This window comes from Bos mutus, chromosome 11 (genome assembly GCF_027580195.1).
Source record: "Bos mutus isolate GX-2022 chromosome 11, NWIPB_WYAK_1.1, whole genome shotgun sequence".
NCBI lineage: Eukaryota > Metazoa > Chordata > Mammalia > Artiodactyla > Bovidae > Bos > Bos mutus.
This window is the reverse complement of record NC_091627.1, coordinates 3485477-3763839: the sequence shown is the minus strand read 5'-3', so window position 1 is coordinate 3763839 and position 278363 is coordinate 3485477. Positions and strand designations below refer to the sequence as shown.

Genomic DNA, 278363 nt, shown 5'->3' with positions numbered 1-278363 from the left:
GCGTCTGGCGGGCTACAGCCCATTGGGTTACAAAGAGTGGGACACGCCTAAGCATCGTAGCACAGCACAATACATATGCGTGTGTGTAACCGATGCGCCCTGCTGGACGGCAGAGATGGATGCGATGTTGTGAATCAGCTGTATTCTAAAAAATAAAAAAACACTAAGCACTTTCTAGAACAACAACAACATGCTCCGTGTCCTATGTCAGCAGGGAAATGCAAATTAAAGCAACAATAAGATGCCACTACACCCCTGTTGGGGAAGCATGGGTGGCTTAGTGGTAAAGAATCCGCCTACCAATGCAGGAACCACAGGAGACTTGGATTCGATCCCTGGGGTGGGAAGATCCCTTGGAGAAGGAGATGGCAACCCACTCCAGCATTCTTGTCTGGGAAATCCCATGGGCAGAGGAGCCTGACAGGCTACAGTCCATGGGGTTGCAAAGACCTGGACATGACTTAACAACTGAACAACAGCAACACCCCTATTGCAATGGACAAAATCTGGAATACAGACATCACAGACTCTAGGGAGGGTGTGGACCAACAGGAACTCTCACCACTGCTGGTGGGAATGCAAGGTGGTACGGCCACTTTGGAAGATGGTTTGGTGGTTTCTTGCAGAAGCTGACAAACTCATACCATGTGATCCAGCAGGTGTACTCCTTGGTATTTATCCAAAGGAATTGAAAACTTATGTCCCAGGAAAAACCAGCACACGGATGTTTATAAAAGCTTTATTCAAAATTGCCAACACTTGGAAGCAGCCAAGATGTCCTTCAGTAGGTGGATGGATTGTTAAATCGTGGTCCATCCAGACAATGGGATATTATTCAACATTAAGCTGCAGTACAAACAGACAAGGAGGATTGTTCAACACTGGAAAGAAATGAGCCATGAAGCTGTGAAGGAATCTTAAATGCATGTGACCAAGTGACACACACCTCTCTAAAAGGGTACACACAGTTTGATTCCATCGATATGACATTCTGGAAAAGGCAAAATCAGGGCAGTGGTAAAACAATTGGTGATTGCCACGGACTGGTGGGGGCAGGAGCTGGGAGGATGTTTAGGGCGCTGAGAATAGGCTGCATGATATTAGTGATGGATACACACCATACGTTTGTCCAAACACCAAGAGTGAGCCTGAAGGCAAGCTATGCACTCCGGATGATTATGACATGTTAATGTAGGCTTTTCAGTCATGAAATATTTACCACCCTGAGTAAATACTGAGGACAGGGGATAATAAGGACAGGGGGCTATATCATGTGCTGTAGAGTGTCTATGAGAAAGCTCTGCACCTTCCCCTTGATTTTGCTGTTAATCTAAAACTGCATAAAAAAGAACTCTTCAATTTTTAACAGTGTACAATTCGGTGGATTTTAATATCTTCACAAGGTTGTGTCATCATCAACACTCTCTCACTTCAGAAATCTTTCCTAATTACTGTGCTTAGTCACTCAGTCTTGTCTAACTCTCTGCGACCCTTTGGATGGTAGCCCCACCAGTTTCCTCCATCCGTGGGATTTTTCAGGCAAGAATACTGGAGAGGGTTGCCATTTCCTTCTCCAGGGGATCTTCCTGATCCAGGGATCAAACCCCTGTCTCCTGCATTTCTTGCTTTGCAGGCGGGTTCTTTACCCGCTGAGCTGTCAGGGAGGCTGAGAAATGCAAGTCAAAACTACAATAAGATTTCAGCTCATACTGATCAGAATATAGACTGGCCTTCAGTGAGATCCTCCGCAGGCCTCTGGAGCTCTTCCTCCGCACAGCCTTCTCTGCTCCAGCACTTTGTCATCTCCCTCTAGTCGTCTCAGATCCCCAGACCCTGGTTTGTGCTGTGCTCCGCCTTGATCACCTCCCCAGGCTGTAGTGTTGGATCTCCCCTCTGACTCAGAGCTTTTCCCTCCCAGGGATCGCAGCCTTGCATTGCCTGTGGGCCAACATCTAAAAACAGAGACTGTTTCACACATCTGACCGGTTTTCTATTCGTTCGCGGTGGGTGCGTAGGTCCACACCCTGTGATTCCCTGACGGCTGGGTGGACCTCAGCGCATTACCCTTCTGGCCTGGATTACAAGCAGCATCTTTCTGACTGATTTCTCTGCCTTTATGCCTTTTTTCTCTGCCAGCGCCCTTCGCAAATTCTATCCTCAAGGCGGCAACTGGAGTGACCCTTTGAATCCAAAAGTCACTCTGTGATTTTGTAAAATCTCTCCGTAGGATCTCCGTTCCTCAGAGTAAATGATAAGGTCCGCGTGGTGGCCAGCACGCTGATGCCATCAGACCAAGCCCGCCCCTGCTCCGACTCACACGTGGTCCAGGTGTCGTCCAGGGACCACCCGCACGTGGTCCAGGGCTCCAGCCCCCTGCCCTCCTGTGTGTCCCTGACACATGCCCAATCCTCTCCCACCTGAACACGGGCCCTGGGTGATCTTTCCACCTGGAAGCTTCTCCACCTGGTGATTTCATGGCTCACTTCCTCCAATATCTTTATTCAATGTCCAAAGGTCACTCTGCTGTCTCGGACCTGCCACTTAAGTATGAACTACCCCCTTGTCCCCACACGGCCAACTCCACTTGTTTCACCTTGACTGTTCCGCTTAGCACTTATCACCTCTTAAAATAATATATAATTATACGAATCAGCCTTCGATCAGGACACAGAAGCCATACGATAGCCTGAGCAGAGATGGTCTGTAGAGTGAACAATTAACTATGAAGAACCATGAAGCATGGCCCGGATGGGAGCAGAGTTGGGAGATTGGATGCGGGTCTGTGTGTGGCTGAGTCCCCCCCAGTGTTCACCAGAAGCTATCACAGCATTGTTAATCCGCTGTGCCCCAATACAAAATGCTTTTGGTGTTAAATAAAATAAATAAATACATAAGAACCATGAAGCATAGCCCAGGATTGAAGTAGAGTAGCTAAAGAAGTACCAAATCTGGGGGAGCCCCCTCCCCAGGGCTGGGATCCAACCTTGTGGGAGAAGGGAGCATGCAACCCAAAGGATGGAGAAGTTGCTGGGTTGCCCTGGACCAGAGCTGCTTCATGGTCTGGGTGGTGGCCAGCAGGCAGGGAAATGCAGGCTGAGACCAGCAAGCAGGAGGGCCCTCTCCCCTCCCAGGGGATAGGCTGGAGTGCCTACAGGACTCACTGGGAGCCCACTGGTGGGGATGCCAGCATCCCCTGTATTCAGTGTGGTGAGTGACTGTGGACATCCCTTCCTGGTGCCACTGTTAGCCATACAGTAGGAGAAAGAAGAAGGATCAAATGGAAGCACCCTGGAACCAGCAAGGAAGCCCCTTCATCCTCAGCCTCCTACCAACAGAGCTTAACTCAGGGCAGGAGCAAAGGAGGAAGGCTCACTGGCCCAGCTCCGTCACTGCAGAGCCAGCAACGGGGGACAGGTGCTGGTTACAGAGGCAGTCCACTCACAGCTGGTACTGAAATCAGTTAGCTATCTTAATTATGTTACTTTTTTCTGCATTTTCACTTCCAACTACTTTACATTTGAAGTAGGTTTTGGAAAAACAGCATGTAGCTGTATCGTGACTTTTAATCCACCCTGGCCATCTTTGTCTTGTACTTTGCATATTTAGTCCACTTATATTTTGACAGAATATTTAATGGTAGAGCTTGAGTTTCCTAGAGTTTCTGTAACAAACTGCCACAAACTCTGCAGCATAAACGGAGAAATTCCATTCTCTCCCAGTTCTAGAAGCCAGAAATCTGAGGTCAGGTGAGACCGGGAGGTGAAAGTGAAAGTTTGCTCAGTCGTGTCCGACTCTCTGCAACCCCACAGACTACACAGTCCATGGAATTCCCCAGGCCAGAATACTGGAATGGATAGCCTTTCCCTTCTCCAGGGGATCTTCCCAACCCAGGGCTCGAACCCAGGTCTACCCGCATCGCAGGCAAATTCTTTACCCGCTGAGCCACCAGGGAAGCCCAAGAGTACTGGAGTGGGTAGCCTATCCCTTCTCCAGTGGATCTTCCTGACCCAGAAATTGAACCGGGGTCTCCTGCATTGCAGGCGGATTCCTTGCCCACTGAGCTATCAGGGAAGCCCAGATGGGGAGATAGAAAACGCAATAAAGGGAGTTTTAATGAGAAGGTCCTCGCTGTGGGCAACTGGGACTCAGTCTTCCTGAGGACCTCTGAGAAATGGGTGCGATCACGTCAGATTGTCCCACTGCGGAGTGAGGAGCCCAAGGTATGCAGCCCCTGAGCTCCGCTCCACGCGGACTGGTCGTGTTCATTCACTGCTCATTGGCTATGACCCATGGGTATCGGGGAGGCCCAGAAGAAGTGGTGTGGGCATGGAGGCGGGAAGCTGGGGTCCGGTCTGCGTGCCAGAGCCACGCACTCCAGCTGCAGGGTGGCCATCAGCTCAGTCCCACGGTCACCGCTCGCCCTGCTCCAGTGTGCTCAGACTTCACAGTAAATCCACTCTGGTCAGTTCTGGAAGTGAAGCTTTGGGGTGGCGCTGACCACAGCCCCTGAGACGCTGGCAAGGGGTAGTGCCCATGGCCAGCCTCCTCTCCCACCCCCGCGCACGCCCCTCCAGGATCCAGGAAGAACACAGCTGGACACCTGGGCAGGGTTCCGCCCGCCAGGGCACAGGGCCGTGGTGGAGGACCGGAAGGCCTGAGGGCTTGGGTTGCACCCCGCAGAGGGCAGGGCAGGCACCCCACTCTCCCTGGGAAAACTGCCTGTGTCCAGGGTTTCCTCAAGGCCTGAATGAAGTCTGTCACTGTCGTAAATGCTTAGATCAGGGGCTCTCAGGATCCGGGATCTCTGGGGAACGTGAGAACAGGGAGCAGGAAAAGCTCTCTCAAGATCCAGAGACACCAGCCTGCTTACTAAGGTCAGGCCCTTAGTAAGGACCCCGCCCTTTCCCGCTCCCTGGGAGGGTGGACTTTGTGCTTAGCAGTTCCTTCCCAGATGCAGTAATTACTGGGTCCCGCCAGCACCTTCCGTGCGGCCCCTGGGGGTTATGGAGAGGCTGATTATTATTATTGAGCCAGTACTTGGGGCGGACCATCTTCAGCCGTGTCCAACCTTGGGCCAACAAGGCACAAAGCCCCATTGTGTGTCCCCAGCACCTGCCTGTGGGGCCTGGGTCAGCGTGGGTCTCAGAGTGGGTGACTCAGACCCAGGACCCACACGGTCAGGGAGGAGGGGTCTTGTTAGGGGGCAGCCGGCGCTGAGGCTAACGGAACCAGGAGCAGGGAGGCTCAGCCTGGACCCCTGAGCACCAGCCCACATGTGGCTGGTTTGCACCTCACTCAGCCCGTTTATCCAAATGGAATAGGCTGCGAGGCCTGTCCTGGGGGGACACGAGGGTCAAAGCTGACGGGAGAGGGGAAGTTCCGGGGTGGTCGGGGTTCTGGAAGGATGAAAGAAGTCAGGGAGAGGCATGAGTGTGGGTCCCACTCCAGACAGGAGGACGCAAGGCAGAGCCCAGGTTCCCTGAGCCTCCTACGTGCCCAGGGGCCAGCACTCACGGGTCCTCCCACGGCTCACGGGACCCAGAGCCACAGAAGTGTGGGTTCCCCTCGGAAGGGGAGCCTCTGAGGCCCCAGAGACACAGTCACTAGTTATTCTTTTAGCCACAAACATCCAGTGACCGCCCACCACGTGGCCGGAGCCCCCACTTTGGGGAACCGCAGGTGCAGCAGGGCAGACGGGTGGTGAACCCATGTGTGCAGGAACGAGTGGCCCCACTGGGAGGAGAGCATGCGTTCACCTGGAAACCCAGCCCCGCCTCGGGGTCCGGAGTGAGGGGCTGGGAGGCCGGGTTCCTCCTCTGGGGCCCCGGGGTGGGACACTCTCTGAGGAGGAGATATCCAGACTGACCCCAGGTCATAAACCAGCGCCCCCAGTCCCACCAGGATCCGGGGTTTGCTTCCCAGGCCTGGGACCAGCCCAGGCAGGGGTGCCAGGTGGGTGAGAAGTCGGCTCTGGGGACTCTGGGACTCCACCAATCACACCCCGTGCGTCCCTTCTGAAGCTCAGTCCCTTGGCGGGCTCCCAGAGAATGCGCCTAAGATCCCAGCCCAGGGCTCCGGGAGGGGCGCGGTGGAGGAGGGGAGGAAGCCTTGACCTTCGCTCTGGGCTGGGGCAGAGACACACGCCGCCCCCTCGCCCCTCACTCCCTGGCTGACTGTCCTCCGGGCGGCTGTCTGTGAGCCAGCACCCTCGGGAGGCGGACCTGGGACAGCATTGCGCGTCATTTACTCTGGGGCACCCGCTCCTCAGACTCTGGCGCTGAGCACACACACGCCCCCCTGACGGGGACTGGGCCGGGGTGCTGGGTGGGCGGGGCGGGGTCCGTGCCAGGTGCTCCGGGTATAAACAGCCGCCTCGTGTGGAGCCGGCACAACTTCCCCCAGACTTCCAGATCCCCCGGCAGCTGGGAGCCCAAAGCCCCAGAGATGAAAGCCCTGCTCCTGCCCATCGCCCTCAGCCTGCTCGCCGCCCTGAGGGCCCAGGAGCCCCCGTCCTGCCCTCTGGAGCCCCAGCAGGTGAGCCTGGTGGAGGGGAAGGCTGTGACCCGTGGGGGCCGCGGACCAGGCCCGTCTCAGGAGGAGGGCTCTGGCCCCAGGCTCCCCGCAGGAAGGGGTCGGGGAGCAGGGGGCTCTCTGTTTGCCTCTCAGTCAGGCCCCTGCTCGTCCCAGGGCTGCCCGGGGAGCAGCTCCAGCTCAGGGCCCAGGGAAGCGACTCCTGGGACCCCCATGGCATGGCTGCACCCTCCGCAGAGAAGACGCATTGGGGGCGGAGCCTGCTCCCTGAAGAAGATGGGCGTCCTGCCTCTGTCTAGCACCGGGAGCCCCGCACGCCGCGTTGTTCTGACCAACACCCGGGGTGTAGACGTGCTGGAGCGCAGCCTGCACTGGGGGAGGCAGGTGGTGGGTGCGGACGCGAACCTGGCCTGCCCCACGCTGGAGGCTCACGGCCCCTCCTTGCTCAGATCGCAGGAACTTGGTATGTGAAGGCCATGGTGACCGACGAGAACCTGCCTAAGGAGACGAGGCCCAGGAAGGTGTCCCCCGTGACGGTGACGGCCTTGGGCGGTGGGGACCTGGAACTCACGTTCACCTTCCTGTACGTGTCGTCACACCCCCTGCCCCGGGCCTGCGGTCCCCTCCCCTCCCTGTAAATGCCCGTCAGGACACCTCTTCCCACCCCAGGTCGGGGTGCTTGCTAAGATATGCGTCCCCTGGACCTTGAGGGGAAAGAGTCCCGGGCGGCAAGGGTCGACGGTGCCATCTGGGGGATGCTGGGCAAGAGGCCCACGTGCCAGGTGAGCTCGGGTGGGCCCAGGCATGATTGCAGAGCGTGGCTCCTTTGCTCCTTGTGTGTCCCAGGAAGGAGGCCCGCTGCCATGAGAAGAGATCAAGGATGCAGCCAACCAGGGAGCCTGGCAAATACAGCTCCAGTGAGTCCCTGCCCATCCCCTCCCCACAAGCAGAGCCCTGGCCTCGCCCTCCCCCCGGGGGGCCTTGCTGCCAGGGTCCCCACCCTGACCCCACTCAGAGAGTCTGACCCCTCCCTTCCCAGGGGTCTCGTCCTGACACCAGACACCAGATGGGACAGGTCTGTCCACAGCAGGATGAAGGACCCCCCCCACTTCCTCTGGGTAGTCCTGGCCATCCATTCCACAGGGAAGCAAGGTTCTGGATGGGGAAGCAGGCGGGAAAGCTGCTGGAGCCTGCAGGGTCCAGCCCAGCATCCGAACCCTCCAGCCTCTCTGACTCCACACCTCCTGTTGAGACTTTCCCAGGAGGAGGCTCCTCCCAGGGTCGGGCCTTGGCAGCAGCATGTCCTGGGCACAGGCCCATGGGGTCCCTGGATGACAGGGAGCTGAGTATGGCTAGGGTGTCAAGAAGTCCGAATGTTCCAGAAAGTTCCTTATTGTGGTCTCCAGTATGTTCTCTAGGAACTGAGACAATCCAGACGCGTTTCCTTTGTCCATCCTCAGATGGCGGCAAGAAGCAAGTGCACATTCTGGAACTGCCCGTTGAGGGCCACTACATCCTTTACTGCGAAGGCCAGCGCCAGGGGAAGTCGTTCCACGTGGGGAAGCTCATAGGTGAGGCTCGGCCCTCCTGCCCTCAGATCCCCGTGTCCTGACCCGCCCCAAGGTCTCTGCCTCTAGAAGCCAGAGGAACCGCACCGGTCACTCCTGTTTCCAGAATACAGACCACATGGTCCGTGTGCGCCCAGCACAGTTTACGGCCTGGGCAGCCAGTCCAGGCTCCTTCTGGGACTTGACCACTCCCAGGGGTCACTGCATATGCAGAGTCCCGCTTCCTGGGGTCTCAGGCCAGGGTTTGGTCAGGGTGGGGGAGGTAGGAGGCGCTGATGGAGGAATTCTTGGGGCAGGGACCCTCACGGGGGGTGAAGTTCAGGGTTCTCTGGTCAGAGGCAGCGCAGTTCCTCTGGGAGAGAAGCCCTTCCAGGTCAGGGGTCTGACCGTGCAGGTGGCTCTGGGATCCAGCCTGGGTCCCCCCGGAACCCCCAGGGACTCAGGTGTCCCCCGGGGCTTCCCCACCTCCTTCCCTGGGACTTGTCGGCTGGGAGGGGCCCATCTCCTCCGCACCTGCTCGGCATCCACCCCAGACTGAGCCCTCCTGCCCTGCGCCCTCCCCGGGAGCTGGGACGGACCCCGAGGCCTGACTCACCGGGCACCTGGCCTGCAGGTAGGAATCCTGAGGTGAACCCAGAGGCCCTGGAGGCTTTTAAGAAATTCGTCCAGCGCAAGGGCTTTTCCCTGGAGGACGTCTTCACACCTGAGCAGACGGGTGAGGGCCCAGCCCTATGGCACCCCCCCGGGTCCCCTCTGCGTCCTCTTCATGCCCCGGGTCCCCCCCTCCATCCCCTCCCACCCCTCCCCGGCCCCTCCGTGGGGAGACATCAGCACTGTGACGGGTCACAGGGAGCCCCGGGGGGCCCCACTCTGGGTCTCCGTGACCCACGTCCTGGCTGCGGGCGGTGAGGGGTCTGGGCCCCTGTGCGGGGCGTCTTCTCACTCCTGGGTTTGTCTTGGTCTCTACAGAAAGCTGCAAGCCTGAAGGTGACTAGGGTGAGTGGTCCTTGAAGCAGTCGAGGGTCTCGGTTCAACGGGGCTTCAGGGTCCACCGGGCTCCCCGGGGCAGGCAGGAGGGACCCCACGTGGCCAGGAGGCAGCGTCTCTGCTCTGAGGGCCCCTTCGGCCGCCCCCGCCCTGCAGGGTCTGTTCCTGGGCTGCACTCCGCCCAGGCGCCCGCTCTGTGCTCAGGGCTCACTGTTGGGTAACTCGGGACGTCTGTGCCTGCCCGGCTGCGCACCGGGCGGAAGGTGCATTCTGCCCCCGGCACTGCAGCCCTGGGGGCAGGGAGAGCCCCGTCTGCCCCCTTCCTCCATGACCTTTCCCCTCCTCTCCAGGGCAGGGGCACCAGGCTCCACGGCAGCCCCTGGCAGCGCCATCAGGACCCACCATCCTACGGGACGTGGGAGGAGCCCCTGGGACCTGGGCCTCCCCACCCCCTGCTCCCCTGCCCCGCTTTCTCGCCCAGCCCTCCCTCCCCTCTCCGGCTTCAAATAAAAGGCTTCAGCATCCCCAGGGGCTCTGCCTGTCTGTGGGGCCCCTCAGGGGGTGAGAGGGAGGACAGGGAGGTGGAAGCCTTGCAGAAAGGACCAGAGGACCACTCGCGTCCTGGGTCCCCATGGTGTGTGTCTCTGTCCGATGGGCCTGGGGGTCCGGGGAGAGGTGGGTGCTGGCAGCTCTGCCCGAGGTCCCGGGGGGTCTCTGCAGGTCTGATGCCCACAAGCTCAGGTTTGGGTGGTCATGTGGCTGGGGGAGGGAACTGATGCCCACAAGCGCAGGTTTGGGTGGTCCCATGGTTAGGGGGAGGGCTGTGATACCTACGAGCCCAGGTTTGGGTGGTTGTGTGGTTGGGGGGAGGGGTCTGATGCCCAGGAGCACAGGCTTTGGGTGGTCCCATAGTTGGGGGAAGGTGTGAGGGTGGCAGGGTCAGCCCCAGCCCCAGGTGGGGACACGTGTGCAGGTGGGGATCGCCCAGCCCCACGGGCCCCCACAAGCTGGAGGCCAAGGTGGGAGTGAAGGAGGCCAGGCTGGCCCAGGCTCACAGGATAAGGATGGCCCGACACTCGGCCCCAGACCCGGACGACTCTGCTGGTCCTCCCACACAGGCCTGGCTGCACACAGGCGCTGCCCCTGGTCAGGGGACCGCGTCAGCAGGGACCTTCTGGCTTCTTCTGACGCTGACCCCACAGTTTGCCCAGATCCTCCTGGGGCCTGGCAACGTGCCGCCTGACAGCCAGCTGATGGTGACCATGGTCTCCTTTCTCGTGGTGGAAGGAGGATCCCAGCCCAGCTTCCCTGGAGACTGGGGACAAGGGGTCCCTCCACACAGGGTCAGTGAGATTCCCCGAGTCCCAGGCCCCGCCAGTCCCCAGTGGGGGCGGCCTGCTCTCCCAGGTCCTCCTGGACACAGCAGGCCCCACGCGGAGATACCAGGTTCCGGGCACTTGGAGTGTTCCTTCCTGACAAGGAGACACTGGGCAGGGGTCCCCCTGCGGTGTGAGCCTCTCACCAGTGTGGGGGCTCCTGGGGCCCAGACCATCGCAGGCCTTCGTGGCATATGTCTACTTTCTGTCATGACAACTCTCCTGGCCCCACTGTCCCTGCAACGGTGCGAGACCATCACGCCGGGAGCCCGACCGGGGGTCACGGTGAAGGCTGCCTGGTCCTTGGGTTCCTGTCTTGGGATCTGGGCTGGGCACCATCTGCCCACGTGGTGGTGACCTGTCCCTAAGTGATGGGTCTCCTCTGATCTGGCTCTTCCCTGGGAGGCAGAGAAGCGGCCGGGGGCTGGCAGGGCCAGGGCTCAGAGTCCTGATATTCCGGGGTAAGACTCGTGGTGGGGGTGCGAGGACCTGCCTGGTGACAGTCCTGCTCAGACATGCCCAGGAGGCATCCCTTCACCTCACCTGGAGAAACCCGGGCTGAGCCGGGGGGCCCTGTGTCCAGCTCTGGCTTCTGTGGAGACTATTTTAGGGGTCCATCTTCCTGGGGGGAGGCTGCAGGGCCCACATGGAGATGCTCTCCTGTCTGGGAACCAAGCCCAGCTCTGCCCCAGCACTGTCCGCTCCTCAACCACCCTGGGCCTGCCTGGAGGGGTCCAGCTTTGCGCTGGGCTGGGGGCTGTGGGGAGGATGGTCAGATCAAAATGAGCTGGGGGCAGCAGGATCTGAACAGAATCCTGTGAGCGCGTGTCCCGCGAGAGGGACGAGGAGGACCTCAGGCGGCTGTGTCCCGGGGCTTGTGTCCAGCCATCAACCACTGGGCTTGTCCCCAGCTGAACCTGGCTCTGGCGTGGAGGCTGAGGAGTGGCACCCAAACAAAACCAGCCCCACGGGCTGGACTGACCCTCACGGTCTCCCGGCCACTGCCCTTCCCCCCCGAGGCCCCCCAGGGGTAGGGAGACCCAGTCTTTCCTTCCCACTGCACACTGCATGGGGCGGCCAGCCTGCATCCACTCCCGGTCACCCGCACGGCAGCACCTCATCCATGCGAGGAGCAGCCCGACCTGCACGTCTAGTTCGAAGGTGTCAGGGAGAATCCCCTGAATCTCGCTGCTCTCCTCCCTGGAAACCGGGGTCAGTGGTTGGCACGTCCAAGGCCCCGCCGTCCATTCAGCAGGTGGAGAACACTCACACCCAAGGGGCTGGCCCTGCAGGGTTCGCCCACCTCCACCCCTTCTTCTTCTTGGGTCAGCCTCCAGGAGTCCATAGGTCGTGGGCTGCCCAGGCCACAGTGGCCAGCAAAGAGCATGGGTCATGGCACCTTTGCTCCCTGTCAAGCTCAGACACTCGGTGGCCCCTCCCCTGCTTCTGGGAGGCACAGCCTCCCCGACCTCACCCCCTCCACCACCTCATTCCAGAACATTTTCATCACCCTGGAAATGCTCCTCACCCTATGAGCAGTCACCAGCCCCATTCCTCCTCCCCCACCCCCGAATCCTGGAGACCACCACTGGAGACACCTGGATATCCCCCACGGAGATGCTATCTCCACGCATTTACCTCCTCTGTGTGTTTCTTATCAGTGAAGTCATATCATACGTGGCCTTTCATGAGCCTCTTTCACCCAGCGTGAAGTTTCAGGCTCATCCGTGTGGCAGGTGTGGCGGAACCACATTCCTTTTATGGATGAATGTACACCACTGTGGCTGGACCACATACGGCTATCCACTCTTCAGGACGGGTTGTTCGCATCGTTTGGCTGCAGGGAATAAACCCGGAGAACAGGCTTGGCCATGGACTCAAGTCCTGGTCTGCACTTCTTTTGGGTCAGGTAAGCCATGCAGATGACACCACCCTTATGGCAGAAAGTGAAGAGGAACTAAAAAGCCTCTTGATGAAAGTGAAAGAGGAGAGTGAAAAAGTTGGCTTAAAGCTCAACATTCAGAAAACGAAGATCGTGGCATCCGGTCCCATCACTTCATGGGAAATAGATGGGGAAACAGTGTCAGACTTTATTTTTCTGGACTCCAAAATCACTGCAGATGATGACTGCAGCCATGAAATTAAAAGACACTTACTCCTTGGAATGAAAGTTATGACCAACCTAGATAGCATATTCAAAAGCAGAGACATTACTTTGCCAACAAAGGTTTGTCCAGTCAAGGCTATGGTTTTTCCAGTGGTCATGTATGGATGTGAGAGTTGGACTGTGAAGAAAGCTGAGTGCCGAAGAATTGATGCTTTTGAACTGTGGTGTTGGAGAAGACTCTTGAGAGTCCCTTGGGCTGCAAGGAGATCCAACAAGTCCATCCTAAAGGATATCAGTCCTGGGTGTTCATTGAAAGGACTGATGCTGAGGCTGAACCTCCAATACTTTGGCCACCTCATGTGAAGAGTTGACTCATTAGAAAAGACCCTGATGCTGGGAGGATTGGGGGCAGGAGGAGAAGGGGACGACAGAGGATGAGATGGCAGGATGGCATCACCTACTCGATGCACATGAGTTTGGGTGAACTCCGGGAGTTGGTGATGGACAGGGAGGCCTGTCATGCTGCGATTCATGGGGTCACAAAGAGTAGGACACAACTGAGCGACTGAACTGAACTGAAGCCAGGTAAGCGCTGCAGGCTCTCAGCACACCCTCTTGGGGGTTCCTATTCCCCTTCACAAGCTTGATGTCTCTTGGTCCTTCTGTCTGATGACCCAGCCTGAGGACACTGGAGGTGTTGGTTCTGCCACAGACTTCTGAATGCAGAAGCCACAGTGGTTATTTATTTATATATATATATTTAGCAACCAAACAACAGCTTCCCAGGTGGTGCTGGTGGTAAAGAACGCAGGAGACACAAGAGACACAGTTTCAATCGTTGGCTTGGGAAGACTCCCTGGAGAAAGGCATGACCACCCACTCCAGTATTCTTGCCTGGAGAATCCCCATGGACAGAGGAGCCTGGCGAGGTACAGTCCGTGGGGTCACAGAGAGTCGGACACGACTGCAGGGACAGCACAAACCACAGCCACGTGCATCGTTGATTTGGCTTTGATGGTCTTAGTCGCAGCACGTGGGATCTAGTTTCCAGACCAGGGATCGAGCCCAGCCCCCTGCACTGGGAGGGCAGAGTCTTAGCCACTGGACCACTAGTCAGGAACCTTAACTACAAATACTGGATAAGACTCTAGCTGATTTAAACAGAAAAACCGTTCAATGAGATTCACGGGCATCTGGATCCAGTCAGAATTTCTGGATCCATGCACAGGAAGCAGGGGACAGTGGTTGGCCGGGGACACCCCCACCCCCACTTTAGGAAGAGCCTGGTCTGCTGGTCACGCTGAGCCTTCAGAGCCTGGGCTGTGGCCTCAGGCATCACCGATTCTGGACCTGTACTGTGTTATCTTGACGACAGCTTCGTTTCAGACGCCTGGCCTCCAAACTGTGCCAGGACATATTTCTGTTATTTTAAACCATCAACATTGTGTGTGTGCATGTAGACACACACTCAGGGACACACCGACACACTCACACAGGCCACTGCCGTGCCCACAGGTGAGCTTCTCATCTCAGGCTGAATTATCCCCTCTGAAAGCCCACCTGGAGGTCCTCCACCCCGGCCTTTCCTGAGGCCTGCCCCTCGTGAGTGGACACCCAGACGCCCTCCTGAAGGGGCTGACGTGCTCCACTCACACCATCTGCCCGCAGACTGGTGCACCGGCTCCTCCTCGGGCTCTGGGCAGAGCCCGTCTGCTCTCCTTCCCGGCTCTAGAGCTGCCAGCCCCATGGCCCGTGGCCCTCCATCCACCTTCAGACCCCACAGCGTCCCGTGGAGCCCCTGCACCGAGTCCTCTGACTCGGCCCACCCCCACGTCCTCCCTGCCCGGCCCCTTCCGCCCCCTCCTCATATCAGGGGTGATGGCACTGGGCCCAGGATCACCAGGATCATCTCCATCTCACCCTGAGCTGACTGCCCCCCTGGTCCAGCCGCACCTTCAGGTCTTCGCCACAAGCCCCACCTTGGCATTGCCTGGCAGGGGGAATGGCACGTAGGTGGCGCTGCCAGGACCAGCGAGAGGGACAGTTCCAGGGCCTTTCAGGGGGCAGTGCCCACTCCAGGCTGACTGCATGGAGCAGACGTTCCTTCCTGCCATCCGACAGCAAAGAGGGCCCACTGTGTGTGAGGAGCCACAAGGAGGGGGACACACAGAAGGGCTGAGCCCCTCGGGAGCAGCGGGGGGACCTCCCAGGAGGGGAGTCCCAGCCTCGTCTTCAGGGTGATGTGCCCCCAGCAGGGCAGCTGCATGGTCCGGGGAGGTGTCACAGAAGGTTCTGGGATCCGGGGGGATGGGACCACCCACCACTGGAATCAAGAGCTGTGCAGTGTTGGAACAGTCTGGAGCCTTCCCTACCTGTGCACAGGCAGACACACTCACACAGACACACACGCACATGGACAGACGTACATACACATGTGCACATGCATAGGAGACACACGGACACACTCACACAACACAATACGCACACAAACATACACACACTCAGACAATACAATACGCATACCCGGACATGCACAGACATACCCTCTCACACAGGCACATATCCACGCACAGCTTTGCATGTAAGCTTACACACACAGGTGAGCATGAGGACACCTATGAACACACAGGTACATACGTGCACAGTATAGACACACTTAAGTGTGCAGTTCAGTCAGTCACTCAGTCGCGTCTGACTCTTTGCGACCCCATGAATCGCAGCATGACAGGCCTCCCTGTCCATCACCAACTCCCGGAGTTCACCCAGACTCACATCCATCAAGTCAGTGATGCCATCCAGCCATCTCATCCTCTGTCATCCCCTTCTCCTCCTGCCCCCAATCCCTCCCAGCATCAGAGTCTTTTTCAATGAGTCAACTGCTCGAATGAGGTGGCCAAAGCACTGGACTTTCAGCTTTAGCATCATTCCTTCCAAAGAAATCCCAGGGCTGATCTCCTTCAGAATGGACTGGTTGGATCTCTTTGCAGTCCAAGGGACTCTCAAGAGTCTTCTCCAACACCACATTTCAAAAGCATCAATTTTTCGGCACTCAGCCTTCTTCACAGTCCAACTCTCACATCCATACATGACCACTGGAAAAACCATAGCCTTGACTAGACGGACCTTTGTTGGCAAAGTAATGTCTCTGCTTTTGAATATGCTATCTAGGTTGGTCATAACTTTCCTTCCAAGGAGTAAGCATCTTTTAATTTCATGGCTGCAGTCACCATCTGCAGTGATTTTGGAGCTCCCAAAAATAAAGTCTGACACTGTTCCCCCATCTATTTCCCATGAAGTGATGGGACCAGACGCCATGATCTTCGTTTTCTGAATGTTGAGCTTTAAGCCAACTTTTTCACTCTCCTCTTTCACTTTCATCAAGAGGCTTTTTAGTTCCTCTTCACTTTCTGCCATAAGGGTGGTGTCATCTGCATATCTGAGGTTATTGATATTTCTCCCAGCAAATCTTGATTCCAGCTTGTGCTTCTTCCAGCCCAGCGTTTCTCATGATGTAATCTGCATATAAGTTAAATAAGCAGCGTGACAATACACAGCCTTGACATGCTCCTTTTCCTATTTGGAACCAGTCTGTTCCATGTCCAGTTCTAACTGTTGCTTCCTGACCTGCATACAGGTTTCTCAAGAGGCAGGTCAGGTGGTCTGGTATGCCCATTTCTTTCAGAATTTTCCACAGTTTATTGTGATCCACACAGTCAAAGTCTTTGGCATCGTCAATAAAGCAGAAATAGATGTTTTTCTTGAACTCTCTTGCTTTTTCCATGATCCAGCGGATGTTGGCAATTTGATCTCTGGTTCCTCTGCCTTTTCTAAAACCGGCTTGAACATCAGGAAGTTCATGTGCACAAACACAGAGATACACAGGTGCACGGGAGTGAGACAATGCCATTTGCACTTGGGCGGAAAGTTCTGGCGCAGAAAGGCAGAGGAATGGGGGCTGGGGAAGAGAGACCTCTGTGTTTCTGTCGGTGGAGTCTCCCCAGCACCTCGGAGCTGGAACCGGGGAGGAGTGCCAGCGATGGGGGAGGAGGTGGATTTGGGAGGAGGGCAGACAGCTCAGGCTGTGTGGGGAGCAGAGAAGGTTCCAGAGGGTCAGTCAGGCCTCTCGGATCCACTGGGGTATTGACCAGAGCACAGGAAGGTCGATCCAGGCTGAAAAGGGGAAGGGAGCTGCCTGGAGGGCAGGGGCAAGATAGGCCCAGTGGGCAGCCTGGAGGAGGTGCTCAGAGCCAGCCTGAGGCTGCACTGGGGGCTCAGGAGGTCTGGGGATATCGGGGCATCAGCTCCAAAGCGGGAGCTGGATCCTGGACGGGGACGGGCTCTCCAGGGGCCTTGAGGGACCAGGGCGCGTCCAGGCTTCCCGGGGCTGGTGCAGTGAAGGCTGCGGGACGGGAGAGGGGAGCACAAGGAAGCCGCTGTCTTATCTCCTGGCTCTGAACCCAGAGGCACCGCTTTCCATTCTGATAACAGTCTCCTCCCAGACAAGGCTTCTCCGGACTTGTCTGACCCGAGAGTCATGGGAGCTAATGATACGATTGAGAACCTCCATTCACGGGATCCAAAGAAAACGATGTCTCCCCTCCCACCCCGCCGGACTGGGGGGCCTTTGTGAAGGGGAGGGGGTGGGGCCGCTGGTCCAGGGATAAATGGGTGACCCCGAGGCCAGGCGCCCGCGGAGCGGACACGGGGACCCTGGCCGGGCAGCTGCTCCTCCTGACGGCCTGGCTGGGTCTGCTGTCCGTGCTGGGGGCCCAGGGGCCCCAGCTGACCCCCACCAGCGTTCAGAAAGTGAAGGGCTCTGAGAGGGTGGGGTCGTGGGACGAGGGTGGCCCAGGTCAGGCGCCTGCGCTGGGCTAGGGTCCCAGTCCTGCTGCTCCCGCCCCGGGTGGACTTGGCCAGAGTCCCCTGTCTGCGTCTTCGGGGTTGTCTCCAGGCAAAGTAGAGGGCTTCCTCCAGGGCCCGGGGCAGCGGGGCTTCGTGAGGCCTCAGACAGATGGTTCCTGATAAGGGGTCTTGCCCAGCCCCCGGACCTGTTTCTTTACGTCTCAGGCTGTGGTTCCCAGAAACTTCTCTCTGTTCATCTGAGAGGACTCTAGTCTGACCGTCCACTTTGCAGTGAGAGGCTAGTGCGTGAAGGTCTATGTGAAAACCATGCATTTGTGCCAATAGCTTGTGACTCTTAAAAGGTCAGCTAAGATTTACGGTGAGACTCGGGGCCCTGGAAATGCCCTCCACCACCAGGGCCCTGTCACCGGGCTTGGGGTGTCCGGTGAGCCTCACCTTTGCTGCCCTCACCCCATCCCAGGTGCCTCTGGGCATCCAGGCAGCTGGTCCAGGTGCCCCCACGCCCCCTAGTGACCAATCAGGCACTCGCATCCCCTCCTGACCAGGGGCACCCGTCCCCCTACTGCCCACTGTGCCCCCTGTGCCTCCCTTCTCCGGGAGCTGGTCAAGCCTGTACTGAGAAAGCCAAGGCAGGCCTGGTTAACCCCACCCTCGCTCACGGACCAGCCCCACCCCAACCTCGATCCAGCTTTTAGGAAACGTGTACATCAGGCAATGGGCAGGAAACAGGGCGATCCCCAAGGAGAAGAGGGGACACCCCCTGCCCTCCTCCAGTTTGGGATGAACAGTCTGGGCAAGCTGCAGTTCAGGACGTCAGCTGAGCACCCTTCTCCCACACCTTCCCTCACCCGCTGGTGGGTCCCCGGCCCCGACCCTCCACGTGGGAAACAGGCCCGCTTCCCGCTGGAGCCCTTGGCCCAGGCCTTCCCTGCTGGACAGCGGCCTCCTGAAGTCCTGATCCTGTGGCCTCGCTCCCCCAGACCCATGAAACCATGGGGACCTCGCCCAGCCCGACGTGAGCACCATGAGAGCCCATCCACCACTCCCTGAGGGCCTCACACACTCCCTCCTGTGGAAGCCGCAGCCTGGCACTGGTCTGGCTCCCACGCGGCCTCAGAGGCCTCTGCTCAGGGCTCTGTGGTTGGTGAGCAGACTGGGCAGGAGCCAGGAGGATCCAAGGCTGGGGCTGCAGGCGATGTGAAGGACTGGGAGGTCTGAGACAGACCCCTACCGGGGCCACCCAGCGCCAGGAGAGAGTGGTCTGAGCCTCATTCGTTTGGGGCAAAAAGTGCCCCAAATTGTCCTGAAGTCTGTGAGGGGGTCCTTCTGACCCTGCCTTGCCTGGCTTCCCTCCTGGCTGGGACCACCTGAGAATACAGGGAGGGGGCAAGCTGGCCATGGGAAGCCGGCCATCACGGGGAAGGACGGACCGGGAAGTCAAGGGCCTTTGGGAACCAGCCGAGGTCTGCGGCCGGGCTGTGCACGGCACGGCCAGCACACCAGACCTTGACTTGACCCCCCACCTGCTTCCCCTGTCTGAACGAGATGACCTTGTGGTGGGGACCTCGCTCCTGGGCTTTAGGGAGGGGCTCTGGGAGCCTGGCAGGCAGGGTGGGAACAAGAGCCTGGGTGGGAACAGGGGCTGGCAGGGGCTGGCCAGGTGGGAGGGCGAGGCGGCTGGGCTGCGCTGTGTCCAGGCACCCGTCTGTAACTCCTGCCTTCCAGGGAGCCCATCGGATGCCTGCAGTACAAGCTGCCCTTGAGCAGAGGGTCAACCACGGCTACTTCGGCACCTGTGCGTGGCCAGTGCCCGTTCCCCCTGAAGCAGACGGGGGTGGGGGGTTGAGACCCTGAGGGTCCTCGTGTCGCCCGCAGGGTGGAGGCATGGCATCTCTATAGACTTCCTGCTGGGAAAGGGGTATGTGGTCGTGCACTCCCAGGGCAGGATGGACGGGACCTACTTCCACATGGCCATGCTCATCAGAGCACCAGCGCTTTCTGAGGTCCAGGGGTCTGGCTCGGTGGGTCCTGGTCCCCAACTGCGCGGAGCCTGCCTGAGGGAGGGGGATTTGCAAGCTCTCTCGACAGCTCTTGTCCACCGTCTCATGTAACCATTTCTGTTGTCCAGCGCCCACATCCGACTCAGGCACCCACCTCTTTCGTGGCCCTCCGCCCCGTCCTTCCTCAGTCGGCCTCTGGTCTGGTCATGCCCTGGATAGGGGGATTCCAAACGGGGTCCCCGAGGCCCTGGGCGATGCTGGGAGACGTCCGTGGTTGCCGTGACCAGGGAGGGAGGCGGTCCAGGCACCTGGTGGGTGGATGCTGCTCCGCGCAGTGCGCAGGACAAACGAGGGTCGGGAAGCCCTGCCCTCGACCTTGGCACGGCAGTGACCCCGGCCAAGCCGCGTCCCCATTTTGCAGCTGTGACATTCTGACAACCAGCTTTCCTGTTTCTCCCAAGGATCTCTGAGCATCCAGGCCGCCCCTCTGTGCACTGCCCCTGTCACGCCTGTCCTTCCAGCACCCCCGATGTGCCCAGTAGGGACAGTCCTTGCCACGCCCCCAGCCTCTGCGCCCACCAGGTCCCAGCACAGCCAGGCCGGGCTGGGCAGCAAGATCCAGGGAGAGGACACCGTCTGGGTGCTTCCCGTGACTCAGACCACAGGGCCTCAGCGGCCCCCAGCCCCTGATGTCCCCTCAGCATCCCCACTTCAGACCGCATGCCCCACCATCCGGCCTCCTTCTTGGGACATCTGGGTGGGGAAGGCCCCATCCATGGGCACCCCCTTGGAGAGTGGGCTGGAGTCCTGAGGAGACGCGGCTGGCCTGCTCGGCTGCCCAGACCCATGTCCACTTGTCCCCTGCAGGCTGCTCCCTGGAGGAGAGCCCAGAGGCCCTGAGAACCTTTGAGGAGTTTGGAGAGCAAAGGGCTAAACAAGACAGAAATGGTCAGTCCCCCGCACCGGGGTAAGAGTTGGATCTTCCCCTCTTTTCCCTCCTGGCTGGGACCAGAGGCTCAGCCCCGGGGGTGCCCGAGGGTGTGCATGCCCCATCAGGCCCACTGGCAAACGTCCACGGGGCCGCATCTGCTTGCACAGCTGCCTGTGTTGGAGGAGCACTTAGCACTGGAGCCCACAGGACGTCGCCGAGCGCTGCCCGCTCTGGCCCGGGGAGCCACCCTGTCCTCCCGCAGCCAACGCCGCCCCCAAGAGGGGCGGACGCACCTGTTTCTAACCGACAGGGGGACAGGGAACAGTGACACCGTGGTCTTTCCCCTGGAAACCCCAGGGCCCTTCACCAGCCCCACCCACTCCAGTTCCCACAGGACAGATCTTGTGTGATTCCACCCACATGGGGCCCCGTGGAGACTGGACTAGACGGTGGGGCCAGGGACTGGCGTGGGGTGAGTGTTTCCTGGGGATTTAGGGTCAGTTTGGGAAGATGAGAAAGTTCTGGAGAGGACAGTGGTAGAGGCTGCCCAGCAATGGGAATGTGTTGATATCCCCACGCTGAGCACTGAAGCGTGGTTAAGATGGCAACATTTATGTTACTTATGTTTTCCCATAAATTTTTAAAAAAATATTCCATTTATCATTGCTCTTGAGAAAATTGACATTTTTACAACGGGTTTCCTTATGCAAAGTCTTAGGCTCCATCTTCCTTTTGAGTTGCTGCGTGCATCCTCAGTCGTGTCTGACTCTTTACGACCCCATGGACTGTATGTAGCCTACCAGACTCCTCTGTCCCTGGAATCTTCCATGACTGGAGTGGGATGCCATTTCCTACTCCAGGGGCTCTTCCCAATCCAGGGATCGAACCCACGTTTCTTGTGTCTCCTGCACTGGCATGTTCTTTACCACCTGTGCCACCCAGGAAGTCAAGTTGCTAGGAGTCCCCTAAAGGCTTTGAAAGCTTTCCTGGAAAAGTCCCTGTACTTGTCTGTTATCCGTTGCAAGTGTTTATTATTTTGTTCATATTCCAATGGACTCTTCACCTGCTTTAGGACTTGTAACTGTTTGTTGCTTACATATGTATGAAGGACGCTGTTTCCTAAACTACTTTTGTGTTCTTTTTTTACTCTAGAAATTTATTTATTTATTTTTCAGTAACTCAGTGTTTGTCTTCTTATGAGTCACCGAATGTCTATCATTTATAGCTGACCTCTAGTTGATTTTCTTGGGCTTTCTAGACACACAAGCACATCACCTGTCTGGTGGTCGGTTCACTTTCCTCTTCCCAGTTTTTATACTTCTGTTTGTCCTGCTTGTCTAATTGCATTAACAAATGGGCTGGTACGATGTTAGGTAGTAATGGTTTTCATGACAGACTCTTGCTGTTCCTGAAATTTAGGAAATCTGTCTGTATAGGTCACCACATGCACAGATTGAAAGAAAACTCTATGAGTATTTCATTAGACGCTGAAAAGCATTTGATAAAAAGCTCCACACAACCAGAGTTCCAAATCCTCCTGGCAAACTGCAAACAGAACATTTCCTCAACCTCATGAAGTCTGTTTCTCAGAAACCTGAGTTCAGACCACACTTAACTCTGAAACAACAGATGTGTTCCCACAATTTGGCAATGAGTCTAGAACACCGATTTCATCTCTGTGGGCTCCATCGTGCTAGTGATTACTGTCAATGCATTAAGACAAGGAAAAAAGATAGATTTATAGAGACTAGATCCGGTGAGTGTGAAGGGGTAACTACCAGTTCTGTGATTTTCTACTTAGAGAAACAGAACGTCAGCTGGGAATCCCTGAACCGAGGGCAGAGTGTTGCCCAGATGGTGGTTGTCAATGATAAAACATTGCTGCCTTGTCAGTAAACAAAGAATGTTGCAGCCATTGAGCCATCATATTTCAGCTGCTGGAGGGTGAGCCCTGAGGGAACTCAGGATGGAGGCAGGATGCCCCCCCGTCTAGCAGTCAGCCACCCTCCCATGCGGCACCCTGAGGAGACTCAGGATGAAAAGCCCAGGACAGGGGCCCCAAGTAGCTAAGGTACACATCAAAGGAATGATTTCAGTGAGCCCAGACTTCGCATCTGCCCATACATAGAAAAGTACTAAATCCTTCACTTGATATATCTGGTTTCATTTAACTTACAGTAATTGTTTGATGTTCCCACTATCTGGTATTCATCGTAAAAACGCCTAAATATCCTGGCTCTTCCCCCTCCTTGCTTCTTTGGAATATTTTCTCAGGGTTATCTGAGATGCTGCGTCCTGGGATTAAGTCCTCAGTTTTGTCTGTGAAATGAAGTGCAACTCAGCTTCTTAGCTGTGCTTTTTTTCCCCCTAGTTGACATGATATAGGGGGTTTCTTTTCCAAAACACCAAAATCCAGCTGGATATTTGACAGAAGAATGATGTGAAGTCTACATCAGCAAAAGTAGCAAAGCACCAAGGAGTAAACCTCAGAGCAAATGCGCAAGACCACGCACATTCCTCACGACTACGAGGAATCTACACAACCTGAGCTACAGGACCCCAGCCGTCACCACAGCAACACCGGTCCCCAAATAAATATATAAGTATGCCCCAAACACAGTAAAATTCCATGGTTTTTTAATGAAAAGTAGCAAGGCATTTTAATATTTGTGCGGAAGGATAAATGCAAAGAGTGACCAATCTCTTCTGATTAAGGGAACAGTGAGGGGAAACTTGGCCGACCAGGTACCAACCAGATGCAGATCTGGTGATGGCAGGTGGTGCTCCTGGGCATGCTGGGCACTGAGGAGCCCAGGGACAGACTGGTGTGCAGGTGGGGGTTTGCTCTGTGATTATGTTGATAAACCAAGTCAGAGAGGGAAATGTTTTTCAGTGTGCACACACGCGCGCACACGCACGCACACACACACGCACACACACACACTGGCATATGCAACAAAGCAGCAGTATTTAGAAGGCATGCATCAGAAATACACATAAATCGCTCTGCCTGGACAGGCTAGCTTGCTGTGGTGAACCATCCTTGGCTCTCAGAGGCTCATGACAACATGATTTCTCAACTTATAAGATGCAGAAAAAGCAGGACAACACGGTCTCCTGGTTAGGACACAGTGGGTCATGATGGGCTAGTGCTCACAGGACAAATAGGGTACAAAACCCAGGAATATCTGGCGAGAGAGCAGAGCTCACAGAGGCTTCAGGTGACAGGGAGGAGCAGTGCCCGGGAGGACTGGGGATGGATGGGACCCAGGCCCTGGCGAAGACACAAGCATGTTAAAAGTAAGAATAAATGTGCATTTCTGGTTGAAAAATAAGGGAGGCAATTTCCCTCCCCTCCCTGATCTTTGAGCATTTATCCCCATCTGTCTCTGGGGGAGTGGGCATCTTGCTCCAACCTGAAAACCATCTCCCATCCTTGACGTGAGAAGCTTGATCGTCCTCCATGAAGCCAGTTCGCTAACATGGTCATCCCCAGGTGAATGTGTGACGGGGGCTGTCCGGCCCTCTTGCAGGGGACAAGGGGCCAGGGTGGCTCCCATGTGGGCGAGAGGACGTGGCTGCAGGGATTTGCTCTGCAGCAGTGGTTTGGCCAGAAGCGGGAACAGTCTGGGAGCTTGGAAAACACAAGTTAAGAAGTTTCTGGGCCCTGTGACTGCAGCCTCTCGGCCAATACTTCCCAGAGGTCACACATGGATTATTCAAGGGTTTTTCACTTTGCAAAAACTGTGGAAACTCTCGAGCATGCAGGGAGAGGATGGTGGGGTGAGCCCTTTGGACCCAGCACTCAGCTTTGACTGTGACCAGCGCCCCACAACCCCAGTGGTCCTTCCCGCAGTGTCAGACCCAGCCAGCCCTCCATATCTGACATCTACAGGAAAACACATCTGTCTATGTGGGATCTAAAAAAATGATGCAAATGAACTTCTTGAAAAAGCAGAAGCAGACTCACAGACTTTGAATACAAACTTACGGTTACCAAAGGGGAAAAGGGGGAGATAAACTAGGAGTTTGGGATTAGCATACACAAACTACTATAGAAAAAATAAGCAGACAACAAGGACCTAGGGAACTATATACACTCGATATTCCGTAATAACCAACATGGGAAAAGAATTTTAAAAGAATGACTGCATGTATAGCTGAATCACTTTGCGGTAGACCCGAAACTGACACAGCACTGAAAACCAACTGTCAAAGTGAAAGTGTCAGTCCCTCAGTCGTGTCCAGCTCTTTGCGATTCCATGGACTGTAACCCACCAGGCGCCTCTGTCCACAGAATTCTCCAGGCAAGAATACTGGAGTGGGCAGCCATCCCTTTCTCCAGGGGATCTTCCCCGCCCAGGGAACCAACCCAGGTCTCCTGCATTGGCAGGTGGATTCTTTACTCTCTAAGCCACCAGGGAAGTCCCCCCAAATCAACTACACTTCAGTACAATCAAAAATGAAATTAGGAAAAGATAAGACGACCTTTCTTGGATGTCACCCCAAGCAGAGCTGTGTGCCATGATCACTCTTCACTGACATGCACAACAATTTCTTTCCATTCTTACGGTTTCTTTTTATTCTTACGTTAAACCCATGAGATAAACTGTCTATTTGTAAGGCCTCCTCAGATAGCCATTTTGCTTTTTTGCATTTCTTTTTCTTGGGGATGGTCTTGATCTCTGTCCCTGGTACAATGTCACAAACCTCCGTCCATAGTTCATCAGGCACTCTGTCTATCAGATCTAGTCCCTTAAATCTATTTCTCATTTTCATTGTATAATCATAAGGGATTTGATTTAGATCATACCTGAATGGTCTAGTGGTTTTCCTCCACTTTCTTCCATTTCAGTCTGAATTTGGCAATAAGGAGTTCACGATCTGAGCCACAGTCAGCTCCCGGTCTTGTTTTTGCTGACTGTATAGAGCTTCTCCATCTTTGGCTGCAAAGAATATAATCAATCTGATCTCAGTGTTGGCCATCTGGTGATGTCCATGTGTAGAGTCTTCTCTTGTGTTGCTGGAAGAGGGTGTTTGCTATGACCAGTGCATTCTCTTGGCAAAACTCTATTAGCCTTTGCCCTGCTGTATTCTGTACTCCAAAGCCAAATTTGCCTTGTTTCTTGACTTCCTACTTTTGCATTCCAGTCCCCATAATGAAAAGGACATCTTTTTTGGGTGTTAGTTCTAAAAGGTCTTGTAAGTCTTCATAGAACAGCTTCTTCAGCGCTACTGGTCGGGCACAGACTTGGATTACCATGATATTGAATGGTTTGCCTTGGAAACAAATAAAGATTATTTCTGTCGTTTTTGAGATTGCATCCAAGTACTGAATTTTGGACTCTTTTGTTGACTATGAGGGCTACTCCATTTCTTCTAAGGGATTCCTGCCCACAGCAGTAGATATAATGGTCATCTGAGTTAAATTCACCCATTCCGGTCCATTTTAGTTCGCTGATTCCTAGAACGTCGACGTTCACTCTTGCCGTCCCCTGTTTGACCACTTCCAATTTACCTTGATTCATGGACCTAACATTCCAGGTTCATATGCAATATTGCTCTTTACAGCATCGGACCTTGCCTCTATCACCAGTCACATCCACAACTGGGGGTTGTTTTTGCTTTGGCTCTGTCCCTTCTTTCTTTCTGGAGTTATTTCTCCACTGATCTCCAGTAGCATACTGGGCACCTACTGACCTGGGAAGTTCATCTTTCAGTGTCCTATCTTTTCACATTTTCATACTGTTCATGGGGCTCTCAAGGCAAGAATGCTTAAGTGGTTTGCCATTCCCTTCTCCAGTGGACCACATTTGTCAGAACTCTCCACCATGACCCGTTCGTCTTGGGTGGCCCTACATGGCATGGCTTAGTTTCATTGAGTTAAACAAGGCTGTGGTCCCTGTGATCAGATTGGCTAGTTTTCTGTGATTGTGGTTTCAGTCTGTCTGCCCTCTGATGGCCTCTCTCAGCGCCTACTGTCTTACTGGATGTGAGAGTTGAACTATAAAGAAAGCTGAGCACTGAAGAATTGATGCTTCTGAAATATGGTGTTGGAGAAGACTCTTGAGAGTCCCTTGGACAGCAAGGAGATCCAACCAGTCCATCCTAAGGGAGATCAGTCCTAGGTGTTCATTGGAAGGACTGATGTTGAAGCTGAAACTCCAATACTCTAGCCACCTGATGCAAAGAGCTGACTCATTAGAAAAGACCCTGATGCTGGGAAAGATTGAGGACAGGAGGAGAAGGGGACAACAGAGGAGGAGATGGTTGGATGGCATCACCAACTCAGTCAACATGAATTTGGGTGAACTCCCAGAGTTGGTGATGGACAGGGATGCCTGGCGTGCTGCAGTCCATGGGGTCACAAAGAATCAGACACGACTGAGCAACTGAACTGAACTGATCATCCCCAACTGTTATATACATGAGAAAATCAAGATGCAGAAATATATATATATGTAATCTTGAGGACTTCCCTGCCAGCCCAGTGGTTAAGACTCTACCTTCCAATGCAGGGGACATGGGTTCAGTCCCTGGTCAGAGAACTAGATCCCACATGCCACATGGCCAAAAAAATAATAATACTTAAAAAAAATTTTAAGCAAAAAGGAAATATGCATATGTATAGTCTGAGGATCACAGAGATACTAAGTGATGAGGTATGAAATTAACATGAGGCTGCGTGACGGTTCTTCATAACCTCTCTCCAGTCCACATTCTTGCCTTGCACTCGAGTGTGGCAGGCCAGTCCCTGCCCCGTGGATCTGGGTGTACCCCGGGGGAACAGCATCCTTGAGGGATTCTCCAGGTGATTCCAAGGAGCCCTGAAGGGTGAGAACTACTCCCTAAACAATGGGGAATGCCAAGATGGACTCACATTTGTTTCAGAGAAAAGAAAAATTGGGTCACATTTGCACTGGAGACTTCCCTCTGGCAGCTGAATGTGCGACGGGGAGGGGAGGGGTGTTTCAGTCATCTTGCCCATAAACACTTATTTGTGGGTCTAGAACCAGGGAACTGCTAGGGGGAACACAACAGGAAAGGTGGATTTAAGAGATTATTTTGGGGGTGAAGATGTCAAGACTGTGTGGCCAAAACACACTGACCCCAGGTTTTCCTGCTGCCAAACACACAGAGCTCTGGGACACAGAGGTGACGGGGTTGGGGGAGAGAACCCAGTTCAGGCTGTCGTGTCCAAGAGGCTGACCCCGGAAGTGCTCCTGGAGCTGATGACCAGCCTGGACCCACAGCCCAGACACCCCCCACCCCAATCTGGGGCCTACCAGGAACCGTCCAGGCGCAGGACACAAGGGGCCTTCCTGCTCGGCCTTGGATGGAAGAAGGCCTCCTATTGTCCCGGTGGAGGAAGCTGCCTGAGGGCCCAAGGATGGGCCAGGGGGGATTCAGGGAACCGCGTGGCTGGGGGCCCAGCCTGGTCTGGCTGGCCAGCCCTCTTCCTGTATAAGGCCCCGAGCCCGCTGTCTCAGCCCTCCTCTCCCTCCGGAGCTCAGAAGCGCCACCCCAGCTACAGCCATGAATCACTTCTGCTTGCCCTGGGCCTGGCCTTCGCCTGTGGCGCCCAGACTTTCGTCATCACCCAGACCATGAAGGGCCTGAGGCTGAGGGTGGCCGGGGGGGGCGGCGAGTTGCAGGGCAGCTGGGCCTCAGAGGCCTGAAGGCACACCCAAGGAAGACATGACGTGAGGAAACCCTCTTCAGGGTGCACACGGCTTGTTCCCCAAGACCCAGACGGTCCTAAGTGAGGCTCATGACGTGGACTTTAAGTCCACCTGGGTTAACAGGGAAGCGTTACTTCAGGTGCGGGAAATTCCACAGTTTGGTGACCACTAGCGAGCAGAGAGTCATCCTATGTCACCGCCCCCCTCTTCAGTTAGACCCGGCATGGCCTGGTGGGGGTGGGACAGAGAGCCCACGGTGCAGTGGGGACCTCCTTTCTGCCCACTCCAGCCCAGGTGGCAGGGACGTGGCACTCCGAGGCCGTGGCAGCCAGCATCATCTCCCTCCTGGATGCCGAGAGCACACCCCCACTGGTGTGTACACGGATGAACTGAGGCCCATCCCAAGGGACTGGAGATCCTGGAGATCTTCCTGCAGAAACAATGGGCGCCCCTCCCACCCCCAACAAATAACCCCCTCCCCGGGCTGCGGGCCTGCAAGGGCAGGGCTCCTGGCTGGACCCAGCTCCACTGTGGGCGGGACCAGGGCCCCAGGGAGTGGGGATGGAGCTCACAGGTCCCCGTGCCCTTGGAGCCCTGCCCAGGGCTTCTGGCCTCACGGGATGGCCCAGGAGTCGGTGTGGGGAGATGCCCGTGTAGAGGCCGCTGGGCAGCCACAGGCCTGAGTCCTCAGGGCCTGGCGGGTTCCCAGCAGGGACCCTGAATGGATGAGGGATTATAGTGAGTGAAGGCAGCTCAGGTTCAAGCGTCACCACGTCAGGCTGGCACCGCCGGGCAGGGAGGACAGCAGGCGTCAGCAGCAAGCTCTCTGTGGGGAAGACGAGAGCTGCGACGCTCAGCACCGACTGACGGCGCCAGCCCCATGGGCTGCTCCAGGCTCAGCCCAGGGACAGGCTGGGCTGCCTGACTCCGACCTGCCAGCAGCGTTTTGTCGGGGGGCGGCGCACTGCCTGGCTTGGGGGCGCCCGGGCCCGGACACGAGCCTTTCACACGCGGTTGCCTTCAGCCTCACGCTAGAGCCGGGGCAGCATGAATTCCTCCAAGACGTTCTCGTGGGTCGGTTCTGGCTCACTAAGAGCGGGCCTGCCCCTGCTAACACATCTCTGAGCCCCCGGGCCCTTTGCTGGTGGTACAGGGACCAGGGCATCGCCCGAGAGAGCACACACAGCATCTTCTTGTTCTATTGAATTTTCCATGACCGTTTGCAACATCTGGGGCTTTCTGGTGAATTATTAAAAAAAAAAAAGTGGAGACTAAATGTCCAGGGTCAGAGCCTCTTGTCTGCTTGTGGACAACTGTCTTAAAACAGAAACAAAAGAGTGCAAGAGAAATTGCTGGTGGCTCTTGCCCTGCAAGCGGTCTTGCTTCTCACACTTAGACTCACTGTGGGCCATCCTGACCCTCTTCCGAGTCCAGTCCCTCCACGTGGCCTGCCCTCTCAGCTCCTCCTTCCCACGCAAACCCCCTCTCCCGCCTTCCTTCAGCTCTTTCCGCCCCGACCCCGCGTGCTCGGCGTGTTGCTCCGCTGTTCAGAGGCCAGAGTCCAGCCCCAGCTCCTCGTGCACCATCTGTAGCATCTGCCTCTGCCCTGCCCACCTGGCCTCCTGCCCACCTGGCCTTGCACCTTAGGCGGGGGCTTCGGTGTTGCAGGACTTGGTCTCTCCTTTCCTGCTCCCTCTGGTGCTGCCCCCTGGTGGCTGTGGGATGAAGGATCCAGTTACCTGCAGGGTACACCCAGCAGCATGGCTGTCGCCTTCAACAAGGATGAAAACAACAAAAAACAAAAAAGAGAAACTCAACAAACCCAGGCACCTGTGTCCCAGATGTGGGCTGGAAAGAGGCGTGGAGGGTTTAGTTCACCTGCCAGAAACACCTGGGAGACACAAAGTCAAACATTTCCAGGAACTATCAGTGGCCTTAGATCGAGGGGAAGTTATTTAAAAGAATCATAAGGCACTGATTATACTGTTTGACAGTAACCTAATGTGCTTAAAGCCCCAGATGGATGATTTTCAAGGCAAGTATAACCTGATGCAAAGAGACAACTCTTTTGAAAAGACCCTGATGCTGGGAAACATTGAGTGCAGGATGAGAAGAGGGTGACAGAGGATGAGATGGTTGGATGGCGTCATTGACTCAATGGACATGAGTTTGAGCAAGCTCTGGGAGATGGGGGAGGACAGGGAAGCCTGGAGTGCTGTGGTCACGGGGTCGTCAAAAACAGCAACAGCAACAATAAGTGCCCCAAACAGATGAGAGCAACTGGAGGAAAAGGAGACAAGTCCCGCATCAAGACAGATGGAGCTCCCACCCCAGCACCCCCACCCCAGCACGCCCACCCCAGCACCCAGAAGGTGGCGTTCTGGGAATCCCTGCTCCTTTAGGGAGTAAGCAGCTCCTGGGATGGGGGGCACAGGCAGAGCTTCACATTCTCCTACAGCCCTGGGAAAAGGTCTCCATCCAAGCCTGATGAGAAAGCATGGTGAAGGAAGCTGTAACGCTAACATTTAGTGTTTGCATAGCATGGAGGACAGTCCTGTGTGACTTACAGACAACTGGTCATTTCACATACCTCATTTGCTCACTGAGATCCAACAGTGGGCTCTGCCTGGATCAGCAGCTGACCCAACGTCCAGGTACCACCCACCCCACCTCCTGCTTTTATGGTCAAGATATTCTGTGCATCTACACAAAACCTAAATGCCTAGCTGTTACCAGAAGTGGGGTCTGACTGCTCACAGCTTCAAAGCCAGTAAAGAGGCCAAGGTGGTGGAAAGGAAGACTTGCTTTACTTTGGAGGCTGGCAACCAGTGGAGTGGGGATCAGGGCAGGGGAGGCCAGACTCGTGTCCAAAAGCTGACTCCACCCCCACTGACAACCAGAGGGCTAGAGCTTTTATAGATGGAAGGAGCAGACTACATGCAGAAATAGCAGTCAGCTCTGAGAGTCATCTTGAAATTGGTCATGCCATGATCTGACCAGCGTCATCTTGCTTGTTTTAAGTATAATTAATCTTCAATTCCAGGGTCAATTGGTTCCCATTTCCTTGAGGCCAGTTCTTGGAATTGTGGCAGCTTATGTCATGGCTACAGTCTGGTCATCATGTAGTTACTTGCTTCCACCTGGTGGAGGTTTCGGTATCTATAAGACAGCTCCCAGGATATGGCTCAGAATATCATCTACAGCCCTTGAAGAGGAACGAAAGGCCCTTGACTTTGCTTATTGACTGAACTAGTATTTTGTCCTGATGAAACGTTCCTGGCTGAAGTTTTCTACAGAGAAAAGGCAGGTGGAGGAGATGGCGGGGGGACCACAGGTCCTGCTCCTTCAGAGTTGTCCCTAGCATCCAACAGCCCAGCTAGCCCCCCGGGCTACTGTGAGACCCAGAAGACACCTCCAATAATGAAGGTCAAGAGCAGCAACGATTTCCGTGTGGGTGATGAGGTCTGTTACAAGCTCTTCCCTTAAGTTCTCTAAAGTGATATGGAGCGATTTCCAGGATCACTGTTCATGAAGCAAAGGGAAAGCAGAAGCTCAAATGCCCTGTGTGCTGACTCTCTTGGGAGAGAGAACAGAACACACAGGTGTGTCTGGAGAAAGACGCTCTCCAGGGATGCACGGACACTACGGAACCTGCTTCCTGGCGGGGAAGAAGTGGGCGGACAGTGGGGAGAGGACTGAGCCTGTGGTGAGTGGACGTTTCACGTGACCCAAGTTTTGAATCCGTTGATGGCTTAAGACCAGGCACTTCCCCGGGCTTCCCTGGTGGTGTAGTGGTAAAGAATCCGCCTGCAGTGCAGGAGACACGGGTTCAATCCCTGGGTCAGGAAGATCCCCTGGAGCAGGAAATGGAAACCCACTCCAGTATTCTTGCCTGGAGTACCCCATGGACAGAAGAGCCTGGCAGGCTGCAGCCCACAGGGTCGCAGAGTCGGACACGACTGAGCAACTGACACTTTCAGTTTCAGGGACTTCCCTGGTGGCCCAGTGGGTAAGACTCCATGCTTCCAACGCAGGGGATGTGCCTTATTCACTGGTAAGGGAGCTAAGATCCCACATGTTGTGCAGCAAAAATAAAATAATAAAATAAAATGGGAGACTACAATAGAAAACAGAGGCAGCAAGCCATAGGGTCGCAGAGAGCTGGACATGACTGAAGCGTCTTGGCACGCACACGTCACGCTTTTTTGGCTAATTTTAACATCTGTTCATCCTAATTAGTCTTCTTTTATCAGACTGTTACTGGTTATCCGACTCCTTGCAACCCCATGAGTCGCAGCACGCCAGGCCTCCCTGTCCATCACCAACTCCCAGAGTTCACTCAGACTCACGTCCATCGAGTCAGTGATGCCATCCAGCCATCTCATCCTCTGTCGTCCCCTTCTCCTCTTGCCCCCAGTCCCTCCCAGCATCAGAGTCTTTTCCAATGAGTCAACTCTTCGCATGAGGTGGCCAAAGTACTGGAGTTTCAGCTTCAGCATCATTCCCTCCAAAGAAATCCCAGGGCTGATCTCCTTCAGAATGGACTGGTTGGATCTCCTTGCAGTCCAAGAGACTCTCAAGAGTCTTCTCCAACACCACAGTTCAAAAGCATCAATTCTTCAGTGCTCAGCTTTCTTCACAGTCCAACTCTCACATCCATACATGACCACAGGAAAAACCATAGCCTTGACTAGAATGAACCTTTGTTGGCCAAGTAATGTCTCTGCTTTTCAATATGCCATCTAGGTTGGTCATAACTTTTCTTCCAAAGAGTAAACGTCTTTTAATTTCATGGCTGCAGTCACAATCTGCAGTGATTTTGGAGCCCCAAAAAATAAAGTCTGACACTGTTTCCACTGTTTCCCCATCTATTTCCCATGAAACTACCGCACAATTACATTCATCTCACACGCTAGTAAAGTAATGCTCAAAATTCTCCAAGCCAGGCTTCAGCAATATGTGACCCGTGAACTTCCTGATGTTCAAGCTGGTTTTAGAAAAGGCAGAGGAACCAGAGATCAAATTGCCAACATCTGCTGGATCATGGAAAAAGCAAGAGAGTTCCAGAAAAACATTTGTTTCTGCTTTATTGACTATGCCAAAGCCTTTGACCGTGTGGATCACAATAAACTGTGGAAAATTCTGAAAGAGATGGGAATACCAGACCACCTGATCTGCCTTTTGAGAAATCTGTATGCAGGTGAGGAAGCAACAGTTAGAACTGGACATGGAACAACAGACTGGTTCCAAATGGGAAAATGAGTACGTCAAGGCTGTATATTGTCACCCTGCTTATTTAACTTATATGCAGAGTACATCATGAGAAACACTGGACTGTAAGAAACACAAGCTGGAATCAAGATTGCCGGGAGAAATATCAATAACCTCAGCTATGCTGATGACACCACCCTTATGGCAGAAAGTGAAGAGGAACTAAAAAGCCTCTTGATGAAAGTGAAAGTGGAGAGTGAAAAAGTTGGCTTAAAGCTCCACATTCAGAAAACGAAGATCATGGCATCCGGTCCCACCATGTCATGGGAAATAGATGGGGAAACAGTGGAAACAGTGTCAGACTTTATTTTTCGGGGCTCCAAAATCACTGCAGATGGTGACTGCAGCCATGAAATTAAAAGACGCTTACTCCTTAGAAGGAAAGTTATGACCAACCTAGATAGCATATTCAAAAGCAGAGACATTACTTGGCCAACAAAAGTTAGTTCTAGTCAAGGCTATGGTTTTTCCTGTGGTCATGTATGGATGTGAGAGTTGGACTGTGAAGAAAGCTGAGCACTGAAGAATTGATGCTTTTGAACTGTGGTGTTGGAGAAGACTCTTGAGAGTCCCTTGGACTGCAAGGAGATCCAACCAGTCCATTCTGAAGGAGATCAGCCCTGGGATTTCTTTGGAGGGAATGATGCTGAAGCTGAAACTCCAGTACTTTGGCCACCTCATGCGAAGAGTTGACTCATTGGAAAAGACTCTGATGCTGGGAGGGACTGGGGGCAAGAGGAGAAGGGGACGACAGAGGATGAGATGGCTGGATGGCATCACTGACTCGATGGACGTGAGTCTGAGTGAACTCTGGGAGTTGGTGATGAACAGGGAGGCCTGGTGTGCTGTGATTCATGGGGTCGCAAAGAGTCAGACACAACTGAGCGACTGATCTGATCTGATGTGATCTGATTTCCCATGAAGTAATGGGACCAGATGCCATGATCTTAGTTTCCTGAATGTTGAGCTTTAAGCCAACTTTTTCACTCTCCACTTTCACTTTCATCAAGAGGCTTTTGAGTTCCTCTTCACTTTCTGCCAACTGCTCCTTAAAGTTGTGCTAAATTTTGCCTGTAAAACTGTCCAGAACTGGTGTTTTTTTGGGGGAGAATAACTCTTTAATAACTTTTTTTCTAGATTTTCTTGAAAATTAGTCCATTAATGTAGTTTTTTCACTGTCAGGTTGAGTAATTTGCATTTTTCTAGAAAATTACCTGCTTGATGGACGTTTTCATCTTCCCCCATGGAGTTAAGCAAACCTTTTCTTTCTAATGGTTTTTCAGTTTCTTCTCCTTTTGTGGTCACTTTCACAATAGCATTTATTATTTTATGTGTTTTTCTCCTTTTTAAGATTGCTACCTAAAGGTACATCTATTTCATGGATAGTTCTGAAGAATTACCACTTGGTGAGGTACAGCACGCTTCTGTCCGGCTTATTGTTTATTCACGGCTGTGACGTGTCTCTGTGGCTGCACGCCGGCTCTCTCTAGTTACGGGGTGTGGGGGCTGCTCTTCTTTGCGGTGCGTGGGCTCTTGGCTCGTGGGGTTCAGCAGTTGTGGCCCCCAGGCTTAGTTACCCCTTGACCTGTGGAATCTTCCCAGACCAGGGATGGAACCTGTGTCCCCTGCACTGGCAGGCGGATTCTTAACCACTGGACCATCAGGGAAGTCCTCATCCTTCATTTTCTAATTCAGTAGCTTCTGCTTTTATATTTGCCTCTCCTTCCACTTTCATGCATTGGAGAAGGAAGTGGCAACCCACCCTGGAGAATCCCAGGGATGGGGAGCCTGGTGGGCTGCTGTCTATGGGGTCGCACAGAGTCGGACACGACTGAAGCGACTTGGCAGCAGCAGCAGCAGCTCCTTCCTTACTCTCTTGTGTCTATTTTGTGTTTACCCCCAATTTTTCAGCAGTATGGCTAATTAATTCCTTTTCATTCTTCTTGTCTATTAAGATTATTTTTAGGACAAGTTCTCCTGGAGCACTGCTTTAAAGGGGTCCCTCAGGTTCTGATGGGCTGTGCTCTCCTTTGGATTTTCTCATATTCTTCCATTTTCTCTTTAACTCAAGAGTTGCGCTGCGATCTTCACCTTCCTGTAGTAAAAGGAACAGTAGAATAGTCTGACTCGTGAAGGAGGAGGCGCCGATGTTGATCACCCTAAAACATGAGTTGCAGGGGCAGAAAGTGTCCCTTTGCCGGGCTCGTCGTGTGTATCGAGTCCATCTGGTGGGGTAGGGATGCTGGGGGACGACACGGCGCGTGTTCAGGACTCCGAGTCCCACTTTTTGAGTGTGTGTGAATATATATTGGCACCACCTCAAAGCCGTAACCACCGCCCACAGCCCGGGGAGCTGCGGCTCTTTCTTTCCTGCCTCACTCAGTTGACTAGGAGACTCAGCTACCACTCTGCCTTCACTCAGGGTTTTTGACAAATTCCAGATGGAGCCAAAAATTGAGCCAGAGAGACACAAGGACCATTGTGAGAAATGGCCTGGGGGTCTGCAGAATCTGGCAGGCCTGGGGCCCACCCTGGGCTCAGGAGGATGGCCCCGCACCAGGCCTTGGGGGTCCCTGGAAGGAGGAAGTGATGCTGCGTCCCCGAGCCAGCTTCTGGCTGACCTGGCTCAAGGCCAGCCTTGGTCACTAACAACGGTGTATCGAGGTCAGGTCCTTGGCACTGTGCGTCTCGTTCCTGCTGCCTGTGTGGGAGGCAGAAGTGACATTGGGCATGAAAGCACCTTGAAAGTCAGAGGGATCATGAGACAGAGAAGCCAAATGGCCCATCCGATATGAGTTAAGCAAGCCATCCACACACCCATGCATCTATCCATCCACCTGCCTCCCATCCAATCACCCACTCACACTGTCCCTCCCACCCTCCCTCCATCCACCCACCTACAGACTCATCCATCCACTGATCCATCCATCTATCCATCCGTCCTCACACCCATGCAACCACCCATCCTCCATTCACGCATCTCTCCATCTGTCCATCTGCCTGTCCATCCATCCTTCCGTCAGCCTCTCTATCCATCCATCCACTCACACATCCACTCATCCATTCATCCACCCACCCATCCCTCCGTCAGCCTCTCTATCCATCCATCCATCCGCCCACCCATTCTCCATTCACTCATCTCTCCATCTATCCCTGTGTCTGTCCATCGATCCTTCCGTCAGCCTCTCTATCCATCCACCCACTCATCATTCATCCATCCAGGCTGTAAGAACATGTGTGTTGTTTTAACCTACCACCAGGAAGCTCCCAGGGCTGCAGGAGCAGACTGCCTTGGACCAGTGCCTCAGACAGCACACTCTGCCAGCACACTCTGCCTCTTAGTCCGGGGGCTGGGAGTCTGACGACCACGTGTGGGACACGCAGGACCTTCGGAGGCTCTGGCGGAGAATCTGGGCCCAGCTCCTCTCGGCTCCTGGAGGCACCTGTAGGGCGGAGGCCCCTGGTCTGCTTCCACCCTCACACCCCCATCTCTTGCGTTTGGACTGTGGTCCCAAAGGCCCCTCCCCGCGTAGCTCCAGGAGCCCAGGTGTAGGGGTTCAGGGGGGCAGCTTTCAGCCTCAGCGAGCTGCTCCACCTGGGGACTTGGACTCCTGGGTCCTCAGCCCCCCCCCGCACTTCAGCAGGTCCACCCCATGCCCTGCTCTGTGCCCAGGGAGCCCAGCCTGTCTGCATCCCCTGGGGTGCCAGCCCCCTCCAGTCTCTTCTCCTGCCCCCACGCGTCCCCCATGCCTGCCTCCCTGCATAAATCTTCCGGCAGCCTTGCCTGCCTGTCTCTGCTTCTCATCTCTGGGACATGCTCTCATTTAGGGGCAGTGGGCCCCCCGCTCCAGCATTTCCTGAAGCAGGCCCTAATCAAAGAGGGGGCTCGAGACCGTGCAAGGTGCCACCATTGCAGAAGAGATGGAAGCAGGCCTAGGTCCCGGATGGGCTGGGGGTGGGGGCGAAGGAGGCGGCTGCCCACGCTGCAGTCACTTAGAGCCGGCCTGAGAGGGTGGCACTGGAAGGGGGCAAGGTTCCAGTGTGGGGGTTGGGCCAGAGCCATCTGGGCACCCTGTGTGTTCTGACCACGGGAGCTGGCACCGCCCCCTGGAATGTGCCCCTGGACCACTTGAACCTCGAACAGGATGTTGGCCTTTCCCACGGATGATGACTGGGAGCAAGATATGTGTGGGGGGGTCATGTGGGCCACCCGCTCACGGAGCACGCATGGCCAGGCCGTGCACACTCAGGCAGCTGTGTGAACCAGGCACACACCCACGGGGACAGCTCACACAGGGGACCCGTGAGGAGTGCAGTGACCCGAGCCCTTTGTGCACGCAGACGGCCACTCCCTGGCCATGTCCCTGGGTCCTGGCGGGCACGGGGCTCTCTGGTCGCTGGCTGACCCACGGATCCGCCCTCCAGGACACCCTGTCCTCGGTGCTGGCTCTCACCTGCCCATCACAGTCCAAGAACCTGACCCAGGAAGTATTTCCAATGCTGGCAGCCAGCCTGGACCCAAAGCCCAGACCCTCCCGACTAGGGCCTGTCAGGAACTGTCGGGGCCCAGGACACGGGGGGCCTACCTGCTTGGCCTCGGACGGAAGGCAATGACACGGTCCAGAGGGAGGGCCTTGTGCTGTCCTGGAAGATAGTGCCCTTGTGGCCCCAAGGATGAGTCATGGGTGATTCGGGGCACCACGAGGCGGGGGTGGGTGGCCCAGCCCGGGTTGGCCAGCCGGCCCTCCTCCTATATAAGCCCCCAAGCCCGCTGCTTCGGACTTCCCGTCTCTCCCGAGCTTAGACGTGTGACCCTGGCGGCAGCCATGAAGTGCTTCCTGCTCGCCCTGGGCCTGGCCCTGGCCTGTGGCATCCAGGCTGCCTACATCCCCCAGATGGCAGGAGACCTGGACATTAGAAAGGTGTGGGGTCTGGGGTGGAGGGTAGGCGCCAGGGGCTGGGGTCCGGGGCTGAGAGGGGACAGGAAAGCCTGGACTGCAGAAGTCTAATGCGGGACCAGAGGAGGCTGGTCCTGGGGGCGCCACCTGGTCCCACAGACTTTGGAAGGACTTGTCTCCAGCCACCTGGTCCCCAGACTCTCCCGTTTCCCCCTCCATCCCAGGATGGACTCGTCCTCAGAGGGTCCACACCCTGAATGGGGGCTGACTTAGGACAGTGAGGGGGTAGGGGGGCAGGCAAAGACAGGGGTTGTTCCAAATATTCAAGAACCTCCCCCCTCCCACCCACGTGTCCGCGCACAGCAGGTGGTCCCCAAGTGCACCCGGAACCCGCGTATATCATACTTCCTGAGAACCCTGGCCATGTAGGAGACAGCCAGGCCCGGCTGGGGTGGGACAGAGGGCCCACTGTGGGGTTGGGGCCCCCTGCCCGCCCCCGGAATGCAGCTCAAGGTCCCTCCCCAGGTGGCGGGGATGTGGCACACGGTGGCCATGGCGGCCAGCAACATGCTCCTCTTGGACGCCGAGAGCGGCCCCCTGAGAGTGTATGTGGAGGAGCTGAAGCCCACCCCGAGGGCGACCTGGAGATCCTGCTGCAGAAACGGTGGGTGTTCTCCCCCTCAACGTGGAACTCCCCATCCCCAGGGCTGTGGACTCCCCCGGCGGTGGGGTGTAGGTGGGACCAAGGCCCCAGGGACGGGGAATGGGGCTCAGAGGCCCTGTCCCCTCGGAGCCCAGCCCAGGGCCGTGGGGCAAAAAGCCCATCACACGGAGTGGCCCTGGGGTCGGTGTGGGGAGAGACCTGTGTGCAGGACGCTGGGCATCGGGCCTGGGCAGCTGCTGCCAGGAGTCCTGTCTGTCCCAGAGAAGAGGGGCGGAGACTTGAGGAATTCTGAGCCCTCAGGAGCCCAGCATCCTCGGAGGCGCTGTGTCCAAGCCCCATGCGGACGGGGTTAGTGTTGAGATGACCTGTGCCCTGGGCCTCAGGCCACTGGCCTGCTGGGTTCCGGTCAGCTCTGCCTGCCCGGCTGTCCATCTCCTGGGTCGCCTGCTGGGGTCCATGGAGGGCCAGCCCAGGTGCCCGCCTGCCCTGTGGACACTTCTCGGAGCCCAGCTCCTGTCCCTCTGCAGGGCTCATGAATAACCCCTTCCCCCGCAACCACCTGGCTTTTCAGGGAAAACCACGAGTGTGTGGAGAAGACCCTCATGGCCCAGAAGACGGAGGACCCTGCTGTCTTCACGGTCAACTGTGAGTGGCCCAGCCCGGGCCCCGCGTGCCCTCGGGGCAGCCGCGGTCCACACAGGGCCCTGCCCAACAGTCTGAGGTGCTCACCGTCCTGGCAGCAGGAGTCGGCTCGAGTCTGTGGCCTAGGGCTGCAAGCCAGGCCCTGCTTCCTGCCCCCACGGAGGTCATTCTTGGGGTGACGAGGCCTGAGGCCCCCACGCCCTCCTGCCCCGTTGGCACTGCCTGCTTGGCGAAGGTGGAGGGCAGAGGGCAGGCATCCTGTGCACCGTGGGGTGGGTTCTGTGGGCAGACACATGACCAGCTCCCTGTTCACTAACTGGCCTGCGGCTCCTTAAAAATCTCCAAAACAAAGCAGACCGGTGGGCGGGCGCACTGTGCATTTGCCTCTCCGATCTGGAACCTGCTTCTGGAACATTCCAGGCCTCACCCCTGACCCCAGCCCTGGCAGCCTCCCTGGGACACACCCTGTGCCCCCAGATCCAGCCCCCATGCCAGGGCCCAGCTGCCCTCTCTCCGATCCACAGGGCCTCTCGCCTCTGCTGCTTGTCACGGCCTCGTTTTCATATATATTTCATTTCATTTATTTATTTATTTGGGGGCACACCAGGTCTTCCTCGTGGCACGGGCTTTTCTCTAGTTGCGGTGAGCCGGGGCTACTCTCCAGTTGCGGTGCCGGACTTCTCTCATTGCAGAGCACGGGCTCTGGGCACGCGGCTGCCGTCGTCGCAGCCCGTGGGCTCGGTAGTTGCGGCTCTTGGGCTCTAGAGCGCAGCTTAGTAGTTACAGTGCCGGGCTTAGTTGCTCTGCAGCCTGTGGGATCTTCACGGACCAGGGATTGAACCCGTGTCTCCTGCATTGGCAGGTGGATTCTTTGCCACTGAGCCACCAGGGGAGGCTCCCCCATCCTCTTTCTGAAAGGCAGTGGGTGTGGTGGGGATCCCCTGCTCCTCACCTGCAGGACCTCGGGTCTGCCTGGGAAGGCGTCTGGACTTACCATCGTCCTGCTCCCAATTAAGCAGGGAATGAGGACCCCAAGGATGCAGGGTCTCCCCACGCTCCCCCAGGTCCCCCCAACCTCTGAAAGACAGAGCCATCGCCACCCTTCTTCTTGAAATACTCTCCCTTCTGTCTTCCACTCTTTGCAGTCCATGTATCACTCCGGACTCAAGTTCCATCCTGAATTATTTGTTGATTGCTCAGGGACCTGGGCACCTACCTCCAGGGAGGGGGCCCACCTGCGATTTAGTGCCTGGGGGTTTGGAGGAATAACTGACTGAATGGACGCCACGTGCAGGACACGGGAAGCAGAGTCTGCCCAAGCAGGCGGTGGGCACACAGAGCGGCTTTGCCGTAGCATCAACGTGTCAGAGCTGTCACCAGTCTCGGCCCAAGTGTGGGAGGGGGTGGTCTCAGCTGGATGATGCTGTCGAAAGTGTCCTGGCTGGGGGTCCATCAGACTAGTGCAGCCAGGGGTGGGCTTTCCACACCTGGTAGAGAGGGCATTCACTGGGTGTCTGGAGAGGACACTGCCTGCCCACTGGCTGCCGTGGGAAACAGCACTCCCAGGCGATGCTCTGGGCCCCCCGACAGTTGTGGTGGAGGGAATCAGAAGAGATTTCAGGCTCCATTCCGGCCCCTTTTCCAGATCACGGGGAAAGGAAGATTTCTGTGCCGGACACAGACTACAGCAGCTACACGATCTTCTGCATGGAGGGCCGATGCCCACCGATGAGGGCAGTGTGATGTGCCAGTGTCTGGGTACGTGGGAACCCTGCAGAGCGTGTCCAGAGGAGCTGCGCCTCACCGAGACGGCACCCTTGGTGCAACTGTTAATAAGGGGCACTCGAGATGCCCAAACTTCAGGGCCCCTGGCGGCAGGAAGGGGAGGGGTCTGCCTCACTGGCCCCCACGGGACACGCAAGCCAAGGTCCCAGCCATGGCGCCAGACACTGGTGGTCAGATGTATGTGACACGTAGGGGGCGGAGTGCTTGGGACAAGGTCTGGGACGGGCGAGTGGGCTGAGGCAGAAGGCTCAGTGGTCTCTCCCCAGGAGGGGCCTCGCTGCCCAGTGGGCAGAACTGGCTAATATTAATCCAGGAGTCTTCTAGGAGGAGATTTTTAATGACTTCAGAACACTTTCAGATATGAAAGCAACCTTAAAGGGCGACCTTCTGGCTGAAGGAAATATAGCCGTGATGCTGCCCCTGCTCCCAGGGGGGCCGTGAGCACCGGGCAGTCGCGGCTCCTGGTCCTGTCAACCCACTAGGGGTGGTGGGCGAGACCAGGCTAGTGGGGCAGGGGGAGCCTTTCCTCCCGTGACCGTGCAGACACCCCTGCACCGCCCGGGAGGAAGCGGAGAGGAACGGGGCTGAGGGGGTCGGGCAGGGGCCCGAGGCTTGCAGACCACCCTGGGAGGCGAGGCAGGACCAAGCTCCTCGAGCCCCAGCACACTGGTGCCTCCTTCCTGGGTTCGCGCCCGGGTGGAGCCCTCAGGGTCTCTGGGCTTTCGGGGCTGGGGCTGCTTCAGGGCCTGATGCCCTGCCCCACAGCCAGGACCCGAGATGGATGATGAGGCCATGGAGAAATTCGCCGGGGCCCTGGCGTCGCTGCTGGAGCATGTGCAGATGGTCCTGGGCCTGCGCCAGGGGGCGGGTGAGCTCGGCCGCCCCTCTTCCTTCCCCAGGCCTCCCAGGAGGAGGGGTTGGGGTGCAGCACCCTGTGGGGATCCCTCCCCAGCTCCCTCTGTCCTGGGGTGTCCAGTCCCATCCTGACGCCCCCCCACGGCTCTCCCTCCCCACAGAGCAGTGCCACATCTAGGTGAGCCCCTGCCGGCACCTCTGGGGTAAGCTGCCTGCCCTGCCCCACATCCTGGGCACACACATGGGGTACGGGGTCTTGGTGGGGCCCAGGACCCCCATTAGGCCCGGGATCCCACCTTGGGAATGGCTGGAAGCTGGGGTCCTTCCTGGCAACTGCAGAGCCGGCTGGCCACATGCCTGCTGTTGTGGGGTGACCTGTGTCCTGGCCTCACTTACATGCTGACCTCCTCCACCTCCTTCCTGGCAGACCTAAGGGCCAAGGTGGAGGCCCAGGAAGTGGGCACCTAATGGGGAGGCTAGGGGGGTCCTTCTCCCAAGGAGGGGCCGTCCTGAACCCCCAGCCAGGGAGAGGCTGGCAAGGGTCTGGCAGGTGCCCCAGGAATCACAGGGGAGCCCTATGTCCATTTCAGAGCCCGGGAGCCTTGGCCCTCTGGGGACAGACGACGTCACCCCTCCTGCCCCATCAGGGGACCAGGAGGGACCGGGACAGAGGTCACCCCTCCTGGGACCAAGGCCCCTCCAGGCCCCTCCTGGGGCCTCCTGCTCGGGGCCGCTCCTCCTTCAGCAATAAAGGCGTAAGCCTGTGCTCTCCCTTCTGAGTCTTTCCTGGACGACGGGCAGAGGGTGAAGGCGCGGACGGCTCAGAGGGTGACGGCAGGACTGACCGGGAAGGGTGATGTCTGCCCGCCCCTCGCCCCCGGCGCAGTCTCCTCTATTCCGGGGGCTGTCGGATGCAATTTCCCTTTATTTCACCCACCTCTACTATCACAGGGCTGCGGAAACCTTATCTGCTGATAGGGCTGTTCACCCTGGAAATCATACATTTTCGTTTATGTTTCTTAACAAAATAGATTTCTTGGCCCCTCCTGCCCTCCCCAGAGGTGGGGGTGTTGGAGCTCCAGGGCGGGGAGGAGCCGCGGCCTGCTCTGTGGGCGCATCCACAGGGACAGCATCAAAGAGGCAGGGCCGCTGTCCCCGCCCTCTTGGAGCTCAGGGCCCCCTCCCCACGGGAGGCATGGCCTGGCTGATCCACGCCCCAAGAGAGAAAGGGGAGCAAGAAACGTTCTGCTGTTTCGGCTTCCTAAGCCCCTGCACGGTACTGAGGATGCTTCTTTCTCTCTGTAAGAGGCAGGAGGACGGGGTTGGACGGACTGTCCAGCTCAGGGCTGGACCAGGCCCCAGGCCATTCGGCTCCACACCCTAGCTCTCAGCTGACACCAAACCCCTCCAGAGGGAAAGCTCCCGGGCAGGAAAAGAGGAGGAAGGCCAAGACCCAGCCCCCAAGCAGTGGGAAGGAAGGAAGCACCTTTCTGTGACCGCCCAGGGCAGCGGCCATCCCGGCCAGGTGCTGGCAGGGGCTGCAGGCCAGCCTGCTCGATGTCCCGCTGCCACTGCTCCTCATCTGTCCCCTACCTGTAAAATGGGGCACGCAGAAGGGGCGACCCGTGGGCCCCGGGTGAGGATGGAGGGAGAAATCAGCCATCCTGCTCCCGGAGCAGTGTCCGCACAGGAAGTGCTCCGTGACCACCAGCGGCCAGCATGGCTGCCCCGGCACCCCCGTTCTGTGACCCCACCTTCTCCACCATCACCACCACCCAGTGGGGCCTCCATCTCCCCAGACGTCTGGGCCAGCCCAAGATGGTGTGACAGCTCCCTAGTGGGTACCTCCTGCCAGCAACACAGTAGTCCAAGTGACCATCGACAGTCGAATGGATAAAGAAGCTGTGGTACGCACACTGCTCTATTTAAAATGGATAACCAACAAGGACCAACTGTATAGCACAGGGAACTCCGCTCGGTGTTATGTGGCAGCCCGGATGGGAGGGGAGTTTGGGGGAGAATGGATACATGTATATGTACGGCTGAGTCCCTTCGCTGTTCGCCTGAGACCATATCAGTGCTGTTAATCGGCTATCCCCAGTACAAAATAAAAGGCTTTGTTTAAAGAAGAAAATGTGGTACATACATACAGTGGGATATTATTCAGCCATAAAAAATAACGAATTAATGCCATTTACAGCAACATGGACAGAACTAGAGATGATCATACAAAGTGAAGTCAGACAGCAAAAGACAAAATCATATGATATCGCTTATTTGTGGAATCTAAAACAATATGGTGCAAATGAACTTATTTACAAGATAGAAATAGGGTCACAGATGTAAAAAAAACAAACATAGTTACCAGGGGGAGAGGGGAGGGATAAACTGGGAGGCTGGGACTGGCGCAGCCGCACTACTATATATAAAATAGATAACTAATAAGGACCTACTGTGCAGCACAGGGAGCTCTACTCAATACAGTTGCCTGTGTGGGAAAAGAATCTTAAAGAGAGTGGATATATGCACGTCTATAACTGCTTCACTTTGCTGTGCAGCAGGAACCAACACAACAGTGTAGATCAACTAAAAGTTAATTAAAAAACAAGAAAAACATAGTCAATTGAAAGCGAGCAGAGCCAACTCTGGCAGAGTTTAATAGGAAACTTTCCCAAAAGACCATGGTGGCCAGACTTTCAATCTGGACAAGATGGTGTGACCCCATCTCCCCCTGGTACTTCTCAAAATGTTAGTTGCTCAGTCGTGTCCAACTCTTTGCCACCTCTCCAGGCTCCTCTGTCCGTGGGATTCTCCAAGAACACTGGAGTGGGTGGCCATTCCCTTCTCCAGGGCATCTTCGCAGGCCAGGGATCGAACCCGGGTCTCCCACGTTGCAGGCAGAGTGTTTACTGTCTGAGCCACCGGGGAAGGCCTCATGTCTTCCTGCTTCTCCCCAGATGTGTACACACCCAATGTCAGAGCTTCCAAGCACAAGAAGCAAAGCTGATGAGCTGAGAGGAGAGAGAACAGACCTACGATTCGAGCTGGGGCTGAACACCCAGCCCCTTCGAGCAGGTGACTGAGGGGACAGAGTAAAACCAGTCAGTGATGGTCTGCACTGTGCAACCAACCGACCGGGTTTGACTGGCTCGTACACAACACTCCACTTAACGCCAGGACACACCTCTCCCCACGCCCGTGGACCAGTCAGCAAGATAGCCCACACTCCAGACCAGGCAGGTGAAGGGCCCCGTCCTACAAGACTGCCCCCAGATCCCACTGCAGATGCCAACTGGAGCTCTTACCCGCACTCTGACCACTCCCCTCTGGGCTGAAGATGAAGGTTCCAGTGACCCCCTCCTCGGGTTTGGTTAGTCTGCTAGAGCAGCCCACAGAGCTCTGAGGAACATTTTACTCACTCGATCGTGGGTGATTTATAAAGATTATACCTAAGGAAGAGCCAGGTGGGAGAGCTGTGTAGGGCAAGGAATGGGAAGGGTTGAGAAATGTCCGTGCCAGGTGTAACGCTCTCCCCAAGTCCCCACATGTTCACCAACCTTGTGAGTACAGTTCACCTTGACAACCTTGACCGCACACCCTGTCCTTTGGCTTTATTCTTTGTGTGTGCATACGTGCTCCGTTGTTTCCGACTCTTTGCACCCCCAAGGACTGCGGCCTGCCAGGCTCCTCTGTCCATGGAATTCTCCAGGCAAGAAGACTGGAGTGGGTTGCCATGCCCTTCTCCAGGGGATCTTCCCACACCAAGGATTGAACCCACATCTCTTTCATCTCCTACACTGGTAGGCAGATTCTTTAGCACTGAGCCGCCTGGGAAGCTGAAGAAAACTACACCAGGACACGAATAGCAAATTATTAAAAACCAGCAACAGAGAAAAAATTCAGGGGAAAAAAAGGAACAAAGTTAAGGATGGCAGCACTTTTAAGAATGATTTTTGCTGGAAATTGTGGTTTTATACATTCCATTAGGTTAAAGAAAGCCCTTCTGTTTCTATTTAAATAAAAGGTTTTGTTTTGGCTTGCTTTTAACCAAGAATTGCTGTTAAACTCTAACCAACATGTTTTCTGCTTTGAGATAACCAAATCGTTTCCTTTAACCTACTGAGGTTGTAAATTGCATTAATACATTTTATAACATCAGATGATCCTTGCATTGTTGGGGAAAAAACAGTCACGATGGATTGTTATCCAGTGCTGATTTGATTTTCTACTCACGCCCTGGGGTGTATTTACCGCTTACATTCTAGGTAAGCTTTCTTATACTGTTGCGTCTTTTCTTTCTAAACACCAGCTGATCAAACTCAAATGAGGTATATGTATCTTCCAAGTGACAGAGCTCGAGTCAAACATATTAGAAGTAATATCATATGGATGTCAATTTAAAGATGTGCCATATTCTTTATTACCAGCCTCTGGTTCTTTCCACAGAAGGAATTACTGCAGGAGCTATTAAACTAAAGACACCGCTACTGCTATATAAAAGTTCCGTAGTTATTAAAATAATTATACGTTTAATAGTTGCATTATTCAGTTCAGTTCAGTTCAGTCGCTCAGTCATATCCAACTCTTTGCAACCCCATGGACCGCAGCATGCCAGGCCTCCCTGTCCATCACCAACTCCTGGAGTTTATCCAAGCTCATGTCCATTGAGTCGGTGATGCCATCCAACCATCTCATCTTCTGTCATCCCCTTCTCCTCCCACCTTCAATCTTTCCCAGCATCAGGGTCTTTTCTAATGAGTCAGTTCTTTGCATCAGGTGGCCAGAGTATTGGAGTTTCAGCTTCAACATCAGTCCCTCCAATGAATATTCAGGGCTTGTTTCCTTTAGGATGGACTGGTTAGATCTCCTTGCAGTCCAAAGGACTCTCAAGAGTCTTCTCCAACACCACAGTTTCAAAAGCATCAATTCTTCAGCACTTAGCTTTCTTCACAGTCCAACTCGCACATCCATACATGACTACTGGAAAAACCATAGCCTTGACTAGATGGACCTTTGTTGACAAAGTATTGTCTCTGCGTTTTTAATATGCTGTCTAAGTTGGTCATAACTTTTCTTCCAAGGAGTAAGCGTCTTTTAATTTTATGGCTGCAGTCACCATCTGCAGTGATTTTAGAGCCCCCAAAAATAAAGTCAGCCACTGTTTCCACTGTTTCCCCAACTATTTGCCGTGAAGTGATGGGACCGGATGCCATGATCTTCGTTTCCTGAATGTTGAGCTTTAAGCCAGCTTTTTGGGTCTACTCTTTCTCTTTCATCAAGAGGCTCTTTAGTTCTTCTTCACTTTCTGCTATAAGGGTGGTGTCATCTGCATATCTGAGGTTATTGATATTTCTCCCAGCAATCTTGATTCTAGCCTGTGCTTCCTCCAGCCCAGCGTTTCTCATGATGTACTCTGCATATAAGTTAAATAAGCAGGGTGACAATATATAGCCTTGACGTACTCCTTTTCCTATTTGGAACCAGTCTGTTGTTCCATGTCCAGTTCTAACTGCTGCTTCCTGACCTGCATACAGGTTTCTCAAGAAGCAGGTCAGGTGGTCTGGTATTCCCATCTCTTTCAGAATTTTCCAGAGTTTATTGTGATCCACACAGTCAAAGGCTTTGGCATAGTCAATAAAGCAGAAATAGAGGTTTTTCTTGAACTCTCTTGCTTTTTCGATGATCCAGCAGATGTTGGCAATTTGATCTCTGGTTCCTCTGCCTTTTCTAAAACCAGGTTGAACATCTGGAAGTTCACAGTTCACGTATTGCTTTTTACTTTTAAATAATTTTGCTCTGGAGAATGGCTTAGAAAATAGCTGTTTTCCAGAATTTCACACATCGTTTAACCAGACATATTCTTAGCAGCACTCAAGACGTTCCGTGGAGTGGGTGTATTTGCAAATTCTGGTCATGCAGAGCTGATTCACAACCACATTTCTTGCTCTGTGGCACCAGTCTTTTCCCCCAGTCTCTCTTCTGAGCTTCGTGTTATCCTTTGCTGAATTTCCCAAGGAGAAGGCGGAGAATCTGGCTTCAGAATGTGTGTTTCCCTCAAAGAGACACCAAGCAGACCTTGCATGAGGACTGTCTCAGCCGAGATACCCATCCTGCCCCTGGCCGTGTTTCTGGGGTTAGGGCCATAGACCCTGCAGGGCAGACGGGGGGTCTGGCCCTGGGCTCACCTTTGTTCCCAGTACTGGTAGAAAAGTCAGAGAAACATATTTTGCAGTCTTTAAAAAAGAATCTTTATTATTAGGGTTACTAAACCAAACTTGGATGCTCTCACTCACACGCAGTAAAGCCAGTCTCCTGACGCCAGGGTCGTGGTGAAGAAAAGGGCAGTGTTTCCTGGGTTGGGAATATTCCCTGGAGAAGGAAATGGCAATCCACTCCAGCACTCTTGCCTGGAAAATCCCATGGACGGAGGAGCCTGATAGGCTGCAGTCCACGGGGTCGCAAAGAGTCGGACACGACTGAGCGACTTCAATTTCACTTTTACTTTACTGCAGGTGCCAAGCAAGGAGTCCAAGTGCTCAGAAGACCCAAACTCCCTCAAGGCTTTCAGAGAAGGATTTTTCAAAGACAGGAGTGGGCTACAGGTTATGTGGGCTACAGGGTATCTGATCAGCTTGTGGACATTCTTCTTATCGGTTAACGTTGAGGTCATCGGGGGTCACCGTGGTCAGCCTTCTAGTTCCACCTGATCTGAGGTCCACCTGGTCTGTGGGCAGCATATAGTTACCTTCTTCCACCTGGTGGGGGGGCGGTCTCAGTATCTGCAGAAAAACTCACAGGACATGGCTCAGGATATTCTCCATAGCCCTGGTTTAGTCGCTAAGTCGTGTCTCACTCTTTTGTGACCCCATGGACTGTAGCCCACCAGGCTCCTCTGTCCATGGGATTCTCCAGGCAAGAATACTGGAGTGGGTTGCCATAGCCCTTGAGGAGGAATTAAATGTCCTGGACTTTGCTTAATGGCTAAGCTATTGCTGTATTTACTTGTTTGACTGTTTCCCTTTCTTCTGTATTTTCTTACTTCTCTGATTAAATGTGCTCTTTGGAAGTGCGTGAAAGCTTAGGAGGCTAAAGCTTTTTTACAGACAAGAGGCAGGCGGAGGACATGGGGTGGGGGAAAAGCCTGTTTTGGGGAGACCCCATGGGGTCCTGCTCAGTTTCACTAGGACATTGGCGAGGGCAGTGACTCCTCCCTGCCCCAGGACATCGCTGACCATATTTTTCCTGATTTATTTGAACTATAGTCCTGTAAACAAACCTTCATCAAAACTCAATCATGCATCCTCCTAACTCACGCACTCCTGCATCTATTCTGTCCACAAACACGGACCCTGCTGGGAGATGAATGAGCTCATAGCCCTGACCTGGAGCAACTCTATCTCATCTCCCTTTTTTTATGTGTTTTCTCTCAGCAGCCCTACCGTGCTTTTAAGAAATTAGGAGACAAAGAAGGAGTGATGACTCTCTAAGCCGCTCAGTCTAGTCCCTACTAGTTAGATCCAGTCCAAACCAAGTGTGTTGAGGCACGTGTGTTGCGGTGAACTTCAGGAGGCCATTCTGACAATTAGCACAGTTGCCCAGGAAACAGCAGTGTTTTGGACGCTTCCATTAAGCGAGGCTCAGAACCGAGTCATCCGCACTCACGTATTGCAGTCCAGGTAACACGCCTGTCTCATCTGTGCCCTCTTAGCCACTTCTTCCGCCACACTCAGGACCAGGATCTCACCTGCTGCTTAGCTGCTCAGGCTTCAGCATGTGCAGCACCACCCGGGGCTTTGTCATCAACAAGGATCCCGAGCCCCGACGCTTGTGAACGGAATCTCAGTCTTGGTATGGGCCTGGTCATGGCTCGTTAGCTCCAAACTCCTCTCATGCACATTGCTGCTGGAAGTCAGACCCAGAGAGACAAGGGCAATGGCCTCTTAATTCCTGTTTGTGTTCTTAATATTTCATCTAATGTATCTTAAATGTCTTTACTAAGATAATCTCAAAAATCTCCAAAGGCTCCTTATTGTCTAGTGAATTAAGTAAAATGTTTCTCTGACTTTTTGAGATTTCCAAATACGTAAACCTAGTTAAAATTTTAATTTGTTCACTCCTAATCTACACAAAATGTACACAGGGTTATTTCATGTTTCATAAATACACATTATCCTTCTTGCCTCTAGCTTCGCTCGTTCTAGTACCTCTTGTTAAATTCTTGTCGGTGCTGCAGGTCCATCTCAAATGTTTCCTCTTCCTTAAAAGGAACGCACTGCCTACATTTTCTTCTAGGACTTTTAGTTTCAAGTTTACATGTAAGTCTTTAATCCATTTTATTTTTGTATGCAGTGTTAGAAAGTAGTCTGGTTGGATTCTTTTGCATGCAGCTGAAGAGTTTTCCTTACGAACAAAGCGAGTGGAGGTGATGGAACCCCACTTGAGCTTTTCAAATCCTGAAAGATGATGCTGTGAAAGTGCTGCACTCAATACGTCAGCAAATCTGGAAAAATCAGCAGTGGCCACAGGACTGGAAAAGGTCAGTTTTCATTCCAATCCCAAAGAAAGAGAATGCCAAAGAATGCTCAAACTACCGCACAATTGCATTCATCTCACACGCTAGTAAAGTAATGCTCAAAATTCTCCAAGCCAGGCTTCAGCAATATGTGATCCGTGAACTTCCAGATGTTCAAGCTGGTTTTAGAAAAGGCAGAGGAACCAGAGATCAAATTGCCAACATCTGCTGGATCATCGAAAAAGCAAGAGAGTTCCAGAAAAACATCTATTTCTGCTTTATTAACTATGCCAAAGCCTTTGACTGTGTGGATCACAATAAACTCTGGAAAATTCTGAAAGAGATGGGAATACCAAACCACCTGACCTGTCTCTTAAGAAACCTATATGCAAGTCAGGAAGCAACAGTTAGAACTGGACATGGAACAACAGACTGGTTCCAAATAGGAAAAGGAGTGCGTCAGGGCTATATATTGTCACCCTGCTAATTTAACTTATATGTAGAGTACATCATGAGAAACACTGGGCTGGAAGAAGCACAAGCTGGAATTAAGATTGCCGGGAGAAATATCAATAACCTCAGATATGCAGATGACACCACCCTTATGGCAGAAAGTGAAGAAGAATTAAAGAGCCCCTTGATGAAAGTGAAAGAGGAGAGTGAAAAAGTTGGCTTAAAGCTCAACATTCAGGAAACTAAGATCATGGTATCCAGCCCCATCACTTCGTGGCAAATAGATGTGGAAACAGTGTCAGATTTTATTTTGGGGGGCTCCAAAATCACTGCAGATGGTGTTTGCAGACATGAAATTAAAAGACGCTTACTCCTTGGAAGGAAAGTTATGACCAGACTAGATAGCATATTGAAAAGCAGAGACATTAATTTGTCAACAAAGGTCCGTCTAGTCAAGGCTATGGTTTTTCCTGTGGTCATGTACGGATGTGAGAGTTGGACTATAAAGAAAGCTGAGCACCGAAGAATTGATTATTTTGAACTGTAGTGGAGAAGACTCTCGAGAGTCCCTTGGACTGCTAGCAGATCCAACCAGTCCATTCTAAAGGAGATCAGTCCTGACTGTTCATTGGAAGGACTGATGTTGAAGCTGAAACTCCAATACTTTGGCCACCTGATGTGAAGAGCTGACTCATTTGAAAAGACCCTGGTGCTGGGAAAGATTGAGGGCAGGAGGAGAAGGGGATAACAGAGGATGAGATGGTTGGATGGCATCACCAACTCAATGGACATGAGCTTGGGTAAACTCTGGGAGTTGGTGATAGACAGGGAGGCCTGGCATGCTGCAGTTCATGGGGTCACAAAGAATCGGACATGACTGAATGACTGAACTGAAGAGTTTTCCCAGCACCATTTATTGAAGAGACTGTCTTCCTCATTGTGTATTTTTGCCTCCTTTGTTGTCGATTAATCAACCATTATAGTTGAGTTCATTTTTTGACTCTATTCTGTTCCATTGATCTCTGTGTCTGTTTTCATGTCAGGACCATACTGCTTTGGTGACTGTAGCTTTGAGCTATAGTCTGAAGTCATAGAGCCTGATACCTCCAGCTCTGTTTTTCTTTCTCAAGATTATGTTCTGCTGTTTGGTCTTTAGTGTCTCCACACAATTTTTAGAATTATTTGTTCTAGTTCTGTGAAAAATGATGCTGGTATTTTGATAAGGATTGCATTGAATCTGTAAAGCTACAGATATAGTCATTGGTATATCAGTATAGTCAGTATAGATCAGTATAGATCAGTGTCAGTATAGTCACTTTAACAATATTAACTCTTCCAATCTGTGAGCATGATATATTTTCCCCTCTATATCATCTTCAATTTCTTCTATCAGTTTCTTTCATTGCAGTTTTCTGAGTACAGGTCTTATACCTCCTTGGTTAGAGTCATTCCTCAGTATTTTATTCCTTCTGGTACAATTGTGAATGAGATAATTTTCTTAGTTTCTCTTTCTGATAGCTCATTGTTAGTGTATAGAGAAGCAACAGATTTCTATGTATTAATTTTGTATCCTGCTATTTTACTGAATTCACTTATTAGCTTTTTGGTGACATCTAAAGATTTTCTTAAGAAAATGGCATGGTATGGTATGACAAGCTGTCAAGTCACCTGCAAACAGTGGTGGTTTTACTTCTTCCTTTCCAGTCCGGATTTCTTTTTGTCTGAGTACTGTGACTAGGATTCCCAATACTGTATTGAATAAAAGTGGCAAGAGTGCACTTCCTTGTCTTATTTTTCTGGTCTTAGAGGAAATGCTCTCAGTTTTTCACCATCAATTATGATGTTTGCTATGGGCTTGTCATATGTGGCCTTTATTATATGGAGGTTTATTCCCTCTATACCCACTTTGTTGAGAGTTTGTATCATAAAAGTATGTTGAATTTTGTCAAAAGGTTTTCCTGCATCTATTGAGATGATTTTTATTTTTCAATTCATTAATGATTTTTATTCTTCAATTTGTTAATGTGGTATATCCCATTGATTGATTTGCAGATATCTTTGTATCCCTGGGATAAATCTCACTTGCTCGTGAGCTTTCAATGTATTTTTGAATTCACTTTGCTAATATTTTGGTGGGTATTTTTGCATCTATATTCATCAATGATATTGACCTAAGATTTTTTTTTTTTTTGTAAAGTTTTTGTCTGGTTTTAGAATCAGGGTGATGCTGGCCTCATAGAGAGAGTTTAGAAGCATTTCCTTCTCTTTGATTTTTTGGAATAGTTTGAGTAGGATAGGTATTAACTCTTCTTTAAAGGTCTGGGGACTTCCCTGGTGAGCCCGTGGTTGAGAATCCGCCTTCCAGTGCAGGGGATGTGGGTTTGCTCCCTGGTTGGGGAACCTTTAATAAGATCCCACATGCTGCAGGGCGACAAGCCCCCACGCTGCAACCACTGAGCTGCACCCACTGTGTGCCCACGGGCCACAGCCAGAGAAAACCCACAGACAGCAACGAAGTCCCAGCACAACCGGAAAAAGAAGTTCGGTAGATACAGCTGTGAAGCCCTCTGGTCCTGGACTGCTTTTGAGGGAATTGTTAAAAATTATTGATTCAATTTCATTACTGGTAACTGGTCTGTCCATATTTTCTATTTCTTCCTGGCTCAGTCTTGGGTTTGTACATGTCTAGGAATGTATCCGTTTCTTCTGGGTTGTCCCTTTTATTAGACATGTGTGGGGGCACACAGCACCGACCAGTGAGACTCATACCGGCTTCCTGGGGCCAGGGTGGGGGCCCCAAGCAGCACGGCATCCTAGACTGTGTGAATGCCCACTGACCCTGCCCAGCCCCACAGTTTCATTCTGAGAGAAGTGATTTCTTGCTTCTGCACTTACAGGCCCAGGACCTGACCTGCTTCTGAAGATCAGGGGTTTTGGCAGGAGGGGGAGATGCTGAGAGCCGATGGGGGTCCAGGTCTCCTCCCAGGTCCCACTCTCTGGGGCAGCGCTTGGAAAAGATTGTCCAGCCTCCCTCCCATAGTGGTCAGTGCCAGCTGCCCCAGGCCAGAGGTGCTTTATTTCCGTCTCTCTCTCTGGATGGTATTCTCTGGAAGCTGAAGGTTCCTGGAAGTTATGAATAGCTTTGCCATGAAGGGCATGGTTTGTGGTCACGGTTCACAGGAACTTGGGAGACCCTGCAGCTTGGACGTCCCGAGGTTGGTGGCACCCTGATTTCCTAAGCTCGCTGGGGAGCGGGGTGCTATTTCTCCCTGGCTGACCTCCCTCTGCTCTGCATCACCCAGTTCTGAGAGCAGAGTGGTGCTGGGGGGCACAGCCTCTCGCATCTGACACTTGTGTTCAAACCACCCGTGCTGGTGTTCGGGGGGCCACCTATGGGGAAGGCTCCTCACTGCAGGGGTGCCCCTGTCCCCTCAGAGATCAGAAGTCCCAGTCTGGATGTCGAATGGCCGAGCTCCCTCCAGAGGCTCCAGGGAGGGATCCTTGCCCCCTCCGCCGCCGCCTCCAGCTCCTGGTGCTGCACCCTTGGGCCCGATCTCGTAGACGCCTCAGTCCAGTCTCTGCCTCCGTGTTCACTGGCATTCTCCCCATGTCCCCTCTGTGTCCCCGTTTTCTCTCACAAGGACACCGGACATAAGATTAGCCCCCGTTCCAGCATCACCTGAACAGCTCACATCTGTAAAGACCTAGATTCCAAACAAGATTCCATCCTGAAGTTCCTGGTGGACGTGAGTTCTGGAGCAACGCCCTTCAACCCCATCACAGCTTGCGGTTCATCGCAAAACACGGAACCTGGGATTTATCGTAAAACCCAGGTTCTTCATGAAACACTGAGCTTCGAGGCTTGTTGCAAGAATTAAAGGTGCTAATACAGATCAGGGCAAGGACCGAAGCTGGCCAAGCCTCCTCTTTCCATCACAGGAAAGGAAGGTCTGGGGGTGGCCGGGGGTCTGCTCCCGTGGGTGGGCTCTTTCTGGTACAGTCACCAACAGTCTCTCCGGGAAGGAAACCAGAGGCCAGAGAGCAAGCCAGAGCTAGTCTAGGAGGTCCCTGAGCCTCCACCCAAGATGCCGACCAGGCCAGCGGGCCCCCTGGAAAGACCCTACAGTCTAGGGGGGGAACAGGAGCCGACCCGCCAGGCCCCCGCTATCAGGAGACACCCCAACCTTGGTCCTGTTCCCCTACCCCAGTACGCCCACCCGACCCCTGAGATGAGCGGTTTAGTTGCTTAGAATGTCAATTGAAGGCTTTTGTACCCCCTTTGCCAGTGGCACAGGGCACCCACAGCCCGCTGGGTACTGATGCCCATGTGGACTCAGCCAGGAGGACTGTCCTGCGCCCTCCCTGCTCGGGCCGCCTCCATACTCAGCGACACACCCAGCACCAGCATTCCCACCGCTCCTGAGGTCTGAAGGCAGCTCGCTGTGGTCTGAGCGGTGCGGAGGGAAGTGCCCTGGGAGATTTAAAATGCGAGAGGTGGGAGGTGGGAGGTTGGGTCCTGTAGGCCTTCCCATCCCACGTGCCTGCACGGAGCCCTAGTGCTACTCAGTCATGCCCCCGCCGCAGGGGTCAGGTCACTTTCCCATCCTGGGGGTTATTATGACTGTTGTCATTGTTGTTGCCATTTTTGCTACCCTAACTGGGCAGCGGGTGCTTGCAGAGCCCTCGATACTGACCAGGTTCCCTCCTTGGAGCTCAACCTGAACCCCCATGTCACCCTCGCCCCAGGCTGCAGAGGGTGGGGTGACTGCAGAGATCCCTTTACCCAAGGCCACAGTCACATGGTTTGGAGGAGACGGTGCCCAAGGCAGAAGCCACCCTCCAGGACACACCTGCCCCCAGTGCTGGCTCTGACCTGTCCTTGTCTAAGAGGCTGACCCCAGAAGTGTTCCTGTCGCTGGCAGCCAGCCTGGACCCAGAGCCCGGACACCCCCTGCGCCCCCACTTCTGGGGCCTACCAGGAACCGTCCAGGCCCAGAGGGGGCCTTCCTGCTTGGCCTCGGATGGAAGAAGGCCTCCTATTGTCCTCGTAGAGGAAGCAACCCCAGGGCCCAAGGATGGGCCAGGAGGGATTCGGGGAACCGCGTGGCTGGGGGCCCGGCCCGGGCTGGCTGGCTGGCCCTCCTCCTGTATAAGGCCCCGAGCCCGCTGTCTCAGCCCTCCACTCCCTGCAGAGCTCAGAAGCGTGACCCCGGCTGCAGCCATGAAGTGCCTCCTGCTTGCCCTGGCCCTCACCTGTGGCGCCCAGGCCCTCATCGTCACCCAGACCATGAAGGGCCTGGATATCCAGAAGGTTCAAGGGTGGCTGGGTGGGTGGTGATTTGCAGGGCGGGCAGGGGAGCTGGGCCTCAGAGACCAAGGGAGGCTGTGACGTCTGGGGTTCCCATCAGTTAGCTAGAGCCGCCTGACAAATCGCCTGCCAGGGCAGCTTCAACCAGGTGTTTAGTGTCTTGCATTCTGGAGGCTGGAAGCCTGCAATCCGGGCGTCGGCCCGGCTGGCTTCTCCTGCGGCCACTCTCCGGGGAGCAGACGGCCGTCTTCTCCCTGTGTCTTCTGCGTGCCCTGGTTTCCTCTTCCTGTGAGGTCACCAGGCCTGCTGGATCCACGCCGGCCCACACAGGCTCACGTGACCTTTGTCATCTCTTTAAAGGCCGTGTCTCCAGTCCTGTGTTGAGGTTCTGGGGGTTAATGGGACACAGTTCAACCCCTAAAAGAGTCGCTCTGCCCCTCAAATTTTCCCCACCTCCAGCTATGTCTCCCCAAGATCCAAACGTTGCCACGTGTGCGGGGGCTCATCTGGGTCCCTCTTTGGGCTCAGAGTGAGTCTGGGGAGAGCATTCCTCAGGGTGCCGAGTTGGGGGGAGCATCTCAGGGCTGCCCAGGCCAGGGTGGGACAGAGAGCCCACTGTGGGGCTCGGGGCCCCTTCCCGCCCCTGGAATGCAGCTCAAGGTCCCTCCCCAGGTGGCGGGGACTTGGTACTCCTTGGCCATGGCGGCCAGCGACATCTCCCTGCTGGACGCCCAGAGTGCCCCCCTGAGAGTGTATGTGGAGGAGCTGAAGCCCACCCCTGAGGGCGACCTGGAGATCCTGCTGCAGAAATGGTGGGCGTCCCCCCAAAAAAAAGCATGGAACCCCCACTCCCCAGGGCTATGGACCCCCCCGGGGTGGGGTGCAGGAGGGACCAGGGACCCAGGGCTGGGGAACGGGGCTTGGAGTTTCCTGGTACCCCTGGAGGTCCACCCAAGGCTGCTTATCCAGGGCTTTTTCTTTCTTTTTTTTCCCCAACTTTTATTAATTTGATGCTTCAGAACATCATCAAACAAATGAACACAAAACATCATTTTCGTTAACTTGGAAGGGGAGATAAAATCCACTGAAGTGGAAATGCATAGGAAAGATACATACAATAAGGCAGGTATTCTGAATTCGCTGTTAGTTTGAGGATTACAAATGCACTTGAGCAACAGAGAGATGTTTTCATCATTTCTGGTCTGAACAGCTCAGTATCTAAAATGAACAAGATGTCATGGAGACAAAGCCGGCGGGGGAGAGGCCCGTGTGAAGGCCGCTGGGCGGCTGCAGACCTGGGTCCTCGGGGCCCAGGCAGTTCCCACTACCAGCCCTGTCCACCCTCAGACGGGGGGGGGTCAGAGTGCAGGAGAGAGCTGGGTGGGTGTGGGGGCAGAGATGGGGACCTGAACCCCAGGACTGCCTTTTGGGGTGCCTGTGGTCAAGGCTCTCCCCGACCTTTTCTCCCTGGCTCCATCTGACTTCTCCTGGCCCATCCACCCGGTCACCTGTGGCCCCAGAGGTGACAGTGAGTGCAGCCGAGGCCGGTTGGCCAGCCGGCCCCCTATGCCCACGCCACCCGCCTCCAGCCCCTCCTGGGGCCGCCTTCTGCCCCTGGCCCTCAGTTCATCCTGATGAAAATGGTCCATGCCCGTGGCTCAGAAAGCAGCTGTCTTTCAGGGAGAACGGTGAGTGTGCTCAGAAGAAGATCATTGCAGAAAAAACCAAGATCCCTGCGGTGTTCAAGATCGATGGTGAGTGCTGGGTCCCCAGGGGACGCCCACCACCCCCCAGGGACTGTGGGCAGGTGCAGGGGGCTGGCATCAGGCCCCGGGATGCTAAGGGGCTGGTGGTGATGAAGACACTGCCGTGCCACCTGCTTCCCTGGCCTCCCTGCCACCTGCCCGGGGCCTTGGGGCCGGTGGCCGTGGGCAGGTCCCGGTTGGGCAGGTCTGACACCCCAGGGTGATACCCGAGCTCTCTTTGCTGAGGGTGGGGTGGTGCTCGGGACCCTCAGGCTGAGCTCAGGAGGTCCCTGTGCCCACCCAGGGGTAACCGAGAGCCGCTGCCCGCTCCAGGGGTCCAGGTGCCCCACGATCCCAGCCCACCCCACGGCTCCTTCATCTCCTGAAGACGAACTCTGTCCGCCCTCGCTCATTCACTTGTTTGTCCTAAATCCGAGATGAGAAAGCTTCGAGGTGGGGTTGGGGTTCCATCAGGGCCTGCCCTTCCACCGGGCAGCCTGGGCCACATCTGCCCTTGGCCCCTTCAGGACTCACTCTGACTGGAGGCCCTGCACTGACTGATGCCAGGGTGCCCAGCCCAGGGTCTCCTGTGCCATCCGGCTGCACGGGGTTTGGATGCTGGTCCTGCCCCCAAGCTGCCCAGACACTGCAGGGCAGCTGGGGCCGCCCGCAGGCCTCGGTCAGGGAGAGCCCCAGCTGCCCCCGCTCAGCGCTGCCCCCCAACAATTCCCCAGTCCTCAGGAAGCATCCCTCTTCCCTTGCTGGGCAGTGTTCAGCCCCACCCGAGATCGGGGGAAGCCCTATTTCTTGACCACTCCGGTCCCTGGGGGAGGGCGGCCTCAGACTGAGTGGTGAGTGTTCCCAAGTCCAGGAGGTGGTGGAGGGTCCCTGGCGGATCCAGAGTTGGGCTTCCAGAGTGAGGGCTTCCTGGGCCCCGTGTGCCTGGCAGTGGCAGCAGGGAAGGGGCCACACCATTTCGGGGCTGGGGGATGCCAGAGGCGCTCCCCACCCCGTCCTGGCCAAGTGGTGACCCCGGGGGAGCCCCGCTGGTTGTGGGGGGCGCTGGGGGCTGACCAGAAACCCCCCTCCTGCTGGAACTCACTTTCCTCCCGTCTTGATCTCTTCCAGCCTTGAACGAGAACAAAGTCCTTGTGCTGGACACCGACTACAAAAAGTACCTGCTCTTCTGCATGGAGAACAGTGCTGAGCCCGAGCAAAGCCTGGCCTGCCAGTGCCTGGGTGGGTGCCAACCCTGGCTGCCCAGGGAGACCAGCTGTGTGGTCCTCGCTGCAACGGGGCCGGGGGGGACGGTGGGAGCAGGGAGCTTGATTCCCAGGAGGAGGAGGGATGGGGGGTCCCCGAGTCCCGCCAGGAGAGGGTGGTCATATACCGGGAGCCGGTGTCCTGGGGGCCTGTGGGTGACTGGGGACGGGGGCCAGACACACAGGCTGGGAGACGGGGGGCTGCAGCGCTCTGGTGTGACCATCACGATGGAGCCGGCGGTCACTATGAATCTAACAGCCTTTGTTACCGGGGAGTTTCAATTATTTCATCAAATAAGAACTCAGGCACAAAGCTGTCTTTCAACTGTCACGTCCTGAAAACAAATGGCAGGTGACATTTTCCATGCCATAGCAGTGCCACTGGGCATTTTCAGGGCCCATGTGCCAGGAGGGCGTGGGCATCGGCGAGTGAAGGCTCCTGGCCGTGTCAGCTGGCCCAGGGGGAGGAGGGGACCCAGACAGCCAGAGGTGGGGAGCAGGCTTTCCCCCTGTGACGCTGCAGACCCACCGCACTGCCCTGGGAGGAAGGGGAGGGAACTGGGCCAAGGGGGAAGGGCAGGTGTGCTGGAGGCCAAGGCAGACCTGCACACCACCCTGGGGAGCAGGGGTTGACCCCGTCCCGGCCCCACAGTCAGGACCCCGGAGGTGGACGACGAGGCCCTGGAGAAATTCGACAAAGCCCTCAAGGCCCTGCCCATGCACATCCGGCTGTCCTTCAACCCGACCCAGCTGGAGGGTGAGCACCCAGGCCCCACCCTGCTCCTGGGGCAGGAAGCCACCCGGCCCAGGACCACCTCCTCCCATGGTGACCCCCAGCTCCCCAGGCCTCCCGGGAGGATGGAGACGGGGTGCAGGGCCCCGAGGTGGCCCCCTCCCCACCCCCTCCCCAGCTCCCTCTGTTCTGGGGTGTCCAGTCCCATCCTGACGCCCCCCCCCCACGACTCTCCCTCCCCCACAGGGCAGTGCCACATCTAGGTGAGCCCCTGCCGGCGCCTCTGGGGTAAGCTGCCTGCCCTGCCCCACGTCCTGGGCACACACATGGGGTAGGGGGTCTTGGTTGGGCCCGGGACCCCCCATTAGGCCCTGGGGTCCCCCCGTAGGAATGGCTGGAAGCTGGGGTCCTTCCTGGAGACTACAGAGCCGGCTGGCCACATGCTCGCTCTTGTGGGGTGACCTGTGTCCTGGCCTCACTCACACGCTGATCTCCTCCACCTCCTTCCTGGCAGACCTAAGGGCCAAGGTGGAGGCTCAGGAAGTGGACACCTAAGGGGGAGGCTAGGGGGGTCCTTCTCCCAAGGAGGGGCCGTCCTGAATCCCCAGCCACGGAGAGGCTGGCAAGGGTCTGGCAGGTGCCCCAGGAATCACAGGGGAGCCCCATGTCCATTTCAGAGCCCGGGAGCCTTGGCCCCTCTGGGGACAGACGATGTCACCCCCGCCTGTCCCATCAGGGGACCAGGAGGAACCGGGACCACAGTCACCCCTCCTGGGACCCAGGCCCCTCCAGGCCCCTCTTGGGGCCTCCTGCTTGGGGCCACTCCTCCTTCAGCAATAAAGGTGTAAACCTGTGCTCTCCCTTCTGAGTCTTTCCTGGACGATGGGCCGGGGGTGGAGAAGGCCCGGGACAGGGTGGGGAGTGGTCTGGCTCAGAGGATGATGGTAGGGCTGGGATCCAGGGCGTCTGCATTACAGTCTTGTGACATCTGGGGGTCCACACACATCACTACGGCTCTTTGAAACTTTCAGGAACCAGGTAGGGAGTCGGCAGAGACATCTGCCAGTTAACTTGGAGTGTTCAGTCAACACCCAAACTCGACAAAGGACAGGAAGTGGAAAACGGCTGTCTCTTAGTCTAATAAATATTGATATGAAAACTCAAGTTGCTCATGGATCAAATTATGCCCTTTTATGAATCCAACCACTACGGTCGGTATCAAACTTCATGTACTCAAAACGCACTGATCTTTTCTGTGCTAAAATGAAATAAAGAGATTTCCCCAAGATACAGGAGCTGGGCAAAAGAGGTCATGGTTGGAAGGGGACTTGTTCTGCACACACAGCAAGGAGATCCAGCCAGTCCATCCTAAAGGAGATCAGTCCTGGGTGTTCATTGGAGGGACTGATGGTGAAGCTGAAACTCCAATACTTTGGCCACATGATGCGGAGAGCTGACTCATTTGAAAAGACCCTGATACTGGGAAACATTGAGGGCAGGAGGAGAAGGGGATGACAGAGGATGAGATGGTTGGATGGCATCACCGACAAAATGGACATGGGTTTGGGTGAACTCCAGGAGTTGGTGATGGACAGAGAGGCCTGGCATGCTGCGGTCCATTGGGTCACAAAGAGTCGGACACGACTGAGCGACTGAACTGAACTGAATGGAAAAGAGGTATACAGCAACGTGGGGATTTTTTAGATAATAAGAATAATTTACACATAACATAGTGTATACTCATATTTATATATATACGTGAATGCTCAGTCACACTCAGTCGTATCTGACTCTGTGACCCATGGACTGTAGCCCTCCAGGCTCCTTCTGTCCACAGAATTCTCCAGGCAAGAATACTGGAGTGGGTAGCCATTTCCTCCTCCAGGGGATCCTCCCGACCCAGGGATCAAACCCATGTCTCCTGCATTGGCAGGCGGGTTCTTTACCACTGCACCACCAGGGAAGCCTGTGTTACTGTCTGTGTCCCACTTAATTACCAAAGCTGCTCCAAGAAAAAGCCCCTATGCCTCTGAGCTTCCTGGCCTGCAGGAGGTGGTGGGGGGACAGTGACCTGGGAACACCCTCCCGCTTCAGAACTCCCCGGTGACCCACACTCCTGCAGACAGCCACGTAGTGCTGCTTTTCACGGCTCATTATCTTAAAAAAAAACTGAGGTCTATTTTATGACTTCACTGCTGTAATTTCCGAACCTCCAGAGCGACGGACAGCCTCCTCCCCAGGCCTCAGGGGCTTCAGGACGCCGGCCTTCACCCACGAGTCACCAGACACACGGGGGCGGCCCTGCCTCCAGGGTGCTCACAGTCTTCCCATCGTCCTGATCAAAGAGAGAGATCAATGACTTCTCAGGAGCAAGCGGACACCCACAGGACACTGAGGTTCACCAGACTGAGCCGGTCCTTTTGAACCTAAAGACACACAGCTCTCGAAGGTTTTCTTGCTTTGAATCTGGATTTAATGCCTATTTGCCCCTCAAGAGGGAAGACACTCCTACATGTCCCCAGGACAGCCGCTCGGTGGCATCCGAGAGCACTTAGTATTATCTGACCGCAGCCTGGAATTAATTGGTCCAAACTGGACATAAACCTTGGTGGGAAGTTTCATCCCAGAGGCTCAGCCATCCTGCTTCTACCACCTGCGTCTTTCTTTCACGTGTATATATGTATTTTGTTCTCATTTTTTGGCTGTGCTGGCTCTTTGTTGCAGTTCAGCACGCAGGCTTTCTCTCTAGTTGCAGTATGAGAACTTCTCTCATTGCGGAGTGCAGTCTCTAGAATGCATGAGCTCAGTAGCTGCGTCGTGCAGGCTTAGATGTGGGATCTTTGTTCCCTGACCAGGGATCAAACCCCATCCCCCAGCCTGGAAGGCAGATTCTTAACCACCGGACCACCAGGGAAGCCCCCTGCCTGCCTGCATCTTAACCTCAGTTCAGTCTCTCAGTCGTGTCTGACTCTTTGCGACCCGATGAATTGCAGCACACCAGGCCTCCCTGTCCATCACCAACTCCCAGAGTTCACTCAGACTCACGTCCGTTGAGTCGGTGATGCCATCCAGCCATCTCATCCTCTGTCGTCCCCTTCTCCTGCCCCCAATTCCTCCCAGCATCAGAGTCTTTTCCAATGAGTCAGCTCTTCGCATGAGGTGGTCAAAGTACTGGAGTTTCAGCTTCAGCATCACTCCTTCCAAAGAACACCCAGGGCTGATCTCCTTCAGAATGGACTGGTTGGATCTCCTTGCAGTCCAAGGGACTCTCAGGAGTCTTCTCCAACACCACAGTAAACCTAGCAAACTGCAAATGTAGGAGGACTCAGAGCCTCTTAACCGTTACAGGTGAATAGGGTTAGCATCCTGTCAGTCACCTGCGGTGGGGCAAGGCCGCTCTCCAGGACGTGCCAGCCCCGCGTTAACTGGACACGTCAGCTATAGCCCTTTCTCACTTAGCCTCTGATGCCTTAGCCTCGTGACTGTCCTGGGTCTGCTAAGGCTGGCCAAACACGGTGACCGCCACCTGTGAGCCATGTGGGTGGGGTGCCCAGCTCAGAATCTCATGGGTGTCTCTGACTTGCATGAGCAGGGACAGATTGAGGAGGGAGGAGGGGGAGGGAGGAAGGAAGGGAGGGGGTCTGGAGAGCACCCCTGCCCACCCACGCCTGGATGAAAGCCCCTATTCCCCCTACTTTCCAGATCTAGCTGTTTCCGGCCTGGGGCCCCTCCCTTTGGCCTTCAGAGAGGCCATTCTTAAGCGATGTATTCGCTCTTTCATCAGAGTTCTTTAAATTTTCAGCTTGCGCATCTTTTTCAGAAAGGATTTAAGTCTTGGGTGTTGCTTCCTATTAAAGAGCCCAGCAGATCCACTGGCTGAGCTCGATCCACGGCCGCGCTCACAGGGGAAAGTCTGAGCACTTGGCCCCTGAGACTGGACTCCAAGAGCCAAGACTGGGGGCGCCACGTGGCCGAGGAGCCTCACCCGCCCTGTGCCCACACCGCTGCAGGCGGGAGGTCGCTGTCTGACCAACCAGCTGGCCGCCAGCCACGCACACCTGGTCTCCCCAGCTGACCCCCAAGACTCGCTCTCGCTCTCCATGCCATCTGGACCCGAGACGAGGACACGGAGCTCATCTTGCTCTGGACATGAGCGTGTTCCCTGTAGCTCTCGGGGCCTCCCAAGGGACAGGCCAGAGATCAGAACCAGAGGGACACGTGGTTCAAAGTCGAAGGCCGAACTTCAGAACCTCCAAAGCTTTATGAGGAGGGGCCGGTGGGAAACGCACACACAGCCCCCTCCTGCGGGGCGGCCCACAACCCCCACCCCCGCCCCATGCCCCTGTGGCCGGGGAGCCCTGGGTGGGCTGTGTTTCCAGCCCTGGCAGGTCAACTGGGGAGACCGATCTCAGGGGCCAGGATCTGTGCTGACCGCAAGGATGTACCGCGGCCTGGATGACAGTCACACCATAGACACCACGCGGCCCCCCTGCAGTCCCCGAGTCTGTCGGCACACGGCCCCGCCCCCCACAAGAAACTGAAGGCCCCTGGGTAGGGGGGCACAGAGCGGGCAGCCTAAGGTCAGCTCAAAGCCCAGGTGACCGGGCACAGCCAGGCCCCAGCCCCCACCCCAAGACCTGGAACTGCCAGCCAAGGAAGGAGTGGGGGCCAAAGCCCCTCACGCCCCGTGCCGGCAGCCGTGGGCCAGCCCCCTTCTCTGGCTGGGAGACCTCCAAAGCCCGGGGGTCCGAGAACCTGGGGGATGCAGGAACCCCAGAACTTAGGCCGGCACCAGGCCGGGAGGGTGACTCCAGGTAAGGTCTCTTGTCTTTCCCAGAGAGGGGGTGAGCAAAGGACTGAAGGTCACTGTCCATCCCACGGGGCCCCGAGGCCAGTCCCAAGGCCTGGGTGAGTAGCCCACCACTCCGGCCTGGATCCTGCAGGGGGGTGGGGTGGGGAGCAGGGGTCGCCATGCCCAAGGCTGGCCCTAGGGGCAGGAAGAGATGTCCTCAGGGTGGCATCTCACGGTCCACGGGGCAGAACCAGCTGGGTACCTGCTGAGGGTCCCCGCAGTACAGGGAGGCAGCCCCAGGCTCCTGCGCTCTGTCAGCCCCCACTACAGCAGCCTCATCGCCTACAGCCATGGCCAGGAAGCGGCGGGACCACCAGCCTGGGGGCACTCCTGGGTAGGTGCCGGCTGCCCCGGGTCAGGGCTGAAGGACAACATCTTGCAGCCCGCTGCCCTGCGCAGGACAGAGCAGCCCCGCACATGGACACCATGGAGTCACATTGGGCTTAGAAGGTGGAAGCGCCTCGGAGGGAAGACAGGGCCCTGGGGATGGAGTAGGGTGTGGGCTGTGCTGGGCAGGGGGCCAGGCTGTGCTGGGCAGGGGCCTGGCTGAGCTGAAGACTGGCCAGGCATGGGGGACCCTCCGGGGTCCTCACCAGAGGGGCCCAGGCCTGATGTAACCTTCCAAGGAGGCCTGATGCACTCCGGAGTGGCCTGGAGGGGCCAGCCCCAACAGACCCTGTGCCAGCCGTGCAGAGAGAAGTCCTGCTTTAGAGGCAACACTCAGGCAAGGGGACAGGGCCGCGGCCATGGCAGCAACCACAGGGCCTGGCAGGAGAGCCGGAGGACTCTTGTCTGAGAAAGGCCCCCAGTTCCCCGCCTCCAAGCACTGGCCCCTCTGAATTCAGCCAGCACAACGCCAGGGACCTTGAGTGGCTGGGGCAGTATCTTGAGTACATCTCCAGGTTCTAGCTGCAGGAAGCCCCCGCCTTCAACCTGGACGGTGAGTGCTGCCCTCCAGCCACCTCCCCTGTGCCCCCAAGAGCAGGGACAGGAGGAAGCGGGGAGGTCCTCTCCCACTAGCAGGACAAGAGCAGCTGGAAACATGGCCTGCCTCTATTGGGCACCGACACGAATCTCTTATCTGCCAGACCTCACAAAGGCCCTGCAACATGGTAGGTGGGCAGATATCCATGTCCATCCTGCAGGCTTGGACTCCAAGGCTCAGAGAGGTTCAGAAACAAGGCCAAGGTCACACAGCCCGGGGGAGGCAGTGGGAGCCAGCCTCTCCCCTGTGCCCCTCCCCTGCACATCATTTAGTCGATCAACAAGCAGGAGGGCCAGCCCCACTCTGGGAGTTCAGGATGCAGGTGGAAAAAGACAGACGTTCCTCGGCCCTTGTGCGGATTACCCGGGGCCACTGAGGCTCAGTCTCTAATTTATTGGGAAGGGGGACCCCAGAGCAGGGGAGCTCGGCCAGGGAGGCTGCCTGGAGGAGGGAGCGTGCAGGCGCAGATGGGAAGGGGAGGGAGAGGCGAGCAGTAGGTGGGGTCGTGGAGTCTTGTGGGTCATCTCGAGGCAGGGGGCCGTGGCTGGACCTGGGGCTGGACATCAGAAGACAAGGTGGTCGCGGTGGCTGTGTGCCCTGGGCTTGATTGACGGGTGGTCTTCAGAACAAACGGATGGAGGCCCTAGAGTCTGACCTTGTTCTCAACCCTCCACAGCCCCGTGGCTCCCCACGAAGCCTAGCTCGGCCCCCACAGCCCAGATCTTCCTGCCGGGTCCCTCCTGCCCACTGTCCTCGCCCCCCCCTCCCCTCCCCCACACCCGGGCTGGCCGAGGGGCTTTCTGAACCCCTCTGCACCCCCAGGAACCTCCCCGACCCCAAGCCCACCCGTCCCTTGCCACGGGCCACCAGGTCCTGCCAACCAACAGCTCAGAGGCTGCAGCCTCTCCCAGCCTGGTCCACAGGCTTGAAAACACTCTGGGTGTTGGGAGGGGTGGCAGGCAGCCCCCAAGTCCCCACCGAAGTAGACACAGCATTGCTGTCCGGCGAATGGAGCCACCATCTGGATCCTTCAAGTGACCCTGGGCGGGGCAGGGCTGGCACTGGCCGTCCGGCCTGCACTTCCGTCGGGCTCCGGACTCCAGGAGCCCGCACCCCCGTCCCTGCCCAGCCCAGAGGGGTGCTGAGTGACCACAGTGCCAGCCCAGGCTCCCAGAAGAGTCAGGTGAGCCCAGGCCTGTGAATCTGCTGGAGAAGGGAGCCGAGGCCGCCTCGCCCTCCCCTCTCCAAGCACCCAGACAGAATGTCCCTCCTCATTCCAGGCGAGCCAGCGGCCACCTGCCTGCAAGGCCAGCTCCTAGGAAGCCGGGTCAGGGCCTCAACACTAACCTCATGGAAATGCCGGAGGCAGGCGTGGCTGGATCCTGCCTCAGACACGCCCTCGGCAACAGCAAGGCCTCCTGGGAGGTCACACCTCAGGAGGGCGGCTCCCACCACGGTCACTGCGCTAGGACAGCACTGCCGCAGGGGGTCCGCCGGCCACCTGTGCAGACCTCACCTGCCTTTCATGCAAGGGGTAGGGTGGTGAACAGGTGCTCAGAGCATGGTAACTTTCTTATGGACCAGCAATCCAGCAAGAAAAAGACAGGTGGCACGTTAAAATCATGCTAAAAAAATTCTCACACTGGGACATTGAGAAAAATGACCTGAATAAATACAAGCTTGATATTCTTGCAAAGTCTTCAATGTCATAAATATTTAATAAGTTTAAGCTAACCTATCAGTTCAAGCAATTTAATCAATATTTCAGTGGGATATTTCCCTCGAATTGTATACCTGAATCTAAAAGCTACAGGAAGGAATAAACGTTTTGAAATATTTTAGATAGAAGAGTAATGCAAGTTGATCTACCATTCAATCATAACTAATAGGGAACTAAAATGACCGAAAATGCATGGCTTTAGCTGGGAGACAGGAAGAAAAACCAGTAAAACTGGACATAAAGTCAATAAATGAACACAAGTCAGTACAGTAACTTAATATGTTATACAAGTGGCCCATCTTAAAAAGTATTATTTGTTCAACACGTGTGTGTGTGTGCGTGTGTGCACGCACGCTTGACTCAGTCACTCAGTGGTGTCTGACTCTTTGCCACCCCATGGACTACTGTAACCCACCAGGTGCCTCTGGGATTTTCCAGGCAAAAATACTGGAGCACATTGCCATTTCCTACTCCAGGAGATCTTCCTGACCCAGGGATCCAACCCTCACCTCCTGCTTCTCCTACATTGGCAGGAAGACTCCATTCAACAAGAAGTGTGGGAGAAATGACCAAGATATCTTGAGGGAAAAAAATAAGGTTATATATCTAACTCTGCACATTATCTTAAAATTAATTCTGAATGAAAAGAAATCTTGAAAGCTCTATATTATCTATAACTAAGGGATGAGATACCTACCCTATGGATACAAATATCAATATAATTATGAAAACAAACTTTGGAACCCCAAAACCACCATCGACAAAACTGAAACAGGAACGACAACTTGAAATGAGTATTTTCAGCACATTTGACAAAGGGTTTACATCACATTACAAACTCACTGAAAGCAGAAAAGGAACACCATGTTAGAAAAGTGAGCCAGACAGAAATTGGTCATTTGTACACGCACGAATCAAATGACTGACGTGTGCTAAGTCGCCTCGGTCGTGTCCAACTCTTTGAAACCCCATGGATTCCAGCCCACCAGGCTCCTCTGTCCACAGGATTCTCCAGGTAAGAATACTGGAGTGGGTTGCCATTTCCTCCTGCAGGTCAAATGGCTCATTCAGTTCAGTTCAGTTCAGTTCAGTCACTCAGTCGTGTCTGACTCTTTGTGACCCCATGAATTGCAGCACGCCAGGCCTCCCTGTCCATCACCAACTCCCAGAGTTCGCTCAAACTCACATCCATCGAGTCGGTGATGCCATCCAGCCATCTCATCCTCTGTCGGCCCCTTCTCCTCCTGCCCCCAATCCCTCCCAGCATCAGAGTCTTTTCCAATGAGTCAACTCTTCACATGAGGTGGCCAAAGTACTGGAGTTTCAGCTTCAGCATCATTCCCTCCAAAGAAATCCCAGGGCTGATCTCCTTCAGAATGGACTGGTTGGATCTCCTTGCAGTCCAAGGGACTCTCAAGAGTCTTCTCCAACACCACAGTTCAAAAGCATCAATGCTTCGGCGCTCAGCTTAACGGCTCATAACTATAGTTTAAAATGAGGTTTGACAGTGCCCCCTAGTGGTCCCGGGGCTAAGGCGCCAAGCTCCCTGCAGAGGGCTCGGGTTCGATACCTGGCTGGGGAAATGAGACCCCAACATGCCTTGTGGTATAACCCCCAAAAAACCTTTTTTTAATTTTTAAAATAAAGCAACTATACCTTAAAAACTAAAAAAATAAAATAAAATAGGCTTTGATGTCCCAAGCAATCAAAGAAAAAGATTCTATGTTTGCTTATCAAATTAGCAAAATTTTTTAAAAATTTAACTCAGCACCCACCATGTGGGGAAACATACTTTTTCTGGGGGGATGGAAATGGAAAATGTCATTCAGGGGTGACCTGTTTGCATGAGTCCTTTAAACAAGTTTGTTCTTGAACCTGGAAATTCTAGGCATTAAAAATCTTTCATTACCAAGGAATTCACAGTGCTTTCATATTGATTCCACAATATCTTTCAAGGTAGAAGTTTAGAACCCTTCTCAGTAAACCCCCCTAGCCTTCTCCATAAATTGTTAGGGGGGGAAAAAAAGTTAGTTTTTGTCTGTTTGTTGGTTTCAGCACAGTAGCTAAATCACACCCTCCCCTCTCTAGGTATGACCTAGGAGAGCCGATAGTGATCTTTGTGAGGTAGGGCTTGTGGCTAATGGAATATCATACTCTGTTTTGAAGTAATTTTATAGATTTTTTTTTAATCAAGAGCTGCTCTGTGATATAAGAAAGGATGAGTCACTGGAAACAGCATCATGATTTAGCCAAAGGCGACAACTGAGACAGAAAAAGTAGAAGGAGCTTGTCATTGTTGTCGAGTTGCTAAGTCGTGTCCAAGTCTTTTCGAACGATGGACGGTCGCCCTCCAGGCTCCTCTGTCCGTGGGATTCTCCAGGCAAGAATGCTGGAGTGGGTTACCATGCTCTCCTTCAGGGGATCTTCCCCAACCAGGGATCAAACTTCTCCTGCACTGGCAGGCGGACTCTTTACCACTGCACCACGAGGGAAGCCCTATGGGATGAGCTAACCTTGACATGTGTTCTTTAGGGAAACCTTCCTGACGAGTGGCGTCCGGGGCGGGGTTGTAGACATACCACGGGCCCGGACAGGGCTTCTCACTCCAGGGCTGGACATCAGCGAGTGTGCTCCTCTCGCCGCCTATCTTTCCGTGGCCTCTGGCTTCCACTCCAGGAAGTGTCAGTCTTCTGACAGTTTTAGTGTTTCAGTCGTGATGACTTTTGGATCGTGCACTGTGTTACTTTGCCACAGACTGGGGGCTTAAAGGACAGAAGAGCCCTTCTCCCAGCTCTGAGGGCTGGACGTCCGAGGTGGAGGAGGCCTCTCTCCCGGCGTGTCCTCGCTTCACCTTCCCTCTGTCCTGGGCACGTCAGTGCCCCAATCCCCTTCCAGTGGGGTCACTGGTCCTACTGGACGAGGACCTTCCCTGGTGACCTTATTTTGCTTCAGTCATCTCTGTAAAGGCCTTTTCTCCGTATTGGTTATGGTCTGAGGTCCTGGGGACTAGGACTCCATGTAAGAATTTGGGGGAGGACAATACTGGCCTTCACACTTACGCAGCCTGCGTCCTCTCCCAGGAAAGAGGGTTCATTAAGAAGAATGGCTGTGGGCACGCCCCTGGCCATCTGAGGTCGAGACGCCGCACTTCCCACGCAGAAGGTGCAGGTTTAACCCCTGGTTGGGAGCCTAAAATCCCACGTGCCTCGCAGTGCAGCCAAGAGAAGGAGGAGGAAGACGGCTGCCTCCTTAGGATACGGGATTCTCCGGCCCTCACACTCACTGCCAGGAACAAACCTCTGCTAGCCACATCAGCCCCCATTCCCACCACCCATGGGGGCTGGTTTCCCATCCTGAGGCTCATGGCGCTCCGAGCTGCCCACGTCGAGCCCTTTCGAATGTGCAAAGGGAGCGCCACAGAGTCGCATCTCCCCGCTGCCCTGCAGCTGCCCGAGGACTCGGGCCAGTGGTACCCTCCCTGCACCTGGCAGACATCTGCCTCCACCCCTGTGCTCAGCCCCTGTCTTCTCAAAAATAAGTAAAATGCCGAGAGATTTTAGAAATGAACTTGACACTTCTCTGTGTAAACAATAAAAGAAAGATATGTATTTGGTAGGAAGTCTCTAGTTCATACATGTCTAGTCACAAGCTAGATAGGGTGAGACGGTTCCAGGTGCTTAAACACAGCAATGTGCCTCCTCAGCCTGAAAAGCAACCCCCTTGATGGACTTGCAAGCCATGAAGTTTCATTTTCTCCTCTACACATCATCCTTTGCCCTTCTGTGTCCATGTATATATATATATTTTTTTTTTTCTGAACTAGAGCTTTTCTGCATTAAAAAAAAATTCATTTTATGCCTCCAATTATGTCCAGGTTATCTACAGTGTATAGATATTAACATCACCATGTGTTAAACATTCAATAAGCAGCCTTTTATTCTTTATCCTGCAGTGGCCAAATTGGATGGCCCAAAATTGCAGGGAGAAAAATGTCTTGTGGGTGAGTATAAACATCTGTGTCTCTCAAACCTAGGACATATGAAGACATCCCACCTACCAGGGGGAACCATTGCTGGTGGGGCCTGCAGTCCCGGGGAGTCAGTGTCTCCTTTTGGACTGCTGGGCCACCTTGACGTACTGTACCTGGGGTGGCGGGTAGAAGTCAGCGTCCCAGTTGTACTCTGGGGATAAGAGCTTGGTGGGCTTCCGGAGGAAAAAGTATTTGTTGAGGTGTTTTTCGTAGGAGCTGTTCAACCTGAGTCCGAGGTCGTGGATGACGCCATTCAGGTACTCCTCCGCGAGGTTCAGGACCTCCTGGGGTGTGCCGCCCACAAATGCACCATCGTAGTAGAAATCGCCCTGGCCAAATGGGATGTAAGCTGCCGACTTGGGCCTCCTCTCGTAGGGGAAACTCGCACGGTCCTTGAAGTACCACCAGCCATGGAGCTGAGCCACCAACTCGCCCAGGACCTCCACGCCCACATTGTTCTGGAAGATCTGGGTGACGGTCATGCTGAAAAGGAAGTCGACCTCGCCCTGGATGTCCCAGATAATGTGCTTGGCCAAGCTCTTCATGCGCACGACGTCGTTGTCCCACCATCTGCTCTCAGTGACGATGAACACTTTGAACTGTCGGAGGGGCTCCCACTTGATCTGGGGCAGCTTGATGAAGGTGTCCATCATAATGTAGAAGATCACTCTGTAGCCGGTCAGGAAGTACTTATTTGCCGAGTTCAAGAACAGCTCCAGGTACGGATCTGCAAGCCTGCGAAACACAGTGCAGAGGAGGACGCTCGCCTCCCTAAACGTTTTCGGAAGGGCATCACCAAACACTATCCACATGGGAGGCGCCAGGTCGACACTGCAGAATTCCCAGGGAGGAAGGCAGGAGGTCGGGCCTGTATTTCAGCTGCAATGGTTACAGAAGGGGGAGGTAGTGGGCTGGGGAGTCTGAGAAAAGCCTCTGAAGTTTTGGAATGACTGTTGGAAAAAAAAGAGTGTGAGAGCTAACTGGATGTTAGTGGAAAGACAGCTAAGTGGTATTAATGATCCAGCTAAGGGAGGAGAAGGACTTCACAGGGGGCTCCCGCAGTAAAGAATCTGCCTGCAATGCAGGAGACTCAGGTTCGATCCCTAGTTGGGAAGATTCCCCGGAGAAGGAAATGGCAACCCACTGCAGTATTCTTGCCTGGGAAATCCTATGGACAGAGCAGCCGGGCAGGCTACAGTCCATGGGGTTGCAAAGACTCAGGCGGGACTCGGCGACTGAACAAGAATAACAACAAGGAAGGAGAGAAAAACAATGTCCTGCTTTTCACAGGCCATCCACAAACAGTGGTTACAGAGGCCGATGAGTGGCCCTTTGGAGGTGGGAGGTCCGTGGACAGAGGTGTGCATTTTTCCAAAATAAAGTGTGGCACAGGCTTGGCGACCCCTACCTGCCAGTAGCAAAGACGGCCAAGCCCGTTGTGAAATTCTGCCTTCTGTAGTGTTTTTCCAGCATCTTTCTGCTGAAAGTGCCTTCCCAGACAACGGGAGCAAGCCAGCTCGTGGTCGTGATCACATCGGGGCGTCCTCTGTTGAACAAAAGAGAAACCGGTGGAACGGGTACCTTTACAAGGACAGCAGCAGGGGCCACACCAGCGATAACAGGTAAGACTTGTGGAGCCCCTTTCTGCGTGCCGGACGCCGTGGCTCCTGCGGTCTGGGTCGTGAGCATGTCGTGGACAATTTTTTTCAATCTTTAAAGAGGCATAATGTAAACAAAAACTTAAGTATCTGCCTTGTTTGACTTAATGACTCTTTTGGGAATCTACCCCACAGATGAACTCACCAGACAATGTCAGAACGTGTATTAATATGTACAAAGTTAGTCACTGGAGCGTTCCTGGCAAGAGCTGCAAGGTAAACAATCTAAAACCAGGAGGGAATTGGCTAATGGATGATGACAGTTAATCAGGAAGCAAGGTACCCCAGAATCACAACAGGGGACAGGACTCTTCCCCGAGAGCTGAGGCCAAAATCAGGAGAAGCCGCTCATCGAATTTTCAATAAATCAGGAAGCTTCCAACAAGTGGAGCGGGTCAGCATGAACTCCAGTGACTGGGACCTCCCAGGATGGCTGTAATTTGGTGATTGGGGAAAAAGAAAAGACCTAGTTACTGCAGATTGAGTTCCTGTGTGTCTGGGTCTGTGTCTGTGAGCGTGTGTGCAAGTGTGTGCCTGTGTTGTGCATGTGTGCATGGGTGTGTGTGTGGATGTGTTCACAGGCAGACATTTTCATCTTTACCTGGGCTTGAACCAGTCTGAGAGCTCAAGTTCTTCTTCTTGATTTTTCCTGGATGTGAAGGGAAAACCAAGTTATTATGAGTCAAGCATTCATTCAACAAGTGTCTGCAGAGCCCATGAAGTGCTGTTAGGTGCTGGCCCTACAGCAGTGGGCCCGCAGCCCCGGACCCCACCCCCGGCACCTGGGGCAGAGGGATGGCTCTAAAGAGGCCCCAGGGTTCGGTGCCAAGGGGAGCCACAGAGCTTGGAGTGTAGTGCTGAACGCGGCACGTCCAGCCCTGATTTGGGACCAGAGACAGCCAGCTGGGGAGGAGACATCTTCCTGGGTTTGGAAGGGAGAGATGTGCAGGGGAAGGAGATGACGGCCAGGGAGGAAGGCAGGGAGGAGCGTGTAGTTGGCAAAACTAGCAGCAGGTTAGAGCTGTGTCCAGACAGAAGGCAGCCCTTCCCCCGCTGTCTACTGGAGGCGCCCCACCCACCACTGTCTCCAGGTCGGCTGCCCAGTGAAGCAAGTGGTGCGGGGCCACCATCCGGCGTCCTGCCTCTTCCTGGATCAACACCAGAGTTCTTGCACTTATACCCATGGTACACACAGCTAATGCACTGACAGAGGGCAGAAAAGAAAAAGTCACTCAGTCATGTCCAACTCTTGCAACCCCATGGACTATAGCAGGCAGGCTCCCCTGTCCATCACCAACACCCGGAGCTTGCTCAAATTCATGTCCTTCGAATCGGTGATGCCATCCAATCATCTCATCCTCTGTACTCCCCTTCTCCCCCTGTCTTTAGTCTTTCCCAGCATCAGGGTCTTTTCCAATGAGTCAGCTCTTCGCATCAGGTGGCCAAAGTATTGGAGCTTCAGCTTCAGCATCAATCCTTCCATTGAATATTCAGGGTTGATTTCCTTTAGGATGGACTGGTTGGATCTTTTTGCAGTCCAAGGGACTCTCAAGAGTCTTCTCCAGCACCACAGTTCAAAGATATCAATTCTTCAACGCTAAGCCTTCTTTGAGGACTTCCCTGGTGGCTCAGACGGTAAAGCATCTGCCTACAATGTGGGAAACCCGGGTTCAATCCCTGGGTCGGGAAGATCTCCTGGAGAAGGAGATGGCAACCCACTCCAGTATTCTTGCCTGGAAAATCCCATGGGCTGAGGAGCCTCGTAGGCTACAGTCCATGGGGTCACAACGAGTCGGACACGACTGAGCGACTTCACGTTCACATTCACGAAGCCTTCTTTGGCTTCCCAGTTAGCACTAGTGGTAAACAACCCATCTGCCAATTCAAGAGACAGAAGAGATGCAGGTTCCATCCCTGTGTTGGGAAGATCCTCTGGAAAAGGAAATGGCAACCCACTCCAGTACTCTTGCCTGGAAAATTCCATGGATGGAGGAGCCTGGTCCACAGGGTTGCAAAGAGTCGGACACGACTGAGCGACTTCACTTAAAATCCACACTGTAATCTTTATAGGGAATCGCTATGGCAGCCCACACATTCCGCCTCCTGCGGGGCAGTGTCTCCATCGATTACTCGGGATTCTTATGAATGGGGTGTTGTCTCTTCTCTGTCATCTATGTTCTTGTTGATTCAGTCCTTTATTTATATCAATGTGCACTCAGGAAGATCTGCTTTATGCTTTGGGATATAACCCAATACAACTTTCTTTTCTTGCTCAGATTCTTCCCACTTTATCCACTGGAAGCTCTTTCACAGGCTCTTTTGTCCCCTTTGCTCCAGGCTCATCCTGTATACATTCTGTCTCCCGTCCTAGAAACAGCCACGTCTCCAAGGAAGCCTGGCTTGGGGTTTTGCTTTGTTTTGTAGAATAATATTAGAAACCAAGGTCTGGGGCTGGGAGTGCTCGCTGCTCCTGCGGGCTCCTCGTTTCTAGGTCCTCTCAGCTGGGCAAGCAGGGAAGGCATGTGTGTAGTTGTCCCAACTGGCACAGAGGCATGTATCTGGAAATACTTCCCCAGGTAACTCTCCCCTGCTCCATGAAGCTACAGGTCAGTGCAGACTGGTGTCTCCAGCTTTAATGCATCACCGCAGGTATCACCTAACTGTCCCTGGATTACCCATGCATGGTCACTCACCGTCCACTCACTCAACTATTCCGTCCCCAGATGCATGCATGCTGGCATCAGAGCTGCCATCCTGCCCTCCTGTGGGGAACTGATGTTATCCACTAGAGACAGTCCCTGCGTGGCTGTCTTCCCCTTATGTTTGCAGACTCCAAAGAGCTGAGCCGACTCATTGGAAAAGATCCTGATGCTGGAAAAGATTGATGGCAGGATGATAAGGGGGCAACCGAGCATAAGATGCTTGGATGGCATCACCAACTCAATGGACATGAATTTAAGCAGATTCCAGGAGTTGGTGAAGGACAGGGAAGCCTGGCGTGCTGCAGTCCATGGGCTGAGAAACAACAAAGCACAGACTCCACTGGTTTCCAAGGTGACTTCTCTCAGCACCTTCCTCAGCCCTCAGGGAGCTTACTTCTGGCATGTTTGATACAGTTCGATGACTTTGGTCACATACAGCAATCCTTCCTGGGATTCCCTCGACTTCCTAAATGAGAGTTGAATTTGTCTAGGTTAAAATTCACTCTTCATTAGAAAATTCTAAGGGTTTTGAAACAGGTGTAGTGTCACAGGCCCACCGTAAGCAGTTCCACTGCCCCAGACCTTCGGTGCTCGTCCAGCCACTCCTCCCCAAACCCCGAGACCCCTGATCCCTTTACTGTCTCTGCAGTTTTGCCTTTTCCAGAATTTCACGTGGCTGGAATCATACAGTAGGTAGTCTTTTCAGAATGGCTTCTGGCTTCTTTCCCTTACCAATGTGTACTGATACTTCCTCTGTATCTTTTCCTGGCTTGATAGCTTGTTTCTTTTCATCGTTGAATCATATCCATTTATCTGGATGCACCGCAGTTTATTTACCCTTTCATCTACTGCAGGACATCTTGATTGCTTCCAGATTTTAGACATTGTGGATAAAGCTGCTATATAACCTTATGTGGGCTGTTTGTGAACATACGCTTTCAAATTACTTGGATTAATGATACTTAAGAACACCCAAGCTGGATCACCGGAAAGACCATATTTAGCTTTGTAAGAAACCATCACGCTGTCTTCAATGTGGCTATACCATAGGGCTGTGCTAACAGACGTGTCATGGTGCCTGGTTGGTGTCTTAATTTGCAATTGAAGGTGAAAATTGTTCAGTTGTGTCCGACTCTGTGTGACCCCATAGACTAAACAGTCCATGGAATTCTCCAGGCCAGAATACTGGAGTGGATAGCCATTCCCTTCTCCAGGGGATCTTCCCAACCCAGGGATCGAACTCAGATCTCCCACATTGCAGGCAGATTCTTTACCAGTTGAGCCACCAGGGAAGCCCAAGAATACTGAAGTGGGTAGCCTATCCCTTCTCCAGGCAGGGGATCTGCCTGACCCAGGAATCGAACCAGGGTCTCATGCATTGCAGGCAGATTCCTCACCAGCTGAGCTACCAGGGAAGCCCAATTATCTAATGACAAATGATGTCCAGCATCTTTTTGGATGCCTACTTGCCTCTTTATGTCTTCTTGGGTGAGATTTTGCCCATTTAATAAAGTTTTTCTTTTCCTTGTTGAGTTTTAAGAGTTCTTTGCATATTTTGGATACAAGCCTTTTTATCAGATCTGCGTTTTGCAAAGGTTTTGTTTTTAAGGACATTGTCTCTCATGATAAGACTGCTTTTCAAATGGCATCTGGGAAGTTTGCACTGCTCATGAAGGAGCCCACGAGACATGGGTACAAATGAAGGAAGAACTTGCATTTTTCTCCGTGAGAAACTGAGCCGGCACAGATGCATCCCCGGCTCACACAGGCTGCCAGGGCAGGTCACTGCTGTCCTGTTTATGTCCGAACAACATGGAACTTTGGGACCACTTGTAATTTGTCTGAAATAGCAACTCGGTGCGATGACTTCATTTTAGTTTTTCTTGGTGACCTTATTTATGTAAAATAGGCTATCCCAGGGACTTCCCTGTGGTCCAGTGGCTAGGACTCTGCGGTTCCAGTTCAGGGGGCCTGGGTTTGATCCCAGGTCAGGGAACTAGATCCCACTTGCCAAAACTAAGGGTTTGCATGTCGCAACTAAAGATCCCGCATGCCACAGTGACGATCGAAGACCCTGAGTGCTGCAACTGAGACCCAGCGTGACCAAACAAATAAATAGCCTCTAAAGTTATCCCCGATGCTCTGCTCTGTTTGCTCTGCCTTCTCCCCCTGCGACCTTCTCCCCCTATTACCGTGGCTCCTTGAGCACCTAGGACAGAGCCTGGGGCCCAGCCAGGGCTTGATCACTACGTGCTGGATGTTTAAAAATGAAAGAATGAAAGTATGCTTGGCTTGGTCCCACAGAGAGGGGAGGTAACATCTGATTCATTTCGAAAGTGTTATTAACAGCTTTGGACAAAACTCGGGAGGTTTCGAGCAGCTCTGCCAAGCACTGCAGACGTCGATTCCCTGAGATCTTCTATTTACCTGGAATAATGATCAAACAACAGGAGCAATGAAAGACCCAGAATCAACAGCAGCATTTTCCTTTTACAGTTCATCGTCTCCTAGAGGAGAAGGAGAGAGAAGTCAGTTTTAAACAGAGTTGAAAACTTCTGCCGCCTCCCGATGACGGACTCATGGACTCATTCAGACACACTGGGGCGCCAACCCAGGCGTCTGGCCCCAGGATGCTCAGCCCTGGGGAGAGGGCGGGAGACGGGGACACCTCTGCTCCACTAGGGTCTCCTTGGGGTGCTGGCCACTCATCTGGGGACTGAGTGCCGTCTTGGATACCCCTGGGCCTTATCAATGTCCACCTTGGCTTCCTGGAAGACATGCGACAGACCCTCCACTTGAGACCAGGGACAGCAAAACGAGGTCGTGACGAGGACGCAGTCTGCCCCCAGAGTTAACCTTTTCCTCTTTCTCCCCCAGCGACAGTAAGATGCACCATTTGCCCCAGGACTACAGCAGGCTAAGCACGCGTGAGCTTTCTCCAGGCAGTCGCTGGAACGGGGATTATGACCTGAACGAAAGGCATCAGGTGCTAACATGGAGACTTTGGCTCTAGCCAACGCCGGGGCTTATGTCACGTGTTCTATGCGGGGTCGCTGTGCGCATGTCTGCAGGGCTGTGGGCTATGCACTGAGCAGAATGGAGACGCTGAGGTTTCGCTGCCAGCATCCAGTTGACCAGCACGCAGCCTTAGCTTGCACGGACCAGGAGTAGCCACGTGTGGCCGTCAAGCACGTGAAATGTGGCTGGTCTGAGTTGGGATGTGCAGCAAGTGCTCAACACAGACTAGGCCTTAAAGACGAAGGAAAGAATTTTATCTCATCAGTAAATTGATAGCGATTACGTGGATTTGCTGAGCTAAGCGCAAATGTCTGACGAAACGTACTCTACCTATTTCTTTTGATCTCCTACTTTGAAAGCCAGCAAAGGCTGGTCACGTCGTACTCCAGCTGGACACCGGCCAGGCTTCCACTGCCCAACAAGGGGGCACTGCCTCCCCCACCCCCGCCCCCGTGAACCCAAGCAATGCCACGGGGCAGGGTACCACGGCAGGGGAGTCTCCAGCAGAGCGTCTCAGCGACAACACTCCTGAGGCAGGCGCCAAGGCAGCTCACCAGCTTGGATGCTTTTCAAGCATCTCTTTGGGTCTCTCTTTGTAGAGTCCCAGGCAGACACCGAGGTGGGCTCGTGTGGCATTGAGCCTTCTGTGGGTGGTGATGTCAGCACCCCCTTTGATGATGTAAGCCCCAGAAAGTCCGGGTCACAATGACGCCGCCCGGGGCTCCTCATGGTTGCCAGACGACAGGACTTTGTCCTGTTTGAAAAACTAAAGAGTATTTTTTTTTAATATTTATTTATTTAGTTGCATCGTGTCTTACTTGTGGCACGCTAGATCTTCGTTGCTCACGTGGAATCTTTCTCTGCGGTGCGCGGACTCCTTAGCTGTGTCTGTCATACGGGCTCAGTAGCTGCAGTGCACAAGCTTAGCTGCTCCAGGGCAGGTGGGATCTTAGTTCCCCAGCCAGGGATCAAACCCACGTCCCCTGCCTGGCAAGGCAGGTTCTGACCATGGGACCATCAGGAGAGTTTCTTCTTTTAAATTCTCTCTTGCATCTCACTTCCTCTGTCATCCCTCCCTGCTTCCTAGAGACTGACCTTACAGAGGAGTTTTAAGTAGTTTGTGCACGGTTGTGACAGAGAAGGGTGGCCCTCTCCTCCGTCATCTCCAGGCCGTGGACTCCCCGAGGAGAGCAAACCCCTCCTTCTGCTTTTCAGCACATTTTTTAAGTACATCTTTCTGATTATAGAAATAACACCTTCAAGTTACAAGATCTGTCAGATGCGTTAAAGCATCTGGGGTGTGGGATGGGGCCGTGTGCACACATGTGAGTGTGCATGGGTACGCTTTGACACGTGCATGTTTGCATGTATGTACTTGTGTGTCCATGTCTGTCATCGTTCCTGGAGCCTAACATCCATGGCTGCGTCTCGATGGGAAGGTGACCCTGGCAGGCACGGGGGCGAGGGTGGTGGGGACAGGCCGTAGACACTCCTCTCCCGGGCTCAAGAATCCAGCCCCTTCCAGCAGCCCTGGAGGGCCCTTCAAGCAGGCGTCACCCTAGACAGAGTCACAGGGCCCCAGCGCCAAAGCACTGACCCCTCAACTTGTCCCGTGGGGTCACAGACGCCTTGACCCCGGAAGGCATGTCAGAGCTGTGTTGTGGTCACAGCCGTCCTCCATGACAGAGTCTGTGACCGTCCAATCAGATCCCGGGGGCTGTCGGTGTGCAGAGAGCACTTCTGTGAAAAAGTGCCTCCCGGCCCAGCCTCCAGGAATCTGGCTCGTGGACCAGAGGCACCTCCTGAGACTGGGTGCTTCACTCTAACCCTAGAGCCTGGACACAGTAGGTGCCCAATAAAAAAATATTCTATCAACACATAAACTGTGTCTGTTCTCTAAAATAGGACTTAGCATCTGATGCCCCAGTTGGTCCAGCTCAGCCTGCACCCTGACCACCAGCCCACCTTGTGCCCAGGATGCACCAGGGGAATGAGGAGCTGTCCATCGAAGCTTAGGACCCTGACCTGCACGCGTGGCTGCCAGGACCCCTCAGTGCTCTGAAATCAGAGCACCCAGGCAGGCTGGGCTGGAAGGGGCGCCATCCTCTGCCGCTCGCATCTGAAGGCTCGGATAGGCCCTGGTGCCACCCGCCTCTGTGGCCGGCGTGGCTTCGGGCCAAGACACCAGCCTGTCCCCACTTCCCTTTGCGACTTCAGACCCAGCCAGGCCCCCATCTGGGCAGCAGCCAGAGCCAGTCGTTGCCTGCGTAGGACGGGGGCGGCCGTGGCGGCTTTTGGCCAAGTTCCCAGTAAGCGGAGGCCTGTGCAGAGGATGCAGAAGAGCTGGGGCCGGAAACCAAGGCACAGGGAGGGGAATAAAGGCAGCGGGCAGCAGGCAGGCCAGGCGCCCACCCACTGGAGGGCATGGCGCTGCTCCTGCTGAGTCTGGGGCTGGGCCTGGTCTGCGCCCAGGATTTCAACCCCCGGCGCATCGTGCAGAGGAACTATGATATTTCCAAGGTTGGGCTGCGGTCCGGGCCCTCCCCGGGGGTCTGGATGCTAGGTGGGAGCTGCATGCCCAGGACCTGGCCCCGGGAGGGAGCAGGCACCAAGACGTGAGGATGCCCGCACCCACCGCGACCTCTGCCCTCCAGGTCTCTGGGACCTGGTACTCCATCTCCATGGCTGCAGACAACAGGAAGCGGATAGAGGAAGATGGAGACCTGAGGATCTTCATAGAGGGCATTCAGGTTGTGGAGGACGGTGGTCTCAAGCTCAGTTTCCACTTCATGTGAGTGTTGTCCCCATCCTCCGGAATTGGGGAGCACGGAGGCCCCCATCCACCCTGCCCCCCTGCAGTCTCACCCCTGGCCCCACCCATGTGGATTGGCGTCTGACCAAGCTGGGGGTGAGGGGGCGCTGTATGTGGGGCAGGGGGCACCAGGTAGGGGGCAGCAGAGTGCTAAGGCTGGGGCAGGGGTTCAGGGGACGTGGTGAAGGTGTGGGGAGGAGTGGGGGGCGCTGGTCACACGTGGTCGGGTGGGGCTGCGCTGTGAGCATCACCCCTGGGCTCCAGGTTGCATGCAGAGTGCACGGACGTGGCCGTGGTCTGTGGAAAAACAGGCAAGAGCGGGGAATATACCATCAACTGTAAGTGGACCCTTGTCTGACAGCCCCACTCCCGGTGAGCCCCGATTTAGGGGTTTATGGGACTCCCTGACAGCCGACCCCAAAGCGAGGAGGGTGGGCCTGGCCTGTAAAGGGCGGCAGGAGGGCAAGTGGGGGCGTGTGCATGGGGAGCTCTGGAGCACCAGGGGCCCCGCCGGCCCCTGCACCCTCGAGAGTCTGTGGCGCGGGCCCCAGGGGCTGCAGGCTCTGAGCAGAGCTTCTGTGCAGACCTGGGGGAGAACAGCCTGCGGATCCTGGAGGCCGACTACCAGCGTTACGTCATCTTGCACATGCGGAACTTCAGGAATGGGACGGCCACGCAAGTGCTGGCACTTTACGGTACCGTGTCCCGGGGCCCCTCCTTGCTTCCCGCGGCCCCATCCCCGGGGAGGTGCGGGTCTGGCCACGCCCTGAGGTGCCCGCAGCCCGTGGCATGATGTGGCGGGTGCCCACCTCGTCCAGGTGCCCCACACCTGCCACTCCTTCCCCTCACCTCCCCTCCCCACACCCGGCCCCAAACTGTTGTGTCCACAGGACGGTTCCCAGAGCTGAAATCCAGCTTCCTGGACAGATTCCACAAAGCCTGCAGATCACACGGACTTGGCCCAGAAAAGATTATCCCCTTCAGCAACCATGGTAGGCGTCACTGCCTTCCACGCCAGCAGCCTGGGCCAGCGAGGCACTCAAGGGGATGGGGGTGGGGACGGAGCCCAGGGCCTGGGGGGGCAGGGACCTCAGGCAGTCCCTGTCTGAGAACCTGACTGTCTTCCCAGATCCCTGTTACACGAGGTAGAGGCGCCCATCCAGGCCTTCTGGTGCGTGAGCTCAGCTGGGGGCTGGCCGGGTGGCAGAAGAAGCCGGAGGGACTGTGGGGGCCCCTCTCCAAGCCCATCCCTCACCCTGCATGCGAGGTTCATCCTGCCCCCAAAACGGGGAGCCTCCTGGGGTGGTGGGGGCTGGGCAAACATGCCTGCCTCCGGGTCTGGGGTGGCTGTAACGCTGGACCGCAAACCGGGCCCCAAAGAGCAGCAGCTCATCTTCTTGCAGTTCTGAGCCCAGAGTCTGAAATCCAGGCGTGAGCAAGGCTGAGCTCCCTCTGGAGGCTCCAAGGCCCCTCCTGCGTCTCCCAGCTCCCCGGGCCCGTGGCCACATCACGCAGTCTCAGCTCCTGGTCGCACTGCTCCTCCTCTGGGTCCGTGTCTCTCTCCTTCCGTCTCTTTTGAGGACACGTTGTTGGAGCGAGGACCACCGGCCTTCTCCAGGACAACCTCATCTCAAGATCCTCACCCTTATCCCTTCTGCAGAGAGCTTTCCCTAAACAAGATCCCATTCCCAGGTTCTGGACACTGAGATCTGAGGGCAGACGTCTTGTTGGGGTTGGGGGGACTGTCCACCACACAAAGGCTCCTCCTCCAGCTGACCTCCCCTCGCAGGAACCGGCCTGGCCCCTGTAAGCTCACCCTGTCCTCCTGCAGGGACTGGCCCGCCAGAGCGTCTCTTCTGAGAAGCAGGGGCCTGCAGGCCCCTCTGATGAGGGTCTGCGAGGTTTGGGGGGAGGGGTCCCCAAGGTCGTCAACCAGCCCATGCGCCTCTCTACTCCCTTCCTCTGATACCAGCGACCCCTGCCCTCACCCCACCTCTTGGTGAGTTCACTGGGAGGTCCTGAGCAGCCCACAGTTGCTTCGTGGGTTAAAAGTTGACTGTCCACTGGGCATCCACCCGAGAGACATGAGATCATGCCCACACCACGACCTCTGGGCAGCTCTGCCCAGCGTCCCCCAGCTGTGACAGCCCGGGGCTCCCCGTGGGCCAGCAGCCGAACAAAGTGTGGTCGAGCCTCACACCAGAGACCACGCAGACGACAGGCCTCCAGGGAGTCAGGTCGAGTGAAAGCAGCCAACCTCCAGGGCTCGGTTTCCAGGGACAAAACCGCAGCCATCTCAGGGGGCAGCAGCGGGGGGGCCCTGGAGGAGGGCAGGGCTCTCACGGGGCCGGAGGCTCTGGGCAGTGGCGGACACGGCTGCCAGGCAGGAAGGACAGAGAATCTGCAAGGATGGGTGGTACCCACCCCAGCAGGGGTGGGGGCAGCGTGCTGCCCCATGGCCCTGCAGGAGATCAGCATCAGGTGAGGGGATGAGGGGGACTGGGAGCTCTCTGCACACCTGCCTGTGAATCCCCAGTGCTGCAAAATAAAAGGTTAAAAAGAGAGAGCGTTGGTCCTTCCTTCCCAGAAAATGTTACTAGGCTCCTCCCCATCCCCAGGGCCTGGGGCGCTTCCCACCAGCCCTGGCCTCACCGGGGCCCAGCCCCACCACCTCCCAGGGCCCCTGCCCCCACCCCAGGGTTCCCTCTGCCTCCCCAGCCTGCCCTCTGAATAGGGACCAGACCACCCCCGTGTGCTTGCCAAACCCCTACCTGCCTGCAGTGCAGCTCAAGGGGGAGCTGCAAGGCGGGTCAGGGGGCACCACCCCAGGGTGAGGAGGAGTTGGTCCCATCCCTCCCCCTGCAGGGGCGCACAGCCTGCTGCCCTGGAAACCTTGCGGATGGGGGCCAGGGCTGCGTGGAGGACCAGGAAACCCACCCCGCCCAGGACCACTGTCTGTTCAGTTGCTGAGTCAGCTGCCCTGGGAACAGGGCCCCAGGCGGCGGGGATGGAGAGCTTTGAGTCCCTTCCTAAGGAGCCAAATGCAGGACAAGGAGACTCCATCTGGATGGCCTGGAGCCTGGGGAAGAGCACACTCTCATGGGCCCGGCCCCCAGCTCCCTATCTGGAACCCCACTCCAGCCTGCTGGGCCATGGCAAGGGACACGTAGGAAGCTGCCCACGTGGCTGGGGCCTGCTGGTGTGGAAAGCTGGTGTCTGGGGAGAACTGGGGCAGCCCAGAGGGACGCTTGGGTGGGGGCTCATGACTCTGGACCACAGGGAAGCAGCATCTGCTCCAGAAGGAGGCTCAGAGGGGAGCTGAGCCCAGAGCAGGGTGTCCCCAAGCTGCTGGCTGTCTGAGCCAGGCTCTGGAGCTCTGTGTGGGACTGGGGCTGCCCACTGCCCAATGTAAACCCAGAGACTCCCAGGTGGAAGGAAACAGGTGCAGCGGGCATCGAAGTTGGAGCCCACAGTCCACAGTCAGAGCACAGGGGTGAATATCCGGAGGAAACTCTAACTTGAAAAATACACGTATCCCAGCGTTCACCGCCTCACTCTTTACAGCAGCCAATGCACAGAGGCGACCTAAATGTCCCCCTGCGGGGATAAATAAGACGCACACACATACAAGGGAACACTTATTTAGCCATTAAAAAGAATGACAAATGCCATTTGCAGCAAGATGGATGGAGCTAGAGATGATCATACTAAGTGAAGTAAGAAAAAGATAAATATCATGTGGTGTCTCTTGTGGAATCTAAAAAAATAAATGAACTTATTTACCAAAGAGAAATAGACTCACAGACATAGAAAACAAACTTGTGGTTACCGAAGGGGAAAGTGGGGTACATAATTTAGCAGTTTGGGATTAAAATATACACACAACTATACATGTTGCTGTTCAGTGGCTAAGTCGTGTCCAATTCTACAGACTCCACGGTCTGTAGTCCGCCAGGCTCCTCTGTCCATGGGGAATTCTGAGCAAGAACACTGGATTGGGTCGCCATTTCCTCCTCCAACAACTATATATAAGAGACATGGGTTCGATCCCTGGGTTGGGAAGATCCCCTGGAGGAGGGCATGACAACCCACTCCAGCATTCTTGCTTGGAGAATCCCATGGACAGAAGAGTCTGGTGGGCATGGGGTCATAAAGAGTCAGACACGACTGACTTATATTGGCTGCATATATAAGACAGATAATAACCAGGACCTACTGTATAGCAGAGGAAACTATATTCAATACCTTATAAAAACCTATAATGAAAAAAACTGAAAAAAATATATATAACTGAATCACATTGCTGTCCACCTGAAACACTATAAATACACTATACTGCAATTTTTTAAAAACTAAGTTGCTTGACGATGGTTCAGTTCAGTCGCTCAGTCGTGTCTGAGTCTTTGCAACCCCATGGACTGCAGCACGCCAGGCTTTCTGTCCATCACCATCTCCCGGAGCTTGCTCACACTCATGTCCATCAAGTCGATGATGCCATCCAACCATCCCATCCTCTGTCGTCCCCTTGAACAGTATGAAGAGGCTTGAGGACAGTAGGTAGAAAAGACATCCAGTTGCCCCAGAGTGCCAGTGGGGTCTTAAACAGGAATGCTCTTCTCAGCATCTGTATTCGTTTTACCTGCTATGATGTGAAAGACTTTGTTTCCAGGAGAGAAGGACAATGGTAGCCCTGACAACCCCCCATCCGGCCCTACGTGGCCCCACCTGAAGGTGCCCATTGCCAAGGCAGCTGGGCCAGAGTCAAGCACCCAGAGCGTTGGACAGGATGCCAGTGGCAGTTTTGGAGGCTGGGTCCGGCAGAGGCAAGGGGCATTGATGTCCTGAGCTTTCTGGACTTGTGAGCAGGGGTCCCCAGGACCCACGCCCACTGAGCCGCATGAGTTACTCCTGTCGGGACTCTGCCAGTCCAGTGCGGGTGTGGGCAGACTCCAGGGCGGAGGCAGCCCCGGGGGGCTGGTGGAGTGCGGTGGGTCAGACCACACGGCTGGCCGGGGGAGGACAGGAAGGAAGGACGGCTGAGCCCTCCCGCCCAGCCGGGCAAGAGGCACCCAGGCATGCAGCTCTTTCATCCCCGATCCCCCACACCTTTCCTCTCCGGAAGGGAGCGGCCTTCTCTCTCAGCCTCGGGCGGCAGAGGGCAGGAGGAAGGACCCTCCGGTGGGCTTTGTCCAGACCCGGAGCCGGCCCGACGGGGCCTCTGGCTGAGCACGAGCAGGGTGCGGAGGGCCGGGCCCCAAATGGGTGGGCCTGAGGGCACGGAAGGCATCGCAAAGCCCCGTGTTGGGGGAGAGGAGGCCAGGAAATAGAGGCCAGCCGCCCCAGGCCACGCCTGAGCTCCAGACACCGCCCTGCAGACACGGCTGCTAGAAAGAGGGCCAAGTTGGAAAGGCCTAGGTTCGATCCCTGGTCAGGAATCTAGACGTCCCACGCCACAGCAAAGAGTTCACACACTCAGAACTAAAGATTCCGCATGCTGCAACTAAGACCCAGCACAGCCAGAGAAATCTTTTTTCAAAAAATGAAGAGCATGTCAGCAACCATAAGCAGGATCCAAAGGCCTGATGCGCACTGAACTGGAGCCTCGTGGAGAGAAGGGAGCGACACAGGCCAACACACACACACCCCAAAGAAATGACCAGAACACTTTGAAGAAATAACGGAGAAACAAAAACCCAAACTTGATAAAGGACAATGTTTGGATTCTAGACACTCGACAAACTCCAAGCAATGCAAACCACTGTCAGGCCCCCTGAAACTCAAAGGTAGCATCACGCAGGAAACTCTGGCTTCGCTTTTCCTCCGAGATGACGGAGGACGGAGGATGAGAAACCGTCCCTGGAAAGTGCTGATGGGGTAAACAGACCTTGAGCCAGAGTTCTAACCCAGGAAGTGTCCACTTCTCCAAGGAACAGGGCCCTGCGATGGAGGCCGTCGGCTCTCGCCCGTCCCCCAGGGCCGCAAGCTGGAATCCGGGAGTGAGGCTCTAGAGGCCTCTCTGAAGGCCTTGCTACAAAGCCAACAGCGAAAAACAAACCGCCCAGTTTGAAATCGGGCAGCAGGTGGGAACAGACACTTCACAACAGGAGGCAGACGAATGGCCAACAAGCCCGTGAGAAGGTGCTTGCCATCACTAGTCACCAGAGAGGTTAATCCAAGCCAAGGTGTCCTCCGATGTCACACCCACTGGAACAGCTAAAATTAAGGGCTGACTCACCCCGTCTCCGCAAGGATGTAAAATGAGCATTCTGGAGTGCTGTCGGTGGGGATACCAAATCGTACAGCCACTCTGGGAAAAGCTTTTGTAGTTTTTAATAGAAGCACACCTGCTCAGGATCCAGCGATTCTGCTCTTTAAATATTTAATTAACTACCTAGTCATTCCTTTAGTATTGAATGTTTGTTTAGTATGCAACACTAAATATTCAGTTTTGGTCCACAAATAAATGGAGTTGTAAGTCACTAAAGGACTTCCAGATTGAGGGCGGGAGGAGAAGGCGGTGACAGAGGATGAGATGGTTAGATGGCATCACTGACTCAGTGGATATTAATTTGAGCAAACTCGGGAAGATGGTGAAAGACAGGGAAGCCTGGCATGCTGCAGTCTGTGGGGCTGCAAAGAGCTGGACACGACTGAGCGACTGAACAACACCAGAGGACTTCTACGGGCGAGAGTCAAAGGCCACAAGGAACCCAAATGTCCACTGACAGCAAGATGATCCGAGCAACAGCACAGGACTGCTGCTCAGCAGTGAGGATGGCCTGACCACAGCTCTGTGTGACGAAGAGGAACATGGGTGTGCCCTCGAACGCCACCCACACTGGAAAGGAAGACATAAAATTACCTGTTTGCAGATAACACAATCTTTTTTTTTTTTTATGGTATATTTCTCCATCTATTAGTGTCCTCTTTGATTTCTTTCACCAGTGTTTTATACTTTTCTATATATAGGTCTTTAGTATCTTTAGGTAGATATATTCCTAAGTATTTTATTCTTTCCGTTGCAATGGTGAATGGAATTGTTTCCTTAATTTCTCTTTCTGTTTTCTCATTATTAGTGTATAGGAATGCAAGGGATTTCTGTGTGTTGATTTTATATCCTGCAACTTTACTATAGTCATTGATTAGTTCTAGTAATTTTCTGGTGGAGTCTTTAGGGTTTTCTATGTAGAGGATCATGTCATCTGCAAATAGTGAGAGTTTTACTTCTTTTCCAATTTGGATTCCTTTTATTTCTTTTTCTGCTCTGATTGCTGTGGCCAAAACTTCCAAAACTATGTTGGATAGTAATGGTGAAAGGGGCACCCTTGTCTTGTTCCTGACTTTAGAGGAAATGCTTTCAATTTTTCACCATTGAGGATAATGTTTGCTGTGGGTTTGTCATATATAGCTTTTATTATGTTGAGGTATGTTCCTTCTATTCCTGCTTTCTGGAGAGTTTTTATCATAAATGGGTGTTGAATTTTGTCAAAGGCTTTCTCTGCATCTATTGAGATAATCATATGGTTTTTGTTTTTCAATTTGTTAATGTGGTGTATTACATTGATTGATTTGCGGATATTGAAGAATCCTTGCATCCCTGGGATAAAGCCCACTTGGTCATGGTGTATGATCTTTTAATGTGTTGTTGGATTCTGATTGCTAGAATTTTGTTTAGGATTTTTGCATCTATGTTCATCAGTGATATTGGCCTGTAGTTTTCTTTTTGTGGGATCTTTGTCAGGTTTTGGTATTAGGGTGATGGTGGCCTCATAGAATGACTTTGGAAGTTTACCTTCCTCTGCAATTTTCTGGAAGAGTTTGACCAGGATAGGTGTTAGCTCTTCTCTAAATTTTTGGTAGAATTCAGCTGTGAAGCCGCCTGGACCTGGGCTTTTGTTTGCTGGAAGATTTTTGATTACAGTTTCAATTTCCATGCTTTGATGGGTCTGTTAAGGTTTTCTATTTCTTCCTGGTCCAGTTTTGGAAAGTTGTACTTTTCTAAGAATTTGTCCATTTCTTCCTCGTTGTCCATTTTATTGGCATATAATTGTTGATAATAGTCTCTTATGATCCTTTGTATTTCTGTGTTGTCTGTTGTGATCTCTCCATTTTAGTTTCTAATTTTATTGATTTGATTTTTCTCCCTTTGTTTCTTGATGAGTCTGGCTAATGGTTGGTCAATTTTATTTATCCTTTCAAAGAACCAGCTTTTGGCTTTGTTGATTTTTGCTATGGTCTCTTTTGTTTCTTTTGCATTTATTTCTGCTCTAATTTTTAAGATTTCTTTCCTTCTACTAACCCTGGGGTTCTTCATTTCTTCCTTTTCTAGTTGCTTTAGGTGTAGAGTTAGGTTATTTATTTGACTTTTTTCTTGTTTCTTGAGGTGTGCCTGTATTGCTATGAACTTTCCCCTTAGGACTGCTTTTACTGTGTCCCACAGGTTTTGGGTTGTTGTGTTTTCATTTTCATTCGTTTCTATGCAAATTTTGATTTCTTTTTTGATTTCTTCTGTGATTTGTTGGTTATTCAGCAGGGTGTTGTTCAGCCTCCATATGTTGGAATTTTTAATAGTTTTTCTCCTGTAATTGAGATCTAATCTTACTGCATTGTGGTCAGAAAAGATGCTTGGAATGATTTCTCTTTTTTTGAATTTACCAAGGCTAGCTTTATGGCCCAGGATGTGATCTATCCTGGAGAAGGTTCCATGTGCGCTTGAGAAAAAGGTGAAATTCATTGTTTTGGGATGAAATGTCCTATAGATATCAATTAGGTCTAACTGGTCTATTGTATCGTTTAAAGTTTGTGTTTCCTTGTTAATTTTCTGTTTAGTTGATCTATCCATAGGTGTAAGTGGGGTATTAAAGTCTCCCACTATTATTGTGTTATTGTTAATTTCTCCTTTCATACTTGTTAGCATTTGTCTTACATACTGTGGTGCTCCGTGTTGGGTGCATATATATTTATAATTGTTATATCTTCTTCTTGGATTGATCCTTTGATCATTATGTAGTGACCTTCTTTGTCTCTTTTCACAGCCTTTGTTTTAAAGTCTATTTTATCTGGTATGAGTATTGTGACTCCTGCTTTCTTTTGGTCCCTATTTGCATGGAAAATCTTTTTCCAGCCCTTCACTTTCAGTCTGTATGTGTCCCTGTTTTGAGGTGGGTCTCCTGTAGACAACATATGTAGGGTCTTGTTTTTGCATCCATTCAGCCAGTCTTTGTCTTTTGGTTGGGGCATTCAATCCATTTACGTTTAAGGTAATTACTGATAAGTATGATCCCGTTGCCATTTACTTTATTGTTTGGGGTTCGAATTTATACACCATTTTTGTGTTTCCTGTCTAGAGAATATCCTTTAGTAATTGTTGGAGAGCTGGTTTGGTGGTGCAGAATTCTCTCAGCTTTTGCTTGTCTGTAAAGTTTTTGATTTCTCCTTCATACTTGAATGAGATCCTTGCTGGGTACAATAATCTGGGCTGTAGGTTATTTTCTTTCATCATTTTAAGTATGTCTTGCCATTCCCTCCTGGCTTGAAGAGTTTCTATTGAAAGATCAGCTGTTATCCTTATGGGAATTCCCTTGTGTGTTATTTGTTGTTTTTCCCTTGCTGCTTTTAATATTTGTTCTTTGTGTTTGATCTTTGTTAATTTGATTAATATGTGTCTTGGGGTGTTTTGCCTTGGGTTTATCCTGTCTGGGATTCTCTGGGTTTCTTGGACTTGGGTGATTATTTCCTTCCCCAGTTTAGGGAAGTTTTCAACTATTATCTCCTCAAGTATTTTCTCATGGTCTTTCTTTTTGTCTTCTTCTTCTGGAACCCCTATGATTGAATGTTGTAGCGTTTAATATTGTCCTGGAGGTCTCTGAGATTGTCCTCATTTCTTTTAATTCGTTTTTTCTTTTATTCTCTCTGATTCATTTATTTCTACCATTCTATCTTCTAATTCACTAATCCTATCTTCTGCCTCTGTTATTCTACTATTTGTTGCCTCCAGAGTGTTTTTAATTTCATTTATTGCATTATTCATTATATATTGACTCTTTTTATTTCTTCTAGGTCCTTGTTAAACCTTTCTTGCATCTTCTCAATCCTTGTCTCCAAGCTATTTATCTGTGATTCCATTTTAATTTCAAGATTTTGGATCAATTTCACTATCATTATTCGAATTCTTTATCAGGTAGATTCCTATCTCTTCCTCTTTGTTTGGTTTGGTGGGCATTTATCCTGTTCCTTTATCTGCTGGCTATTCCTCTGTCTCTTCATCTTGTTTAAATTGCTGAGTTTGGGGTGTCCTTTCTGTATTCTGGCAGTTTGTGGAGTTCTCTTTATTGTGGCTTTTCCTCGCTGTGTGTGGGTTTGTACAGGTGGCTTGTCAAGGTTTCCTGGTTAGGAAGCTTGTGTCGGTGTTCTGATGGGTGGAGCTGTATTTCTTCTCTTTGTTCAGTCGCGCTGTGGGGAGGGGAGGGAGGGATGCTGCAAACAAATAACACTGGCGAAGCGCCTCGCAGTGCCTCAGCCACACTGGGTCTGCCCGCTCACGGCGCGCGTGTAGCCTCCTGCCCACACTGCTCGGGCTCTAGGTTGTTCCGCTGGGAACAATCCGAGGCTGGCCCTGGGTTGCATGTACCTCCCAGGTCCAAGCCGCTCAGGTTCAGGCACTGGGTAGTCCTCAGAGGCTCAGACTCAGTTGGGCCTGAGTTTTGTGCTCTTCCCAGGTCCGAGCAGCTCAAGTGATGAGGTGTTTGGCGGCGCCAATGCTGCGACTTATCGCCTCCCGCCACTCGGTTATCTGGGTGTAAAACCGGCGCACCTTCTCAGGCAGATGTTAACCGTCCAGACCCCCAAGAAGTTTTAGTTAGCAAAGAAGCCTGCTTACAGTTTTATAGATAATGTCTCTCTGGGGCTGCGATTGCGCCCCTCCGGCTCTGGCTGCCTGTCACTGGAGAGGGAAGGTCTGCAGCCGGCTATCTCTGTTCAATTCTTTGTTCCGTCTGCGTGGCCTGGCGGTGTCTTAGGTTGGGGCTGGCTTTTCGCGTGGTAGATATCCCACAGTCTGGTTTGCTAGCCCAGATTATTTCGCTCAGATAGTGCTCAGGGTATTCAGGCCAGATTCTTACTCTAAGCGATGCAGCCCGCGCTGCGCCTCCCTGCCCAGCCCCGCTTGCTAATGGCGCGTGCAGGCGCCTGCGCTGCTTCTCCGCTGGGGAGTTACCGTAGGACTCGCAATCTGCGAGTTTTAATTGTTTATTTATTTTTTCTTCCTGTTATGTTGCCCTCTGTGCTTCCAAAGCTCGGCACAGATTCGGCAGTGAGAAGGTTTCCTGGTGTTTGGAAACTTCTCTCTTTTTAAGACTCCCTTCCCGGGACGGAACTCCATCCCTCCCTCTTTTGTCTCTTTTTTTGTCTTTTTATATTTTTCCTACCTCCTTTCAAGAGTTGGATTGCTTTTCTGGGTGCCTGATGTCCTCTGCCGGCATTCAGAAGTTGTTTTGTGGAATTTACTCGACGTTTAAATGCTCTTTTGATGAATTTCTGGGGGAGAAAGTGTTCTCCCCGTCCTACTCCTCTGCCATCTTGGCTCCTCCCTCTCGGATGTTGGCCCAGATAACACAATCTTATGTGCAGAAAAGCCTTAAAGATCCTACCAAAAAAGAATTGAGTACTAAGAAAAGAATTCAGCAAACTTGCAGGACACAAGGTCAGCACATAAAAATCCGCTCTGTTTCTGTACACGGACAATAAAGAAAATTTGCAAACGAAATTGTGAAGACAATTCCATTTACAATAGCATCAAGAAGAGTGAAATACTTAGAAATAAACTTAACCGAGGAGGCAAAGACTAGAACACTGAAAAACCATGCTGAAAGAAATTCAAGATGCAAACAAATGGAAACACGTGCTAGGTTTGAGGATTGGAAGACTTCACATTGTGAAGATGTCAGTACCGCCCAAGCCTTCAACAGTTCATTGCAACCCCTATCAAAATCCTAAAGTTTCTTTTTCTTTTTTTCAGAAATAGAAAAACCCATTATAAAACCCATATAGATCCCAAGAAATAGAAAAGCCCGTTTAAAAATTCTTATGGGAACTCCAGGGATGCCAAATAGCCAAAACCACCTTGGAAAGCAGGGCAAAGTGGAAGACTCACACTTCCTGGTTTCAAAACCTACTACAAAGTTACAGTCATCAAAAGAGTGTGGCACTGCACAACGACAGACTACAGAGTAATGCGGTAGAGCAGAGGGATCAGAATCTAACCCTCACTTCTATGGTCAAAGGCACTGCATAAAGACAGATTACAGACCAATGCGGCAGAGCAGAGGAATCAGAATCAAACCCTCACTTCTATGGTCAAATGTGTTTTGACCAGGGTGCCAAGACCACTCAACAGGGAAAGAACAGTCATTTCACCAAACAGTGTTGGGAAAACTGGATCTCCACATGCAAAAGGATAAAGGTGGACCCTTACCTTACATATGTACAAAAGTTAACTCAAAACGGCTCAATTCGAAGAGCTAAACTGTAAACCTCTTACCACGTCCACCACTTCTAACGGGATGGCTCCGTGGCATCAAGCACGTTCACATCGCTGCACACTGGGTGCTAAGACGCAGGGAGAGCTTCGTAACTGCGGGTCACGCCAAGGTTTCTTGAATATGAAACCAAAAGCACAGATGATAGGAAAAAAAAAAAAAACTGAACTATGTTAACAAGGAAACACAGAATGGGAGACAACTTTCGCAAATTCTGTATCTGATAAGAGACCAATATCCAGAATACATAAAGGTCTTTTCCAACTCAGCAAAAGACGCTTACTCCTTGGAAGGAAAGTTATGACCAACCTAGACAGCATATTCAAAAGCAGAGACATTACTTTGCCAACAAAGGTCCGTCTAGTCAAGGCTATGGTTTTTCCTGTGGTCATGTATGGATGTGAGAGTTGGACTGTGAAGAAGGCTGAGCGCTGAAGAGTTGATGCTTTTGAACTGTGGTGTTGGAGAAGACTCTTGAGAGTCCCTTGGACTGCAAAGAGATCCAACCAGTCCATTCTGAAGGAGATCAGCCCTGGGTGTTCTTTGGAAGGAATGATGCTAAAGCTGAAACTCCAGTACTTTGGCCACCTCATGTGAAGAGTTGACTCATTGGAAAAGACTCTGATACTGGGAGGGATTGGGGGCAGGAGAAGGGGACGACAGAGGATGAGATGGCTGGATGGCATCACTGACTCGATGGATGTGAGTCTGAGTGAACTCTGGGAGTTGGTGATGGACAGGGAGGCCTGGCGTGCTGCGATTCATGGGGTCGCAAAGAGTCAGACACGACTGAGCGACTGATCTGATCTGATCTGAACAGCAACAGCAACATTTAACAATGGGCAAAGGACTTGAATAGACATTTTCCCCAAGAAGACATACAAATGGCCAATAAGTACTTTAAAAAAAAGGGTCAAGATCAATAATCATTATGGAAATTGAAATCAAGCTATCACTTCACACCCATTAGGGTGGCTGTTATAAAAACAAGCGTTGACGACAACGTGGAGAAAACTAGAACCCTCATGTCAGTGGAAGTGAAAACCAGTGCAGCCGCCACGGGGCGCAGTATGGCAGTTTCACAAATAAACACAAGAGCTTTTAATTGATCCAGCTATTACATATCTAAGCACACACCCCAAATAATGGAAAGCAGGAACCCAAAAAGATATTTGCCCACCCAGGTTCATAGCAGCACTGGTCACGTCAACCAAAAGGTGGCAACAACCCAGATGGCCACAGACAGACAGGTGAACCCATGTTGCATGTAACAATATTTATTCATAAAATATTCACAATGGAATATCATTCAGACATAAAAAGTGAGAAACTCTGACACAGGCTTCTTTACCGTCTGAACCACCAGGGCCTGTAAGAGGTCCCTCAGTTCAGTTCAGTCGCTCAGTCGTGTCCGACTCTGAAACCCCGTGGACTGCAGCACGCCAGGCCTCCCTGTCCATCACCAACATCACCAGAGTTCACCCAAACTCATGTCCATCGAGTTGGTAACGATATCCAACCATCTCATCCTCTGTCATTCTCTTCTCCTCCTGCCTTTAATCTCTCCCAGCATCAGGGTCTTTTCAAATGAGCATCAGGTGGCCAAAGTATTGGAGTTTCAGCTTCAGCATCAGTGCTTGCAATGAATATTCAGGACTGATTTCCTTTCGGATGGACTGGTTGGAATTCCTTGCAGTCCAAGAGGTCCCTAGAGGAGTCAAATCCATAGAGACAAGTGTAGACGGTGGAGCCCAGAGGCTGGGGGAAGAGAGAAGAGACAGTTTTTTGTGGGGACACAGGGTCAGTCTGAGGAGATAAGAAAGTTCTGGGGAGCTAAGAAAGTTCTGGGAGATGGATGTGGTGGTGGTTATACAATGATGTGAGTGTGCCTGATACCCTAGATCTGCAACCTTCATTGTAAAGCAATTATCCTCCAATTTAAAAATACATATACATATTTAAAAAGTGGTTGAGACAGTAAACTCTACATTAGGTATGTTGTATCATAATGAAAATGAATTTAAAAGTAATGTGGATGAGTCTCACAAACATAATATTCCACACAGAATAACTGGACACAAAAAGATATGCCCTGTGATACTGCTTTTGTGGATTTCAAATACATGTAAAATCAAAGTATGAGAGACTCCACCACATATGAGAGCCATTCCAACAGCCGCGCCGGGGACCCCGGGAAGCCATATGCATCCTGGTGACAGGAGTCTCTATGCAAAAGCCAGGTCTTCACTTCCTGGTCTAAGGTCCACTGGGTCAGTGGCTCGGCCACCTGCACACTTGCCACACTCACACCCACACCACTGGAGGACACAGCAAGGTCCGAGGCAACCAAAGGCTCCTGCTGGGAGGACGTGAGCAACGCGGGCGGACCAGCCCTCCGGAAACAACCCACTAGAGCGGAGATGCCTGCAGACACAAGACCAGCCTCACGCACGGGCCAGGGCCAGCGGGCAGCCTGGGGCCAGCACGCACGGCTGGATGAGACGCATGCAGGACACCTGAGTCTCCATCCTGCCAACCTGCAAGGTGGAGGCTGAGGGAGCCCTGGGTTTGGACCTCAGGGCCGCCAGGCTGGGGGCCTGCAGGGTCACTTGGACAAACACCCGTGGAAGGCCCGCAGCCAGCCCCCGGACAGGCTGGTCTCCTTCTGACCACCTGTCCAGGGGCGGCTCCCGTGCTGCTGCAGAGCTGGCTGTGGTATTAAACAGCTACCCACGGGCTGGCATTTTCAGGGCTACCCTGGCTTCCATGGTCTCTGTGGTGGCTGAGCAAGTTGGGCACTCTTGACATGAATGCCCGCATGTGGCTGAGGTCACCTAGGCCCTGGGACAAAGAGAAAGCTGTCTGCCAGGTGGGCAAGGACACAGGGGTGCAGGGGCCTCAGACAGGTCTGTTTCAGGAGGCGGCCTCCACAAGAGCTTTTGTTCCTGCGGAAAATTTGCATCTCAGGAAGCTGTTGTGACCCTGCCAAGGGGCCTGCCCGGGGCCCTGGGCGACGTGATGTGGAGCGGTCAGGAGCTGACGTCTGGAAGCACGTGGCCTCATCAGGAGACCTGCCTGAACTGGAAACACAGAGGCGGCCAGCTGAGCCCTGGCCACCTGCGGAGAACACCCTGGGGCCTGGGGAGGACAGGGAGGGCAGCGCCGGAGGAGGGGGCCACAACCGGACCCGACCCACCACCAGCACTCCGGGCGCGACCTCGCGTGACCCGCCAAGCCTCACCCCACATCTGGGAAAACAGGCAGGGATGCGGTGAGCCCAGCACACGGCACTCCGGCCCCTCCGCGGCCCCTCCGGTGCCGGCGTGCTGGCTCAGGCCCCCCTCACAGCACCGCACTCCACAGGCCCAAGCGGGCTCAGCCCCGATGCCCCACACGTGGACCATGACTTGGGCTCCCGGCAGTCACCGACCACTCCCAGCTTCCCCCATCGGCAGCCTCTTTAAGCCTCCCTCACGCACGCTGGTCCCCACTGGACTTTGTCATTCAACCTAAGAGAGTGCCCCAACAGGAGAGCTGCTGGGCTCCCTGTGTTCGCTGGAGTGTGAGTTTGAGGGTTCCCTCCTCACGGATGGATGTGTCCTTGCCAAGAGGAGGTCACAGCCTAGTGGAGGGCAAAGGACCCTGGGACCACAGCCCCCTCCCCAGTAAGTGGAGCCTTCCAGCCCCTGAAGGGCAGCAGAACCCGCCCCCTCCTAGCTCTGCGGAGAGCCTCCAAGCAGGCCATGCTCCAGGGCAGGACCTGTGACCAGAGACGGCGTGAGTCCTGGGTGGCACTGGGCACCTCGACCATGACACCAGCGAGTAGTGATCCGTGGTGGCCGCCAAGTTCAAGGAGCAGGGTGGGCAGCACAGAGGGGCGGGGGAGGCAAGCTGGACCGAGGGTGCTGGCCGACGGCTGGTCAGCTCCAGGACAGCCAGCTGCCTGCCACCGAGGCCTGGCCGCACTGGCCCGAGCTGAGGGATGGGTGGGCCTGGGAGATGGTGCAGCCCCAGGGTGCCGGGGTCCCGCTGGGCCTGGCAGAGCCTGCTGTGTCCTGGGGCCAGGCAAGCAGGACCCCCTGGGGTCGGGGGAAGGAGAGTGGATCACCTTGAGAGATGGGAGATTGTGCTGAGGCCTCCCCAACTCACAGAATTAGCCAGTAATCACCGGCTGGCTGATTTTCTAAACTCACCCCCAGACACACAATTGCAGCCAACAAGATACGCAATCAGCCTCGCTGATTTGGTTCAGCGAGGGCCAGAGAAGTGGAGGGAGCGGAAAGCAAGCAGTTTCGTGGACCCCAGCTCCTCGGCTCCAGCGGTCTTGACCAGGCCAGGCAACAGCCTGGGTTCTCCCCTCCGTGGGGGGGCTTTCTCTCCACTCCCCTCAGGCAGCTGCAGCGAGAGAGGCCAGGTCCCAGCCACCAGCCCGGGGTGGGGTGGTGGGTCGTCTAAAGCGTTCAACGCAGCAGCTTTGTGTGTGCAGCCCCAGGGCCCAGGGCGGGTGCAGATTTGGCGGGCGCTGCCCTTCCTGCCACGCTCCTCCCACAACAGCCCAGGCACCGCTGTCAACCCTGGCCCAGGACCATTTCTAGCACCGGGTCCAGCCCCCCGTCCCCAGCCATGGGATCGAGGCAGCACAAGGCTACCACCTGGGGCAGGGTCCTATCCCTCACCTTCTAAGCGTCCAAGTAAGACGTCTAAGGGTCAGGGTGCGTCCACCTGTCCCCCTGGGGCCTCAGTCAGGCTTCTGAAAGAGCTGAGCCCCTGTCCCGTCCCCCTGCCTCCCTCCTGGGGTGTTGGGTTAAGGCTGCCCAGAGCTCAGATAGGGTTCCTCCAGGTGGGCCCAGAACCTGGAGTCTCCAGAAAGGGACACGCAGAGGCCAGAGAGGAGTGAGCCCCTGACCAGCCTGGCTCAAAGATTGGCACCACCTTCACAGTGGCTGAAAGGTAGCGGGACTCAGACAGGGTCACCCTGCCATACCAGAGTGGAGGGGCACTCCTCCCAGGAACCCAGTGCTTCCCAGATCCCGGGGCGGACGGGAACAGCTAGGAGTCCAAGCGTTAAAATCCAGGCAGCCTCTGCCCCGGACCCCCAACAGGCCCCGTGAGGGGAGCACCGAGGCCCCCACCTCGAAGACAGAGGTCCGTCCTACCCCGGCACCTCCTGGCCTAGAGACAGGCCTCCCCGATGGATGTCTCTGGAGCTCCTGGGACCAGTATTGCAGGGGCAGAGAGTCCCACACCCACCTCTCGGGGAGCAGGCCCAGGACACAGGAGTCTCAGTCCAGGGAGCCCCTGCCCCCGCCAGCCCCAGCGCCGTTATTTAGAGATTGCACAGGCCGGGAACCTCACAGAAACAAACCCAGGCAGGCGCCCGCACTGTGAACGGAACTGGTGCCATGTGCCCAGTGAATCGCATCAACTGCACAAAAGCTACACAAGTTTTGCTTCCTCCAGGAAAATCGCTCTCCTCTTTAATACTCAGCCTCCGCTCCCCACCAGCCTTCGCTGGAATTAGACCACAGCTGCAGCCCAAACCCAGAATAAAACCCCGCCTGAGTGTGTGGCACGTGCTGCCGAAAAGGTCCCGTTCCCCTGGTCTCAGCAGGCGAAGAAGTCGGGGAAGATGCTGTCCACCTCATCCCGCAGGACTGGGCTGGGGCAGCTCCCATCCGAGCCCCACGGCTCCAGGGGCCCGTCCGGGGACTCCTCCTGGGGGCCAGACTCGGGGTCTCCCAGGAAGCCCGGCTCAAGCCTGTCCAGCGGGCTGTTCCTGGTGGCTACCCGAGAAGGGGCACCGCTGCCTCTGCCCTCCAGGGACCCTGGAAGCAGATGGGACGTGTCAGCAGAGCAGACAAGGACCCCAGGACCCATGGTGGGCAGGGTAGGGTCAGCGTAGAGAAGATGACACCCTTCCCCCCAACCATCTGTCCCACCCCACCAAGAAGTCCCCTGCTCATCCTCTGAAGGGCCCCTGACCAGGTGGGTGGGCCCACTCCTGCTGGCCCTGCTCAAGACCCCTGGGAGGGCCAGAACCAGGGAGGTGCACCCCCTCCACGCCAGATCCTGCACACGCTCGACTCACCCTGCACCCACGTGCCTCTGTGGGCACGAGTTCTTGGGGGAAAGCTCTGAAGCCGACTTGCAGCCACCGACACCCAGCACTCACACACTCTCACCCACAGATGCCCACCGCTGATCAGCATGCACCTCACCTGCCATCCCCCCCACCGACCCAGGGGTCCCCAAAAACACCAGCAGAGAAGGGAACGAGAACTCAGATGCAGACACTGGAACCTTGGCGTCACTCGGCAAGCTGGGGCCCATCTCCCCACGGTCCCAGCTGCCTGCCCCCAGCCCTGCCTGAGGACCAACCCAGGCTCCAGGTTGGGGGTGGTAGGAAAGCGGTCCACTCACCCAACCACCAGTCAGGCCCAGGGCTCAGCAGAACGGACGCACCATCTGCCACGTCACATCCCGACACAGACCTGGACAGGACGAGAAGGAAGCCCCACCCCGGTCGTCCCAGGTGGACCCTGGGCCTTGCACCTCGAGAGGAGGGCGTGGGCCCGGAAAGGCAGCTTACTGATGGGCTGCTCCCTCCCGCCGGACCCTGCCCACCCAGCCCGCTGCCAGCTCCTCTCCAGCCCCCCGAGAGCTCTCAGCCCACGCCCCAGCTGGTGGAACTCACAAAACACAAACTCATTTACCATCAGCCAAAACAGACGACAATTAGGGAGACAGTAGTGTTTCCCAACACACACAGACTACAAAGCCACACGGCAGAGTCTGGCCACCCGGGCACAGCAAGGACGGGACGGGCAGAGACCTCCTGGGCAGCGGGTCCGGGCAGCTGGGGCCGGGGGCGGGGGTCTGGGAGGAGGCCTTGGCAGCTCATGCACACGCACCCGGGCACCCACCTGGAGTCCGGCATCAGGGCCTTGTCAGCCCTCGTAGTGGGGGGCCCCGCCTGGCCCAGGCAGCTCCGGGGCTCCTCACTCACCAGTGGGGAAGGGGACTGCTGCGAGCGGACCGGCCACAGAGGGGACGGCCTCAGGACCTTGGGGGGTCTCGGGCCTGGGGACTGGGGGACGAGGCTGGGCGACTCTACGAGGGAAGCAAGGAGTGAGTAAAGAAGAATGAGCCCCCCCCCGCCCCCAATGAAGACCGCAGCCCCTGCCCATTGCATCCCGCACAGGGAATGCCTGAGGCTCGGGAACCTGGTGCCAACAGGCAACCAGGAGAAGCTAAGGGTCCAGAGGTGAAGCACCCCACACCTGAGGCCAGGGAGGCCGCCTGCAGGACGTGGCCGCTCAGCCTCAGGCCAAACAGGTGCGGCTCAGACCCCAGGACCCTCACGCTCCACCGCCTCCTCTATCTCCAGGACCCGTCTACCCTGCTGTGTGACTCCTCCATCCCCACACCCCGTGTACAGCTCTCGACTTTCCCTGGAGGCCCAGCTCTGCTTGGAGAAGAAAACGGTAACCCACTCCAGTATTCTCGTCTGGAGAATCCTACGGACAGAGGAGCCTGGAGGGCTACAGTCCATGGCGTCGTGAGAGTCGGACACGACTCAGCGACTAAACCACCACCAGCTCTCCTGCCGGCCCTGACCACAGCAGGACCCCTCCCCGCCTGGGTGGGCACGCACAGTCTCGCCTCCTGCGGCACTCGGGAGCGGCAGTCATGGTCCGGGGAGCCACCCACAGCTGGGTGTCCAGCACAAGGGGGACGTGGTCATCGTGGCGGCCTCATGCGCCTGGCTGTGGACAGCACGAGGGGAGGACGGGGACCCACTCACACTCACCAGGCAGCGCTGGTGGCCTGTCCAGCATGTCGGCCACCCCCGACAGGGCCTCACCCTCGTCCACAGCCGCAGCCTCACAGCTCGGGGGGGCCTGATGACTGCATGGTGTGCAAAGACAAAAGGAGAGCCTCTGAGTGGTCTGCATGCACCCCCCCCACCATGGCCCCCGGCCCCACGGGGACACTGACATCACACTGGATGTTCCCACGCCGGCGTCCGGGGCGCCTGCCGGGGCCTGACTCGCCAGGGCCAGCTGCAGGACATCCGTCTGCCATGCGAGCCACGGCTCCTTGGAGGAAGTGAGAACCTGAAGCGGAGACAAACAGCAGAAATGCAGCCGAGACTGTCAGCCGGAAAACACGCACGGAAGGCAGGCTGCGGTCGGCCCCTGGACAGCCCGCCTGGGGTCGCAGAGATCCACCCTGAGCACAGACCCTGTGCTCCGGACTGGGGGGAGGGAGGCTGAAGTTGGTGCCCCCCCAGGGGAGGGGGGTACTTTTACCTATGCCAGCTTTGGCACCATGGGCAATGGCAAGGGATGTAAGTGGAAACCACAGTTCATCCCCTGAGTTCCCAAAGGAGGTGTGATACGCAAACGGAGGTGTGTCTACTGGAAACAGCAGCCCTGGGCATGCGGGGCGGGGACGCCAGGGAAGCCAGGCTGCCCAGTGGTCGGAGCTGCCGGGGGACAGAGGGGGACTGGGAGCAGGGAGATGCCCATGGCTCCTCCGCAGAGGGCTAACCCGGCGGTCACAGGACGACTCACAGCCTGCTGCTCCCAGCCGGGCACCAGGGTGCCTGCCAGCTGGAGGAACTGCACTGCCATCTCCAGGACCGAGGCCATGTCCTCCCGCCGGCCGTCAAACCGCGGCAGCAGACCCCGCAGGTGCTCACAGCTCAAGGAGATCCGCTTCCTGCTCGCAGAGAAGGGACCCCCGACTGTAGGGTTGTCTGGCTTGGCCAGGAAACGAGAGGACAGCCCCAGAAAGCCTTGAGCCCTTCAGGAACCAGGTCAGAGCACTGCCCTGGCCCCAGGGGCCCTGGACCCCAGCTGCAGGCTTAGCAGGGCGTCTGCCACAGGCCACCACCAAGCCTAGACCACCACCCCTGCCTGGAGCGGGGACCGGCCCCAAATGTACAACCTCGAGTGGTCCTGAACTTCACGTCAAAGAAAGGGCTGCACTGGTGGCCCTCCCCCAGCACGAGGGCTATATTTACCTTGAGAACTCGCTACAGCGTGCCCTTACCAAACAGCTGTCTGAAACTAGGCGCGGGCGCAGACCTGACCTCCTCGGACCCCCGCCCCCACCGCGCAGCCGCCACGACGGCCCCCACCTGCGCTCCCTCTCGCTGAGCACGTTCCGTGGCAGGTGGGAGCCGGGACCCTCCGCCACCGCAGGCCCCTTGGTCTGGCCCGAACCCTGGCCAGGGTGGTCCTCGCAGCAGACCTGGGTGCTCGATGGGAAAGGGCCACTGCCGCGAGAAAAGACACGAGCGCGGGGCTCTGTGACCCCAGAAAACGCCCCTAGCGCCCAGAAGCGGTGATGAACGTCTTAGAGGGGGTGGGCTCAGGACAAGGGCCTAGAACACGGCCCTGTAGGTCCTGCCTCTTGGCACCCCTCTGTCTTCCCCCCGCAACCTTCAAAGACCCGGGGGTCGGGGTGGGCCCCAAGCGGGCCCTGCTGGGTGGGGCTAGGACTCAGTTTCATTTCAATTGGAAAGAAGAGTCGGGCCCGGACCACCACCCGCCCCCCACCCGCCCAAGCATCCCTGGGCAAGGGCGTCCCAGCTGACCCCCTCCAGCAACCGCTCCCCAGTTCTCACCTGCATCCCCGGGAAACTCGCGGAACCCCAGCGCGGGGCTCAGGAGCCCGGGACGCCATGAGCGCGCGCACAGCTGCGGAAGAGAGCCGCAAGGCCCTGGACCCTGCCACGTGCGCCCCGCCCCACGCACGCCGTCCTCCCAGCCACGCCCCCTCACGTGCGTTCTACCCGCCCCCACGTGCTTCCCGCCGGGACGGAGCCTGCCCCGCCCCCGCGTGCTCTGCGCCACCTCCACCCCGCTGCCCTACTTCTGCCCCCCTTCCTGCGGTGAGGTCCCTCTGTTGGAGAAATTGCCAGAAAGGCACACCTGGGTTAGTGCCCAAGATGGACAGTCCTCCCCCACCGCTTCCAGCTGGGCAGCCCAGCTTCCCACTGGAGTGGGGGTCTCCTCTCACCTGCCCACCGTGGGCACCCTCAGGTGCCAGTCCCGAGCTGGGGCTCTCCCCTGAAGGATCTCACAACTGAGGGTGGGGGGCAGGGGGCAAGGACTGAGGGTGAAGGGAGGGGCCGGACGGGGTCCATCAGGGTGAGGACCGAACTGCAAAGCTTCTCAGGGAAGGAGCCCAGGTGGGTTCCTGGGCTGGCAAGTGGGCCTGGTGGGCAGGGAGGACCGCCTCTGTGGCAGGAAGCGTTGGTCTTACCTGAGAGCGGAGGAGGGAACTACAGGGCCGGGGGGATTAGAGGAAGGTTTTAGGATTCTTGTGGGCCCCCTTGGAGGCGGGGGTGAGAGGCTGGGGGAGCTACATGCAAGAGGAGCTGGGAGGCTGGTCAGCAGAGATCGCGGGACTTCGGCTGGTTAAGGATGGGCAGAGAGCCTTCACCCGCCTCTGAGGGCCTGCAGGTGCCCCTACCCCAAATCTCATCCTTGTCCAGGGGGGTTCTGCCTAAGCCAGTGCCACCACTGACCTAGGAGCCAGGGGCATCCCCACACCTCCCAGGCCTGCCTCTGATCCCATCCACCCTCTCTCTGCCCTCCCTAGCTTCTGGCTTACTGGAAGGCTGGCTGGCCTTCCTGCCCCTTCCCCCTAGGCCGTGGCCCACCCGCCTGCCCTCTACCTGCCCTCTGATTTTCCTGCCCTGACAGGGCCCTTGGCTCAGGCCTCGCTGCACGGAGCCGCTGTCTCCAGCAGGTTGGTGCGGGCAAACCTCCCTTTGCCCACTCCTGACGCTCAAGTGTGAGTGGCTGGGTCTCCAGGCCTGTGCTCCTTGCTGGATCTCTGGGGGCTGGCCCAGTGCTGGGCGTGCGGCCCACTAAGTCCGGTGGAGGGATGACAGAAGAAGGGAGGGAGGGAGGGGAAAGTGGAGACGCCGCCTCTTTCAAGGAGGCAGACTTCTAGCAGGAGAAGAGGGTACTAAGTCCTTATTTCAGTCGGGAGGATGTCAGAGCTCATGCTGAAGGGGGCTGCTGGGGACGTGCGGGGCCCTTCCTGGGGGAGGCCACGGTCGGGGAGACCTCATCTCCCAGGAGGGGAAGCAGAAGGGAGCTGGGGCAGGTGTCCCTGTGGTGAGTGGAGTCCACCCCAGGTGGTCGTCCTGGGACAGAGCCAGGGGCCAGAGCAGAGCCTCTGTCCCAGGAAAGCGAGAAACCTGTCTGCAACTGAGGAGGGGCTGGGGGCTACAGGAGGGCGTCCTCAGGTGGACTGTGGACCGTGGGGACGCCCGGAGATGGCTGAAATGTGGCCCTGGAGGTCCTGAGAGCTGATGGCTTGGGCCTGACTCTCCAGCCCTGCTCAGCTCCACAGCCTGAAGGCAGCACGGAGGAGGGGCCGGTCAGCGCAGGCCAGGCCACAGGTCAGACGCTGGAGGACGGGTGGGGGCCATGACCCAGGGCCTGCGGTGTCAGGCCATGCAGGAGAAGAGGGAGGAGGCCAGGGCCTGGGATGAAGCGGGCGCTGAGCAGGGGACCCAAGTCACAGTCGACGGCGATGCTAAGAAGGTGTGTGGATCTGATGTCAAGTCTGGGAGCAGGGAGACCCGGTTACGCCCAGCCCACAGCCCGGCTTCTGGGCTGAACCCAAGAAAGGCTGGGGACGGTCAGTTCTGCTAGCACCTAGGGTCCGGGGTTTATCGGAGGTGTAAGGAGAAGCCAGGCTCCGTGCCCTGGGAGTGTTCCTGGTGCCCAAGGGAGGGCGGTGCTGGAATAGACCCCACGGAGAACATTGGCTGAGAGTGTGCAGGGGTCCCTGGGCCAGGGGGCGGGGGCAGGTGGGCTCCCTGCTCCCGGCTGGGGATGGATGGACAGGCCGGTGTTTTGGGGCTTGGGTCCTCCATGGCAGAGGGAAGCTGTGTTTTGTTTTCCTTGATGATGTCAGGAATGTTACCAGGCTTGTCTGTTTCCCATCACTGACAGAGCCGGCTAGTCATCTCGTTGACCAACCAGCAGGGCACCTCCAAGGGGTCTGTAAGATGGACACACACTGGCGGGAGTCCTGCTGGGGGTGGGGCGGGGCTGGGGCAGGGGTGGGTGGGACCGCTCAGGAGGGAGCAGGGAAAGCCCCCAGGGTGCAAGACTGCTGGTGAGCCGGTTGGGGGTGCACGCTGCCCTCCGGAGGACTTTGGGGCGATCCATGCCTTCATGGAGTGCCCCCTCCAGGAAAACCATGATGTTGAGCTTGCCATCTCCTGGGAGTAAACAGAGATGGGACCTCAGGAGCAATGCAGGCGTCAGGACCGCAAAGTACCTGCCATGCGCCCTCCCAATCAGCGGGTCCAGCCCTGCCCTGGCAGCCCCTACCCTGACCTCCTCAGGGGGGTGGGTTGGTGCCCAGGGCCTTGAGAAGAGCTGCCTGGGTGGTGCTGGCTCAGTGGCCCCTGCCCCATCTGGCGCCCCAGCCCCTCGCCCTCTTTTCAGAGGCTGCTCTCTTGCCCCTGTGTCTGTTTTTCTGCCTTTGCTTCTCTCCATGCTCCTGGTTCATTCACTGAGGGTGAGGACAGACCTGGGGGCTCTACCTGTAGGACTCTGCATGGGGTGCGGGGAGGGACCCTGAGCCAGGATGTCCGTGTTAGCCTGTGGTGGGTGTCACCAGTCAATCCCTCTGCTTCCTGAGCATCTTCCCTGGGTGGTGGAGCTGCAGCAGGGTGCAGCCCAGCCTCTCTGCCTGTTTGCAAGATGCTCGGGGTGGGGCTGGGGCTCACTGCGTAGGCCTGGGGGGCGGGTCGCTCACTCCCGCCTCCAGCGCTCTGACCTCCCCTCCCTCTCCAGGCCCAGGGGCCTCCCAGGGGTGAGGCTGATGCGGATGGACACACGGGGTCTGTGGGCTGGTGTCTGCAGGAGTGACCGGTGCCGTGGAGGGCTGGGGGAGGGCGAGGAGGGGGGGCGCAGGAGAGATGGGGGCGGGTCAGATGCTGACCGGCCGCCCCTCCCGCCCCAGAGGCGGGCAGGGTCAGCTGCGCAGGCACCCTCACCCGTGAAGCGCGCAGAGGCCCCCAGCCCCCTGGGAGCGCCTCCCACCGTGGAACCCTGCCCCCGGGGGGTGGTCTTTGGGATTTTGGGGTTTTTTTAGCATTTGAAGAGCCTGTGCCCCGGATCTCAGGGGCTCAGGGTCTCAGGATTAGGCTGTTCGGCAGATGGGACGCGGAGGGACCACAGCCCCGTCCCTCGCGCGGTTCCCGGCATGGCCAGCAGGGGGCGCGCCCGCACCGGCGCCGAAACCATCCCTGGAACAGGATTTTTTTTTTTCCCACCCCCACCGAAATCAGAGAAGTGTTTCAGGGCACAGCGCTGGGAGAGGGGTGGAGGGGAAGAAGTCTCCTGTCGCTCCCGGTGTGTCCCTTGCCTCCCAGTCGCAGCCGCCGCCAGCCCAATGCCGCTTCACGACGGGGTGCGCAGGGGTCCAGGAGATGTCTACAGGGGGGTGCAAGGCGGGGGCCACACCAACCGGACCTTCGTGTTCGACGACGGCCAGTGCGCCCCCAGGTACGGTCTGCCGGGCCCCACCGCCCATGCGGAGGGACCCCAGATGGAGTTCATGCCACCCTCCCAGGACCCCTCATCCTCAGAATCCCCACTTCCCTAGCCGCCTGCCCCTCTACCCCCATTCTTCCCCCCAACCTCCACCACCACGGTGAGCTTACGTCCCTACGGAGCCTGGGGAGCGTGGGGGAGAGGGCTGCCCCTCAAGGCCGGGTGGCAGCACGCTGGGCACTTACACTCAGATCACCAGCAGGTGCCCAGACTCTCTGTCTGTCTGCACCGTTGATGGAGGGTGGCCACAGCGTGGCCAGGCTTACATACATCTCCCAGGCACCGGGAGGCGCAGACGCTGCAGGCAGGAAGCTGGGATGCCCTCTGTGCCAGAGGGGCCGGGCACTGTGCCGGCCTCCCAGCCCCCTCTCTGGTCTGGCCTGGGGAAGGAGCCTGTGGGACGGCCTGGCCCAGGCCAGCAAGGCTCTGGGGGGGAGTGGGGTTTCCCCGCTTCCCAGGGGCAGCTCCTCCTAGGAAGAGCCCCGTGTGGGGCGTGGGGCGTGGGGTGTGGGGTGCAGGCAGGCTGTCAGACGAAGGGCAGGGGTGGGGTCTGGTCCCGTGGTGCTCGCCGCCAGTCACTTCTCTGTCCACGTGTGAGGAGAGGGCTGACTAGCAGGGCCTTCCAGGTGGCCGGGAGGTGACCTTCCCTGTACATCCACGGTGCCACGTGGCCCCTGCTGACCAGCACCAAGGGCACAGCGCTGGCGGGGCCCCGGAAGGGCAAAGCAGTGACCATCCCAAGGGGCTTTGCCCCAGGGCCCTTTCCTGGGACCCTCCCCCGACCCCACCAGCCCCCAGAGGGTCGGCACTCACAGGTACTCCTCACCCTCGGCCAGGAGCCAGACTCCAGGTCAGCCACAGCCACTGCCCAGCACGAGCCTCCCTAGCTCAGCAACACTCTGGCCTCTGGCCCCCACTCGGTCCGCCGTTCTAAGGCCAGAGAAGGGGTGGACACCTGGTTCAAGGCCAAGCCCTGTGGCCATTTTCTGTGGGACTCAGTTTCCCCACTTGTCAAGTAAGGAATGGAGCGGATGGTCTTGAAGGGAGGGCCGTGTGTGCTGAGTGACCAGGGTCGGGAGCGGAGGCTTCTGGCCACATGTCCAGGGTCAGGGTGGTCCCTCGGCAGGGACAACACCAGCCTGGCACCTGTGGGGTCCTGGGGGCACAGCCTGAGGCCAGTGCTCTGAAAGCAGGCCACCCGGTGAAGTCCTTGGGAAGCAAAATTAACCCCATGAAGTAGGCACAGTCTGGACCTCCCCTGGGTCGCTCTGAGGGTCAACCAGGTAACATCCATCAAGCTCAGAGTAGGTGACCCCGAGAGGGTCTTGCACCATCACGGTCTGACTGCCCTCTGCCCATCTCCCTGCTTGGAAGGGTGTCACCCATCTTCCTGGTGACCAATGTCCCACTCCTCCCGCTGTCCTGGACGGCCTGCTCCAGACGAGGCGGGGGCTCTGTGTCCTGAGGTCTAGGCTGGGTGGGCTTAGTCCCCCGGATGCCTCCATCTCCCCCTGGACAGTGCCCTTCCCCTGGCCGGAGCTGGCCTCTGTCCCTGCAGGATTCCCAGTTGTGCTGCAGGCATCTGGGGTGGCTGCCAGGGCCGAGGGCACGTCAGGCAGGCCAGGTGGGGACCCCTGCAGGGAAGGTCAGGCCGGGTGAGGGGGAAACCTGGCTGGGCTTCAGTGGGGCCTGTGGCCAAGGCCAGCAGCTCAGGGAGACAGGCTTCAGCTCTGAGAGAGGAGGTGGGGGAGGGTGCAGGTGGGGAGTGGGGGGCATTCCACCCCCATCTGACCCCGGCCCTGCCTGGTCCCCGGGCTGCCCCCAGGCTGTGAGGCCTGGTATGGGGGGTCCCAGGAGGACTCCAGGCCGCAGGCGTCTTGGCCCTGGTGCCTGGTTCCCTGTCTGAACCCCGGGGCCTCCCCTCTGTGCCCAGGGGTCCCCTGCCTCGGCTGTCCCCCGCGGTCCCTGGGCACTGTCCTTCCAGCCCTGCTCCATCCCCAGGTCCTGACATCTCTGCCCTGCAGGTGGGAGAGGGAGTGGCTAGGACACCCCCAGATGCCCCAGAGCTGGCTGGTGCCCGCCTCTTGCCAGCAGCCTTAGGGCGCTGCTTGTGTCCAGGTGCCGGTCTCTGTCACCTGTGTCCTTAATGCCCGGCTCTGCCCACCGTCCGTGTGGGTGTCCCAGCCTGTCTGAGAGTCTGACTAACCCTGAGTTACCCTGGCACGGCAGGGGTCAAGCCTTGTTAGCACAACTTCCCCTCTCCTTGGAGGGTTTCCTGACTGAACTCCCCCCAGGGCCAATGTGGGACCCTCTGGGCCCTGATGCAGAGGGCACGGATCCAGGGCTGGCATCCCGCCAGGGTCCATGTCTGGCTGGAGGTCCATATTAGGGAGGCGTGCCTGCAGGGCAGCCGGAAGTGGCCGAGATTCTGTGGGAAAAGGCCTGAGGTCCAACGCAGCCCTGTCCAGCCAGAGCCGGCTTCCTGGTGTAGGGGCTGGAGGGAACTCGGGGGTCTGCCTTAGGCCACAGCTCGGGTGGGCAGAGGTGAGTGAGACGGGGATGGGGGTGGTACCTGCACAGGACTCTGCTTGTGTCCAGGTGCGGCTGCGGGTGTCACCGTGTCCTCACGCCTGGCTCTGACCACTGTCCACGTGGGTGTCCCGCCTGTCTGAAAGTGAAAGTCACTCAGTCGTGTCCGACTCTTTGTGAGTCCATGGACTATACACTCCATGGAATTGTCCAGGCCAAAATACTGGAGTGGGTAGCCTTTCCCTTCTCCAGGGTATCTTCCCGACCCAGGAATCGAACCAGGGTCTCCTGCATTGCAGGCGGATTCTTTACCGACTGAGCTACCAGGGAGGCCCGTCTGAGAGTCTGACTAACCCTGAGTTACCCTGCGCGGCGGGAGTCCAGCCTTGTTAGCACAACTTCCCCTCTTCTCAGAGGGTCTCGTGACTGAACTGTGACCTCTCCCCTGAGGTTTCTTGTTCCATCTCCGCGGCCGTGGGGCTTTGCCGGCTGTTCCCGGGTGTGTGGAGTCTCTGGGTGGAGCCTGCAGGCAGTGTGGCCCAGGAGCAGCGCCTGATGACATGGGTGTTTTTAAAGGAGTTGTGGGGACTCTCCCAGGCTGTGTGCTCGGGTGGGCCAGCCACGTTTGCCAAAACCTCTTCCTCCTGCGGAGCCGGGGATGGGCACGTCTGGCCCGTACCAGCTGCCAGCAAGTTCAAACTTGAGATAGAAGGCCCGCTCCGGACTGCGGTTCCTGGGAAGGCCTGTCCCAGGAGGTCTGCCCTGTGCTTTGGACTTCCCACGGAGGGGTGTGTTCCTAGGTTCCTCCTGCAGTCTCTCTGGCTGTGGTCAGCTTGTCCTTCATGGGCCAATGAGGCCCGGAAGCCACCCTGCGGTGCCAGCCTTGCGGGCCTGGATGCTGCCCGCATGTTGACAATGACGTGACCAGAAACCCCTCTCCTGCCTCCACCCCAAGACAGGCCCCGCCTGGGCCTTCAGCCGCCTTCACAGAGACCCGGATTCCGGGCCAGAGGCCGCTGCTGGACGCCTTTTGGCAGGTGTCTGATCTTGGGAAAAGCTCAGAGTCTCAAACCAGAGGAAGAGGCCCCGGCTGCCGGGTGAACGCAGAATTTAACCCCGTCTGGCAGACACAGGAGCCCCTAGGGTGTGGGGAGGGGGAGCCCCAACATGTTGGCAGGTTGGAGGAGAGGGGCAAGGAAGCCAGCAGGGATCAGATTCAAAGGGACTCGGGGCTCTAAGGAGAGGGCCCTGTGTTATGAGATGTCCTGTGTGGGCAGGGTGTCCCTATCTGGGCCCCAGCCCCCAGACGAGGCCCAGGCACCCCTGCAGGCCATGCCAGCCGTGGGGCCTAGGGCTCAGCAGGAACACAGCGGTGCCTTCTGCAGCCGTGGGAATGGGGAAGGCAGGGCAGCTTTCCACCTGCAGGTGGACCCCACCCACTCAGCCCAGGCCTGTCTGTGGTCCCCCCAACATCCGCCCCCACCAGCAGCCACCCTACATCCAGCCAGGGGACAGGCAGCCAGGTGGCGAGTGCTGGGCCTGTGATCTGGATGTGCACTCACTGCCTGGCCCCGAGGGGCCTGGGCACGCTGCGACCACTCAGGGGACTTGCAGCAGGGGCCCTCCACAGAGGCAGGCCCCAGTCCAGGTGGGCGGCCCGGGTGGGGTGGGCGCTGCAGTCCCCATGGCTTCTGCTTCCCCGTGTCCTGAGGGTGGGCCCGAGGCTTGGGGAAGGCCAGGGAGCGGGGAGGTGATGGACATGCCCGAGGCCCCGTGTCTACAGGGATGCCAGGCCCCTCCTCATGTCCCCTGGGCTTGCTTGGCGCACGGGAGAAGCTACTAGGAGGAGTCTCTTTGGTGGATCCAGAGCTTGAACTCAGCTCAACGATGCGTTTTGAGCTTTCAACTTTGGATTCTGATATCCCTCAGAGTGGGTGGTGATTGGCCATCCTCAGCGTTGACTCGAAGCCCCCTCCCCTAGTGAGAGGGTGGATATTTCCCGGAGACCGCCCCCCCTCCCCCCACAACCACCACCAGCTGCTGGGCAGCTTGAACAGCTCTGGCTTTTTAATTACAGGACAGAGGAAGCACTTAGCTTTTCTGTCGTGGTCAGCAGAGAGTGGCGGCGGCTTTCTGCTTCCCTGGGCACCGAGCCCAGTGCTTGACTGCCCTCCACCTCCCTGGTGGTGCTGCAGGGTCTGAGGACTCTCCTGGGTGCTGGGCAGTGTGAACGTGGGGTACACACACACGTGTGTGTGTGCACATGCACATTGTGTGTTCATCTGCACATCTGCGTGCACACACCGGTCCATGCACACCTCTGCACACGCACACATCCGCCATCCCTGTCGGTCGTGGCTCTCCAGGGTTGAAGGATGCATCTTAGAAGAAGGACCACATCCTTGAGCCAGTGGGGCATCCGTCAGTCACACTGTGGGTCGACCTGAGCATTCCAAGCCGTCTGGACTCCTGCCTACAGGAGCCTGGGTGGGAGGGACATTGTCCCAGGAGGTCATATGCCCCTCCTCCCCAGAGACCCACCCGGGGGCTGCGGCTCCAACCCAGTGACGTGTGAGGGAGGCAGGTGGTCTCTAGCTTTTCTCAGGTCCAATAAACTTGAGTCCCGCTCAGTATGTCTCCTGGTGCAGCACCAAGGATGAGGCGCAGGCCTGAATCCCCGCCCCGCCCCAGCTCCCTGGAACTGTCCCCATGCGGTGGGGACAGCCTACACACGTGGTGTGAGCCAGGCCTGCAGAGCGAGCCTGTCTCCCTGGGGTTCTCTTGGAGCGGACTGTGTTCACAGGGCGATATGTCTTCTGTCGCGAACGTCCGGGCCGTCCAAGGTGTCATCCTGAGGCGGGGTGGGGGCCCAGTGTCCCTGGGGTAGATGAAGGGTCCGGGGCGGAGGCTTGGAGTTGGAGTCCCCCTGGCCCTGTTACGGTACTCGCTGGTCTGTCTCCTGCTGGGGTCCAGCCCCGGTGGATCCAGGGAATTTGAAGCGGGGACGGCGTCGGCGAAGATCAGGAAACAATTGCTTAATTAAACGTTAATTAAGGATATAAAGAGTGGTTAAATAAGGATAGCTCAGTGAAGAAATTCAGTGGAGAAAAGAGGCTGAAATAAGGATAGCTCAGTGAGGAAATTCAGTGGAGAAAAGAGGCTGAATAATTCAGCCAGAAGGTGAGAGAAAGAACGACATGGGGAGACCAAGTTTCGGTGAACCAGGCCCGCACTTTATTTTCCAAAGTAGTTTTTATACCTTAAGTTATGCATAGAGGATAATGGGGGAAGGGATAGAGTCATGCAATAAGCCAGGCTTTCTTCCTGCAAACTTATCCTATGCAAAAGTTTAGGTGATTTGCATCATCTTCTGGCCCGGAGGCCTGTTAACATTTTAAGAAACTTATTTTTCTCTAAAGGTGATTACTCTAAAGTCAGGCGCCAGCCTCCAAAAAAGCATTGGACAAAGCTGCATTCCTGTAGGGCAAAGGTGAGGTGGGCTCAATCAAGAAAAGAATTAACTCAAGGGTCCACGGTTACACACACTGCCAGGGACACAGCAGGTAAGGGATATGGCGACCTGGCAGCAAACATTGGCCCAACAAGTGAAAATCCCTTCACCAATACGATTTCCAATCAATCTTTTAACTACTCAAAGGAATCTGTGTGTAGACAGTTTAGAACACCTCCTGCCTCTCACAGTTGGGAGGCTCTGAACAATCACATGTGGCCGGAAAAACCTATTCAGGCAGGCTAGAGGATTTCCAAAGGAGTTTGTAGGTTGAAACACTGTCAGGCCCAGGAACTTGATTAACTGGAGCTGTAAGTTAACTCTTTTTTTGGAGAGACGTAGGGGGACAGCCCCCCCCACCCCAGCCGTAAAGTCAGAGGTGTAGGTGAGAGCACAAAGCAGAAAGTAGGCAGACTCTGGTTTTGGGGTAGATGCTCGAGAATATCCAGGGGGACTCCTGAGGCTCGATCCCGCCTTTGCGTATGCCGAGCCGCCTTCCTCATGACCTTTGCCAGGGGCGGAGCTCCTGCTCCCGGCAGTCTCCTAATGACCAGGAAGGCAGGAAGCCCTTCACGCGTGTAGAGCTGGACTTCTGTGGCGTCTCCTGAGTGGCCACCTCTCTGTCCTTGGCCTCCTCTTGCCCGTCTGTCTTTCCTGGGCGTCTTCCGGGCATCCGGGCACTGACCTGATTTCTGTTGCTGCTCTTCCCTGCCATTGTTGTTTCTTTGAACGGAAGTGTCTTGTTCCCACATAGCATGTATACATCTGTTCTGCTAAACGATAGGCCTTCTCCACCGCAGACATCCCTGCTCTGTGTTCTCTTCTGGTCTCCTCGGTTTGGGGCTGAAAAGTGGATTTTTTCTTATAGCTGATGGCTGGCCAGATGGCAGCGCCCCTGAGGGTCTCTGGGCTCCGGGGCTGGGCCTGCCTGGATAGCTGAGTTCCTTCACTTCTCTGTGTCTCTGTTTCCCCATCAGCAAAATGAGGGGACGCCAACCCCACCATCCAGGACGCCGTGAGCATCCCATGAGTGGCCCTCGTTCCAACCCCAGCCCAAAGTGGCCGCTTCCCTTCCGAGATCGCCTTCCTCTCGTCCTGAATTCCCCTCCTCTGTGTCTTCTGTCGTGCCAAGCTCCAGCCGGTCCCTCTGCTGAGGCTATAAATTAGCCCTGACAGCTGGCAAGGCCCGCCCCTTCTCTGTTTTGCTCTCACACCCGTCCTGGCCGGTCTTGTGTATTTATTCTTCAGTGTAAATCTTGGAAACAGTTTGTCAGACTCGAAATGGCTGTGTGCTGATTGACTTTGCGCCCTCATCTGGGTAAGGGACCGTCGAGGGCTGGGAGCGCGACCTCCTCCCACCGTTAGCCGGTGCCGGGGAGCGGTGGGCGGCCTCTCCGAGCGACCCTGTAGGCCCAGGGAGAATGGGGCAGGAGCTCCCTCTCGTGATGCTGCGGCCGCCTCGTTGCTCCTGCCCTCGCTGCGTACCTTCGGCGCTCTCTGGTTTGGCGGCCTCGTTAGAAGCTCTCATTTGTTCTGATCGGTTTCAGTTGACTCTTGGGGTTTTGAAGCAAATGGGGATGCTGCTGCTGACGAGAGAAAGAGCCCCCGTCTTCCTCCTCTCACACCTCCCTTCGTCTCCCTCCTGGGTGGGCACCCAGGAGGCCCGTTGGGCCTGTTGCAGCGGACAGTCTTGTGTCCCCCTGGAGTGGGAATGCCCCCAGGATTCCACTGTTGGTTTTGCTGATCAAATTAAGAACGTTTCCCTCTATATCTAACTTTACTAACAGATTTGGGGTCTTAACAGATCCTTTTTCTGTAATTGCTCACAAAATCATATCGATTTTCCCCTTTAATTCCTTGGCGTTGTGAAGTACATCACACTTGGGTAAATCCTCCTGGATGCTGGCGGTATGGTGTCGTAATGCACTCCTGGATTCCACTTACTAACAGTTTACTTAGGATTTTTGCACTTAGAGCCTTCAGGGAGGTCTCCTCGTTTGTATCAATACCTTGTGTTGTCTGCACCTGACTTTGGTGATGGGATTGGGTCCGCTTAGGGAAATGAACAAAATCACTTCTGTTTCTTTCTGTACTTTGGCATGGTTTGGCTGAGGTGGCAAACTTAGGCAACCACCAGGGCCTGGTGCCTTTGGTGGGAGAAGGAGGTTTTTGACCACTTTACCCTCCTCAGTCGTGCTTAACTCCTTGACCAGCCGGGGTGGGGGAGGGGGATTTGGGAGGGGAAAGAAGTGGAAGTCCTGCCCCTCAGAGGGATGCGCCTTGGCCACCTGTGGGCAGTGTGTGTGCCAAGCTGCTTAAGTTGTGTCTGACTCTTTGTGACCCCATGGACTGTAGCCCTCCAGGCTCCTCTGTGCATGGGATTCTCCAGGCAAGAATACTGGAGTGGGTTGCCATGCCCTCCGACAGGGGATCTTCCCAGCCCGGGGATCAAACCTGCGTCTCCTGTATCTCCTGCGTTGGTGGGCGGGTTCTTTACCACCACCATCCCCTGGAAAGCCCTGGTGGGAAACAGCAGGGCTCTGCCTCAGGTGCACCTGGCCTCCCCACCCCCACCTCCTGGGCCTCTTCCGCAGCGTGCAGTGCTGTGGCCCAGGCTGTCTGTCCCCTGGGGCCAAAGGGTCAGGGTGCCCGAGCTCATGTGCCCCAAACTGGGAGGTGACTTCCTGCTCTGTATATGCTGGGAGTGAGCTTCCTATCGCCTTGGCCTCCCTGGTCAGCATCCCAAAAGGCCCCCAAAGGGGCCTCCTGCTGAACTGGGGAGATGGGGATGGGGAGCTGGCCGTCCTAGGAACCTGACGCTTGGGGTCAGGGCCTTTGTCCACAGGAATTTGGCCAAACAACTGGCTCACCAGCCCCAAATTAAAAACTGACATGGATTACACACACTGACCACCTCAAACTTGCTGTCTCATTCCATCTCAGCCATCGCCTCATAACGGTAGAAGGCTTCAGAATATTCATTTACGAAAGAGGAAACTGAGGCTCAGAGGGGTCAGGTGACTTCCCTGGGGCCACCCACCATGGACTAAAGGGGCAGAACTGAGCCCTGCTCAGTCATCAGGACCCTGGGCAGCTTCCTGGGCCTGGCAGGTTCATGTCGAGGGGACTTGAGAGTCCCCCAAGGCCTTGTCTGGGAGGGGGGTGCTCTGCCCTGGCTCCGGGGGGTGGGGGTCAGTGAGTCCTGCGATGAAGTTCCTCATCTTGTCCTGAGGGCAGTTGAGGGCCAGGGAAATGGATGCCTTCTTTATGCCATGGAAGCCTTGCGTTCTGTGTAGCCATCAGACAGAAAAGACACCGGGCGTGGTTTGGGGATCCTGGACTTCCTCCCCAGGTCCTCCGCCCCTCAGTCACTCTGTGAGGAGGAGAGGAAAGGGACGACGAGGAGGCACAGGTGGCCCGCCCTCGCCCCACCTGGACCATCCCAGCTGTGGTGGGGGCAGGCATGGGCGGGGACAGGACCCCCAAGTCCCACTTGCCTGGAAGCTCTCAGTGACACAAGCCTTCAGGCTTAGAGACAGGCCTTGAGCAGGCCCCTGGACACGGGGAGCAGCTGCCCGGCCATGTCCCTCCTACCAGGGGCACCGTTCCAGGAGCCCTGGGGCCTGGCCCTCGGCCAGCACAACAATCACTCAGGCTCGTGTGGGCTTTCGGCTCTGCTGGGGCAATGAGGCAGGACACTGCGAGGCCTATGGGGCGTCTGCTCCCCGCTGTGTGCTCCCTCCAGGCTCCGGTGTTCCGGCCACACCACGAGGGAGGAGGGGCCGCATTCCCGGTCACCCCCGGAGGAGAAGGGGTCAAAGGCAGCCATGCCCGGGGAGCTCTGGGGTTCTGCCATTGAAAGAGGCGGTCGGCAAGAAGGGGGCAAAAGCAAGAAAACACAAGCCCAACCTCCTGCCACATGGCTCCCCTGCCTGCCTGCGCCTCCCCACGGCCCCACCAGCTTGTGACTAAGGAAAAACATGCAGCCACGCTGATGCGATTAGGAAAATGTTGTTTTACAAACACTGCCAGATCCTCGGGGTTGACCCTGTGACCTGGAGAACAGCACACAGGCATGCTGGGTCCACAAGGCCACTCGCAGCCTGGGTCCGGGATGGCCCTTGAGCAGCTCCTGAAGCCGTGGGATGAGGGGCTGACGCCTGCCTGCTGCTTGTCCAGGGGTCGGGACGCGTGGGCGAGGGGCTCAGTGGGGTTCCCAGGGAATGTGCCTGCCCTTCCTGCCTTGAGGAGGGAGAGGAGGGGACCAGAGTGCCTGCCGCCAACCCCCCCCCCACAACGTGGACCTCGTGCTCCAGGTGAGTGGCCTGGCCTCCCAGCCTCTCACACAGCTTGTCCATGAGTTTTCAGTTTGGGAATGAGTATGGTCAGTGGAGCACTGCACCTGCCCAGGGGCAGAGCCAGACTCCTCCCTCCAACTCCTGCCCCTTGGCAGGGACGGGCCTCACAGGGCAGAGAATCCACCACCCCGTGCCCTCCAGCTGGTCTGCCGTTGCGGAAGTGCCTCTGAAGGTCCCAAGAGGCCCAATCACGGGTCCACCACCAAAGGGTCCCAGCTGATATACTGCCCCCCCTCCGGGGGTCTTGACTCTTAGAAGAGCTGGGTGAGGGCTCAGCCCAGAGGGTGGAGGCTGCAGGGAGAGAATTCCACCTCCCCACCGCGGGCTGAGGGCACCACCAAGGGGTGGCCTGGGGCTGGGCTCACCTGGCGGGAGCTAGGGGTCTGCCCTAGCCTCCCACCTGCAGTGGTGGCCGCGCCTCCCCTGCCCGCCTGCGCCGTGGACGTAAGGTTCCCCAGGGCATTCAGTTAATGCTATGCAGCTGCCTTGCTGTGTGCAGCACCCACTGGGTGATGATGGAGCGTGGGGGCTGGCGAGCAAGCCTCTGCGTGGCGGGCAGAGAGGTCCTGCTGAGGTTGTTGCCCCAGGAGGTTAGGAACTGGGAGCCTTGGTGCTTGAGGGCGACCACAGCCAAAATTCACCTGGATGTGGGGTGGGGGCGGGAAGGGGCAGGTGCCCCAGGAGACAAATGGGCCCCAGAAGACTGCAGACCACCAAGGGCCCTCGCAGTTTACCTGGTCTGATCCCATTCCTCTGCTCTGTCCTGCCAGGTAGGGACAGGGGCTTCTGGCCCCAGAGTCCTGGCGATACTGGGCAAAGGGCAGTTGGGGGCCCAGAGGGATCCTGCCGTCCCCACTGCCACCCCCTCCCAGGTTCTGATCCCACCTGAGCCTCTTGGCCCCATGGAGACCGCAGACAAGGGCCTCTTCTTAAGCCTCCTTGTCATACGCACCCCACCACCCCTGGCCCGAGCCCAGCAGCCTGAGGGTCTGGAAGTGGGGGTCTTTGACGGGGAGATGAGTGTTCTGGATCCTGAGGAAGGCTGAGTAGGCAGTCTATGTGGGGGTTGCCGGGAGGGCTTCCGTGGCCCTGGTGGAAGTCCAGGGGTGGGGTAAGTGCCCGCCTCTGATGTGGGCGGTGGTGAACCTCCCCCACACCCTGAAGGTGCTTTGCAGTGGGCTTCACAGCCCTGCAGGGGCAGAGGTGCAGTGGCCCGGGCTGTGCTGCACGGCCAGGCTCGTGGGGATGGGGGGCGCTGCGAGGGCAGGGCGGGCCGAGGGAGGCGGGGCCGTGCGGGCCAGGAGGGCCGGGGGCGCTGGGCGCGGGCGGGCGCGGGCGCGGGCTGAGGGGGCGCTGGCGTGTGCCCGCAGGCAGCCCGGCGCCGAGGACGGCGGCCGCGGGGACGGCGCGCGCCTGGACACCGCCGGCCTCAAGATGAGCGACCTGGACTCGGAGGTGCTGCCCTTGCCTCCGCGGTACCGCTTCCGGGACCTGCTGCTGGGCGACCAGTCCTTCCAGAACGACGACAGGTAGGGAGGGCGGGGGGTGGGGTCGGCGCGCGGAGCTGTCCGCGGTGCTGAAGGCCGCTGGTGCGCCCGCGACCCGCGCCCTTCAACTTTCCCGGGCTTCCGGGACCGGAGAAGTTTGGGTTGGATGGGTGGGGGAGGTGGGAAGCATCTTCCTGGGAGGGTCCTGGAAGGTGGGACGGGATGCTCTGTGCTGGGCAGTCGCCCCAGAGACCGATTCTCAGGCTTCCCTCCCCGGGTCTGCCCACAGGCCCCCAGCCTCTCTAGCAGCTCTGCTGACTTTGGGCACAAGCCAGGGCCGGAAGCGCTCCGTCTTGGAGCCCCGCGGGCTGGCTGAGGACTGGCGTCCTGCAGACGCTGGCTCTGGTCATTTATTATTAATCGGGGGATATATGTCCTTCAAGCTCATGCCGTGGTCACTTACCAAGGTTGACAACATACCCTAGCCTCAGATTATCCTGGGGCGGGGTAGGGGGGAGGTAGCAAAAAGCAAAATAAACTTGAGTCTTTCGGCAAAGGACCAGCAAACTAAGCCCTTGGAAATAATTCATGTGCTGAGGGGGCTGGCAGGAAGCTGGGAGAAATGTTGCTTTTCTCTGCCTTTTCCTCAAATAGCTGTCTCAGTAAACACCCAGCACTTTAGCTCTGTCAGCCTCAAGGGAGGTGCTTCTATGCCTGCAGGGACTCACACTGGAGCCTGAGGGACTTCGGACGGAACCGCTTCCCTTGTAGTGTGTTGGGGGCGGTGGCCTGGTATCTGCGGGTCTTCTTCCCCACCCAGCCCTGAACCGGGGTCGTGAATCTGCAGTGTCCCCCTCACGGTGCAGTGATTCGAGTTAGCACACAAAGTCCATGAGGTTGAAAATTGTCAGGACAAAGATGGGGCTTTCAGAATAATCCATTGCTGAAACTGCAGCTGGGAGAGAAATCAGGCTTGTGAATGAGGCCAGGACGTAAGGACTATGCATGAGGCATGTGGAAAATGAGTTTGAAATCTGCTCTGCCTGCTGGCAACAGAACATCCTTCCAGACCTCAGATGGCATTCGCTTGCATTCCCTGGGTAGAATCGGGAGGAGAGCTGGAACCCAAGGACTTCACCCACTTAGACCAGTGGATGTGAGCCCAGCAGAGGGGCTTCTTAAGGCCATGTAGTTTTGTCTTGTCAGACTGAGTGCAGAAGTGATAGGTAAATCCACCCCAGGTGGATCACATGCCCAGGTGAAGAGTTCACTTAGCTCCCTGTGTGGGCAGAGGTGGAGGAGGGCAGGGCTGGGGGCTTCCCTAAGCTGAATGCAAGCTCAGCACCTTCCTGAGTCAGCACCAGCCCCTCCCTGCCTGCTCCACTGGGACTGTTATTTCTCTAAAACAGCAGCCCCGGAGGTTCTTTCCATGTCGGGCAGGAAACGACATCCATCTCCTGAGTGGGCCTGGGGCCTCCGAATGCTCCAGAAATGCCAGTGACTGCAGCTGACGTAATTGCAGTGACGCATCCCTCGGATTTCAGGAGTGGATGGCAGGTCCTCGCCTTCAGCCGAGGGTGGCTTGTGTCTGCCTGGAGGAAACTATCCCTGTCCCCTGGGACCTGGGAGGCTGGCACTGAGACCCCCACTGTGTTCTGGACCCTACAACTTGGGGGTTTTTAATCGTGATAAAATACACAAAACCTAAAATATAGAGTGAAGTTTGGTAACTTTATATCATCACCAGTATGTACTTCCAGAGCATTCCATCACCCCAGGGGGGAACCTGGTCCCCATGGGCAGTCCCACCCCCTGACTCCTGGCAAAACCCCAGTCTCCGTCCTCCTTGGCCTTGTTCTCAGGGTGAAGTCCTCCTGTGCGCTGGGCCCAGGGACCTCCTGCTTGTGTGCACATGGTGTTTGGAGACCCACTGTGTGTGCACATATACACACGTCGTGTGTATGTGTGTGAACCCTGCATGGGAAAGACCCCTGTGGTCCCCGGGTGGGCATGGAGACCTTGCACTGGTGTCTGCAGGACTGGCTGGCCCTGGGGGTGTCACCGAGAAAGAGGGGGAGCATGGCCTCTGCCAGGCTGTTGGGGGAAGGGCCCCTTGCCCACCCCACAGAGGAGCACAGGGCCTGGGTGCAGTTGGCTGGCCCTTGCAACAGCCAGGGGGCCCACAGGAGGGGCAGGGGCTGCTGGTTTGCACAAGGTGATTCTGCTCCTGTTCCCCATGGGGGCTGGAGGGGGTTGAGGCATGGTGCTGTCCTCACCGAGTACCAGCCTTGAGGGGCAGGGGCGTGAGTCAGTGGGGGAACTGGAAGGGGCCAGTCCTCCGAGCAGACAGCTCAGGGAGCCCCCCCTCTCCTGGCCCCGGAGGAGTTTCTCTCTCTCAAACCTTTGCCCAAAGGCAGCTACGGGTCTTGCCTCTCATGAACCCCTTGTGCTCACAGGTCTCATGGGGGCAGGCAGTGCCGGAAACCAGCTTGGGGTTCCTGGGGGTCCTGAGATCACCTGAGCCCCCCATCTTGAAGACCACGTGTGTGGAGATCCCTCCCTCCCTCAGCTCCCTCTCCTGCTCGGTGCCTGTGGCCCCCACCCCCATCACTGGTCCCAGAGTGGAGGACCTGACCTGCGGGGGCCCCTGCAGGTGTGTGGAGAGGTGGTAAGGTGTGTCCTGGGTGGGGGAGAAGGGAGCAGGCACTGGGTCTGAGAGGCTGAAGGCCAAGAAGGCCAGCCTGTCTCTCCAGCTGGGCCAGGTGCACTCATCAGGTGCTGGGGGGCTCAGGCAGGCATCCATGTGCCCCAGGAACAGCTCCCCAGGGCACGGGGTGGGCCTAGGACAGGCTCCTGGGGCTGCAGGAGGAGGGTGAAGGCTGCAGGTGAGTCAGCACTGCCAGGGAGGTGGGGGGGGGGTACGCGTCGTGGGTCTGGGGAGGTGAGCTGTGCCCTCCCTGCACCACAGGCGGGGGCGCAGGGCAGGGTGCAGCAGGGCTCAGTGCAGGGCTCCCTGCCCCCCGGCATGCCCTGGGTCCCTGCTGCCTGGCTCCTCTCCAGGCCCCACTCACTTGGCCCAGGGCAGCCTCTGCGGGCTGAGCGGGGGCGCTGCTGCCCGACTCCTGGCAGGCTGTGAGTGGGCGGGCAGGGCTGTGGGCTTCCTGTTCTCCAGGGGAATAAAGCCACAGCCGTGAGTCACCAGAGCCTCACACGCTGCGGCCTTGGCGGGGAGGAGGGGCTCAGCCCATGTGGGCGAAGGAGCTGCACCCCCGCGACCCCCCGCCTCTCCTGGTGGGGAGGGGCAACCAAGGAGGTGAGCAGAGCCAGGACTGGCACGCCTTCCGGGGGCAGCCAGGTTCCCAGGGGACCTTCCTCATGGCCTCTAAGCCAGATCTCAGGACTCCTGGGGAGCAGGGCTCTGGGCAGAAGGGCACCTGGACCCTCCAAGGCCTGGAGCTTGGGGCTCCCTGCCCTGTCCTGGGACAGCTCACTGCGCCTTCATCCCAGGAGCCAAGGGGCAGCTCCGGGTCCCCTCCTGAGCACCTGGGGCGCCTGGTCCTGAAGGCCGGACTCAGGGGTCTGAGGGCCTCCTGCGCAGCTCAGGGCCTGTAGGCCTGGCCAGGTGGCGCGCCTTCCCAGCCCGCCTGCCCCTGCCCCTGTCCCTCCTCCTCAGAGGGCTGACGACAGCCTGGCCTGGAAAGGGCAGCAGTGCAGAGATTGGAAAAGCGCTTTTCAGGCGGGGCTTGGGCCACTGGCAGCGTCCTGCCCCCTCCTGGTCTGTAACATGGACGCAAGGTACCAGCGCCCTCCCCCAGCTCAGGGACATGCCCTGTAGGGGGCAGGGGCCAAACAGGGCTGTCACACCGCAGGCTCATCTCCAGCAAGCGGCAGAGTCCACAAAGGGCTGGGGTGGGCAGAACCACAGCTGAGCTGGGGCGGCCGGGTGGGCTCCTGGCCTGCGTGCCGTCGCCAGCTGCCTGTCCAGCTGGGACCCAGCCTGGCCTACGGGGACCCCTCACCACCATGGGAGGCTCTGTCAGGGTCCACGCCCCCCTTGCTCCCAGACATCTAGTGGGGGACGGGCGGGGGTGTGCACCTCCCCCTGGGTGGGTGCCGGCCTCCTGCAAGGAGGTGAGGAGACCGGGCCTCAAGGGGTCAGAGCACTGCCTGGAAGGGCTGGCCCCGTGTTTCCCTAAGCTCCTCTGACAACAGCCTGACCGCCCCTGTGAGGTTGAGCAACACTCTGTTGTTTCACACAAGCCGAAGCATGCAAGAGACTGGCCTGCCCTGCGGGGAGCCTGGGGGAGACCTGCGGACCGACCCCCGCCCCATCCTGCAGGGGCCACCACTGGCAGCTGTGGCCCCCAGGCTGGCTGCAGGGAGGGGAAGGCGGGGCTCAGAGTTGGGGTCTCTGCGAGAGGGGCGCCCCCTCCGCCCCTCCCCCTCAGCTGAGCAGAAGTGGACCCGCAGCCTGGGTTCCGGGGGCGGGGTGCTGAGGGGCAAAGCCAGGCCCCTCCAGTAGAGGAAGGTCCTGCCAGGCCTCCGTGTGCTAAGTTGCTTCAATCGTGTCTGACTCTCTGCAACCCCATGGACTGTAGCCCAGGCTCCTCTGTCCATGGGATTCTCCAGCAAGAATACTGAAGTGGGTTGCCATTTCCTTCTCTAGGGCATCTTCCTAACCCAGGAATTGAACCCACACCTCTTAATGTCTCGTGCATTGGCAGGTGGGTTCTTTACCACTAGCTGCCTGCCTGGGAAACCCCGTGCAGGGGAGTCAAGGTGGGGACGGGGGTCTCAAGGAGCAGCCTGCCCTCCGAGCCCTCACCTGCAGTTGCTAAAACAGCAGTCTCCGGCGGGGCTGTAGACTGCTGCGAGCCGGGCATGACCGGGGTAGGGGTGGGGGAACTTTAGAAGCAGCCTTGGGTGCTGAAGTGCAGGAGGGGCACCTTCGCCTGCACCATTCAGCTCTACCTGGGTCTGCCCCCACCCCGTGTCCTGATCACCACCACATGTGTCCCGTCCTCCACTCCCACCTCCCCATCGTCCCTCCACCATCCCGCCTGTTTCCCTGCTCCAACTCAGCCCCAGCCTGCAGACAGGAACAGCCAGCCCCGCCCCCACCGCCCCGCTTTCTTTGGGAGGGAGCTCTGCCGGGTGCTCTGCTTCTCCAGGGTCCCCCAGCCCCTCCTTGGCTCTCTGAGACCCTCCAGGACAGTTAGCCGGGAGTCTGGGCTGGGCCGGCCGCGGGCTCCCCAAAGTCACACAGCTAGTTTCTGCACGGGCAGCTTTGGGAGGGGTTGGGGCACAGTCACCTGTCCTTCAGGGGTGCTCTGGGGACCCTGGGGTAGCCCCTGCCTTGAGGGCCTGGACAGGACCCCACCGGACCCCAGGTTCCTCAGGAGAGATGCAAGGGCTGGGCTTTGACAGGGGATCTGGTGAAGCCAAGGTCCACCTGCCCCCGGCTCTCCCCTCGCCCCAGATCCACGAGGTCCGCCTGGGGTCCCTGGGGTCCTTGAGCCTGGAAGACCCCTAAGACCCTTCCAAGCGGGCTTGTGTCAGAACCAGAGCCTTTCTGGGTGGTGCATTCCCCGGGGGTAGGTGCCTAGGGCAGTGCAGGGATTCAGGGACAGGCCCTGTGTTTAGGACAGCAGGTGGTGGACTCTGCCCAGGAGGCCAGGGTTGCGAGGCCCAGCGAGTCACAGCTGGGCACAGGCCAGCCCCTAGCCCAGCGCCTGGAACTAATTCAACTTGGTGTTCCAAGAGAGCACCCAGCTCCAGAGAGGAGGTGTGACCCCCACCCCAGTGGCTCCCTGGAGAGGGTGGGGGTGGGGGTTGGAGTGGCCTGGGAGCAGCAGGATTGAGGGGGTGCTGTGCTTAGTCGCTGAGTTATATCCAACTCTTTGTGACCCCATGGACTGTAGCCTGTCAGGCTCCTCTGTCCATGGGGATTCTCCAGGCAAGAAAATTGGAGTGGGCTGCCATTCTGTTCTCCAGGGGATCTTCTCAACCCAGGTCTCCTGAGTTGCAGGTGGATTCTTTACCATCTGAGTTGCAGGTGGATTCTTTACCATCTGAGTAAAGAATTCAGAGGGGAGGGACACCATTCTCTGCTGGCTCCTGCAGGGCCCAGGACCCTGAGGACCCGAGAGGGCAAGCACTTGTAGGGGTCTCACTGCTCGGGGGCAGGGACTGTTCAGGGAGGAGGTGGGGGCCATGAGGGACGATGTTGACCTCTGAGCATCCCGTGACCTGCCTGTGCAGCCTCTGGCCCCTGGGGTGGACGACTGGAGGGGTCACAGAGAGGAAGGGGAGGAGGGAGTCACTGCTGGGCCTGACCCGAGGTGAGGACCAGGGCCTGGGGCCCACAGTCCCTCTGGGCCTGAGCCTTGCACCAGGAGGGTGCTGTCACCATGCAGGGTGACCACCCCCATGCTGGCCAGGCTGAAGCAGGCTGGCACTGGAGCAGACCCAGCCACCCAGGGGCCCAGGGTTCTCCCTGCTCGGGGCTGAGCTCAGGCTCCTGGGGTTAAACTCCCTGAGCCTTCCTTGCACTCAGGTGTGATCAGGACGGAGTAAGGTGGGATCCTGGCCCGCCCTGGCCTTGCCCTGCCCTGGCCACGGCCCTGTATCCATCGCAGACCCGAAGGCCTCGGAGGACACGGCTGGCCTGGGAAATGGCTGTGACCCAGGCTGGTAGGGCCAGGCAGGTTGGGGGTCCCCTGCCACCTTCAGCTCCATGCGGAACAGGACTGGCGGTGCTAGCGGAGACATGTCCAGCACCCCAGAGTGTAGATCTAAAGCCAAAACCCCCACCTCCCCACCACAGCCCCTCCCCAGGCTAGAGCAGCCCTGGGTGTTCAGGCCCAAGGCCTGACCTGCTCCCTGCGTAAGTCGGTCACCCCTGGGGCGCCACTCCAGCTCCCTGGACAGCTGCCACCCTCACAGCAGCCTCTCCAGCGGGCCCCCAACACTCCCAACTTCCCCCCACGCCCAGGCCTGAAATGCCTGTGCCCACTCAGGCCTTTCCCACCCGAGGCCAAGGGTCCTTCAACCATGAACAAACAGTGGCCAGGGTGCTGGGCGCATGGAGCTAGGAGCTGACCCTGGACACCACCAGGCTGCTCCCCGATGTCCCTGTCTCTCTGGGACTCACGTTTCCTCTGTGATTAGATCCAGGACAGGCCCGGGTGGTGCCGGGTCCTGACTGAGTCTGTGTGCTGTGTCCCAAGGCAGTATCCTGATTTTTCTGGCATTTTCCAGGTCTGGGGCTTGTTTGCTTGTATCCCCCCGACTCCACCGGGGAACTAGGGCCAGGTCTGACTCTGTGCCCCATTGCCACCTGGGGTCTGTGCCAGGGAGCAGGGTCCTGGGAGGTGGACAGGGGGCAGCCGGGGCTCCCAGGACAGGTCACACTCCCCTGCTACCCTAACTCCCTCCCTGTAGGTGGGGGTGGGGAGCTTGGGTCACCCCCAGACTTGGGAGGCCAGGAGTGGGCAGGATAGGTAGGATGAGATGGAGGAGAAAGGAACAAGGGAGGGTGACGGGGAATGCACACACATGTGAGCAGCAGTGTGGTCATCTCACCCAGCCGTGGGCACTGAGGGCGTTCAGCAGGGCTCCTGGACCTGGGTCTCCACTTTTAAGACAGTCCCGCTCTTGGTGATCAGGGATTAAGAGAACATCAGTGAAGGTGTCAACAGTTCTGTGATGAGGTGGGGCCCAGCCTCCCCTTGCCCACGCCCCAGGGATCCTGGGGGAGAATCTTGAGATGGCAAATCAGGTGTCCCCAGGAGCCTTGTCCACATCCCACCCTCTGGCCATGCACATCCCAGAGCATCTCTTTGCCTCTAAGCCTGCATCCTGGGCACGTGTGTGCACGGCTCAAAACTAAATTCCTGCCAATTAGTGCAAAGCAGGACACAGATGCCCAGTGAGAGGACAGCCAGCATCCCCAGGGTCTCGGAAACCATGATCGGTTTCGGTCTCAAACTGCAGTTTATCAGACTCCTGATATGCTGCCCACCACGTGCCACTGCCGTGCACTCCGAGTAACAAAGGGAGGTGGGAGTGCCCAGGCTGCGGCTCAGGCAGCTCCAGCTGAGTGACAGACACCCCTACCCGGGCACCTCACCAGCGGACAGTTACTGCTCACAGTTCTGCAGCTGGAAGTCTGAGATCAGATGCCAACCTGGGGAGGTGGGGAGGGCGTTCCTGATGGGGCCTCTTCCTGTTGTGCAGATACCGTCCTGCCTGTCCTCATGAGAGACAGTGAACAAGTTCTCTCATGAGGGCACTAACCCCATCTCGGGCCCCACCTTCAGGACCTCATCTATTAATAACTCTCATCACCTCTGAATGCCATCTCTTTGGGGGTTGGGGCTTCAGTGTGAGTTTGTGGGGGGGACACATACACATTCCATCCACAACAGGCTTGGGGAACAAAGTGGACACTATGAAATAGATGGCCGGTACCCTCTCCAGGGGTTAAGGTGTGCCTCGATCTCAAATTCCTTAAGCCCTGGGGCATCCCAGGATCCCTGGAGGGAAAGCCTGCCTCTCTCGCCTCCCCGACACCCACGAGGTGCAGGCCCCTGGTGAGTGGAGGAAGATCCTGCAGGAAGAAGCCCAGCTCAAGGTCTCCAGCTGAGAGGCAGAATCTCAGGAGGGGGCCTGCAGTGCTTTGAATGGTGTCCCCCAAGTTCCTGTCCACTGGCACCTGGGAATGTGACCCTATTTGGAAATAGCATCTTTGCGGCTGTAATTAAGGTAAAGATCTTGAGATGGGATGATTTCAGATTTAGGGTGGGCCCTACATCCACTGACTGGTGTCCTTTTAAGAAGAGACACACACACACACACACACACACACAGGAGAAGCTATGTGAGAACAGAGCAGAGACAGGTGACGGCCACAAGCCAGACCTCCAGGGGCCTCCAGGAGTTAGAGGAGGCAGGAAGCGCCCTCCCATGGAGCCTCTGGAGGGAGCATGGCCCTGTGACACTGATTTCAGCCCAGTGATGCTGACTTTGGACCTCTGGGCTCCAGGACTGAGAACAAATTTCTGTGTTAAGTCCCTCAATCGTGGTCCCTTGTTCCAGCTGCCCCAAGATACACACACCAGGAAATCTCAGGCATTTGGGGGACTGTGAATGTCGAGGAGAAGTCACCTCGTTTTTCTCTAGGACAGAAAAGTACCACCTGCTGAGCAGTCTGGGGAAGCCTCTCCCACCCCCTACCCCAGCCCAGTGGCCAGGCCAGTCCCCAGGCCACTGTTAGGAAGGGAGACTCCCTTGGGAAGCACAGATCTCATGTGGCATTTATGGGGCATCTCCCGAGACCAGGGCTTCTCTGGTGGCTCAGACAGTAAAGAATCTGCCTGCAATGCAGGAGATGCAGGTTCGATCCCTGGGTTGGGAAGATCCTCTGGAGAAGGGAATGGCCACCCACTCCAGTATTCTTGCCTGGAGAGTCCCATGGATAGAGGACCTAGTAGGCTACAGTCCATGAGGTCACAAAGAGTCAGATAGGACTGAATGACGAACACTTCACTTTAACTTCTGAGACTCATGTTTGGGCTGGAGAGGGCAGCAGGAGAGGAAGCATCTTCCCTGAGAAGCCAGGGACCTCCAAGTGGTGCCTGTGAGGTGATCAGCGGGCTTGTGAACAGGGGAGAAGTCTCCCAGCTCTGGGTCTGCAGCCATGGCAGAGTCCAGGGAAGGGCAGCACATACCTGGCTTGGGGAGGACACTGCCCTGGTGGCCCCAACCTGACCTTCACAGCTGGTTTGCTCCATCCAGGAATATTGTGTTGCATCTGGTTATTAGGGTTCGCTAACTCCTTTTAATCCAGGATGGCTCCTAACAGGTATGCCCGCCTAGGTCCCCCACCCTAATCCCCAAGCCCATGAGGATGGTGAGATGTCTCCTTATTTGGAAGTAGGATCTTTACAGATAATTGATGAGCAGGTCATTAGGGTGGGCCCTAATCCAACCTGATCAGTGTCTATTTTAGTGTTTACTTTTGTTTATTTGGCTGCGCTGGGTCTGGGTTGTGGCACACAGGATCTTCTGTCTTCTGGTAGCATGTGGGGTATTTAGTTGCAGCACGTAAGGCCTAGTTCCCCGACCAGGGATTGAACCCAGGGCCCCTGCATTGGGAGTTCAGCGTCTTAGCCACTGGACCACCAGAGAAGGTCCAACTGATGTCCTTTTTAAAAAGGGAAATTTGGAGACAGACGTGGAAAGATCCTGCCTCATGGCCTCAGAAGCAGGCCCTGCTTAACACCTTGATCTCAGCCTCCAGAACTGGGAGAGAATGAATTTCTGCTGTTCACACCATCCAGACTGGGCCACACAGCCCTAGGAAGCTCATGCTGTAGTCCAGTCGCTCACTGACTCTTTGTGACACCATGGACTGCAGCACACCAGGCCTCCCTGTCCTTCACTATCTCCCAGAGTTTGCTCAAATTCATGTCCATTGAGTTGGTGATGCCATCCAACCTTCTCATCCTCTGCCACCCCCTTCTCTCCTTTTCCTTCAGTCTTTCCCAGCATCAGGATCTTTTCCAATGAGTCAGCTCTTCGCATCAGGTAGCCAGAGTATTGGAGCTTCACCATCAGTCCTTCCAATGAATATTCAGGGTTGATTTCCTTGAGGATTGACTGGTTTGATCTCCTTGCTGTCCAAGGGACTCTCAAGAGTCTTCTCCAGCACCACAATTGGAAAGCATCAATTCTTTGGCCCTCAGCCTTCTGTATGGTCCAACTCACACATCCATACATGACTTCTGGAAAAACCATAGCTTTCACTATACAGGCCTTTGTCAGGAAAGTGATGTCTCTGCTTTTTAACATGCTGTCTAGGTTTGTCATAGCTTTCCTTCCAACGAGCAAGCGTCTTTTAATTTCATGGCTGCAGCCACCGTCCATAGTGATTTGGGAGCCCCCCCCCAAAAAAAATAAAATCTGTCACTGCTTTTACTTTTTCCGCATCTGTTTGCCATGAAGTGATGGGACTGGATGCCATGACCTTAGTTTTCTGAATGCTGAGTTTTAAGCCAGCCTTTCACTCTCCTTTTTCACCCTCATTAAGAGGCTCTTTAGTTCCTCTTCACCTTCTGCCATTAGAGTGGTATCATCTGCGTATCTGAGGTTGTTGATATTTCTCCTGGAAGCTCATACCCATGGCAATTTTGCATTATAAGTAAGGTTACTGATCAGTCGGCTGAGGTAATGAACAGGAGGGTGGGCCCTTTCTAAGCACAGTGGGCCTTTGAGAGTAGGGTGTTTTCTCTGGCCAGAAGTGGAAAAAAGATTTGAGGCCTAGGAGTATCTGAGCCACAATTGCCAGCTTTAAAGATGGAGAGGCCAAGGGATGCAGGAAGACTTTAGGAGCTGAGCCACCAACAGACAACAGGAAAACGGAAACTCAGTCCTACAACCACCAGGAAATCAATCCCACCAACTGGATGAGCCTGAAGGTGGACTTCCCCCAGGGCTCAAGGTGGAAGGCCAGCCTTGCTGATGCTGGTTTCAGGCACATGGAACCCTAAGCAGGACACCAAGCTAAGCCATGCCCAGCCTTCTAATGGATGGCGAAAGATAACAGATGTGTTGCTTTAAGCTGCGAAGTTGGTGGTGATTTGTCGCACAGCACAAGTGGCTGATGCGCCAGGCCTCCCGCCCTGCAGAAGGTTCTGCTGTCTATGTGTCTGGCTGCCTCTCCTAGTATTTCTCATAAACTGGATGTTGGTTCTGAAGGCCTGGTGGATGGAACTCGGATGTTTCAGGCAAAAGGTTTAAGTGCCACTGTGGTCCCCACGTTGCCATGTCCTGGTTGTCCCTCCGTTAGAGATGGCCAGATGGACACTGGCTAGTGATGACAGCCCAGCCCTTGCACTGAGTAGTTAGGCACAGTGATCCGTCAACATGTGACCAGGCACTCCCCCTCTACCTTGCAGCTGAGGAGGGCAACCCCCCGGGACAGCCTCCCTGAGCCCCACATTCCATGGAGGCTTGGCCAAGCTCCTTTCCTGTTCTGCTCCACCCTCCTTGAGTATAAGCCACATGCTTCTTTAACTGGTGGTTTCACTTTCACTTTTCACTTTCATGCATTGGAGAAGGAAATGGCAGCCCACTCCAGTGTTCTTGCCTGGAGAATCCCAGGGATGGGGGAGCCTGGTGGGCTGCCGTCTATGGGATCGCACAGGATCGGACACGACTGAAGTGACTTAGCATAGCATTTCCTGCATCAATGGGAGCCGGTTGTAAGCCCTGAAACATAATTCCTGCTGAAAAAAGCAGGAAAACATGCTCAATCCTTTCCCTTTAATTACTAGTTTTCAAAGTGTATTATAGTAGCTTCACAGGATGACAGCTGAGGGTGTTTTTTCTGGATTCTTCCTTCTGGGTGTGACCTTTGAGTTTCTTAAGTGACAAGAGGGGCTTTGAAAATATGCTGAAAGGCAATGGCACCCCACTCCAGTACTCTTGCCTGGAAAATCCCATGGACGGAGGAACCTGGTAGGCTGCAGTCCATGGGGTTGCTAAGAGTCGGACACGACTGAGTGACTTCACTTTCACTTTTCACTTTCATGCACTGGAGAAGGCAATGGCAACCCACTCCAGTGTTCTTGCCTGGAGAATCCCAGGGATGGTGGAGCCTGGTGGGCTGCCATCTATGGGGTCACACAGAGTTGGACACGACTGAAGCGATGCAGCAGCAGCAGCAGCAAGGATCTTAAAAAGTACTTACCTTAGAAGAAAGAGATTAACATTTTAAAGTTATTACTTATTTGTTTTATTTACTTTTGGCTGTATTGGGTCTTGGTTGCTGCACATGGGCTTTCTCGAATTGCAGCGGCGGGGGCTACTCTTCACCGCGGTGGCCTTTCTTGCTGCAGAGCACAGGCTCAGTAATTGCGGTGCACAGGCTTGGTTGCTCCACGGCGTGTGGAATCTCCCTGGACCAGGGATTGAACCCGTGTCCTCTGCATTGGCAGTTGGAGTCCCAACCCGTGGACTCTGAACCCATGGAAGTCCAAAGTTAAGAATCTTGAAAAAAAAAAAAAGAATCTTGAGATGAGGCGGTAATCCTGGGTCACCTGGGGAACGCTGTGGGGTCACAGGGCTTTTCAGAAGAGGGAGGAGGAAGGCCAGAGTCAGAGAGGGAGACGGAAGGATGAGGCAGGGGCCAGAGCCACGTGAGGACGGGGCCCCAGAGAGGGGACGCCGGGGCCTCTGGAAGCTGGAAAAGACACAGAAGCATCTCCCCAAAGTCTCCAAAGGGAACCAGCCCCTGCCCGCGTGTAAACTTTAGGACCCAGAATTCCAGAACTGTTGAAGACGACAAGTTTCAAACCACTGTATTTGTAGTACTTGTTACAGAAGCAAGAGGAGACCCACACACCGTGTGCTCATCTTCCTTCTGTTTTGGTTTGGTTTTGGGTTTCTGGCTGTGAGGCGTGTGGGACCCTAGCTCCTCAACCAGGGATCGAGCCCACACCCTCGGCACTGGAAAGCAAAGTCTTCACCACTGGACTGCCAGGGGAGTCCCATCTTCGTCCCATCTAATATTCAGTTGTCCCTTCTTGGGCTAGTGGGAGCCCATCCAACTGGATTTTGTACTTCTTTTTTTCACAATTTTTTAAAAATTGTGTAAAACACATATGCTTCACAAGAGAAGCCATCGCAATGAGAAGCCTGTGCATTTCAACTAGAGAGTGCAGAGAAAGCCTGTGCACATCGACAGACCCAGCAAGCCAAAAGTAAATAAATAAAAAACACACATGATGTAAAATTCACCACCTTAATCATTTTTGAGTGTACAGTCTGTGATAGAATAGTCTTTCTAGATTTTTTGAATCAAAGTATAGTTGATTTAGGGATTCCCTGGTGGCTCAGTGGTAAAGAATCTACCTGCCAACAGAGAAGATGTGGGTTCGATCCCTGGGTGGGGAAGATCCCCCTAGAGGAGGGCATGGCAACCCACTCCAGTATTCTTGCCTGGAGAATCCCATGGACAGAGAAGCCTGGCGGGCTACAGTCCATGCGGTCATGGACACGACTGATCCCGCACAGACATTGGGTGCACATACATTTACAATTGTTACACAGTCTTCTTGCAGGGATCCCTGGATCATTGTGCAGTATCCCTTCTTTGCCTCTCATTCCAGTCTTTGTTTTTAAATACACTAAGCATATTCTTTTTTTTTTAATTTAATTTTATTTTTTAACTTTACAATATTTATTGGTTTTGCCATATATCAAAATGAATCCGCCACAGGTATACATGTGTTTCCCATCCTGAACCCTCCTCCCTCCTCCCTCCCCATACCATCCCTCTGGGTCGTCCCAGTGCACCAGCCCCAAGCATCCAGTATCCTGCATCAAACCTGGACTGGCGACTCGTTTCATATATGATCAGAATGGCTGCGATCCAAAAGTCTACAAGCAATAAATGCTGGAGAGGGTGTGGAGAAAAGGGAACCCTCTTAAACTGTTGGTGGGAATGCAAACTAAGCGTATTCTTAATGGGCAGCTGACACCACCATCCACCACTTTCATCTTCCCCGTCTGAAACGCATCCCCATCAAACTCACTCCCCACCCCTCCCCCAGCCCCTGAAGCCAGCGTGCTCTTCCCTTCCCCTGATTTGCTTTGTCTCTCTTATTGCCTGAAGAATTCTGTCTTCATCCTCTAAGCCCAGTAGATTGGTGGGATTGATGCTGGGTGCGGCGCATCTTACTGTCCTGGAACTCCGTGAGGAGTCCTTTCACCATTCTGTTTCTATTTCCTAAATTTGTTTTAAATGCTTCAAACGGGCTGGGGCCCCTACCGGGGCATGAGCAGTTCTTCGGGTGTTTGCAGCTCCTGGACATTCTGCTCCGCGTCTACCTCTGTGCCAGCAGGGCCATCCCTCTCTCAGTTATTCCATGATCAGTCATTTCCCTTCTGATTTGGGTTCACCAGGTGGCGCTAGTGGTAAAGAACCCGCCTGCCAATGCAGGAGACGTTAAGAGACGGGTTAGATCCCTGGGTCGGGAAGATCCCCTGGAGAAGGAAATGGCAACCCACTCCAGTATTCTTGCCTGGAGGATCCCACGGACAGAGGACCCTAGCAGCCTGCAGTCCATGGGTTGCAAAGAGTCGGACACGACCGAAACGACTTAGTGCACCTCAGGAATCGTGATATGGGCTGAGGGCAGGCGTGTGTCCAGGATGTGCCGGAGGTGATGGTTTAGACGGCCCCACCCCTTTTTGGTGGTGTTGAGTACAGAGGCATTGCTCCTGACACCCTGTTTTTGCTCCCGGCTCTTCAGATGTGGCCGTTGGGTTTTTGGTCTTTATCTTTTGTCCATAATTTGCCCCACCTGAGCATGCATGCGGTTGTTTTTAGTCTCATTTAGTCTCTTTGTATTTTGTTGCTGAAGGAGAGGTGTGTCCAGGAGAAAGCACTGCAGCAAAGGGCCCCAGGTCCCAGCCCGGCTCACATGGACACACAGGCAGAGAGGCTCAGCGGGGCCCCAGAGAGGGTGCTGCCCGTGCCCTCGACCCTACTGGCCCTGTTTTACAGGCGCTGCGGTGTCTCGCTCACCAGCAGGCCGGAGGTGCTTCAAGCCCTCCCTCTTTGCAGCCACTCCCATGTCACCCCCTCCACAGGAGGGGCAAAGAGTGGCTGACACCAGTTTATCCCCCTGCCACCTCCTGTGTTGGCGGGGAAGGTTCGGGACAGGAGACCGGACAGGATGTGGAAGGTGGTCGGGGAAGCGCAAATATAAGTGTTGCTGAAACCACCCAATGGCTTCATCCTGACTCAGCACTGTCTGGGGGGAGGCCAGGCCAGGAGCTGGGTGCACAGAGGCCCACCTTCCTCTCACAGACCTTCTGTCCGCGCAAGGCCATGGTGGTTTGCTGGGCCACAAGACGGGTGAAGCAATAGAGGCAGGCCAGCTGGCCAAGTTGGAGCCTCCAGTCTGGCATCAGGGCTTGGACCAGACAGGAGGGCCTGGAGCCCCCCAGGGGCAACCTGCACAGCTGTCCTCTGAGTGCCCTGTATCCAGCTGGGCTCCAGGGCAGCCAGCCCACAGCCTGGGTCCTCCCAGCACCAACACCTGGGCAAGTCACCTCTACCCCCCGCCCCTCAGTCCCAGGCCTCCCTGGTCTGCAAAAATAGAAGGAATTGGGCAGAAAAGCCACATAATGTGGCAACAGGGAGAAGAGGCTCTGTCAGCTGGGAGGCCTCTCCCTGCCTTCCTGTCTGGTCTCCCATCGAAGCCACTTCCTCCCTCAGCGCCTCGGTTTCCCTTCTTTGCAAACGGACAGAAATCTGCACACTTCCTCAAGCTGTCTATTCCGTGAGATGGTCCGAGCTCACCAGGCAGGGAAGGGGTCGGGCGCAGACTGAGCTCCGGGACTGTTAGCTGCCTCCTCCGCGTCCGGGATCCTATGTCCCGCCCCGAATGGAGCCTCGAGTGCGGGTACAGGTAAAGGAGGACCTCGTGGACTCCCTGGACACTTTGGGGGAGGAGGTGGGGGGCAAGGACCGCCCCTGAGTGCCTGCGGGAAGGGAGACAGCGGCGTCCCCCCCAACCTCGACCGTGGGGCTGGGCCCACCCGACCTGGGCGGCAGGGGTGGGATCTGGGAGGTGCGCGTGGCGGGTCCCCAGGACCCACAGGCCGCCTGGGGTCCCCGCCTGCGGAGGTGACCGGCCAAGAGCCACCAGCTGCCACCGCGCTACTAGCCCTCCCCTTCCCCTCCCCCCGCGCCGTGCGGGCCAGCGTGACTATTACTACTCCTTCCATGGGAAGGCAGACCTCTCGCAGCCCGGGGCGCCGAGACCCCCGCTCCCACGTGGGGCGCCCTCTGCGCTCCGGGGATGGGCAGGGGGCCGAGCCTGGGCGCCCCCCGGTCGCGGCGGGAGGGAGCCCGACTGTCCCCCAGCATCCCAGCCCCCCCTCGGCCGTTCCACTGCGGCGGCGGCGCGGGGAGCGCGGGGCGGCGCGCGGAGATGGTAGCGCCCGCTCCGCCCCCGCCTCCCCGCCGCCGCCGCCGTGCGCTCCGGCAGGATGGCGCGGGCCAAGCTGCCGCGCTCGCCGTCCGAGGGCAAGGCGGGCCCGGGGGGCACCCCAGCCGGCGCCTCGGCCCCCGAGGAGCCACACGGGCTCAGCCCGCTGCTGCCGGCCCGCGGCGGGGGCTCCGTGGGCAGCGACGTGGGCCAGAGGTAGGGGCGGGGGCGCGGGGCGCCGCCGGGAGGGGCTTTGCTCTCTGCGCTCGCATCCCGCACGGGCTCCGCTCCGCTGCACCTGCCGCGTTGCCTGCAGCCCTGGGGAGGGGAGGGACGGCCGGGGTCTCCCCTGGGGACCCCCTCCCAAGCGCCCCGCCCGCTGTGTCTCCCGTCCGCCTGTGGGACCCCTGCTCCCTCCTGCTCTGAGAGGCTGAGCACAGTGGGCCTGCAGCTGAAATCGGAGGAGAGAAAGGAGGTGGGGACCTGCTGACCCCTGCCCAAGCCCTGTCCCGCTGGAGGCTACACTCATGTCGGTCCCCAGCAGCCACTTGGGGTGAGGCAGGGCCAGCGTCTGTGTCCCGCTCCAGAGGTAAGCAGTGTGAGGCCCAGGGCGGCCGCAGAGCAGATGGGAGCTGGGGCGCAGGCTGGGGGCTTAGTCTCCCTGGGGCTGGTGCCTGGAGCCCATGGCAGTAGAGGTGCAGGAGGCTGGTTCTCCCTGCCCGGCAGGGTCCTGCCGACCCCCTCCGGCCCCTCCTTGAGCTCGGGCACAGCATGACACCCCCATTTCACTGATGAGGACACTGAGGCTCAGTCTGCAGCACTAACTCTCAGCCAGCATCTTTCCTGTGCCGGGAGCCCTTCTAGATGCTGCGGGGGAAACTGAGATGAATCAGACCCCCCTAATGTGGGCACACGTCGTGGGCACGAAAACCTGTGTGGGCTGGGCTGGGACAAGGAGAAGGGGGGCTTCCTGGGGCGCTGGCCCTGCAGGCAGAGCACCGGGAGATGGGCAGGGGCTTCCTGGCAGAGGAGACAGCCAAGGCCAAAGCCTGGGGGGCTGGGGTGTGGTGCCATGTCAGGGTTGGGGTGAGGCGTTGGCAGAGACTCAGCCAGGCAGATGGCAGACCACGGTGCCTGGGGAGCCTCCCTGCCCCTCCCCACTGACCACAGGCCCTCTGGACCCTCCACACTCTCGCACCCCATCTCCTGCTCCCTGACACGCCCCTAGGGGGCAGCTGCCCCGCGGTCATTCCCATTTGCCGGAGGAGACTGCTAAGGCAGGAGACTAAGTGCTCTAACGGGCACTCCTGGTGGACTCACACAGCTAATGGGCAGCCCCTGGGCAGGAGGGAGGCGAGTGCTGGCCAAGGCCCTGGAGACCAGATTCCTCTCTTCTCCATTCCCTTCCTGGAGGCTGTAGGGAGCAGTGAGTCCAGAGGCTTTGGTTACCGGCAGCCTGGCCCCTGCAAATGATTGGCTTCCTGCTGTCCCTGTTCCTGCAGGGACACAGGGATGGCAGGTCCTGTCCAAGCTGCATCTGAACCCGCAGTGCAGCACGGGAGCTGCGGTGGCAGGGACACCTCCTCCAGGAAGCCCTCCCCCCACTCCCACCCCTGCCGCCCCCAGTCCTGCACAGACCCTTCGTGTGAACAGCCTGGCTCGGTCCCCAAGCTGCCTCTGAGGGGCAGGGTCCTCAGAGCAGCTGCACAGCCAGCCCAGCAGCACGAGGGGCTGGTGCCTGCAGCTCATCTCTGGGAGCATTAGGTGCACGCTGTGGAGTTTGCTCCAGACAGGAGCAGTGGGGAGCCATGGCAGGTTCCGGAGCAGACGAGGACTTGCAGGGTTTCAGTTCTGCAAAGACCAGAGCAGGCAGGTGGGTGCCCTCTGCTGGAGGAGCCTGTGGCTGTAGCTTCTGCCCCAACCTGCGTGCAGTGTCTGGAGCCAGCCAGGCCTCGGCCCAGCCTAGGGAGACCCAGAGCCTCCTGGAGGCCTCACCACTGCTGGGGAGGTAGCACGGCAGAGGCAGGGGTCTCCACTGCCCCCAGGGGACTGAGCCACAGGGAGGGGCTGGCTCCCAACGCTCTACCCAGATCGTCCCCCACCGCCTGCCCCTACCACCCTGCCGTCCTTCTCCTGGACGCCGTGGAGAGGGGAACACGGACAAGGGGAGGAGTGGGCAGCGGAGGCCAGGATGAGCTCTGAGCTCCCACTGGAGGCTGCTCGCAGAGGTCAAGGGAGCCCCAGGGCAGAAAGAAGGCAAGAGAGTCCAGGGAGGGGAAGGCAGGGGAGGCACAGGAGGACCTGGGCAAGGAGTGAGGGGCCGCCAGCAGGGGAGGCCTGTGAGCGGGACCTTGGGGTTGTCTGCGCCTTCCCCAGGGTAGTTTCAGGGGCAGGGCTCGCCAACCCAGGACCCTTACCAGGAGGGGCAGCCAAGGAAGGCGCTCGCTCAGAGCTGGGCGGAAGGAAGGGTTGGAGACAAAGGCGAAACTCTAGCCCAGGGGCTCTTCGTGAAAGGCAGGGAGGAGGGGTGGGGTCTTGGCGCGTGGGGTGGAGTCAGGCAGAGCCCGAGCAGGTGGTGCAGGGCCTGGGCGGGATCAGAATCAGCTGGAGACCCCGGGCGGGTGGCAGCTGCAGTGAGTGGCCTCTGGGGGCAACTGTACGCCCGGGCCCCCCCAACCCCCGCCGGCCCGCGCCGAACTCAGGACGGCCCCTCTGAGCCTGGCTCCCACCAAGGACAGGCCTGGGGGCTCCGGGCCCACCTCTGCGTGCAGGGCCCTGGGGGCTTCTGTGGACGGTGGCGGCCATGGCAGGCAGGGAGAGCGAGGGCTGCAGGAAACAGCGGCTTGGCCAGCCCAGGACCGGCAGTGCACTCTGCTCTGGGGGCTGAGCCTGCCTGCCCCTTGTGCTCTGAGATTGGTGCCACCCTGCTCTCCTGCTGTTCCTCCCGGATCCCTCGCCTGTGGCCGGCCTCCTGCTCGCCCGCCCAAGTCTCCCAACGCCCCCTGCCCCCGGATTTTTCCCAGGAGTCCTCACTCGGGGGCCCCCTCCTCCCCTGCAGATCCACATCTTCATGTGCCCCCCACCCCCTGGCCAGGAATCCAGCCTCTTTCCCGTCCCTTCTCCTCAACCTGCTTCCAGCGAGTTCCTGGTCCGCCCTGACCTGACGCTGGAACAGGCTGTGGCCCTGCCAGGCTCCCGCCCCCGGGGGAGCAGCTGTCACCCAACTCAGCACTCAGGCAGTGCCTGGGCCAGAGGGGATCTGAGCCGGATAAACACGCAGAACCTGCCAGAAGCTTCCAGAGACCCCAGACCCAGTGAAGCCCAGGCCCCCTGCTCTCTGCAGGCCCAGCCAGCACCTGGCCCACCCACGGGGCACCCGGAGCTGTAGGCTGGGGCCCCACCCAGAGGGCCCTACACAAGGCAAAGCAGGCTGGCTCCCTCCTCCCTGCCTGTGGCCTTGGGAAGGCAGCGGTCCTCTCTGAACCTTGGTTTCCTCTTCTAGAAGATGTTTGCTTTAAGGATTGAAGGAGAGGCCCCATGAAGCTGGAGACGCTGGGCCAGACGGGAGGGACACCAGCAAAGAGCAGACCCTCTGTGCCCCGCCCCCCACCAGTCCCTGATGCTCCCACCAGCTTCTCCCTTCCAGTCTCCAGTTAGCGCAGGCCACACCCACCTTGGTGTTCTCTGGCTGCAGCCAGTCTGGAAGAACCCTAGGCCAAGGCAGCCTCAAGGGCAGCAGGTGTGTGTTGCTGGCCCAGGAGAGGGGGTGCCCCTGGGGGTCCCTAAGAAGCATCAAACTGTCTTGTCACCAGGAAGCCGAGGGGGCAGGGCAGTGGGGTGGCACCAGGGCCTGTAGAGGGCAGGGGCATCAAGGAGAGGTGGGCAGGCTTGACGACAAGGAGCCCAACTGTCATGTCCAGCTGGTGGGCCCCTGTGTGTGGGGTGCCTCTCGCTGCCATCAGCTTCCTGGGTATCGAGGGGGGCTCACCTGCTCCTTCCTGGACCCTGGGGTCACACGAGGCCTGAGGCAGTCTCAGTGCAGAGCAGAGCCGTGGGCGCTCCTGAACCTGCTGTCCAGCCGCTCGCTTGGCTGCAGGCGGGGGCCTGTCCTGCATGCCATCTGCTGGAAGCGTCACCCTGTCCCACCGGGGTGGGCACGGGGTGCATGTACCCACACTGCCGTGGGCGCTGTGCTGCTTCTGGGGCATCTGCGGGCCAGGCCCCACCACGGGGTGTGCGCATGGGCGTGCCCTGCTCCCCTCGGCCCCTGCCCGAGTCCTCTCTCTGTGTCCGGGAGCCCAGGCTCCCCCATCTGTCCATCCGTCCGCTGTCTGTGTTGATGTGTCCGCTCCATTCCGCCCTCAGGCTTCATGTGGAAGAGTTCAGCCTGGACTCCTCTGTGTCTCAGTAAGTGCTTGGTTCACAGTGTCCTCCTGGCCCCGAGCAGACCCTGGGGGAAGGTGCTTGGGCCGTGACTGCCCAGGGGGAGGGTCCGCCGCGCCCAACACCATCTGTCCTGCACCCAGGCCAGAGCAGAGCATGGCCGGGGCTGCTGGACCTTGAGTGGGGCTGAGGCTGGGGGCAGAACGGGGTGTGGCTCTCTGGGAAGGAGCCTGGGAGTGGGAAATGGGGTGTCCAGAGCCAGATACCCCACGGCCCCACAGTGGTGACGACAGCGGGGATGAGGACCCCGCTATGGTACTGGTGTAGGGTCAGCAGGTGACCGCTGGGGACGCAGGCTTCAGCCCACTGCGCCACCTGTGCAGATCCAGGACCCCAGGCGCCTGGCCCAGCTGCTCCACCATGAGCCCCTCCAGGCTTTTCCTGACTTCAGTTAGGGCCGCAGAGGACACTTTGAGGTCAGGGGACCCAAGCCCCTCAGCACCCCCGCCGGGCGTATTCCTGGGAAGGAACCCCTCACCTGCTCACGCCCACGGAGTCCAGATTGGCCACCACGTGGGGCCTGATTATTCTTTCGTTAATTAACACCGTTGGCAGTGGCCACCAGCACTCACTCCGGGCTTCTCCACGGTGCCTTCTGCAGCCTGAGGCTCGGGCATCATTACCCAGGCCAGCCCTGGGCCTCCGTCCCCCAGCCGCGGTGCAATGTGTAACCAGAGAGGGGGACAGTGCCTCTCCTGGCTCCCCGGGGGCGGGTCTCAGGCTGTTGGCAGGGTGAGGGGGGAATGGACAGTTGCAGCCGCCCGAGGGGCTGAGGCTGTGGTCCTCTGCCCCAGAGCTGCATGGTCACCAGCAGATCAAATGTCCCTGGGCCCTCGGAGGCCCAAGGAGGCTTGCCGGGGACCTGACCCAGCCAAGATGCCAGACCAGTACTGGAGAGGCCCAGGACAACACGGTTGCTTTGAGAGGTTGCTGCCCACCCTGCCTGGCAGCTTGGAGCCTTTGCTTTCCTTAGCATCCCAGACCCCAGGAGGGGCAACTGGCAGAGAGGAGGCCTGTGGCCGCAGGCTGGCCTGTGCCCCAGCCTGTGCAGTGAGGGCTGGGGGGGCTACAGCAGAGGCCCGTGTCCCCCCCGACGCCCCCACGGGTGAATCTGCAACGGGGCTGGGTGTGGCGGAGGCAGAACGGTCCCAGTGCCACCGTCAGCTCAAGGGCCCCGCCCCCAAACCAGACTAGCTCAGCTCCTTGCCGATCCAGCCCAGGACCTGGAGCAGAGCAGGCCACGTGTCTGTCCCGCCCGGGCCCCTGGGCGGGTCACAGGTTCTGCTCAGTCTCAGAATAGCTGGCCTCAGAGTTGGTGCTTGGGCCTGGGCTCTGCTCTTCCGTCTTGCCCGCGGGCTCCTCAGCCTCCTGCCTGGAGCTCCCAGGCACCTGCAGACAGCCACCAGCCTGCAGCAGGCTCCTAGGAAGGAGACCACCGGACCTCGGCCCCATGTGAGTGCGCGGCTGTCACAGCCAGGCGGGTGGGCCTGCCCGCGGCCATGTGCCTGGTGTCTGGCCACCCTCCCACCAGGGCTGGCCGCCTGGCCCTGCGTTTGCAGTTTCCCGGCACAGGCCATCTGTGCCGGAACTGCCTGCCAGGAATCCCTGGAAGGCCGCTCCCCAGCCTGCTAGTCAGCCCACCAGTCAGCCCCCCGGTCAACTGGGGGGGGCTGCAGTGTCCTCCACCTGCCGCACCTGGCAGGACCCGTCCGGGTGTGGGGTGGGGTGGGTGGGTGGGGTTCGAGCCACTTTGCTGGCACAAGGGGGCCCCCTCCAGTCCATCCAGTGTGGACAAGACCCTGCACACCAGCCGTGGGCCTGGGCCTGGGCCACTCGAATGCAAGCCGCGTGGGGATGGGCCAGAGCTGACTGCTGGACCCGAAACTCGAGAGCCCTGGGCTCCAGGGGGAGCCCAGAGGCCCATGTCTTTCAACCCTCTGCGTGACGTGAGCCAGCACCCAGCCTGGGTGGGCTTCCGTTTCCATGCGTATGGGCACGAGGCTCGCAGGAGCCCCCTGAGAGGCCCGGTGAGGGGCTGGGGGCATGGCTCTTGAGCTGCCCAGCCTGAGTCCCTGTCCTCACAGTCAGAGAGCTGCTCACTCCGAGCAGGACAGACAGACCAGGGCTGAGGACTGTCCCGGACGGGTGTGGGTTTGGCCTGGGGCTCGTGGCCTAACCCCGGGGGTGCCCCAGGGCCCTTCTGAGGCCAGGGTCCCGGAAGCCTCAGGGCCCCATGACTAGGCCTGCCCAGAGCTTGACACCTTCCTCCGCCCTGGGCTAAGCAGCAGTGGCCCCTCTGCTGTGCCCAGCCCTCCCCGCCGGCCGCCCACTGAAGGACTGAGTGGCTGAACAGGAGCAGGCGTGTAGGGGGTGGACGCCTCGTCTGCCCCTGCCCAGGGCTCTTGAGCTTGTTAGCAGGGCCGTCGCCATGTGAGCTCTTGGTGGTGTCCCAGCTCCTGGCCCCCGCCCAGCCCTCCCCTGCTCCTCAGAGCAGCATCCCACGGGCTTGGCAGCCAGCTCCACCATGGGGCCACCAAGAAGCCTCGAGCCACAGCTGGTGGGCATCCACCACGTGCCACCTGCGGCCACACACATGGGCTTACAGCACAGCGCCATCTTCTCTGGGTGACGTAAGTGATGGGTATCGGCCAGAGTCGGACTCAGTAAAACCACCCCTGATTGCTGGCACCACTGAGAGAGGGTGGCAGGGCAGGGCCAAGGGTGGGTGTCCTCTCTCACTTAATCCTCCTCTGAAAACCAACAATTAGCTTGATTTTGGGGCTTCCCTGGTGGCTCAGATGGTAAAGAATCTGCCTGTAATGCAGGAGACCTAGGTTCAGTCCTTGGGTGGGGAAGATCCCCTGGAGGAGGGCATGGCAACCCACTCCAGTATTCTTGCCTAGAGAATCCCATGGACAGAGGAGCCTGGCGGGCTACAGTCCATGGGGTCACAAAGAGTGGGACATGACTGAGTGACTAAGCACAGCACAGCAGAGCCTGACTCTTCAAGGGAGAACCCGAGGTACAGAGGAGATTGTTTTGATTTCTCCACAGATGCAGCAGCGCTGCCAGGCACCCTCAGGATGCCCGGGGCAGGCGGTTCCTGTCACTGCCTGTTCCCCAGGTGAGGCAGCTGAGGCTCAGACAGGTGGGGCCAGGCAGGTGAGGAGCAGGGCTCTGTCGGACCAGATGGTCCATGCCTCCCTGGTGGCCATTTCCTTCAGGAGCCTTGCTGAGCCAAGAGCACACCCTCAGCTGAATTACACCCACCGCCTTAAACTTTAGGTTAAAGGGAAAGCTTGCAACTTGCATTCTGTGGTGGGAGAAGTGGGCAGCCACAGCTCGTGGAGGCAACATACTTCCCTGGCAGTCCAGTGGCTAAGATGCATGCTTCTAGTGTAGAGGGCACAGGTTTGATCCCTGCTCAGGGAAGATCCCCCATGCCACACAGTGCAGCCAAAAAAAGAAAAAAAAAGTGGAGGCGGCTCTGTGGATTTCCCCAGCACCCAGGCTCAACTTCCCAGGCCAGACCTGTCTGGGTGTCCATAGCTGCCTGGGCGTGGGGACTGACAGGTGATGTGGGTTTCTTGTCCACATCAGTTACTAGGAGCAGTTCCTAGGCCACTAATTACTAGGAGTAACTGGTCCCAGGTCAGCCATCCTGACCCCTGGGTCTGGGCAGGGACTTTCAGGGGAGAGGTGCCCAAGTGGAGGGCACGAGGGGTGGGGACCCCTCCTTGAGGCTTCGCTGTGCTGGCAGGAGAGTGAGGGGGCATGTGGTCCCTCGGAACATGTGGGCACCACTCAGGGGTGGCTGCCCCTGACCTGACCCCGGCCCAGCTCGGGTTGTCTGAGCCCCTCCTTCACAGAGAAGGCTTTTGACCAGCTCCCCCCAGGGACCCTCGGGAGCTCCACTGACCTGGCCCCAGGCAGCACCTACAGAGGGGGCTGGGGTTCAGGTCTAGTGGGGTACACTGGGGTGCAGTGGGGTGTGCAGAGATGTACTGGAGTACAGTGTACAGCGAGGCGTGCAGAGGTGCAGTGCAGTGTGCTGGGGCGCACTGGGCGTACTAGAGGGCTATGTACAGTGGGTTGTGCTGGGGTGTAGTCTACACTGGGGAACACAGGGTACAGTGGTGTGCTCAGGGATATACTAGGACCCATGCGGGCTTCCCCGGTGGCTCAGATGGTAAAGAATCTGCCGGCAATGCAGGAGACCCAGGTTTGATCCCTGGGTCAGGACGATCCCCTGGAGGAGGGCGTGGCAACCCACTCCAGTATTCTTGCCTGGAGAATCCCTCGGACAGAGGAGCCTGGTGGGCTATGGTCCATGGGGTTGGAAAGAGTCGGATACAACTGAGTGACTCACATTCATGAGGAGTACTCTGGGCTGTGATGTACAGTGAGAGTGCTTGGGTACGGCGGACAGTGGGGTACACAGAGGGGTGCTGGGGTGCAGTGGAGTGTGCCGGGGTGGGGTGTATCATCGGGCGCACTGGCGGTACGGGCCCATCCCCTCTCACGGAGGGCTAACAGAAATGTGCCGGGGTGCACAGTGTGCAGCGGGTGCTCTGGGCTTGGACCCTGCTCTGCGGGAGGCCTGTCCTGCTGCCCCGCTGACCACACTGCATCCGGACCTGAGGGTGGGGGGGGCCCACACCACCGTCACTCTCCCTGGGCCCTGAGCCCTGTGACCAGGGGCGGCCGCTGTGGTCAGGCCGGGGCCCCCCACTCTGCAAAGATCAGGAAGGTGCTGGGGTTCTGCCCACGGCCCCTCCCTCGGGTCCATCACCTGGGCGGGTGCAGACGGCTGCTGCCGGCACGTTAGGTCTGTTTCACATGCTTTGGGTCGAACAGGCTTTGGGGAGCGATGAATATTTTAAACACTTCTCGAAGATGATGGGGTCGCCAGCCCCTGGCAGAGCAGTGTCACAAAACTTTCAAGGTGACAGAGGCATTAATTTCTGCGTTGATCAGAGCTGGAGCCTGGTCAGAGGGGGAGGATGTTCAGAGCCTCCGCTCTGAATGGGGGCGGGGATGGGGAGCAGGGACTGGGGCCAGCGTGCGCCTCACCTCTGACTGGACCACTGTCGTGCCTCCCAGCTGCTCACCGCCACCTCCTCCATGCAGCCCTCCAGGACTCCTTGGGCCGCACAACTCTGCCTTCAGGGTGCTGGATGTCCCTGCCTCCTCTCTCTGTGTGTGTCATGACCATCACACAGAGCCGTGGGTGAGCCGCTGCCTCACCTGAACGGCCTTGTCCCACCTCCACAACATCTCCGGGGGTGGCTTAGCTCGCCTGGGTAACTTGGACCAGGCCTTTCAGGCCCAAAGCCTCACCCCAAATCCCAGGCTACCAGTGCCTCTGTCGGGTCAGGGGTCGGGGAATGGCGATGATGCCCGCGGGCCACTCTGGAGTCCTGAGACCAGCCTCCATTGCGGCTGAGGCAGCCTGGAATGGAGGCCGTGTGGGGGCCAGCAGGTGCCAGCCCAGAGCAAGGCAGTCCCAGCCCCAGACCCACTTCCGGGAGGAAGGCAATGCTAGACCCTTCCTGCGCAAGAACCTGGCAGCAGGGCCGTGGCTGTCCTGCCTGCTGCCAACACCGGAGTTCTCCCTGTGGTGGAACATGACACCCTGGCAGGCCACAGCGGGCCTGCGCCTAAGGTGTGGGCAGCGGCCCATCCTCCCAAGCCCCACCTGCCTCCTCATTCAACAGGCTGCTCCTGCCAGTCTGTGCGGTCTGTTCCCCGGAGGCTGGGCACCCACCCAGGGGCTCAGGGTGTCTGAGGACTGTGTGGGGCAACAGCCACGGCTGGAGGGGCCCCACTGCCAGCCCTGACCATCCCACAGGCTACAGCAGGCTTTGAGGCACAAGCCACCAGGGCCCCAGAAAAAGCACCTGGCCGTCAGCTTCTGGAACATTCTGTGCAAAGCATATGGTGTGTTTTGAGCCAAGGGCTGGCCACGCAGGCCACCTGTAGTCCTGGCAGCTGCCATGATGGCCCAGGCTGGGGGCCATGAGTGTGCGCATCTGCAGGGCCTGGAGGGCCCCAGGCACTGGGAGGGAGGCAGCCAGCCAGCAGATCTGCTGGGGGCACGTGGGGATGTGGGGCTTTGGGCTGGAGCCCCCAGCCCCAAGCCCACGCCTTCCTACCCCCCAGGGTCCAGGTGGAGTTCTACGTCAACGAGAACACCTTCAAGGAGAGGCTTAAGCTGTTCTTCATCAAAAACCAAAGATCCAGTGAGTGGGGTCTGTAGAGGGGCAGGGCAGAGAGGCTCTGTTGGAGCGGGCGGGGCGATGGGCGTGCTCCTTGTCTCAGCTCCTTGCCACCTTCCAGGGTGGAAGATGCTGGGACCCTGGGGGGGTGCGCCCCTCCTGGAGGCAGGGCTAGCCACGGCCACCAAGGCCACCAGCTCAGCCCCCCGCTCCCTGGCACCACTGTGTGGCCCTCTCCTTTGCCCTGTGGGCTCCCTCCACCTGCCTTCCCAGCAGGAACCTGGCCACCTGGGATGCAGGATGGGGTGCAGAGGTGGTGCTTGTGGGTTCTGGTCCATCGATCTGTAGGTTCCTCCCCCAAGATCCAGGCCCGCCCCCAGGGCCAGCAGCTCAGGGACATTCTGCTCCTCGTCCATGAGGTGGGAGGGCATGGAGCCTCTCGGAGGCCGGCCTGGCAGAGACCCCCCAACGCAGAGCCACCTGGTCAGTGTTGGTCCCAGCCGCTCCAGGAGCCCTGACCACTGCCTCCCCCACCCACCCCCACCCACAGGCCTGCGGATCCGGCTGTTCAACTTCTCCCTGAAGCTGCTGACCTGCCTGCTGTACATTGTCCGCGTCCTGCTGGACGACCCAGCCCTGGGGATCGGATGGTGGGTGACCTGTGGGCCAGGGGCTGGGCCTTCCTGGTGCTGTGACAGAGGCTGATGGGGTTTGCACAGGGGTCTGTGTGTGGGACCCCCTCCACCAGAGCCGTGGCTGGGACACAGCCCTCAGGCTGGCACTGACACTGGGTGTCCTTGCTGTGGACGGTGGCTGCACTTGCAGCTGCACCCGGACGGAACTCTCCCAGAGGGTCTGGGATGCCCCCTCCCTGCCTGCCCAGTGGCGCCCGGGGGTCTCGGTGAGGGACTCTGGCTCCCCCAGCTCCTCCTGGGTGGGTGGGGGTAGCAGGCCTCAGTGGGGAGAGGAGGTGAGCCCCTTTCTCTGGAATCCCCTGGTTCCCCTGCCTCTCCCAGCCCTGGGGCCTCTCCCTTATTTACATGGAACACCTGCTGCGGGGCTTCCCAGAAAGGCCATGGGCACAGTGCCCGCGCCTCCTGAGCGGATGCCCAAGAGCCCACAGCTGGACGAGGTACTTCCTGCCTCGTGTTGTCCAGAGGGCCCCGCGCTCCTGCTCGCGCTGCTGATGGGAAGCAGTTTTCTGCCCTGGAAGCTGGTGGGGCTGGCTCTCTGTGCCCATGTCTGTCACGTCTCAGGGACGCCTGGCGTGATGCCTTCTCAGCACCACGTTGGTCCTGGTGGACACTGAGCTGGGGGCATGCAGGGCTGGGCTCATCTGCAACTGGGTCCCCATCTGCCCTGGGAGCCTCTCTTGACTCCTTCATACCCAGATTGGGGTTCCAGAAGGTTCTGGAGTGGTCCTCTCTCCTGTTTCTCCTCTTTCTGGGGGTTTCCTCAGCTTCCTCTCCAGCCCTCTAGCTGAGGTTTTCACTTCTGCTCCCGTATTTTGTGATTTCCAAGAACTCTTCATCTTCAGGTGTCAGCCCCACTGCAGGTGTCCTGCCGTCGGCATCTCTGGGGTTTGTCCAAAACCCTTTCCTTTCTTATATGTTCCTCTTCTGCTCGGTCTCTGGGCTTGTGGGCAGGGGACTTCCTCAAATGTCCCGCCACTCACACTAAGGGTGGGCGTCCAGAGGCCAAGGGCCCTGCAGTCAGGATGTGTCCTTCACTTGTCGCCCCAGCTCCTCAGAGCAGATCCTTCCCCTCCTCACTGGAGGATAGGGCCTGGCCACTGGGCTCCTGCTGGCTGAGTTGGGAAGGAGGCAGGGGTGAAAGGTCGCTGTGCAAGCTTGCATCTTCCCCACCCCCACGTGCATTGGGGCGGGTCGCCAGGCCAGACTCCTTCACCTGCTCCTGAGAACAGACCTCGTCTTCATCCTGAGTGTGGGAGGGCAGGTCGCACTGTGGTGGTTTGAGAAGGGCTCTAACTGACTTTGAGAGCACTTTTCTGTGTTCATCTCACCTTCTCCCACCTCCAGAGACATCGAGGCACCTGGCTTTACATCCCCAGGGAGACCAGGTCTGTTGTATTCATTGCACAGCACCTGGCACGTGGTGGGTGGGTGGGAGAGCAAATGGATGGATGGGGGCTGGGAGAGGCATGGGTAGAGTGGATGGATGGGGAGGGGGTGGATGGATGATGGTGGATGGATGGGGAGGGGGTGGATGGATGATAGTGGATGGGTGGTGGAGGGTGGATGGATGACGGTGGATGGATGGGGAGGGGGTGGATGGATGACGGTGGATGGATGGGTGGTGGAGGGTGGATGGATGGAAGATGGACGGACGGATGGGTGGGGAGGGGGTGGACTGATGATGGTGGATGGATGGAGGCTGGATGGATGAGTGGATAGAAGGATGGATGGTGGGTGATGTAAGGACACTGGATGTGGATGGATGGGTCAGATGGATAGGATAGATGGGTGGGTGGGTGGTGGATGAATGGAAGGGTGGCTCATGACTCCTATAGGTATTAAGTTTGCAACAACAGGCTCAGGTGCAGGAGGAAGTGGGCCAATTGAGAAAAAAGGAGGGAGCCACCTGCCACCATGGGACTCCCTGAGAGTCAGGTCCCACAGCTCGGCGACCCTGGCTTCGGCTGTAATCTGGGGCGGAACTAGCATGGCAGCCAGGCCCCTGCCCCCTTCCCAGTGGAGGGCGTCCCGGTGGCTTGGGGAAGCTCCTTCTCAGGAGTGACTTGGGGAACCTGCTTCTTAGAGTCAGCACACTGAGCAGGAGCATGCTTTTCTCTCCGTGTCGCACACACACTGTCCAGCCTCGTTTCGGCAGCTCTGGCCTCCAGGAGGCCCTGAGGGCTCCAGGTCCATCTCTGGCCGCGCACAGCCCTTCCCCTGCCGGCAGCCCAGGTGGAGCCCCCAGCCCCCTCCCGGGCTCCCCGCTGGTGTTCGCCTACCCGGCTGGCCCCTCCCCCTGCCCCTCCCCCCTCCTCCTCAGAGACCCGCCCCCTCAGAGACCTCCTTTTCAGAGACCCACCCCCTCAGAGACCCGCCCCCTCAGAAGCCCTCCCCCTCAGAGGCCTCCCCCTCAGAGACCCACCCCCTCAGAGACCCGCCCCCTCAGAAGCCCTCCCCCGCAGAGACCCACCCCCTCAGAGACCCACCCCCTCAGAGGCCCACCCCCTTAGAAGCCCTCCTCCTCAGAGGCCCGCCCCCTCAGAGACCCGCCCCCTCAGAGACCTCCTTTTCAGAGACCCACACCCTCAGAGACCCACCCCCTCAGAGACCCGCCGCCCCCTCAGAGACCTCCACCTCAGAGACCCACACCTCAGAGACCCCGCCCTCAGAGGCCCACACCCCCTCAGAGACCCACCCCCTCAGAGACCCACACCCTCAGAGACCCACACCCTCAGAGGCCCACCCCCTCAGAGGCCCGCCCCCTCAGAGACCCTCCCCCTCAGAGACCTCCTCCTCAGAGATGCGCCCCCTCAGAGACCCTCCTCCTCAGTTCAGTTCAGTTCAGTTCAGCCTCTCAGACTGACTCTTCAGGACACCCTCCTGTACTGCAGCACGCCAGGCCTCCCTGTCCATCGCCAACTCCCGGAGTTTACTCAAACTTATGTTCATTGAGTCAGTGATACCATCCAACCACCTCATCCTTTGTCGTCCCCTTCTCCTCCTGCCTTCAGTCTTTCCCAGCATCAGGGTCTTTTCTAATCAGTCAGTTCTTCGAATGAGGTGGCCGAAGTATTAGAGTTTCAGCTTCACCATCAATCCTTCCAATGAATATTCAGGACTGATTTCCTTTAGAATGGACTGGTTGGCTCTCCTTGCAGTCCAAGGGACTCTCAAGAGTCTTCTCCAACACCACAGTTCAAAAGCATCAATTCTCTGGTGCTCAGCCTTCTTTATATTTCAACTCTCACATCCATACATGACTACTGGAAAAACCATAGCTTTGACCAGATGGACTTTTGTTGGCACAGTAATGTCTCTGCTTTTTAATATGCTGTCTAGGTTGATCATAACTTTTCTTCCAAGGAGCGAGCGTCTTTTAATTTCATGGCTTCAGTCACCATCTGCAGTGATTTTGGAGCCCCCAAAATTAAAGTCTGACACTGTTTCCACTGTTTCCCCATCTATTTGCCATGAAGTGATGGGACCGGATGCCATGATCTTAGTGTTCTGAATGTTGAGTTTTAAGCCAACTTTTTTGCTTTCCTATTTCACTTTCATTAATAGACTTTTCAGTTCGCTTTCTGCCGTAAGGATGGTGTCATCTGCATATGTGAAGTTATTGATGTTTCTCCCAGCGATCTTGATTCCAGCTTGTGCTTCATCCAGCCCAGCATTTCTCATGATGTACTCTGCATATAAGTTAAATAAACAGGATGACAATACATAGCCTTGACATACTCCTTTCCCTATATGGAACCAGACTGTTGTTCCATGTCCAGTTCTAACTACTGCTTCCTGACCTGCATACAGGTTTCTCAAGAGGCAGGTCAATTGGTCAGGTATTCCCATCTCTTTCAGAATTTTCCAGAGTTTGTTGGGATCCACACAGTCAAAGGCTTTGGCATAGCCAATAAAGCAGAAGTAGATGTTTTCCTGGAATTCTCTCGCTTTTTCAACGATCCAGTGGATGTTGGCAATTTGATCTCTGGTTCTTCTGCCTTTTCTAAATCCAGCTTGAACATCTGGAAGTTCACGGTTCACGTACTGTTGAAGCCTGGCTTGGAGAATTTTGAGCATTACTTTGCTAGCATGTGAGATGAGTGCAATTGTGCGGTAGTTTGAACATCCTTTGGCATTGCCTTTCTTTGCGATTGGAATGAAAACTGACCTTTTCCAGTCCTGTGGCCTCTGCTGTTTTGCAAATTTGCTGACATATTGAGTGCAGCACTTTCACAGCATCATCTTTCAGGGTTTGAAATAGCTCAACTAGAATTCCATCATCTCCACTAGCTTTGTTTGTAGTGATGTTCCTAAGGCCCACTTGACTTCTCATTCTGATATCTGGCTCTAGGTGAGTGATCACACCATCATGATTATCTGGGTCATGAAGATCTTTTTTGTACAGTTCTTCTGTGTATTCTTGCCACCTCTTCTTAATATCTTCTGCTTCTGTTAAGTCCATACCATTTCTGTCCTTTATTGAGCCCATCTTTGCATGAAATCTTCCCTTGCTGTTGCTGCTGCTGCTAAGTCGCTTCAGTCGTGTTTGACTCTGTGCGACCCCATAGATGGCAGCCCACCAGGCTCCCCCATCCCTGGGATTTTCCAGGCAAGAATACTGGAGTGGGTTGCCATTTCCTTCTCCAATGCATGAAAGTGAAAAGTCAAACTGAATTTGCTCAGTCGTGTCTGACTCCTAGCGACCTCATGGACTGCAGCCCACCAGGCTCCTCTGTCCATGGGATTTTCCAGGCAAGAGTACTGGAGTGGGTGCCATTGCCTTCTGCGAAATGTTCCCTTGGTATCTCTAATTTTCTTGAAGATATCTCTAGTCTTTCCCATTCTATTGTTTTCTTCTGTTTCTTTGCATTGATCACTGAAAAAGGCTTTCTTATCTCTCCTTTTTGTTTTTGGAACTCTGCATTCAAATGGGTATATCTTTCCTTTTCTCCTTTGCCTTTCACGTCTCTTCTTAGCTATTTGTAAGGCCTCTCCAGACAACCATTTTGCCTTTTTGCATTTCTTTCCCTTGGGGTCTTGATCCCTGCCCTCCTCCTCAGAGAGCCTCCTCCTCAGATAGCCTCCCCCTTCCCCTCCCCCTGCTCCTCCTCCTCAGAGACCCTCCCCCGCCCCCCATGCCCCTCCTCCTCGAAGACCCTCCTCCCCAGAGACCCTCCCCCTGCCCCTCCTCAGAGACCCCTCCCCTGCCCCTCCTCCTCAGAGACCCCCCTCCTCAGAGACCCTCCATACAGCCTCTGCGGAGTGGGAGCAGGCTTCCTCGTCCCTGAGTGTTAGAATTCAGACACCCATCTGAGATGTGGGGCCTGGCCCTAGGTTGGGGAGAGTGCCCCCCAACACGCCCTGAGCCCGTGGCAGTCCTGGAAGGGTCCAGTCCCTTCGGGGGCGGTGCTGGGAGGGGCTGCGGCGGCCAGCTCTATCTCTCCACAGCTGGGGCTGCCCGAAGCAGAATTACACCTTCAATGAGTCGTCCTCCGAGATCAACTGGTGAGTGTGCCTCCCAGCTCCCATTCAGAGGTCCGGGGCAGGGTGGGGTGGCCAGAGAGTGACACTGCCTGGGCCCGCAGGACAGATGCCCAGTCACAGCCAGAGAGCCTCCTGGGATCCACAGGACCTGGCTGAGCAGGAACAACTCTGGGGCGGCCCCACAGGGTACAGCCCCTGAAACCCTGGGAGCAACCTAAGGGTGGCAGCAGGTGTCACCAGGAGCCGGCTTGGCCCAGCGCCCTTCTGTGATGTTCTCCAGCCCCAGGGGCCCTGGGGGAGAGGAGACAGACAGGGGGGACCTGCCAGAGGGTCGGCCGCTGCTTCTGCAATTCATGAGCCTTTGGCCAAAGAGAGCAGGTGCTGCAGTCAGGCAGTGAGAAGTGACCCCAGAGCAGCAGAGGCGCCTGGGCCGGAGGCTAGGATGAGCTCCAGGGCCTTGGCCGCCTCCCTGATGGAGGCTTCTCCCTTCCAGCCTCCCCAAACCCACAGCCCTGCTCTCAGCCTTACTTCCCTCACCCACACCCCTCCCCTGGCACCCCGGCCCAGCCTTGCAGGTCAGTCCTGGCCCTCCACAGCAGCAGGATGCATCTGCCAGGCCCTGGCCACTGTTCCCAGCCCGGTCACCTGTCCCTGGGAGGCAAGAGGGTTAGGATCGCAGGGACACGTAGGGACATGCCAGCCCCTCCCTTCACACCTGGCCCTGGAAGCCCTTCCTTTCTGGCCCAGTGGGGGCAGGACAGCTTCTGAGCCCAGCCCAACTCCCGCCCAAAGGAAGGCCTGGGATTTCAGTCTCTGTCCCTCGGTGGAGAAAGTGACTACCCGACACCCCGGCTGCAGCAGGGGCCCCCGAGGGTCAGGCCTTGGCCATCTGGGCCTGGGGAGGTTGGGCAGGGTCAGCGCGGAGCTCGGCCATCTGGCCCCTCCTGCTGGTCTCACCCCAACCTTTGTCCAGAGGCTGCGTCTGGGCAGGGACGCCCCCTCCCCCATGTCACTCTCCTCAAGGGAGCCACGTGGGTTATAGTCAAGCAAGGATCTGAGGTCAGAAAACCCAAGAGCATGGACGACCAGCACAGCCCCCGTGCAGAGGCACAGGAACCTGATGAGAAACAGTGGCCACCTGGGGCCGCCAGGCCTGTCCCCAGAGCAGCCTTGCTCAGCCCCTGGTCTCACAGGCCCCTCCCCAAGGCCTCCTTTCTGGAGGAAGCCCCCCTCCCCTCCTGCTGTCAGCCCCTCGAGGGCAAGGCTGCCGCCCACTGTCCAGCTTAAGGAACAGCCTGGGATCGGCAGAGGCCCATATGGCTGGGGACCCCCAGCCTGGCGCTCACCTCCCTCTCTCCCCAGGGCCCCCATCCTGTGGGTGGAGAGGAAGGTGGCTCTGTGGGCCATTCAGGTGAGTGGGGCGCGGTGGGGCATGGCTCTGGGTGGGCCCTGCTGCCTCCCTGGCCCTGCTCAGAGGCTCCGTTCCCACCCTACCCCAGGTCATCGTGGCCATCATCAGCTTCCTGGAGACCATGCTTCTCATTTACCTCAGCTACAAAGTGAGTGCCCCCAGGCCTGGCCCTGCCCCGGAGGGCCCCACCACTGACACCCTCTGCCAGCCCCCTCCCCTAGCCCCTTGCACCCCTTCCCTCAGCCCTCGGTCTCATCCCCTGACCTCCCACTGGCTCAGTTTGTCTGTCTCCTCAGCCCCCGCCCCACCCCGGTGCCCCTCCCTCCACCCGCTCTGAAGCCCACCCCTTGGCTCCCCAGGGCAACATCTGGGAGCAGATCTTCCGCGTGTCCTTCATCCTGGAGATGATCAACACGCTGCCCTTCATCATCACGGTGGGTGAGCCGCTGGCCGAGGCAGGGGCCGCCGAGACCCCTGCCCCCTGACCCGTCTCCTCCGCAGATATTCTGGCCGCCGCTGCGGAACCTGTTCATCCCCGTGTTTCTGAACTGCTGGCTGGCCAAGCACGCCCTGGAGAACATGATCGTAAGCCATCCCCTGCCCCCACCCCCACCACTGCCTCACCTCTGTGAGGTTCCCCAGGACCCCAGGGCATCACTTGCCATGCCCTGGTCCTGGCCCAGGGGAGCTGGCCCACTCCCTTGGTGCCCAGGCCGGTGGCCGGCAGACACATGTGCCTGTCACCACGAGATGCCCTCACACCTCCTTCCTGGCCGGCCGGAGCCTCATCCCTGATGCCCCGGGGACAGTCACCCAGGCCTGTCCCTTACCCCGGAATCATGGCTGGGGGAGGAAGCGGGTGAACACGCACGTGAGAGGGGTAGGCCCCAAGACCCAGGGTCACGGGCAGCCCTGTGCTGAGCAAGGACCGTTTCCACCCGGGGCGCCCCCCGCCACACACCCACCGGCCCAGGCCTTGGCTCACCCCCATCCCAGCTGCAAAGGGAGGGCTCGGGGCTGAGGTCATGGCCTCTGGCCTATACATGGCGGGGAGCGAGAGAGCTGAGGTCAGGTGGAGTCCTCCCCCTGCTCGCTCACCTGTGTGTGTCCGGGGCGGCGGGAAGGGCCCTGGGCTCCGTCCCACCCAGGCTAAGCTGCTGATGACACCGTGTCCCGTCCCGCAGAACGACTTCCACCGCGCCATCCTGCGCTCGCAGTCGGCCATGTTCAATCAGGTCCTCATCCTCTTCTGCACCTTGCTGTGCCTGGTCTTCACGGGGTGAGTCCCTGCCGGCGGCCACCCGCCCATCCCAGGTAGAGCCGGGCCCTCGCATCCAACAGGCCAGGCGGGCCTCAGGGTGGCGGGAGGCAGCCCGACTGGGACAGAGGGCCAGGAGGCAGCTCAGGGCCCATGTTCCAGACCAGAGCTGCCCAAGTCCAACTCCTCCGGGGTCCAGGACACAGCGTGGGGAGGGGCACGGCTCTCGGCCGGGTGGGGACCCTGGGCTCAAGGCCCAGCTGAGAATAAGGTCTGGGAGTCACCAGAGTGAGAGGTGGGGGGCCTGAAGGGGAGACCCCGTCCCCCTGCATGCCTGCCCCAGGCCAGGACAGGGGAGGCCCCAAGGCCATGTGCCTCCTACCCTCCCTCCCCACCACGAAAAAAAAACACACAGACTTGAGTGGAGCAGGCTGGGGTGTCTGCAGGGTGGGAAACTGCAGGGTGACTCAGCCCGCCCCTCCCGCAGCCAGAGCGTCTACTCTGGGGAGGGCCCCTGCATGCTGCCCCACGTGTGCACTGTGGGCCCCCCAGGCCCTGCCAGCAGCACCTCCCAGCCTGGGGACAGGACGTGGGGCCACAGGAGTAGCAAGGAGGACTCTCCAGCTCTGTGCTGGGCAGGGGCTGCGTGTGCCCCATGCCGTCTGACCCCTGGGTGAGGATGGGCCTCTGAGGTGGGCGGCAGGTGGGGCTCACAGCCTGGGTGGCCACATCCGCACCCTCAGATCTCAAGCTCACACTGAGCCCACGCAGTGCTATGTCCACGCTCATGGCCAATTTTCCAAGGGCCTCAAAGGAGCCTCGGGGCCAGAAAGGAAGGTCAGGTAGGAGGGACGTGCTGGGTGTGCCAGCTCTGTAGGCCGGGGTCGGGAAGCACCCAGCTGGACTCAGGCCCAGGCTGGGGGCTGTGTGGGTGACGAATGACAAGGAGCCGCAGGCAGGCAGAGCCTCACTCTGGGAGCCGGGTGGCCGAGGCCCCACCGCCGCCCCTCCCCGGCTCTAGGACCTGCGGCATCCAGCACCTGGAGCGCGCGGGCGACAACCTGTCCCTCCTGACATCCTTCTACTTCTGCATCGTCACCTTCTCCACCGTGGGCTATGGGGACGTGACGCCCAAGATCTGGCCGTCCCAGCTGCTGGTGGTCATCATGATCTGCGTGGCCCTGGTGGTGCTCCCACTGCAGGTGAGCCCTGCCCAGGAGCAGAGCCGACGAGGGCAGGGGACGTGGCTTCCTGGTGGGGTCTGTAATCAGTGAGGCTGCTGCGTCAGGACAGGGCTGGGAGTGGCACTCTCAGACGGCTCCCCAGGACCTTTGCCGAGTGCGGAGCGGGAGGGGCTGCCAGGGTCTCCCGCAGGCTGGGGATCAGGAGTCCTCAGCCGGTGCAGCAGCAGCTGCTTCCTCTCACTTGTCACCAAGGCCGATCTGCCAGCTGAGCACAATGGGGACAGTGCAGGACTCCACCTGTGTTTAGCTCAGGACCCCAGCCCCAGCTGACACCCTCCCTTCCCCACTTGCCCCAATCCAGAGCACAGTGTACCTGCCAGGAAAGCCAGTGTCGCCCTCTATCAGTGATGAAAAAGGATGGTCCCGGTTACCATCCGGCATTCTTCTGTTTTTAATTTACTATTTCTTTCTTTGCACTGGGTCTTAGCTGCAGCACGTGGGCTCTTCAGTCTTCACTGTGACATGCAGATCTTCAGTTGTGGCATGCGGGATCTAGTTCCCTGACCAGGGATCAAACCCAGGCCCCCTGCACTGGGAGCTTGGAGTCCTAGCCACTGGGTCATCAGGGAAGCCCCTGTCCTTCATTCTTCCTTATACCACATTCACAGTTAGTGTCCCTAGAGGTGATGACAGTGAGAACAACGCCCACCAGTAAATGTCCCTCCCAGAATAACAGTGACAACAGCTGACAACACCCTCCCCACTCGGGGCTGAGTTGTCGCGCGGTGCTTCCTGTAGCTGTTAGAACAAAGCACCCCACAAATGAAGGGTGGGGCTTGAACCAGAGGAATCTAATCTCTTGTGGGCTTCTCCAGTGGCTCAGTGGTCAAGAATCCCCCTGCAATGCAGGAGACCCCAGTTCGATTCCTGGGTTGGGAGAAGGGAAAAGCTACCCACTCCAGTATTCTGGCCTGGAGAATTCCATGGATTTATAGTCCATGGGATCACAGAGAGTTGGACACGACTGAGTAACTTTCACTTCACTAATTCTGTCTGATCTCATCTTAATGCATTACCTCTGCAAAGACCCTATTTCCACATAAGGTCACATTCGGAGGTTCTGGGTGGACAGGATTTCAGGGGTCATTGTTGGATCCTCTACAACTAGGCCACTTGCCCCTCGCTGCAGCCCTGGGAGGCAGGCACTGTCGGGCCGTTTTGCAGATGAGCTGCACACCTGTGCCATGTGGGGCTGAAAGGTTGTTGTCGAATCACGAGAAGACACTGGGATTCTTGGCCCCCGGAGGAGAAGAATTCAATCCGGGGCCAGAGACGAGGCTTGATCGCTCAGAGCTTTTGTGTAATAAAGTTTTATTAAAGTATAAAGGAGATAGAGAAAGCTTCTGACATAGGCATCAGAAGGGGGCAGAAAGAATACCCGCTTGCTAGTGTTAACAATGAAGTTATATAATCCAAAGAATGTCTGGAGGTTGTAAAGACCTCATCAGACCTACTCCCATAATTTACATTTTAAGATAATACTGTCCTCAGGCAGGATACATCCTTGTAAAGACCAGGTCTACTCCCATAATTTACATTTTAAGATAACAGAAGGTTGAATCCAAAGACTGTCCTTAGGCAGGATACATTATTGTTATATAATCCTAAGGAATGTGGAGAAAGAAAAAAAAATTTGTCCTTTCTTCCTCCTTGAGAATTCCAGACCCCTCTCTCCTTGGGGACCCCTAGACTCCCTATCAACCTGCCTAGGAAATGACTCTCTCATTCCCCCCTTTTGTTTTAGGAGAATTATGTTGCCTAGGGAAAAGGGGCGTCATTCTCGTTCCATAACTGCTTCCGAGCTGACAAGGGCGTTGTCCCTAAATTGGTGAGGCAACATATTCTCCTAATCCTCATATTGAGGATATCTGATCCAGGGGCCCCAAATAGTAGCTGGAGGAAGCTACAGCAGTAGCAGGAGTTTGAGCAACCATTTGTAACTTAAAAGCTTTCATGCGGCTAGAAACAAATCCAGTTATACAATTACAGGTGCAGGGAGCAAACAGCAAGAACAAAACAACCAGAATGATTGTAATTGAGATAGTTGTCCACCATGGGGAACTAGTTAATGTCTCCCAAAGTGAGGCAATTGAGGCTTCAGGAGTGTCCATGGCCCTAATCATCTTGTTCATGTGGTTAGTAAAATGAGTAACACTCGTGCTCATATCAGGTATATATGTACAGCATTGGGTATGAACAATGGCACAAGTTCCTCCTTGTGCAGCTGTCAGAATATCTAGAGCCAATCTGTTTTGTAAAACCACCTTTCTAATTTGTGCTTGTTCAGCATTAAGAGCTGAAATAGCCTTTTGAGAATCCTGTAATGCCTGTTGAGTAAAATTAGTCAAAGCATCCACTCGTAACATAACATCTGTAGTTCCCAAAGAGGGAACAAACGCTACAGCCAAATAATCATACCAATGAAATACAGACCTTGCCTACCGAGTTTTAAGGTGGGGTAAATTAGCAGGCTTTTCTGGAAGCTCTGAAAATATAAAGCCATGAGTAAAGGCTAGACCCAGGGTGCATCTCCCTATCTAACCAGGGGGAAGCCATGCCCATAGGTAAGAGCCACATATCCAATAAGTCGCGTTTGGAGCAAGCCAGTGCGACTGAGATATCCAGTCCCAATTCGTGCCTGGCCAGACAAAGGGAGAACCTGAACTGGGATTGGAAAACACGGGAATGATTACATTGCATGTTTTCTGAGACAAATATCCCACTTGTTTCCAATCATTGTAATTAAGTTGTTGGCTAACTTTTGGGGACGGCTCTGTTTGTTCCCAGCATATAGAAGCAGTAGATATTAAACGTCCTTTTTCAGGAGTTAGCCATATAACCTCATCCCATATTTGATAAACGTCAGGTAAAAAACCATTAGATCTAGACCTATTTGCCTTATATGTAGCAAAATAGTCATTGAACCGAGACAATGTATAATCAAAATTAAGTCACATTATGTCCATAGAGTACAAAGTGTTGCACCAGTCCATTTTAGGGTTGGTAGATGTCATCAGATGAAGAAGAGGCATCGCATGTGATTGTTGTCGAAGGTATTCACAGACTTGGAGAAAGTCTTTTCCTTGAAGTGGGGATGTCCACCACGGGAAGCCTTCCACTGATGAAGAGGGGAGCACTCCGCAGACCCAGCAGTTAGACCGATTGTGGAATGCAGCATAGGAGTGAGCCCAGGACAGGAAGACATTGTCTTGAGGATCCAACGGCAGACTCAGGATTTTTGGAGTCAGCAGAAGTAGACTCACATAGGTTATCAGGCCCATCTGCTGCCCTTTGCTTAACTCTAGAGCTCGGGTCAGGGCCACAAGCTCCGATAACTGACCACTGGTTCCCTGGGAGAGAGATTTTGCTTCCAAAACCTGTTCAGCAGTCACCATGACGTAACCTGCTTTACGCTTTCCATCCCGAACAAAAGAACTGCCATCTGTAAATATTTCCATGTCAGGATTGTCTAATGGGGTATCCTTTAGATCCTCCCGAGCTGCATAGTTTAAAGTTAGGAATTGAGAACAATCGTGATCAGGTGTTTTCATTTTCCTTCTCAGGAAGGAAAGTGCCAGGATTTAAATTCCCACAAACTTTAAGCTTAGTTTCTGGTCCTTCTAACAACAATGACTGATACTTAAGAAGCCTACTGTCTGTCATCCAAATATTAACCTTAGAATTTAAGATTCCACTCACATGATGAGAAGTCAGTACAGTAAGGTTTCGTCCATTAATTATTTTTAAAGCTTCAGGTGCTAATAAAGCTGCTGCTCCAATTACTCTTAGGCAGTGGGGCCACCCACGTGAAACTACATCTAATTCTCTGCTTAGATAAGCAATAGGTTGCTGGTGAGGCCCTCGGGGTTGTGTCAAAACTCCCAATGCCACACCTTTTCTTTCAGTGACAAACAAATTAAATTCTGACCCTGTGGGCAAGCTCAGAGCTGGAGCTTGCAGGAGAGCAGTCTGAAGAACCTTAAAAGCCTTTTGAGTTTCTGGAGACCAAACCAGTTTGTCGGTTTGGGCCTGCTGAGTTTCAGCTATAAGTTTATACAAAGGCTGGGCAAGTTCCCTGTAACCTGGAATCCAAATGTGACAGTAACCTGTAATTCCCAAAAATCCTCTCAATTGTCTTAAAGTCATAGGTAGGGGGTGATTTGCTGCTGCTGCTAAGTCACTTCAGTCATGTCCGACTCTGTGTGACCCCATAGACAGCAGCCCACCAGGCTCTGCTGTCCCTGGGATTCTCCAGGCAAGAACACTGGAGTGGGTTGCCATTTCCTTCTCCAATGCATGAACGTAAAAAGTGAAAGTGAAGTTGCTCAGTTGTGTCCGACCCTGAGCGACCCCATGGACTGCAGCCTACCAGGCTCCTCTGTCCATGGGATTTTCCAGGCAAGAGTACTGGAGTGGGGTGCCATTGCCTTCTCCAAGTGGGTGATTTAGTATAGGTTTAATTCTCTCAGGGCCTATGGCCCTAGTCCCTTCTGATATGATTAGGCCCAGATATCTAACCGACTACTGACAAAGCTGAGCCTTTTCTCTTGATGCCTTGTAACCACAGCCTGCCAGAAAGTTTAAGAAATCTTCTGAGGCTTGCGAACAAGCTTCCTCTGTCTCAGCACAGAGCAAAATATCATCTACATATTGTAACACCAGGGCTTCAGAGCTATTAAAGTTTTGTAGATCCCGTGACAAACTTTGTCCAAATAGGTGAGGACTGTCACGAAATCCTTGGGGCAAAACTGTCCAGGTTAACTGAGAAGCTGATTGTGTAGGGTCTTCAAAGGCAAATAGAAATTGACTTTCTTCCGCCAAAGGCACTGAATAGAAAGCATCCTTTAAATCAATTACTGAGAAATATTTGGCCCGTTCAGGAATTTCAGACAATAGAGTATAAGGATTAGGCACCACGGGGTGTAAAGGAACTACAGCCTCATTTATTATTCGTAAATCTTGAACTAGTCTCCATTTACCATTCGATTTCTTTATACCCAAAATAGGAGTGTTGCAAGGACTGTTACAGGGAATTAATAGTCCCTGGTCCTTTAAATTTTCGAGGATGGGTTTTAACCTTTCCTTAACTTCAGGTTTCAGTGGATACTGCTTCTTATGTGGAAATACGTGTGGGTCTTTGAGCTTAACAACTACAGGAATAGCATTTTGTGCTCGACCCACAGATTTCCCATCAGCCCATATTCTAGGATTTACATTTTGTTCAACTAAAGGGAGAGAAAGGGAGGGCTCCATATTCATGAAAACAGAGGCATGGACCTTGCTCAGTATATCCCTCCCCAAAAGGGGTGAGGGAGATTCTGGCACAATCAGAAACTTGTGTGAAAACAGCACAGAATCCCAGTTGCAAGATAAAGAATAACTGAAATAATACCTTTTGGCTCGTCCAGACAGTCCCATTACGGAAGCGGATCGGGAAGAAAGTGGGCCAGGGGCTTCAGTAAGCACAGAATAAGTTGCCCCAGTATCTAAAAGGAAATCGACAGATTGGCCCCCCACAATTATTAATACCCGGGGTTCCTCAGGTGTAATTAGGACGGGAGCTTTTGTGGGGACCCCTGGGCACCTTCAGTCCTGATTGTCTTGAGAGTCCGACCCTGGAGACCTACACCTCTGGGGGCAGTCTCTCTTCCAGTGTGGTCCTTTGCAGACTGGACATGGAGCCGGGGGTGGCTTAGATGCCTGAGGGCAATCCCGCTTGAGGTGCCCCTCCTTTCCACAGTAATAGCAAGCCCATCCCTTTTCACCTGGGCCCCTCTGGGCATTTTTCTCAGGCTGTTTAAGAAAGTTTTTCATAGCCATGGTGAAGGCTTCCGCCTTTTCCTTTGTCTTTTTTTGCCTTTCTTTCTTTTCCTCATATTCCCTACCATAATAGACTGTCTGAGCCAGTTGTAACAGAGTATCTAAAGTTGATTTGGTCCATACGCCCTTTTTAACAGCTTACGGCGGATATCTGGAGCCGACCGAGTGAGAAATCTATCCTTTAAGATCACTTTTCCCTCTTCATTTTCAGGATCAATCTCAGTGAATCTGCTAAGGCCTTCTCTCAGTCTATCTAGGAATTTACCAGGAGCTTCCTTCTCCTCCTGTTCTATATCTGCCAATTTGCCATAGTTTAAAGGCTTAGAACGTGCCTGCCTAAGTCCCTCAAGAATACATCTAACAAAATGACTCTGATCCCATCTTCCTTTAGCTGTGTTGTAGTCCCAGTCTGGTTCTATAGTTGGGACCGCCTGATTCCCAGTGGGGAGGGCCGCTGTCTCATTCTCCCTCTTCCCTACTGATTCATTACCAAGCCATTCATCTCCATAAGCAACCGCTTTTCCCGAAACTCGAGTCTTTGACTCGGGAGTCAGCGTTTGTCCCAAGATATACATCACATCCTTCCAAGTGAGGTCATAAAGCAGAGTAACACCTTTAAAGGCTCTAATATATTTTTCTGGGTCCTCTAAATAGTCTCCCAGATCCTCCTTGATTCTTTGTATTTCTTAATAAGAGAAAGGCTTATTAACTCTCACAGACTGATTATTTCTCCCGGTGGGTGTTTCATAAAGAGGCAACAGCTTGTGTGGCTGTTCCTCAGTCTCTCTGGCTGCTCTGTGCATATGATCCCAGGGATAGATTGGAGAAACCTGTTTTTCCTCTTCTCTTTGTCTCCTGTCCTCCATCTCATCTTTTACTTCAATGGTCTGAGTTTCTACTGAAACCAGAGTAGTCTGAGGTCATACTGAGACAGGAGATGTAAAGGAGGGAGCTGAAGGTTTCACGCCCAAATCTATACCCTTAGGACATAAGTCTGGCATATTTCACAGAGAGAAAAAGGGCAACACATATGCTACTTCTACCCATTTCCCTTGTTCCTTACAGAACCGGTCTAATTGTAGAACAGTATTATACTTAAGAGACACTCCAACTGGCCACCATTCGCCGTCCTCCAATGGATACCGTGGCCATGCAGTATCACATAGGAAGACCAGGTGTGTCTTCTTTAAGCCCTGGGGATCAAATCTATCCCAGTTTTTCAGGATACAGTTCAAAGGAGTGAGGCTGGAATTGTTAGCTCCCATCTGTAAGAGAGAAAAAAAGTGACCAGCGCCATTTTTCTACCGGAGGCGTCCCTCCATGCTCTAGATGGGGGTGTGGACAGACGTTACACCAAAAGCTTTTCCTTCCTGGTCGGACTTAGTCTGTCCCTTACCGACGCAGGCACCGTACTCGTCCCTCCCGGTTCTACCACCGAGATGGGGTGGGGATGTACCAGGGGTAGACTTGATAGCATCCCTACTTGACGTCCAGCTCTTCACCCTTAACCTTGCTTGCCTCTGATGTCACCCAGGGTGAGTCAGAGTAACCTTCCAGAATGCCTCCCAAGCTAAGACTACTAGGGGAAACATTCATCACCTGAGTGCCTGTGCACGACCCTGAGTATTTCCTGACCACAATAAGACCAACGCGAACATAAAACTGAGGTGTTATTTCCAAGCATCACCACACCAGTATAACAGCCTCCTCTGATCCACTAAGAGCCGGCGTTACCAAAGAAAAAAAAGCCCATTGCAGTCCCAATCTGAGTAACCTTTAACCTCAGAGATGTTCTGGGAGCTAGAGCTCCATCTAGCTTCCGAACTTTCGATTCCTAGCGAGGCTAGGCGCTTTCTTGCCTACCAATCCAAGTTTGGGACCTAAGCGGCAGTACACAATAACAGTATAGATCACAAGTCCCTTGAAAGTCTATGATCTGATAGATTAAGTTAGTACTTCTAATTCCAAGGAGTTATTAAATGGTCAAAGAGACTGAAAAGTTTGACCGAGAAAGGAGGGTTCCGTCCACACGCTTTGCCCATTTCTGGTCGGTTCCAGAAGGAGACATTGGGTGCCTCTTGGCATTGGCAGGTCGGTTTCTGCCATAAGCTGTATGAGATCACCATGGAACCGCAGAGCAGGGCTCCTTACTTGCTTCACACAGGGCATGCCATTCATTCACACAAGCACACCGTAGAGTTAGTAAAGCACAGCAGAAAACGTGTTCGCTAAGAGAACAAAGAACTAAAGCTCCAAGCATCCTCACCTTGTCCTGAAGGATCCCGGACGAGCCCCCAAGATGAAAGGTTGTTGTTGAATCACACGAAGACACCGGGATTCTTGGCCCCCGGAGGAGAAGAATTCAATCCGGGGCCAGAGACGAGGCTTGATCGCTCAGAGCTTTTGTGTAATAAAGTTTTATTAAAGTATAAAGGAGATAGAGAAAGCTTCTGACATAGGCATCAGAAGGGGGGCAGAAAGAATACCCGCTTGCTAGTGTTAACAATGAAGTTATATAATCCAAAGAATGTCTGGAGGTTGTAAAGACCTCATCAGACCTACTCCCATAATTTACATTTTAAGATAATACTGTCCTCAGGCAGGATACATCCTTGTAAAGACCAGGTCTACTCCCATAATTTACATTTTAAGATAACAGAAGGTTGAATCCAAAGACTGTCCTTAGGCAGGATACATTATTGTTATATAATCCTAAGGAATGTGGAGAAAGAAAAAAAAGTTTGTCCTTTCTTCCTCCTTGAGAATTCCAGACCCCTCTCTCCTTGGGGACCCCTAGACTCCCTATCAACCTACCTAGGAAATGACTCTCTCAGGGCTGGAACCCAAGTGTCTGCCATCAGAGCCCGGACTCTGCACAGGTCTCAGGGATCACCCTGGGGTCTCTGGCCCCTCCCAGCAGGACCCAGTTCTGTGCTTCAAGGCCACGGGGTCTTGTTACTAGAACCTAATACATACTCAATAAATTCAATGAGATGATCTTAACCTAGATATAGTACATCAACCAGAGCAGGTGAGCATGAATGGAGGTGGCCGCTGGCACTGATTTTAAATCATGTGAGAAAAATGAACAACCTCAGTGCTTGGGATGAAAACAGTCAGACTTTCATGGGACCTGGCTGTCACCTACAGACATGGAATCAGACTGTAGAGGGAGGCCCTGGGCGGTTCAGCACCGCGGACAGCTCCGCAGGGCCCTGGCATCCCCCTCACCCTGCCCACCTTTATGTCTCTGTCATTGTCCTATTTTTAAAAAGGGTTCCCCACACCCAAAGCTCATAATCAGGAGGTGTGGGCCAGGGTAGATGCAGGCTGCTGCCTCGAATCACCCACAACCTTGACTTGGGCTCAGGACCACAGTCTAGGTCCCTAATTCTGTGGCTGAGAATTCTCTAAGACCCATCCAGGTTTCTCCAAATGTGTTTCAGGTGTGGACAGAGACCCAAAGGTCATGTAGTTACCTGGATGTCCAGAGTACGTGCTTTAGCATCCACTAACAGTCAGTTGTTGGCCATCTGGAGCCGGGAACTGGACCTGCCTTATATCTGCTACCCCACACATGGGCCAGACCATCCACTGTGCCCCCACCTGGCCCCTTGGGTTACCTGTGCCACAAATATCCAAGGCCTTCCGAGACATGGTCAGGACGGGGCTCCATTCTCGCCCTTCCTCCTCTGGCCTGCCTCTGGTCGCCAACCTTCATGCCCGGCACGGGCTGGCTATCAGCCTTCTTGCCCTGCCCTGTGCTGTCGCAGTTCCTGGAGCCCCAGGCCACCTGGTGCTCACACGCTTTACCTGCAGTTTGAGGAACTCGTCTACCTGTGGATGGAGCGGCAGAAGTCGGGGGGCAACTACAGCCGCCACCGGGCCCAGACGGAGAAGCATGTGATCCTGTGCGTGAGCTCCCTCAAGATCGACCTGCTCATGGACTTTCTGAACGAGTTCTACGCGCATCCACGGTTGCAGGTGAGGCCCCGCGCATGGCCCCACCCCACTGCAGGTGAGGCCCCGCCCACGGTCCCACCCACGGCTGCGCTAAGGCCCCGCCCACGGTCCCACCCACAGCTGCGGTGAGGCCCCGCCCACAGCCCCATCGGGACCCAGAACCCCCTGAGCTCTCTGGGCCTCTGTTTCCCTGCTTGTGGGGTGGAGTCTGGATGGTCTCCCACATTGTAGGGGGTGGGTCTGTGGCGTCCTGCCTTCCTGCCGTCACAGAGAAGGCCGGGGGTCCCGAGAGGCTATACGGAGGTGAAAACAGTAGGAAGGCAGGGTGGGCAGGGCGCCCGCGAGCTTGCCAGGGGGCTGACGGTGCCCTACCTGCAGGACTACTACGTCGTCATCCTGTGCCCCACGGAGATGGACATCCAGGTTCGCAGGGTCCTGCAGATCCCACTGTGGTCCCAGCGGGTCATCTACCTCCAGGGCTCCGCGCTCAAGGATCAGGACCTCATGCGGGCCAAGTGAGCGCCCGGTTGCGGGGAGGGTGCGGTCCTGCGCCGGCCAGCCTAAGCGGCGGCCCTGAGCACTATGCCAACCGGGAGGGGCCATCAGCCGGGCGGCAGCTCCAGCTTTGTGCCTGCTGCCCGCCCAGGCCAGCCGGGCCCCTCACTGACCCCCGCATAGCCACCAGCTCCTCTCCCACCTGCCTGGCTGTGTTTGGGGGCGAGGCGGGGGCTGCTACTGCTGCGCCTTGGGTGGGAAGCTGAGGCTGTGGGTGGATATTCTTCTAAAGACGAGGTGACAGGGTGACTTGAGGTAAGGAGACTGAGTTGTGAACAGAACTTTCCAGAATCTGCTGCAGCACATTCTGAGACACCCGGGAGGGGGCCCCCCCACCCCTGGAGGGCCCTCCCATCCCCCCGCCACTCGTCACCATTTTATTACAGAGCCTGATGTAACCTTCGTGGTGAAACGGTAAAATGTGGGTTGTATGGAGGCCAAGGCAGCAGGAGCCCGGGTAGCCAGGGCCCCCATCCACCCATCTCCTGAGCCCAGGAATCAAGGGCCCAACAGGGACAAGTAGGGGGTGCAGGGTGATGGGGAGCGAGGCGCCAGGCCTCCCTGCCCTGGGGCAAGTGGACCCTCTCTCAGGCGGCCTTTCTGCAGCCAAGGGCTGGGGGCGGGGCATGAGGGGAGCAGACCTGGCCATCCCCAGACCTCTGGCAGCCTGTCCCAGGAGGGGACAGGACAGCAGGCGGGGTTCAGCATCTCTGCCACAAAGTGCACCCCCTTCCATGCCTCAGCCCCACCCTGAGTGTGTAGGGGCCCATCCTCAGCCCGTGCAGGGCTGGTCAGAGTGAGGCGGGGTCCTGATGGCCCAGACAGGGAAGGCCGGTCCTGTGGTGCTCAGACCTGGTGCTTTGCAGGATGGACAATGGGGAGGCCTGCTTTATTCTCAGCAGCCGGAACGAGGTGGACCGCACCGCTGCGGTGAGTGCCCCCGGCCACCGGCCCCCCGCCTGCCCGCCAGCCAGAGGGGCAGAGCCCCTCCCCCAGCCTGCTGGCTGCCCTCAGCAGTGACCGTGGCCTCCCTGCTCAGGACCACCAGACCATACTGCGTGCCTGGGCCGTGAAGGACTTTGCCCCGAACTGCCCCCTCTACGTCCAGATCCTCAAGCCTGAGAACAAGTTTCATGTCAAGTTTGCAGGTACGTTTGGCCAGGAAGGGGGTACCCGTGTGGTCCAAGGGGAGCATGCTGGGGGTAGGGGTGGGGTTGAGGCAGAGCCCATGCAGGTGCTGCACCTGGGAGCCTGGGGGTCAGTGAGGGCAGGGGCCAAGGGCGGGGGAGGGGCAGGAACACCATCTGATGAGCACCTCTAAGGTGAACAGATCTATGCTGGACACCTGGGGGGCAAAAGGTGTTGCCAGCTCCCTCCCCCCACTCCCAGCCCTGGAGCTCTCCGCCAAGCCTGGGAAACAACCACAGAAGAGCCAGGAGAATTAACAGGCTCGGGAAAGTGGGGCGCTGGAGGGAGCCTTCTAGGGAGACGAGGGGGCGCCTACTGTGGGGGACAGTGAGAGGTGCTCAGTGACCCTGACCTTCCTGCCCGCAGAGCACGTGGTGTGTGAGGAGGAGTGCAAGTATGCCATGCTAGCCCTCAACTGCATCTGCCCAGCCACGTCCACCCTCATCACCCTGCTGGTGCACACGTCCCGCGGCCAGTGAGTTCTGCCCTGGGACCACCACGTGGCATGCAGCGTGCTGCCCTGGAGAGGAGCAGACACTGGAGGCAGGGGACGTGTTGAGGAGCCTGTGATGGGGGCGGGGGGGTGAGGAGCCCGAGATGGGAGCGGGTGGCGACCCGGGAGGACCCAGCTGGGAAGCAGTAGGTGCCTTGCCAGGATTGGGAGCTGGGGGCAGCCTTGGGGCTGCAGGGAATCACAGGGAGGGACCTCCATGAAGCAGAGGGCCTAGTGGGGGTGGGGGGCTCAGGAGAGCCACCGAGTCTAGAAACAGCGATAGGGGCGGGGGTGTGGTTGGGGGACACGCTTGGCCTGTGGGAGAAGGCGCGTTGGTGTTCAGCACCTGAGCTGGGGTCCCAGGTAGAGCGGGAGGTGAGGGGCTGCCCGGGACAGAGGAGGGGTGCCATCTTCTCTCTAGCAAGACACCCCAACGGGTGGCCTTGGCTCCTTGTGGGGCCTGGGCGGCCCTCGGGGAGGAACCAAGGAGATGTCGGAGGACCCACAGGCCACAGAAGCCGGTCTTGACTCTGAAACCTTTTGACCCCCCTGAAAGCTGGACCATTATGTTCACAGCTCTTTAAAACTGGCGGAGGGACCCATCAGGCCACACCCGGGTGTAGTCTCCCACAGACGGGGAGGGGCGGGGTCAGGGGTCACGTTGCCTTCCACTCACCCTGGAAGCCTGGAAGCGGCCAGGCCAGGCGGGGCAACGGTGGGGGTGACGTCCTGCCCGCGCCCCAGGGAAGGCCAGGACTCGCCAGAGCAGTGGCAGCGCATGTACGGACGCTGCTCGGGCAACGAGGTCTACCACGTGCGGATGGGGGACAGCAAGTTCTTCCGCGAGTACGAGGGCAAGAGCTTCACCTACGCCGCCTTCCACGCGCACAAGAAGTACGGCCCCTTGCACCCTGTCCAGGCCAAGGAGGGAGGGAGCGCTGAGCGGGACTCGGAGGCAGAAGTGGGCGGGAACTCGCCCACCGTCGGGAGGGTGGGCGGGGCCTCGGGGCCGGACGCCACGCCCACTCAGCGTGAGACCTGCGCCCAGCACCTCTCTCTGAGGCAACCCTCGGTGGGTCTTCGGGGTCCCGACCCTCACGAGGAGCCCGAGAGGGGCAGCTCTGGGCTCCACCCCCGTCCGTCCGTCCGCCCAGGTACGGCGTGTGCCTCATCGGCCTGAAGCGCGAGGACAACAAGAGCATCCTGCTGAACCCGGGCCACGGCACATCCTGGCGGCCTCCGACACCTGCTTCTACATCAACATCACCAAGGAGGAGAACTCGGCCTTCATCTTCAAGCAGGAGGAAAAGCAGAAGAGGAAGGGCTTCGCGGGGCAGGGGCTGTACGAGGGCTCATCCCGCCTGCCGGTGCACAGCATCATCGCCTCCATGGGTGAGGCCGGGCACCCGCTCCCACCTGGGCAAGCGGGCAGGGGCCCCACCGGAGACCCCAGTCCTCAGGCCTGCATGTAACCCTGGGCAAGCCCCCTCTCTCTGGGCCTCAGTTTGCACATCGGTCCCGCGGGGTCATCCCTGCCTTCCTGTGGGGACATCACTGTCAGCACTGGGAGGGAGCCTCCACCCCCAGGACAGTCCCGGGAGGGGCTGCCAGCCAAGTCCAGCCACTCTGTTCTAGGGACAGTGGCCATGGACCTCCAGAATACGGAGTGCCGACCCACACAGAGTGGCGGGGGCAGTGGGGGCAGCAAGCTGGCGCTCCCCACGGAGAACGGCTCAGGCAGCCGGCGGCCCAGCATCGCGCCCGTGCTGGAGGTGGCTGACAGCTCAGCCCTGCTGCCCTGCGACCTGCTGAGTGACCAGTCAGAGGACGAGATGACGCCGTCGGAGGATGAGGGGCTGTCCGTGGTGGAGTGAGTGTCTCGGGGCGGGGGGAGGACAGGCGCGCTCCAAGGGAGAGGGGAGGCACAGCATGTGCGTGCCTGGTGCCCAGGAAGAGGGGCCGCCAGCACTGGGCCTGGACCCATGCTCTGAACCAGGCTTCCAAACAGCCTCTGCGGAGACCTTGCTTGGCAAGTGGAATCTGGGGACCCAGCTCCTGGGCAGGAAGGCTGTGCTGTACCCCCTCACCCCTCATCCTCCTCAGCCTCGCACTCTGGGCCGGCAGCCAGACCTGAGTACCACAGCCTACTTGATCGAGGCGGCTGCACTCTGAGCACGGTCTGCGGAGCCCTGGGTGAGGTGCCGTCCAGGTCTGGAGGCTGCTGCCCTGGGTTTGAGTCCAGATCTTCCTCTGAGATCATGAGACGGAAAAGACTCCAGTGTGTCCTGGAGTCTCAGCCACTTGGCCTCGTCCCAAACAGATAGGCAGCACCTGACCCCAGGGCCATGGCCAGTCACAGGCCTGCACGGCCTGTCCCTCTCAGCTGGGCTGTCATCGTGCTGTGGCCACTCTCTGCTCCTGCCTCTGTCCCTGGGGTGGAGTCAACGCACTTTAAAGATGGGTTGCTGGAACTGGGTCCAAGATCAAGGGGGCTCTACAGGGCTCCTGCACACTCGGAGCAGGTGGCAGACTGGCCTCTGACGCCGCCTCCCGTAAGCCAACTGGAGGCCGAGCAGAAGGCCAGCCCCTCTCCAGGTGGCCTGGTGGCCTACCACCCCACATGTCTGCACTGGGCACTGAGGGGCCAGCCGGAAGGTGGGGGGCAGCCTGTGGGGCACCCAGCCCAGCCTGGCCACCAGTAGAACAGGGACCAAGGGCCAGCATCTGCCCCGGCGTTGGGGCACTGGGAACACCAGGGTAGGGGAACCCCTTAAGGCTCTTCTGTGGCTCCCAGGCCTGTGTGAGCTCATGTGTGTGTGTGTGTGTGTGCATTGCATGGAATCTCCTTCGATCTCGAGAGAACAGACACAGGTCCTGGTCACAGCCCTCCTTCCTGCCTAGGGGTTGAACAAAGGGGTCCTGGGGCTTCCTGGGCTGGAGGGGCGGTGGTGAGGCTCTGAGTGCCCCAGCCCAGTCTGGTCTGCGAGGCCTGGCGCCCCCGTGTGGCCACCCAGGGTGAGGGGCACATGTCTGAGGTTCCTGTCTCTCCCACCCCTCCAGGTATGTGAAGGGCTACCCTCCTAACTCACCCTACATCGGCAGCTCCCCCACCCTGTGCCACCTCCTGCCCGTGAAAGCCCCCTTCTGCTGCCTGCGGCTGGACAAGGTGGGTCACAGCAAAGATGGGGAGGCAGCAGGGACCCTGAGGACATCCTGACTCAAGTCCACCTCCCCGGTGTCTATTCCTCTGAGGGGGGCAGGTTCCCTCCCTCCTGCATCCGCATGTGTGTCTGAGGCGAGGGTGTGCCTCTCCTGACCACAGTCCACTTACCAGCACCAGGATGTGTGTGTCAGACCCTCAGCCCGCAGTCCAGCTGCCCTTCTTGCCAGAGCCAGTCCTGACCCACTTCTGCGTGCCCGTCATGCCTGCCTCCCTCCATCTCAAGGCTCCTCGCCCCCACCTTCCCTGGGTTTCTCCTGTATTTGGGGAGTGCAGTCATCGATTCAGTGGAGCGTCCCTGAAGGGGGGCAACTCAGCCTTTGCACGGGGCAGGGGCTGGTCCCCCCAGAGGTGCCACATTCTCTGGGAGGCCTCCCTGCGATGCTGCCTTAGAGCGTGTGGTTCGGGTCCACACCTGGTCTCCCTGGAGGAAATACAGCTTCACCTTTGCAGTCAGGACGTCACTGTGGGGAGACACGTGGGGACCGGGTACAAAAGCTGCTCATCACCGACCCCCTGATGCGTTTCCTCTGTAGTTGATGGATGCAGGTTCCAGTTCCTTCCATGTTTGAGTCCACTTTTCCCCGTGAGGAGGTTCTTCCCCTTTCTTAGCCATTTGTGCACATCAGTGTGGACTCAGCGTTTCACTCAGTAAACCCGCTGTGCATTACTGCCACGTTGGCTTTCTGTGCGGATCCTGCTGGTTTTGACACTCAGACTTTCCTGGTTTTGCTGATGGGGCCTCCAGGTCTTTCCGATGCGTCTCCTGATCTGTGAAGATGTCTGTGCTTCCGAACTAATGGTGCCTGCCCCCCCTTTTTGTTCCTACTCCAGTCCTGGGACTGGCTGCTGCTCCAAGAAACCTGATTCCTGTTAGTGGAAACCACGTTTAGAAACAAGATGGGGATTTGGGGTGCTCACTGCTGCCCTGCATCTGAGCCTCTCTGCAAAGAGCTAGAAAGTGGGCACACACACAACAGAATGTGTACACACATGACAAAATGTGCACACACATAAAAAAAGTGTACACACCACTTGAAAGAATGTATACACAAATGACAAAACGTGCACACACAAAACATGCACACACAACAGAATGTACACGCGTGACAAAACATGCACACACAAACATGTATACATACGCACACGCTACAGAGCATTTACACACATGGCAGGACATGTGCACACAAGATGTGTACACACGTGCACACACTATGGGATGTGTATACACATGACAAATGTATGTATACACACAACATGTATACACATGCACACACTACAGAATGTGTACACACATGACAAAACGTGCACACACAAAATGTGTATACACGCGAGAGAATGTGTATGCACGTAATATGTGTGTACACACGAGAGAATGTTATACACATAAGAAATGTACACACACATACAAAATGTGTACACACATGCACACACTATGGAATGTGTGTATACGTGACAAAATGTGTGTGTGAACACACAAAACATATACAAATGCACACACTACAGAATGTGTACACACATGACAACATGCACACTCAAAAACGTGTATATGCACGAGAGAATGTGTATACACATAAGACGTGTGCACACACGAAATAATGTTATACACATAAGAAATGTGCAACACATACAAAACGTGTACACACATGCACACACTGCATGATGTGTACACACAAGACAAAATGTGCACAAATACAAATGTGTCCATGCAGACACATCTGTGTCTGCATCTGCTAAGGCCACAAGCTCACAGACACCTCCCTTCCCACCCCCGCAGGCCCAGCTCGCTCTGTGGGGTATGGTGGATGGCTGGTCTGTAGCCCAGGTGACACCAGGTGCCATTTGGCCTCAGGCTTCCCTGGAGCACCCTCCCTCCCCCTCCATGGTTGATTCCAGCGTTCTCCCCTTCCAGGGCTGCAAGCACAACAGCTACGAAGATGCCAAGGCCTATGGCTTCAAGAACAAGCTGATCATCGTCTCGGCAGAGACGGCGGGCAACGGGCTGTACAACTTCATCGTGCCGCTGCGCGCCTACTACCGGCCTCGCCGGGAGCTCAACCCCATTGTGCTGCTGCTGGACAACAAGTGAGGGGCAGAGGGCAGGGCATGGGTGCCCTCACCTTTGGTGGGGAGTGAGGGGAGCGGCCCCACCCCGCCTGCCCCTTCCCACACCCTGGTGCTGCTCCATCATCCTCCCCATGACCATGAACCTCCCCCAGGGTGCACCCCAGCACCTCTACCCCCAGAGGCCTGCCAGCCCAGAGCTCAGGGTCCAGTCTCAGCTGTCCTGGGGCCTTGGTTTCCCCTTGAGGACAATAAAGAGCGGCCCCATTGGCCTCTAAAGGCCCCCCGGTCCAAGCCATCATGGTCCTGGGGCCCCTGCTCCACCCAGGTCAGAACTGGTGTGGGGGTGGGGGAGCCGGGTGGATGCCTGCAGGCCCTGCTGTGCCCACAGGCCCGACCACCACTTCCTGGAGGCCATCTGCTGCTTTCCCATGGTCTACTACATGGAGGGCTCCGTGGACAAGTAAGGCGCCTCGGCAGGAGGACCCCCGCCCCGCTCTCCTCCCCCCAGGCGGGGCGCCCAGGGCCAAGTAGGGGGCGGCTGCACCCACGGGCATGTCCCCGCAGCCTGGACAGCCTGCTGCGGTGCGGCGTCATCTACGCGGACAATCTGGTGGTGGCAGACAAGGAGAGCACCATGAGCGCCGAGGAGGACTACATGGCCGACGCAAAGACCATCGTCAACGTGCAGACCATGTTCCGGTGAGGCGCCGGGGTCACCCTGAGCTTCCCCTCGTCGGTGGCCAGGGGCCCCACCCCCAGCCCCTCCCCATGTCCATGACCAGGACCGCCCGCCCCAGGCTCTTCCCCAGTCTCAGCATCACCACCGAGCTCACCCACCCGTCCAACATGCGGTTCATGCAGTTTCGCGCCAAGGACAGCTACTCTCTGGCTCTCTCTAAACTGGAGAAGGTGAGTAGCCCCTCGCGAACCACCCCTTCCCCTCCCACCCCCACATGAAGTGCCCCTTCTGACTCTGCCCAGCTGAGGGCCTGCACCAGGCCTGGAGGGTGTGGGTGCCTGCCCTCCTCCGGCGGGGTTCTAGTCCCATTGTGAGGCTCTCGAGCATGCAGCCCAGAGACTTTAGGGTCCTCGGCCAGGAGGGGACGCTGTCCCCTTAAGGCAAGGTCCATCCCGGCCTTGTGCTTGGCCAAGGCTGCTAGTTATACCAGAAATTACTAGCCCAGTGACACCAGCCCTGACACCACACCCACGTCTGAGCCATGTCCGTTCTGTCAAACGCCGGCGGGGACGTGTTCATCCTGGTACTGACGAGGGCTCTGGGACCAGAGCGGGGAGTGGTTGCCTCAGGTCACGCAGTGGCTCAGAGGCCAGGTCAGCAGGGGCCCGGAGGGCACGGGGACCCGCCACGGACCAGTGGTGCTGCCCTGGCATGTTTGTGGACCCCAGGCCCTCCCCAGCCCCTGTCTGGGTCAGTGTAGCACTGCCCTCCACTGAGAGGCAGGGCCGCGCTCAGGTGGCCCCAGGTGAGACCAGGAAACAGGTGGGCCGCTACGAGGAGACCCAGCTAATGAAGTCGGGGGCAGTGACCATTCCCTGTGAGCCCAGACGGGGGTCCTTGTCGGGGGGCAGCTTGCATTTGCATGGCTAACCCCACACCAGGCCAGGCCTGGCCCCAAAAGCAGACAGAGGGGCAGCGCGAGAGCTCCACCTGCCCAGAACCCAGGTGGACGATGGAAGTACGTTTTGCCAGGAGGCCCATGGTGGCCCCGGAGCCCCTGGGTCGGTAGCCAGAGGCCTCAGTCAGCAGCCGAGGAGCTCAGGCTGTCCTGCCCCTGGAGAAGGCTTGGCCTGCACCCCACACGACAGCCCATTGGAGCCCACTCAGAGCCACTTCCTACCAGCCCGTGAGCTGATCCTCCGTCTGCTCAAACTGGGACTGTGGGCATCGGAAGCGGCCCCGGCCAGGACTGTGTCCAGGTGCTTGGGCCAGTCTGACCCAGTTCAGGCAGGATGACCAGCACAGAACTGGGGTCAGGGCTGACATCCTGGCGCTGGTCCTCACTCGCCGCCAGCTCCCTATGGGCCTGGCACCCTCACCTGTTCAGCCAGTGGGCTTGAAATAGATCCGTCAGCAGACACTGGCCTTCCTCAGCAGACACCACAAGTCCACCCCACTTTGCCCTCTGTGGCAGGCATCACCAGTTGACCACACCTTCCACCTTCCCCTGCAGCATCACCTCCAGGGAGGGGCAGGGGCAGGGGCGGCCCACTCCCCACCTCGTGCTCTGGTTTTGTGATGGGGAGAGAAGTTAGCAAGTGAGCACGTGTGACCTGGGGAGGCTGCAGCCCAGGGTTGAAGGCCCTGCCGATGGGTACCCTGGGCAGGGCCAGGCCCATGCAGTGCCTGGGGGCTGAGGACAGAGGGGCACAGAGCCACGTGATCCACCCCCTCTGGAGAGATGGCCAGAGCCGGTGCCTCCCCCAACCTATGCACACAGAAGATTCCACAGAGGACGGAGTGGGAGTGTGGCATCACGCTGTACATACAATCTGGATGAGGGGAGTCCTGTTTCGTGAGCGGAAACTGCAGGAACATCGGAAACGCTTCTGGCATTCAGATCAACGTGCTTCCCCGAGATCGAAGTGGCACTAGGGCGGGGGTGGGGGTGGGGGATTCAGAAAGGCGTGGAGGGCAGTGGCTGCATCTCCCTGGAGGTTCTCAGGAAGGTCTCCCAGAGGCTGGGCCACTGCCCACCCCACTCCCCACCCCGTCCCCAGACTCAGGTTCCTGGTGGCATCATCTTTTCAATATCCACGGCACCTGTGACAGTGACGTCGACCAGGGCCCAGCCTGCCCGTTCAGTCCTGCTCCCTCCAGACACGTGGTTCTCAGAAGGGCTCGTCCACGTGGGTTCCCATGTCTCGCTGTGACCTGTGACCTCAGAGCTTGGGCTACAGCCTCCAGTCCCTCCATGGCCACTACAGAACAGGCAGCATGAAGTCACTGAAACATCAAGCCCTCCTTCGTCCACAGTCTCCCTGGACCCGCCCTCGGTCTTTGCTTCTCAAACCATTCACTATTCTTAGTGAAGGGAAACCGACAGCTTTAATGATCTTGGGAGTCTCCCCACTTGTCCTCATAGCGTGTGGCGGGAGCGTGCAGCCTGGAGTCAGCAGGCCACGCAGGTTGGATTCCAGGGCTTGTCCATGATTCGTTCTTTCGGGACAGCAAAACGCCGCTCAGAACTGACACACTGTTTCCCTCTTGGACACCCACGTGCCAGCACACCCTCGGGCTCCCTGCTGCTGGGGAGGGACAGAGGTGAGGCCCGCTGCCCCAGTGTTTGTCTGCCCTGCCGGCCGCCAGCCGAGTTTGCAGGAGGAAGCTGCGGCAGCGGGAAGCAGCCCCAGGAGAAGGCCCCGGGAGGGCTCCTGCGTCCCACCTTCTGTCTGTGTGGAGTGTGTTCTGGTCCAGAGGGAAGGATGACTTCCTGGGTTCAGAGGCACCCCTCAGTTGTAGGCCAACCTCACGCGGTGGAGACACGCGCCGAAAAAGTTCGCGTCCCAGAACCAGCATGGAGTGGGGAACACGATTCTGTGAAGGACGCTGAGATGGAGGAGGCCCTGGTTCGCCCCAGGGCCCCACGCCATCACCAGGGCGCTTGCAAGAGGGAGGCCAGAGGTCAGCCTGCCAGCCCTGGAGGTGGAGGAAGGGCCCAGGGCCATGGTTGGCTTCTAGAAAATGGGAAAGGTGCAGGAAAGGAGTCTCCTGGCCAGGCAGGGGTGGGGGAGTTGGTCACCGGCGGGAGCCCTGTGACACGTGACTCCAGCCCCACATATCCGATCGGACTCACAAAGTCTGATACCGTGAGAGAAGAACCGTGTGGTTCTGAGCTGCGGGTCTAAGGAATCCACGTGGGGCCTCGCGTCGCTGTGCTCACAGGGGAGGCAGGAGCTGTGACACGTGTCGCTGCTCACGAGCACACCCTGCTGTCCTCGCCACCTCACTCACAGGACATGAGCTCCAGGACGAGTTGCTATGAGAGTGAAGGGCCCAGGGCGGCAGTGGCTGGGCATTAACCCCAGCACGGGCCCCTGGCTCTCGCCAGCAGAGCCATGAGTCCTTATTCCTTGCTCCGGCCCCCTGTGTCTGGGGGACACGAGCCGGGTGCTTGGCCTCTGTGTGGGGGCATCTGCTGGCCCGTGTTCATATACTCACCCCACACACGTGTGCATGCAAGTCCTGGGCTGCCCGCCCCGTGCGGCTGTGGCCGCGGGCACCAGCCCGTCTGAGCCGCCCTGTCTTGCAGAGGGAGCGTGAGAACGGCTCCAACCTGGCCTTCATGTTCCGCCTGCCCTTCGCCGCCGGCCGCGTCTTCAGCATCAGCATGCTGGACACACTGCTGTATCAGGTCAGCCTGGGGCCTGGCTGATGTCCGGTCCTGACCCACGTCCATCCTGGGTCCCCAGGAGACCAGTGGGACTGAGTGGCTCTGGGCCCCGTCCCTGACCGGGAGCCACAGGGGTTCACCCCTGAGCATCACCATCCTTTCCTCCCAGGAGGGTGCTGGCCTAGGGTCACTCCTGGCAGCCTTTGGGTTTCTGATCCCTTCTAACCTAAGGCGCATGACCAGGCGAGCTACCAAGGCCAGGAAAGGCCGCCCAGCTCCGTCTTCTGGCACGCTGTGCAGGGGACACTGTGGGTGCCCGGCGGGCATGTCCCGCCAGGGGGTGTGGAACTGCCCACAACGCCGGCCTCACTGCGGCCCCTCTCCTCCAGTCCTTCGTGAAGGACTACATGATCCCCATCACCAGGCTGTTGCTGGGCTTGGACACCACGCCGGGCTCCGGCTACCTCTGTGCGGTAAGTGCCTGGGCCGGAGCGGGGGGACGGGGCGGGGCCAGAGGGGCATGGGCGGGGTGGATGGGCGTGGGCGGGGTGGGTCGGGGCGGGGCGGGTGGAAGAGCCGGGCTTGTGGCAGGCTGGGCTGGGCAGCCACGCCCTGCCGGGGAGGTGAGCACCGCCTCTGCGGCCTGAGGCCCGCCCAGCCCAGGCTCTGCGTTGCAGATGAAGATCTCGGAGGACGACCTGTGGATTCGCACCTACGGCCGCCTCTTCCAGAAGCTGTGCTCCTCCAGCGCCGAGATCCCTATCGGCATCTACAGGACCCAGTGCCACGTCTTCTCCACCGAGGTGTGGGGCAGGGGCCTGGAGATCCGGGCCCTTTTGGGGTCAGGTTCACAGGCGCCCACGTGGTTCCTTGGGGCGCTTTGGGGGAGGGGAGAGCACCGAGGGGCGCCCGTGCGCCGCCAGACCGTGCAAGGCGGCCTGCTTGCGAGTTATGAGCCCACGGGGCGGGGCGGGGTGGGGCGGCTCAGACAGCCTTGGCGGTCAGGGTAGGAGGAGCCCCACAGGTACTCAGGTGGCTCTGGTTTCCTTTGCAGCCCCCCGACCTCAGGGCCCAGGTGAGTGGTCCCTTCAAGCCCACGGGAGTGCCTAAGCTCAGCCCCACCCAGGCCTGGCGGGGGCAAGGGTGGTCAGGAAGCAAGTCCCCAGGTGGCACCAGCCAAGGTGCAGCTCAGAGAGGACTCCTAACATCACTCTCCTCCCCCGTGTAGATGGGGAAACTGAGGCCGGGGTGGGAAGCCCAGGCTCCCCCCCCCCAGGCTGTCTGCCCCTCAGGGCACAGCCCCCATCCTGGCAGGTACCCCTTCCTCCCCTCATCTGTCCCCACTTCCACACCCCCCAGGTCCCATGTCACCCACCAAGCCTTGCAAGGCTCTGCACGTCCCAGCCCACCATCGGGCTGCCCCTGTTCTCTCCTGCCCCCGCGGTGAGGAAACTTAGTCTCCTAGAGGGGCTGTTCCCTCCCCTACCCCACCGTGGTAAAGTCAGAACACGCTGCCCCAGAGAGGTGGAGGGAGGCCCACCTCTCACCAGCAAGTCAGGGACGGGCCTGAGCCAGGGTCTGGGGAGAGGAAGGGACTTCCACCTGAGAGAAGAAGGGCCTGGGGTTCCCCCGGAACTGTGACTGTCCTCCCCATCACCCCAGCTGCTCCGTGGGTCCCCCCAGTCCTCTGCCCAGCTCCCATTCCCCTTCCCTGTACCTGCCCCCGCCCCGCCCCTGTCCTGGGACACCCTTCCCCTCCTAGGCCTCACCCCTCCTCCCCGGCCAGTCCCAGGTCTCGGTGAGCGTGGAGGACTGTGAGGACACTCGGGAGGCAAAGGGGCCCTGGGGTGCACGGGTGGGCACGAGCGGCGGCAGCACCCACGGCCGGCACACGGTGGGCAGCGACCCAGCCGAGCACCCTCTCCTGCGGCGCAAGAGCCTCCCGTGGGCGCGGAGGCTGAGCCGCAAGGGCTCCCGGCACACGGGGAATGCAGCAGCCGAGTGGATCAGCCAACAGCGGCTCAGCCTGTACCGGCGCTCGGAGAGGCAGGAGCTCTCAGAGCTGGTCAAGAACCGCATGAAGCACCTGGGGCTGCCCACCACTGGCTACGGTAAGGGGTAGGGCGTCTGTCTGCTCTCCTGGCCCGTGTGGGAGGGGCTCCCCTAGATCCAGCGCCAAGCCCGGCAAGGAAGGGTTCATTCACCCTCTGCTCCGGGGCCTCAGTTTCCACATCTGTAGAAAAAAAAGATGCCTATTGCCTGAGCCAGTAGGCAGCCGTCCTGGAGGAGGCGGCTGTGGGTGGGGACAGCCTTGCCAGGCTCCATGAAAGCCAAAGGCACCGGCCTCAGCCATGGGGCAGATTGGCCACCTCCGGCCGGTCCTGCCGGGATCAGGAACACAGGACCCCATCATGTTCCTCTGAGGATAGGAACAGGGTGTGGCGGGGACACCCCAGAGCCCTGGCCACCCCTCCCCGAACCCTCCCTGCAGCTGGAGCTTGTGTGGGATAGGGGCGGGGCAGGTCAGGGGGCCCAGCACCAGGACACTCCACCACTGCTCCTGGGGCAAGGCCACCCCATTCCGGCGACTTTAGGGTGCCGTTGCCAGGGCATTTGTTGTCGTCAGCAGATTTTCTCTGTCGCTTGATTCAGGGAAAAGTTTGTGACTCTGACCGTGAATGGAGCTGGGGTCCCCGGCCGGGCCCGAGGAGACTGGCCCGCCCCTCCCTCGCTCCAGACATGCTGCCTCTGTTGATGGGGCTGAAAGGGGCCCAAGCCCCCCGCCCCTCCACTGCAGCCTGGCCTCATCCACACCCCAGGCTGGGTGGAGGCTCTGACCTCCGCTAGGCCCCGTCTCTGGGGGACTCTGCCCCACACCCCACCTCGGGCCTGGCTATATTTTTCTGGGCACCCACTCCCCTACCCCGCCACCTGCTGCTCACCTCCTGGGCCAGGGGCCCTCAAGCCCGTCCAAGTGGGACCAAGCGGCTTTGGGCTTCACCCAGAACTGCCCAAGGGTCTCTCGGGTCTGGCTATATGCCGGGCCCAAGGAGATCGCCCTCTGGGAGAGCCGCCCAGCCCCTCCCGGCCACACCCCTGCCGCACGGCGTACGTTGTCCACTTTGCGCCCTTTCCCCGGGCGGGTGCTGTCACCCCCATCCCGGGTGGTATGCAGGCTGCTCAGGCTCCCAGTGGGGGTCCCGTTTCACGGCCCCATGTAACACCCTGGCAGACAGACGCTCAAGCCCAGCTGAGCCCCAGAGCAGGCCCCTGCCCCTCGGGGCTCCCCCGGGCCTCCCCGCCAGAGCTTGGCAGACAAAGAGCCGACTTCGCTTCTGGGACAGACGGCCGCCTGCGGCCTGCGTGCACCTCCCGCCCCTGCTCTGCCAGCCACCTCCTCTGCGCTGCTCGCTGACCTCAATCTCTCTCTCTGTTTCTGTCTGTCCCTCTTCCTGTGTGTTCCGTAGAGGATGTAGCAAATTTAACAGCCAGTGATGTCATGAATCGGGTAAACCTGGGATATTTGCAAGGTAATTCTGCTCCCGGGGCCGGAGTCTGGCATAGGGGGCGTGCCAACCCTTCCTGATGGTCCACCCGGTGGCCGCCCGCCCCGGCCAGGCAGGCAGACAGGGCGAGACACGAGAGAGGGTCCCTCCAGGCAGGGCCCCACGAGCTCCCAGGCCACCCCACTGCAGGGACCCTAACTTTCTCCCCACTGACTGCTGACTTCAGCACGGCCCCCTGCACCCCAGCCCTTCTGCCCATTTTGTTGTCTGAGATAAGCCCTACTCTGGACACGCAAGCAGCCACTGGCCGGCCCCTGGGAGCCCACCCAGCTCTCAAGAAGCACCGGCATGGAGCACCCCAGGCCAGGGTATCCGCGCCCCCGGCGTGGTGGAGCACAGTGAGACCTGAGCTGGCGCCCGGGGCCTTGAGGTCTGCAGCACCCTGAGCCTTCGAGGGCCACCCAAGCCAGGTGGACGGTTGACCTCCACTCCCCAGCTGGGGCTTCACGAGATGGGGACCACTTCAGTTGAGACAAAGCCTGATGTACCACATTTTCATCCAGGTGCTCAGGTGCTGCTTGGGCCCCTGTATCTTCCAAGAAGACACCCCGCAGCCCCCAGACCCCAACAGGGGTCAGAGCAGAGTCCAGGCCCCAGACCTCACTGCTGGGACCCCTTCCTTACCTGGGGGCTCCCCAGGCTCAGAGCTGTGCAGGCCTCCTGAGCCCAGGTGGGTGTTAGCTCAGATGGGCCAGTTTCTGAGGACAGCCGGGGCAAACAAGACTCAGGATTGAGAAGCTCTGGGGTGCACCACGGGGGAGCTGCGGGGCGGCCCAGGGGGCAGAGCCCTGACCACACCCCACCCCCCACCCCGGGTTCCTGCGTTTTTCTTCAGTTGCACCCACGACCGTGTTCACAGCAGACTCCCCACTAGGCCAGCGCGAGTCCGAGCCTGGGGCTGCCCCGAGCGGGAGGGCTGGGTCGCCACCTCCCTGTGGCCGGCTGCACCCCTACTTCTCGCCAAGGCTCGCAAGCGGGGTGGCCGCACCCACAGGGTCACCGCATGGTGTTTGCTGAGCCCCTGCCCCTGGGGTGTGGACGTTGAGAGGTGCCTGGGCCAGGACCTAAAACCAGAGGAGAGGCTGGTCCCAGGGGGCTGCAGGGCGGTCCTCCAGGGGGACACCACCACAAAGCCCCCTCCCCGAGCTGGGTGCAGATGAGGGAGGAGACGCCCCCAGCCGTGACATGTAGACACAGCCCCTTCTACACAGTCACCCCTGGGGGGAGTGGTCCAGCTGTCCCCAGTTCACAGTTCTGGGGCAGGGCCTCCAGAGGAGTGGTGTGGACCCCCAGGGGCTGTCGAGAGACTGGTCTGCGGGTCCAGGGAGGAGCCCCCATGGAGGGGCCCCTTGGTCATGGGCCAGCCCCCGGCCCCACAGCAGGCGCGATGAGGTGGCCCATTCTGGGAAGTCGGGGTCAGGGCCTCGTGGGTCACCCAGTCCCCGGGCGTTACAGCCGGACCCCACGTGCCTCCCCCCGCCACCTCTCAGCCCAGCACCCCCAGAAACACAAAGCGGGGCCCAGCTGGGGCTGGGACAGCCCATAGCCCGCCCACCCCGGGCAGAGGCAGGGCCCAGGCCAGGTGGGGAGGGGCCGGTGAGGCAGGGGCCACGCCCACCCTCTGCAGCCCCGCCCCTGAGTGAGATGGACAGGCGACCCCGTCCCTTGTCAGCCTCTCCGTTTTCCTTGTTCTGGGCTGTGCTCAGGGGTACAGGGTCCACCAAAGCCTCCGCTCCCGCCCGCACCTCCGCTGCCCCAGCCCCGCTCTTTGCTGCCCTCCCTGGACATGCGCCGCCTCCATGAGCCAAGCCCGCCAGGGACCCCGTGCGGTGGGAGGGGTGGGGGTCAGGCCATCCACTTGCTGGGTGGGGACACAAGCCTGGAGCAGGTGATATCTGTAAGCCCCGACCCCCGTTTGGTCTGCACCCCCACCCCCAGCTGTCCCCTGAAGCATGCCGGACTCCACCTGCTGCCATGGGGGGGTCCCGAATCCAGAGTCAGATTCGGCCCTGAGCTCACCAGTTCAGGGAAGTCAGCCGCAGCACCCCTTGCTGACCCGCTAGCAGCTGTCCCACCTTCCCTGAGTCCCTGACCCCCATGGCCAGGGAGCCCTCCCAGGACGGGAGGGGCTGGGGCAGAGGTCACCCAGGGCCCTACCCAGCCCCGCACCAGGGCTGTCCCCCCCAGTGCCCAGTCCTGGGTCAGGAGGTGCCTTTAGGCATCGCCAGATGTGTAAACTGAGGCCACGAGCCATCCACCTCCTGCCACTCACTGAGCGCAGGGTCACTGCTGGACAGTGGCCAGCCCGACCCCATAGTTGGCCAAAGAGACATCTATGTGGTGGCCAGGGTTTCTCTAGAACCAGTTCACACCCCTGTGGGTCGCATCCTTGGGCCACCCCGAGAGCCGGACGCTGGGCTGGCTGTACCCGTGGTGGGCAGTGGCCTGGCCCTGCGCGTGCCAGAGGGGACCTCCGGCAGGGTGAGCCGGTCGGACTCTGGGCTGATGCTGCCGGACAGGTTTTGGGAAACAGAGGGCAAGTCCAAGGTTGACAGCTGAGGAGGGGATTGGGGGTGGCCTGTATGGGGCAGGGGTGCTGGGAGGGGGGTGAATGAGCCTGGGTTGGGTGTGTGTGTAGGTGTGTCGTTGTGTGCTGGTGTGTGCACACGTGGAGGTGTGCACAAGTGTGCTCCACATTCAGGGTCACCACCTCCTAAGATGCTGGTGACTCAACAAGCTACGGGGACGGGCAGGGGTGGTGGCTGCTCCCTGCCGGTGCAGTGCTGGGCTGAGGCCCACGTGGATCAGGGAGGATCGGCCAGGCTGGGTTCCCCAGGACAGGGCTCGGGCAGGACGGCCCCACAGCCAGGAGGATTCTGCAGCTGACTGGAGCTGCCAGCTCCTCGGGGCCCGGCGGAGCAGAGGTGGGCAGGGGCTGAGGGGTGACCGCCCGCCGGGCCCTGTCTCCTCCGCAGACGAGATGAATGACCACCAGAACACCCTCTCCTATGTGCTCATTAACCCCCCGCCCGACACGCGGCTGGAGCCCAACGACATTGTGTAAGTACCGCATCCCCAGGCAAGTGTAGACACCTGCCCTTCACCACATGGACTGGCACTGCGCACCCACATGGGCGTCCAGCCTGGCCTCCGGGGCAAAGCGTGAGGCCAGCACCCTCCACCCTTCCCACAGATATCTCATCCGCTCCGACCCCTTGGCCCACGTGGCCAGCAGCTCCCAGAGCCGGAAGAGCAGCTGCAGCAACAAGCTGGCCTCCTGCAACCCTGAGACTCGGGACGAGACACAGCTCTGATCACCTTGCAGAGTCCGCAAGCCCATGATGCGTGTGCGCGGGGCCCTGCCCAGTGCCCAACCCCGAGATGCTCCTGGGACTGTCAAGAGGGAGCGGACCTTAGCTGGGTGAAGGCTCGGGCTGCCCTGGGCACCGCCAGACGCTGGCAGGAAGACTTTTTAACCTGTTTTTATGAATCTATACAACCCTGATCCTTTGCACAAACGCACCGCAACTCGTGACCGAATCTGGCCACGGCAGAGGGAGAGGAGCCGGGCTGGACCACGGGGTGAGGCTGGGGTGGATCAGACAGGTGCTCGGGCCGGGGGCTCACACCGTGATAGGAGAGGGATGCTGCAGCCCAAACTTGCCATGTTTCCTCAGCCCTGGACCAGTCTAGCCTGTGGCTCTTGGCCAAGCCACAGGGTGGGGGGGCCGCCCTTCTCACCTGGGTCCCCTGTGCGCTCATTTGAGAAGGAAATGGAAAGCAGGAGGGTTTTCAGCTTGGCCAAGCCCCTGCCTGCAGCAGTATGGGCTCTGGAGAAGCGTCAGGGTGGGGCCCGGCTGCGCACTGGGGATCCCGCGGCCCATGACTTTGTGGAAGAGACTCGGACGACTGCCTTTTCCTGTATTTTTACGCTGAACTTTTGCAGCCGCACCATCTGACACCCTTTTAAACAAGAAATCTGAAGCACAACACAGCCGCTGGGCTGCTGCCGGCCCATGCCTCCAGGACGGGGACTTCTTATCACGGAGGGACTCTGGGCATTACCTCGGTTCCTTTGTGACTTGCTGACAGGTTTGCACGCTCAGTGCTGGAAACTTCCATTAAATGGATGCACTCTGCAGACAGGAGGTCCCCTCGTGAGGCATTCTCTCCGTGGTTGCATGCTCTGGGCCTGGGTCTGCCCCAGCCGCCCAAGGGTTAGGAACAACCCCTGGGACCCCACAGGAAAGCCCCCAACCCAAGGAAATGAGGCTGGCCCGGGTCCTCCCTAAAAGCAGGAAGCAAGTCAGCTGGAGGCAGGGGTTCCGGGCCGAGCCCCGGGACAGGTCTGTGCGCTTCCCCAGCACAAAGACACCCCTGTTGGTTCTCAGCTGGGGGCTCTTGCTCTTACAGAGTACCCCCAAGAGTCTGGCAGGGAAAGGACCAACCCAGCCCCCAGGGGGGTGTGGCTCCAGGCCAGACAGGTGCTGGAATGGCCTGCCCCCAGGGAGCGACATAACTCAGGGCCACTCTCCCCTTCTCCAGTCAAGGCCGCATGTCCAGCTCACCCCCCACTGGCTGCCCAGGACCCTCTCACCTAGAGAGGGTCTCCACGCCTGGGGTGGGGGGAGCTGCTGGGACAGTGTGGGCTGTGGGGGGTCAGGAAGGGTGTCTGATTGAGGAGGGGAAACTCAGGGGCCCTCGATGGGGTGACAGGCTGTTGATGTGGGTTCGGGTGGCCTCTGGGGTCAGGGCCTGTCCCAGCGGGGTGTCAGTGGCTCCCAGGGTCCTGCCAGTGACTGTTCCCTTCCACACCCGCCACCTCTCCTGGCACCCACGTGCTAGCTCCCCGAGAGGAGGAGGCCCCTGCAGGAGTGGAGAATGAGGGGACTTTCTTGGCTTCTGGAGCAGGGTCTCCATCCAGGTGGGGTTGCAGCCCCTCAGTCCCCCACTGGGAAGACAGCATCCGACTGGGATCTCTGGAGGTGTCTGCTTGAGTGTGGGTGCAAGGATGGGCGGTGAGGAATGGGGTCTCCTCTGGGCCAGACACGCTCCTACCCAGACGCACTCTCACACCCATTGCCACATGCAGAGGCTTCAGCAAAGGCCTGAGACTGGATCCAGGCATCCTGACCCGGCAAGCAGAAGACATTTCTCAATGTTTTGACAGGTTTTCAGACATATAAAATGAGAGAGACACCTCTGATTTTTTTAATTCCTGTAGAAAGCTGGTCACGACCATGACACCGGCGACAAGCGGGCTGTTGTGGCTCGTGACGTGACGTGGCCTGGGAACGCCGGCCCTGAGGTGCCCGTCCGCCTCCCCCCAGAGCTGAGCATTTAGGGATGGACGTGGAGCAGGTGTGAACTGACTCAAGGCAACCACCCAGAATCTGAGAGAGAAGTGCGTTCAGTAGCTGGGAGATGAAAGGAGATGGAATCGTATCAAGTGCTTATTAAAAGCAGAGCGGGCAGAAAAAGGGACAAGGTGTGCACAGCACAGTCAGGAGCAGGGCAGAGACCACCCACCCCCAGCCCCTCAGAGGCCCAGCCTCGGGAGGACGCTGGCCCACCCATCGTGGACACGAGCTCGGCTGCCGGGCAAGAGTCCACACGACCACAAAGCGGGCACCCCCATGACATTCGCACCTCGTCTTCACCCCAGGCCAGACCAACAGTCTCAAAGGTGCCTCTCCCTCTGGGGGCTCAAGTTCAGGTCAGGATCCTTGGCAGCTGAGCCCCCTGTCGGGTGGGCGTCTCAGGAATCGCAGCATTTTCTTGTGAGATTGGTGAGCTATGGCTTCCCGTATCTTGGGCAGGGCTGTGTCCCCGGTGCCAGACAGGCATGCTGGCTGGGCTAGGGGCACACGGGCATGCCGTCCGGGACCTCAGCCCACTGCCCTACTGCCAGCCTTGCCCCCCTGGGGCTTGAGAGGCTTGGTTGGGGCCTCCAGGGGAGGAGTTCTCCAGGGCAGCCAGCTGACCAGGGCCACGTTCAGGCCCGGTGAAGTCCGTGGAAGCTTGAGTGCCAAGCAGGGTGGTCTCAGAGGACTCAGGGATGCCCAGAGAAAGTAAGTAAAAATCTTTACCCAGGACTGCTCCAACTCCAGCCTCCCAAGTTCTAGATGACCACATGGGTTCACAGTGGACCTCCATTCCAGCCCTGGGCACCTCCAGGAGACCACCCAGCCCCCGCAGATCCCTTCTCTGGCTGGGACCCCCATTATCTCCAGGGTCTCTCCAGGGCTCTGCAGGGGAGAACAGCTCACCCAGAGAGCCTTCCTGCTGCCCCAACTGTCCCAGGGACCCAGGCCACAGCCCCCGGGATGCCAGGCAGGGACTGCAGACTCGCTCTCAGCATCCATAGCCCCTCTCCAGCCCAACAGCTCCAGGAGTCTGGATGGAGGGGTCACGGGGAGCCCATCGGCCCCCTTGGTGCTGAGGCAACCCCTGTGGCTGGTTCCCAGCTATCCTGCTGCACAGGGTGGGTTGGGGGTCTTCCCAGGGGAACCCTCCCCAGGGCCTCCCCAAAGAGCTGGTGCTAAGCCTGGGTCCTCAGCAAGAGGGGCTGCGATGGACAGGGAGCCAAAGAAGTCTAGAACCTCTGCTCATCACAGCTCCATCAAGAGAGTGCAGAAGCTCTGGAGGCAGAAGATAACTAATATACAGAATATATCTTTTAAGGGGAAAGAAGCAGAACACTTGAAGAGACATTTCACAAAAGAAAAACAAGATGACCAACAAGGACATGGAAATGTGCTGCATTCATCTCTACCCAGGAAAACAGCAATTAAAATCACCAAGAGCAGGGGTTATATTCCAAATACCAAGAGTAACAGTCAAAAACACAAAAAGCCAGGGAGTTCCCTGGGGGCCCAGGGGTTAGGGTTCCGGGTTTCATTGCCACGCGGTTGTTGTTCCGTTTGCGACCCCATGGACCGCAGCACGCCAGGCCTCCCTGTCCTGCACTGTCTCCAGGAGCTCGCTCAAACTCATGTCCATTGAGTCGGTGATGCCATCCAACCATCTCATCCTCTGTCGCCCCCTTCTCTTGCTCCCCTTCCCTGCATCAGGGTCTTTTCCAGTGAGTAGGCTCTTTGCATCAGGTGGCCAAAGTATTGGAGCTTCAGCATCAGTCCTTCCAATGAATATTCAGGGTTGATTTCCTTTAGGATGGACTGGTTGGATCTCCTTGTAGTCCAAGGGACTCTCAAGAGTCTTCTGCAGCACAACAACTCAAAAGCATTAATTCTTCAGCACTCAGCCTTCTTTATGGTCCAACTCTCACATCCATACATGACTACAGGAAAAACCATAGCTTTGACTAGATGGACCTTTGTCAGGAAAAGTGATGTCTCTGCTTTTTGATATGCTGTCTAGGTTTGTCCCTGATAGCTCAGTTGGTAAAGAATCTTGGAGAAGGCAATGGCACCCCACTCCAGTACTCTTGCCTGGAAAATCCCATGGATGGAGGAGCCTGGTAGGCTGCAGTCCATGGGGTCGCTAAGAGTCAGGAATGACTGAGCGACTTCACTTTCACTTTTCACGCGTTGGAGAAGGAAATGGCAACCCACTCCAGTGTTCCTGCCTGGAGAATCCCAGGGACGGCAGAGCCTGGTGGGCTGCCGTCTGTGGGGTCGCACAGAGTCAGACACGACTGAAGCGACTTAGCAGTCACCTGCAATGCAGGAGACCCCAGTCCGATTCCTGGGTTGGGAAGATCCCCTGGAGAAGAGAACGGCTACCCACTCCAGTGTTCTGGCCTGGAGAATGCCCGGTGGGGCATTACCCCTGGGGCGTCCGTGGGCCTGCTCACCTGCCGGGGCCTTGAAGTCCATCCGAGCCCAGGAGACAGGGTGACAGCAGGCGCCGTGTTCAGGGCTCCTGGTCTTGGGTCCCCAGTGCCCAGCCCTGAATCAGCAGCTGAGGCCCCCTAGAAAGGCCTCTGGGGACTTTGCCTGTGGTGGCGGTCCATCTACTCAGCTGGAGACTGAACCTCTGGCTGTCACACCTGTGGGGACACTCTAAGTGACCAACTTCCCGTGACCGCCTTTGCCTGACGCACCTGCTGGTACGGCAACGCTCTGGCTTGCATGCTGGTGGTGCCAACGCTCGCCACCTGTCCTCCGCTTTTCTAGGAGGGCCTTCACCTCTCAGCTAATAAAGACCTTCAGGGCGCTTCTTTTCCTGCCTTTAATCCCGATGCCTTATTATGACAACTCAGATATCCGGGAGAACCTTGGCTATGGACTCTGGCCTCCGGCGACCTGGGCTCCACCCTGACCTAACGGGGGACACTTCCAGAGCTTCACTGTTAAGGAGGGGTCTGCTGGAAATCCCTGCTGAGTATTATCAGAGTATGAGAATTCTAACTGTAGCACTTTCATCCTGAATAATACACGCTGAGTGTGATCAACTTGTTTCTACCCCTGGTTTTCCTCTTCGGCTCTCCACGTGAATCACGCGGATACGTTCTCTCATGATGAACGTTTATTCCTGCTTAGATGCTGTCGAGCATGATGTCTTCATCTGGGTTCCCCTTGACTTTTTATCCCAGTGTTTGTACACATTATGCTCGGCAGCAGGAACTGGACCGTAATCTTATGCTCCTGGGCCTCTGGCCAGGTTTTGATGCAAAGAAATCTAGTTTTATTCATCAGTCTACAGGTGTCCTTGCATGGACCCCAGCCCAAGCCTCCTCCCCCGGACACACCTGAGCCTGAGACCAGGGTGTCTCCCAGGTGACGACGTGACACAGTCTACACGGCAGGGCTTCTCTTGGCGGCACACAACAGTGGTGTGTCTTAGACTTCCGGACGCCTTAGACCAGCGAGCGTGGGTCCTTCTAGTCAGCGGTCTAGAGGCTCCAGGACAGGGCGCCCAGGGGACGCCTGGCACACACTCTCCCTCAGCAGCAGAGCTGCCCTAAGCTCTGAGGCCAGTGACGCCTAATGCTGCAAACTTGTGGAACCCGCCCCAGGGGGAATGCCCCACCGGTGCACCGACCACCCCCTGGAAGAGGCATCTCAGCACCCACAAGCTGAACAGCAGTGTGAAGAAAGACACGGAAATAAGGACGTACTTCCCACCCCGCAAACAGCCGCTCTGCCCTTCCATCGTCTCATGCTTCAGCTGACCAACTCCTACTAATAAAACTGGACCAGACACCAATGTAATGGAGAAGCAAAACCTTTAGGGATGACTTTAGTGGCAAGTGCTGAGGACCACTCATTTTAAAATAAGAATAAACACTCAAACTTTATATCAAGTTCTGTGCATGCAATTCGTTACTTTTCTGTAGGTATGTTCTACTTCAATTAAAAGAAAAAAAAGAACAAGGACTGTACTGCACACAATGAAAATTTAACACCTGGAATAAAAAAAGGCAAAAAAAAAAAAAATCGTTTCTTACAAAATAAGAGACTAGAGAGATTTATCAGTTCAACTGGAGACAAATGGTTGAAAAAAAACACTTTAAATTCAAGTGCTGGGACTTCCCTGGTGGTCTAGTGGTTAGGACTCCACTCTTCCCTTGCAAGGGAGTTTGATCCCTGGCCGGGGAGCTGGGATCCCACACTCCACATAGCCAGAGCGAAATAAAATAAAAAGGGATGTATGAAAAAACCAAAAAGGAAGGTATGGCTGGTTCACATTGATGTCTGGCAGAAATCATCACAACATTGTAAAATAATTATCCTGTAATTAAAATTTTTTTAAATAGATTAAAAAAGAAATGAACTGTCAGCTGAAAAGAAAAATGCACAATGTAAGAAAAAAAGTTGAGAATTGAGGAAAAAAGAGCCTGATGCTTCAGCCTGCCTGGCACTGCTGCTGACGCCTCCCGGATGCTCACAAGATTCCACCACAGGCCCCCGACCGGGATGAGCCAAGAACAGGCGGCGTCTGGGGCACGCGAGTCCCCGTTTCAAAGCTCGGTCCCTGCAGCGGCATGCTTGTCAATTTAACCAGGCACATCACAGAGCGTTTCAAGCTGTAGATGCGGAACATGCGTACAGATAAGTGCCCGACAGTACGTCTCAGCAGCCCCAACCCCAGGCAGCATGCAGCCTGGCTGAATGCAGCTGAGACCCACGGTGAAGGCACTTGGAGTTCCCACTCACCAGACGTGAGCTTCCAAGTGTGTGAGCTTCCGAGCTTCGTGACACCACCAGTCTAGACTTCACTTTCAGGGGAGAGTCGAGTTCTGTGCTGCTGCTATTTCCCTGTACAAGGAGCAACCCCAAGCTCTCACGGCCAAGAAGGGCTCCCCTGAAACCACCTCTCACAAGTTACATCTGGGAGTGAGGACGTGGAGATCAGACTGCATGGTATGCTACACTTTATCATTCATTCCTGCCAAAGTGGCTTTTCCTCGCTATTTAGGAAGTAACTTGGAAAACGGTAACTTGCTCTTTCTAAAGAAGAGAGAACACACAGATCCCTCTGCTGGCTGAGCACAGGAAGCGGGGAGGGAGCCAGGAGCCAAGCTTCTTCCCAGGGCAAGTTCCGCCCCTGAGACCTCACACCCCAAGACCTCAATGGGATCCACAGCTCGGGCCTTGCCACGGAGACCCCGAAAGAGAGACAGAGCCGCACGACTCTGCTGGCAACGCCAGGCCCGTGTGATGCGGCCTGGGACAGCCCCGACCTGAGACCCGGCCTGGCGAGATGCCACCACGAGGCGCTCTGCCCCCCACCCATGCTGGACTTGGCCGTGACCCTGACGCGGCAGCCCAGCCCATCCGCCCCTCCGCCAGAAACTAAGGCCACCAACTGGGAGAAGAGCTGCTTCGAGGCCGCCCACACCCACTTCTCAGAAGCCAACCTGCCTTTCACCAAGTAGGTCGGCATCAATTACGAAAGGTTATCCGAGTTCACCTTAACAGGAGACTTTATTTCAGATAACTTTTCCCCCACCAAGTAACACCTACAGTTTTAAGGAACAGATGTACAACCTAGGGACTTCCCTGGCGGTCCGGGGGCTGGGACTCTGTGCTTCCCCTGCCAGGGGCTCGGATTCAATCCCTGGTCGGGGAACTAGGATCCCTCAAGCTGTGCAGCCAAAAATAACAAATAAAAGACACCACCAAAAAAAGAAAACGTGTAACACGGATGTAAATTTGGAATTATGCTACTTTTCTATGTGCCAGAGCAGAGAACAGAGTTTGAACCCAAACAGCCCAATCAGACACGGCTCTGCGGTGACATGCAGTCAGAGGACACATGGGAAGACAGCCTTCCTCTGGCGTGTGCAAGCATGTGTACAGACACATTAACGCCCCTGCACATTTATTGATAAAGTAAGCGGCTCACCCGTTTCACCTGGGCTGTGGGGATCCCAGGTCACAGCCAAGGACTCACTCGAACTTCCTCACTCGGGTGGACAGGTGGTGGGCTGGAATTCTGCAGGGCAAGAAAGGGATGCCCGGCCCTCCGCAGTGAAAGCAAGACAAACACGCAGCTGCCCGGAGGGCAGAAGGTCTGCAGGGCGTGACCCAGTCCCGGGACAGAGGCAGCGACTTCACCGCCACAGCTGAGACGCGAAAATCCCCGCCTTGGGAACATGCCTGACCCTCGAGGCGACGTGCAGGGGGCCCAAGGGGCACATCCGGCCCCACGTCCTGAGCGCTGGCCCAGCTGAGCACCCAGGGGCCGTAGTGCCGCGGGTCCTTGCTGAGCTTGGCAAAGGGTGCCCAGCATGGGAACAACCCCCACGATGCCCCACAGCCGACTGACCATGTCGGAAGACCCAGAGTTTGCCCAGAGGTTCAACAGGCCTGGGACATCTGGCCTGGGGGCCGGAAGCACCTCTCGGTCTTCCCTGAAAACCTTCCACCTCCTCTGACTCCAGCAGGAGTGAATGTGAATGAGCTCAGAACGTCACGGGTTCTGGCCTCGTCAAGGAAGAGGCTGGAAGGGCGTCTTCTCTTGATAAGAGGGCAGTTAGCCAGAAACCACTGGAAGCTTCTCCGCAGTGCGGAGTGGGGACCGTGACCCACAGAACCAGCCACGACAACCTCACACAAACGTGGCCATAGAAAGCAAATTAGTTAATTACTTTATTACATTTTAGTGCTTTCTTAAAATAAATATAATAATATAATTATCAAACATACAGTGAGAAGTAAAGCACACGTGTGAACGGCATGTCACAGGAGTTCACTCAGGACTGTTTCAACACTCAGCACTGGAGAAACCGCACAGGCCTACCTATGTACAGACGACCCAACAGGCAGGGCGAGGCCACCGCGTCCCCTCCGTCCTCATGGACACGGTCACTCCCCTTTGCGTTGGAAATGACCAGTTTGCATGTTTTAACTTTTTCTCTCCGTTGAGCTTCAGTTTTTTTTTTTTCTTTCTGCAGTTTTGAGATAAATTCAAGTAACACTCCCAAGAAAAAAAAAATGTGCAAAACTAAATAAGTGACTCCAGAATGTCCCGGCGGTCGGGTCAGCGGGTCAGTCGCACAGGCAGCGTGTGTGCAGGCCGCGCCGGAAGGTCTGGTCCCGAGAAGCACCGGGGGCCGGCAGGAGCACCAGGCCCACCATCGGAGGGGAGGTGGGGGGGACCGGAGCGTCCCGTGGACTTGTGGTTCCCAAACAGCTGCCAACGACCACTTTCTGTTTGAATAGGCAACGCGACCAAACGCTCTGTCGACACGGAGAACCGCAAGCTCCCCGGCGGGCCCGAAGCTCTTCCGGAAGCCAGAATTGGGACGGGACGAGTGAGGACGTGATAAAAACACTAGAAAGAACTGTCAGCTTAAGTGCATCATCACCTTTTTAAGAGAAACATGCTCAGAGTAAAAAATATTCTACTTTACCAAAAAATCTGTCTTTATTAAAGTGAACAATCATGGGCGCGCGACCCCCAACGTACCGGGCGAGGGCTGTGTTGGCACGGCTCGCCTGCCTCCAGCCGGGCGGACGCCAGCAGAGTACCGTGCCTCCCTCGTGACTGCGTGGCGGGCGAACCCGCCGCACTTGTAAACGTTATTCTAGCAGAAGACAGACCGCAGATTTCAGTGCTTTTAGGGAACTGCTATTTTCAGTAAACTTTTTCTGAGCAGCAAGAAACAAGAATTTTGTTTTTTTTCCCAGAAATCTTAGAATTGGATATAAACGTTGGCAGTAGACACAATCAATAAATATTATACAATTCTCAAATGAAAACAACTCCCCACCATGAACTCCTTTCCTACAGACATTCAAACACCCTGACCCGAGACCAAGTCTCAGTCCTGTGATCCCGCGAGATCACAGCCAGCCACAAGAGCGGGGGGTCAGGTCATGTGCAAAAAGGGGTGAGGTGGGAAGCAAGGAAGCAAAGGAGATCACTTTAATTTACACTGAAGGAGAACTTCAAGTAAAAGGACCCCACTGCCGGCAGCTCTGGGACACACCCCGGCCGGGAGCCTCCGAGCAGCAGGGCCGGGGCGACCGCTGGGAGCGATCAGGCCCCGGCTCCACCCCCGTCCTGGTGCCGGGGGCTCAGGGAGGGGTTTTCTCTTGTTGTCTAGAAGCCTCTTTGAAAAAGGTCTGTGATTCTGCATACTTCGTACCCAAAAGGAAGAAAGTAATAAATATCCACCCAGCCGGCGCGTCCGCAGACTTTGCCACGCCGGGGTCATTTGCGAGTCTGTGTCTTCTTTGGCGCCGAGGGCCGCTTGGGCTGCCACAGGTGGTTGTGGATGGTGAGCGCGTCCACACTGACCGACATGGTCTTGGCCGGGATGAGGCTGAACTGCTTCCGGTCTGAGCTGTACTTGTACAGCTTGTCGATCATCTTCTTGGCGATGCTCTTGGGCCCGGTGCCCGTCAGTTTGCAGATCTCCTCGGTGTCGGGATAGTAGCAGTAGAGAGCCCGGAACTGGCAGCCGGCGTCCCGGAACAGGATGATGTAGTGGTTGGCATCACACTTCTCCAGCTCCTGCGGGCGGGGCATGAAGCGGGGAGACACGGAGTGTGAGCCCCTGCTGTCAGACCCCGCGCCCACCGCCTGCTCACCCACCAGGCTAGACCAGAGCCGGAGCGGGCGTGAGGAAACGGGCCCTGTTCCCCACTGCCAGAGGGTAGGGCACAGCCGCCGTGGAAACGAGTCAGGCAGGTGTTCGGAAGCTGGAACACCGAGTCACCACGGGACTCAGCAGCTCTTTTCTCAGGGATGCGCTCCAGAGAAATTAAAACACGCATCCAGGGAAAACTCGTGCAGACGTCTCCAGCCGCATTATTCACAACGATCAATGGCTGACGCCACCCGGACGCCCCTCAGCAGACAGATGGACAAGCCGTGGTCTGCACGGAAACGGGACGCTCTTCAGGCGCAGGAAGGAGTGAAGCACCACAGGCACTGCCCCTCGGATGGGCGTGACGACATCCTGCCAGTGAGAGACGCCGCCCAAGGGCCGCCTCGGGATGAGCCCCTCCAAGTGACACCACCGGGGGTTGGCGAACGCTGAGGGGACCACAGAGCCGGGGGCAGGGGAGCGGCCCCGGTCCAGGGTCCCTCTGGGGGGCGGTCCTGGCCCTGACTGCAGCCCTGACGCCGCTACAGGGGGCTTCACACTGGGAGAAGCATCCCTCGCCAGCGCCGTCACAGAAAGGACCTGGAGCAGGGCTGACGGCCGCTCCTTGTTACAGCGTCTGCCGCACCAGGCTCTCAACCTCAGAACGTCGTTACCGCAAAAACATGTTGCCCAATGCCCCTCACACTTGAGAATGCTTAGCTTCCTGCCCTGCAGTTCTCTAAGCCTGGTCTGGGGTGCCGCACCCTCCGAGAGTCTCCGCTCACCGTGAGGACGCCTCCTCGTCCCTCTCAGACCTCATCTGGCCCCCCCGCCGCCCTGTTCACTGGAGCCGTCCAGTGGCCACAGGACCCGCGGTCTGTGAGACTGCGTGTGGAGGTGGGGAAGCCAGGGGCTAAGAAGATCCCTGTGACGCAAAACAGTGCCCCTCCTCCCACTATTTGTGTTTATAGAAAACTGATTTTCACAAATAGATACTATTCTTCTCAGTATCTAATGGGCTTCCTGTTATTTTAAATAAATTCACATATTTATAAAATTAAGAGTAAAAGGCAAAATCTCAGCGATTTCAGCAACGTAAAAACTGTCTGAACACGAGCCAAACCGGAGGCGGAGCAGCTCCAGGCCCTCCCGCCGTGCCCCCACCCTCACGCGCCTGTCCCAGGCTGGCAGCCCACACGGCCACTCCCCACAGAGGCCCTACGGTAGCGACCCCTTGACCTCTGACCCCGAGCTCCCTGGTTCCAGCCAAACTGGGGGATCAGTCCCACCTGGAGCCTGGGGAGCCCCCAAACCTGCACGGCACCCCTCCCGACTCCAGGCCTCTGCTCAACGACCCCTTCCAGTGAGGCCCGCTGGCTGAGCAGCCTGCCACAGCTGCCCTGGAGCCCCAGGCTGCCCCTCCGCTCCTTCCAGGCCATTCATCACCGTCTGACCACAGCCACAGTCAGAATCAGTCCAACCGCTTTTGTGGACAGGCTTCTGGGAGCCGGGCCGCCCTCCGGCCGGCCTGTGGCTGTCTGCACGCTGTGACGTCTGAGCCAAGCTGGCAGCACGTCCCGTGGGTGCCACTACACGGCCGCCTCGGACCCGCCGGCAGCTGAGGAGCTGGTGACCCAGGGCAGAGAGGAGCCCCCGTGAGGCTACAGGCACGCACCCAGTCCTAACCCGAACCCTCCGTCCAGACTCTCCGCCTGCTGAGGCCACCGCCACTCACCATGAACAGTGACTGAGGCCTGCAGCCCCGGGCAGGAACCATGAAGAGGACACAGACAACCAGCAGTTTACCTCAGACTGCCATTTCTCCAGCGGCCCCAGTGCAGAGCTGGGGCGCCCTGTCTCCACCCCAACACTGTCTATGACACTCGAGGACAGCCCCCTCCTCGACAGCAGGCCAAGCCAGCTGGCTTCCCTGTGAGGAGCTCCACCCGCCTCCCCTTCCCTCAGGGCTGTACCCCAGACCCCGCCCGACCAGTGCAGCCTCTGTCCTGCTGGTCCGAGGTCTGCTCTTTCGTGGAGCATGCTGAAAGTGAGGGCCAGGGCACGCCGAGCGGCATGAGCAGACGGGACTGTGTGCCCACACCTGATCACACGCGTGAGACAGAGGCCTCTTCTGTCAGCCATCAGGGTTCTCCCCTCTAGGGAAAACCTTCATTCACAAATACCCTTCCTCTACATGAAAACTTAGGTGTGAAACTTTGATACTTGCCTCTAATATTGAATTTTTGTGAGGTTCGTTCACTTTTCCTGCGAGACAGCAATGGGATATAGCGTTGTGAATGATTGGTTTGTTGGATTTGCTGCTGGGCTCCTTAAACAGCTTGGGACCTGTGAGAAGCAGGCCAAGATGTGCAAAGTGAGTATCTGTGGCGCAGCATGTGCACACACACACAAAAGGCCACAATCATAAAACCAAGCAGCAGACAGGCTAAACTAGGAGTGTTCATAATTTTCTGAAAACGCGGAGTAACAGCCAGTTCAAATCTATGAGAGAATTCTAAGTTACAGATTTTAAATAAACTAAGGAAAAGGTTAAAGTAATTAATAACTTACTCCCTTTCTAATTTCAGTTTCTTTGATACACAGAAAACACAGAAGCGGGACTTTACACCCTGAGCAGCGCGGGGCTCCTACGGGCCCAGGACACACAGTGAGCCACTAGCGGTGCAGGGGCAGAGGCTGCTACTCCGGCGTCGCGCCCGCCCTCCCCACGCCGCGCCCTCCCTCCCCACGCCGTGCCCTCCCCGCAGGGCGTGGCTGGGCGTGCCCCCTGAGCACACGGCCGTCACCTGTGTACTCGGCCACGGAGGCGAGTGAGGACGCGGCGGAGGCAGTCTCCCAGTCTCTGTCGGTGCTCCTGCTGGGGTTGCGGCTCAGCACGGGCAAGGCTTCCAGGGACTCGACTCTGCTGGGGAGGGGGACGGGGCAGGGATGGGAGGGTGGCAGGCACACCTCTTCTCGCCCGCGACTGGTGCCGGCTGGTGGGACCCCACCCCGAAACGGGCCGGGCTGCACCGCCAGCATAGGAAAGGCTCTCGGCCGCGGGAGCAGCGGGGAGTATGGCCAGTCTGCCCCAGCAAAACACGGCATCATGGACAGAACCCAGCCCGGGGCACCAAGGGGCCTGGGCGGGGAGGGCCACCCTCAGGTGGCACCGCGGAGTGGGAGGGCAGCGCCTGTCCTGCTGGTGTGAGAACCAGGTGACCAGGGCCCGGACATTGCTGCTGCCCCCAGACGAGGGACGGACCAGGGGAAGACGGGGCCTGGTGGGCGGAGTCCAAGCCCAGTGGGGTCTCAGGCCTCTCTGCTCCCCTACGGCCTCAGCCATGGCCCTTGGGCCACCTCCACTGAGGGGGACACACGTGCCAGGAGGCAGGTGTGGGAAAAGCCTGAATTCAGTCCCGGTAACTGACCGTCTGAGCAAAGTTCTAACCGGAGTCCAGGGTCCACAGGAGGCGTCAAGAAGCCCCCAGAGGTGCGGCAAGGCAGGACAGCGGGGACCCGCCTGCCAGGAGGCCAACCCCAGTGTGGAGGCAGCGTGGACAGAGACCCGCGGGGGCTGCTGAGGCCTGTGGGCAGTCAGTGCCATCGACAGGCTCCCCAACACCACCTCCTCCTGATTCACTCCTTAATCACAAAGGGAAAAGCCAGTGCCCACGGAAACAGCACCTTAGCCCACATCAAGGTGACACCACGACAGGCTGCCCTGGGAAACGCACAGACCCCTCTCCACGGTGCTGCTGCCAGAAACGCACAGGCTGGACTGGATCGGGGGAAACCTGCCGAGGGCCAGGCCACAAAGCAACTGGCCTGTCCTGGGCAGAGCGTCCAGCCCCGGGGAGACGCAAGGAGGTGAGCGCCCGTTCCAGGGAACGAGCACGAGCACTCAGCGAGACCGTGCCCCACGTGGTCCTGGGCTCACGGAAGGACACTGGGGACGGCCACGGCGAGCTGGACTGCGGACCCAATGGCAGTGCTGGTCTATGATTGCGGTGACGAGAGGCAACGCCCCTGCTCAGAGACACACGCTCTCAAGTGTTTAAGGACAAAGAGGGTGTCGTCAACTTACTACTCTCAAAAGGCTAGAAACACAAACGCGTCCAGAGCCGGGACAACAGGGAGGCAGAGAAAGCCAAACACAAAACCATCTCAGCAGTGGGCGAGCCTGGGCCACAGGGATTAGCTCCCGAGACGGCACTGCCGCGGCTCTGAGCTGCCCAGGGCCAGCCGGACGGCCCGCCGCCCGCACTGCACAGCACCCCCGCGGCACCCCGCCTGCTCACCGCTGCGAAGGCGTGCCCCCCGAATGCACGCTCTCGGGCTCTGTGGTCGCTGCGGAGGCCAACGACAGGCTGGAGCCCGACTGGGCCCGGCTCAGGTTATCAGCTGCCGAAGACAAGACGAGGCGCGCTTCCGTGAGACGCGCGTCCCCCACACCAGCCGTCTGTACGGGGGTGGGAAGGGCCCGCCGCCTCTCAGCACCGGAGGATGCCAGCGCTCGACCCCAACTTTGGAGAAGGGAAGTGGGAGCTGACAGCCGGAGGGGCGGCGGGGAGCGAAGGGGCAGGGCCCACACACCACCTCCGGCCCTTCCCCTGGCCCTGCTTACGGGGGGAGGCGCTCTTAGGTCCCAGGTCGTTGCCTGGCTCCTCCCGGTGGACGGACTTGGGCCGCGGCTTCCTGGGCCTGGTCTTGGGTTTGCCCAGGCCCTGCTCCTCCAGGATCTGCTGCTGCTTCCGCCGCAGGTACTCCTGCTTGATCAGCTCCCGCCGCGCCTTCTCCTCCTCCTTGCGGATCCGGTCTTCCTCTGCTTTACGCCTGCAGAAAGGACCGGCCAGGGCGTCCTGCTCACGCCCAGAATCGGGGGGCGGGGGGCATGACAGACCGGGCAGGCAGGCGCCTCGGTCACCTACCGTGCCTCATCTCTCTTGAGCTCGACCTCTGCCTCCAGCTGCTGCCTCCGCACGCGGGCCTCCTCGGCCTTGCGCTGCTGCTTCAGGAGGAAGGCTGCCCGCTTCTTGGCAAGCTCGTCGTCCGCCTTCTGCTCATCCTGCAAAGCAGACGTCACCTATGAGTGGCCGGACGGACCCTCGGGGGACCCCCAGCACGGTCATGCCCTGGCCCTGCCCTAAAGGTACAGACGCGACGTCTGCAGTCACCTATGAGTGGCCGGGACCAACCCTCACGGGAACCCCGGCACCATCAACCCTGGCCCCGTGCTTAACGCCCTGAGAAGAGGAAATGTAGTCCAGACGCTTCCTTACCCTTTTTAGAAGAGGAAGGAGCCCCCCTTCAGAGGTGCTAAAATGCAAACGAGAAACAAGCGCCGTTCAAAAGGCATTCCGTGTGCCGACGCTGACTCTATCTGCCCGAAAAACCACACACTCGTTTCCACAACAGGAGCTAAAGTGTGTTTACAACTGAAGCACACGAACGCCAAGCAGGGGCCTGTGTGTCCTGACAAGACGGCCCTCATTGCTCCATCGGTGTCAGCCGCCCCCAAGGGCCAGGACAGAAGGAGAGGCTCTCAAGACAGAGAGGAGTCTCACGGCTCATTGCCCTCTCCTCCTGAAGAAAAAGCTCCAAGATGTTTCCTGAAGCTTCTCCACCTGCCCAGACTGCAACAAGGAGAAGCCAAGCTCAGCCCAGAGGCCAAACACCACCTGCTCTGCGGAGCCTTTGAACTAAGAGTGCTTTTCACTCTTAAGTGGTCAGAAAACCACCACGAGAAAATCACCTCGTGACACGTCAAGACCACACAGAATTCCTGCTCCGGGGCCCGAGGAGAAGCTCTGCCGGGGGCCTGGCCAGCTGCCCTGGGAGAGCTGGGTCCTTGTGGAGACCCTGCAGCCAGGAGGCCGCACGCGCACCCACCTCTACCCCCAGCCTCTGCAGCAGCGGCTCCGCACGGCCAGGGTGGGTGATGGCCTGGCCACCGCAGGACGCGGATGCCGCCAGCCTTTACCTTGAAGAAGAAGCCGACCCCTGGCTTCTGGTCCCCCTCGCTGCCGAGGTCCACGGAGCTGTCCCGGCCTTCCGTCTCCCCGTCCTCGTCGGGGGCCTTCAGGTCGGAGAGGTCCACCTCGATGAGGCTGGCCTTGCTGCGCGGGGGCTCGTCCAGCGGCACGTTCTCCTTCCCGGGCGCAGGCAGGGTGCTGAGCCCCGCCTCCTTCGCGCTGCCTTCCAGCCCCTCCCTGAAGCCCCCCTGCTCGGACAGGACGTTGGCGTCTCGGGAGGACGAGAGGACGAGCATCCGCTGGTTGCTCTCGTCGTGCAGTCGGTAGCTGTCGAAGACGCACTTCTCTGAAGCCTCACTCCCGGGCTCGCTGGGCCCGTCCCAGCCTGGCTCGGGGGGCGTCCGGGGCGGGAAGGACCGCGAGTGTGGGGCGGTCTCGAGGCCCGGGGTGGGGGTCTTGCTGCGAGAGGAACCCTGCTGTCGCTCCTTCGGCACCTTCAGCTCAGCTGGTCTCCCTGACCGGGCATTCCGGCCCTGACCGAGGCGGGGGGGCTTGCGGTGACTGGTCAGGGCCGTTGGAGAGAGCGGCTCGACAAAGTGGATGGCCGCCTTGGCCTTCGGGTCCTGGGCGCCGTTGCGGGGCCCGGGTGAGGGCAGGGTGGGGGACTTGAGCAGCAGCTGCTCCTGCTGCTGGGAGATCCTGAGGATGGCTTGCTGCAGCGTGCTGATGGTCTCGTTCAGCTTCTCGATGGACAGGTCACACTCGCCCACGTCCACACCCTCAGTGTCCTCCAGGAGCACCGCCGACAGCGCCTTGCCGTGCTCCAGCTCGGGGAGGCTGGCGGGGTCCCGGGCTTTATGCGGCTGGACGAGAGCCAGGCCCTCCCCGTCCACGTCCGGAGACCCCAGCAGTGCTCCCCGGCCCTCCTCCTTGCCGAGGAAGTCGTCCCCGTTGTGCTGGGCGTGCTCCCCTGCGAGGGACCCCGCTTTCAGCGGCTGCTGGGTGGCGTCTGCCCGGCCCTTCTTGACCACGTGCAGGAAGGCCGCCTTGCCCAGCTGCAGCCGCTGCCGTGCCGACAGCGCCTCCACCTTCTTCTTCTGTGCCTCGATGGCCCTGCGCTTCTCCTCCAGCTGCATGTGCAGCTGCAGCAGCTCGGAGGCCAGCAGGCTGGCGTGGTCCCCGCCTGGCCGGCTCGGGCTCTGCTCCCGCCTCTGCTTCCACGTGGTCAGCGGGGCCGGGCAGCTCTCCGACGCGTCAGGCGTGGTCTTCTGGGAGCTGCTCGCACTCGACTTGGTCTCACAGCTGTTGAGCCGCTGGAGCTTCCTCTCAGCAAAGCTGGTCATCTTTGCGCTCCCGCTGGCCATGGACGCGCTGCTGGTCTGGGAGACAGTGCTCAGGCATGGGCTGGAGCGGCCGCTGGCGTCGTCTTTGTCATCATGCTCCTTCACCTTCAGGTCCTCCTGCAGCTTCGCGGACTCCTCCTCCCCGCCGTACCCGGCCCTCACCGCGGGGTGCTCCTCGCCGGCAAAGTCCTGCTCGGCCTCGTCCAGGTCTGCAACGTCCGAGTCAGAGTCCTGCCGCAGGATGGCCCAGGTGTCCGGGCTAAGGGCGCCGGGGCTCCGTGCACAGCTCATGTAGAGCCTGCCCTCCGCGTCCTTGTCAGCTCTGCCTACGTGAAGGAAGAAGCCGTCGGCGGACTGTCCCTGAGACGATGGGTCAAAACCGCTGCCGGCCAGAGACCCGCCATGCGTGTCCCCCGCCACCTGGGGCCCCACCTCAGCGGGCAAGGCCTCGAAGCCTGCAGACATCTCTGAACAGGAGATGGGGCTGAAAGTCCTGTTCAAGTCCCGAGCGACGTGACTGCTGGGCGCCTTCTTCCGCCCCAGAGGCTGGTGGCCATCGCCAGACCTCCTGGACGTGAAGGCCCGGGGCCGCCCCTCTCCACACTCGTCCTCCTTGGTGACCACCTGCTTCTCCTTGGCTGGCCTGAGCACGGCCGGCATCAACGGCTCCAGGAAGAAGCTGTCGGGCTTACTCTCGAAGGCGTCCGCTAGCCTGTGGGGAGACCTGGCACCAGCCATCGGGCCAGGGTCGCCGCCCTGGCGAGCCACGTCCGTCCTCACGATGGCCAGGAGCTCCTCGTCTTCGTCCTCAATGTCAACATTGCTCAGGAGGCTCCTCCCATCAGTCCTGAGGGCTGCGGGCTGGGGCTGGTTTTGCGGGGTCAGGTGGACGACGCTGGAGGCTAGGCTGTCCTTGCTGATGGAGCGGGCCAGGCTGACGCTGTCGCCACCGCCCGGGTCCATGTCACAGCTCGCGGTGTGGTGGAGGGCGAAGGGCGCCGGCTGAGACACAGGCCTGCAACGTGGGGAGAGAGGCCACGGGACACGTCACGTCTCCGCGAAAGGCTTGTGAGTGACGAGAACACGAGTCATGAGAGAGAGTCCTCCTCTTACACACAGGCCGCGTAAACGACTCTCCCCTGGGCGAAGGAAAGCCCGGAGGCCTGCAGCTCAGCGATCCGCAGACACTCTGGCCCAGCCCCCTTAACCATGCTGAGGATCCCAACGAGCTTTCACGGATTCGTCAATACGAGTCCGTTATGTATCACCCTAGGAATTTGAGCTGAGACGTTTTGAAAACGATTAAAAAATTCTGATAAGAAATCCATTACATGAGCTGTGGCCGTATTTTCTAAAACAAGCCAGGGCAGAGTGTAAGGAGCGGCCTCAGTTGCGTCCCTGGCTGGATTCTCGGGCCCGACTGAGTCAAGCCACTGTGACCCCACACCGCCCAGGGCCTCAGAAGGCTGAAGGCAGCAGCGTTGCTGTGGGTGCACTCTGGGGTCCCTGGGCCACATCTGGGGCACTGCTCTGCTAGGCTAACCAACATTTCCAGCAGAAACGTATTTGGAAACGTGGACAGGTCACCTGTTTTTTTTTTCCGTCCATGCTATGGCTGCTCCTCGGGGCTGACTGTCGGCTCGGGTTAAGGAATTGGATCGGTGTCGCTGGTCTGCGGTTTGGAGAAAACAGTGAGTGAGCTCAGTGTTAAGTAACCAGTTTTATATCACTTGAAATTTCTTCAATATAATAATCACTTCTCAAGGAAATGCATCATAACTCAGCACACCAAAACTGCTTAGGGAAGCAAATAATCCCAATACAATTTTCCACAGTTTCGACAATAAGTAATGTGTAAGTCAGTCCAAGTCATGAAATCATGAGAATGTCAATTACATGGCAGTATCAATAAATGATGGGCTTCCCTGGTGGCTCAGCTGGTAAAGAATCTGCCTGCAATGCGGGAGACCCTGGTTTGATTCCTGGGTCGGGAAGATCCCCTGGAGAAGGGAAAGGCTACCCACTCCAGTATTCTGCTGTGGAGAATCCCATAGACTGTATAGTCCATGGGGCTGCAAAGTGTTAGACACGACTGAGTGACTTTCACTTTCACTTTATCAATAAGTGATGTCAATGTCAATTAAAAGAACCAGTGAATGTCAAAGTGTAAATTTTTGACACGATGTACTGCCATGCTTTATGGAATTCACTAGGTTTAATATGGCCACTGTACAGACTATAAATTGTAAGGTACATGAATAAAACGCAAAAAGCATGCCGCCAGTCTTCGTAACCAACATCGCCACATCATGACCAATCTGTTCATTTTGGAACTACGATGTAATGGCCTCCAGAGAGGGACGGGGGTGGCGGGGGTGGGGTGGTGCTTCTCACCTGGGGGGTCCTCTCCCTGCACCGTCTTCTGCTGCTTCTGTCTCAGTGGCAGTAAAGGGTGTGATGGGCTAAAAGCTGAGGCTCCCTTCCCCCTAAACAGAGAGGATGGGAGAGAAAAATCACCAGCTGCTGGTCTTCAAGTTCAAAACCAGACCAGCATGAATCACACCGACCTGCAAAAGATTCAGACTCCCTGGGAAAATTAATTACTGTAAAAATGAACCCAAAATGTACCAAGAACATCAAGAATTCAAACTTGGATAAACATCCAGACTGCAGCTCAGAGACACACTGACCTCTGGTCATGGCCTATCATACAACAGGCTTCAAGTTTCCACAGCAAATTCAAGTTCGTGTTAAGGCCACCCTGCTCACCTGGGCAGGGGGCCCCCACAGAGGAGGTCCTCGCTGCTGACTCCCCGCAGCTTCCCATCGCCCCAAGGAAAGGCGACCCCAGGGGGAACAGCAGACGGTGGGGGTGGGAGGCGGGCGGACTTACGGGGGCTCGGGCTCCCCGAGCTGCAGGTCGGCCGGGCTCGCCGCCGCGGGGCTGCCCAGGAAGCTGCGCTTGGTGGCGTTGGAGATGGGAACTGGGGGCCGGCTGCTTTTGGGGTGCGACACTGATTTAGCTGCAGAAACAATTTTATAGGAATAGTAGTCTTGTTATTTACCGCTACTGACAACACTAGCGAGAAGAATCTTTAAGAAAAATAAATCCATTTTCATGAGTACTAAAAACAAAACTTTTACATGAAACTAAACTTCTCAAAAAAAAAAAAACAAAAAAAAACAACCTGGTTTCAAGGTCATTAGGTATATTTTGTAATGAATCAAACAAATATGTTAACAAAATAAGTACTAAAATCAAAAGACACAAGCCAGACTAGAGCAGCAAGGGAGGGTGCATGGACCCCTAACACGCAGCCTCCTCACTGGGCCTGGGGACCGAGCCGACCAGGGCGCCCTGCAGCCAAACCCTCAGGGGGCAGCCGTCGGCTGGGCCCAGCCTGCGACTGAGCACCTCAGTGGTCACTGCAGCTCAAGCCCCCATGGGCTCAGGGGTAGAGGTTGGGCCCAGCCTGAAGCTGCTCCCAGAACACTCCTCCAAGAAAGATGGTGCCAGTGACAGTCCTGGTGGCCAGACCTGGACCTTGGAGGCAGACCGCTCACAGCCCATCGAGCTCCCTGGTGCTCCCTAGAGAAAGCCCTGATTAAACTCCACTGCTGCATGAAGGCAGGAGCCTGTAACCACACCTCCTGAGCACTCTTATGCACAGAAGTTTGCCACTCACCATCCTTCGGTTCCTGAACATCCCTGGGCTGGACAAAATCTGGCTTGACGTTCTCAAACCACCAGAACAGCTCAGCAATAAAAACCATAACATTTGGCTAAAAGAAAAAACAGAAAAGATCAAGGACATAGTAAATAGCTTATTCCCAAGTGGTTTTAAAAATGTGCTTCTGATAATTGATTTTTACCTTCAACACTAAAGGAGCATACAGCATATCTTCTAGGGTGAGATAAAAGCATTTGTTAAGATATTCATTGGAGAATTCTCTCAGAAGCCGAATGTTATACAGACTGTCAGCCATCGACGTCACCTCCTTCAAGCATATATCTAATAGATAAAAACAAAACTATAATTTATTATAAAGATATGCTGTTTCATGATGTGCATGAACACAGATCTGTGTGCGCATATATATATACACAATTTTCAACTGAAAAATATTTTAGGTGAAGATAAAGGTGACATTTAAAAAGGCAAAAAGCATTATTAAACAACACAAGTGATTATAAGTAATGCTAAATATAGAAAGAAAACACCAAGAAAAAGATAGGAAAATCTCCAGGACCTGAATTTAACTGTTAACATCTAAAAAATATATAGAAATTACTTGACCTTTTAAGCATGAACTGTGACAATCACCTTTCAGTTTATAAAGACCTGGCTGCATAAGGTCAGTGCACATTTAACCAAGCTTCTCCCCCGAGTCCTTCCAGTGACTCTTATCTCCATGGGTGGGAGAGGGGAACATAAAACGGGAAACGTCAGGCTTGTCCAGCAGAAATGTACGGGACGCGGCTAATCAGAGAAGTCAGGAGACCCACAGAGCTCGGTCTCCCTCTGCTGGCTGTCTGCACCCGGAGCAGGACAACTGTTCCGTCTCATGCTGCTCTGCAGCAGGATGCCAGACCCTCAGCCAGAAAATTCCAGCAGGGACACCCACACTGGGCCACTGAACAGGCTCTTGAGGGGATGTGGGCCCACCCTCAGGAGCCACCGGAACACCCAGATACCACCCTAAACTAGATACCAAGGCTAAACTAGAAGTGGCTGCACTGACGACTTAACTCTGCCTGTAAATAAACAAACAGGATCGAGAAACTTACTGTAAAAAACTTTACTCCTAAGAAGTCATTTTCAACCATTTAGAAATCTCACGCACAAATGGGATTTATGTTCGAATTCTGTCCTATGTGGCGATGCCCTAACACTGTGAACTCTCAAGAGAAAACTTTCTTAAGTTGAGTAACAGTTATATTCCTAAGAAATGTTCCTTTTACTCTAAAATTCAGATTGTGAAATATTACAAATATAAAGACCAGACTCCCAGGCACCCTCTGCCGAGTGAGCAAATGTTAACATCGTCCCTTCTCTGATCCGAATCTTATTTCTCTCGGTACAGCACCCAGCGCTGACCCGCCTGTCCCCAAGGCAGCACCCTCTAAGCCCTGGGACCCGGCGCGTGCGGCGTCTGCACCACGGGAGGCCTGCCCCGTGAATCACGGACACAGCGCCCGGCTGACTGCGGACGGCACTCAGGACAAGAAGCCACGCCTAGCAAGTGGCAGCCTGTTATTTCCCCCAGGCCCGGAATTATGTCTCCAAACAGTTCTATGCTGATGTGAGCAGATTTTGTCATTCAACAGCTGTATTTGTTGTTGTTCAGCCACTAAGTCGTGTCCAACTCTTTTCAACCCCACGGACTGTAGCCCGCCAGGCTCCTCTGTTCTCCACCATCTCCTGGAGTTTGCTCAAACTCACATCCATTAAGTCAGTGATGCTATCTCACTGTCTCATCCTCTACCACCCCCTTTCTCCTTTTGCCTTCAATCTTTCCTAGCATCAGGGTCTTTTCCCACAATGGTATTCCCATCTCTTTAAGAGGTTTCCACAATTTCCCAATGGCTATATATTAATTCTGGGCTTCCCTGGTGGCTCAGCTGGTGAAGAATCCACCTGCAATGCAGGAGACCTGGGTTCAATCCCTGGGTTGGGAAGATCCCCTGGAGAAGGGAAAGGCTGCCCACTCCAGTATTCTGGCCTGGAGAACTCCATGGACTGTGTATAGTTTGTGGGGTTGCAAAGAGATAGACCCAACAGTGCGGCTTTCACTTTCGCTTAGGATTCCACAGTGTTCACTACTGTGCATGCTCTCTTCACCGGGAACCCTTCCCGAAGGGGTCACGAGCCACACTGCCCACACCTGGCCCTGGCCTGTCCACACCCCAGCCTGCCTGTGGCATCTCGCCCTCCCTGTGCTGGGCCATGTGCCCGCCTGGACCGCCGCTTCTGCGAAGAGCACGCTCTTACTCCCCCTCGGGTTCTTCAGACCCCACTGATGTGTGGGGACTCTTCGTGTGTGCCAGCCACAGCACAGCGGAGCGGCGGTCCACCGTCAGCTCACACTTACTTCAAGCGTGTTTTGAGGCCATATTTTATCGCTCAGTTTTATGATGCTCCTCTGTCGGCACAGGGAATTTTACACGGTTAAATGCGGTAATCTTTCCTATTGCTTGTGCTATTGTGTAATCTAAACAACCCATCCCATTAACAATGTGGTAACACTACTTTCCTTTTTTTCCCCCAAGTTTTTAAAATTTTGCTTTTCCACTCTTCTGACTTTGGTCCAAGGCATGGTGTTTGGCATGTGTGGGCTGGGGTCCCACTGCATCCCCCTCACAGATGGCGCCTGCCTCACAGTCTGGGCCACGCCAGGTTCCCACTGAGCATCGGTGTCTGAGCCCCTCTGCCCAGCTCCCTGTGCTTTAGCTGAGGCAAAGGGAAACACACAGGGTCTGGGACAATCAAAGCGACAGAACGATGAATGGGTCAGTGTGCCGAACAAAGCAAGACTCCACGAGGCCATCCCGACGCAAGGAGACCGGCCCCCAGCACCGCAACGCCGACCTGCCAACCAACAAGCAGGGCCAGAAATTCCCATCTGACGACCACCCTGGGGTTAAAAGTGTGACCAGGAGACCAATGTCCATGCAGCCTGGTCACCGGTCAGTTGTAAAGCAAAGAGCAGCGGTGTCAGAGAGGAGAAAGGCTGGAACCCAGGGACCGTGGCACGTCCCGGACATAGCTCCCTGGGCAGCACGGCTGGGACACCGGGCCCTGACTCCCACCGGGAGGGAAAGCCCGGACCTCTCCTCTCACCCCTCCTGCTCCTGGTGCCGGGGCTGTTGGTTCAGGAGGCTCCCAGAGCTCTCGCTTGGCCTCCTCTGCACCCCCTGCTCCGCCCCCACATGGGGGAGCACGTCCCCCAGGACAGAACCTGCAGCGCAGCCTGGGTCCCCCTTGTGCTCAGATGATTTCCGACCAGCAGAAACAGAAGGTCACTCTTGATTCTCCTTCCTCTGCTTTTTCTAGTTTGTTACTCTATTACTGTCAAAGGCTCTGAGGTCAGCCTGGCATCCTGATTTTTAAACTCCTTGCTCTACAGGACATGCGCTGAGGCGACAGTTCAGTCACTCGGTCGTGTCTGACTCTTGGCGACCCCATGGACTTTATGCAGCATGACAGGCCTCCCTGTCCATCACCAAACCCTGGAGTTTACTCAGACTCAAATCCATCGAGTCAGTGACGCCATCCAACCATCTCATCCTCTGTCATCCCCTTCTCGTCCTGCCCTCAATCTTTCCCAGCATCAGGGTCTTTTCCAATGAGTCGCCTCTTTGCATCAGGTGGCCAAAGCACTGGAGCTGAGACAACAAGTCTCCCTTTAAGCCATCTGAGCTGTGGCCTGTGCATTCAGGCATGTACGTCGCTCATTTATTCCGCAAACATCTACCAAACACCAGGCTGTCCCGGACGGCATGGGGTGTATCAGCGAGCTGAACAGATAAAGACACCAGCCCTTGGTGAGCCCCAACCAGGAAACCCCACTGTGACTCCAAGTTAGATCATGAAATGCTTTAGAGTAAGTTGTTTGGTTTCCACACATTCAAGATTTTAAGTTTGGAGAAAGACACTGCACGTTTCTGTTACTGATTTCTCGTTTTACCGTGTTGTGACAAACTCTGTTGAGGTTTCTTTTATGGCCTTTATCAAGCCCGTTCTTGTAAACGCCTCCGTGCACTCTCATTTAAGGGGGCAGGTCCCCTGTGAGCTGGAGCCCTGGGCCCGGCCTGCGCCCCTGTGCCCGAGTCCCCTCCAGCCTTCCTGTCCCCATCTGTGTCATAAGGCGGTCCTACAAGTTAGGTCACAAGTGCGCCTCCGGTCATCTCACCCTGTGTTGCTTTTAAAACCCCCTTCTTAAGTTCTGCTACAGACGCACACCTCAGCTCTCTCCTCCTGCGGGCTGTGCTTCATCCGCACCACAGACTCTCTGCTCCTAGTACCTCTGTCTCCAGACCCCGGTGGAGAGGTGAGACACAGGCTGGACAAAACCAAAGTCAGAACCACTGAACCAGTGAGCCACAAGGCAGCCGCAGGAGGTGCTGAGGGTCAGGGAGACCCCAGCGCACACAAGCACACCACTCCAGTCTCTCCCCCAAAGTCTTCATGGCGAACGCTGCACGCTCCGTCAGATGTCCGTCTGCACAAGTCTGTCTGCTGCGCCCGCCAGCCCACTGCCTTCCCGTGGGGACGGGACGGGGGCAGGTGGCCCACTCCTGCACTGTGGCACTCTAAGTGAGACCCACATGTCTCCCGAGTCCTGACTCGGTCTCACATAAACTCACTGCACACCTGTCTCCTTCCCACCCAGGATGTAGCCCAGTGGCCCACCTCCCCCTGAAAGACCCCCCTCAGCCCCAGGCCTGGGTGTCCGACAGGGCTCCTGGCTTTGTCCTGCCAGCAGGGGCTGCCCCCCAGTCCTCCCAGGGCACTGGTCACGGCTCCCATGGCAGCTGGCCCAGGCCACACAAGCACAGAGGCCTACCAGGCCCAGGGCAACCAGGTGCCAATCCAGGGGTTTTCACTAAAGATGGGGATCCCTCCTGCAATCTGAGACCCCCTCTCTTTCACACTCAGCTGTGTGTTTTACAAACTACCAAGCCCAGCATGTCTGTGGATCGGGGAGGGACCACAGTCAGCCCTGTGCCAGCCACGAGCCTGGCAGACACTCCCTGTGCAGCCAGCAGTCAGGACATCTGTGGAACTCATGCCCCCGCCCCGCCCCACGTCAGAGACAAGGATGCAAAGCAAACCCACATCAGCAGCCCTGTTCCTGTCGGCGCTGCGCGTGGCATCACTCACACCTCCCCCACAACCTGGCGCGGGCACCACAGTGACACGCGACCTGGTGATGCCGCCGCCACCAGGCCTACAGGCACCCCTCATGGTGCGTCTATAGGCTGGCTTCAGCACTCGTCTTCCCAAACCGCATTCGGGACGCTTTACCTCGACTGCAGTGGGGCTGACCGGCTCTTGGCCGTCCCGAGACGTAAGTCCGGTCACTGATAGGGAACGCGCTACCATGTATGTCCCAGCCGCCGCCCCCCCGCCCCCCACCACCAGGCAGAATGCAGGCCAGGCCCAGGCACGCCGTCGCCAGATCTACGCGTCCACGCGCTGCCCCAGGGGATGCCGAGGCCTTGGAGTTGCTCCCGCCGCGTCGTCACTACACCGGCAGATGCCCTGGGGGCGCGGCCACACTCACCGTCCAGCTTCAGCTGCCCCGGGCAGTAGTAGTGCACCACGGCCAGGAGCGCCGCCCCGTGGCTGCCGTCCCGCATCAGGTCCTCCAGCAGCGGGAAGTGGGGCGGCTGCCGCGCGCACAGCTGCTCCCGGCGGTAGCGCACCTGCGGGTGAGAGGGGCCTGGTCACTGCGAGCGGTGCTGGTGCTCAGCCAGCGTCCACGGCAGCTGGCCGGACCACGGTCAGAACAACGGCAGCCACGCGGGAAAGCCTCCGGTCAGGGTAACGCCCTCTGCCTGGAACATGCGTCCAGACCCAGGGAACCGGGCTTCCTGGCCACAGCGGGCGACTGCAGTGAGCTGCTCAGGACGCCAGGGCCGTCTCCCTCTGAGGGCCAGGCACCCCGGGGAAGGAGGCAGGACACATGCCTACGTTGCCAGGGGCTGCACACGGTCCACGGATGAGAAACAAGTTACATGAGCGCCCTATGCCAGGAAGACCCACATGACTGGCCCTTCTTAGAGCCAGCAGCAGCTCGGCATCATGAAAAACAGAAGGCAGCGTCTACAGGAGCCCTGGAAACTCCCGAACCAGCGCAAAGGCCACCGACCGTCCACCGGCCCCTCGGGCAGGCGCACGCAGCCGGGAATCTGACGGCACGTGAAGCGCTATAAGAACATAAGCGCTTTCCCAAGGTTTCTGTGCCGCTGTCTTTACCGACAGGAAACAAGTGCTCAGAGCGGAGCCTCCCCGCCTGCACGTGCCGCCCTGTAACTGGGCCTCACTCGGAGCGTGGACACGCAGGCCGCCCGCCGGGTGACCACGTCCTGCCGGTAAGCCTGGCATTTCTGCAGCCACGCTCTCCCCAGGGTAGAAGAGCACAGTGCCAGCTCAAGGGACAAAGCCCGTGCTGCTCACGGCGGGTTTCTGGGAGCCGCGTGGGAGAGTCAATCAACCCAAGGAAAAGCCTCCGGCAGCGACGTGTGCACGGAATACGCCCCACCTGGGCCCGTGCAATGCACACCACTCCCACCAGTCTCCACGGGGACTTTTAACTTGTTTCTCGGCCTGGTGCAGGCTTCCGCCCGGGGCCAGGCCCAGGGGCTCCCGCGTGCAGCCCAAGGCATGCGTCCGACCAGCCTCCACACGCACACGCACACACACAGCACACGGCAGAGCACAGCATGCAGGAAAGCGGATGGTTTCTCACTGAGGACAGATGGTGTGCGTCTGCGTTGGGGAAAGCGCTGACCCCTGGGTCCGGGAGCAGCGACCGCCCCTCGAGGGGGCCCCACTCCCAGCCCCGGGCCCGCCCACACTCAGCCCGCTGCCGACAAGTAGGCTGCGCGCTCAGGCAGCCGAGGGGACCGACGACCCTGAAGGAGACCCCGAGGCTCGAGGCCCTCGTCCCGCCTGACGCCCTCCTTCCGGGGGACCTGCATGCCTGACGGTCCTCACTACGCCTTGGACCTGCTTTCACAGTTTGACTCTGGCCTTTGCTTTTCAACAAGTTAAGAAATATATAAACACTCAAAAAAAAAAAAGGCCTTCCCCCTCTTTGTGATTATTACATTTCAAAGAAGGGAAATTATCCATCAGCCACAAAGCGGACTCTTTCACTGTTCATGCAGATCCCACTGACAGTTTATATCCACCGTATCTCCTTTATAATCGAATCCTAAGGACCATTTGATCCAAACAATTAAACTAAAGGGACAGGCAAAAGTAAGGGAGCTTCGAAAAGGTCCGTCCTCCGGAACTTCATTTTAAGGCACCACTTGCAGCGCCAAGTATCTGTCGTGGGAAACGGTGCAACAAACTGGGTCCATTTCCAGAACCTTTGCCGGTGGACCTCGCCACCAGGAAGAGCAAGCTGAGGGCCGCTCGGCAGAGCATGCCACGGGCCACTCCTGCTAAAATCTATAAGGAAGGGAATGGATCCTGTCAATGACCCTGAAGTTCATCACATAAAGCAGGAAACTACCTCTTCAAAGGCGAAACACGAAGCTGTCTGTTAAGTTTACCTAAGAAAGTGGGCAAACCACGCTCTCGGTGGCAGCTACAGAAGGCCTCCCTGGAGCTGAGAGGGCCGCACCACGGTCCACTCTGCCCAGAGCGGGCCAGCCCTGCCCCGCGGGAAGCGCAACAAACCACCAGGGAGGACACTCAGACAGAGACACAGGCGGGAGCGGTTTGAAATGGAAGCAAGTGATGGCGGCGAACGGCCGTCTGATGGCGGCCGGGTGCGCGCGGGGTCCACTTACGGGCACTAACTTCCAGTACCACTTGGAGGGAGACTGCTCAGGAGGCGAGGGAAGGAAGGCAGGAGAGGAGTCAGCAGGCAGGTCCGTTGAGGACGGACGAGACACACACAACACGCCACGTTCACACGGGAGGTGCTCCGCCTCCGAGAGGCAAGACGTACCCAGTGCACGCGGCCCGGGACGCTCTGCACTGGCAGGGACCCAGGGACCCCATGGGCACCACCGCGATGCCGGCAGCTGGAGGCGTGCGGGTTGGGCCCTCAGAGGACAGGCGCAAGCCTGCTCAGAAAGGGCCTCGGCAAGCTGTCTGCGCCCGTCTGAGGAGGGGGGCTCACGGCAGCGTGGCCGGGGTGAGAGACCCACGGACAGCATCCCAGGGCCCAGGATGGAGTAAAAGGAGGCTCCCTCGACCTGCAGCCCTGGGACCACAGCCTCGGCCGCCACGGTGTGCACAGGCGGAGGAACGTGGATTCAGTCACACACACACTCGGCACCCCCATCCCCAAAAAGGGAGAAACAGGAGGAAGCGTGTCGTTTCACTGGACATGGGACCTTCGCCCTCCTAAAGCCCACACTGGACACGTGGCCCACGAGGGCCCCGAGGGGACCACTGGCTGCCAGGAACATCCCCTCCTGTGCTGACTCCCCTCGGGTGACCCTTATGCCCTCCCTCCACTCCCCGACCCTCCCAAGTTCAAGTTCAATACTAGGCCACGCCTGCCTGGAAGAAAGGGCAGCGTGCTGCCAGGCCCCCGCCGCCAGGGCAGGGCCCCAGGGCACCCACTCCCCGCCTGGCAAGTGAAACCGAAGAACACGCAGGGAGCCCACACGGACGCGATTCTCTGCGACCAGGAGCCACGGCGACGGAGCGTCCCCCAGAAGTGAAATTTACCCTTTACCTTTTGATGAGCTGGGCTTTCCAATAACTGCTGTTTTAACTTAACTTCTTTCTCTGTTATCTCTCGCATTTTAAGATTTACCTAAAGCGGAAGAAATCAAATGCGTTAGGGAGGCAACTGAGGCTGACTTTCAGCACTGGGTGTGCATCCCTCCCTCACAGCCCAGACCCCACCCTGCCCATGTGAGCTCCTGACTCCCAGGTGCAGGCAGTGTCTAGACCAGTACACACCTGTGGAACACACAGACCCCGGGACCTATGACTCTGACCCCGTGATCCATGGCACGGAGGAGGGGGAAAGGCCCGGCAACCCTGGTGCCTGTGCGCTGCTCCCCGCCTCATCGCCTCACCCCGGTGCTCGGGCAGCACCACGTCACCAAACACCGCCAATGCCGCGGCCTGGCTGAGACCCGCCCCAGACACCCGACAGGAGCTCGCACACTCCCTGACACCAAAGTCACACCAGCAACCATCGTCAGACGCCCGGAAGCACTTACTACAACTGCTCGGAAATAAAAATACCTTTTTCTGGAACTATTAACCCAAAGATAAGATCAAAACTGCAAATTACAAAATAATACCATGGAGGAAAAACAAGGCTAATGGGCATGTGGTCAAAGCTACGATCAGATGAAATGCCACAGAACTGAGTGTCTTATCGTTAAAAAAGAACACAGATAAGTGAACTCATGCAAATCAAATCAAAGACGGGGAAAAAACCTTTTTTTAATATTTATTTATTTGCCTGCATCAGGGGTCTTAGTTGAGTCATGTGGGACCTTCCGTTAGGGCACACAGATTCTCTAGTTGTGGCATGCGGACTTCCGGAGTCACTGCGCACAGACTTCCGGAGTCACGGTGCACAGGCTCAGCAGTTGCATCTCGCAGGCTTAGCTGCTCCTGCGGCAGGTGGGATCTTAGTTCCCCAACTAGGGATTGAACCCACACCCTCTGCATTACAAGGCGGATTCTTAACTACTGGACCACTGGGACAGCTGGAAAAAATGGATTTTAAAACAAAAAGATAAAAGTAAATATGGAAATATTCTAAAATAAACCAGAGCGTACATGCACATGGATAAGTGATAAAGGAAGTGCCGTAAAAACAGCGGCTGTGAAATCTGGGGGCGCCACAGGAGCCACAGACATCCTCTAGTTCTTGCAACTCCTCTGCACGTCTAAAGTTTTTCACAATTAAACACTGGAAATTAAAAATTTGGGGAAATTTGATTATGCCATAAATTACCTTCCTAACATGGAAATGATTTTCTGATTGGATTGATGCAGTGTTAACAAATGTAGTTTCTGATGCTGTATCATGAGGTGTGACGCCACTGGGAAGATCCATACACGTCAGAGAACAGCTTTCCCAGTGACAAGCTGCAGCCTCAGAAAACCGCGGTAACGGGGCCAGGAAAAGTGTACGAAAGATTCCAATATGACAAGAGTACAGAAAGTTCACTGGGCTACTCGGGGAACTCAAACCAGTGCTTGGAGACAACCTAGAGGGATGGGACGGGCTGGGAGGTGGGAGGGAGGAGACATATGTATAGCTGTGGCTGAGTCACACGGATGGCACGGCAGAGACCAAAACCATAGTGTAAAGCAATTGTCTTTCAATTAAACATAAGTAGAAAAGAAAAGAGCAAGACCTCTCAAACGTCATCTACCACAATGGTTTTCAAAAAAACAAGGTTCACTGGGCTAGTACCTAGATTATATAAAAAAAACCTTGCGACAATACCAAGACAGTCAGGTTTTAAAATGAGTAAAAGATCCGTATAGACATTTCTCCAAAACAGACCTACAAACGGCCAATAAACACATGAAAAGAGGTCCCCATCACCACCATCAGGGAAAGTGAAAGTCGCTCCTGGAGTGGGTAGCCGTTCCCTTCTGCAGGGATCTTCCCAACCCAGGATTGAACCTGAGTCTCCTGCACTGAAGGCAGATTCTTTACCAACTGAGCTATAAGGACGCCCTTCATCAGAGAAATGAATTTCAACTACAGTGACACACCACCTCACACCCTCCAGAACGGCTGGAAACAAAGAAGCAGGAAGTGCGTATTAGCAAGAACATGGGAAGCTAGAAACCTCAGGTGCTCAGGGAAAGGCAAACGGTGCGCCTACTGTGGCCAGCCTGCCAGTTCTTCACAGGGCCCTGTGCAACCCGGCAATTCCACCCCGAGATACAAGCCAAAGAAAGACGAAGACAGCCACACACACATTCATACAAGAACGTTTACAGCAGAATTTACAACAGCCAGAAAGTGGAAAACGCAAATGTCCGTCGGCTGAAGAATGGCTAAACAAAACTTGGGACGGCTGAACAGCACGGCATTACACGACTACAGAAAGAAGCGGGTACTGTAAGTGCCACAGCAAGCGTGCGCCGTGCAAACGCCGTGGCAAATGGAGAGTCAGACACGAGGGGCCTCACGCTGTAGGCTTCATTTAAATGAAATGTTTGCAACAGGCAAATCCACACAGACACCAAGCAGAGGAGGGGCTGGCGGGGGCTGGGGACGGGGCGGCAGGTATGACTGCCGACACGACCGGCGTGACGCAATGTCTGGAGTCGGTGGTGGCAGCCGCACAGCCTGGTGGGACCTTAAAACCCCACGGAAAGATGCACCTTAAAACGGAGAATTCTACAGCATGGGAATTATATCTCAACTTTAAAGAAAAACGTTCATTAGTAATGGTTTCGAATTCCACATTTCGGTTAACCTTCGAGAAACTAGTCAGGTTTTGGGGTAGAATCAAAAAGTGATGTGTATGATTATCTGGAAAGATTGTGAAAACACTCTCTCCTCTTCAACTATGCATCCATGGAAAATCAGATTTTCTTCACGTACATCAATAAAACCAACATGTTGCAGCAAATGAAATGCAAACCCAGACATCTCCAGCATCGGGTTAAATGCAGTTCATTTAAAACCCCAATTGCCTAGAAGAGATCTGTAAGAAACCCACTTTAAACAGAAAGACAAGGAGAGATTAAACATAACAGGAGCGGGGATCCCTGGAGGTCCAGTGGTGAAGAATCCGCTTGCCAACATAGAGGACACGGGCTCAGCCCTGGGTCCGGGAAGGTTCCACGTGCCGAGGGGCAAGTAGGCCCGCGAGCTGCAACCACCGAAGCCCAGGGGCCCAAAGCCTGTGGTCTCCAACAAGAGCAGCCCCACTCGCCTCAAGGAGGGAAGCCCAGGCGCAGCAGTGAAGACTCAGCGCAACCGAGAACAAGTAAATTTAAAATAATAATAAGAGGAAGGGGAGAGATGTGCTGGTCGTGAGAAGGCTGGAGGCAAGGGCCGCCACCTGTGATAAAGGGACACTTTGCGAACACAAGAGAACAGAACGATCCTAACAGCACACGACGTAGCAACACGCAAAAACACACAGAGCGAGGACAACACGCCCAGCAGGCAGAGCAGACGCAGTCAGGCCTGGAGACGCCAGCGCCCTCTGGCAGCTGCCTGACGGGGCGTGAGGCCCCCGGAGATGTGCCCCACCCACAGCACCCTGAACCCACACGTGCGGCACGCCGGGCTGACAGGAGAGCGCACGGGCGACACCGGCAAGACCACACGTGGACCCAGAACAAGCCTCAGTGAGCCCAGAAGGACGGCAGTCACAGAGCGCGCGCTGACCACGCCGGAATGAGAAGCCAACACCCCGAAAAGTACCCAGAGCCACCCCACCACACACGGGGACTGAGCCACAAGCTTCCAGACAGCCCACGGATGAAACGGATCCACAAGTGAAGTGAAGTATCTTAAAGGGAAGGAAGACCACAGCACGTAACACATGCGCACAGTGCAGCTGAAGGACGACTCAGAGAGCAGCTATTAACGTTAAACGTTCACACCAAAGTGAACAGGTGTGGAAACTAATCTCCTCCTTTACCCAGAAAGGAGAGAAAGTTAAACTCAAAATAAATGGAAAAACAATAAAAGCAAGAAGAGACGTTACATAGAAAATAACTGGAGAAATTAATAAAAACCAAAAGCAGGTTTTTAGAACATTAATAAAGCTGACAAACTAGACCAACAAAGGGAAGAAAAAAGGACAGAAATTACTAAGAGCGGGAAACGAGGGGACGTCACTAGACCACACATACACCAGAGGACAACGAGGAAATAGGGACGTGACGATAGAGTCAAAATTTAAATAAAATTAACAAATTCCCTGGAAGTCACAAGTTGCCAACTGACATGAAATTAAACAGAAATCCTAAATACCTTACATGTACACTGAAAAGTTAAATTCATAATTAAAATCTTCCCACAGAAAACTCCAAGCCCAGATGGCTTCAGCAAAGAATCCATTAAAGACTTCAGGACAAAATAATACTAATTGTACAAAAACTGTTTCACAAAATAAAGGAGGGAATACGTCCCAACTCATTTTTTTGACACTGGCCATCATCCTGATGCTGAAACAATAAAAACACAAGAAGATACACCGAAGAAAGTACTGGATCTCTAGATCTTTATATACATAAAATACTCTCGAAACTCATTAAGACAAACCACCTCATTAAACCTGGGCCAACTATCCGAACGGACACCTAACAAAATACACAAAAACACCTTTAGTTGTTAGGGAAATGCCAACTAACACCACGAGATATCTCTACACAGCCACTCATGGCTGAACGGAAAGACTGACGCCACCACGGACATGCAGAGCGTAGACGCTGGGCCCCTCGTCCTACACCCGGCCAGGCCCCGCTTTGCCTCCAGATTCCCGCAGGGCGCTTCCCACCTGCACCCCCACAAAGCTGGAGGGTGCATAAGACAGGCTGCCGCCGCCGTGAGACAATCTCACAGGCACTGGCCAGGCGCCACATCCCGACCACGCCCGGAAGTCCACAGTGAGCCCGAGAGCCCCCACCTTACCGGCGTCCCTCGCCCCCGGGGCCCCGCCCTGCACGGGGCGGAGGAGGGGGAACCAAGAGCAGGGTGACTGTCTCAGCAGACATCCTGGCAGAACGTCATCCCCGAGACACGCAGGCCCCGCCAGGCTCTGCCCTGCTCCTCGGCTGACCCTGGATAAAGCCCTACACGACAGAGGACGCGTGTGCGAGCTGTACAGTGAGGAATGCACAAGCTCCGGGCACGGAGCACCACCCCGCGAGGGCCGGCTTCTGCCCCTCTGCTCTGTGAGCGCAGTGTCCCGCACGCAGTACCTGTCTGCAGGGAGGGGCTTAATAACCACAGACTCCAGTGGAATCCCCTCACCACACACCCCGGAAAACAAACACTCTTCACATGGATCGTACAGACGGTCACACTGTGAGCGTCTAAATGTCAAAGGAGAAAACAGCATTCAAGAAGATACGCTTTCCTCTTCATCAAAACACCTTCTAAAACTGAGATCTCCATGAACGCACACTGGGTGCCTGAGATAAAAACAACAAGAATTTACGAAGCGGGAGCACCAACACAACACGGCACTCCGCAGCCCCTCGCCCTTCCGTCTGCACACGCAGGAGGGGCCGGTCCGTCTGAACCACAGCAGACAGTCTCCTGGGCCTCCGGCTGGGTCGCGTCTCAGCAGGACACACAGGAAAGTGATGCTCTCGGGGAGAAAGGACCCACACCCACGGGGCACCCCTGGAGCTTCAGGCCGCTCGCCCACCTCCGGCAGGGCCCCCGTGCTCACCTTGTTGACCCAGAAGACCATGGCATCCTCAAGGTCATATGGGAGCTCTTTGGAGGCGCTGAAGGTGGAGAAACGCTTGACGCTGGCCACCACCTTCTCAATGCTGATCATCTCCACAGTGTAGGCCATCATGAGGGCGTCCACCATCGCCATGTGGGCGCTCTGTGGGCAGAAGCAGCAGTCGGTCACCCTCCCCTGCCCCACAGCCCAGGGTCAGGCGGAGACCCTCCCTACACCCACACAGGAGCCCTCCTCGGGGTCAGGTCAGCTTGGCCCCCCGCCCTCCTCTCCGAGGACCCTGTGAGAGCTCAGCCATGGGAGAAGACACGAGACAGGCCCGAGGCCACGTGACCACCACTGGTCCCAGACAGTCCGGGGTCTGCATGCTGAACTCACACCTTGAAGCCCTTTCTTCCCGGAACCCGTAACATCCTCCCAACCTGAAACACACCCAGCCAGGCCAAAAACCAGAGGATGCAAAACACCCAAGAACAGGCTAAGCTAAAGCCACGTGGGAGACACCAGGAGGTGGCTTCGACCTGGAGCAGCCTGGCCCGGAAACGCCAGGCTGGTGAGCGGCTGCGGAGAAGGATGGGGAGGGGGACACTCGGGGGGAGAGGCGCGTCTGTTTATTCTGGCACGAAAATTCTTAGAAGTTAGACGTGAAACAATCTCAGAGCGGGCTCCACAACTCCATGTCGCCACCTCTGAATGCAACTCGGTTTACCACAGCCAGGGTGGGGCAGCACTGCCCTGTGGACACACTGGGGGAAGCCGCCCCCACCCCGTTCCAGCCCAGCCACATCCCACCGAGAGAAGGCGGTCTCAGGCCCAAACTTTCGGGGCAACTCCGCTGCGCTGCAGGGACACAGCGGCCGCCCCCCAGCTGCCCCCCACCGCCCAGGCCACTCACCATCTTGATGGGCGCGTGGCTGAGGTCGGGCTCCGTCACAGGGGTGTCATCGCTCTCCATCACGTAAATCCCTTTCCGGGACAGGGCCTGGATGACAGACTGGTGTCCCTGCAGGGAGGCCACCTGGTCCCCTTTGAGGATGAGGCTGCACACGCGGCAGTACAGCTCGCTGGACAGCAGGAGCTTGATGACCGGAGGCTTGATGTGCTCCTGCTCGTACTGGTCGATGTAGAAGGGGTCCCTGAGGTCCTCGGGGATGTCATCTGCAGCGACAGGAGACCCCCGCGTGTGGGTGTTACCCCCAAATGCAGCCGCACCGGCCGCCCACAGTCGCTTCCCGCCTCCTGGAGCTGCTGGTGGGATGGTAGCCAGAGGATGTCGAGTTGGGGACGTGGGTGTGGGGACGGCTGTCTGCAAGGCAAGGTCTGCAGAGACCTTGCCCTTGATTCACCAGGAGTGTCGGGAGCCAGGGCAGACATGGGTCTGCCACACCACAGCGATCCAGGCTCAGGACTCTGGAGCGGCCACGGGAAAGGCCACAGAGGAGAGAATTTGGACAAGCCTGTAGTTAACACGGGGCCACAGCTCAACTCAGAAGATCAGAGCTTGAGGCCTCGTGCAAGCAGGACCGTGTGTGGGCCGAGAGCAGGGCCCGAGCGTGGCGGCCTGGCCTTGGCCGGGCGCACCTCTCACGGCCGGTCAGCCTTGCCTCAAGGGCACTCAAGGGCAAATCCCGGACGCTATGAAGGCCAATCTCCCACGGTCGGGTGAGGATTAAATCACAACCCGCGAGTAAGTCACGGCGCTGAGAGCAGAGGCTGGAGCTCTACAAAATTCACACAAGTATTGGTTATCAATCTTAATATCAATCAGGCTAAAAAGACAGTCAAGGAAATATCTTCCTGTTGCTGTGTGCCACGCTCTGCCCCATCCTGCCAACCGAGGCCTCCTCGCTAGCCTGGGGCAGGATGGTGGAGACCTGGAGCACGCAGGGGCAGAGGCCCCCAGGAGGCGCCCCCCCCAGGTGAAGGAAAACGCAGGCTACGGGCCTCCATGACACGGCAGGACAGAGAGCCCTAAACACACCGTGCTGCCCAGCCCACCCCAGACCAAGCAGACTGGAAGGCCCTGCCAGCACCAGCGTCTGTTCCGCCGAGAACTGCTGCATCAGAGGTTCTGCAGGTGGCTGACAGTCTCCCTCGAGAGCTCACTCGCTCCTTCACGCTGGGCGTGGAAACAAGCACTCAGAGGTGCTCATTCTGGACCCCTGTGCACCCCACCCTTCGCTGGAGATGCCAGCTGGAAGAGAAAGAAAGTGGGGCCGCTCCCAGTGCCCGTCCCCACTCCACCAGGCAAGGCCCAGGGACAGAACCAGCTCCCCACGTGCAGGCGCGGGCAGCTCGGGAGCGGGGCCCTGGCCTGCCGGCTGAGGGGACGCCAGAACGAGTGCAGAACCCAGGACAGGAGGGAGCCTCAAAGGGGACCCTCGTTCACAGGTGAGCCCCTCCTGCGCCAAGTGCGAGCAGGACAGACCCGAAGAACCGAACTGACCTCGGAACCCACGGCCTACAAATGGCAAATAGGCGTCTGTTCTGGAGCCCAGTGCGGTTTACTGCGACCCGGCTGCTAAACAAACCACCAGATACACCAACATCCTCCAGGGGATTTTAGCGGGACCCAGAAAACAGCCTCATGCTGTTCAAAATGTCCAGGACCCAATCCATTATTTACTCAACATATACAGACAGGAAAATGTGATCGATTCTCAGGGGGGAAGACGGTCAACACACACCAACTCTGAGACGACCCAGATGAGAGAATCAGCAGAGACTTCACAGCACCTATTACACAAGGCTCCATGAAGCCCTCCTGAAACAGATGGAAAGAACAGAAGGTATTAACAGAGAAATAAAACTTATTAAAAAAAAACACCTTCAGGATTTCCCTGGTGGTCCTGTGGTGAAGAATCCACCTGCCAATGCAGGGGACGAGAGCTGGATCCCGGGCCCGGGAAGACAGCACAGGCTGTGGGGCAGCTACACCCGTGTGTCACAACCGCACGAGCCCACGTGCTCCGGAGCCCACACCCCGCAACCAAGAGGAGCCCCCACTGCCGCAACGAGACAAAACCCGAGCACAGCAAGAGACCCAGCACAGCCATGAATAAATACACAAATAAATTTTTAAAAGCTTAAAAAAAAAACAAAAAACCTTCAGAACTGCAGAATCTAGTTATCAACAGGAAGTTCAATGACAGATTCAAAAAGATGAACAAAGCAAATGCAAACGCACAGATATGGAGAAGAAACCAGTGGTTACCAGCGGGGGCGGAGGGGCGGTGGGCAGCATGAAGGCGGGGGAGCGGGGCTACAAACAGAAACACTGGGAACAAAGCGGCTCCAGGGCAGCCTGCACAGCCCTGGGAAGGTGGCAGTGTTTTGTAATAACTATAAATGGAAAGTAACCTTTAAAAATTGTATAAAAAAAATTAAAAATTAACTGAAATTTTAAAAATACAAACAAAACAGAGAAAACAATCAGTGAACCTGAAGACAGATCAACAGAAATAATCCATCTGCAGACAGAGGGACAATGGAATGAAAAGCAGAGGCCCCGTGACTGCTCCCACTGAGGGGAGCCTGGGGCAGGAAAAATATGAGAATGAATGGTGCCCAGAACCCCAGCAAACCCAAACAGAACCAACTCGAAGAAAACCAGGCCCACACACTTCCTAATCAAACTGCTGAAAGCCAGAGAAGTAACGGGCCCAGGGGACCCCTAACTGGAGGTATCAGCCAGACCTTCGATGGCTACACTTAATGAAAGGAAACAGGATAAAATTAAGAATTCTGGCAGAAAAGTGGAAATTATTCTTAAAGAGAGAGAGAGAGAGAGAGAGAGAAAAGAACTTGGCAGATTAGAAAAAGAACCAAGGAGAAATCCCAGAACAGAAATACACAGTGACTTCACGGACACACCGGTGCTGACAGCACACTGCACACAGGGGAGAGAAAACACAGCGGACAAGGGGAGAGACAGGCACTGCCAGCGCCAGGCAAGATGGGAGCGGAAGCAAAGGGAGAGACAGGCTCCAGCAGAGCCGGCAGGAAGTCCCAACACTGTGAATCCATGCTCCCCAGCAGGGGTTAAAAGAAGAAGAAAGAAATCGACAGACCAAAGAACCTCCCTGTAACACGGGTAAAACCCAAAGACAGAGGAGGATCTTGTAAAGCGCCAGAAGGGGCCCTCTGGTCAGGACAAGATGGCATGGACCAGTCTCTCCCTGCTCCTCTCCACTGAGCACAACCACAAACCCTGGCGTAACTCACAGGAGAACCCACAGAGAACTGGGGAAGGTGGAAGACGACCCCAGACGGGAAGAGCACAGCAACAGGGTGTCTTCCCACCTCCCACCCAGCAAAGGTGACCCAGGCCTGGTACTTCCTGACCCCCAGCCTGGAAACAGAAGGTAAGGTAAGCAGGCTCATTCCTGTTGCACAGGGGAGGTGAGGGGAGTCCCACCCACTGGCCCGGGCCATCCCGGCAGAACCAGCAAGGGGCAGGAAGCAGCCTGAACACCCACCTCCACCAGGAACCCAACCTGGAAGCGCCTCTCCTTCCCCACCAGGCAGGAGACACCCCCTCATCAGCCTGCACAAGGGGAGTCCAGCGGAGGGAGTCCAGCCTGGACACTCCTCATCCTGGGGGAAGAGAATCCCGCCTCGCCCAGAGGCACATGGCAGTCAGCCCCAGGGGCCACCCTCCGCCTCTGAAAGCAGCACCAGCAGGGGCAGTGGAACCCCAGACACACCACGAAACGGCACTGCAAAGGCCCTGAGCAGTGCACTGCCGCTGGAACCGCAGTCCACATGGCGGCCCGGGACCTGCGTGCGGAGCCTACGCAGGGAGACTGCCTACTATGATAAAAAAAAAAACCTCAGTAACACCTAGAGTCACCTAACGTAACAGCCAAAATGACCAGGAAACAATCAAAGATCGCCTATCACACCCAGAACCAAGAAAATCTTTAATGAGAAAAAGAGAATCAACTGACACCAACACCAAGATGAGTCTGATGTTGGAGTTATCTGACCAAGGACTTTACAACAACCATCGGGAAAAAGACTACAAGCAATCACAAGTTCTCCTGAAACAAACGAAAATTGAAAAAAATTCAACATAGGAGTTATAAAAAGAATCAGATAATGAACTGAAAAATAGAGTAACATTTTAGAACTTACTAAATAGTCTCCGGGCTCCCCTGGTGGCTCAGATGTTAAAGAATCTGCCTGCAATGCGGGAGACCTGGGTTAGATCTCTGGGTCGGGAAGACCTCCTGGAGGAGGGCACAGCAACCCACTCCAGTACTCTTGCCTGGAGAATCCCATGGTCAGAGGAGCCTGGTGGGCTACAGTCCATGAGGTCACGGAGTCAGACACGACTGGGCGACTAAGCACAGCACAAACAGCCTCAATAGTTTAAGTGGTGATAACAGAGCATGGAATCACAGAGAAAATACACTCAAAAAACAAAATGAGTTGAGTCTCAGGGACCTGAGAAGAATAACAAGAGACCCAGTATTTGTATTGCTGGAGTCTCTGCAACGAACGCAGGGCTAAAACAGAAGGTAAGGAAACAACAGTGGAAACTTCCCAAATACGGCAAAAGACATCCACTCAGATTCAAGAAACTGAAGGAACTCCAAATAGAATAAACCCAAAGAAATCCACGCCAAGACACTGCATAACCAAACTTATGAAAACTCAAGAAAAAGTATTTTGGAGCAGCTGGAAAGAAAGAGAATACAACTCAGTGAGCAGTGTGTTTCCCCTCTGAGCCAAGGAGGCGCAGGAAGTGGCACAGCATACACGTGCTTGAGGAAAAGAACGTCCAGATCTGGTAAGGCCATCCCCAAGGAACTGAAGAACTAGAGACGTTCTCGGGCAAAAGAAAATTGGGGGTGGGGGGGGAAGGGGGGAGGAATCTCTAGCAAACCTTGAAAGATTGGCTAAAGAAAATCCTCCAAATAGAAAGAACATGATTTAAAAAAAAAAAATGAACCCTGGAGAACCAGGAAGAAGCAGGTAATATGAGTAAGTAGACTACCCTTCTCCCTGTGAGTTTCCTAAATCACACCCCATGAGACAAAGTCCACACCTTTAGGGACTCGAGACGATGACGACTTTTAAATACTTTTAAAAGTGGGGAGAGCAAAGGAACCGAAATGGAAAAAAGGTTTCCACACCTCGTTCAAAATGGTAAAATAATACCTGTCAACTGTTGGAAGTCACATATGCATACTGTAATACCCAAAGAAACCACTGAGATAGCTACACAGATACACCCCAAAATGACAAGACGGAATATATCAAGATGGAATCCCAAAAAATAGTCAAGTACCCCATAACAAGGTCCAAAAAACAAAACCAACACACAAACAAAACCAGGAACAACAGAAAACAAATAAATAAGATCTCAGACTTAAGATAGCAACAATTACACTAAAAGTGAATATTCTAAGTACACTGAAAGACAGAGATTGGCAGAGTGGATTAAAAAATAGATACAATTATAGGTCATTTACAAGAAAATTACTTCGAATTCAACAATATAAGTAGGTTGAAAGTAAAGGGACAGAAAAGGCTATATAGGCAAATATTGTTTAAAAAAACAAAGCAGGAAGAGCTATATTAACATTTGATAAAGTACTAAATAGGAAGAAAATTACTAGAAATAAAGTGGAACATTATGTATGCCAAGTTGCTTCAGTCGTGTCTAACTCTTTGTGACCCTCTGGTCTGCAGTCCACCAGGCTCCTCTGTCCATGGGATTCTCCAGGCAAGAATACTGGAATGGGCTGCCATTTCCTTCTCCAGGGGATCTTGCTGACCCAGGGACTGAGTCAGGCCTCCTGCATTGTAGGCGGATTCTTTAATAACGACTGAGTCACCAGGGGAGACCCCTGAGCCTGTTATGTAAAGTGGGACATCACGTAACAATAAAGGGTCAACCCACCAAGAAGACTTTACAACCCTAAACGTGGATCCACCAGGCTACAGAGCCTAAGAGCTGGTATTAAAAAACACGACAGAGCCGTCAGCCACAGTTAGGGACTTACTTCAACATCCCCGCCTGAACTGACAGAACCACTAGACATAAAATCAACACGGAAAGAGATCTGAACAACACAAACCACAGGCAGAATCTAACTGACCCGCGAAGAACACGCCACCCAACAACAGAAAACACACTCCTTCAGATGCTCACAGAACACTCACCAAAACAGACCTTCAGGTCAGTTCAGTTGCTCAGTCGGGTCTGACTCTTTGTGACCCCATGCATGGACTGCAGCACGCCACGCTTCCCTGTCCATCAGCAACTCTCGGAGCTTCCTCAAACTCATGTCCATCGAGTCGGTGATGCCATCCAACCATCTCATCCTCTGTTGGCCCTTCTCCTCCCACCTTCAATCTTTCCCAAGATCAGGGTCTTTTCCAATGAGTCAGTTCTATGCATCAGGTGGCCAAAGCATTGGAGCTTCAGCATCAGTCCTTCCAGAGAATATTTAGGACTGACTTCCTTTAGGATTGACTGGTTGGATCTCCTTGCAGTCCAAGGGACTCACAAGAGTCTTCTCCAACACCACAGTTCAAAAGCATCAATTCTTTAGCCTGGGCCATAAAACAAATCTTAACAAGTTTAAAAGAATGGCAATCACAGAGTACGCTATCTTACCACATGGAATCAGACTAGAAATAGTAACAATTTCAACAACTGGAAATTTCAACAACTGGAAATCACACTTCTAAATAATTCATGAATCAAATAGGCAGTATCAAAAGAAATAAAGAGAAATACATAGAACTGAATGAAAATATAACATATCAACATATGTGGGATGCAGCCAAGGCAGTGCCGTGTGGAAAATTCATAGCACTAAATGCTTACGCTAGAAAAGTGGACAGATCTCAAATCAACAGTCTGAGTCCTTACCTCAAGAAACTAGCAGAAAAAAAAAATAGGGCAAAATAAATCTCAAGCAAGCAGTGAGGAAGGGAGGCAGATATGACTGTAATAGGGCAAGAGTAACAGAAGAGGTCCTTGTGGGAACAGAATGCTCAGCATCTAATTATACAACCTCACTATCCCAGTTGTGACATTATATTATGGTTTTGCAAGAAGTTACTACTGGGGAAATCTGGTAAAGGGCGACCAGGACCTCTCTGTATGATCTCTTACAGCTACATGTTAGTATACAATTTTCTCAAGATAAAACTTTCATTTTTAAGAAAAATTCGCCAAAGGTCAGAAAAGGCATCTCCACAGAAAAAAGATTCAACTGGCCCATAAGCACACTTAAAAAAAAAGAAGACTCATCATTAGTCAGCAGGGAAATGCACACCGAAACCGCGGTGAGGCGTCACAGCCCCCCCACCAGGACAGCCTCCACAGAAAGACTGGCAGTGCCAGGTGCTGGCAAGGCTGCCGAGCAACCGCAGCCTCACCCCGCGCTGTGCTGGTGGAAATAAAAGATGACACGGCCGCTGCGGAAAACAACCGAGCGGTCACACACGCTCACACGACCCGGAAGCTCCACGCCCAGGCACTGACCAGGAGAGACGGAGACACACGCCCACACACACTCGGACACTCGTGCACGTTTCACAGCAGCTCTGTCCGTGGCGGATAGAACCAGAAACAATCCAAGTGTCTGTCCGTCAACAAGTGAATGAATACGCAAAATGCGGGGAGCCAAACAATGAAGACCACCCCCAGCACTAAGCCAAAAAGGTCTTTATGCGTGGACGCATCTCTAGAGCATTATGAAGAATAAGGAAGGCAGACCAAGAACACCTGATGCCCCTAGATCAGGGGCGCTCTGGGCAAGAACTGACTGCAGGGGCTCAAGGCAGCCCTGGGGTGATGAGCATGGCTCACCCTGCCTGTGGCCCTGAGCATGCGGTGAAGACATTCATTCAACTCATCGGACTATATACTCTCACAAATGGGTGCATTTTACTGGATGTGAAATTGGTTTTCTCAAAGGTCCAAGATAAGATTCTTCACTGTATACTCAACCGGAACCCACTCCACAGAGATTTCTCTAAAAAACCAAGGTTTAATGTACATCTCTTCCCTCCTAAGAAAGCTTCAATGGCTTCCCAACTCATACACAAAAACAGCTATCAGCTATTTCAGGCATTCCAAGATCTGGCCCTAGGCGGTCTCTCCAATCTTATAGGCGCTAAACTCACATTCCTTTCCCTTAGCCTGGGGGAGGTGGCATTGCCCCCGCCCCACCGGCCTGGTTCTCACCCACCTGAGTCACACACTCAGCTTCACTTTCTTGAATGGAATATTCCAGATTCCCCCAGGGGAGCTGCTCGCCCTCCCTTCCGGCTTGCCCTCCCTTCCACACCGGCTCCTCTTAGGCACTACAGTCTCCTGGTCTCGCATCACAGGTCTGTGTGGGCAAGGCCCATGGCTGGCCCTCTGTGAGCCCTGAGAAGCACACCAAGGACCCACACGTCACAACACAAGGCTCAGCCGAACTGATGCAAGTTTAATTCTGCCTGAGTCTGAAGCAACTGGAGCACAGTGACTGAGGGGTACTTAAGTGAACTAGTTAGCATGAAGTCTCAGAGAGAGGGTAAGGTGAGGGCACAGCAGAGAAGTCAGAAATAGAAATAAACTCAAAGATCATCTCTCTCTGTGACAACAAAGCCAGGAAGGCAGGGAGGTTCTAGGCAGTGAAAACTATAAATACTCCTAAAGGGTCCTGCAGACTCCGGCGGCTGCCCAGCTGACCCTGCCCCACCTCATCAGCCAGCCAGTCTCGGGGACTCCGCCCTCTCAGCATCTGTTGACTCAACCTACCTAATTCCCACTGCAGACAAACTGGCCAACGCCTTGGTACTTCAAGTCAAAGCGACATCAGCTCTGCTATGGGCTCCACGTTATGTGTCCCCCAAAACTCATGTAACGAAACCTGACCGCCCCAAGGCGAAGGTGTTAGGAGATGGGCTTTGGGGAGGCAATTAAGTCATGAGGGTGGAGCCCCATAAGTGGGGTGTGAGCCCATCCAGCGAGGCTCCCTCACCCCTCTGCCACGAGGGCACAGCGAGAAGATAGCATCTACGAACCAGGAAGCAGGTTCTCACCAGAGACCCAGCTAGCACCTTGATCTTGACCGTCCACACTCCCGAATCGTAAGAAAAAAATTGCTGTTCTTAAGCCACCCAGTCTATGTCTTGTCATAGCAGCCTGAACGGCCTAAGCAGGGCTCCTGGACGTTGCACTGATACAGCCCCTACCCGCTCCAACCTGTCAGAAGAATCTTGCCAGGCTAGCTCTCAACCCGTCACCCCTACGCAAAGATCTTCCCTGGCACCCATGGGGAAAGAAATCCTAGCCAGCTGGGAACCCCGCGAACAGTCTGGCCCACACTATTTTCCACGCTAATCACCTACTATTTCGGTCCACAAATCCTCTGTCACAATAAGGTTAATCGACTCAGGCCTTTGAACACTTCCTCCTCTGCATAGAACCTGCCAGATGCCCTCCCCTCTACTACCTGGGTGGGGGGACTACCCAAATATCCGCCATCCTTCAAAGGCCACCTCCCCACGAAGCACCCCCACTCCAAGCAGCCCCCACAGGGACCACGGCGCCCTGCAGCCCAGGCACTCGGGTCCCATGGAAATGCCTGACAATTCCATCTTTCGCCTTGAGACAGGTCCTGTACTAAGGACATGCTGCCGTTTTTCATCATGCATTACTTCATTTTCCTTTGTATATGTCAACAGTTCATGCGAATTTTCAGCAAATAAGGAAAGAACATCACATAACTCCTCCCCTTGTACTCCCTACAGTGCAAAACGCAACCCTGCCCGCGATAGCTATGAGATTGTTACTGGTTAAATGAACATGACCCTGGCTCCATCCCTGTCACCTTCACGTTAGGTGAAAAATGACAGCCGTCTAAATTCCTCAATGTAGGAAGTGAAAAAGGAGACTGGTGCATAAAACGGTGATACAGCCACCAGAAAACCAGCTTGGACGCCTGTGAGCAATCAGGAGGATACATGGAATAGAAAGGAAATACGCAGAGCTCTTTGTAAGAACACTTACACAAACTTAACAGCGTAAAGCACAACGGTGGCCAACACTTTTGATTCAAAGGGTCAGGACAGTTTGAACTTAAAGACAGATTTACATTCTTTGGTTAGTGTTTAATTTGTGGCATCAGGATAGAAAAGAGAACATGTACAAACGGTTCTATTTTTAGAAATAAAAATTCAGCCACGTACAGCCACCAGGACAGAAGTCTTCCTATCTCACCTGTTTCAAAGGCGTTTCCAACTCTAAGCAACCTGATAAATCCGTGAGCACAGCCTCTGTCCTGCAGACACAGCACTGAACGGGACAACCACAGCTACCCTGCGCTCAGACGTGGGCAGTTCTCAGCACGCCCAGGCAGAGGGGAGGCCAGGCCACACTGTCAGCCAGCGCCCTGACCCCCTAGTACTCAGCACCCACTGAGTAGACGCAGCCAGGCTGCCCTGCCACCTCCATCTCAGCAGCATCCAAATCCCATGCTAAAAAAAAGACTGAAAACACAAAACCTAGGGAGGGGCCTCGAGGGAAGGGCCGTGCGTGTGTACAGCAGCAGGAACGAACAACGAACTGCGAGCAGTTACACTCTGATTTTCTAAATACGTTTAAAACATATTCCTGAAACACTCAAAAACCAATCACCTGAACAAATCATATCAAAAGAACTCATCAACAACAACAATAAACCTGCCAACACGCTCACGAACGAGGGCCTCCCGGGTGACTCGAGCGGCCGCGTCCAAGCCGGTCCCGGGACGGACGCAGCGGCCACTTCATCCCCAGCTCTGGGGCCTGGAGGAGTGCTGACCATGTGCTCCCTCTCAGCCAGATGTCGGACAAAGGAAAGTGGTGACCCCCCCCTCCGGAGCACACAGGGAGGGGCTTCGGCTCCTAACATCAGGCCTGAGCTGGCCTTGGGCTCGACCCAAGGCCTGCTCCCCAAGACCCCGCTCAAGGCTGCCCTGTTCTCCCACCCCACAGCGTCGTTTCCTAGTCAGTTAACGAGGAGACTGCTGAGAGAACAGAGTGCCAGCCCCTCGCCAGCAGTGGGCTCTGGAGAGCCTGGCGGCCCCTCCGATCCCCTGGCTGCCAACAGAAAGGGAAGGCGGACCCTGGTGGCCTCTAGGTCCGGGCAGCCCAGCTCATGGCGAGCTGCAACTTGGTTTCCAGGGCTCCTCAGTCACAGAGCAGCACATCTGCTAAGAGCAGAGTGCCTTCCAGTGCTTTCCGTGGGTTACTTTCTCAACACTGTCCTCGGGAGGTAACAGAAGCTGTTACTCCCCCACTGTCCCTGAGACTCAGGCCTGAATACCTTTAAGGTTCCTAAGGTCATGGACTGAAATCAAAAGCCAGGAATGCAGTAGCTCCAGTCCAGCACCCTGTACTGTAAAATCAACTTCAAATCACCCCTTTAAACTTGACCAACTAAGACTTTCACCCAAAAGGACATCACAAACATTCCAGCTGAGCAGGTTCTACTCTAATGACTCTTCTAAGTGAGTAACTTTCAACATGTCCAATATGTTATTTCTGAAAAAATCAATAAGACACTGTCAATAAAACAAGAGCTACACCTAGAAAAAAGAGAAGAATCTAAAAACAAAAGCACAAGCTGGCCCACAGTTCTTGGCTGCGGCACAGATGAGGAAAATCGGAGAAAGCCTTTCTGCACAACCATATGCCACCTCCAGGCCCGGCCAAGGGTGAGCTCGCCTGAGCCTCCCCACCTACTACAAACGGCAGACGGTGGGCCCCGGGGAGACGCGAGTCCCAAAAGGTGTGCATGCAACAAGGTGGCCTCAGAGCACGTGGCCCTGGAGAGTTCACATGCTTTCCATTCCTATGCAAACAGTGTAGCTACTCAATGAACAATTGTGTAACAAGCAAAGATGTAAGTCACTTTCACCATCATCCCCCTCAAAAGCTGACTGACAAGTAAAACATGCAGACTGAAACCATCACTTCTAATTAACTGAAAATCAAGCTAGAGAGGAGCATGGAGGCATCCAGAAGATTAAACAAAGAACAGGCCCTTGGACGAAGAAGAGAGTTTGGGGGGAAAGACCTACACGATCCTCTACCAAAATCCCCGCCTCACACCGTCTCCTGAAAGACAAGACCCCACACTGAGTCACGGGGAACCTCCCACCAGGCCGTGACCCCCCATGCCACGGTAGAGACCGGAAAAGCATCCTCATTCTGCAAAAATGAATGGAAAGCACACCTCCCGAAATCTAGTGTTTGAACGCACCAAGGCAGTGGACGGGCAACATGCAGCCCAGCCTCAGAACCTCAGAACCTCAGATGGCCTCCAGTCTCCTTCAGCCCCTGCTCACGCTCTGCTCTATAAATACACACCCCCAGTCATCTCAAAATTTTACAGCCAGTTTTCATATCAGCTCTCAAATTAATTACCTGAAGCACCAACGAGTAATAAAGGGTGATTTGGTCCTGGAAATAAAACCAAACTAATCCAATCCCGACAGTGAGAGAGATGCATATTTACTGCCAGAGAGCTGACAAATCCCACGCTGGATGCCAAAGCTAAATGCAACAGGATAAAAATGCATTCACTAAGCTTAAGAAATTGGAGAGCAAACAACGAGAGGGCTTTTTAGAAGCATTCGTGTCTGTACAGCATTCAGTCCCACTCCATATGCAAAAGTCTTAAAAATACACACAGGAGTGACGCTGCACATGCGCCCCAAGAGCCACGCCGGAGAACGCGCTGTGCCGAAGCGCAGGAGAACTGGAAGCCAGCCAGCCAGCGCCCGGCAACGGTGAACAGGCTTCCTGTGAAATACTACACAGCACTGGAAAAGCGAGGAGGGGGACGCGGGAGGATGCGGGGAGGACGCGAGGAGGGGGATGCGGGAGGACGGGAGGAGGGGGACGCGGGAGGACGCGAGGAGGAATCCAAGAACCTGATGAGGATGAAGCGGTCGCTGTGACAGGCGCAGAAACACGTAGGACTAAACCAGAAGAGTTCAGTGGTGTAAAAATACGTGGTACACGTAAAGAAAAGCAAACCAACGGTCAACGCGAGACGTGAGGCAGGCATAAAGGCAGGCCACAGACTGGGAACCCACCACCCTGCAGAGTTCAACAGCCACGTCCTCTTCCTTAAACTGGACACCTGAGTAGCCGCTCTAGGATGACTCATTCCTTACCCCATATTCTAAAACTTCATACAGGCTTTCCCCCCACCACCGCCCCCCGGCTGCTCCAAAACATGCAGGATCTTAGTTTCCCAATCAGGAATTGAACTCACGCTGCCTACATTGGAAGTACAGAGTCTTAACCACTGGACTGCCAGGGAAGTCCCCAAAACTTCATACGTACTTTTTACCAATTCCATATTTTCCTCAAAATCACCGTTTCCACATAGTACTATACAGAAACTGAATAAAGCTGGGTGGAAGCATAAAAAAGAACTGCAAAGCTGAAAACCACAAAATAAGGGGTGGGGGTTGGGGGGAGAGAAGCTCCCTCCGTAGCTATAAACCAACTTAAAACAAGGCCCTGCCTTTAATCCCCAGGACTTGCCGGGCGTGTCTGTGCTCCTGACCGACTCCATCCACAGCACAGGCCACTCCAACCGGTGAGATCCTGTCACCAGGAACCGCCCTGTTCAGCAAGTTTTCAAAACCGGTCAACCAGACTCTTTTTTTTGAAAAGAGTCTCTCTCCGATTCTGTCTCACTCCACAAACAAGAACCGTTTTCCCCAGAACAAAGGCAATTTTCAAAAAAATGCTTCAAATGAAAAGAAAGATGACATAGAACTCCCTCTCGATTTTGCACCTGAAATTAATCAAAGAAAGCCTTCCGAGCCAAGCAATAATCAGGAGAATCACCCGGGCCTGTAAAACCGCGAGAGCTGGAAGAATAGGAGCGTCTTAAATCCACTAAGCATATTTAAGGCCTAACCAGTAACAAGGTTACCCAGTTCTTCAAAACTGGAATTAACCGAAGGGAGCAACTCGGATGAAGCCCGATCCATCCGAAACGAATGCTCGTTAGGGAATCCCACACCTGGGATTCGGACACACTGGAGAAGGGCAGGGGTCACAAGGGTTTCGGCCCGGGACTCCCGCCCGCACAGGACCGCGTTCGGCCCGCGGGGCGCAGGGGCGCGCCGACCCTCGCCGCACCTGCGGGACCGGCGCCCCCAACCCCGCGCGCGGGGACACCGCACAAAGGCCGGCACGGCCCCTCCCCCGCGCCCGGCCCACCTCGGCCGTAGGCCTTGGCGCAGATCCACTGCAGGTTGGCGGCGATCTTGGCCCGCGCCGGGTCGTAGCGGTCCAGCGGCACGATGTCCACGGCGCCGTCGGGCGCGGCCTCCATCCTCCTCCAGCCCTCCCCGGCCGGGCAGCCGCCCGCGTCCACCATCTGCACACAAAAGGGCCGCTGCAGCGCGGGACGCGCAGGGCCGCGCGGGACAAAGGCGCCGCGCCCCTCGCCGCGCCCGGGACCCGCGTGGGGCCGCAGGTCACCGGCCGCCCGCGCGCCCCGCGCCCCCCGGCTCGCCGCCCCGGCCCGCGCCCCCGCCGCCTCACCTCAGAGCCGCCACCGTCGCCGCCGCCGCGGGTGCTGCTGCTGCATGCTGCGCGGCCGAGCCGGGGCCCGCGGGGCCGGGGCGGGAAACAGGGGGCGCGGGCCGAGGCCTCGGGCCGGGGCGGGGGGCGCGTGCGCGGATCCGGGGGCGGCGGCGGCGGCGGCGGCTGAGGAGGCGGCCCACCGGCGGGAGCGCGCGCACACCGCTCACACACACCCCGCCGAGGCCGGCGCAGGCGCAGTGGGCGCGGCCGCCGGCCCGCGCTCTCCCCGCCCCTTTGCGCAGGCGCAGCGGGCGCTGGCCCGCGCGCGTCCCGCCCCTCCGCGCAGGCGCAGTGGGTGCCGACCGAGGCCCCGCCCTTTCTCGCCGGCGCGGGGTCGCGCACCCGCGCGCGCGGACCGACAGGCCTCGGCGGGTCCCTCAGCATCTCTTTGTCTGGGCCGCGCCTCCCACTTCCCCGGCGCTGGGTCGTCCGGACCGCTGGACCCCAGCCGCCGCCCGACGGGCGGAGCTCCTGTGGAGCCAAGGGCTACCTGGGAAAGCGCTCGGTGCCTGCGGTCCAGCGCCCCAGAGCAGCCCCGGGGTTCCCCCCCCACTCTGGTATCGCAGCGCGGGGAGCCGCCTTCCCCCCATAGTGGACCTCGGTACCCAGAGAACCAATCTCCAGTCAATAACCCAAAGAGCCTGAGGGCGCCTCCTACCTCAGGGTGCTGGGAGCTCGGGGACCCCACGCCGAGAGAGCCGCCTCTGGAATACACGCCCCCCCCCCAACCCCATCCCGCGGCCCTGGCAGCCCGGGAAACCCCCTCCCTCTGCAGCTTCTGGAGCCTGCCTGGACCACCCGCGCCTGGGAGAGCCCCGTATGGGCCTAGCCGTGGAGTCCAGGGCCCGGTCCGGGGAAAGTGGGCATCCGGACACCCGAGACAAACTGCACGGTCCTCACCCACGAGTGTAGCCTTGGGGACGAGCCTCAGTCACGTCTTCCAAAAGGGGCTGGCTCCGTCCTGACGAAGTCACCACCAAAGGGCCTGTGTTGGGCTAATAACATGGCCAGACCTGTGTAAGTGATGCTCAGCTAAGGACCTCACCACCTAACACTTTAGAAAACCCTAAGAAAGGGCTCCTGGTTTCTCTGCCAAACACCAGCCTTCTGGAGCCCAAGGCCTGGAGGACAGCAGAAGAGAGACAGTTTTCTATGACTAAGGGGCCCAGGAGGAAGGTCACCTCCACTCCACCCAGCGTCCTAAGCCAGAGAAGACCCAGGTTGTCAAGTGACTCAGGCTCCAGGACCCAGCCACAAACAGTCCTGTGCAGGCAGAAGCCTCACTCTGGCTCACAGCAGGGGACAAAACACAAATCCCTGCCCCTCTCTCAGCCCCCAGGGAGCTGAAAGAATGTGCCTGCATGCGAGGAGGTGAAAGTGTAGGCGGATCTGGGGGTGGGCAGGTGAGATAAGCTGTAGGGGGGAATTTGGCAAAGACCTGCAGGAACTGAAGGGCAAGCAGGAGTGTACCTGGGCAGCTGGGGTCTGGGCAAGGGAACAGCAGGTGCAGAGACCCTGCAACAGGAGTGCCTGGTATGGAAGAAAAGGGGAGGGGCTGAACCCAGGATCCAGGGACACTGGTAGGAAAGAGGTGTGGGGGAGGGGTGGTGCAGATTCTGCACAGGGAGAACCTTGACCCCGTTCTCTGAGATGGGAAGCCAAGCGCTCAGTCGTGTCCGACTCTGCAACCCCGTGGACTGTAGCCCGCCAGGCTCCTCTGTGGGTAGGAACCTCCAAGCAAGAAGACTGAAGTGGGTTGCCATGCCCTCCTCCAGGGGATCTTCCTGACCCAGGGCATGACCGTCTCTTAGGGTTCCTTGGTAGCCAGTTTCTTTACCACTAGGGCCACCTGGAGACTTTGGAGGGACTTTGAACATGGGGAGGAAGGATGTGACTGACCCTTTAGAAGGGTCGTTCTGGTTGCTGGGTGAAGAGTAGGTGGTAGGAAGGACAAGGAAGGAAGCAGGGAGACCATCCCCTGATGGCTGGGGTGTGAGTTCATAGAGCAGGGATAGAGGGTGACTCTGGGGGTTTTCATTGACCTTGACTTTATTTCCTGCAATCTTATTAGTTATAACTGTCTTTTGGAGGATTCATTAGGATTTTCTATATATGAGACGCTGGACCTCTGGGAATAGAGTTAGTTGTACTTCTTCCTTTTCAGTCTGGGTGCCTTTCATTTCTTCTCACCCAGGCCAGAACCTCCAACACAACATTAAATAGAATTAGCTGAGCAGGGACTTCCCTGGTGGTCTGGTGGTCCAGGGCTTAAGACTCCACTCTGCCAACGTAAGGAGCTTGGGTTCAATCCCTAGTCAGGAACTATGATCCTAAATGCCACATGGTGTAGCCCCAAAAATAAAATTTTTTAAAAGTAGCAGAGCAGATATCTTTGACGTGTTCTGCTCTTAGGAGAGAAGCGTCCAGTCGTGGACCACAGGGTATGTATGGTGTCAACTGCGGTAGGGGGTGGGGGGTGTATTTATCAGGTTGGGAAAGTTCCCTTCTATTCCTGTTTTGTTGGGTGTTTTACTCTTGAAAGGTTGTTGGATTTCAGCAAATGCTTGGTGTGTGTGACTATGGAGATTATCATGTGTGGTATTTTTACTTATTCTGTTAATGTAGTTCTTTACATTAATAACTTTTGGATACTGAACCAGCCTCAAATCCCTCTTGGTCAAAGTGTATAATTTTTTTTCAAGTTTAGCAAATCGTTTTGTGGAGTTTTATGGAGATAAATGACATGATATTGAGTAAGTTTAAGGTGTGCAATGTGATAATTTGCTCTGTGTATAGGTATACACTGTGAGATGATGACCACAGTAAGGTTGCCTAACACACTCATCGGTCACCTAGTTACGTGTGTGTGTGTGGTGAGAACACATACGACATGCTCTCCTAGCAACTTGCAGGTATGTTAACTAGTCAGCGCGCTGTGCATTACACACCCCAGAGGTATTCATCTTGTAACTATGCATTTCTATACTTTGACCAAAATCTCTCCGTTTCCCCCACTCCCCAGCCTCTGCCAACCACCAATACACTCTTTGTTTCTATGAGTTTGATTTTTGTAGATTCCACATATAAGTGAGATCATGCAGTTCTCGTTCCTCTGTCTGGCTTAGGTTTCTTTAGCATAATACCCTCAACACAAGTTCATGTTGTCATAAATGGCAGGATTTCCTCATTTTTATGGCGATATTCATACACTTCGTTATGTACTACATTTCCTCTGTCCACCCATGCTTCGGTTGTTTTCGTGTCTTAGATATTTTGAATGCTGCTGCAATGAACTTGAAGGGTGCATGTATCTGTTTGAGATAGTGATCTCATGTCCTTCAGATATGTGCCCAGAAGTGAGATTGCTGGATCATGTCGCTAAGTCGTGTCCGACTCTTTGCATCCCCATGGACTGCAGCACATCAGGCTCCCCTGTCCTTCACTGTCTCCTGGAGTTTGCTCAAATTCATGTCCAAAGAGTCCGTGATGCCATCTAACCATCTCATCCTTTCTGATGCTGAAGCTGAAGCTCCAATACTCTGGCCGCTTGATACAAAGAGCTGACTCATTAGAGAAGACCCTGATGCTGGGAAAGATCGATGACAACAGGAGGAGGCGGCGGCAGAGGATAAGCCCCTTGTTCCCGATCTTAAAAGGAGGGCTGCCGTGGCAGCCCCGTGGTTGCGCTCTGCTCTTCCCCTGTTGCGGGGGTCTGTGCAGCTTCCGTCCCTGATTGGGAAACAGATCCCACATGCTGAGCCACCAAAACAAAATAAGGAATTTCTTTAAAAAAAACCACAGGAAAGCTCTCAGCCTTTCGCCACGATGACGTTACCTGTGGTTGTCATATATGCCCTGTATTATGTTAACTTAAATTCCTTCTATACCAAATTTGTGGAGACTTTGACATGAAGTATGTTGAATTTTGTCAAATTCATTTTTTGTGTGCATGTATGGAGATACTCATGTAATTTTACCTTTTACTATTAATGTGTTTTATCACATTTCTCTATTTACATATTTTGAACCATCCTGCATCCCAGGGATGAATCCCACTTGATTATGGGGTATGATCCTTTAATGTGCTATTGTTAGTCCCCTGTTGAGAATCTCTATATCCATATTCTTCACAGATATAAGTCTGTAGTTTTCTTTTCTTGCAGTGCCCTTATTCAGCTTTGTTACCAAGATAATAATGTTGGCCTTGTGAAATGAATATGAGAGAATTCACCCCTCTAAAAGTTTTTGGAGGAATTTGAAAAGGATTGGCACTGATTCTTCTTTAAAGGTTTGGTAGAATTCACCAATGAAACCACCAGGGACTGGGCTTTTCTTTGCTGGGAGATTTTTTAATTTTTGTGTACTGACTTACCGGCTGTGCCGGGTCTTGGCTGCTGCAAGGCTTCCTCTAGTTGCAGCGAGCTGGGCTGCCCTCCAGTTGTGGTGACCAGCTCCGCACTGCGGTGGCTTCTCTTGTGGAGCTCGAGCTCTAGAGCCCTCAGGCCCCGTGGTTGTGGCATGCAAGCTTAGTTGCCCTGAGGTGTGTGGGATCCCCCTGGACCAGGGATCGAACCCATGTCCCCTGCATTGGCAGGCAGATTCTTAACCACTGGACCACCGGGGAAGTCCTGCTGGGAAACTTTTGATGACTCAATCCCTTTGGTCCTTATTGGTCTAGTTAGATTTCCTCTTTCTTCATGATTCAGTCTTGGCATGCTGTATGTTTCTGGAAATTTATTCCTTTAGCTCTAGGCTATTTAGCCTGTGGGAGCGTGTTTACTGTAGTCTGAGTCTGTATTTCTGTGGTATCTGTTGTAATGTCTCTTCTTTGACTTATGCCTTTGTTGATTTGAGTTCTCTCTTTTTCTTGATTAGTCTAGCACAAGTCTTGTCGATTTTACTTTCAAAAAAACTGACCCCTAGCTTTGTTGTTTTTTTTTCCTATTGTTTTCCTTTCTGCTCTAATCAGTGACCCACCAGCTCAGAGCTTGACGACACAGGGCGGCACCTGGTCCTTCAGAGTCCAGCCCGGAAAGAAAGGTGGAAACTCCCTCCAGCACCGGGTGCCTTGGGCTAGCAGCCCTGACCTACCTCCTCCCAAGCTCTGCTCCTGAGGCTTCTTCCCCCACCACCCCAGCTGACCCAAAGGCCCTCCCACACCCTCAGAAACAGAAATGACCGTCCTTGTGGGTTACGCCGGCTTGCTTCTGTTTCTTTGCCTACTTCTCCCCCAAGGCCCTCACAAGTCCCAAGCTCCCCGCATTTTTCCTTATTCACACTGATTCTCTTGGTGCGCCCCCGCAAGTCGCCCCCATGCACACTCCACGTGAAATGTCAGCTTTACTCGGGGAAACACGGAGTGCAGAGTAGGAAACCAAGCGGCCACCTGATCATCTGGAATGAGGACCTGAGACACAACGGCTGGGTGGTGGCAGTGACCGCTTTATGCTGAGCCCTGAAAACCCAGTCTGAAGAAAATGCAGAGTTAACCTTTCTATTGACTTGGCAGCTGCCTCTTCTTTACCGAAATAAAATAATGCCGTCTCTATTTTTAGTCTCCATTCCATGAATTCTAACGGATTTTGGTTAGATTCCCACAATGTCAACAGGGAAGAAGTCTCGTGGAATCAAGCACCATGTGGAGCGTGTAGGATCCTGACAGCTACCTGCTGGCTTCATACACGTCACAAGGCTTCCGTAGCCCCCAAAGAACAGGCAGGCCAGCCCTGCCCAAATAAGCCTGGACATTAGCTGGAAGCTAACTGCCAGCTGGAAGTGCCAACACACAGAGAAGGCAGCCGCCGATGTCCTGGGGCGGCCTCTGCTCACCACTGATCACAGGACCATGGCCAGAGTTGCTTGTTTAAGGCGTGGATAAAGAAGCACACGTATGACTCTACCATGATTTAAAATCATTTAAATAGTCATGTTTGAGGACAGCTGATTTCCGTTTTCATCTCACAGTGTGTGCTGGAGCAGGTTATCTGAGAAGGGGCCCATGGGCTCCCTCCGATTACCCACTGGGTACTTGGTACAGAAAAGGTTAGTGGCAGGTCACCTGTAGCTGGCAGGGGGGCCGGGAGCCTGGAGAGGCACCCCAGCCTCAGAGCCCTATAGACCACACATCACCTACATACCTGCTCAGAGAAGCTGTATTCCCAGTAGCCAAAGGGAGGAAACAGCTTAGACCCGAGCAGTGGGTGGGTGTGGGTAAACAGGATGGAATATCCCTCAGCCATAAAGGCTCTGACAGACATTGCAACGTGGATGAACCTGGAAAACATGATGCTGAGTGAGAGAAGCCAGACTCGAGAGGCCACAGAGCGAGCGATTCTGCAACCGAGAGGACCCTGGGGGGCTCCTGGGCACGGGAGCTTTTCTGTGTCCCCTTTTCTTGTTGGCAGGGAATAAGCTTCAGCCTCCAGAACCTTCCCTGAGCGCCAAAGGGCAGGTTCAAACTGATCAGGGAAGGGAGGGAATGCAGAGACAAGGGAGGGGCAGACACAACCCTGCAGCCTCAGGGCAGGGTCCTGGTTCTGCCTCAGGGGACACTTATGACAGTCTCCTTCAGCTCTCCTGCAGAAAACCCTCAACAGACAGGCCATGTTAACCACCTGATGAAGCCTTCCTCATTCCAGAAAGAAGGTCATGAGTCATAAACACAGAAGCTCCTCATGAGATCCCCCGGGGCCAGACTCAGGGAATGAAGGCCCTGCACACCCTGATCAATATCAGAACCCTCTCCCCTCGAGCCATTGCTATGAAACCCCAGGTTGGGGTACACAGTGTTGAGGGGCATGAGCTGCTGTGGCCCCCTTTGCCTGGCAAAGCAGTAAAGCTCTTCTTTTCTGCTTTGCCCCAAACTCTGTCTCTGAGGTTCAGTTTGGCACCGCTGCCTGGAGGCCAAGCTTTCAGTGTCGGTTCCGTTGATGTGAAATGTCCGGATCAGGCAAACCCAGAGACGGTGCAGCGTGCAGGGGCTGGATGGGCGGAGGCAGATGACAGTCAGTGAGTGCGGGTGTTTTTGGGGTGATGAGAATGTGCTGGGGAACTATGGGCTTCCCTGGTGGCTCAGACAGTGAAGAATCCGCCTGCAGTGTGGGAGACCTGGGTTCCATCCCTGGGTTGGGAAGATCACCCAAAGGAGGAAACAGCAACCCACTCCAGCACTCTTGCCTGGAGAATTCCATGGACAGAGAAGCTTGTGGGGCTGCAGTCCAGGAGGTCGCAAAGAGTCAGACACGACTGAGTGACTTTCACTAAGAATGTGCTGGAAGTGCTGATGGGCACACACTAAAAACCACTGTACTGTACACTTTGAGGGAGTGGGTTTTATGATGTGGGAATCAGGACTCAGCAGAAAGCGTCCCTGGGGGTTCAGCGGCCAAGAACCCGCCTGGCAATACAGGCGACACGGGTACGATCCCTGGTCCGGGAAGATCCCACATGTTGCGACGCAACTAAGCCTGCGCACCACAACTGCTCAGCCTGGGCTCTGCAACGGGAGAAGTTGAGGCAGTGAGAAGCCCACGCACCAAAGCAAGAGAGCAGCCCCGGCTTGCCACAGCCAGAGAAGAGCCTGTGCGCAACGAAGACCCAGCACAGCCACAGGTAAAGAAATCTTAACAAATTGAAAAGCAAAAACGCATCATAGAAGCAAGTTCTCACTGTCTTCATTGTATCACACTTGAGGTCAAAGGTACAGTTTCCTGTTTCCTGACTCCCCCCACTCAGGGTGGACCAATGGGTTCCTTCCCAGGTACTGGGACTTTCCTCGTGGAGACAGAAACCTCTCTTGCTGTTGCTGCTTCACCGTCTGTTTACTCAGTGGCGGCTCGGGGCCGTGCTTGCGAGTGGGGGCAGGTCTGTCCTGCTTGACAATCCGGGTAAAAGCCCCAGGCCGTCCGTCGGCGTGGTGCACACGTGCGTGCCACACACCACTTCCTGAGAGCAAGCCTTACTTCCATTAAAAAGGAAAAGAGGAAGGGAATTTTATACATCCTTCATTGTTAAAGAAATTATCTTCTTGGCACAAACCTAAAATGTGAAACAAAATACGAGAACATTAACAGCACCTAGAGCCCAGCTGGTCTGCGGGGCAGCCAGAACCCTGGAGCCTGCGTGAAGGGCGGCAATGGACTTGACTCAGGAGCCCACGGCCTTGTGTTCAGGAGGCCAGTTCCAATGTGGCAGAATCTGGACTTCAGAGCGGCTGCCGAGGGCATCCTATCTCATCCGGCATCTTTAACTCACTGGAAAACGCTTCCGACAGAAAAGGGGAAAACCCTTTGTTCCTGGGACAGAAGGAGCAGCAGCCACTCCCCCTAGAGTCCTTGAGGCAGGGATGGCGAGTGCCCTGCCCTATTGCCTAAACGTCCTTACGGTGCAATGGCATCTGATTGACAGGAAGGAAAACTAAAGATCAAGTCACGTGTCCTGTGCAGGTGGTCCTCAGGCTGGGTGGGCGCTGTCACAGGGGCAGCCCCTCCGGCCATCTGTGGGTGAATGTCATGATGTAACTGAACCTCGTTCACACTCCAGTCGCGAGGTGTGGGGACAGGTTCAAGGAGGTCCGGCTGCTGCGGGCAGGAAGCATCGGGACTTTCTCAGTGGGATGAAGGGGGGCCTCCCCTATCAGTCAGCCTGTGTGAGAGATGCCACCGGCGCCAGGGTCCTTCTGATGGAGACACCTGGCCCTCGACACCCCTGCCTGGACCAGACGGTCCGAGGGCAGTGCTTGGGGTGTGGACAGGTGCCCAGGGCTTCCTGAGCCCCGTGAAGACTGACAGACACCCCGCATCGCACCAACAGTGTCCTTAGCGGAGAGCGCCCATGCCAGGATGTGGCCTGCCCAACGCCCCTCCCAGCAGTGCTCCAGGGAGAGGAGACCGGGCATCAACTGGGAAGGGGGGCCAAAGCTGGGGGACTGAGGTGCCCCCCGATGTCCCGGACCAGGATGCCGAGGGCAGGGTAGCTGGGAGATGGCCTGCCCCTTTCGCCTCCGTCAATGCCCAAACAACACCCGTTGCCCCCCACCAGCTCCCGCTTAATGAAAATGACGCAGGTTCAGCAATCGTGCTCCTGACTATCTACCCGAAGAGCTGGAAACTCCTGTCCACACAAAACCTGAACATGGGTGTTTGTAGCAGCTTTATTCTTAACTGACAAGGCTTGGGAGCAAACAAGATGCCCTTTTCAGGAGGTAAATGAATAAACTGATCCACCCAGACAGTGGACTGTTATTCAGCACTGAAAAGAAATGAGGTATCAAGCCGTGAAAAGACATGGAGGAGATTGAAATGCATATGGGGCGGTGGGAGGAGCCAATCTGGAAAGGCTACACTTTCCAACTAAGTGACACTCTGGAAAACTGTGGAGACTGGTTTTTTAAAAAACCGGCGGTTGCCGGGAGGAGGGAGGGAGGCGTGAACAGGCGGCGCACACGGGACGTTTAGGGCAGTGAAGCTGCTCCGTGTGATGTGATGCTTTTAACCGTGTTTATTTACTTGCGGCTGCGCTGGGTCTTCACTGCTGCACGTGGGCTTTCTTTCTGGTTGTGGCGAGCGGGGAGCTACCCTCTAGTTTCGGTGTGCGGACTTCTCACTGCAGTGGCCTCTCTTGTTACACTCTAAGCACACGGGCTTCAGTAGTTGCTCGCTCGCTCGTGGGCTCTAGAGCACAGGCTCAGTAGTTGCAGCACTTGGACTTAGCTGTTCCTCGGCGTGTGGGATCTTCCTAAATCAGGGATCGAACCCTTGTCCCCTGCATTGGTAGGCAGATTCTTAACCACTGAGGCACGAGTGAAGTCCCTCTGTGCGATATTATAATAGTGGATTGCCCTGCGTGCCTGCTCAGTCGTGTCCGACTCTTTGCAATACCACGGACTGCAGCCCGCCAGGCTCCTCTGTCAGCGGAATTTCCCAGGCAAGAATACTGGAGTGGGCTGCCATTTCCTCTTCCAGGGAATATTCCCGACCCAGAGATTGAACCCACGTCCCCCACGTCTCCTGCACTGCAGGCAGCTTCTTTACCGCTGAACCACCGGGGAAGCCTGGGTACACGTCATTATGTATTTGTCAAAACCCATCAAATGTGCACCCCCGAGAGTGAATCCTAACAGAACGGTGGGGTTTAGTTAATAACAACGCAGTAACAGGGCTTCAGCTGGAACACACGCACTCGCTACAGTGAGATGTTAAAGGGGACACTGGTTGCAGGGGCGGGTCGTGAGAACACTGTCAGATCAGTCACTCAGTCGTGTCCGACTCTTTGCGACCCCATGAATCGCAGCACACCAGGCCTCCCTGTCCATCACCAACTCCCGGAGTTCACTCAGACTCACGTCCACCGAGTCAGTGATGCCATCCAGCCATCTCATCCTCTGTCGTCCCCTTCTCCTCCTGCCCCCAATCCCTCCCAGCATCAGAGTCTTTTCCAATGAGTCAACTCTTCGCATGAGCTGGCCAAAGTACTGGAGTTTCAGCTTTAGCATCAATCCTTCCAAATAAATCCCAGGGCTGATCTCCTTCGGAATGGACTGGTTGGACCTCCTTGCAGTCCAAGGGACTCTCAAGAGTCTTCTCCAACACCACAGTTCAAAAGCATCAATTCTTCGGCACTCAGCCTTCTTCACAGTCCAACTCTCACATCCATACATGACCACAGGAAAAACCATAGCCTTGACTAGACGGACCTTTGTTGGCAAAGCAATGTCTCTGCTTTTGAATATGCTATCTAGGTTGGTCATAACTTTCCTTCCAAGGAGTAAGCATCTTTTAATTTCATGGCTGCAGTCACCATCTGCAGTGATTTTGGAGCCCAGAAAAATAAAGTCTGACACTGTTTCCACTGTTTCCCCATCTATTTCCCATGAAGTGGTGGGACCGGATGCCATGATCTTCGTTTTCTGAATGTTGAGCTTTAAGCCAACTTTTTCACTTTCCACTTTCACTTTCATCAAGAGGCTTTTTAGTTCCTCTTCACTTTCTGCCATAAGGGTGGTGTCATCTGCATAGCTGAGGTTATTGATATTTCTCCCGGCAATCTTGATTCCAGCTTGTGTTTCTTCCAGTCCAGCATTTCTCATGATGTACTCTGCATAGAAGTTAAACAGGGTGACAATATACAGCCTTGACGAACTCCTTTTCCTATTTGGAACCAGTCTGTTGTTCCATGTCCAGTTCTAACTGTTGCTTCCTGACCTGCATACAAATTTCTCAAGAGGCAGGTCAGGTGGTCTGTTATTCTCATCTCTTTCAGAATTTTCCACAGTTTATTGTGATCCACACAGTCAAAGGCTTTGGCATAGTCAATAAAGCAGAAATAGAGGTTTTTCTGGAACTCTCTTGCTTTTTCTATGATCCAGCGGATGTTGGCAATTTGATCTCTGGTTCCTCTGCCTTTTCTAAAACCAGCTTGAACATCTGGAAGTTCACGGTTCACATATTGCTGAAGCCTGGCTTGGAGAATTTTGAGCATTACTTTACTAGCGTGTGAGATGAGTGCAATTGTGCAGTAGTTTGAGCATTCTTTGGCATTGCCTTTCTTTGGGATTGAAATGAAAACTAACCTTTTCCAGTCCTGTGGCCACTGCTGAGTTTTCCAAATTTGCTGGCATATTGAGTGCAGCACTTTAACAGCATCATCTTTCAGGACTTGGAATAGCTCAACTGGAATTCCATCACCTCCACTAGCTTTGTTCGTAGTGATGCTTTCTAAGGCCCGCTTGACTTCACATTCCAGGATGTCTGGCTCTAGGTCAGTGATCACACCATCATGATTATCTGGGTCATGAAGATCTTTTTTGTACAGTTCTTCTGTGTATTCTTGCCATCTCTTCTTAATATCTTCTGCTTCTGTTAGGTCCATACCATTTCTGTCCTTTATCGAGCTCATCTTTGCATGAAATATTCCTTTGGTATCTCTGATTTTCTTGAAGAGATCCCTGCTGCTGCCGCTGCTGCTGCTAAGTCGCTTCAGTCGTGTCCAACTCTGTGAGACCCCATAGACGGCAGCCCACCAGACTCCCCCGTCCCTGGGATTCTCCAGGCAAGAACGCTGGAGTGGGTTGCCATTTTCTTCTCCAGTACATGAAAGTGAAAAGTCAAAGTGAAGTTGCTCAGTCGTGTCTGACTCTTAGCGACCCCATGGACTGCAGTCCACCAGGCTCCCCTGTCCATGGGATTTTCCAGGCAAGAGTACTGGAGTGGGGTGCCATTGATCTCTAGTCTTTCCCATTCTGTTGTTTTCCCCTATTTCTTTGCATTGATCGCTGAAGAAGGCTTTCTTATCTCTTCTTGCTATTCTTTGGAACTCTGCATTCAGATGTTTATATCTTTCCTTTTCTCCTTTGCTTTTCGCTTCTCTTCTTTTCACAGCTATTTGTAAGGCCTCCCCAGACAGCCATTTTGCTTTTTTGCATTTCTTTTCTATGGGAATGGTCTTGATCCATATCTCCTGTACAATGTCACGAACCTCATTCCATAGTTCATCAGGCACTCTATCTATCAGATCTAGGCCCTTAAATCTATTTCTCACTTCCACTGTATAATCATAAGGGATTTGATTTAGGTCATACCTGAATGGTCTGGTGGTTTTCCCTACTTTCTTCAATTTAAGTCTGAATTTGGCAATAAGGAGTTCATGGTCTGAGCCACAGTCAGCTCCTGGTCTTGTTTTTGCTGACTGTATAGAGCTTCTCCATCTTTGGCTGCAAAGAATATAATCAATCTGATTTTGGTGTTGACCATCTGGTGATGTCCATGTATAGAGTCTTCTCTTGTGTTGTTGGGAGAGGGTGTTTGTTATGACCAGTGCATTTTCTTGGCAAAACTCTATCAGTCTTTGCCCTGCTTCATTCCATATTCCAAGGCCAAATTTGCCTGTTACTCCAGGTGTTTCTTGACTTCCTACTTGTGCATTCCAGTCCCCTATAATGAAAAGGACATCTTTTTTGGGTGTTAGTTCTAAAAGGTCTTGTAGGTCTTCATAGAACCGTTCAACTTCAGCTTTTTCAGCATTACTGGTTGGGCATAGACTTGGATTACTGTGATATTGAATGGTTTGCCTTGGAAACGAACAGAGATCATTCTGTCATTTCTGAGATTGCATCCAAGTACTGCATTTCAGACTCTTTTGTTGACCATGATGGCCACTCCATTTCTTCTGAGGGATTCCTGCCCGCAGTAGTAGATATAATGGTCATCTGAGTTAAATTCACCCATTCCAGTCCATTTGAGTTTGCTGATTCCTAGAATGTCGACATTCACTCTTGCCATCTCTTGTTTGACCACTTCCAATTTGCCTTGATTCATGGACCTGACATTCCAGGCTCCTATGCAATATTGCTCTTTACAGCATCGGACCTTGCTTCTATCACCAGTCACATCCACAGCTGGGTATTGTTTTTGCTTTGGCTCCATCCCTTCATTCTTTATGGAGTTATTTCTCCACTGATCTCCAGTAGCATATTGGGCACCTACTGACCTTGGGGAGTTGTTCTTTCAGTATCCTATCATTTTGCCTTTTCATACTGTTCATGGGGTTCTCAAGGCAAGAATACTGAAGTGGTTTGCCATTCCCTTCTCCAGTGGACCACATTCTGTCAGATCTCTCCACCATGACCCGCCCGTCTTGGGTTGCCCCATGGGCATGGCTTAGTTTCATTGAGTTAGACAAGGCTGTGGTCCTAGTGTGATTAGATTGACTAGTTTTCTGTGAGTATGGTTTCAGTGTGTTTGCTCTCTGATGCCCTCTTGCAACACCAACCATCTTACTTGGGTTTCTCTTACCTTGGGCGTGGGGTATCTCTTCACAGCTGCTCCAGCAAAGCGCAGCCATTGCTCCTTACCTTGGACGAGGGGTATCTCCTCACCGCCGCCCTTCCTGACCTTCAACGTGGGATAGCTTCTCTAGGCCCTCCTGTGCCCATGCAGCCACGGCCACAGTCGCTTCCAACTTGGCATTTCTGGGAGCTCTAGCATTCTCTCTCTGCACTCTGGTACTTCCCCTCAGTACTCTGTGAACCTGAAACCACTCTGTGGGCTTCCCACAGGCTCAGCAGTAAAGAATCCGCCTGCAAAACAGGAGACCCAGGTTCGATCCCTGGGTCGGGAAGATCCCCTGGAGAGGGGAATGGCCACCCGCTCCAGTATTCTTGCCTGGAGAGTCCCATGGACAGAGGAGCCTGGCAGGCTACAGTCCATGGGATCATAAAGAGTTGGACACGACTGAAACAATTTAGCACACAAGCACAATACCTCTAAAAATAACATCTATTAAATAGATGTTATTAAAAAATAACATCTATGAAAAGAACAAAGCAAGACCAGGGCCCACAGCTTCAAGACCAGCCCCCTCAGCCCCGGCCCAGCTTCTGGGCTCCCCTGCTCGTGAGAGAACCCCTCAAGGCTGGAGGGAGCCCCAAGGCCAGCCCTGCCAAGCTCTCTGCCCACCTGCTTCGTGCCAGGCACTCGGTCCTGTCCACTCTTCTGCTGGGATGCCGCTCCCTACCGGGATACTCTTGCATGCACCCCACCTCCCCAGTTGACGGCCACGGCCCCCCCAGGACACATGCCCCGGGGCTTCACTGCCAGACCTTCCATTTAGCGCTCATGAGAACCTCTGGGCAGGCCTGGCAGGATGGTCTGCTCACCTTGGCTAGTGAACAGCTGGGCCCAAACCACCACTGCAGGGGGGAGCCCCCAGGAGAGTGAGGGGCGCACACCCGGCGGGGGGGGCTGCAACGGGGTCCCATCCACGTACTAACTGGACCTGAGGACCCACAGCTAGTCAACCTCTGGGAGAGTCCTGGGGACACTCGAGTGACAACCGTGGCTGACCAGGACCTGGCCACCCAGCAAACACCGCACACCCCAGCAAACACCGCACACACCCAGCACTCAGCCTAAGACACCCGGCCTCCAGACCCTCCATTTGTAGACACTCCCCCAGGGAGAAGTGCTAATTCAATTTAAGCTAGATTAATTAAAAGTTAATCTCCCCCTTGCGAGAGACGCAGGGAGAGCCTGTCGGGGAGGGTTGGGCCGAGAAGGACCGAAAACCACTGCCATGTGCTGTTGCCCTTCCTCCCCTGGGAGAAGCCTGCTCCTTGTCCTCCAGGACTCCTCTTGGGATTAGCCTGTCCACCCAGACTCTGCCCTTTGTTGTCCTCTTGTCCACCTCCTGGGGACAGGTGAGCCCAGGACACACCCCAGGCTCCACACGGTGCCCTGGCTCCTGTGAGACCACCAGAGCTGCCCCCAGCGCACCCCACCCTCATGCTGCCCAGACCCTCCGATCCAGCACCACCACCAGGCTGCAATGCAATCGGGCTGTGACACGCATGGACACTGCTTCCCCACTGGTCAACAGATCATGGGCCACGGAGCCCCCACGCCGCCCGGGTGCCAGCCCTTCACAGTCAACTCTCACATCCATACATGACCACAGGAAAAACCATAGCCTTGACTAGATGGACCTTTGTTGGCAAAGTAATGTCTCTGCTTTTGAATATGCTATCTAGGTTGGTCATAACTTTCCTTCAAAGGAGTAAGCGTCTTTTAATTTCATGGCTGCAGTCACCATCTGCAGTGATTTTGGAGCCCAAAAAATAAAGTCTGACACTGTTTCCACTGTTTCCCCCCATCTATTTATGACCAGATGCCATGATCTTTTTTTCTGAATGTTGAGCTTTAAGCCAACTTTTCCTCTCCACTTTCACTTTCATCAAGAGGCTTTTTAGTTCCTCTTCACTTTCTGCCATAAGGGTGGTGTCATCTGCATATCTGAGGTTATTGATATTTCTCCCAGCAATCTTGATTCCAGCTTGTGTTTCTTCCAGTCAGCATTTCTCATGATGTACTCTGCATATAAGTTAAATAAACAGGGTGACAATATACAGCCTTGACGTACTCCTTTTCCTATTTGGAACCAGTCTGTTGTTCCATGTCAGTTCTAACTGTTGCTTCTGACCTGCATACAAATTTCTCAAGAGGCAGATCAGGTGGTCTGGTATTCCCATCTCTTTCAAATTTTGACCTTTTCCAGTCCTGTTCACATCTATTTTTGAAGCCTGGCTTGGAGAATTTGAGCATTACTTTACTAGCGTGTGAGATGAGTGCAATTGTGCATTAGTTTGAGCATTCTTTGGCATTGCCTTTCTTTGGGATTGGAATGAAAACTGACCTTTTTCAGTCCTGTGGCCACTGCTGATTTTTTGCTGGCATATTGGTGCAGCACTTTCACAGCATCATCTTTCAGGATTTGGAATAGCTCAACTGGAATTCCATCACCTCCACTAGCTTTGTTCATAGTGATGCTTTCTAAGGCCCTTGACTTCACATTCCAGGATGTCTGGCTCTAGGTCAGTGATCACACCATCTGATTATCTGGGTCATGAAGATCTTTTTTTTGTACAGTTCTTCTGTGTATTCTTGCCATCTCTTCTTAATATCTTCTGCTTCTGTTAGGTCCATACCATTTCTGTCCTTTATCAGCCCATCTTTGCATGAAATGTTCCTTTGGTATCTCTAATTTTCTTGAAGAGATCTCTAGTCTTTCCCATTCTGTTGTTTTCCTCTATTTCTTTGCATTGATCACTGAAGAAGGCTTTCTTATCTCTTCTTGCTATTCTTTGGAACTCTGCATTCAGATGTTTATATCTTTCCTTTTCTCCTTTGCTTTTCACTTCTCTTCTTTTTTTCAGCTATTTGTAAGGCCTCCCCAGACAGCCATTTTGCTTTTTGCATTTCTTTTCCATGGGGATGGTCTTGATCCCTGTCTCCTGTACAATGTCACGAACCTCATTCCATAGTTCATCAGGCACTCTATCTATCAGATCTAGGCCCTTAAATCTATTTCTCACTTCCACTGTATAATCATAAGGGATTTGATTTAGGTCATACCTGAATGGTCTAGTGGTTTTCCCTACTTTCTTCAATTTAAGTCTGAATTTGGCAATAAGGAGTTCATGGTCTGAGCCACAGTCAGCTCCTGGTCTTGTTTTGCTGACTGTATAGAGCTTCTCCATCTTTGGCTGCAAAGAATATAATCAATCTGATTTTGGTGTTGACCATCTGGTGATGTCCATGTATAGAGTCTTCTCTTGTGTTGTTGGAAGAGGGTGTTTGTTATGACCAGTGCATTTTCTTGGCAAAACTCTATTAGTCTTTGCCCTGCTTCATTCCATATTCAAGGCCAAATTTGCCTGTTACTCCAGGTGTTTCTTGACTTCCTACTTTTGCATTCAGTCCCTATAATGAAAAGGACATCTTTTTTTGGGTGTTAGTTCTAAAAGGTCTTGTAGGTCTTCATAGAACCGTTCAACTTCAGCTTCTTCAGCATTACTGGTTGGGGCATAGACTTGGATTACTGTGATATTGAATGGTTTGCCTTGAAAAGCGAACAGAGATCATTCTGTCATTTTTGAGATTGCATCCAAGTACTGCATTTCAGACTCTTTTGTTGACCATGATGGCCCTCCATTTCTTCTGAGGATTCCTGCCCACAGTAGTAGATATAATGGTCATCTGAGTTAAATTCACCCATTCAGTCCATTTCAGTTTGCTGATTCCTAGAATGTCGACATTCCTCTTGCCATCTCTTGTTTGACCACTTCAATTTGCCTTGATTCATGGACCTGACATTCCAGGTTCCTATGCAATATTACTCTTTACAGCATCGGACCTTGCTTCTATCACCAGTCACATCCACAGCTGGGTATTGTTTTTGCTTTGGCTCCATCCCTTCATTCTTTCTGGAGTTATTTCTCCACTGATCTCAGTAGCATTTACTTGGTTTTCTCTTACCTTGGGCGTGGGTATCTCTTCACAGCTGCTCCAGCAAAGCGCAGCCATTGCTCCTTACCTTGGACGAGGGTATCTCCTCACCACCCTTCCTGACCTTCAACGTGGGATAGCTTCTCTAGGCCCTCCTGTGCCCATGCAGCCACGGCCACAGTCGCTTCCAACTTGGCATTTCTGGGAGCTCTAGCATTCTCTCTCTGCACTCTGGTACTTCCCTCAGTACTCTGTGAACCTGAAACCACTCTGTGGGCTTCCCACAGGCTCAGCAGTAAAGAATCCGCCTGCAAAACAGGAGACCCAGGTTCGATCCTGGGTCGGGAAGATCCCCTGGAGAGGGAATGGCCACCGGCTCAGTATTCTTGCCTGGAGAGTCCCATGGACAGAGGAGCCTGGCAGGCTACAGTCCATGGGATCATAAAGAGTTGGACACGACTGAAACAATTTAGCACACAAGCACAATACCTCTAAAAATAACATCTATTAAATAGATGTTATTAAAAATAACATCTATGAAAAGAACAAAGCAAGACCAGGCCCACAGCTTCAAGACCAGCCCCTCAGCCCGGCCCAGCTTCTGGGCTCCCCTGCTCGTGAGAGAACCCCTCAAGGCTGGAGGGAGCCCCAAGGCCAGCCCTGCCAAGCTCTCTGCCCACCTGCTTCGTGCCAGGCACTCGGTCCTGTCCACTCTTCTGCTGGGATGCCGCTCCCTACCGGGATACTCTTGCATGCACCCCACCTCCCCAGTTGACGGCCACGGCCCCCCCAGGACACATGCCCCGGGGCTTCACTGCCAGACCTTCCATTTAGCGCTCATGAGAACCTCTGGGCAGGCCTGGCAGGATGGTCTGCTCACCTTGGCTAGTGAACAGCTGGGCCCAAACCACCACTGCAGGGGGGAGCCCCCAGGAGAGTGAGGGGCGCACACCCGGCGGGGGGGGCTGCAACGGGGTCCCATCCACGTACTAACTGGACCTGAGGACCCACAGCTAGTCAACCTCTGGGAGAGTCCTGGGGACACTCGAGTGACAACCGTGGCTGACCAGGACCTGGCCACCCAGCAAACACCGCACACCCCAGCAAACACCGCACACCCCAGCACTCAGCCTAAGACACCCGGCCTCCAGACCCTCCATTTGTAGACACTCCCCCAGGGAGAAGTGCTAATTCAATTTAAGCTAGATTAATTAAAAGTTAATCTCCCCCTTGCGAGAGACGCAGGGAGAGCCTGTCGGGGAGGGTTGGGCCGAGAAGGACCGAAAACCACTGCCATGTGCTGTTGCCCTTCCTCCCCTGGGAGAAGCCTGCTCCTTGTCCTCCAGGACTCCTCTTGGGATTAGCCTGTCCACCCAGACTCTGCCCTTTGTTGTCCTCTTGTCCACCTCCTGGGGACAGGTGAGCCCAGGACACACCCCAGGCTCCACACGGTGCCCTGGCTCCTGTGAGACCACCAGAGCTGCCCCCAGCGCACCCCACCCTCATGCTGCCCAGACCCTCCGATCCAGCACCACCACCAGGCTGCAATGCAATCGGGCTGTGACACGCATGGACACTGCTTCCCCACTGGTCAACAGATCATGGGCCACGGAGCCCCCACGCCGGCCCCGGGTGCCAGCCCTCGTGGCAGGACTGGGAAGGGGCAGTGGGGACGCCTTGGAATGGATCGAGCCTCCTTCACCCCCAAGCCCAATGATGGGGTCTGTGTCTCCGGTCAGGGCCAGCACGTCCTGTGACACTGACCTCTGAGCACACCCTCTCCCCACCACCCCCGAGTACTTTACAGTCTGCTGCCCCGCAATCCCAAAAGACTTGGGCAGATAACTGCTTGCCACGTGTCCTGTGGAGCCATCTGAACTTCTTTACTTGCTGAGCCATTAATTTTATTTATTCATTTATTTTTGGCTGCGCTGGGTCTTCACTGCTGCACGGGCTTCTCTCTAGTTGCGAGGCACGAGCTTCTCATTGGGGTGGCTTCTCTTGGTGCAGGGCACGGGCTCTCGGGCACTCGGGCTTCAGTAACTGGGGCTCTGGGCTCAGGACTTGGGGCTCCCGGGCTCCGGAGCACAGGCTCAGTACCTGTGGTGCAGGGCCTTGTTGCCCTGCAGCATGTATGATCTTCCTGGACCAGGGATTGAGCTCAGTCTCCTGCATCAGCTGGTGGATTCCTTATCCCTGAGCCACCAAGGAAGCCGAGGTGAGCTTTTTAAAACAACTGCGTTAGTTCATTGGCGATTCAATACCTTTGTCACAGAGCACCCCTTCTCCCAACCAGGCCAAGTGGGGGATGTGGGTCCCAAATGCCTGGCTGGCTTAGGAACCCTGGGTCACGTCACATCCTGCAGGTGCCCCCGGGGACAAAGAGCCGGTCACCCCGAGCCCGCTCTCCCGAGTGGACGCTGCATGCAGATTCCCCTACAGCTTCTGAACAGGGTCCCAGGAGCCAAGGTGGGGTCTCCAGCGTTGTGGGTGAGCTGCAGCACCCCAGAAGCCCCTTCTGGTTCAGGCCATTTTTCTGCCACGACAAATGCCCCTCAGTCTCGCTACTTCAACATGTAAACTTGCAGAGACAAAACCACAACACTCCCGCTTGACGGTATTAAAATATCGCTTTTAGAAATGTATCAGGGCTTCCCAGGTGACGCCAGTGGTAAAGAACCCGCCTGCCAAAGCAGGAGACATAAGAGACCCAGGTTCGATCCCTGGATGGGGAAGATTCCCTGGAGGAGGGAATGCTTGCCAACCCACTCCAGTCTTCTTGCTAAGAGAATCCCATGGACAGAGGAGCCTGGTGGGAGTCAGAGAGTCAGACACACCTGGAGCAGCCTAGCACACGGCACACAGGTATGTACCACCAGCTAGAAACTAGTCTTCTACGAGGAAACATGCAGACTGGGCTTAATAAACCATTTTGATTATAACAGCACCACAAGCCCAGGTGGGAAATTTGAAACCCACAGACACGAAGGAAGAGTGAGCACTTCATGTGAGACCCGGGAGACCCCAACTGGGCAGGTGCGTTCTTCCCAGATTTCTTTTTCTAAAAGCTATTTATCTGGCTGCTTCGGGCCTTAGGTGCAGCACGTTGGATCTTTCTGTGTGGCGTTTGCAGACCTAGCTGTGGTGCCCGGCCTCAGGAGTTTCCGCACACAGCCTTAGTTGCTCCGCAGCATGTTGGATCTCAGTCCCCCGACAGGCATCCAATCCACGTCCTCTGCGTTGTAAGGTGGATTCTTAACCACTGGGCCACCCGGGAAGTCCCTTTCCAGACTTGCTGCTTGCCTTTTCCCATCGCGGGTCGGAGAGGCAGCTTGGGGCTTGGCCTCCTCCCGGTGGGCTTGTGCTGTGTCCCTCCCGGGGCAGTGCCTGCCCCTGGCCATCTGGAGGCCCTTGCTGCTCCCCAAGCCTCTGCTGCGGACACAGCCACTGCCCACCGCCTCCAAGGAGAGGCTCCTGGGCGCTGTACCCACGGCCCCTCCCCGGGCTCAGCCCTGGGCGTTCTCCTCTTTATCGCTTTTTCATGAATTTCTTGGGAAATGGAATCTATTAGTTTGGTGATATTGATTAGATGATAAAAGAGGTTAAAGAAAAAGATACAGGTGAGATGGGCTTAAAAATCATAAAAGTTGTAACTGGAAAGAAAGTTGGAGGCAATCTGGGATTTTTTTTCCCTCTTTCTCAATATGGGGGTGAAATTGACGAAACATAAATCAACCACTTTCTGGCACACCGTTAGTGGCGCTTGCCTCACTCGCGGTTCTGTGCGGCCACCTCCATCCGGTGTCAGCATGGCCGCATTGCGCCCCACGGAGACCCCTGAACCACTTTCAGTCTGTGGTTCTGCCCATTCCGGACGTCTTTTGTGAGTGGACTTGCGTGCTATAGGAGCTTTGTGCCTGGGTCTTCCATCTGGCCTCCAGGCTGTCCGCCGGCAGCCCACCTGGAGAAACCGTGGTCCTGGGGAACCACACAACCCCACGCTTGGCAGCTGCGGGCCCCCTACGTCCCAGGTGGCCAGTGGTCACACTCGAGGCCAGGCAGGGCCAGCATAGACGGGGCGGACACCGCCGCTCAAACCTGCTCCCACTCCTCCCAGCAGGCACGCAGGGTGAGGACAGGCAGATGTAACCCGGCAACCTCGGGCGTGAGCTCTGGACGCTGAGACAGCGTAGACGCATCTTGAAATAATCCTGCCGAGAGCAGCCCGACTCCTCAGCGCCGGGCACACAGCTGGCGCCGCAGTCTTCCTGAGACCACACGCAAAACCAGCCCATGGGACAGGACGCAGCTGAGGAACGGGGAGGGGCTCTCCAAGGGGCCCGGGGAGGCGGCAACGAGTGCGTGCCGCCTGGAGGAGGTGAGGTTTCTGCAGGTGTGCACACGCGAGTTCACCGTGTGCCACGTGCCCCCAGAGCCGTGCTCTGAAGGCCGGCGGAGGTGGTGTGAAGACGTGCAGGAGGAGAGGCAGAGCGAGCCGGGCGCCTGGGCCCCGGAGAGTCAGCGTCTGCTGTCAGCAAAGGCAGGGGGGCGGCTGGTGGGGACTGGGCTCCCACAGCCCTTTCCTGGGGTCTTGGAGCCAAGGGGGGCGCTCTCTGGGAAGAAGATGCCGCCGAGAACAGCCACCCCCGTGGCATCTGCCCACGTCCCGCCCACCACCTTCTCGGCAGGAAGCCCCAGCTCAGGGAGAAAGTGCAGCCTGGCTTTGAGCAGCCCAGGGCATGGAGACCCAGCCCCCCAGTTTCGCCCCAGAACGCTCCTTCCCTCCGGTTACAGCAGGTTCCCTGTGGAGAGGCTGCTGTGTGACCCAGAAATCCACAGCCACCCCAGAACCTGCGCCCTCATCTGGAAAAGGTCTCTGCAGATATGACTCAAGGGTCTTGAGATGAGATTCCTGGGCCTTGGAAAGGGGCTGAGAACTGGGAGCCCTGGGTGTGGCTCAGCTGAGACCCCTGAGGGGCGGGTCTGCGCAGAGACATGTGGGCAGGACGCCAGCCCAGGCGAGCGCCGCAGGAGTCAGCGCCTGTCTACGGGCATCAAGGGGGCCCCCCGGGGTCGAGGGCCTCACTTTGGCATCAGTGACAGAAGCCCCGCCAGCCCACCACCAAGTGAGGGCCTCTGACAGGCTTCTGTGCTTTTAGGAAGATGTCAGCCTAACATCTCACAGGTGACGGCATCTTTGCCCTGCCCTCCACCCCACCCAGCCCCCACGTTTCACTGTGCTGCCTGGGCGCCCTCAGGCCCTGCCCAGACCTGCTGGCCCGGGGGAAGGCAGCTGCCCCTTCTTGGGCTGGAAACGGGCTCAGCCCCACCCCCACCCCACGTCTGCTGGCCGGGCCTCTGGGCCAGTCCCCAGGGCAGGCAGCACCAGGCCTGGCGAGGGTGCGGGAGGGCGGCTCTGGAGCATAGCGTGGTATGTGGGTGGGGAGCAGCTGCCCACAGTGGGGCTTGAGGAACCAGCCCTTCCAAGGGGAGTCCCAGGCACAAGGCAGGGCCTCTGCCTTCCCTGAAAGCCGCCACTTCCGTCCCTTGGGCCGACTTGAGGAGCTGAGGTGGCCATCACGTGTGGGGTGTGGGCACTGCCAGGAGCGGCTCAGGATGGTCAGAGCTGGGGGGCCCTTCTTCACAGGAGGCGGGACTGGCTCCCAGGAAGGAAGCCCGTGGCCCCTCTGCTGAAGATGGCCTCGGGGGTCCAGGTTGACTAGCTTGCCGGGAAGGCCTGCGGGGCCTGTGATCACCTGGCCATGCCCCCCGGCACGGACAGAAGCACCCCCAGGCCCCCCAACCCCATCCTGGGCTCCCAGGGCAGAGGACACAGGCCAGCCTCGGGGCTGAGGTTCCACCCAAAAGGCCAGTGGATGCGTGCTGGGCCTCAGTGACCGCCCCTCAGCGTGCGGGGCCCTAGGGTCAGGACAGGTGGGCCGTGCTCCAGACCCGGGGTCCCGGCCGGAGGAGTGTCCGGTGTGCAGACCCTGGAACCGGGATCACCAGGGCACGGTGGGGACTCCAGCCATCACCCTCAGAGGCCCCCGTGGCTCCTGCGAGCGGCCTGGGCATCCTCACAGCCCGGCCGCCACCGCGGGGCAGGGGGGCTCCTTACAGGGCCCTCAGGGCAGGAGCAAGTCCTGGTGAGAGGGTGGCCCCCACGGCCTTGGGCCCAGCAGCCACCTCACTGACTCCACGTCTCACAAAAGAGCCGCAGGTGGGTGTCAGAGACCCTGCTCCACAGAGGTGGGGGACCTGCTCTGAGGCACCTCACAGGTTTTTCTGAGATCCTGAAACAGGGACCCCACGGGGCTCTTCTCTGGAAGGAAAGCAACTCCATCTTGGCCTGTCTGGGGGTCATCCAATGCCCAGCTTCCTGTCCGCTCTCCAGGGGCTCTTTCCACTCAGCCTGCCCAAGCCTCAGTCCCCAGCTTCCAGCAATACCACATCCCCGGCCCGGGGCCCGATTCCGTGTGTGACCCTGCCCCCACCTGGGGTCCAGAGCCACTCAGAGGCCCCACGGCACCAGAAGGGCAGCACGGGGGAGCCTGGAGGTTGGGAGCACACCTCGCTCTCAGCCCCGAAGCTCCTGCTGGACGGCACACTCGTGCGCACGTGCGCAGGGCCTGGGTAAGGCCGCTCTGGAGCACACGCCAGTCACACTGAGAGGAAAGGCCGCTGGGGAGATAGAGGCAGGCTCTGGGCCAGCCAGGCCAGGGAACCCGGTGCTGGTGTTGTCAGATGTCGTCGTCGGAAAGGGGGCGCCCGGGCCGGGCGGGTCAGCCCCCAGCAGGTGGGGCTGAGCACACAGCCTCCCGCCTGGAAGGCTGTTCCTCTTAACTCCAAGACTGGCCCCCGGCTGAAACTGCCAACGTGACAAGGCAGTCATCTGCAGCGAGGATGAAGGAGCAGAGGTCATGGAGGTGATGTCACGTCACCCAGCCAGTAGAGCTGCAGTCCCAGGGCTACGGCCAGGCCAGGCACCTCTCCGCCTGCCCTCACCGGCGGCCCAGGGGCACATGGTTCAAACCTGGGCAGGCCTGCTTGCCTGCGCTCGGTCAGACGTGGGCTGCGGCCAGGGCACACAGCCTGGGCTGTGATGCCCAGAGTCCCTGGGCGAAGCAGGAAGGTGCTGGATTCCAGTTCTCAGCGGGAGAGCTCGGGTGGGAGCGCTGAACACCAGCGCCGTCCCGCCTCCCCCCAGGTGCCAGCACAGAAAGCGTCTTTGCAGCCGCCACACCCAACCCAACCTGGCCCCTAAAGCCAGGAAAGCCTAGGGTGGGCAGGGTGTCCTGGGCACCCCATCACCCTGGAAGGTGCCCTTTGAATAGTTTGGAGGTCTGGACAGCTCAGGATCACCTAAGGGGGTCCTGCTTGAAAAACAAAGTTTCTTTGAAGCCTGCAGCCTTCCAGACACCAATGCCGGGCTCACACCCTTCCCCAGCCCAGGCCTGCCCCCTCCATACACCCACAGGGAGTCACAGCAGAAAGGGCAGCCTGTCAGGGGTCCCAGGTGTGGAGGGGAGGCGGAGCACCCATCACGGGGCAGTGAGGGCACAGGGCCTGGGAGCAGAGGCCACAGCTGGGCCTGAGGAAGCCCACCCTCCATACCCACCCAGCCAGGACTGTAACCCAGCAACAGGCAGACTCCAGGCTCCCCTAGCCTTCGGACGACCCCCACGTGCTGCCGGCCAGCTGTCCCATCAGTGTTTCCTGAGTGCCACCAGGGCCAGCTGGTCCTAGAACGGGGACAGCAAACACTGCCCCCCACCTGCTGAGAGTGAGCCCCGCCCCTTCTGCCCCTGCTGCAGTGGCCAGGCCACCTCTCCACGTGCCAGAGGACAGGCCTGGTATGGTGGGCGAGGACTTTCTCTTTGGAGGGTTGAGACCGGGCTCTGGACTGGCCAGTCCTTGGAGAGCGGGAGCCCTCAGCCTCATAAAAACCCCGGTAGGTGAAAACCTGGCGCTACAGACTGGGCTGGGGAAAGGGTGAGCGTGGGGGGCGTGGGCCGACGGGCGTGGTCCAGATGGGTGTGGCCTGGTGGGCGTGTCCCGGGCGTGGTCTTGAGGGGCGTGGCCGAATCCAGGCTCCGAGAGGATCAGCCCACTGGGAGCCGCATATGCACTCTTCTCCCAAGGAAGAGCAAGCATGCTGGGCTTCCCAAGTCCCCGGATCAGGGTGGGAGTCCTCACTTGCTCAACAAGCTCAGCGGCACGAACAGGGACAGAGGCAGGCAGCACCAGCTGGGGCCTCCAGAGCCTCGGTACGGGGAGCAATCCCCGCAAGAACACTTTTAAGGGACTCCCCTGTCCAGTGCCCGGTCAGTTCCCTGACTGACCCTCCGAAGAGAAAGTCCTCCTCCAACCCAGAGCCCGAGAGGGGCGGGACCCAGGTCCTGGAGCAGCGGGTGGCCTCTGAGCGGCCCTGTGCCAGGAGGAGGTGCTCACAGGCTGAGCAGGGGAGGTTCTCCTCTGGCCTTCTTGCCCTCTCCACACTCCTCACACCAAGCTCCCAAAGTTGGAAACGACACTGGGTCTCCACGTTGGCCACGTGGCGGTAGTATGGGTGGTGTGAGCTCGAAGCTCTAAGGAACCCTCGCTAATAACCAACCATGAAGATTCATGGCCTGGAAAAACAGCCTCCACCCGAGGTCCTCGATTCCTTCTGACTGTTCCCACAGAGCTGTCAAAGCCGCCTCCACCTGGCAAAGCTGCGCAGCACAGGGATGAACAGAAGGGATTCCTGGGGAAGCCCGTCAGGTAAGCAGGACATTGAAGGTGAAGCCCCTCCCCTCCCCATTCCTGCTTCTTCTCATGCTGGATCCTCCGCACACCTGGCCCTGCCCTCGGGGGTCCAAACCTGGAGCAGCAGCTTGTCCACTGACTGAAGGGGCTTCCTTGCTCTGCGTTGCCTTCCTTGGGTCGCCAGGCATCCTGCAGCTAAGGCTTCACATGGCATCATATACGCCTAGAAACTAACTCAGCTTCAAATTCAGAATTGTTCACGTGGACAGAAACAATCACTAAATCACCTGTAACTAGAATAGAAGGGGTTTTATTTGAGCCACACTGAGGACCATAGCCTGGGAGAGTCAAGAAGCGCTTGAATTGTGTTCCCTAGACTGCAATATCGGGGGCAGCTTGTAAAAGCAAACCCCACAAATTTACATCAGCTGTTCGTCAGAAATTAGGGTCGGAGCTGGCAAGAAGGAAGGGTGCTGGGATGGGTTGTTGTTGCTCAGTCACGCCTGACTCTGTAACCCCATGGACCGCAGCACACCAGGCCTCCCTGTCCATCACCAACTCCTGGAGTTTACTCAAACTCATGTCCATTGACTCGGTGATGCCATCCAACCATCTCGTTCTCTATTGTCCCCTTCTCCTCCTGCCCACAATCTTTCCCAGCATCAGGGTCTTTTCCAATGAGGGTTGGGGTCCAAAATTCAGTTACCAGCAGAGACTTTGAGACCATAAGGGTGCAGATGGCAGAGGCCAGCAGATACTGTTTTGAGGTCAGCCAGTGATGACCTTGAGTCTGATGCAGTTCAGAAAATTCAAGTTCTGTGAAGCAGGAACTGTCTGAAACCACATCCACAACGGCTCCAGACTCCTTCCTGGAAGCCTGAACCACAGTGACTCCGTGTGATGGTTAAACACGTTCTGCTTCTCAATGGTTAAAGCAGGTACATGTCTGACTTATGTCCACTGGGCCAGTGATGCTCTCTAACCATCTCATGTGTCACCCCTTTTTCCTGCCCTCAATTTTTTCCAGCATCAGGGTCTTTTCCAGTGCGTCATCTCTTCGCATCAGGTGGCCAAAGTATTGGAGCTTCAGCTTCAGCATCGGTCCTTCCAATGAACAGTCAGAGTTGATTTCCCTCAGCATTGACTGGTTTGATTTCCTTTGTAGTCCAAGGGACTCTCAAGTCTTCTCCAGCACAATTCGAAAGCATTGGTTCTTCGGCACTCAGCCTTCTTTATGGTCCAGCTCGCACATCTGTACGTGACTACTGGAAAAACCATAGCTTTGACTTATATGGGCCTTTGTTGGAAAGGTGGTGTCTCCGCTTTTTAATACACTGTCTGGGTTGTCATAGCTTTCCTTCCAAGAAGCAAGCGTTTTTTAATTTCATGGCTGTAGTCACTGTCCGTAGTGGTTTTGTTATAGAGGGAGCGTAAGTCCAAGGGATGCAAAGCCCTGCTGCCCGCCCTGCCATGACTCCCACCCAGCCTGGCTCAGTCTGGAGGTGGGTGGACTTGGCCACACAGCAGCGAGGCCGCCCGTGGGCAGTGCCCCACCTCCCACACCAGGTGCCATGGACCACAGGCCCCACTGCTGAGGCTTCCCCTTGGGCATCTTTCCCACACTGCCAGGTGCCACTTGAGACCCACGTGGGGCTCACGGGAAGAAAAAGTCCGCCAGGAACCACAGTGAAGGGCGTCAGACTGCAGGGCTACAGGCCGGCTCATCTTGGACGTTCCCCCACAGGTGGGTGCAGTGGGCCTGGGGCAGCCACAGCTCAGGGCCCCCATGGAGGATACTTCACAGGAACAAGAGCCCAGGTGGGCCATCAGTGCCCAGGAGACACCTAGCTGTCACGGTCCCCGCTCTCCTGACCTGGAACAGCAGCATGGAATTGTGTCTGAGGAGGGCTGGCTGTCCAGGGGGATCCAAGGGACAGGATCTCTTCAACCAAAGCACACGGGGTGGCGGCTCGGGCAGTGCACAGGGGTCTGAAAAAGGGCTCTGGTCCCTGCATGCACCTCTTATTAAGGGGTCCCCTTGAACACCTGCCAGGAAAGAAGGCACCCCGAGGCGTACGAGGCCCACTCGCACCTCGCACGTCCTCACTGCGTGCACCAGGCCAGCCCCCAGATGGCGTGGCTGGTCAGTTTCCCATTTAAAAACACAGAGAGTGTTTACATCCTTAAAAGAGCAGCCAGGCACGTGAAGAGCAAATCAACTCTGGTGCTCAGCTCCCACCTCAGAGACAGGAACACACAGTCCCTCAACCCCAAGAAAAACATGAGATCTGGCCAAGGAAGCATGCAGGTGGCCGCGACGAGCGCCCCAGGGGAGGCAGTGAGCGTGCTCTCGGTGGGAACAAGAGCATTGCAGGACGTGTGCCCCTCCTCCCCGGCTGAAACCAGACCGAGACACAGAGTTGGAAAAGGAGAATTTATTTATTAAAGAGAAGTCATCTGTGAATTCTTCTACTCAAGTTAGTACCTTTGACGATAACACTTTGGATTGAAACATGCCTTGTTTCAAATAACAAGTGGACTCTACAAGCAGCGCCTACGGTTAATTCAAGTAGCGGTTCAAGAGCCCAGGGGACGCTGGAGGGAGGCGACCCCTTCCCAGGGTGACGGCCTTGTCTGTAAACACTGTCAGAGGCTGGAGGCCGACCGAGCACTCTGCCACCTGAGGTTTTTCACAGGAAGATCCCAGCGGGAGTGCGGCCCTGGCGCCCAACACCCAGGGCAGGGTCCCCTCCAGCCCACCTGCTCCCCGCCCCCAGCCCAGGGGCACCCTGGGGTCTGCACGCTCTCCCCACCCCTTGGGCTGGGAAGAAGAGGCTCTCTGGGCCTGGCAGCTGCAGTGCACGGCCTATGTGCGGTTCAGGGTCTGGAAGATTCTGGAGATCTGCAGCATGACCGGGCCCGTCTCCGGGTCGTTCATCCACTGGGTGCTGTTCAGCGGGTTCTCGAGCATGTCTTCAAATGCTGTGGGGACACGCAGAGCTGCTGGGGGACTGCGCCCTGCACGCCCAACACGCAGCGGTGGGAGCTCTCCTCCCGGCAGCTTCCAGGTGAGCGGGACCGGGAACCCTCCTCAGCCCCCCACCCCACACGTCTCATCTGCTGATACAGAAGCAGGTGTGGTCACTGTGGGTAGGGCGGGGCGACACGCCCGCATTCCCTGGCACAGGGATTCTGGAAAGCAACAGCTACTAGGAATCTTAAAACAGTGACAGCCCGTGACTCAGTGACTCCACTTTCAGGCCCACCCTGACAGAAAAGACTTATGTAAGGATGATGTTGCCAGCTTAATAGTATCTAACTAGAAAAGTCAAACTGCTCAATCTTCAGGAAATGACTTTAAAAAAATTAAAAAAAACAGCACATTAAAAATGAGCAGTTCTCTGAGATGAAAACGTTGAATTTTTAAACACTTTTATAAAGTGACCCCTCACCAAACAAAGGTGCCTCTTAGCAAAAAAGCTCTCCAGCCCAGACACACGATGGCCAACTTGGTGGAGAGCAACCAACCGCAGGGCGGACGGTCACCCTCGGATCTGGGAAGGACGGCTTTACGCCAGAGCTCGTCATGTCAGCCAACGTCAAACCATGTCCTCGTGAAAGCGGCCCCCAGTCTGCAGGCTCTCAGCTGCTCAGGGTCATGAGGGCCCTAGCCCCGGGCTCAGTGGGAAAGTCTGACCTCATTATGTTTACAACCTGATGACCCTCCCAGCCCTGAAAAGAGTCACCAAGCCCCCCAACTGAAATTTCAGAAAGAGAACCCGGAAAGATGACTCGGCATCCGGGAGAACAAAACATAAAGTGGGTTTTGTGAGGTGAGAAGCCCAGGCCCCCGTTCCCCCCAGCAAGCGGCACAATCAACTCCGGGAGGAGGACAGAGCTGCACAAAAGGATGGGAAAAGCACTAAATATGAAAACCAGAGGTGAAGGTTTGCCCGAGGAAGGACCTTCTGCCGCGCGTCTGGGCGTCATTAGAGATGAGAAGCGTGCACGTGACCGAGGGGGTCCCTGACACGCCACAAGCTGCTGATAGCACTCTAAGGGCAACTCGGCAGCTGAGGCAGAGCGGCAGGCGCGCACAGGCGACAAGGAACGCGCAAAGGCCGGGAGGAAAGCGCTCAAAGGCACAGACGGAGCTGCTGGGTCCCTGTCTGGGGCGGAGGATGGGAGTGGGTTTCTCACCCAGAAAGCCCCATCAGGTGCCAAGACGTCCCCAAGCGCCTAACGTCCACATTCTGCGCCTTGCTCATTTGCCTTGCAGCTGCCTGTCCTCAGGCAGTCGGAGCTGCACCCAAAGAAGCGGGTCTGAACACAGGTTATTCCATGTGGAAGTTCAAAAGCAACAAAATGGAACACCGCTTGTTTTTTATGAGGAAAAATGCTTTACTGAACTATAAAAGCAAAGGGGATTGAAATTTACTTTTAGAATTTTTGTCTTCTTTCTTAATTCAGGACGTTTCCACTGTTTTATGGACTATTAGAGCTAAAAGTTCCTGGAGAAGGAAATGGCAACCCGCTCCAGTATTCCTGCCTGTGAACTCCCACGGACAGAGGAGCCCGGTGGGCTGCACAGTCCACGGGGTCTCGAGAGTCACACGTGACTCAGAGACTAAAGAACAACAGCAAAGAGCCAGACACACTCAGAGATGACGTCTGAGACGCTTCACTTTAGAAGGCCGAGTGCCAAAGGCTGCGAGGCCGCTGAAAGGCAGGCGGTTTCACGACCACAAGCAGGGGTGGGTTCAGCTCAGTTGCTGCTTCCTTGTTGTTTAGTTTCTAAGTCATATTATTAACATGAATTAACAGATTTAATGTATTTGTTAAATGATACGACACATCCATAGAATGAAATACCTGAACTGCTACAGTCTCATTTTTAAAAGAGAAAATGTATCAAACGTGATGAGAAATGAAGCACCAGAAAGCTGCCATGCGGTGCGGCTGCTCCAGACCTCGCCAGACCTCACCATACACCGGAAGGAAACCCACCAGCTTGGGGGCGCTGGTGACTTCTGCTTCCTCAAGCTTCCCTGTGTGTCCAAATGTCCTATAGTGCATATTTTCCTTCATCTAAAGAGATAAAGGAGAAGGCAATGGCACCGCACTCCAGTACTCTTGCCTGGAAAATCCCATGGATGGAGAAGTCTGGTGGGCTGCAGTCCATGGGGTCACTAAGAGTCGGACACGACTGAGCGACTTCACTTTCACTTTTCACTTTCCTGCATTGGAGAAGGAAATGGCAACCCACTCCAGTGTTCTTGCCTGCAGAACCCAGGGACGGGGGAGCCTGGTGGGCTCCCGTCTATGGGGTCGCACAGAGTCGGACACGACTGAGGCGACTTAGCAGCAGCAGCGGCAAAGAGATAAAGGCCATTAAAACCCTACCAGAAATGCCTGGAGGGAAGTGTGTGGCTGCAGGGGCGCACTCACCATGGGACGCTCTCTCCTGCAGGACCCTGGGCCTGGGGTCTGGCGGGGAGGACCCTGCGCCAGTGCGCGGCCCGTCCAGATCACCGACCCAGGGCCTATAGACCAGGCAGCACTCACTCTGGGTGGTTTGTTTTAGAAATGCAAGAAACACTTGATACAGCAGATGTAAAACCACACGATAATCTCGATAGATAGCGAAAAGTCACCCAGGAAGCTGACCTCCCACTCACAATTGAAAAATCTTAGCATCTAACTAGAGAGAAAAGGGGAACTTACTTAATCTGACCAACTATGCCTTCAAAAATTAAAAAAAAAGCTTAGAGCAAATCAGCAAATCACACACTCGATGGTCGAGCACTGAAGAAATGCTTTAGGAAAGGCTTTGGACAGACCTGGCGGTACACGGGGCCCTCCTGAGGTCTCTGGGGAGGAGGGCCAGAAGACGCTTCCAGTGTGGAGGGGACTGACACAGAAAGTGGAAACCAGCTCACAAGACACACCACTGAAGCCCGGAGTGAGGCACAGAGAGAAAAACTCCCTGCTTCACGCCACTCACTCTTCCAGGCGAATCACAGACTTTTTAAAACAAGAAAATTTAAAACTACTAAAAAAGAAACACGTGAAGGTCTTCCCAAGCTTGGAATCAGAGGGTTTTCTTTAAAGATGCATGTCATAAATGAAATAGAGATGTTCTGCTGTGTTAAGATACAGGACAGAAGTTCATCAAAGGGATCAACAGAGAAGGCAGAAACGGACAGGGGATCCTGGAGATTTAAATATCTGAGAAAGGATCAGTGTGCAGCAGGCACGAGAAGGTTCTGAACTATCAGACGGCAATCCAGTAGCAGAAGCAGCCAGAGAAGAGGGGCAGTGGAGGTCCTAGGAGTGGCTGAAACTTTTGGAAGAGGCTGTCCTTCAGAGACTGGGGAGATGGCCAAGCATGCAAAAGCCCTGTGCCTGCCTGGGCGGCTGCTCCTGGCACCTGGCAGCGGGGGCCCTAAGCTGCTGTGGGCGGGGCTCCCTTTCTGGCTCAACACACCCACGCCCAGGGCCCTGCCACTCGGCCCAAGGCACGGAACCCTGGGGGAACCCTCCCCTGAGAACCAGGCACAGGAGTGCCCAGAGCAGCTTCACCGGCCCAGAAGCCGCAGGCCATCGGGCAGCCGCGCAGCAGGCTCGGCTGTGGCAATGCCCTGCAATGCTGCACCACACAGCCTCCAGGAAGCCAGTCCCAGGGGTCAGCCCAGAACACAGAGGGGCGACTGAATGGTCTGAGGACACGGACACCCCCACTGACATTGCTGAGGAAGCCCCCATTCGGGGCAGGGAGGGGGTAACTGCAGCAGGGGCTGGGAGGTCACTGCAGTGGGGGCTGGGAGGTCACTGCAGCGGGGGTTGGGGGGCGGTCATTGCAGCAGGGGCTGGGGGGCACCCAGGGACTCAAGGGTGCCTGCATCGCACTATGATTTTTTAAAAGACCGCTTTTTTTTTCAAGATGAACAGCAGAAACATGGTTATTAATTTTACTATCACTCTTTAAAGTGACAGAAATTATACACACTTTTTTATATCATATCGTATCTCATAGGCAAAACAAGCACCGAGGCAACCCTTACAGAGACTAAGAGCCACCAGCCAACGAAGCCTCCTCTGGGCACGGCCCTGACCTGCTGGGCGCTGTCTACACTCTCCCAACCGGATCACCTGCTGGAGCTGGTTTTTCAGAGCTGGAATGGAGTCACCGCACAGGAGGCTGTCACACCCGGGCCCCAGCCACCAGAGCCCTGCAGGGGCGGCACGCCCATAGTATCGCCCAGGGACATCTGTGTGGCGGGCGGGCCCCGCCCCGCCGGGCAGCAGCAAGGCACGCACCTAGTAAGGTCTTCGGGTTGGTCAGGCCCAGCTGCACCACGGGGTTGTCCAGAATGGCCTGAAACAGGGGGCTCTCGGGGTCGATGCCCTTGTCCAGCTCCTCGGGAGAGGGCCTGCGGTCGCCCAGCAGCCATTCGCACTGCAAACACCAGAAGAGCAGGGTCAGCGCCTACGGCCCCCGCCGACCTCGACACTGCGGCGGGGGCTCCAGGGCTGCCCCAGTGGCCAGGGGCCCTGACAGAAGGGCCAGTCCAGCCCGGCTGTCCCGGCAGATGCGGGCGCTGCAGCTCAGGGCACTCTGGAGCTCTGCAGCCCGAGTGCACACCAGAGCCCTGTCGTGTGAAGTGGCCGGGGTGTGACCTCGTGGGCTCGTCCAGGAACAGCTGAAGCCCAGGCCCACCTTGCCTTCCTGGGCCACATGGGCCAGATTGAGTCTGCTCCCCAAGTGACCCAGCGTCACCCCCAGCCCCTCCCCAGGCTCTCGGTCAGCAGTGGGCACGTGTCCACAGGGTGGCATCGTCTCGGTGTCAGTGTAACACAATATACAAGCTTCACGTTCACCCGCAGGATGCGTACCTTTCTCTAAGAGGCAAAGCCCAGGATTTTCTCAGTACTTTAAAGTCTGTACACTGTCTGAACCATCTACCCTGTTGTTGCACCTCAAAAGCAAAGGAGCCGCCTGCGCGGGAAGATGCCCGCATCCCCGGGTGCCCAGGCCGCACGCGGTACTCACGGCGGCGTTCTGCTGGTTGTTGCTCACTCTGAGGGCGTCGATCACTTCCTTCTCGTCGAAGCCCATCTCCATCAGGGAAATGACAGCCTGCAGGAGAGGCCGCAGGCTCAGCCGTGGCACCTTGGCAGGGGATGTCTTAACGGTTCGATCCCTGGTCTGGAAGATCCCATATGCTCTGGGGCAATGAAGCCCGTGTGCCACCCGCAACTATAGAGCCTGAGGCGTTCTGGAGCCCGGAAGCCACAACTGCTAAAGCCCACATGCCCAGAGCCGGCGCTCCACAACAGGATGCCACTGCAGTGAGAGTCCGAGCACCATGGCCAGAGTGGCCCCTGCTCTCCACAACTAGAGAAAGGCCGTGCAGAGCAACAAAGACCCAGAGTGACCAAAGATAAATACATCTTAAAAAAAAAAAAAAAAAAAAAAACACCAGGTTTTCTATTTCAAGACTGTTTCCCTATGGCTTCAGGGAGATACTTGCTGGCTCTCTGAACGACAGAGGGGCGGAACTGGAGCTCTCTCCTGGAGGCTCACTGTCCCACCCAGGTCCCGCCAGCTGTGTCCCCGAGACTCTCAAGAGTGGGACTGTCCCCACCACCTCGCATAGCCCCCTCAAGAGGGGCTGCCAAGTGGGAGGAGCAGGTCAGAGAAAGGGCACATCGGCCGTGCCCATTTAAGTGGAGACAAAAACGTCAGCCATTTCTGAAACTCGGAGAGATTTTCTTCACACTTTATCTTTGGGAAAAAAAAAACCTTGAAATTAATTCTAAACGATTGTTAACAAGAGCTAAGCTGTCCTTTCTGCCAAGGACCCCCTTCCTCTGCTCCTCTGGGCCATTCCCCACCTCCAGCCTGTCAGCACACGCTGCGGGCACAGCCCCCCCGCAGTGCTTGATATCCACGTCACATAAGATCGCCTGGAGTCCAATCTGAAACCCAAGAGTAGGAGGGCCTTTTCCATGAAGTGTCAACATAAACCGCCCCCTCTCCTCACTTCTGTCTCGGCCCCAGGACTGCTGGGGGGGATTCCAGATGCTCCCACACGCTTCTCCCCAGCCCTCCAGGGAGGACCCCCCGTGTGGCTGCGCTGAGAGGCCCTCGCGCCCGCAGGCTCTGCACAGTCACTGCCCTGTCCGCGGCGGGGCAGGGGAGCGGAGGCAGCTGAAGGTCTGCCTCACGTCCAAGCCTTGCTCTCCAACCTGCTCTCCCGGGATCTGAGCCTTACTGGACCCTCCCCGACTGCTTCAGGATCACAGACCCTGGCCCTTCAAGCCTCGACACCCTTTTGGGGAAAGGAGTGACTTAAGATGGTTAAGAACGACAACCCAGAGCAGGAAAGGCCTTTAAGGTGGTGACCAAGACCGTGAACAACCATCAGCGGGCCTCACGGGGCCCTGCAGGACCCCCAACCCGGGAAAGGCGTGCAGCCTGACAGCAGAGCATGGGACCCGCCCGGGGACAGGCTGCCTTTCCCGAACAGGGTCCAGGGCCAACCGACTGGACTCCCAAGAGACTAAGACGAAGAGACACACTTCCCCCGGGACCGAGAAATGCTGGACTAAAGTAACCCATGTGCTTCTGCACGCGGAGCTCAACTCAAGGGAAAATCCCAAAGGAACAGAGACAAAGCCACAACACCCTGGCCTCCCAGAGGGTGTCCCCTGGGCAGGGGGCGGGGCCCAGCGTCATGCACAGGACGCAGACCTGGGGTCCATGCTGGGCGAAGCTGGAGCTGGACTCCAGGGCCCTGAGCAGGCTCTGCGTCCCACAGAGAGGGCCCTGGCCCCGTGGGGGACACTCCGCATGGCCCACGAGCCCTGCCTGAGGTCACACTCAACCCCGCAGACACAGGCTCTGAATCAGCTGCAGAGGGCACCCCACAGCCCGGCCACACGGGTTCCCACGGAAACAAGCCCACAGGTGAGCCCAGGTCGAGGCACCAGGCCCCGAGAAATTAGGGCCACAAGCAAAATCAGGAGGACATGAAGAATTGGAGCCCTAACGCCTGGAGCTGACAAGAGCTGTGATCTGAAAGTAAATAGGATACGCTCACAGTGCCAACGGCATCCAAAGAGATTAAATTAAAATTAACCCTAATGAAAAGAGAGAACAATGAAAAAGAACAGGTAGACAGAAAAGCATCAGATACAACGTGACGGTGAAGAGGCGGCTACAAGGACGGACACTCAGGTCAGCGGGCCGAGTCCAGCCAGAGGCCGTGGGGCTCGGGCCCTTGAGTCCCCCAGATGCTCCACTGACCCTCCTGACCAGCCTCTTGCTCACAAGGCGGGCCATGCGGCCAGTGGGTGACCCTCCCATCTCTGGACAGGGCCCCCGCCTGACCCCACGGCTCGAGGACACTTATGAACTTCAAACTGGAGACTCCAGACTCAAGTCTGTCCAGAGCCCTCCCAGCCTCGCTCCCTGCAGGGCCGGTGGCCTGGCCTGGGGGCTGTGGCTTCCCCCGCAGGACTCGCCTTGGGAGGACCAGCCCCTCCACCTGCCAGGCGCCCCCACTACCTGAAAACACACACCCGGGCATCCGCACGAAACTCCCTTTTCCTCCGGATCTTCTTGAAGATCTCCGTCAGCTCATCTCTGGCCTCCTCCTCCTCACTGGTCCCGGCAGCAGGGGCGGCCTCGGCGCCCGCCTCTCCCTGCGAGGATGGGCCTGGGAGTGGAGTGTCGATGGTGGGGTCATCTGCGTGCTCGATGAGCCACTCCATGGCCTGGGGCACCGACATGCTGCAAGGTAAGAAAGCCTCTGAGCACCAACGTGCTGCAAGGTAAGACGGCCCCTGAGCACCGATGTGCCGCAAGGTAAGACGGCCCCTGAGCACTGACGTGCCCCAAGGGAAGATGGCTCGTGAGCACTGATGCGCTCCAAGGTAAGACGGCCTCTGAGCAGCACCTCAGGCCAGGGAACCGGGCCTTTGCGTCCCGAGAAAAGCCTCTCTGACTTCGTGGCTTCTCTAGTGCGAGCTGCCGAGTCCTGTACAAGGATCTAACAGAGCGTGGCTGAAGCCCCGGCCCCGCCCTAACCTGCCACGAGGCGCAGCCAGAACAAATACCCAAGTGCAGAAAGCCACGGGAGCCAAACCCACGAGGTGCCCACGAGAGACTGGTTCAAAAGCGAAAAGAACACAGCCCGCTGACCACCCCTCGGTTACAGACAATTTATTTCAGAACCGAACATACAGAAAGGCACGTAACCGACAAGTAACTAACAACAGGAAACTACAGGAGACTCCCAGGACGCCACCGCCCATGTGCCATGGTCCTCCTCGGCCCCGCCGGGAGCAGGCTGTGATCCAAGTTCCCGGAAAACGAGAGCCTGGTGAGGTGCACGACCACCATCACATGCCACGCTCCCAATAAGCGGGTCCACCGCACACCGCCCTGTAAGACCTGGAGGCGGCCAGTGCTGTGACTCCGGAACACGCGTCCAGGTCCTCTACCGACACTCACGCACACTGGAGGCGACTCAGTCACGGGGCCCGGGGCAGAAGGGTGTCACCCGCGGCGGGGGGCCCAGACGTACTGGTTCAGCCGCAGGGCCTTAGCCGCCCTGGTCTCCGGGAAGCCCATCTCCGTGAGCTGCCGCAGGGCTGCCTCGTCCATGCGCTCGTCCTCATCCTCGTCCAGCATGGCTGCGGGCCAGACACGGCACCGTGAGAGCTCGGGGCGTGCCCGGCCACACAAGGGGTGCTTCCTCAAGCTCCCCACAGGCCCAGCGCCCCGCCTGAGCACCAGACGCTTGTGGCTGACCTCTTACACCTCAGAAAACCCGAGACAGACCCGTCTGCCCTCGCCATGCAGACACGGTGACAGTGTGAGGCATCCACAAGGCCCATCTATTGCCCCTTCCGTGGGGAGTGTGAGCAGTGACGGCCGAGGGTGGGCTCCGCCCGGGCCCGCGCCTACCGTTTGCCTTCCTAAATAATTCCACGGCATCCGGGTTCAGCGCCAGCAACTTCTGAGCCACCTCGATGAGAGACACCAGGATTTTCCGGAGCTCCGTCTGGAACTGCAGTGAAAGCACAAGACGCTCAACAAAGCTGCCTGGATCTGAAACAACACCCCTGCCCGAAACTCCGAATCTGTGAGTCAATGGATCTGAAACAACACCCCTGCCCGAAACTCCGAATCTGTGTGGCAAGTCACGCCTGGATCTGAAACAATACCGCCTGCCCGAAACTCCGAATCTGTGCAGCAAATCACGCCCAGATAACCAGGGAGAAGAGCAACAGGGCTCTCAGCAGGGCGGGCGGGAGAGGATCTGTCGCTCAGCTCCAGCCCAGAGGAGGCGTCTGGCCTGCTGGCCGCTAAGCGAGCTGAGAGCTTAGGCCTCACTGAACAAAACAGGCAGACTCCATGGGTTCCACTGCTGTGGGCCTCTAGCATTCAGTGCAACCAGTTCATCTTCTCAACGCAGTGGGGGCTGCTGGGAATGTCATCAGAAACCCACCAACTGCCCGTCTCCCCGACAGTGAGGCTTGGCCATTGTGAAACACACACTGGCCAGCGAGAGACACATGTGCCCGGCCTCAGACGCCCTGGCCAACACAGAACTCTCTGGAGGAGACCCTCAGAGGCGTGTTCCTGAACTGACCAGCTCGTGCAGAGCCCGCAGACTGACCTGCAGTGTTGGGGGCACCACCCCCAACTCTTGCCCAGCGGGCGCCAAGTCCTGGCCCGGCCCTGGCTCGGGAGCACTGGAAATGCTCCAACTCTGCTTTAACCTTCCGATCCAAAATAAGCAAGAGTCAGGTTTCTCTCTAAAAGGTTTTGCCAAACTCAGGACAAAACTCACATTTCCCCATAGTATCCTATTGGCCCAACGTCTCTTCAAACCTTTTAACTTGAATTAATTTGCCTACAAAAAAGTTCCAATATAGCACACAGAGTTCCTGCACCCCCTACATCCTGCTTCCCAAGCGCTCTCAGGAGGTCTCCTCAGCCCCCTGTGGCCACAAAGCCCCCGCGGGCACTCACGTCCCTCGCGCTGGTCTGCACCACGGCGCGGTCCATGTTGTGGGAGGGCAGGCTGGCAGTGGCTCGGAAGATAGCATCTCTGTCCGGGGCTTTCTGCTCTTGTTTTTTCTAACACAGGAGAGGAATCAGAAGATCAGACGTGAGTGTAAGAACGGTGAAAGGCAAGACTGGTCTTTGAACAAACAGCTCTAACCAGGGAGCACGCGAGTCCTGGGAACTGGAGCCACACGCCCCTGATGAGCAGGGAGGCTTTCGGACGGTTCTGTGCGTGGCCTCAGGGACAGAACACTGGACGGTCGCAGCCTGCTGGCCCTGGAACATGGCGGTACAGGGTGGGGAAGACAGACACTGCCTCCTGGGCTGCAGAATGACTGTCACACGGGAGCGATGGTTGGGCGGGCAGGCAGACCACAGAGGGACCATGAAGAATCCCTGGATGCAGCCCGAGAAGCCCTGAGCCCAGGAGGAGAGGCACCATGCTGACCCCGGACGGCAGGCCCAGCCCCACACCACTTGGCTCCTGGGGTATTGGGCAGGAGAATGCGGGTGCGGGCCGGGGGCACGACCCGCCAGGCCCAGAGCGGCCAGTGAACTCCCAGGGCCTCTGACAGGGACATGAAGAAAGTCTGCAATTAGTGCAACAGAGAAAGCAGTGGGGAGAGGGGGTGAAGGAGAGACACGCAGGGAAGAGAAGGAAGGGCCTGGGAAGCAGAGAGCGAGGCTACACGGTGCTCAGAAAGGCAGGAGAGCAGAGGACGCTGGGCCAGGTCATCGCAGAACAAGC

At 56.4% G+C, this 278363-nt stretch overlaps 9 protein-coding genes and 1 long non-coding RNA gene across 13 annotated transcripts in view; 6 read left to right on the top strand and 4 right to left on the bottom strand.

Moving 5' to 3' along the window:
- The first annotated feature begins 6406 nt into the window (after window positions 1-6406).
- Window positions 6407-9581, top strand: LOC102282972 (odorant-binding protein 2b). The gene is made up of 7 exons (XM_070380099.1): window positions 6407-6534; window positions 6981-7114; window positions 7378-7448; window positions 7992-8102; window positions 8713-8814; window positions 9069-9095; window positions 9437-9581. The coding sequence occupies exons 1-6, from the start codon at window positions 6445-6447 to the stop codon at window positions 9092-9094; spliced, it is 534 nt and encodes a 177-aa protein (XP_070236200.1). The 5' UTR covers window positions 6407-6444; the 3' UTR covers window position 9095; window positions 9437-9581.
- A 29134-nt stretch (window positions 9582-38715) lies between these two features.
- LOC102282684 (beta-lactoglobulin-2) lies at window positions 38716-42628 on the top strand. Its single transcript, XM_070380085.1, has 5 exons — window positions 38716-38819; window positions 39450-39599; window positions 40213-40261; window positions 42071-42173; window positions 42588-42628. The coding sequence occupies exons 1-5, from the start codon at window positions 38716-38718 to the stop codon at window positions 42626-42628; spliced, it is 447 nt and encodes a 148-aa protein (XP_070236186.1).
- A 13718-nt stretch (window positions 42629-56346) lies between these two features.
- LOC102276798 (beta-lactoglobulin) lies at window positions 56347-60436 on the top strand. The gene is made up of 6 exons (XM_014481456.2): window positions 56347-56436; window positions 57106-57245; window positions 58114-58187; window positions 59307-59417; window positions 60093-60197; window positions 60420-60436. Exons 1-6 carry the CDS (start codon window positions 56347-56349, stop codon window positions 60434-60436), a joined length of 537 nt encoding a protein of 178 aa, XP_014336942.1.
- Window positions 60437-71828: 11392 nt separating this feature from the next.
- GLT6D1 (glycosyltransferase 6 domain containing 1) lies at window positions 71829-78621 on the bottom strand. Its single transcript, XM_005888514.3, has 4 exons — window positions 78548-78621; window positions 74020-74067; window positions 73169-73306; window positions 71829-72495 (listed from the first exon to the last, which is right to left on the bottom strand). Exons 1-4 carry the CDS (start codon window positions 78619-78621, stop codon window positions 71829-71831), a joined length of 927 nt encoding a protein of 308 aa, XP_005888576.1.
- Window positions 78622-81562: 2941 nt separating this feature from the next.
- Window positions 81563-83916, top strand: LCN9 (lipocalin 9). The gene is made up of 7 exons (XM_005888533.2): window positions 81563-81658; window positions 81793-81929; window positions 82215-82288; window positions 82535-82645; window positions 82841-82942; window positions 83437-83498; window positions 83782-83916. Exons 1-7 carry the CDS (start codon window positions 81563-81565, stop codon window positions 83914-83916), a joined length of 717 nt encoding a protein of 238 aa, XP_005888595.2.
- Window positions 83917-99976: 16060 nt separating this feature from the next.
- On the bottom strand, window positions 99977-104227 carry SOHLH1 (spermatogenesis and oogenesis specific basic helix-loop-helix 1). The gene is made up of 8 exons (XM_014481427.2): window positions 104121-104227; window positions 103632-103769; window positions 103063-103210; window positions 102485-102603; window positions 102297-102394; window positions 101410-101596; window positions 100907-100977; window positions 99977-100311 (listed from the first exon to the last, which is right to left on the bottom strand). Exons 1-8 carry the CDS (start codon window positions 104177-104179, stop codon window positions 100091-100093), a joined length of 1041 nt encoding a protein of 346 aa, XP_014336913.1. The 5' UTR covers window positions 104180-104227; the 3' UTR covers window positions 99977-100090.
- Window positions 104228-110489: 6262 nt separating this feature from the next.
- LOC138989800 (uncharacterized) lies at window positions 110490-121622 on the top strand. The gene is made up of 3 exons (XR_011465949.1): window positions 110490-110628; window positions 119853-120011; window positions 121379-121622. It is a non-coding gene; the product is annotated as an uncharacterized lncRNA (long non-coding RNA).
- Window positions 121623-136288: 14666 nt separating this feature from the next.
- On the top strand, window positions 136289-187097 carry KCNT1 (potassium sodium-activated channel subfamily T member 1). Its single transcript, XM_070378758.1, is given in 32 exon segments — window positions 136289-136453; window positions 147581-147660; window positions 148187-148286; window positions 153780-153836; window positions 155178-155226; window positions 155315-155374; window positions 155586-155660; window positions 155728-155811; window positions 156411-156505; window positions 157506-157686; window positions 167368-167532; window positions 167890-168026; window positions 168933-168996; window positions 169106-169214; window positions 169621-169729; window positions 170492-170641; window positions 170902-170954; window positions 170957-171139; window positions 171383-171617; window positions 172808-172913; window positions 174880-175052; window positions 175423-175494; window positions 175599-175733; window positions 175832-175943; window positions 179306-179407; window positions 179776-179859; window positions 180064-180189; window positions 180441-180461; window positions 181173-181497; window positions 182854-182916; window positions 185928-186012; window positions 186146-187097. Coding segments are annotated over 32 exon segments (3549 nt in total). The 5' UTR covers window positions 136289-136415; the 3' UTR covers window positions 186267-187097.
- A 7899-nt stretch (window positions 187098-194996) lies between these two features.
- CAMSAP1 (calmodulin regulated spectrin associated protein 1) lies at window positions 194997-238196 on the bottom strand. Of its 4 annotated transcripts, none has more exons than XM_070378754.1 (19): window positions 237965-238196; window positions 237638-237797; window positions 223289-223551; window positions 222376-222537; window positions 216705-216785; window positions 215806-215838; window positions 213564-213705; window positions 208149-208288; window positions 207962-208058; window positions 207169-207298; window positions 206670-206761; window positions 205863-205947; window positions 202941-205290; window positions 201889-202025; window positions 201585-201793; window positions 201259-201361; window positions 199765-199883; window positions 199185-199303; window positions 194997-196881 (listed from the first exon to the last, which is right to left on the bottom strand). In XM_070378754.1, exons 2-19 carry the CDS (start codon window positions 237795-237797, stop codon window positions 196579-196581), a joined length of 4725 nt encoding a protein of 1574 aa, XP_070234855.1. In that variant the 5' UTR covers window positions 237965-238196; the 3' UTR covers window positions 194997-196578. The 4 variants fall into 4 exon arrangements, with proteins under 4 accessions (XP_070234855.1, XP_070234856.1, XP_070234857.1 ...); XM_070378755.1 differs by having other exon boundaries at window positions 199765-199880; window positions 237965-238195; XM_070378756.1 differs by lacking the exon at window positions 215806-215838 and having other exon boundaries at window positions 237965-238195.
- Window positions 238197-266951: 28755 nt separating this feature from the next.
- The window catches only part of UBAC1 (UBA domain containing 1), a 19191-nt gene continuing 7779 nt past the window's right edge, over window positions 266952-278363 (bottom strand). Inside the window, exons 4-10 of the mRNA XM_005888529.2 lie at window positions 277580-277687; window positions 276509-276611; window positions 276126-276234; window positions 275119-275329; window positions 272585-272671; window positions 271852-271990; window positions 266952-267513 (exon numbers count right to left, since the gene is read on the bottom strand). Coding sequence (XP_005888591.2) covers window positions 267398-267513; window positions 271852-271990; window positions 272585-272671; window positions 275119-275329; window positions 276126-276234; window positions 276509-276611; window positions 277580-277687 — 873 coding nt within the window. The 3' untranslated portion in view covers window positions 266952-267397. The remainder of the gene's footprint in view (window positions 267514-271851; window positions 271991-272584; window positions 272672-275118; window positions 275330-276125; window positions 276235-276508; window positions 276612-277579; window positions 277688-278363) is intronic.

What these genes read in the sequence shown, in the direction of transcription:
- SOHLH1 (XM_014481427.2), bottom strand. Translation starts at nt 104,179, where the DNA reads ATGGCGTCCCGGGCTCCTGAGCCCCGCGCTGGGGTTCCGCGAGTTTCC. An exon ending in GTGGGAACATCCAGTGTGAT is followed by an intron (nt 102,395 to 102,484) that starts GTCAGTGTCCCC and finishes CACACCATGCAG; the next exon opens with TCATCAGGCCCCCCCGAGCT. An exon ending in TGGGCCTGACTGGTGGTTGG is followed by an intron (nt 100,312 to 100,906) that starts GTGAGTGGACCG and finishes ATCTGCTTCCAG; the next exon opens with GGTCCCTGGAGGGCAGAGGC.
- LOC102276798 (XM_014481456.2), top strand. Translation starts at nt 56,347, where the DNA reads ATGAAGTGCCTCCTGCTTGCCCTGGCCCTCACCTGTGGCGCCCAGGCC. An exon ending in AGGGCCTGGATATCCAGAAG is followed by an intron (nt 56,437 to 57,105) that starts GTTCAAGGGTGG and finishes GTCCCTCCCCAG; the next exon opens with GTGGCGGGGACTTGGTACTC. An exon ending in TGCGGTGTTCAAGATCGATG is followed by an intron (nt 58,188 to 59,306) that starts GTGAGTGCTGGG and finishes GATCTCTTCCAG; the next exon opens with CCTTGAACGAGAACAAAGTC.
- LCN9 (XM_005888533.2), top strand. Translation starts at nt 81,563, where the DNA reads ATGGCGCTGCTCCTGCTGAGTCTGGGGCTGGGCCTGGTCTGCGCCCAG. An exon ending in AAGCTCAGTTTCCACTTCAT is followed by an intron (nt 81,930 to 82,214) that starts GTGAGTGTTGTC and finishes CCTGGGCTCCAG; the next exon opens with GTTGCATGCAGAGTGCACGG. An exon ending in CGGGGAATATACCATCAACT is followed by an intron (nt 82,289 to 82,534) that starts GTAAGTGGACCC and finishes GCTTCTGTGCAG; the next exon opens with ACCTGGGGGAGAACAGCCTG.
- CAMSAP1 (XM_070378754.1), bottom strand. Translation starts at nt 237,797, where the DNA reads ATGGTGGACGCGGGCGGCTGCCCGGCCGGGGAGGGCTGGAGGAGGATG. An exon ending in CTCGGGGAGCCCGAGCCCCC is followed by an intron (nt 206,762 to 207,168) that starts GTAAGTCCGCCC and finishes CTCTCTGTTTAG; the next exon opens with GGGGAAGGGAGCCTCAGCTT. An exon ending in GGGGGCACGCCTTCGCAGCG is followed by an intron (nt 199,884 to 201,258) that starts GTGAGCAGGCGG and finishes CCCCCTCCCCAG; the next exon opens with CAGAGTCGAGTCCCTGGAAG.
- LOC102282972 (XM_070380099.1), top strand. Translation starts at nt 6,445, where the DNA reads ATGAAAGCCCTGCTCCTGCCCATCGCCCTCAGCCTGCTCGCCGCCCTG. An exon ending in GCCCTCTGGAGCCCCAGCAG is followed by an intron (nt 6,535 to 6,980) that starts GTGAGCCTGGTG and finishes CTCCTTGCTCAG; the next exon opens with ATCGCAGGAACTTGGTATGT. An exon ending in CTTCACACCTGAGCAGACGG is followed by an intron (nt 8,815 to 9,068) that starts GTGAGGGCCCAG and finishes TGGTCTCTACAG; the next exon opens with AAAGCTGCAAGCCTGAAGGT.
- GLT6D1 (XM_005888514.3), bottom strand. Translation starts at nt 78,621, where the DNA reads ATGAACTGTAAAAGGAAAATGCTGCTGTTGATTCTGGGTCTTTCATTG. An exon ending in TCAGACTGGTTCAAGCCCAG is followed by an intron (nt 73,307 to 74,019) that starts GTAAAGATGAAA and finishes TTTGTTCAACAG; the next exon opens with AGGACGCCCCGATGTGATCA. An exon ending in GCCGTCTTTGCTACTGGCAG is followed by an intron (nt 72,496 to 73,168) that starts GTAGGGGTCGCC and finishes TGTGTTTCGCAG; the next exon opens with GCTTGCAGATCCGTACCTGG.
- LOC102282684 (XM_070380085.1), top strand. Translation starts at nt 38,716, where the DNA reads ATGCAGCTCAAGGTCCCTCCCCAGGTGGCGGGGATGTGGCACACGGTG. An exon ending in GCCCTGCCCAACAGTCTGAG is followed by an intron (nt 39,600 to 40,212) that starts GTGCTCACCGTC and finishes CTCTCATTGCAG; the next exon opens with AGCACGGGCTCTGGGCACGC. An exon ending in CGTCGCAGCCCGTGGGCTCG is followed by an intron (nt 40,262 to 42,070) that starts GTAGTTGCGGCT and finishes CCTGCCCCACAG; the next exon opens with CCAGGACCCGAGATGGATGA.